The 288,358-nt window shown below is 43.0% G+C and overlaps 4 protein-coding genes and 1 long non-coding RNA gene across 65 annotated transcripts in view; 3 read left to right on the forward strand and 2 right to left on the reverse strand.

The window, feature by feature from the left end:
• Positions 1-2,084: 2,084 nt before the first annotated feature.
• Positions 2,085-5,338, reverse strand: LOC118371397 (leucine-rich repeat-containing protein 30-like). The gene has a single exon (XM_035756815.2). It carries the CDS (start codon positions 5,007-5,009, stop codon positions 4,140-4,142), a length of 870 nt encoding a protein of 289 aa, XP_035612708.1. The 5' UTR covers positions 5,010-5,338; the 3' UTR covers positions 2,085-4,139.
• A 17,398-nt stretch (positions 5,339-22,736) lies between these two features.
• Positions 22,737-107,086, forward strand: LOC118371398 (laminin subunit alpha-1-like). 50 transcript variants are annotated; one of them, XR_008083930.1, is made up of 60 exons: positions 22,737-22,999; positions 31,357-31,527; positions 31,733-31,845; positions 46,156-46,398; positions 47,114-47,293; positions 47,638-47,727; positions 52,685-52,802; positions 53,325-53,503; positions 53,981-54,086; positions 56,643-56,800; positions 57,017-57,157; positions 57,389-57,553; positions 58,284-58,385; positions 60,949-61,275; positions 61,895-62,005; positions 67,915-68,042; positions 68,423-68,509; positions 70,110-70,321; positions 71,532-71,638; positions 72,751-72,931; positions 73,993-74,129; positions 74,303-74,536; positions 74,692-74,835; positions 76,989-77,168; positions 78,873-79,058; positions 79,255-79,382; positions 79,742-79,862; positions 82,154-82,410; positions 82,739-82,828; positions 82,966-83,159; positions 85,211-85,353; positions 85,511-85,721; positions 85,877-86,033; positions 88,033-88,243; positions 88,576-88,692; positions 88,940-89,103; positions 89,525-89,663; positions 90,629-90,731; positions 92,406-92,522; positions 92,905-93,087; positions 93,743-93,897; positions 94,308-94,451; positions 94,736-95,017; positions 95,402-95,677; positions 95,845-95,989; positions 96,556-96,697; positions 97,430-97,544; positions 99,287-99,454; positions 99,780-99,931; positions 100,289-100,468; positions 100,824-101,013; positions 101,154-101,260; positions 102,863-103,052; positions 103,298-103,450; positions 103,674-103,827; positions 104,117-104,446; positions 104,508-104,631; positions 104,803-104,865; positions 105,506-105,629; positions 105,693-105,988. XR_008083930.1 is itself a non-coding variant. In XM_052483791.1 (58 exons), exons 1-57 carry the CDS (start codon positions 22,936-22,938, stop codon positions 104,827-104,829), a joined length of 8,796 nt encoding a protein of 2,931 aa, XP_052339751.1. In that variant the 5' UTR covers positions 22,737-22,935; the 3' UTR covers positions 104,830-104,865; positions 105,693-105,988. The 50 variants fall into 50 exon arrangements, 11 of the variants coding, with proteins under 11 accessions (XP_052339751.1, XP_052339758.1, XP_052339754.1 ...); XR_008083929.1 differs by having other exon boundaries at positions 105,819-105,988; XR_008083945.1 differs by having other exon boundaries at positions 105,567-105,629; positions 105,819-105,988.
• Positions 106,965-151,212, reverse strand: LOC118361775 (rho GTPase-activating protein 18-like). 5 transcript variants are annotated; one of them, XR_004821059.2, is made up of 16 exons: positions 150,917-151,212; positions 124,893-125,104; positions 124,454-124,674; positions 121,976-122,060; positions 121,504-121,703; positions 121,088-121,253; positions 120,807-120,898; positions 117,930-118,007; positions 113,804-113,963; positions 113,381-113,463; positions 110,801-110,998; positions 110,126-110,269; positions 109,801-109,928; positions 109,619-109,683; positions 109,267-109,530; positions 106,965-108,864 (listed from the first exon to the last, which is right to left on the reverse strand). XR_004821059.2 is itself a non-coding variant. In XM_035741988.2 (15 exons), exons 1-15 carry the CDS (start codon positions 151,027-151,029, stop codon positions 109,439-109,441), a joined length of 2,028 nt encoding a protein of 675 aa, XP_035597881.1. In that variant the 5' UTR covers positions 151,030-151,212; the 3' UTR covers positions 106,965-109,438. The 5 variants fall into 5 exon arrangements, 4 of the variants coding, with proteins under 4 accessions (XP_035597881.1, XP_035597880.1, XP_035597885.1 ...); XM_035741988.2 differs by having other exon boundaries at positions 106,965-109,530; positions 124,902-125,104; XM_035741987.2 differs by having other exon boundaries at positions 106,965-109,530.
• Positions 151,213-173,855: 22,643 nt separating this feature from the next.
• Positions 173,856-175,058, forward strand: LOC127912889 (uncharacterized). 4 transcript variants are annotated; one of them, XR_008083959.1, is made up of 6 exons: positions 173,874-173,893; positions 173,939-173,994; positions 174,170-174,223; positions 174,269-174,343; positions 174,485-174,553; positions 174,842-175,058. It is a non-coding gene; the product is annotated as an uncharacterized LOC127912889 (long non-coding RNA). The 4 variants fall into 4 exon arrangements; XR_008083962.1 differs by lacking the exon at positions 174,170-174,223 and having other exon boundaries at positions 173,856-173,893; positions 173,939-173,986; XR_008083961.1 differs by lacking the exon at positions 174,170-174,223 and having other exon boundaries at positions 173,856-173,893; positions 173,939-173,986; positions 174,269-174,324; positions 174,500-174,553.
• A 7,409-nt stretch (positions 175,059-182,467) lies between these two features.
• LOC118361197 (lethal(3)malignant brain tumor-like protein 4) overlaps positions 182,468-288,358 on the forward strand; it is a 125,313-nt gene continuing 19,422 nt past the window's right edge. Inside the window, exons 1-17 of one of the 5 annotated variants that reach the window (XM_052483802.1) lie at positions 182,468-182,555; positions 199,204-199,304; positions 200,172-200,269; positions 202,667-202,721; positions 202,994-203,082; positions 205,432-205,536; positions 206,413-206,548; positions 207,081-207,172; positions 208,008-208,159; positions 212,113-212,189; positions 224,749-224,834; positions 226,505-226,615; positions 232,588-232,702; positions 236,905-237,016; positions 244,530-244,712; positions 246,422-246,571; positions 257,042-257,109. In XM_052483802.1, the coding sequence (XP_052339762.1) occupies positions 200,189-200,269; positions 202,667-202,721; positions 202,994-203,082; positions 205,432-205,536; positions 206,413-206,548; positions 207,081-207,172; positions 208,008-208,159; positions 212,113-212,189; positions 224,749-224,834; positions 226,505-226,615; positions 232,588-232,702; positions 236,905-237,016; positions 244,530-244,712; positions 246,422-246,571; positions 257,042-257,109 (1,612 nt within the window). In that variant the 5' untranslated portion in view covers positions 182,468-182,555; positions 199,204-199,304; positions 200,172-200,188. Of the gene's footprint in view, positions 182,556-182,892; positions 183,024-199,203; positions 199,305-200,171; positions 200,270-202,666; positions 202,722-202,993; positions 203,083-205,431; positions 205,537-206,412; positions 206,549-207,080; positions 207,173-208,007; positions 208,160-212,112; positions 212,190-224,748; positions 224,835-226,504; positions 226,616-232,587; positions 232,703-236,904; positions 237,017-244,529; positions 244,713-246,421; positions 246,572-257,041; positions 257,110-288,358 lie in introns of those variants that run through there. The other 4 variants (XM_052483804.1, XM_052483805.1, XM_052483806.1 and 1 more) reach the window with 4 other exon arrangements.

Genomic DNA, 288,358 nt, shown 5'->3' on the forward strand with positions numbered 1-288,358 from the left:
ACATGTCCAGGCCCGTCTTAAGTTTGCTAGAGAGCATTTAGATGATCCAGAAGAAGATTGGGAGAATGTCATATGGTCTGATGAAACCAAAATATAACGTTTTGGTAAAAACTCAACTCGTCGTGTTTGGAGGACAAAGAATGCTGAGTTGCATCCAAAGAACACCATACCTACTGTGAAGCATGGGGGTGGAAACATCATGCTTTGGGGATGTTTTTCTGCAAAGGGACCAGGACGACTGATCCGTGTAAAGGAAAGAATGAATGGGACCATGATCGTGAGATTTTGAGTGAAAACCTCCTTCCATCAGCAAGGGCATTGAAGATGAAACGTGGCTGGGTCTTTCAGCATGACAATGATCCCAAACACACCCCCCGGGCAACGAAGGAGTGGCTTCGTAAGAAGCATTTCAAGGTCCTGGAGTGGCCTAGCCAGTCTCCAGATCTCAACCCCATAGAAAATCTTTGGAGGGAGTTGAAAGTCAGTGTTGTCCAGCAACAGCCCCAAAACATCACAGCAACAGTGTGTGAAAACCTTGTGAAGACTTACAGAAAACGTTTGACCTCTGTCATTGCCAACAAAGGGTATATAATAAATTATTGAGATAAACTTTTGTTATTGACCAAATACTTATTTTCCACCATGATTTGCAAATAAATTCATTAAACATCCTGCAATGTGATCTTCTGGATTTTTTTTCTAATTCTGTCTGTCATAGTTGAAGTGCACCAATGATGAAAATTACAGGCCTCTCTCATCTTTTTAAGTGAGAGAACTTGCACAATTGGTGGCTGACTAAATACTTTTTTGCCCCACTGTACTTACATGTACATACAGTACTTATGTCATGCAATAAAAGTAAAATGAATTACTTAAAAATCATACAATGTGATTTTCTGGATTTTTTTAGATTCCGTCTCTCACAATTGAAGTGTACCTATGATAAAGAATTACAGACCTCTACATGCTTTGTAAGTAGGACAACCTGCAAAATCGGCAGTGTATCAAATACTTGTTCTCCCCACTCTACATACATACATACATACATACATACATACATACATACATACCTCCGCTTATTTCCACTCTTGTCCTCAATAACACGCACATACACCTTTCTGCTTCCAGACCATCAATCCATAGTTACCAGTGAAAGGTGTTTCTTCCATGTCATTCGGTGGCCAAACCCTGGGTGTCTGTTTGTTTTTAACTGGGTGAGAGAGTCTGCCAAGTATAGTCTGCTGTAAAGGTAGCTCAGTGTGTGTGTGAGAGAGAGAGAGAGAGAGTCTGCCAAATATAGTCTGCTCTAATAGTATGTGTGTGTGTGTGTGTGTGTGTGTGTGTGTGTGTGTGTGTGTGTGTGTGTGTGTGTGTGTGTGTGTGTGTGTGTGTGTGTGTGAGAGAGAGAGAGAGACTGCCAAATATAGTGTGTTCTAAAAGTATGTGTGTGTGTGTGTGTGTGTGTGTGTGTGTGTGTGTGTGTGTGTGTGTGTGTGTGTGTGTTTTCTTACTGTAAAAAAAAAAACACAGATCCAGGCCATTCCAACAGGAGACCACACTCATGTAGGTCCTGGCAGTACACAATGCTCATCAATCACTCATTACCCCAACCTGACGACTTCCCTGTTTTGGCAGATATGTGTGTATATGGTAATTGAGGAGTTTGGGTCTCTTTTACAGCGGACAGAACAAGCTTTAGTTGGCAAAGTGTAATTTACCAGCCAGATGGAATGCTAGAACTCAGTGTTTGAGTGGTGGTGGATAGCGTTAACATTTCTACTTTGGAGGATAACGTAAAAATGTCAACTTTTTTTTTCTATCAGAGTGAAAATTTGATTATTTACTAATGCTCGATGGAGATTAGCTTTTAATATGTTGATTAGTGTTATAGAGTTATCGTTCAAGTGATAGAAAATCTTTACTCATGTTCATACCGACATTGCATTGACAATTAACAACCACACCAGGTTGGCTCACTTTAACGGCCAAAGTACATATTCATTATGAATCATACATCTTAATGTGCGTGTCACACAAGTTATCATTTATTAGTTTACCAAAGTTACCGAAATCTTCAGTAGTTTTGATAATTAACAGAAAATCTATGGCAATCTATCGTAACTTTGGTCATTTATACTTGAATAACAAAACAAACATTTCAGAAATAGTAGAGATGTTTTATATCTGTGTCCATATTGTCCATTAGTTTCTAATAGACAGGCCATATGGTTTAAGAGAAAATAGCCTAATTAATGAAAAAAGCTAATCAACAACGGCATTCTTTTCAATTACCTCGGCAACTCTTCCAACTATTGACTTTTTTCACAACTGCCACTAGTTTGACACCAAAACATTGACAACAAATACATATTGACATCGTAAAATAAATAAAAGTGTGCAAAAAATATATAAATAATATTTAATGCTGAAACCCTCATATTAAACACCAATGTTTTTCACTAAGTTGATGGTTTATATTCAGGATAATGTTTCACAGCTTTGTCATTCTATTTTTCATTTATAATCATCTTATTGAATTATTTCATATATTTGACATGTGATAAGGCCAGCGAGAAGCCCAGAGATGATTAGATACCTGTGATAATCTGAAGGACTCAAAAGGGCCACTAGATGTCTTTTAGAGAGATTACATAAAATCCTTGAAAGACACAACATTTCTGGTAGTTTACTGGTAAACTCTGAACGTTCCCGGTAATATAGCCTGCAACGCTACACGTGACAAACACACTATGTGCTGCCTTAATTGGATCGTCTGAGATGCTGTGAAATCATACAGGTTGAATGTCTCTGAAACAGACATAACAGCTACATACAAAGTGGACTGTGGATCCTTTGAGGCTTATGTAACGTTGATAGGAATTTTCTAAAAACACACACATGCTTCCAGGATTTTTTCATAAATGTCTGAAATGTCTATGATATAGAATATTTCAGAGCAGAATCCTATTCTGATACCCGCAGATCTTGTTTCTCATGACCTTTGACCTGGACAATGAACTGTGACATGAACCACCAATCACACAGAATCTTGACTGATTTAATCATTGTGTTCTGTAAGAGTTACGAGTTCACAGGAAAAATTTGAGGCATAGTTTTTTGGGGGGATAAATATCTAATATTTATTTAGACCTCAGTTTATACTGACTTAAGAACAGGTCAATAAAATTGTAATGAGTGCATTTGCCCCTCAAACTAACACAGCAATAGGTAATCCTGCATAATAAGATGACATATTAAAATGGGCAACTTTTACAGTCAGGCAGAATAAACAACACCAGCTGACATGTACACATAACCCGTTTGGTTTTTGAAATGCTACATTCAGGTGCAATGAGGTACTACATTCAGCATGTGTGGCAAACAAACTTAAATGCTATTCCAACTCAAATAGGCATGATTAAGACTGTAGGTCCATTGACTGTGTGCATTATAGCATGTGATCGTTGGGGACTGGCAACAGAATTTGCTTGTTGTTCTTTAAAGGAGTTGGGTAGGTAACTACAGCAGCAAACACGGCTGGTCTCAAGGCTGGACTTTCTGTTGATGTAATGGAAGCCTCCTGATCTTGATCCCGACGACCTGCTCCAAGACTAAGAGCGGTTGTAATTGAATGAGAGGTCGGAGGTCAACTCGTGTTAGAGACATGCCAAGGCTCCCCCTGAAACATGGCCTCTTCTCTAGATCACCTCTGGTACAGAATGTGAGGATCCTGACAGCAGAGCTTTGCTATACGTTAGATTACTTCCTCCCAACAGTCCAAGTCTATTTCCATGCAATGTGTTTAGCCCCACTGAGCATTGCTTTCAGAACTTTATAATGACATACGTGTCTCAATTATGTTAAACACAAATAGAGTTGTTAGGTACAACTCTACATATGCATCATGACTACTGTAATTCAGTTAGTAGCCTAATCATTTTTTACAAAATCACAGTTGCATCATCTTGTTATGTATTGTAAATTAAAAAACAACAATCTTAGCTTTTTCTCATACTTTTCTCGTGCATGTTGAGGATCACTCCAAAATCGCATCCTCCTCATGAGCAACAACAATGGATGTACATTTAGTTCCTTCATGGAGAACCACAAATCCCCAGAAGAAATTCTGTGGGGGAGTCTTAATTAGATTTCAGATAATTAAAGAGGGCGATGAGGCCTCCTTCCAGCACCTCTTTGATTTGCTTCTGCAAGGGGTTCTGCATGATGTGGAGTCCCTTATCCAGAGGGTGGTAGGCCAGCTTCTCCAGCCTGCTGAGCTGGTGCATCTCCTGGGGCACGTTCTGGATGTCATTGAAGTCCACGTTGAGCAGCTCCAGCTGCGTCAGGCAGCAGATCATCTTGGGCAGCGAGTGGATCTCGTTCCCCTCCACGATGAGGATCTTGAGCTCCACCAGTGCCGCGATGCTCTCGGCGATGCACTCCAGCCTGTTGCAGGCCAGGTGGAGGAATACCAGTCTCTTCATGGTGTAAACGCAGCCGGGGATGTGAACAATTTTGTTGTGGCTGAGATTGAGCTTCCTCAGGCAGGTCAGGTTGGCGCAGGAGGCAGGGAGGCCAGATATCTCGTTGTTGGCCAGGCTGAGGACCTCCAGCCTGGTGCAGTTGCCCAGCTCCTCTGGAACCTCGGTCAGTTGGTTGCGGTAGCAGAACAGGACCCGGAGGTGTCTGAGCTGGCCGATCTCTGGGGGCAGGCTGGTCAGCTGGTTCCCCCACAGGTTGAGGACCACCAGGTTGCTTAGGATGCTGAGGGCGGGGGGCAGAGCCCGCAGGCAGTTCAACGACAGGTTGAGCTTCTCGAGCTCCGTCAGCTCCCACAGTTCCTTGGGGGGTTCCTTGAGGCCGCGACGGGCCAGGCTCAGTATGCTGTAGCCCCACTGTTTGTACGCGTGGTTGCGGATCCGCTCTGCCGACGTCAAGCTGTCCTCCCGGCCGGCACTCTTCCTCGCCTGCCTCTTCATCTCCTCTTCCTTGGACTGCTTGTGTCCCATTGGTGCTCCTTCAGCAGGAATAACAATGTCAAGACAAGAAGACGCTAAAGAGCATTACCCAGAAGCACTAGCCACAAAACATCCTAAACCGATAGGGTGGAGAGCGACAGACAAGCAGCTTTGGTCAGTGCTGGTACGGTCGAAAGTCAACAAAGGAACTGTGTACATTCTCACTTAGTGTGTGTCGGATGTAAAATGCTGCTGGATATCCACCCTGGAAGTGCTGGCCAAGTGTAGCGGAGTATCGCAGAGCAGTAAAGACGTGTGTTTGTCAAGGGGACTGATTTGAGAAATGTGTGCTGACAAAAGGGGAGGGAGCAGGGGGCTGAAATCAACAGCCCACACTGACTGGATAGCACCAGCCGACCCCAGCCACACTGACTAAGTCACCCCCCAGCACCAACCACATCCCTCCACCCCTTTCAGCTGCTCCTGTCACTTGTGCGCTCCGGCCTGGGTGATAACTAACCTTGATTGCGCAGAGGGCGCAAGGATGGAGGCCCATGCCGCCCACCACACAAACCTTGACCCTGAATGGTGTTATTCAATCGATCGACCACATAAATTACCTCAATCACCTTCAAACAGTGGTGTTTGACTGCCGTACTGTCATTGGCAGGATCGTGGGATCAATTTGTTCTTGTCACGAAGCTACTGTATCCTCTTACACCAAGCATACATCAAGACGGTTATAAATGAGTCTATTTATAACCACAACCGTGGTCAAAACAAAACACCCTTTGTGGAAATGCTATCAGTGTGTCATACAATATCATTTCCTTTTTAGATCTCTCTTTCTCCTTCTAGCGCCTCTTAACACTTATTTATAGCTCTCTTAGATACCCAGATAGTTAGGATTATATTTTATAATGGCAGACAGTGTTGCTTCATGTCTCCTAAATGTATTGACTCCGTTACCCTCGTGCCTTTCCCATGTCTTTTCATTAGTTCACACAGTATTAGATGGCGTTATAGGGATGTGGATTAAGCAGCCATGGAGAGGCTCTCAAAAAAAAGAAGAAGTTCTTGAGGAGTTACTGATTGAATGGGACACAAGTGGACAAATAAATCCAATCAAATAAAATTGTATTAGTCACATGCTTCATAAACAACTGGTGTAGACTAACAGGACATTTGGGACATTTAATTTTTACATGTGATATCGTAGAATCAACGTGGAGAACTGATTGGATTTGCAAACATAAGAGCATTTATAGTCTTTTTTTTCACCCAACTTTTAAGCTAATTACAATGTCATGATGAAATGTCAAATTCAAGTCAAATTCACTTGAGTTGAAAATCAAAAATAGACGTTGAACTGACTGTCTGTGTCCAGTGGAATTAGTCTAAATATCAAACTGGGTCCTGCCGTTGTTTTAGATGCCATTGGAGACCTGTAAAACACTTGACACCACAATGCTGTACTGTACCAATCAGCTTTCTATATGCCTACAAAATGCATGTTTGAGGTATGCATGCTTTAAATCAAACCATGGTTTGGGTTATTCTCTTTCACTCAGTGTGGGTCAAAGCTCAAAGGACCCGGGTGCCGGTGTTAGTGGAATTCCTCGGGTAATGCAACTCACTTAACAATTTGACCCACAAACTGAGTGCCTCATTCAGCCTTAAATATGCCCCCTTAGCCCCCCACGTCCACCTCCTCCCACTCAAACCAAAACAGATATGTCAAAAATAAACTCATTTGACTTACTGACTTTTAATCCCTGCAGTTGAACAAGGCAGTCTACTGTCTGAATACACTGCCAGCTGAACTAGTAAAGCAAGGTGTCCGGGCCAAGGCGACTCTATATGGACTGTACTCATGTTAATATGTAGGTCCTGTTCATCCATTAATACCTAATCCAGTGACTACAGTTTAAGATGATCAGTCACAACTTTACCATTTAAAAAAAATTCCTAGATGAGAAAACGGCAGATTTCATTTCACCACATTCACTATCACTTAAATGATCAATCATCAGATCAACTCAATCAGATGACACTGTGCTGAAACAACAACAACATCGCTGTCCATATCCAAAGAACTGTATTTCTAGTTAATGCCATGAAGGTACTAGCAGTGTGCAGGTAGGATCCCGTATCGACGCAGAGTGACAGTGTGAGACAGGTGCTGGATCCTTATCACACAGACCCATGGGCTGACGTTGGGCATTGTGCAACTGATAACCCCGGGATGCCACCTCTCTGATGGAAAAAAAAGCAGGACGGATTATTCCCGGCCCTGGGGAATCCTGTGATCAGAGGCGGATCATGGTTTTCCCTAGGGGAGGATTTTGGAAGAAACAGCACCCCATTCCCTGGCTCCTGGCTCCGATTGGAGAGACTGAAATAAACGTCACCAGACGAGAGATTGGTCTCTCTAAAAGTATTATTCATGCATGGTTTATCTTGGTGGCGTACGACCACATGGGTTGTCACTAGTTACCACAGTCACAAAGTCAAAATTGGGGTTATGGTTATGTTTTAAAATGGGATTTTAAGAAGATAGAAATGGTAGAAATAGGTGGGGTTTATGCCTTTGTGGCTGTGGTAACTAGTAGTGACGACCTCGTACATGCCGGGATCAGATTACCCATCATCACTGGCGGCTAATCACAAACCACCCTATTCCACCGTTTTTATCCGGGGAAAGAGATAAAAGACGAGGAAGAGGGGATTATTTGCTCCCGGTTATTCCATTGTTGTCAGAAGTTATGAATGCCAATTATCCACGTGCAGTGTCTTGACTGTGGACCTCATTTGCATAGGTTTCCTTGCCAAGGTTGGGGGAATGTTTGGTTGTTGCTTTGTGTTTCTGGGATTTGGAGATTGGTCATGCATTCACAAGCAAGCAGAGTTGGCTACTTAACAGCTTCTGTGTTTGAACCCTAGGGCTTGCCTTCTGGTGAGACGAAGACATGATGAGAAATACAAATGAGTCTGAGGAAGACGGCAAGAGGAGAGTGTCAAGGCCAAGTAGTGAGAAGAAAGTCAAGCAAGCAAACTTGAGGTTGCCATAGTCGACCAGTCTTTGTACATTAAAGCTGAGGTCCACGAGAGGCGGAACAGCGCCGCTGGCTGCCCCAGGCGCATTTGTTCTTGTTTTGAGGAAATGAGCATCTGTCAAGGGACGCTGGAGAGGACGCTGGAGAGGAGAAGCAAGTACGGGGTGTCAAACATTTAATAGGGAACGACCATGGAACGAGACAGGAACAGCGTCAGCACACGGGTAACACAGACAAATTACAATTAATGCCGCAGCGGGGAACAGAGCTGGGGAACTGACACATATAGGGGAGGTAATAAACAGGTGATTGGGTGAGTCCAGGTGAGTTCAATATTGCTGATGTGCATGACGAGGGAAGGCAGGTGTGCCTAAATGATGGTGGCAGGAGTGCGTAATGCAGGGCAGCCTGACTCCCTCGAGCGCCAGCATCCTGCCCTGCCGGTGAAAGTAGAACATAGGGGAGACTGAGGGCAATTGTAGCACATTGAATTTCTCCAAAGCTACAGTGATGAAACACACAGTACATTCCCATATTGGTTCTTTCCAATGCATGAAAAGTTACAGTGAAATATCTCACAATTTGCATGTTTTATGGGCAAATGTTAGTTTTTTAAGGATTAAAGTGTTTTTTTCCACCAGCTGTATTTTTCTCATACTGCCCTGAGCATTAATGTCCAATAATCCAAACTAGCATCATTTTCATCATAAACAGAAATTAACTATCTGTTGGTTGAACATAAACAGAAATTAACTATCTGTTGGTTGAACATAAACATAAATTAACTATCTGTTGGTTGAACATAAACAGAAATTAACTATCTGTTGGTTGAACATAAACAGAAATTAACTATCTGTTGGTTGAACATAAACAGAAATTAACTATCTGTTGGTTGAACATAAACAGAAATTAACTATCTGTTGGTTGAACATAAACAGAAATTAAGTATTGGTTAAGTATCTGTTGGTTGAACATAAACAGAAATGAAGTATTGGTTAAGTATCTGTTGGTTGAACATAAACAGAAAGTAAGTATCGGTTAAGTATCTGTTGGTTGAACATTGACAGAAAGTAAGTATCTCTATTGTAGTCTCTTGTTATGCACAATAAGTGTCATGGCAGCTGGGGGCAATTGTAATGACCCTGAGCCAAGTAGCCAAATCATGAAAACAACTGATTTTACCTTTAAGAGTGTATGAATTATACATGGACTATACAAATACTCATTTTAAATAGCCTTGAAGTCCTGTAGAGTGTCACTCCCTGACCGTAGAGAGCTTTATTAGGTCTCTATTTTGGTTTGGTCAGGGTGTGATTTGGGTGGGCATTCTATGTCCCTTTTTCTATGATTTGTATTTCTGTGTGTTTGTCCTGGTATGGTTCTCAATCAGAGGCAGCTGTCTATCGTTGTCTCTGATTGAGAACCATACTTAGGTAGCCTTTTTCCCCACCTGTATTTGTGGGTAGTTGTCCATGTACAGTTGCCTGTGAGCACTACGTTGGCGGTTCGGTGTTTATTGTTTTGTTGGTGACATCTTATAATAAAGAAGTATGTACGCTCACAACGCTGCGCTTTGGTCCGCTGTTTCCACCTTAGACGGTCGTGACAGAAAGTGCCTAAGAATTTGTACATATAATCTGGACACCATCAGACTATTGAGATGTTTGAGAGGAACAGAATGGCCATGCTAAAACATGGGTGTTACTGTAATAATCAGTTACGCATAACTACGTAGAAATACTAATATTTTGTGCAAAATCATTGCATATGTCTGATTTTTTAAGTTAAGTGAATGTATTTGGTTTATTTTTAGATGTTATATTTGACCCCAGCTAGTGTTACAATTGCCCCTGAAACTGAGGCAAATGTAATGTCTGGACTTTGGATTAAAATCAATATTGTGAACCGACCATCTTATGTACATACATATAAATGGAATGAATGATTATGAGACAGATTATGAGAAAAAATGGCTGTCTTACTTCAAGTGGTTTCTGAGCAATAGAGTAAAATACAAAAACTGTTACAGTAGCCCCCGGTATCCTACCAGGTGTTATGGTAATTGAGGGTAATTATGTCTCGCCATCTTCCATTTGACTTTTTTCTCCAGTCAGCGTCTTTTGGCCTCATGCCAAAAGCCTGTAGTAAGTTGTCTGGTTACACTCTGAGTAGAAAAAAACATAAACTGAAAACAGGACTTCTGTAGCTCAGTTGGTAGAGCATGGCGCTTGTAACGCCAGGGTAGTGGGTTCGATTCCTGGGACCACCCATACGTAGAATGTATGCACACATGACTGTAAGTTGCTTTGGATAAAAGCGTCTGCAAAATGGCATATATTATTATATTATTATATTATTATTATATTATTATATATATAGGACTGTATTACCTAAACATGTGAGTATTGATCAAACCATTGAAGTGATCAATAAATAGTACAGCCTGTTTTATTGCCTTACAGAATGAAGAACATTATTTTTGGTGCTGATCCTAGTGGGTGTACAGTTGTGCCAATGGGTCTTAGTTCCTGTAATGGCTCAGAGTCTCCGGGTAAATGTATATTTTCAATTTTCCACAGCCTCCTATGACTTCAATTATATATTCCGTATTCAACAGGGGACTATTTAATATCTGAAATGTAATTTGTTCATCTATCTCTGCAGCCGGAACAAGTGGCAAATATAATGCTTAAACTCACCCACAAAAAATAATGTGGACATAGAGTGGAACAATATGATGAATAGGTAGGAGGATATCAACCCCACAGGCTATTACACAACATAAAGATGCCATTTGTAATGTTCCCTGAGAGGTGGTGGGGGAAGGTGACGTATGACCACAGTATACGGTTAATGCAGTTACAAAGTACCCAAATCAGGTTTGGGCTGCTGAAACAGCATCTGAGGATAAAAACAATTGTGCTTCTGACAACAGGCGCTCGCCATGATGAAGTACTGCTGTGCAGCCTAACTAGGCCCCACCTGGGGAGACACACACATTACAAACACAGCAGAGCATGGAGCCTCACCAGAGAGTGAAGGTAGATAGATGTACTGTGTTTTACCACTATTCATTATATTGATCTGTCTACCTGTTTATCTGTCTGCCTGCCTATCTGTCTATCTGTTTATCTGTCTGTCTGCCTGCCTATCTGTCTATATGTTTATCTGTCTGCCTATCTGTTTATCTGTCTACCTGCCTATCTGTCTATCTGTCTGTCTGCCTGCCTACCTATCTGCCTATCTGTTTATCTGTCTGTCTGCCTGCCTACCTATCTGCCTATCTGTTTATCTGTCTGCCTGCCTATCTGTCTATCTGTTTATCTGTCTGTCTGCCTATCTGTCTATATGTTTATCTGTCTGTCTATCCGTTTATCTGTCTGCCTGACTATCTGTCTATCAGTTTATCTGTCTTGCCGCCTATCTGTCTATCAGTTTATCTGTCTGACTATCTGTCCATCTGTCTGCCTATCTGTCTGCCTGCCTATCTGTTTATCTGTCTGCCTATCTATCTATCTGTCTGCCCATCTGTTTGTCTATCTATCTTCTTGCCTATCTATCTGTTTATCTGTCTGCCTGCCTATCTGTCTGTCTGTCTGCCAATTTCTCTCTCTCTCTCAATTCAAGGGGAAACATATGTTAACATCGCCAAAGCAAGTGAAGTAGATAATAAACAAAAGTGAAATAAACAATAAAAAGTAACAGTAAACATTACACTCACAGAAGTTCCAAAAGAATAAAGACATTACAAATGTCATATTATGTATATATACAGTGTTATAACAATGTGTAAATGGTTAAAGTACAAAAGGGGAAATAAATCAAAATAAATATGAGTTGTATTTACAATGATGTTTGTTCTTCACTGGTTGCCCTTTTCTTGTGGCAACAGGTCACAAATATTGCTGCTGTGATGGCACACTGTGGTATTTCACCCAGTAGATATGGGAGTTTATCAATTTCGGGTTTGTTTTCGAGTTCTTTGTGGATCTGTGTAATCTGAGGGAAATATGTGTCTCTAATATGGTCATACATTGGCAGGAGGTTAGGAAGTGCAGCTCAGTTTCCACCTCATTTTGTGGACAGTGTGCACATAGCCTGTCTTCTCTTGAGAGCCAGGTCTGCCTACAGTGGCTTTTCTCAATAGTAAGGCTATGCTCACTGAGTCTGTACATAGTCAAAGCTTTCCTTAAGTTTGGGTCAGTCACATTGCTGATTCAAGTATTTTTTTGCAAGATCCTAATTGCTCTGTCAAACTTTATATTCCTTTTGATGACATAGAATGCCTCTCTCTCTCTGCCTGCCTGCTTGCCTATCTACAGTTGAAGTTTACACTCACTCAATAAGTATTTGGTAGCATTGCCTTTCAATCAAATCAAATTGTATTTATTATTTTGCCACAACTTTGGAAGTATGCTTGGGGTCATTGAACATTTGGAAGACCCATTTGCGACCAAGCTTTAACTTCCTGACTGATGTCTTGAGATGTTGCTTCAATATATCCACGTAATTTTCCTATCTCATGATGCTATCTATTTTGTGAAGTGCACTAGTCCCTCCTGCAGCAAAGCACACCCACAACATGATCAAATCAAATCATGTGCACCGAATACAGCTGTAGACCTTACAGTGAAACGCTTACTTACAGGCTCTAACCAATAGTGCAAAAAAGGTATTGGGTGAACAATAGGTAAGTAAAGAAATAAAACAGTAAAAAGACAGGCTATATACAGTAGCAAGGCTATAAAAGTAGCGAGGCTACATACAGACACCGGTTAGTCAGGCTGATTGAGGTAGTATGTACATTTAGTGACGATGCATATATGATGAACAGAGAGTAGCAGTAGCGTAAAAGAGTGGCTGGCGGGTGGTGGGTGGTGGGGGCGGGACACAGTGCAGATACTCCGGTTGGTCGGCCCAATTATAATAATAATAATATATAATAATAATAATAATATATGCCATTTAGCTGACGCTTTTATCCAAAGCGACTTACAGTCATGTGTGCATACATTCTACGTATGGGTGGTTGAGGAAGTATGTACATGAATGTATAATTAAAGTGACTATGCATACAGTGGGGCAAAAAAGTATTTAGTCAGCCACCAATTGTGCAAGTTCTCCCACTTAAAAAGATGAGAGAGGCCTGTAATTTTCATCATAGGTACACTTCAACTATGACAGACAAAAAGCCAGAAAATCACATTCTAGGATTTTGTATGAATTTATTTGCAAATTATGGTGGAAAATAAGTATTTGGTCACCTACAAACAAGCAAGATTTCTGGCTCTCACAGACCTGTAACTTCTTCTTTTAGAGGCTCCTCTGTCCTCCACTCGTTACCTGCATTAATGGTACCTGTTTGAACTTGTTATCAGTATAAAAGACACCTGTCCACAAGCTCAAACAGTCACACTCCAAACTCCACTATGCCCAAGACCAAAGAGCTGTCAAAGGACAATTAATGACTCCAACCTAAGTGTATGTAAACTTCAAACTTCAACTATATCTGTCTGTCTGCCTATCTATCTGTTTATCTGTCTGTCTGCCTGCCTATCTAACTATATTTGTGTCTGTCTGCCTATCTATCTATCTATCTATCTATCTATCTATCTATCTATCTGTCTGTCTGTCTGCCTATCTATCTGTTTATCTGTCTGACTGCTTATCTGTCTGCCTGCCTATCAATATTTTTATCTGTCTGCCTGCCTATCTGTTTCTCTGTCTGTCTTCCTATCTGTTTCTCTGTCTGTCTTCCTATCTGTCTGCCCCTCTCTCTCTCTCTCTCTCTCTCTCTGTCTGCCTGCCTATCTGTCTGCCAGCCTGCTTATCTATCTATCTATCTATCTATCTATCTATCTATCTATCTATCTATCTATCTATCTATCTATGCAGCAGGTAGCCTAGCGATTAAGAGCATTAGGCCAGTAACTGAAAGGTTGATGGTTCATATTCCAGAGCCGACTAAGTGAAACATCTGTTGATGTGCCCTTGAGCAAGCATTTAAAGGGATACAATTTGTATGTCGCTGTGTGCGATTTGAAGAAAGTTGCATGCTCGGAGATACCCATAGACTTCCATTAATTGTGCTAACGCTAGTTAGCATTGGCTCGCTCATGTTGGACACAGAGACATAAAATGTTATCCAGGTGTTCATCTGACTCTGGCAGAGTAGATACAAGGTGTCCCTTTAACCCCAACTGCTCCTGTCTGCTAAATGACTCAAATGAAAATGTATCTCTCTCTCTCTGACTGTCTCTCTGTCTCTCTGCACAAGACTTCCATAATCTCACCCCCCTGCATCCCACTGCTGTCTTGCCTCTGAAGCTAAGCAGGGTTGGTCCTGGTTGGTCCCTGCATGGAAGACCAGATGCTGCCCGAAGTGGTGTTGGAGGGCCAGTCGGAGGCACTTTTCCTCTGGTCCCCCAAAAAATAACTCAATGCCCCAGGGCGGTGATTGTGAACATTTCCCTGTGTAGGGTGTCGTCTTTCGGATGGGACGTTGAACTAGTGTCCTGACTCTTTGTGATCACTGAAGATCCCATGGCACTTTTTGTAAGAGTAGTGGTGTTAACCCCATGTCCTGGCTAAATTACTATCATGGACATCTAATCATCCCCAGCTTTCAACTGGTTCATTCATCTCTTCTCCCCTGTAACTATTCTCTAGATTGTTGCTGTAAATGAGAATGTGTTCTCAGTCAACTTACCTGGTAAAATAAGGGTTAAAATAAATGACCTGACAGACATTGTTATCTCTCAGATGAGACAGAGCGTTTGCTCCTGGGGTTGTAACAGTCACTTTAGCCACAGAATTGGATGGCTTGAGGTACCTGGGCTCATTCTGCTCACACACTTCCTGCCCTAGTGCCATTCCATTAGCAGCGGACTGTCGATTGGTGCCCGTGCCAGGCAGGCAGGACTTCTATCAGAGCAGGGTAATGGTACCAACTGTGAGGATCTGCAAATGGGCTTCAGCTGCTGCTTCCGTGGCTAATGGAAGAGATGGAAGAGTAGCCTCCTAGCCTCAGCCGGACTCATTATGGCTCTCTGATTCTCTCTAATTGCATCCCAACCCACCCCCCGGACAGAGACAGAGCTAGGGTAGGGACGGATTTGATTAGATTTCAATAAAGAAGACGAGGTAGGGAGAGAGAAAAGAGTCGGATAGACCGTTCTTAAGCTTTTAAAAGTCATGTTGTTCAATGGCTGTCAAGCACTGCTCACTGAACGTCATCATGGAGAGAGGCAACATATCATCCCAAATCACCACAAGATGGCGCAGCAGATCAGAGAAATTAGTTTGATCTTGGTCCGTGTATTTCCTTCAAAACAACTTCCCCCTCAAACCTCAAACCTAGAAATGAGGACTCACCGTTTCCTTAAACCTGTCCAGCAAGAGTCCAAACCGCTAAAGAAAGCAATGACACCTCAGCCGTTGTGTCCCCTGTGTGGATCCTTGAGAGGCCTAGCGTCACCAAAGCAGTTGCACCATAGCCTTAGGATCTTGCCCTCTCAGTTACTAATCTCTGAAGAGCTGACTCTGGCCATTCCTGGTACAGGAGATTCATTCAGGGAACATGACCAGGACATAGAGAGAGACAAGGCCGCATGGAAAGTACATCAACAAGTTGCTCTGGAAACTGAAGACAAAGTCGGTAGGTAATAATAGTAAGCTGTATCAGTTCTAGGCTACAGTGTTGAGTTCTGTATTTCTCAGTGTTGAGTTCTGTATGTCTCAGTGTTGAGTTCTGTATGTCTCAGTGTTGAGTTCTGTATGTCTCAGTGTTGAGTTCTGTATGTCTCAGTGTTGAGTTCTGTATGTCTCAGTGTTGAGTACTGTATGTCTCAGTGTTGAGTTCTGTATGTCTCAGTGTTGAGTTCTGTATGTCTCAGTGTTGAGTTCTGTATGTCTCAGTGTTGAGTTCTGTATGTATCAGTGTTGAGTTCTGTATGTCTCAGTGTTGAGTTCTGTATGTCTCAGTGTTGAGTTCTGTATGTCTCAGTGTTGAGTTCTGTATGTCTCAGTGTTGAGTTCTGTATGTCTCAGTGTTGAGTTCTGTATGTCTCAGTGTTGAGTACTGTATGTCTCAGTGTTGAGTTCTGTATGTATCAGTGTTGAGTTCTGTATGTATCAGTGTTGAGTACTGTATGTCTCAGTGTTGAGTACTGTATGTCTCAGTGTTGAGTTCTGTATGTATCAGTGTTGAGTACTGTATGTCTAAGTGCTGAGTACTGTATGTCTCAGTGTTGAGTACTGTATGTCTCAGTGTTGGGTACTATATGTCTTAGTGTTGAGTACTATATGTGTCAGTGTTGAGTACTGTATGTATCAGTGTTGAGTACTGTATGTCTTAGTGTTGAGTACTATATGTCTTAGTGTTGAGTACTATAGTGTTGAGTACTATATCAGTGTTGAGTACTATATGTCTTAGTGTTGAGTACTATATGTCTTAGTGTTGAGTACTGTAGGCCACAGTGTTGAGTACTATATGCTTAGCATTGAGTACTGTATGTATCAGTGTTGAGTACTGTATGTCTTAGTGTTGAGTACTGTAGGCCACAGTGTTGAGTACTATATGCTTAGCATTGAGTACTGTATGTATCAGTGTTGAGTACTGTATGTCTCAGTGTTGAGTACTGTATGTCTCAGTGTTGAGTACTATATGCTTAGCATTGAGTACTGTATGTCTCAGTGTTGAGTACTATATGCTTAGCATTGAGTACTGTATGTATCAGTGTTGAGTACCGTATGTCTCAGTGTTGAGTACTGTATGCTTAGCATTGAGTACTGTATGTCTCAGTGTTGAGTACTATATGCTTAGCATTGAGTAATTTATGTCTCAGTGTTGAGTACTGTATGTCTGTGTTGAGTACTGTATGTCTCAGTGTTGAGTACTGTATGTCTCAGAAATATTTCTGGTTACTTTTTAATTAAATTAAAACACTTGACTTTAAACTATAAGTGTTCATTGTAATTTCATGAGGCATTTATTTGTCTGTTGTGTTTGAAAGGATATGTTTTTATTTTAAGCCAGCCACCTCTTCAGAGGACAAAGTGTATAACTGGTCTTTATTTTATCAAGTTAAAATAAAACATTTAATATTCACACCAAAAATATATATAAATATATATATAAAACCATTATAGCCCTGCTATTTCACATTCTTCCCTTTAATTCAGAGACTAAATAAGACCTGGGACACCAGCAGGTGAGTGAACTATAGCAACCAGGGTTAAGAAAACCAGGGCGGTATTCATTACACCAATTCGGTTGCAAAATGTTTCTTAAGTAGAAGCTGATTATTTAAGATACTCTGAAGAGGTAGGGAATCAAAAGTTTTCGGAAGATGGGCAGGGACTCTGCTGTCCTCGCTTCAAGGGGAAGCTGGTTCCACCATTGGGGTCACAGGACAGAGAAGCGCTTTGACTGGGCTGTGCGGGAGCTGCCCTCCCATAGGAGTGGGAGAGCCAAGAGACCAGAGGTGTCAGAATGAAGTGCTTGGGTTGGGGTGTCGGGTTTAAACATAACCTGAAGATAGAGAGGGGCAGTTCCTCTTGCTTCTCTGTAGACAAGTACCGTGGCCTTGAAGTGGATGTGAGCTTCGACTGGAAGCCAGTGGAGTGTGAGGAGGAGTGGGGTGACATGGGAAGGTTGAACACCAGGGGGACTGTGGCATTCTCCATACGTTGTTTGATGGCACAAGCGGAGAGCCCATCTAACAGCAAGTTTCAGCAGTCCAGATGTAACCCATGTCAAATAGCTAGCTAGTTAGCGGTGGTGCGCGCTAATAGCGTTTCAATCGGGTGACGCCACTCGCTCTGAGACCTTGAAGTAGTTGTTACCCTTGCCCTGCCAGCTGTTGATGTGTGCCGAGGGTCCCTGGTTCGAGCCCAGGTAGGGGCGAGGAGAGGGTCGGGAGCTATACTGTTACACAGACAGGAGATGACCGGTGATTAGATTACCACTGGAGGACATGAGTTACAATAACATGATTTTAGTTAGACAAACTCTAAGAGAAAACAACAAAAACATGATTGTATTGGTATCAATAGATACTGTAGATAACAATACTTCCAAGTAACAGGGGTTATTCTCAGTAACCCATTGGTTCTGAACTGCATTCTACAATGCTATTCTAATATCAGAATAATAATGTGTCTTCAGAGCATGCCTCTATCCATTTCGTCTGTGTGACAGATAAGGCCTATCCAGACTCTCGCTGACCTTCTGCTGTTTATAAACTGAATGTTCCAGTCGCTTGTAGAAGACCAGGCCCTGAAGTCCTAACATAGATGTCTCTTCTGGTTGGAGCAATGATATAGTACACCTGCTTCCATCCCTTATCCCTTTAACAATAGAACCAATAGTTCTGTCTGTCTGTCCTGTCTATCCTGTCTATCTGTCTGTCCTGTCTCTGTCTTGTTTGTCCTGTCTATCTGTATATCTGTCTGTCCTGTCTATCTGTCTGTCCCGTCCTGTCTATCTGTCTATCTGTCTGTCCTGTCTCTGTCTTGTTTGTCCTGTCTATCTGTCTGTCCTGTCTGTCCTGTCTATCTGTCTGTCCTGTCTCTGTCTTGTTTGTCCTGTCTATCTGTCTGCTCTGTCCTGTCTGTCCTGTCTCTGTCATGTCTGTCCTGTCTGTCTGTCTATCTGTCTGTCCTGTCTGTCTCTGTCATGTCTGTCCTGTCTGTCTGTCTATCTGTCTGTCCTGTCTCTGTCCTGTCTATCTGTCTATCTGTCTGTCCTGTCTCTGTCATGTTTGTCCTTTCTATCTGTCTGTCCTGTCTATCCTGTCTATCCTGTCTATCTGTCTGTCCTGTCTCTGTCTTGTTTGTCCTGTCTATCTGTCTGTCCTGTCCTGTCATGTCCTGTCCTGTCTATCCTGTCTATCTGTCTGTCCTGTCTGCTCTGTCCTGTCTGTCCTGTCTCTGTAATGTCTGTCCTGTCTGTCTGTCTATCTGTCTGTCCTGTCTCTGTCATGTCTGTCCTGTCTGTCTGTCTGTCTATCTGTCTGTCCTGTCTCTGTCTTGTTTGTCCTGTCTATCTGTCTGTCCTGTCCTGTCCTGTCCTGTCTGCTCTGTCCTGTCTGTCCTGTCTCTGTCTGTCTGTCTATCTGTCTGTCCTGTCTCTGTCATGTCTGTCCTGTCTGTCTGTCTGTCTATCTGTCTGTCCTGTCTCTGTCTTGTTTGTCCTGTCTATCTGTCTGTCCTGTCATGTCCTGTCTGCTCTGTCCTGTCTGTCCTGTCTCTGTCTGTCTGTCTGTCTGTCTATCTGTCTGTCCTGTCTCTGTCATGTCTGTCCTGTCTGTCTGTCTAAATATGCCATCTATCTGTCTGTCCTGTCTCTGTCTTGTTTGTCCTGTCTATCTGTCTGTCCTGTCTGTCCTGTCTATCCTGTCTATCTATCTGTCTGTCCTGTCTCTGTCTTGTTTGTCCTGTCTATCTGTCTGTCCTGTCTGCTCTGTCCTGTCTATCTGTCCTGTCTGTCCTGTCTCTGTCATTTCTGTCCTGTCTGTCTGTCTATCTGTCTGTCCTGTCTGTCTCTGTCATGTCTGTCCTGTCTGTCTGTCTATCTGTCTGTCCTGTCTCTGTCTTGTTTGTCCTGTCTATCTGTCTGTCCTGTCCTGTCCTGTCTGCTCTGTCCTGTCTGTCCTGTCTGCTCTGTCCTGTCTGTCCTGTCTCTGTCATGTCTGTCCTGTCTGTCTGTCTGTCTGTCTGTCTGTCTGTCTGTCTGTCTATCTGTCTGTCATGTCTGTCCTGTCTGTCTGTCTGTCTATCTGTCTGTCCTGTCTCTGTCTTGTTTGTCCTGTCTATCTGTCTGTCCTGTCTATCCTGTCTATCTGTCTGTCCTGTCTCTGTCTTGTTTGTCCTTTCTATCTGTCTGTCCTGTCTATCCTGTCTTTCTGTCTTCTGTCTGTCCTGTCTGTCTTGTTTGTCCTGTCTATCTGTCTGTCCTGTCCTGTCCTGTCTGCTCTGTCCTGTCTCTGTCATGTCTGTCCTGTCTGTCTGTATATCTGTCTGTCCTGTCTGCTCTGTCCTGTCTGTCCTGTCTCTGTCATGTCTGTCCTGTCTCTGTCATGTCTGTCCTGTCTGTCTATCTGTCTGTCCTGTCTCTGTCATGTCATGTCTGTCTGTCTGTCTGTCTGTCTGTCTGTCTGTCTGTCTGTCTGTCTGTCTGTCTGTCTGTCTGTCCTGTCTCTGTCATGTTTGTCCTGTCTGTCCTGTCCTGTCTGCTCTGTCCTGTCTGTCCTGTCTCTGTCCTGTCCTGTCCTGTCCTGTCCTGTCCTGTCCTGTCTGTGCTGTCCTGTCTGTGTCAATAGGGGTTATGTTCATTGCTCCTCATATTTATACATACACCTGCTACCATGACCTTTCCTCAGTCTGGCCTAATAAGTTCCTCCCTGACAGAAGCTGTAGATACAGATACAGACTAAACAACCTGGTGAAAACATGCATCCCTAAAACGGTCCATCTGGTTCCCCTAGTATCTCCACCAAGGAGGAGCCTGGTTATACTAAACAACCTGGTGAAAACATGCATCCCTAAAACGGTCCATCTGGTTCCCCTAGTATCTCCACCAAGGAGGAGCCTGGTTATACTAAACAACCTGGTGAAAACATGCATCCCTAAAACGGTCCATCTGGTTCCCCTAGTATCTCCACCAAGGAGGAGCCTGGTTATACTAACAACCTGGTGAAAACATGCATCCCTAAAACGGTCCATCTGGTTCCCCTAGTATCTCCACCAAGGAGGAGCCTGGTTATACTAACAACCTGGTGAAAACATGCATCCCTAAAACGGTCCATCTGGTTCCCCTAGTATCTCCACCAAGGAGGAGCCTGGTTATACTAACAACCTGGTGAAAACATGCATCCCTAAAACGGTCCATCTGGTTCCCCTAGTATCTCCACCAAGGAGGAGCCTGGTTATACTAACAACCTGGTGAAAACATGCATCCCTAAAACGGTCCATCTGGTTCCCCTAGTATCTCCACCAAGGAGGAGCCTGGTTATACTAAACAACCTGGTGAAATCTGTAGACTGGAATCACTGGATGCCTTAACTCTATAAGGGAGTTTCACATTACAATGTATTCTTTTATTTAACCTGTATTTAACTGTAACCATACAGTATATTGGTGTTGGCTGCTCCTGTGTTGTTCAATAAAAGGCCATTATATGATGCCCTGGTTTACAGGAATAGTTACAGGAATAGGTGTTGTCGTAGGGGTATGTTCATGCTTTGCAGGCTTATTAGTCACTCATTGTCTATACACTGAAGTAAAATAGGACATTATTACACGTGATAATCTATGCCTTAGGAGGTTGGTGGTCCCTTAATTGGGGATAATGGGGTCGTAGTAATGACTGTAATTAGTGGAATGGAATCAAATACATCGATGCCATTCCATTTGCTCCGTTCCGGACATTATTATGAGCTGTTCCGCCCTCAGCAGCCTCATTTGATCTGTACAATTAATAATCATGCATATTATGTCTCTGTCCTCTGGTATCGCCATGTACAATGGCAAGGCCTTTCTTCTTGGGAAGGGACTTTCTGGAAAAAGTCACTAAAGTCATTGATTCTACAAAAAGTGTGAGGACGTTGCCTCGTTAAAACATTACAGAGATCTTTTCCATAAAATAATTGAATAAAAGTCTGACAGGCATGCATTCATGGGAGGAGCGGTATGTAATTATAGAATCTGAATGTGGCTAAGACTTGAATAGTTGATTTCGTAGTCTATTACTGCAGTGCTGTTGCCCTTAACATTCCCACCCATTTTCATTATATCCACAAGAGGGCAGTATACACACACCTCCTGACCAGATGACACTCAATTTAGCTGACACGAGTCACTTATAAATTCTCCACATGGCTGTTTCTTGTCATTGTTGGTAGCTGGCCATGCTGAATGACAACAACTCAAGGACTTCTGCCCCATTGAAGAGTACAGATCGGTTTTGTGATGTTGTCAGCTAAAAAACTTCGTTTTGTTTTTCTTTGTTGAAATTATTCTGGAAGACAAGTTTCCAATGTTTCATACATTCATAGGCTTGTATTAAATGTTTAAGTACAGTTGGTTGTGATCATTGAATGCCCTGCATAACTTTGATGGAAAAAGGCACCTACGCTTTCCATTCCAGTATCACAATCATGGTTCAATATTTACATGGACTTAAGTGTATTATCAGCAGAATAACAGTATCTGGTGTACTGTAGGCTACTGCTATGTAAATCGCGCAGCGTATACCTCTGCTTGTATAGAGGTTAAACGGCTACTTTTTACAAGTTGTACAATTTGGTGTAATAATCCAATAACAACGACTGCTTGCCAAATTGTGAAGCATAGTTGAATATCCAAACTGCATGATATAGTTTATGTAGGATGTTGACATAATTAAATCATCAAATAGACTATAGGCTGCTAGGTAGACTACATACAAAAAGTGGCCTTCATTTAATTTTTTTTTAAACCGTTTCAAATGTGGTGCAAAGTTTTTGTTATTCCAAACCTTTCTAAAATAAAAGTATAATTAAACACAAAACAGTGTACATTTGTAAAGGTCAAAAACATTTTAATTTGTAAAGAGTAGTTGAGAGTAAAAGGCAGCAATTATAAAATCTCGACAAATTTGGTCAACCCCCCCTACTCCTCACCAAATGGTGCGGTCCAGCCAGGGACTTTGTAGTGGGACGAAAGAAAAACGTTGAGACAAAAGTTATCTGAATGAGTGAGGGGAGAGAGGAGAGTGGAAGAGGGGTACACGCTGAACAGATGACAGAGAGAGACCATAGGCGAAACGAATGTGCATGACAACTTTAGGCTATAAATTCCTGTAAAACATTAGAAAATATATCCCTAAATTAATATTGGAGACATTTATTAGAAGCCGAAGTCCACATGTGTTGTGAAAGATGAGGCTCTTATGCTGTGCAATTGTGCTGCTATCTGCATCCTCCGCGGAGTGCCAGCAAAGAGGTGAGCTGGAAATAATCTCTTTCCTATTGACTGCATTTTCACTCATTCAGCACGAGGTCTCAATGCGTCCGAGGCAAAGCATTTATTTATTTATTCTTAAAGCAATGTATGGGATATGCACTTTAATTTATGTAGAGCATAAGTGGAAGATTAGGAATAGTAGATGTATCTTTGTTGATAGAACGCATCTTAAGTAATTACTATTTTACTGTTCTTTACATTTGCCAGTTTAAAACAGAAATAGCCTAATATCTATTGCATAAATTGAGTGAAAAGTAATAGGTGTGTTCGTGTTGAAATTGCGGACAATAATTCAGCCATTAATTTACAATTACAAACAGGAGGATTCTAAGTTATTACAAACGATGCTATCTAGTTTTAATACAACCAGTTGCATCACCAGGAAACTAATATCACTGGCCAATCTACATGATAGTTACTTTGTTAAACCGTTATTAGTTCTCACCTTGAGAGAAATTCCGGGCCATTGTCATTGAAATGATTTACAATTGCTGACGCCTCTTTCTCCAAAGCACAGTCACGCTAACATGCTAAGGTCGCCTCAAGGCCCAATTCAATTCCTCTAATTGTAACAACAATCATCAGTAGAAAATGTTTGAGGTGCATATTCTAGGCTTCAAATAGACCAACTTTCATTACATGTCTCCTCTCCTTTTTTTTTTTTTTTTTTACATTACATTGGAATCAAGATCAGATGTTGATGTGCTGTGTAACTTGTCCCCCCATTCAATACATTTAAGGAACACTTAATTGAATTGATATTCTTGAACACTGAATACTGGCTTGCTTGTAAGAGGCTTCTTCTCAAACGTAATTGGAGAAGCTTCTACCTATACTTGTTGGCATAACCATGTTGGGGATCTTCATATGCCACAATTACATGTATTACATTTTAGGGCTGTCAAACGATCCATTTTTTAAAATCAAGTTAATTGCATGTTTTTCTGTAGTTAATTACTGTACGAATAATTGTTCAAATTTTACCCTAATTAAATGCCCACACCAGTTTTTCAAACTAAAAGACAATGGCCAGAGCTTACCCATGGTGTTGCACAACAATGTAAGTCAATCAGTCATAGTTTTAGTCAAAGTATGATATACTTGGGCTTGAAGTGACAAACCCGAACTGCCCGCTTCATGCAAATTCGTACCGATGCCTTGTCTTTTCCTATGAAATGAGGTGTAAATTATTTTTATCCTACGTTTTGTTTTAGGGCTGGGTTTTATTTGAATGGTACCACCCACCATCATGGCATTGATTATTAATCAGAAACACCTGTAAAGTTCACCAGTCACTGAGCAACAGATCATCTTTGGCTATAGCAAAGATGATGGATGGGTACAGTGCATTCGGGAAGTATTCAGACCCCTTTACTTTTTTCACATTTTGTTACGTTACAGCCTTATTCTAAAATTGAGTAAATAGTTGTTTCCCCCTTATCAATCTACACACAATACCCCATAATGTCAAAGCAAAAACAGGTTTTTAGATATTTTTGCAAATGTACAATAAAAAAACAACTGAAATTTCACATTTACATAAGTATTCAAACCCTTTACTCAATACTTGGTTGAAGCACCTTTGGCAACGATAACAGCCTAGAGTCTTGGTGTGACTCTACAAGCTTGGCACACCTGTATTTGGGGAGTTTCTTACATTCTTCTCTGCAGATCCTCTCAACCTCTGTCAGGTTGGATGGGGAGGGCCCCTGCACAGCTATTTTCAGGTCTCTCCAGAGATGTTCGATCGGGTTCAAGTCCGGGCTCTGGCTGGGCCACTCAAGGACATTCAGAGACTTGTCCCAAAGCCACTCCTGCATTGTCTTGGCTATGTGCTTAGGGTCATTGTCCTGTTGGAAGGTGAACCTTCACCCCAGTCTGAGGTCCTGAGTGCTCTGGAGCAGGTTTTCATTAAGTATCTCTCCGTACTTCATCTTTCCCTTGATCCTGACTAGTCTCCCAGTCCCAGCCACTGAAAAACATCCCCACAGCATGATGCTTCACCGTAGGGATGGTGCCAGGTTTCCTCCAGACGTGACACTTGGCATTCAGGCCAAAGAGTTCAATCTTGGATTCATCAGTCAAGAGAATCTTGTTTCTCATGGTCTGAGAGTCCTTCAGGTGCCTTTTGCCAAACTCCAAGCGGGCTGTTATGTGCCTTTTACTGAGGAGTTTCTTCCATCTGGCCACTCTACCAAAAAGGCCTGATTGATGGAGTGCTGCAGAGATGTTTGTCCTTCTGGAAGGTTCTTCCATCTCCACAGAGGAACTCTGGAGCTCTGTCAGAGCGACCATTAGGTTCTTGGTCACCTCTCTGACCAAGTCCCTTCTCCCCGATTGCTCCGTTTGGCTGGGTGGCCAGCTCTAGGAAGAGTCTTCGTGGTCCCAATGTCACGGCCGTCGAAAGAACTAGACCAAAGCTCAGCGTGGTGAGCATACATATTCCTTTTACTTAGGATGACGCCGACAAAAACAATAAACAATACATAACAACCGTGAAGCTTAAGGGCTACGTGCCACAAACAAAGTTAACTTCCCACAAAGAAAGGACTGCAAAGGGCTACCTAAGTATGGTTCCCAATCAAAGACAACGATAGACAGGTGTCCCTGATTGAGAACCATACCCGGCCAAAACCTAGAAATACAAAACATAGAATGCCCACCCCACATCACACCCTGACCTAACCAAATAGAGAAATAAAACGGCTCTCTAAGGTCAGGGTGTGACATCCAAACTTCTTCCATTTAAAAATTATGGAGGCCACTGTGTACTTGGGGACCTTCAATGCTGCAGAAATGTTTTGGTACCCTTCCCCAGATCTGTGCCTTGACACAATCCTGTCTCAGAGCTCTACAGACAATTCCTTCGACCTCATGGTTTGGTTTTTGCTCTGACATGCACTGTCAACTTTTGGACCTTATATAGACAGGTGTGTGCCTTTCCAAATCATGTTCAATCAATTGAATTTACCACAGGTGGACTAAATCAAGGATGATTTAAGGATGATCAATGGAAACAGGATGCACCTGAGCTCAATTTTGAGTCTCATAGCAAAGGGTCAAAATACTTATGGAAGTAAGGTATTTCATTTTTTTTATTAGCAAAAAATTCTAAAAACCTGTTTTCGGTATGTCGTTATGGGGTATTGCGTGTAGATTGATGAGGAAAAATAATATAATACATTTTAGAATAAGGCTGTACCATATCAAAATGTGAAAAAAGCCAAGGGGTCTGAATATTTTCCAATTGCATTACAGCTTTTGAGCCATGGAGCAACAAATTGCAGATGAACAGCAGATGAACATTCGGTGCGGTGTGTGTTCCCTAGCACTTTTCCCTCAGGGAAGTGATGAACATTCGGTGCGCTGTGTGTTCCCTAGCACTTTTCCCTCGGGAAGTGATGAACAGGGCACTTTCCCTCAGGGAAGTGATGAACATTCGGTGCGGTGTGTGTTCCCTAGCACTTTTCCCTCAGGGAAGTGATGAACATTCGGTGCGCTGTGTGTTCCCTAGCACTTTTCCCTCAGGAAAGGATGAACATTCGGTGCGGTGTGTGTTCCCTAGCACTTTTCCCTCAGGGAAGTGATGAACATTCGGTGCGGTGTGTGTTCCCTAGCACTTTTCCCTCAGGGAAGTGATGAACATTCGGTGCGGTGTGTGTTCCCTAGCACTTTTCCCTCAGGGAAATGATGAACATTCGGTGCGGTGTGTGTTCCCTAGCACTTTTCCCTCAGGGAAATGATCAACCTCATAGGCTGAAACTACTGTCCTTACTGCTGCTGATCTGACGACTGGGACTGCTTGGTCTGATCTGCCTAATTATTTGAAGTAAAGAAGGATTATAAATGTAATCACAAACCATCCTCTCATCTCCATTTTCAAGGCGTCAGTATTTGAAATAAATGGCTTACTCTGTAGGCAGATGCAATAGTGAAATTGCACATGTTTCTTTTGAGTCTGATAGCCTATGCGTTAAGTTGTGTCAATACCAAAAATGCAGGCTCTGGTTAAAGTCAAAATCCCACAGTGGTGCGGTGCTATAAGTGAAAATCCATCTTTCTCTCAGGTGCAGGGTGAAGATGCTAAATGGACCCCCCACACACTGCCTTCTACCAAAATGTTTTATGGCAAAGTGGTGCTAACTTTGTTACCTGACAATACACACTATAAAAGTCAGACACAATACCAAAACGTGACAATACACACTGTAAAAGTCAGACACAATACCAAAACGTGACAATACACACTGTAAAAGCCAGACACAATACCAAAACGTGACAATACACACTGTAAAAGTCAGACACAATACGTGACAATCCTCTCCAATCTGACATTTATTAATTTGTATACTAGACTAATATTTAGAGGTAATAATAACTTGAATAATATCAATGAAATGCTACTGATAATAATAAAGTGCAATGGAAATAGGGAAGTTGCAGAGAAAACCCATGTGTTTCTTTTGAGTCTGATATGCGCCAACCCCCCCGCTCGGTGACCCTGTACATTGGCCATGAAAATGATCATAACCTCAAATTCCTTCTTTTTTTCTTCTCAAAGTTGCCAAAAGAGTGAGTCAATGAATCCAGACCATAGTCACTGTGTCGGGTTTTCGAGACTATTGACTGTGAGGGGGAGGTTTACTCAGAATATTAAGAACAAGAAATTTCCAAATCAACTCCCTGTCTTAAGATTTATATTTTTACTAAAATATATTATTTACTCATATGTTCCACACAGAGAATGCATTGATCAGTTAAAATATTTGTCATGTTTAATCAATTCACCATCACTATTTACACAACATTCTTTGCTAAACCGAGTGCCCTGAGCATTGAGTAACGCGACCTGAACTGCTGAACTGGTAGCTGGCTAACATCTTCAGCCACGGACAGCATTTTTACCTTATCAACCCAGATGCTATCTACCAGTGAACTGTTGAAATGTTAGTCTTTTGTGTTCAGTGACAGTGGCATTCCAAAGATGGCAGGCGCTCAGCAGAAGCCGCTCCTGGGTAAGGCTGATGAGATGACCTCTGACCATTGGGGGCCTGCTCAGATCTAAGCCAGTCAACCACGGGGCCTTGTTATCCAAACATTGACCAGGCCTCACTGACTGACTGATGTCCCTTTCACACTAATGAGCTGAGCTGTATAATCATTTGAGGGCTGCTTATATTTGTCCTTTAATGGATTTTCTTTGGTGGGTGGGTATCCCAACTCCCCATGATACTCCCGCAGGGAGTGGGTTCACAGCCAGGGAAGCCATTGTACAGCGTCCCTGGAGCAGTTAGGGTTAAGTGCCTTACTCAAGGGTAGAGCGACAGATTTGTTCACCTTGTCGCCTCCAGAATTCAAACCAGCAACCTTTGGTTACTGGCCCAATGCTCTAACCTCAAGGCTACCTGCCGCCCCACTGTACCCACTGACCTGGTTACGCATCCACCGTAGTTGCTCAACTGTGGGGATGTAGCCATTTAGTTCACATCACATCATCTCAAGCAGTTTAGTCCAAAAAGCTGTATAATGTATGATGTCAGATAAGCTGATGAAGATAATTATGAGGCTAATATTGCAGTCAACTCTAATAAGACATGAGGATATTAAAGCCCATCATTAAATAAAATGATAAGTAGGACAAGGATGCTAGTTTGGCTTTGATTTCATTTTCCGCCACATGCAAGCGTTCACCATGGAGCCCAGACAGATGATTAAAGCATCCCCAGTGCAAAGGCCCCCCAGTGCAAAGGAGCCCCAGTGCAAAGGCCCCCCAGTGCAAAGGAGCCCCAGTGCAAAGGAGCCCCAGTGCAAAGGCCCCCAGTGCAAAGGAGCCCCAGTGCAAAGGAGCCCCAGTGCAAAGGAGCCCCAGTGCAAAGGAGCCCCAGTGCAAAGCATCCCCAGTGCAAAGGAGCCCCAGTGCAAAGGAGCCCCAGTGCAAAGGAGCCCCAGTGCAAAGGAGCCCCAGTGCAAAGGAGCCCCAGTGCAAAGCATCCCCAGTGCAAAGGCCCCCAGTGCAAAGGAGCCCCAGTGCAAAGGAGCCCCAGTGCAAAGGAGCCCCAGTGCAAAGCATCCCCAGTGCAAAGGAGCCCCAGTGCAAAGGAGCCCCAGTGCAAAGGAGCCCCAGTGCAAAGGAGCCCCAGTGCAAAGGAGCCCCAGTGCAAAGGAGCCCCAGTGCAAAGGAGCCCCAGTGCAAAGGAGCCCCAGTGCAAAGGAGCCCCAGTGCAAAGGAGCCCCAGTGCAAAGCAGCCCCAGTGCAAAGGCGCCCCAGTGCAAAGGCATCCCCAGTGCAAAGGCGCCCCAGTGCAAAGGCGCCCCAGTGCAAAGCATCCCCAGTGCAAAGCATCCCCAGTGCAAAGGCGCCCCAGTGCAAAGGAGCCCCAGTGCAAAGGAGCCCCAGTGCAAAGGAGCCCCAGTGCAAAGCATCCCCAGTGCAAAGGAGCCCCAGTGCAAAGGAGCCCCAGTGCAAAGGAGCCCCAGTGCAAAGGAGCCCCAGTGCAAAGCATCCCCAGTGCAAAGGCGCCCCAGTGCAAAGGAGCCCCAGTGCAAAGGAGCCCCAGTGCAAAGGAGCCCCAGTGCAAAGCATCCCCAGTGCAAAGGAGCCCCAGTGCAAAGGAGCCCCAGTGCAAAGCATCCCCAGTGCAAAGGAGCCCCAGTGCAAAGCATCCCCAGTGCAAAGCATCCCCAGTGCAAAGGCACCCCAGTGCAAAGCATCCCCAGTGCAAAGGCGCCCCAGTGCAAAGCATCCCCAGTGCAAAGGAGCCCCAGTGCAAAGGAGCCCCAGGAAATAGGCATAAGAAGCCTGAAATGACCACAATTCACCACATCTATGGGTGACATCAGTGTCTGACTATGTGCCAGTCAGCCATTTAGTAGCGCTGATTTGCAGTGTGCTGTTACATCACGACTAGGTGGTGATTTATTGATGAAATAGCAGGACTGATGGTCCCTGTCCACAACCAGTTGCTGTGTCAATAACATCCCCCCAGGCTGTCACTGTGTCACTTGCCTTCCCACAGTTATTTGCACCTGGTTAGATCATGTCAAAGCTAGGTACTGTAAAATAACCCTCTCCGGGATTAAGACTACCATGAGCCAAAATATGAAAGATTGGGTTTCACTTTCACAGGTTCAAATCCATTGGGATTTGAGATTTGGCTCTGGTTTCTAAGATTGAATAAAATCATTTTTAAGGAAAACTGTTAAAAACATTATAACAAGCTAATAAATAGTCAACACGAAAATAATAATTGCTTTCCAATCCACTCTCCCTGCATTTCCCCTTTACAGCCCACAGAGCACAGGGGTCAAGCCTCTCTGTCAATGAGAAATCAGCAGCCACCGAACGGCAGACAGACATGTAGACAGATGGACAGTCAGTCAGTCATACCAATTTCACACTGTCTTGCCGAACCGTACTGTACTGTTTCAGTACCGATCAGTGAGTCTGACTCCGAGACAGTCTACCACTAGTCTGGTCAGATGTCTCAACCATACTGTACTGTTTCAGTACCGATCAGTGGGTCTGACTCCGAGACAGTCTACCACTAGTCTGGTCAGATGTCTCAACCATACTGTACTGTCTCATTACCGATCAGTGGGTCTGACTCAGAGACAGTCTACCACTAGTCTGGTCAGATGTCTCAACCATACTGTACTGTTTCAGTACCGATCAGTGGGTCTGACTCCGAGACAGTCTACCACTCGTCTGGTCAGATATCTCAGTGCTGCTATGTCATTAGGCTAACAACTCCAGTTTCCTGGAGGGCCTCTGAAGGCCTCACCATCACTGTTCTCAGGAATGCTTTGGGACCATTCAATTCAATAGGATTAAGTCGTAGGCCAAGCTCACAATGGCCACCTTCTCCTGGGAAGCGTACATATGTTTTAGATTTTAGAGGGGAGATGTATTGATGTCTTTGAAATGCCAGTAAAGATCTCTTGTCAGAAAGGTTTAATTGTGTCTGCAATGAAGTTCTGCTCACGAACAGCTTGTTTATTAACTATTAATAAACAGTGTAAGCATAATTTGTTATGCATTAGTTAACATGCATAAAGCCGTTATTAATGATGCTCCTCAAAAACATGCCCTGCAGACAGAACACAGAGGAGAAATTATGAGGATGAGTCTGCATTGGTGGTGGGAGGTAAGGAGGGGTTGAAAGGGAGCAATTCAACTCCTCTTTTGTGGGGGTGAATTGTGTGGTGTGTGTGTGTGTGTGTGTGTGTGTGTGTGTGTGTGTGTGTGTGTGTGTGTGTGTGTGTGTGTGTGTGTGTGTAAACATACCATGTACTGTGTGTAGATGTCATGGTCTTAAACCCTACTGGGTCTCCCCCAGGTCTCTTCCCCGCCATCTTCAACCTGGCCAGTAATGCAGAGATCACCACCAACGCCACCTGTGGAGAGCCTGAGCCAGAGATGTACTGTAAACTGGTGGAACACGTACCAGGACGACGCATCCGCAACTCCCAGTGTCGGACCTGTAATGCCCAGAGTCAAAACCCCAAAGGTACTGGAGTTAGGACCCTCCGGGCGAAGGCGGAGAAGGGGAGGGAAGCAGTGGTTTAACTCTGTTATGACTACTGGCTAGTGCTTCAGACAGTTAAACTTTCTACTGTCCCACTATCTTTGAGTTACAGTATCTGTCTGAAATACTGTACTTCTTGCGTGGATTCCAGGCATTCATTTAATTGCTTTCTCTTGATTTTATGCAGAGCAACATCCAATCACCAACGCCATCGACGGCACCAACGGGTGGTGGCAAAGCCCCAGCATTAAAAATGGCAGACAGTTCCACTGGGTGACCCTCACACTAGATTTACACCAGGTAGGAACCTCCAATGCAATGTCACTGGTTTAACGCTGCTTTCTTTAGCTATGGGCTGTGAACACACACACACAGTCACATGATTCCCAGATAACAGTTAGTGTGTGTCTGTGGTCTGTACACTTAGAAAATAGGTGCTATCTAGAACCTAAAACACTTGTTCAGCTGTTCCCATAGAGGAACCTTTTGAAGAACCCTTTTTGGTTCCAGGTAGAACTATTTTGGTTTCATGTAGAATCCCTTTTGGGTTCCATGTAGAACCCTCTGTGGAAAGGGTTTTACATGGAACCCAAAATAGTTCTACCTGGAACCAAAAAGGGTTCTATCTAGGTTCTCCTATGGGGACAGCCAAAGAACCCTTTCAGAACCCTTTGTTTCTGAGTGTAGTTCAGCAATTAGGAAACTCACCCTTGAACCCCACCACTGTGAGACCCTACATCCACTCCCACTCACTGTCTCCTCAACACTCCACTATGGCCTGTACACAGTTACAGGCAGTGGAGGCTACTGAGGGGAGGACGGTTCATAATAATGTCTGGAAATCACATGGTTGATTCCATTCCATATGCTCCATTCCAGCCATTATTATGAACCGTCCTCCCCTCAGCAGCCTCCACTGGTCACAGGCCACTGCTAGACCACTACTGCAATGGAGGTCCTATTTACTGCCTGGATGGCCTGTCGCTCCCTCCGTCTCTTTTTATTGCCTCTTCTTTCTCACACTCTCTTGCTCCACTCTTTCTGTCTCACTCACTGTCTTCTACAGTATCTCTCTGTCTCCTTCTCACTCTGTCTGTCTCCCTCCCTCCTTTACCTTGTGGGGTTGACTGTGCTGAGCCAGCTACTTTTTAAATCATTTTTCAAAAGGCACTCAAAACAAGACACACTTTCACTGAGCCACACACACACACTCTCTCACTCACACACACACACACATACAGACACAGACACACACACACACATGTTATGTTCTTCTATCTTCTTGAGGACCTAAAATGTATTTCCATTCAAAATCCTATTTTACGTAACTCCTAACCCTAAACCTAACCCTAACCTTAACCTGTAACCCTAAACCAAACTCCTAACCATAAATCTTACCACTAACCACTTACCCTTACCTTACTAGCCGTCAACCTAACCCCAAGCTTAAAATATCCTTTGTCCTCGTGGGGATCATTTCCCTTGTTATAGGTCCTCACAAGGATAGAAGAACCAACACACAGTATATCTCTGGGGATTAGACTGAACTGCAGTCACACAGTACATCTCTGGGGAGTAGACTGAACTGCAGTCACACAGTACATCTCTGGGGATTAGACTGAACTGCAGTCACACAGTACATCTCTGGGGAGTAGACTGAACTGCAGTCACACAGTACATCTCTGGGGATTAGACTGAACTGCAGTCACACAGTATATCTCTGGGGATTAGACTGAACTGCAGTCACACAGTATATCTCTGGGGATTAGACTGAACTGCAGTCACACAGTATATCTCTGGGGATTAGACTGAACTGCAGTCACACAGTACATCTCTGGGGATTAGACTGAACTGCAGTCACACAGTACATCTCTGGGGATTAGAATTAACTGCAGTCACACAGTATATCTCTGGGGAGTAGACTGAACTGCAGTCACACAGTACATCTCTGGGGATTAGACTGAACTGCAGTCACACAGTACATCTCTGGGGATTAGAATTAACTGCAGTCACACAGTATATCTCTGGGGAGTAGACTGAACTGCAGTCACACAGTACATCTCTGGGGATTAGACTGAACTGCAGTCACACAGTACATCTCTGGGGATTAGAATTAACTGCAGTCACACAGTATATCTCTGGGGAGTAGACTGAACTGCAGTCACACAGTACATCTCTGGGGATTAGACTGAACTGCAGTCACACAGTACATCTCTGGGGATTAGACTGAACTGCAGTCACACAGTACATCTCTGGGGATTAGAATTAACTGCAGTCACACAGTATATCTCTGGGGAGTAGACTGAACTGCAGTCACACAGTACATCTCTGGGGATTAGAATTAACTGCAGTCACACAGTACATCTCTGAGGATTAGATTAACTGCAGTCACACAGTATATCTCTGGGGATTAGAATGAACTGCAGTCACACAGTACATCTCTGGGGATTAGACTGAACTGCAGTCACACAGTACATCTCTGGGGAGTAGACTGAACTGCAGTCACACAGTATATCTCTGGGGATTAGACTGAACTGCAGTCACACAGTATATCTCTGGGGATTAGACTGAACTGCAGTCACACAGTACATCTCTGGGGATTAGACTGAACTGCAGTCACACAGTATATCTCTGGGGATTAGACTGAACTGCAGTCACACAGTACATCTCTGGGGATTAGACTGAACTGCAGTCACACAGTATATCTCTGGGGATTAGACTGAACTGCAGTCACACAGTACATCTCTGGGGATTAGAATTAACTGCAGTCACACAGTATATCTCTGGGGAGTAGACTGAACTGCAGTCACACAGTACATCTCTGGGGATTAGAATTAACTGCAGTCACACAGTATATCTCTGGGGAGTAGAATGAACTGCAGTCACACAGTACATCTCTGGGGATTAGACTGAACTGCAGTCACACAATATATCTCTGGGGAGTAGAATGAACTGCAGTCACACAGTATATCTCCGGGGATTAGACTGAACTGCAGTCACACAGTATATCTCTGGGGATTAGACTGAACTGCAGTCACACAGTATATCTCTGGGGATTAGACTGAACTGCAGTCACACAGTATATCTCTGGGGATTAGAATTAACTGCAGTCACACAGTATATCTCTGGGGATTAGACTGAACTGCAGTCACACAGTATATCTCTGGGGATTAGACTGAACTGCAGTCACACAGTATATCTCTGGGGATTAGACTGAACTGCAGTCACACAGTATATCTCTGGGGATTAGACTGAACTGCAGTCACACAGTATATCTCTGGGGATTAGACTGAACTGCAGTCACACAGTATATCTCTGGGGATTAGACTGAACTGCAGTCACACAGTATATCTATGGGGATTAGACTGAACTGCAGTCACACAGTATATCTCTGGGGATTAGACTGAACTGCAGTCACACAGTATATCTCTGGGGATTAGAATTAACTGCAGTCACACAGTATATCTCTGGGGATTAGACTGAACTGCAGTCACACAGTATATCTCTGGGGATTAGACTGAACTGCAGTCACACAGTATATCTCTGGGGATTAGACTGAACTGCAGTCACACAGTATATCTCTGGGGATTAGACTGAACTGCAGTCACACAGTATATCTCTGGGGATTAGACTGAACTGCAGTCACACAGTATATCTCTGGGGATTAGACTGAACTGCAGTCACACAGTATATACAGTACATTTTCAAGTAGATTTAAGTCAACTAACTTGACAACTCAGGAACATTCACTGTATTCTTGGCAAGAAACTCCCGTGTGGACTTGGCCTTGTGCTTTAGGTTATTGTCCTGCTGAAAGGTGAATTAATCTCCCAGTGTCTGGTGGAAAGCTTACTTAACCAGGTTTCCTCTCGGATTTTGCCTGTTCTTAGCTCCGTTCCATTTATTTTTATCCTGAAAAACTCCCCAGTCCTTAAAGATTACAAGCATACCCATAACATGATTCAGCCACCACTATGCTTAAAAATATTGAGAGTGGTACTCAGTAATGTGTTGTATTGGATTTGCCCCAAACATAACACTTTGTATTCAAGACAAAAATTGAATTACTTTGCCACATTTTTTGCAGTATTACTCTAGTGCCTTGTTGCAAACAGGATGCATGTTTTGGAATATTTGTATTCTCTACAGGCTTCTTTCTTTTGTCATTTAGGTTACTATTGTGCAGTAACTACAATGTTGTTGATCCATCCTCAGTTTTCTACTATCACAGCCATTAAACTCTGTAACTGTTTTAAAGTCACTATTGGCCTCTTGGTGAAATCCCTGAGCAGTTGCCTTCCTCTCCGGCAACTGAGTTAGGAAGGACTCCTGTATCTTTGTAGTGACTGGGTGTATTGATACCACATCCAAAGAGTAATTAATAACTTCAACATGCTCAAAGGGATATTCAATGTCAGTTTTTTTACCCATCTACCAATGGGTGCCCTTCTTTGTGAGGCATTGGAAAACCTCCCTCGTCTTTGTGGTTGAATCTGTGTTTGAAAATCACTCCTCGACTGAGGGACCTTACAGATAATTGTATGTGTGTGGTACAGAGATGAGGAAGTCATTCAAAAACCATGTTAAACCCTAAAATCATGTTAAACCCATTATGTCACTTTTTAAGAATAATTTTACTCCTGAACTTATTTAGGCTTGCCATAGCAAATGGGTTAAATACTTTTTGACTGAAGACATTTCAGCATTTCTAAAAAAATATATATACATAATTCCACGTTGACATTAGGGGGTATTGTGTGTAAGTCAGTGACAATCAAATCTCAGTTTAATACATTTTAAAATCACGCTGTAACACAACAAAATGTGTAAAAAGTCAAGGGGTGTGAATACTTTCTGAAGGCACTGTACATCACTAGGGATTAGACTGAATATCTTTCTCATGCTTAGATGTGTCCCCTCCCCACTTCCTCTTGGGAGTTCAGGCAATTTATATTGACCTCAGGAATGCAAAAATGGAACTCATTTGGAGGTAGACATCACAGTAATTGTTTTCATGTGAAAACACAATCTTCAAAGTATGTGAGAGACTCAACCCAATAATGAGTCAGTGACTCAACCTAACAATGCAATATTCTCACACTAGATCAAACAAACATTTATTAAGTGATTAAAAGAAAACAAAGTGTGTCATGTCAATAAATGTACATTATTAATACCAGATGTCAAGAACAATATAATAAACCAAGCCAAAATGACAGACTTCTCAAAACCAGAGCGGTTGACTTAAAATGGTTTCACGAGCAAAGAGAGACAAAAAAAAAGATTAGCTTCTCAATGGGAGGTTTGTCTGGATGATTTCGTATGTCTCTAAAAGCGTCTGATTTCCCATGAGCTAGTGCTAGCCTAGCATCCTCTCCTCTGACATCATTGATACAGTGCTTGGCCTTGGAACGGAGCTCAGATACTTTGTGTCGCAAACTAACTGCTACATCTCAATACCAACGTATTCACGTGGGAGGACACTGATTCTCACAACAGTAACATGAATGCAACTGGTGCACTAAGAAATATTAAATTGGCGTTATACTGCATCTAGGGTATATCTTTATTAAAAACGAATGGCTTTGATTTCTGACTGTTCAAAAGAGGGTTTCACATTAGTTTACAGAGCCACAATGTACTGAACATAAATACAATAGAATTTAAGATCCCAGAAATGCACAATACGCATATAAAGCTTATTTCTCTGAAATTTGTTTACATTCCTGTTAGTGAGCATTTCTTTGTTAGTGAGCAAGATAATCCATCCACCTGACAGGTGTGGCATATCAAGAAGCTGATTAAACAGCATGATCATTACACAGGTGCTCCTTGTGCTGGGGACACTAAAAGGCCACTCTAAAATGTGCAGTTATATCACACAACACAATGCCACAGATGTCTAAAGTTTTGAGGGAGCATGCAATTGGCATGCTGACTGCAGGACTGTCCACCAGAGCTGTTGGCAGAGATTTGAATGTTCATCGCTCTACCGTAAGCCGCCTTTAGAGAATGTGACAGTACTTCCATCCGTTGTCACAACCGCAGACCACGCCAGCCCAGGACCTCCACTTCTGGCTTCTTCACATGCAAAATATTTGTGTCTTTAATAAAGCTCTTTTGTGGGAAAAAAACTAATTCTGATTGGCTGGGCCTGACTCCCAAGTGGGTGGGCCTATGGCTGCGCCCCTGCCCAGTGATGTGAAATCCATAGAAAAGGTCCTTATGAATTATTTTCAATTTTTTCAATTGACTGTAACTCAGTAAAATTGGTGAAATGGTTGCATGTTGAGTTTATATTTTTGTTCATTGTATATACAGTGCATTCGGAAAGTATAAAGACACCTTGACCTTTTGCACATTTTGTTACGTTACAGTCTTATTCTAAAATTGATTACATTTTTAAAATCCTCATCAATCTACCCACAATACCCAATAATGACAAAGCGAAAACAGGTATTTGACATGTTTGCAAATGTATTAAAAATGGAAATACCTTATCTACATTAGCATTCAGACCCTTTGCTATGAGCTCAGGTGGATCTTGTTTCCATTGATCATCCTTGAGATGTTTCTACAACTTGATTGAAGTCCACCTGTGGTAAATGCAAATTGATTGGACATGATTTGGAAAGGCACACACCTGTCTACTATATAAGCTCTCACAGTTGACAGTGCATGTCAGAGAAAAAAACAAGCAAAAACCAAGGTCGAAGGAATTGTCCGTACAGCTCCGAGACAGGATGGTGTCGAGCCACAGATCTGGGGAAGGGTACCAAAACATTTCTGCATTATTGAAAGTACCCAAGAACACATGGCCACCATCGTTCTTAAACGGAAGAAGTTTGGCAACACCAATACTCAGAGTTCCTCTGTGGAGATAGGAGAACCTTCCAGATGGACAACCATCTCTGCAGCACTCCACCAATCAGGCCAGATGGAAGCCACTCCTCAGTAAATGGCACATGACAGCCCGCTTGGAGTTGGCACCTAAAGGACTCTCAGACCATGAGAAACAAGATTCTCTGGTCTAAGGAAACCAAGATTTAACTCTTTGGCCTGAATGCCAAGTGTCATGTCTAGAACATGGTGGTGGCAGCATCATGCTGTAGGTAGGTTTTTCAGCAGCAGGGACTAGTCAGGATCGAGGGAAAGATGAACAGAGAAAAGTACAGAGAGATCCTAGATGAAAACCTGCCCCAGAGCGCTCAGGACTTCATACTGGGCCAAAGGTTCAAATCAAATCAAATGTTATTTGTCACATACACATGGTTAGCAGATGTTAATGTAGCGAAATGCTACTGCTATATAGATAATTTTGTACCTGTTTCCTCCAGCATCTTCACAAGGTCTTTTGCTGTTGTTCTGGGATTGATTTGCACTTTTCGCACCAAAGTACGTTAATCTCTACTAGACAGAACCCGTCTCCTTCCTGAGCGGTATGACGGCTGCGTGATCCCATGGTGTTTATACTTGCGTACTATTGTTTGAACAGATGAACGTGGTACCTTCAAGGATGAGCCAGACTTGTGGAGGTCTACAATTTTTCTGAGTTCTTGGCTAATTTCTTTTGATTTTCCCACGATGTCAAGCTAAGAGGCCCTGAGTTTGAAGGTAGGCCTTGAAACATATCCACCGGTACATCTCCAATTGACTCAAATGATGTCAATTAGCCTATCAGAAGCTTCTAAAGCCATGACATCATTTTCTGGAATTTTCCAAGCTGTTTAGGCACAGGCAACTTTGTGTATGTACACTTCTGACCCACTGGAATTGTGATACAGTGAATTATAAGTTAAATAATCTGTCTGTAAACAATTGTTTGGAAAAATTCCTTGTGTCATGCACAAAGTAGATGTCCTAACCGACATCCCAAAACTATAGTTTGTTAACAAGAAATGATTGGAGTGGTAGAAAAACAAGTTTTATTGACTCCAACCTAAATGTATCTAAACTTCCGATTTCAACTGTATTACAAGACCTCTTTCCATGGATAAACATGACACCAACTCTAAGGACACGGGAAAGACAAGTTTGGGACAAGTCTCTGAATGTTCTTGAGTCTCCCAGCCAGAGCCCGGACTTGAACCCGATCAAACATCTCTGGAGAGATGAAAATAGTTGTGCAGCAACACTCCCCATCCAACCTGACAGAGCTTGAGACAATCTGCAGGGAACAATGGGAGAAACTCCCCAAATACAGGTGTGCCAAGCTTGTAGTGTCATACCCAAGAAGACTCGAGGCTGTAATCGCTGCCAAAGGTGCTTCAACAAAGTACTGAGTAAAGGGTCTGAACACTTATGTAAATGTTATATTTCCGTAAAAGTTCATGTTAATGTTTTTGCTTTGTATTATGTGTAAATTGACGAGGGGAAAAAAAACAATTTAAACAATTTAATCCATTTTAGAATAAGGCTGTAACGTTACAAAATGTGGATAAAGTCAAGGGGTCTGAATACTTTCCGAATGCACTGTATATGATTATTTAAGCTATGTTACGCGTTCTAATTTAAAATGAATAAGTAAAATGCCTTTGGTGAAGACATGCGTTTTTTGGTTTGGTGCCTGTGGCATCCATCTTGATTAGAACCCTCAGTGTGGTTCTTGGCAGACAGGAAAAAGTGTCAGGATTGAGATGGGCTAATCTGGCTGTGTATTCCACACACGCACACACACACACACACACACACACACACACACACACACACACACACACACACACACACACACACACACACACACACAAATATTCCAATGTGTATTTGACCCTGACCCCAACCTTGAAACCACTGTGCTTCATAACTTACAGTAACTGTTATGGTGAAAGAGTCTTGGTGCCTGTGCCCCCTTAACTACACTGGTATTATACTGGCAGATAGACACACTGTCCTGTCCTGTCCTAGCCTCTCTGAGCGCAAGTCCTGTCCTGTCTGGGGCTCTCCGGCCCCCATCGCCCTTCCCCCATCTCCCACCAACACAAAAGACTTACTCATCTCTCCCACCAGACAAAAAGGCCTGTTGTCAAACGCCAGCCTCTTTTATGTGATCGGACTCCAATTGTCTGGATTCCTACTTTACTGCCACCACAGCATATCTTAAATGCTTATACTGTCAAAGTTTGATATTGGTCATGACAAGGCCTGAGAATGTACTGCTTTTCAGTGTCAGAGACACATCACAAAGAGGGGAGCGAAAGGAAACCTTTACACAATACTTAAGAAATTCACCTGACAATATCACATCAAATCAAATGTGTGGGTCTAACTGTGGGTCTAACTTATTATCACACACAGTTTGGTCTGTATTGTAACAGGCCAGAGGTTAGGACAAGGTATTTATTAGTAGGTGATTAGTAGAAAGAAGGACAACGTCTGTGGCGGCCATCTTTCCTCAGAGGCCTTGTTTTGGTCCAGCCTTCTTAGCTGTGGGGCTCAGAGAGCAGGATTTTGCTCCGCTATTTGAGCCCCACAGACACAGCCCAGACCCACAGACACACACACACACACACACACACACACACACACACACACACACACACACACACACAGACACACAGACACAGACACACACACAGGCACACGCACAGGCACACGCACACACAGACACACAGACACAGATACACACACACACACAGACACAGACACAGCCCAGACCCAGACACAGACACACACACACACACACACACACACACACACAGACCCAGACACAGACACAGACACAGACACAGACACAGACACAGACACACACACACACACACACACACAGACACAGCCCAGACCCAGACACACACAGGCACACACAGACACAGACACAGACCCAGACACACACAGACACAGACACAGACACAGACACAGACACAGACCCAGACACAGACACAGACACAGACACACACACAGCCCAGACCCAGGGAGAAGATAAACTAGTGAGAACGGGGCACTTTTGTTGGCTTAGGGGCTGATGGGTAATCCCCCTGTCTCTTCCCTGAAGCCTGGTTCCCCTCGTTCCCACTGACTGGGTCCCCTGACTGTCACCTTATCTTCCCCGCACAGAGGCGAGTCCGGCTACCCGTCAAGAAGCACAGCTCTATTAATTAGTTATAATGTCAGGCCAAATGGAAAGATGTTAGTAAGTGTATGTGTTTCCATTTAGTCTCGTAGGTCACAGTGTACCCTTTGACACGATTCAGTCATCAAACACCCTAGTCAAGACATTTTCACTTATCCTTTGAGACAACACCCCCCCGATCCAAAATGGCAGCTAATTACTGTGGTGACACAGCAAAAACAATCCACGGCTTGTTTCCCTTGGCTACTGGCAGCCAGGTCTGGCTAGCTCACATCAAATCCGCCAGCCAGTCACTGTGACCAGGCAGCTTTGCCGAGACATGTCATTACACACAGATTGGGCTCCTACTGGGCGGAATAGGATTTTGTTAGTAACGAACGGTTAAGAGACACAGTGGGAACAACTTTGCCCTCAGTGTCTAGTCATGAAGAACACTTTGTATTCTAGTCATCACGGTATCGAGCTCCGTCCAAAACATTTCTGAAATATGGCACTCAGGTCAGTTCTACAAATGCCTGCACGCTCTGCTATTCTATACCAATGAGCTTCTGACATAGATAGTAGCGGCTTGAAATAATTATACATTTGAAATAAGTGATGTCTGGTGTATCCTCTAAACTGAGTGCTCTAGTAATTGGCTATTAGTTAAGTTGAGGCACAGAGGCAGCTAGTCCACCACCGTTCAGATCTGTCTCCATGCAGGACTGGAATGTTTGGGAGTCCACATGGATCTAGATTAGGCAGCGTTTCAATCACTAACCCAGCCCGGTCACAGAGTTTGTCCGCCCCGTTCGCCCCACGATAACACTAAGCTCCTTTGAGGGAGATCACTGACACACACACGTACGCACGAACACATAACTTTCGCGTTCCACTCTTGCCCCCTATAAACAAAGAGCAGGAAAAGCCCATTGGATTAGACTGGGACAGAAACTAAAGAAAATCTCAGATGACCAAGTTTCCTAGATGAGAATAAAGATGCTTCCTGACAAAAGGATTCTACAGATTGAAGCCCCAGAGAGAGAAAGCTGCAGCTGGAACAGGAATGATAACCTGAAAACCTTTTCCCCTGTTCCATCCATCTATCTTGTCTTTCAAAGACAAGGAAACAAACAAACATTCCCATACTGACCAAGGCATTTAGCCAAAGATTTTTTAGGGTCTTGTCTAGTTACCAGAGGCCCATGCAGATGAATAATTCTAGACTGTAATTGAAGGATCAGACGTAACTGAGGGAAGTCAACCAGCTGAGGGGGATTGACATTTAGATCGACTGGAACGACTCGATGTGGCTTTGCCGACGATACCTGCTAATGATTGAACAGGCACATCGCTCGCATTCACTCGCTGTGGAACAAGTCATGAATCGTCCGTAAATCAGCGGCGACTTGCCAGCAGGTAGATTTACAACCTCACACAGCTGCTGACAACCTTAAGGGATGATTTAACAGAGCAGGAGTTGGTGTGGCGGGGGGGGCGTCACGCTGATGTGAACATCCTGTCTCAGGTGTCTAGTTTCCACTTATTCCCTGGGGAGACGCAGCGTTGACAAGCCAATAGGAGGAGCCGATAACGGATAGGTCAGGTTCTGTTTGTGTGGGGCAGGCTAGACTGTTATTGGTGTCACTGAGATGGTCATAGAGAGGTGTGAGAGAGACTGGGAAAGAGAGAATGAGAAAGGCCCTTCAGGCAATAAATTGCACCTCCATTGCAGTAGTGGTCTAGCAGTGGCCTGTGACCAGTGGAGGCTGCTGAGGGGAGGACGGTTCATAATAATGGCTGGAATGGAGCATATGGAATGGAATCAACCATGTGATTTCCAGACATGATTATGAACCGTCCTCCCCTCAGTAGCCTCCACTGCCTGTAACTGTGTACAGGCCATAGTGGAGTGTTGAGGAGACAGTGAGTGGGAGTGGAGGTACAGTGGTTCCTCCTTTAAAAGTTGCCTCATACAGCAGCACGTCAGCAGCACGTCAGCAGCACGTCAGCAGCACGTCAGCAGCACGTCAGCAGCACGTCAGCAGCACGTCAGCAGCACGTCAGTAGCACGTCAGCAGCACGTCAGCAGCACGTCAGCAGCACGTCAGTAGCACGTCAGCAGCACGTCAGCAGCACGTCAGCAGCACGTCAGTAGCACGTCAGCAGCACGTCAGCAGCAGCACAGCAGCACGCCAGTAGCACGTCAGCAGCACGCCAGCAGCACGTCACGCAGCACGTCAGCAGCACGTCAGCAGCACGCCAGCAGCAGCAGCACGCCAGCAGCACGCCAGCAGCACGCCAGCAGCACGCCAGTAGCACGTCAGCAGCACGTCAGCAGCACGTCAGCAGCACGTCAGCAGCACGTCAGCAGCACGTCAGCAGCACGTCAGCAGCACGTCAGTAGCACGTCAGCAGCACGTCAGTAGCACGTCAGCAGCACGTCAGCAGCATTCTACGGCAGACATTTTCTTTACGTTAATGCAAGTTAGTGCTAGTTGGACCACCAGAGGGCAACTTTGAGAAGCATTTGATAGTCTCCCGTATTGGCATTACTAGAAAATTGAAAACCTTTTTTGTAATAACATAGTACATGGGGTTTATTTTAAGATATTTGGCATAATTCATGTAATAGTATGGTGTTTCTATTCCGAAAAAAAGGAAAAATAAAACCCTCAGGGTTTCTGTTAGTCTGGAATGGAAGATATTGCGCTGGACAACGTGATGGTCGGGAGTAGTCTACAGCATAAGAGGAATTGGAGGATTCTAAATGAATATCTAAGGGGCATAACATTTCCACACCCTAATTGTAGTGTAACCAATATTCATTTCGCTTATGGTAGGCATACAGTATATCTAAACATATTTTTTTCAATGACGTGACTCTGCCAATAATTACATTAAGAGGATTGGAGGATTCTAAATGAATCTCTAAGGGGCTTTTATATAATTCTAAATGAATTAATAATAATAATAATCGCTTTGTTTAAAAAGTAATGATATTTTGGAGATTTCGTTTTCATTTAACCTAGAGTGAGCGAGAAAAAGGCAGTTCTTGAACATGGGGTGAGACATTCTCACTAATTTGTAAATAAAGCCTGTTTGTTATTTAGAATGATTTATTTCTGGAGAAACCTAACTTGATTACAGTGGGGTTCAGGGGAGAGTTTACTGATTACTGAGCTACAGACTACATACTTACCAGAGACAGAAGAGGAAGCAAGACATCCCACTCCCTAATGTTTTCTGTTTCAATAGAAATCAATGAACTACATTAAGCAGACCTTCTATCACATTGGTGACTATAGGAGAGCCACCCCCTTAAGCAGACAATGGTAAACGGCCTGAGTAAACTATCTTCATTTATCTACCATCTTTGCTCTAACTAGCCATTAGAGATCATGTGACTGTGAGGGGTCATAAGGGGTCATATGCTGAAAGGTTATAGCCTAGATGCTCTAAGACTGCAATTCAATAAAACTGGTAATTAACATGTTGACCACTCCACATGAACGATGGTTGCAGAGAGTTTGTAGTGCCCTTAACCCCAGTGGTGCCCTTAACCCCAGTGGTGCCCTTAACCCCAGTGGTGCCCTTAACCCCAGTGGTGCCCTTAACCCCAGTGGTGCCCTTAACCCCAGTGGTGCCCTTAACCCCAGTGGTGCCCCAGTGGTGCCCTTAACCCCAGTGGTGCCCTTAACCCCAGTGGTGCTCTTAACCCCAGTGGTGCCCTTAACCCCAGTGGTGCCCTTAACCCCAGTGGTGCCCTTAACCCCAGTGGTGCCCTTAACCCCAGTGGTGCCCTTAACCCCAGTGGTGCCCTTAACCCCAGTGGTGCCCTTAACCCCAGTGATGCCCTTAACCCCAGTGGTGCCCTTAACCCCAGTGGTGCCCTTAACCCCAGTGGTGCCCTTAACCCCAGTGGTGCCCTTAACCCCATGCCCTTAACCCCAGTGGTGCCCTTAACCCCAGGTGCCCTTAACCCCTTAACCCCAGTGGTGCCTTAACCCCAGTGATGCCCTTAACCCCAGTGGTGCCCTTAACCCCTTAACCCCAGTGGTGCCCTTAACCCCAGTGGTGTGCCCAGTGGTGCCTTAACCCCAGTGGTGCCCTTAACCCCAGTGGTGCCCTTAACCCCAGTGGTGCCCTTAACCCCAGTGGTGCCCTTAACCCCAGTGGTGCCCTTAACCCCAGAGTGGTTAAATGTTTCAGGACACCGTTATTACGGTTATTACCTGCTGCTCTCTTTGTGCCTTGTCTGTCAAAGACTTCTTTGTGCTCTTATAAATGAAGCCTTGTATGTATGTATGTAAGGTGCACAGCTTGAGATTTCAGTCATGCACAACAAAATGGAGATTCAGGCATATTATGGGTGGGAGAATAACTGTGTGTGTGTGTGTGTGTGTGTGTGTGTGTGTGTGTGTGTGTGTGTGTGTGTGTGTGTGTGTGTGTGTGTGTGTGTGTGTGTGTGTGTGTGTGTGTGTGTGTGTGTGTGTCCTTTGTACTCACGTTTCATTGTTGCTTCAGTTACATATTAAAATGTGTCTGTCTGTGTGTGGCAACAGATTTTCCAGGTGGCCTACGTCATCATCAAGGCAGCCAACTCTCCTCGTCCCGGTAACTGGGTGCTGGAGCGTTCAATGGATGGTGTGGATTACACACCCTGGCAGTACTACGCCATCAGCGACACAGAATGTCTGACCCGCTACAACATCACCCCCCGCCTCGGACCCCCCACCTACAAACGAGACGACGAGGTCATCTGTACATCTTACTACTCGCGGCTCGTACCCCTGGAGCACGGAGAGGTAGCTATCGATTTATTTCACCTTCACCACAGTGGTCTGAAACTCCCTGCCCGCCAGCCATATCAGGCTCATTAGCTGCACTTTGGTGGCCCACGGGTCAGGCGTTTGAAACCACTGTTTACTAGGTACGACTTTTATTTACAGACCAGGGGTCTGTTCAGGATGAGCAACATTACAGAACTTTCATTGAATTGGGTAGAGAATTGGGTGTGAGCTCTATGTGGCATTCTCTGGCACCTGTAGTCCAGCCGGTGGATGACTCGAGTGTCCTCCAGACAATGAAAGCCTACTGGGCTAGTGTCACTCTAACCGAGGCAGAGACGTAATGAACGTCTGTGGTTAGGATACTCTGTAGTTACCCACAGCCCCTGGCGGTGCATCTAAGTAGTTTAACAAGGAAGGTTAGACAAGGAGATGAAGCCACGTCAGAGTGTTGAGATGCACCCCAAACCTCACAGTGAGATCATCAATCTTCTCTTACATTGTTTAGCCTTGTGTTATGTTAACCCATGTCAGCTGCCTGAAAAGTCAGTCTGCGTTATATCAGGAAAGACAGGGCAGTAATACACTCGATATCTGTTGTTCATTTTTGTCACTAGTCTTTGATTGAAAACGTGTAAACGTAAAATGATCAACTGCATGCTCATGACTTTGATGTATTCATCTATATTTGGTCATGATGGTTCTTTGACATCATTGTCGATCCCCTGTTCAGATCCACACGTCTTTGATCAATGGGCGGCCCAGTGCTGACCAACTGACCTCAGAGTTGCTGGACTTCACCTCAGCCCGCTACATCCGCCTGCGTCTGCAGAGAATCCGCACGCTCAACGCCGACCTCATGACCCTGAGCTACCACGACCCCAAGGAGGTGGACCCCATCGTCACCAGACGGGTACGACTAATACACTTTCATGTTAAAGCACTGCCACTAGCACTCACTGACTGTTCTGTTTTCTGTTTAAGTTAAACGGTGTGTTTAACCAAATTGGTCATTCATTCAAAATATGTGGTTTGAGCGTTGCCTTGAATAACTTTGTCAAAATGTACATTTAGCATATTTATGGTTGGTTTTATCAAAAATGCTATTTGCAGCTGAACATCTGAAATATTAGTTGATACGTCATTTGTCATTTCTCCTGGTTGATTTGAATGTTGTAACTTGATTGGCTTTGTATTCCGTTGAAGTCATGTCTTTCTAACTTGATTGGCGTTGTATGTTTGTGTCTCCTTGTGCAGTACTACTATTCAATCAAAGACATTTCAGTGGGTGGGATGTGCATCTGTTACGGACACGCCCAGAGCTGTCCCTGGGACCCCGTTGCCAAGGTAACACCAGGCCGTATTCAGTTTTGCCCATTCAGGCTCGGTGGCTGTCATTCAGCTTTTGTTTCATAATGCAGAGTGTATAACTGATTTACTGCCTTTCACATATTGTGTGTTAAAACATTTCACATTTTGACTAAATTAAGCTCCTCTTATCGGGGTCAACATTGATTCATTACTGATCTGTTGTAATTGCTGTACACACTTAATATAAAGAGTACTTTTATATCAAATTTATGCAATGCACGGTAGTAATACTTCTTTATTAGAAATATATTTGCCAAACTAATTTGTTTTATAAAGTGAAATGAGCAATCCCAGCACCCTCGCCCCTATGGTCCCTGGAGGAATGGTACGGTCCAACATTTGCTCAGTTGAATTGGTTGCCTTCCTCATTAAGGGCGAATGTTAAGTTAACGCGAGGATGAGAAAGTAAGTACTAAGGCCCTATTCCCACTACAAGAGATGGAAGGAGAGTGTGACGAGTGGAATGCCGAAAGAGATTTCTACTCTTCAATTCACATTACATCCTTACCTCACCTTGCGTTGCCAAAACAATATTCTTGGTGCGCAGCTCAATTTGACCATAAATATCACAGTAGCTAATAGCCAGTAAGCACAAACTATTTAACAATATGAGAAACTTTTGCTCTGTAACATATTACACTATTTAATAATGCAACCAAGCCACATTACACTTAAATAATCCAACAATTCACAATTAAAGGGTTTATTTTCTTGCCGTACACATTAAATTAGCTGTCAATACACACAGCTAGCTAACTAACAACATACTTCATGATCAAGTAAAATTAGCATATCAATAATTGACCCCTCCCATACGAATATAAAAGTATTGTAACATTACAAGATAGTGTCATTCATATTATAAACTGGGTGGTTCGAGCCCTGAATTCTGATTGGCTGACAGCCGTGGTATATCAAACCGTATACCACGGGTATGACAAAAGATTTATTTTTACTGCTCTAATTACATTGGTAACCAGTTTATAATAGCAATAATGCACCTCTGGGGTTTGTGGTATATGGCCAATATACCACGGCTAAGGGCTGTATCCAGGCACTCCTCGTTGCGTTGTGCGTAAGAACAGCCCTTAGCCGTGATATATTGGCCATATACCTCACCCCCTGCCTTACTTACTTGCCTAGTTAAATATAGGTTAAATAAAAAATAAATGATTACTTAATTGTAATATAGCTAGGCTACACAGCTAGGTAACTTTAGCTAGCAAGCCAGCAAGCTAAAAAACATAATTTCTTCATCCTTCTCACATCAACGTGGTGGCTGTTAGCTGAATGTTGACATTTAGCTGAAGCATAGCTACACTGTACAAAAATAGAAACATCACATCTAAAGTGTTAAATAAATGTATTTAAAAATAAAAGATCCCAGAAATGTTTCAGATGCACAAAAAGCATGTTTCTCTCATATATTGTGCACAAATTTGTTTACTTCCCTGTTAGTGAGCCAAGATAATCCATCCACCTGACAAGTGTGGCATATCAAGAAGCTGATTAAACACCATGATCATTACACAGGTGGACCTTGTGCTGGGGACAATAAAAGGCCACTCTAAAATGTGGAGTTTTGTCACACAACACAATGCCACAGATGTCTCAAGTTCTGGTGGAGTGTGCACTTGGCATGCTGACTATAGGAATGTCCACCAGAGCTGTTGCCAGAAAATGTTATGTTAATTTCTCTACAATAAGCCGCCTCCAACGTCATTTTTGAGAATTTGGCAATGTGTATGCCGTCGTGAGGGAGAGTGGTTTGCTGATGTCAACTTTGTGAACAGAGCGCCCCATGATGGCGGTGAGGTATTGGTATGGGCAGGCATAAGCAACAACAACGAACACAAATGCTTTTTATCGATGGCAATTTGAATGCACAAAAATACCGTGACGAGCTCCTGAGGCCCATTGTGAGGCCCAGGTGTCTGTGACCAATAAATGCATGTCTGTATTCCCAGTCATGTGAAATCCCTAGATTAGGGCCTAATTAATTTATTTACATTGACTGATTTCCTCATAAGAACTGTAACTGCGTAAAATATTTGAAATTGTTGCATGTTGCGTTTATATCTTTGTTCAGTATAGTACTTAGGCTTATACTAGCGTATTAAAGTTACGTTAAAGAACAAACCAGGCTTCATTTTATCAATGTCTTGGAAGTCATTATGCCTATTTGAGGTAAAAGAAAATTGCCACATTGATAATACCCTGGGGAGTTGCTTCTTGCCCGGACCTGAGATTTATAGTCTAAAAAATATAATTCTGTTTACAGTGTTTACACTTAGAGGGCGTGGAGACATGACAAGTTCACGTTGTTGTCACATTCTGACCTTAGTTCTTTTATTTATATAGGCATAGCCCGGTGCGGTACATAGCAGCGCCTCGTATCGGCCGGGCAAGAGTGGGCATCGAGCCAGGTGCCATGAAGCCGGCTCAGCGCATCTGGTCTCCAGTGTGTCTCTTCGGGTACATGGCACCAGCCCTACGCATGGTGTCCCCGGTTCGCCAGCACAGCCCAGTGCGGGCTATTCCACCTCGCTGCACTGGCCTGGCTACGGGGAGCTTTCAACCCAGGTAGGGTTGGGCAGGCTCGGTGCTCGAGAACTCCAGTGCGCCTTCACGGTCCGGTCTATCCAGTGCCACCTCAACGCACCAGCCCTCCAGTGGCAGCCCCCCGCACAAGGCTGTCTCTCCGTATCCTCCCTACAGGTGCTCCCGTCTGTCCTGAGCTTCCAGAGTCTCCCGTCTGTCCTGAGCTGCCAGAGTCTCCCGTCTTTCCTGAGCTGCCAGAGTCTCCCGTCTTTCCTGAGCTGCCAGAGTCTCCCGTCTTTCCTGGGCTGCCAGAGTTGCCTGTCTGTCCTGAGCTGCCAGAGTTGCCTGTCTGTCCTGAGCTGCCAGAGTTGCCTGTCTGTCCTGAGCTGCCAGAGTCGCCCATCTGTCCTGAGCTGCCAGAGTCTCCCGTCTGTCCTGAGCTGCCAGAGTCTCCCGTCTGTCCTGAGCTGCCAGAGTCTCCCGTCTGTCCTGAGCTGCCAGAGTCTCCCGTCTGTCCTGAGCTGCCAGAGTCTCCCGTCTGTCCTGAGCTGCCAGAGTCTCCCGTCTGTCCTGAGCTGCCAGAGTCTCCCGTCTGTCCTGAGCTGCCAGAGTCTCCCGTCTGTCCTGAGCTGCCAGAGTCTCCCGTCTGTCCTGAGCTGCCAGAGTCTCCCGTCTGTCCTGAGCTGCCAGAGTCTCCCGTCTGTCCTGAGCTGCCAGAGTCTCCCGTCTGTCCTGAGCTGCCAGAGTCTCCCGTCTGTCCTGAGCTGCCTGTCTCTGAGCTGCCAGAGTCTCCCGCTGTCCAGAGCTGCCAGAGTCTCCCGTCTGTCCTGAGCTGCCAGAGTCTCCCGTCTGTCCTGAGCTGCCAGAGTCTCCCGTCTGTCCTGAGCTGCCAGAGTCTCCCGTCTGTCCTGAGCTGCCAGAGTCTCCCGTCTGTCCTGAGCTGCCAGAGTCTCCCGTCTGTCCTGAGCTGCCAGAGCTGTCCTGAGCTGCCAGAGTCTCCCGTCTGTCCTGAGCTGCCAGAGTCCTGAGCTGCCAGAGTCTCCCGTCTGTCCTGAGCTGCCAGAGTCTCCCGTCTGTCCTGAGCTGCCAGAGTCCCGTCTGTCCTGAGCTGCCAGAGCCGTCCCCGTCTGTCCTGAGCTGCCAGAGTCTCCCGTCCTGAGCTGCCAGAGCTCCAGTCTGTCCTGAGCTGCCAGAGTCGCCCGTCTGTCCTGAGCTGCCAGTCTCCCGTCTGTCCTGAGCTGCCAGAGCCGCCCGTCTGTCCTGAGCTGCCAGAGCCGCCCGTCAGCCAGGAGCTGCCACAGCCGTCAGTCAGCCAGGAGCTGCCAGAGCCGTCAGTCAGCCAGGAGCTGCCAGAGTCTCCCGTCCATTCCGGACCCGTGGCTTGGGTCCCCAGTCCGGGGTCGGCGGCGAGGGTCGCCGCGTTAGAGAGGCCACGGAGGCGGGTAAAGAGGCGGAGAAGGACTATGGTGGAGTGGGGTCCACGTCCAGCGCCAGAGCCGCCACCGCGGACAGAGACCCACCCAGACCCTCCCCTATAGGTTTAGGTTTTGAGGCCGCACCTTTGGGGGGGGGGGGGTACTGTCACGTTCTGACCTTAGTTCTTTTATTTATGTCCTTGTTTTAGTATGGTCAGGGCGTGATTTGTGTGGGTTGTCTTTGCGTTTGGCCTGGTATGGTTCTCAATCAGAGGCAGGTGTCGTTAGTGCCTCTGATTGAGAATCATACTTAGGTAGCCTTTTCCCACTTGTGTTTCGTGGGTGTTTATTTTCTGTCCTGTGTTTTATTTCACCGTTCAGGACTGTTCCTTTGTCGTTTTATTGTTTTTGTTTCAGTGTTCACTATTCATATTAAAAATTAAGATGAACACTTAACACGCTGCGCTTTGGTCCTCTCCTTCATACGAAGACCGTTACAGTTGTAGTATTATGTGTAGCCGAAAAGTCCTGTGACCCTTCAACTCTCGCCACTTAGAAATGCATTCACACAGCGGTAAACACACACACATCGTGACATGACGTGCATACAACACACAAGTGTTACTTCACACCTCATATGGGACCAGTTGTTTGTCTGACAAGAAAAAATGAGGAAACCATTTGTCTGTGAGGTTGTATGTGTGGTTGTGTGTGTGTGTGTGTATGTGGTTGTGTGTGTGTATGTGGTTGTGTGTGTGTGTGTGGTTGTGTGTGTGTGTGTGGTTGTGTGTGTGTGTGTGTGTGTGTGTGTGTGTGTGTGTGTGTGTGTGTGTGTGTGTGTGTGTGTGTGTGTGTGTGTGTGTGTGTGTGTGTGTGTGTGTGTCCCAGTTGACAATAGAACTAGAGCATAAGATTTGAATCAGTTGGTTCTTGAGGCTTCCTCTTCATCCATTCCTCTCTCTCTTTCGTCCTCTCAGAAGTTGCAGTGTGTATGTGAGCACAATACCTGTGGGGAGAGCTGTAATGAGTGTTGCCCTGGCTACCACCAGGAACCGTGGCAACCGGGAACCCTCTCCGATGGCAACACCTGCGAGAGTAAGCAGAACTTGGTCTTTATGGGCCTAAATAAAATATCATACTGTCAACGTTTGCCAGTTGTCACTCAGTAAACAAAGACAATTGTAAACAAAGACAATGAAAATGACGTGCTGGATTTAGACTTGATTTAAAGTGTTCCAGATCAGATGAAATAACTTCTTTACGCTTTCAATGAAATCCACTCGCATGTCTCACCCATTCATTGACACACAAGACAGAGTTTTTGTTTCCTATCCCTATGGTGATGTTACCTAATTTAGTTTTATATCAATAGCTATTAAACAGATTTTGCCAAGGGATTTTCCAAGCTTTTTATGAAAATGTGTTATTTTAAATCATCATCTCTCAGTTGTTTCAGCACCTTGACGAAATAGCACATACTGTGTTTACTCCAAGTACAGAATAAAATAAAAAACTGAAAAGTTGGCATATATTCTCAATAATAAACGACCCTTCAACTAGTCTCCCATTGAGGTGCATTAGAAGTTATCTGACCTGTGTATGATCCTCCTCCACTAGAATGTAACTGCCACGACAAGGCCAACGACTGCTACTTTAACCAGACGGTGGCCAACCGCAAGATGAGCATGAACTCACATGGTGACTTCCATGGCGGGGGCGTTTGTATCAGCTGTACCCAGAACACGGCCGGTGTCAACTGTGAGGCCTGCGCAGATGGCTTCTACAGACCCAACCAGGTACTGTCCCCTCACTGACCCTGTAATTGGATGCCCTCTTTGTATCTCTATGGTCCCCGTAATCCAATCCATCAATATGCTCCCTGTTTCCCGACGACCCTGTGGTCTTCCTAAGTGGCATTTCTATGCACTGTTTTGTACATGCCCATTGTCTTTTGATTGGCTAATAAAATTGTTGTGTGTGCCTGATTACACCCACTACCTAGTCTGGGATATGTGGCTCAGTGAAAGACTAGAATTACTGTAGAATACAGCTATTTGGATGTGATGGCCTTTGCTTGGATGGATCAATGGTGATTTATTAAACTTGTAATTGCAGTGTGTGCCTTGTGTGGAATGTGAATGGTCAGTTGTGTATTTGTTTCCTTCTGTGTGTGTGTGTGTGTGTGTGTGTGTGTGTGTGTGTGTGTGTGTGTGTGTGTGTGTGTGTGTGTGTGTGTGTGTGTGTGTGTGTGTGTGTGCCTTGCATGTGTGTAGGTGTCTCCACACAATGATAACCCATGTGTGGAGTGCAGCTGTGACATGAAGGGGTCTTTGACTCCTGCCTGTATCAGAGATGACAACCACGCCAAGCCTGAGAATGGTACAAAAACTCTATTCGTTACCTGCCATAACATCTGGGGCGGCAGCAGCGTAGCCTAGTGGTTAGAGTGTAGAGGCGGCAGCGTAGCCTAGTGGTTAGAGTGTAGAGGCAGCAGCGTAGCCTAGTGGTTAGAGTGTAGAGGCGGCAGCGTAGCCTAGTGGTTAGAGTGTAGAGACGGCAGCGTAGCCTAGTGGTTAGGGTGTAGAGGCGGCAGCGTAGCCTAGTGGTTAGAGTGTAGAGGCGGCAGCGTAGCCTAGTGGTTAGAGTGTAGAGGCGGCAGCGTAGCCTAGTGGTTATAGTGTAGAGGCGGCAGCGTAGCCTAGTGGTTAGAGTGTAGAGGAGGCAGGGTAGCCTAGTGGTTAGAGTGTAGAGGCGGCAGCGTAGCCTAGTGGTTAGAGTGTAGAGGCGGCAGCGTAGCCTAGTGGTTAGAGTGTAGAGGCGGCAGGGTAGCCTAGTGGTTAGAGCGTTGGACTAGTAACCGGAAGGTTGCAAGTTCAAACCCCTGAGCTGACAAGGTACAAATCTGTCATTAACCCACTGTTCCTAGGCTGTCATTGAAAATAAGAATTGGTTCTTAACTGACTTGCCTAGTGAAATAAAGGTAAAATAAATAAATAAAATAAATCTGTTAACGCCACCAATAACTTTGATTTTAACCCCAATAATGTTTGTTTTCAGCTTGTGTTAAAAACATACTTGCGTAGTTCAGTATAGGTCTGAATATCTACCAAAATCATTATGGGAGATGGGTGATAAGGACACTTTTATTTTTGGGATATTCAAGACTAGAGACACTACATGTACAGTAATTCAGAGTATATTATATTTAGCTGACAGTAACGTATGACAAATTCTCCATCTAAGTTTTGGACATAATGGCAAAACAATACATACTGAAATTACACTATAGAGCTATGTCGCGCATGTCCTGTAAGAGCCTAGACTATACTATACTATAGGCTATATTATACTATACTATAGGGCTATGTAGCGCATGTCCTGTAAGAGCCTAGACTATACTATACTATAGGCTATATTATACTATACTATAGGGCTATGTAGCGCATGTCCTGTAAGAGCCTAGACTATACTCTACTATAGGCTATATTATACTATACTATAGGGCTATGTAGCGCATGTCCTGTAAGAGCCTAGACTATACTATACTATAGGCTATATTATACTATACTATACTATAGACTATACTATGTTATAGACTATTTTATACTATAGGCTATACTATACTATAGGCTATTCTATACTAGAGACTATACATTACATTACTATAGGTTTTACTATACTATAGGCTATACTATACTGTAGGATGTACTATACTATAGGCTATTCTATAGGCTATACTTTACTACTGTAGGCTATTATATAGGCTATACTATTCTATTGGCTATACTATACAATGTGTGCTAATGGCGTGAGGATGTAAGGCAATAAATAGGCCATAGTAGCAAAGCAATTACAATTAAGCAAATTAACACTGGAGTGATAGATGTGCAGATGATGAAAAGTGCAAGTAGAAATACTGGTGTGCAAAAGAGCAAAAAAGTCAATAAAAACAATATAGGGATGAGGTAGGTAGATTGAATGGGCTATTTACAGATGGGCTGTGTACAGCTGCAGCGATCGGTTAGCTGCTCAGATAGTTGATGTTTAAAGTTAGCGAGGGAGATAAGAGTCTCCAACTTCAGCGGTTTTTGCAATTCGTTCCAGTCATTGGCAGCAGAGAACTGGAAGGAAAGGCGGCCAAAGGAGGTGTTGGCTTTGGGGATGACCAGTGAGATATCCCTGCTGGAGTGCGTGCTACGGGTGGGTGTTGTTATCGTGACCAGTGAGCTGAGATAAGGCGGAGCTTTACCTAGCATTGACTTATAGATGACCTGGAGCCAGTGGGTCTGGCGACGAATATGTAGTGAGGGCCAGCCGACGAGAGCATACATGTTGCAGTGGTGGGTGGTATATGTGATAGACTGCATCCAGTTTGCTGAGTAGAGTGTTGGATGCTATTTTGTAAATGACATCGCCGAATTCGAGGATCGATAGAGTAGTCTGTTTTACGAGGGTTGAACAGACTGGTAATAGGGGTTGCAAGAATGGCGGTGGATAATTTTAGAAAGAGAGGGTCCAGACTATACTATACTATTCTATAGGCTATACTATTCTATAGGCTATACTATTCTATAGGCTATACTATTATATAGGCTATACTATTCTATAGGCTATACTATTCTATATGCTATACTATTATATAGGCTATACTATTATTTTGGCTATACTATTTTATATACTATACTATTCTATAGGCTATACTATTCTATAGGCTATACTATTTTATATACTATACTATTATATAGGTTATACTATTCTTTTGGCTATACTATTTTATATACTATACTATTCTATTCTATAGGCTATACTATTCTATAGGCTATACTATTCTATAGGCTATACTATTTTATATACTATACTATTATATAGGCTATACTATTCTATAGGCTATGCTATTGTCTTTGTTAACTATACTGTCTTGACTGTGCTGTGTAGGTCTGAACCCAGGCCAGTGTCTGTGTATGGAGGGCTTTGCGGGCGAGCGCTGTGACCGCTGTGCCTTTGGCTACAGGGACTTCCCACTGTGTTCACGCTGTGAGTGCAGTCTGGAGGGCAGCCTCAACATCGACCCCTGCACAGAGTGCATCTGCAAGGTAACCCTGGGGAACACGGCGCTATGGGTTAACTGTGCTGTTAAAGTGGCTAATTTGGAATATGTGTGTTTGTGTGTATATGTGTGTGTGTGTGTAGGGGTCAGGTGTGGGGTTGTGTGTGTGTGGGGGGGGGGGGGGTGTAACGGTGCACTTGCATGATGATTAACCATAATGTTCCTATAAAACCCCCTAACCTCCACTGTGTCTCTGTTGCAGGAGAATGTGATGGGGGCCGACTGTGACCTGTGTAAGCAGGGTTTCTTCAACCTGGAGGGCAGTGACCCAGAGGGCTGCACTGAGTGTTTCTGCTTCGGTGTGTCTGACGTGTGTGAGAGCTCACCCTGGTCTATGTCTCAGGTAACATACAGCCACACCCACATCCAAATACATCCTCATTGTGAAATGTTTCTTTACACAAGAATATACAAACGATGCAGCAAACAACTCCAACAGTTCAGCATAGTTTTGGTGGGAGCCTTTAAAATATTTGATACTGTAGAACTCAATAACATATAACCAGTATATTGGATCGGCCTGTGATGTTGTCATGGCGAGTTTATAGAACAAATAATTCTCCTGGTCCCACAGACAGTGCACTCCAATGGATGGCTCCTTACCTCTGAAAGCGTCTCTGTCTACACGGCACCCCTCATAGATGAAGACAACAACCTCATCATCCCAAACATCACCATGATCCAATCGTACCGTTTTGTTTCTACATGGGCCGCCCCAGAGTCCTTCCTGGGGAAAAGGGTATGTTTCGTTAGCATATACTGTACCTATGGAGTCCCCTATTCCTTTTCAGCTCAATGCTCCAGTGTCGTAAGTATTAGCTCTCTCATTTTGCTGTTCAGATAGCTAATGACCTGCATGTATTAGCTTCAAACAAATAGATTTTACAATCACCTCTCTCTCTTTCTTTCTCTCTCTCTCTCTCTCTCTCTCTCTCTCTCTCTCTCTCTCTCTCTGTCTCTCTCTCTTGTATTTCTCTCTTTCATTCATTCTCTATTTTTCTCTCTCTCTCACCCCTCTCTCTCTGTCTCTCTTTCTCTTGCTACTGTATTTTTGTCTCTCTCTCCCTGAAACGATTAGATTTCCACTCGTCCTGTTCTATCCTCCCACTGTGTGTTAACACAGGGTGCCCTGTAATTATAGTCAAGCAGGGCCAGGCACTTTATTCATCCCTGAGTTAATGATGTTCCACTCATTAGAAGCCTGTCTAATATGTTTGCTACCCCTTAGTCCCTCGGGTGATTACAGTTAATTCATTCATTAAAATGAGTCATTATCTTTGGCATGTCCTTAATATCGGGTGGGAGGGAGAGATAAAGATATGGGCAGTGTTTATCCTGAAGGGACAGATTTCATGGCAATATTTAGTGTGACCAATTTCCACTATTGCATATTTGCTGTAAGTACTGTTTTCTTGAGTGTAACACTTTTTCCAATGTTCTCTGTTCCCTTTTGTCATCGCTATGTGAAGCTGACATCGTACGGAGGGTTTTTGAGCTACAGCGTGGCATATGATGTTTCAGTGGACAACGTGGACAGGTCTCTGCCGTCACAGTTTGATTTGATTATTGAGGTAAGCTACTATTGAGCTAACTAAATATTGGGCTAACAGATATTGGGCTAACAGATATTGGGCCAACAGATATTGGGCCAACAGATATTGGGCTAACTAAATATTGGGCTAACAGATATTGGGCTAATAGATATTGGGCTAACTAAATATTGGGCTAACAGATATTGGGCTAATAGATATTGGGCTAACTAAATATTGGGCTAACAGATATTGGGCTAACAAATATTGGGCTAACTAGATATTGGGCTAACTAAATATTGGGCTAACAGATATTGGGCTAGTAGATATTGGGCTAACTAAATATTGGGCTAATAGATATTGGGCTAACTAAATATTGGGCTAATAGATATTGGGCTAACTAAATATTGAGCTAATAGATATTGGGCTAATAGACATTTGGCTAATAGATATTGGGCTAACTAAATATTGGGCTAATAGATATTGGGCTAACTAAATATTGGGCTAATAGATATTGGGCTAATGGATATTGGGCTAACTAAATATTGGGCTAATAGATATTGGGCTAATAGACATTTGGCTCATAGATATTGGGCTAACAGATATTGGGCTAACTAAATATTGGGCTAACTATTGGGCTTACGGGTAGAATAGCGTTTAGAGAGGCTGCTGGTTTAAAATCCTAGATGCCATTACCTGCCATTGAGCAAGGCGCTTAACCCCCCCCCCGACAACAGCTCCACGGGCGCCCAGTGTGGCAGCCCCCCGCACCTCTCCAAAACCTCTATATGTGTGTGTTTGTCCTGTATGGGTGTCTGTCAGAGGGGTTGGGTTAAATGTGGAAGTCAAATTTCGTTTGGACCTTGTGGGCAATTGACCAATAAAGAGATCTGATCTTATCATTTTCAAACTGGCTATGGTGTTAGCGGTATGGAAGTGCAATGGAAAGCAAGACTAACTAAAAACCTTCCCAAATGGGCACAGACGTCAGTTCAACGTCTATGTTTGATTTACATTGGGTTGAGTTGTCAACTAACGTGAGTTCAACGTGAAATCCTCCAAAAAATGCGCCATGACATTGGATTTAGGTTAAAAGTTGAGTGGAAAAAAATACTAAATTCACGTAAATTCCCAAGATTGGATTTTTGCAAATCCAATCTTGATTCAGTGTCATCACATACATTCTTTTTGTTGTTGAAGTGACGTGGAAACAACGTTGATTCAACCAGTTTTTTTCCCAGTGGGTAATTTATAAGAAACCTCTAGCCCCTAGCCCTTCAGTGATTGCAGACCTGAAGGAGTCATATAGATGATTGCAGACCTGAAGGAGTCATATAGATGATTGCAGACCTGAAGGAGTCATATAGATGATTGCAGACCTGAAGGAGTCATATAGATGATTGCAGATCTGAAGGAGTCATATAGATGATTGCAGACCTGAAGGAGTCATATAGATGATTGCAGACCTGAAGGAGTCATATAGATGATTGCAGACCTGAAGGAGTCATATAGATGATTGCAGACCTGAAGGAGTCATATAGATGATTGCAGACCTGAAGGAGTAATATATAGATGATTGCAGACCTGAAGGAGTCATATAGATGATTGCAGATCTGAAGGAGTCATATAGATGATTGCAGACCTGAAGGAGTCATATAGATGATTGCAGACCTGAAGGAGTCATATAGATGATTGCAGACCTGAAGGAGTCATATAGATGATTGCAGACCTGAAGGAGTCGTATAGATGATTGCAGATCTGAAGGAGTCATATAGATGATTGCAGACCTGAAGGAGTCATATAGATGATTGCAGACCTGAAGGAGTCATATAGATGATTGCAGACCTGAAGGAGTCGTATAGATGTTTGCAGACCTGAAGGAGTCATATAGATGATTGCAGATCTGAAGGAGTCATATAGATGATTGCAGACCTGAAGGAGTCATATAGATGATTGCAGACCTGAAGGAGTCATATAGATGATTGCAGATCTGAAGGAGTCATATAGATGATTGCAGACCTGAAGGAGTCATATAGATGATTGCAGACCTGAAGGAGTCATATAGATGATTGCAGACCTGAAGGAGTCATATAGATGATTGCAGACCTGAAGGAGTCATATAGATGATTGCAGACCTGAAGGAGTCATATAGATGATTGCAGACCTGAAGGAGTCATATAGATGATTGCAGACCTGAAGGAGTCATATAGATGATTGTAGACCTGAAGGAGTCATATAGATGATTGTAGACCTGAAGGAGTCATATAGATGATTGTAGACCTGAAGGAGTCATATAGATGATTGCAGACCTGAAGGAGTCATATAGATGATTGCAGACCTGAAGGAGTCATATAGATGATTGCAGACCTGAAGGAGTCATATAGATGATTGCAGACCTGAAGGAGTCATATAGATGATTGCAGACCTGAAGGAGTCATATAGATGATTGCAGACCTGAAGGAGTCATATAGATGATTCCAGAATCATCCCAGCCTAAATGTATAACTATTCTTAAGGGTTGAGTACACCAACCCCTGAACCTACATCAGGTCGTCATTGTCAATCAAAATGTGTTGCTAACTACCTTGTTTGGATGTGTCACCAGGGTAATGGGAGGACCCTGCGTCAGATGCCCCCCAGGCAGCTCTTGTTGACGCCCCTGAACGAGCAGCATGTTTCTGTGCAGCTCTTGCCACAGGGCTTCGTAGACCTGCACACAGGTCAGAGGGTGGACAGGGACGAGCTGATGACTGCACTGGCCGACGTGGCCGGGCTGAGGATCAGAGGTCACCTCAATGCCAGTGCAGAGGGGGAACTCAGATTGAGCACTGTATCTCTGGACATGGTAGACATAAATTCTACTAACACAGTCCAGGCCCGGGACGTGGAGCAGTGTGAGTGTCCCTTGGGCTACTCTGGAACATCCTGTGAGGTAAAAACCCATGTCATGTGACGGTGGCCAGATTGATACTGTTTACTACTGTAGGGAGTCTAGTCTAGTTTGTTAATGATTTGAGCTGTGTCCATTGTAAAAGCAAAGCTCATTATGTTTTTCAGTTGGCTTGGTTAGTTAGAAGAAGAGCATGGTGGTAGAAGAAGAGCATGGTGTTAGCAACAATGTTGCGGGTTCAATTCCCACATAACCCACATATTTTTGAATACGTGTTTACTTTGTGTCACTTCAGGTAAACACAACTGCTAAATGATCATGTTATAGTTGTCTTTGTGTTTGTAGTACTGTGTGTATGGATTCAGAGGCTGGTGGGAGGAGCTATAGGAGGACGGGCTCATTGTTAATGGCTGGAATGGAATGAATGAAACGGTATCAAACACATCAAACATATGGAAACCAGGTTTGACTCTGTTCCAATTATTCCATTCCAGCCAATACAGTGAGCCCGCCCTCCTATAGTTCCACCCACCAGCCTCCTCTGTCTGGATTATATCATGTCATATGAGCCACACAATCTGAGTACCTGTGCTTACTGTATGTGACTTTGGGTAAAAGTGACCACTAAATGATGTTATTGTTGTTCTCTCTGTGTTTGTAGTCCTGTTCATCTGGGTTCTATCGCCTCGGGGGGATCCTGTTCGGAGGCAACTGTCTCCAGTGTGAGTGTAACAACCATGCTACGGAATGTGACATCAACAGAGTGTGTCTGGTGAGTCCTCTATCTGCAGCGTGTCATGTTTAGACAGCGGGGGGCATAGACATAGATATATGACACATAGATATCCCATACGTGTACAGCTATGGCTTGTTTGTTGACTCGAAGCGTGATCTCAACTTCTTCCACCACTATCTGTGTAAAATAAGGACGTAGTCTCATCTAGCTATTTATCTGATCCTAAAATCTGCACTAGATAACCTCTGAACCAGTCAGAGCTTCACTTCGCAGTTAGAGGCTACAGCACACCAATGAGCAAACCCCCAGTAGGAAGCTTCCTGGCTTGAGCTGTGTTTGTTGACAGTCATATGATGAATCACTCTTCTATGCAGCATCTGAAATGGCATCCTATTGCTAAATTAGTTTTTAATTGATTTTAGATTTTTTTACCTTTATTTAACTAGGCAAGTCAGGTAGTGCACTACTATATAGTGCACTACTTTTGGCTAGAGCCATATCCTATCCCCTATGTAGTGCACTAAATTATAGAGAATAGGGTGCCACTTTGGACTGTGTTTCAACTTAATTCTTTGCTTTATTGGATGACAAGTTAATGCTGTGTTAGGCGTTTAAATGGCAGTGATTATCCAATGGCTACTGCCAGGCATCCGTTCTGTATTTTCTATGATATTCTATGTCAATCAAAAGACATGCTAAAGCTACTACATTCAATTGCAGTAGTGAAAATGCTTCACATTGATGTGGTTAGGTTTAGTGGTCAGGTTTAGCGGTTAGGTTTAGCGGGTAGGTTTAGCGGTTAGGTTTAGCGGTTAGGTTTAGTGGTTAGGTTTAGCGGTTAGGTTTAGTGGTTAGGTTTAGCGGTTAGGTTTAGCGGTTAGGTTTAGTGGTTAGGTTTAGCGGTTAGGTTTAGTGGTCAGGTTTAGCGGTTAGGTTTAGCGGTTTGGTTTAGTGGTTAGGTTTAGCGGTTAGGTTTAGTGGTCAGGTTTAGCGGTTAGGTTTAGTGGTCAGGTTTAGCGGTTAGGTTTAGCGGTTTGGTTTATCAGTCAGGTTTAGCGATTTGGTTTATCAGTCAGGTTTAGCGGTCAGGTTTAGCGGTTTGGTTTAGCGGTTTGGTTTAGCAGTCAGGTTTAGCGATTTGGTTTATCAGTCAGGTTTAGCGGTCAGGTTTATCGGTTAGGTTTAGCGGTTTGGTTTAGCAGTCAGGTTTAGCGGTTTGGTTTAGCAGTCAGGTTTAGCGATTTGGTTTATCAGTCAGGTTTAGCGGTTTGGTTTAGCAGTCAGGTTTAGCGGTTTGGTTTAGCAGTCAGGTTTAGCGATTTGGTTTATCAGTCAGGTTTTGCGGTCAGGTTTAGCGGTTTGGTTTTTGCAGTCAGGTTTAGCGGTTTGGTTTATCGGTTAGGTTTAGCGATTTGGTTCAGCAGTCCGGTTTAGCGGTTAGGTTTAGCGGTTTAACGGTTAGGTTTAGTGGTCAGGTTTAGCGATTTGGTTTATCAGTCAGGTTTAGCGGTCAGGTTTAGCGGTTTGGTTTAGCGGTTTGGTTTAGCGGTTAGGTTTAGCAGTTTGGTTTAGCGGTTAGGATTAGCAGTCAGGTTTAGCGGTTAGGTTTAGCAGTCAGGTTTAGCGGTTAGGTTTAGCAGTTAGGTTTAGCAATCAGGTTTTGTGGTTTGGTTTAGCGGTTAGGTTTAGCAGTTAGGTTTATCGGTTAGGTTTAGCGGTTTGGTATAGCAGTCAGGTTTAGCTGTTTGGTTTAGCAGTTAGGTTTAGCAGTTTGGTGTACTTAAAGGGATAGTTCACTTTTTATGAGCTTTATTTTTGGTGTTTATCCAAACAGTTTTTAAAAAGTGGGAAATAATCTAAAACGTCCACTGCCATGTTAACTATCCCATTAACAGTGCATGTTGAGACATCTCTAAAACGTCCACTGCTATGGTAACTCTCCCATTAACAGTGCATGTTGAGACATCTCTAAAACGTCCACTGCCATGTTAACTATCCCATTAACAGTGCATGTTGAGACATCTCTAAAACGTCCACTGCTATGGTAACTATCCCATTAACAGTGCATGTTGAGACATCTCTAAAACGTCCACTGCCATGTTAACTATCCCATTAACAGTGCATGTTGAGACATCTCTAAAACGTCCACTGCCATGTTAACTCTCCCATTAACAGTGAATGTTGAGACATCTCTAAAACTTCCTCTGCCATGTTAACTATCCCATTAACAGTGCATGTTGAGACATCTCTAAAACGTCCACTGCCATGTTAACTATCCCATTAACAGTGCATGTTGAGACATCTCTAAAACGTCCACTGCCATGTTAACTATCCCATTAACAGTGCATGTTGAGACATCTCTAAAACGTCCACTGCCATGGTAACTATCCCATTAACAGTGCATGTTGAGACATCTCTAAAACGTCCACTGCCATGTTAACTCTCCCATTAACAGTGCATGTTGAGACATCTCTAAAACGTCCACTGCCATGTTAACTATCCCATTAACAGTGCATGTTGAGACATCTCTAAAACGTCCACTGCCATGTTAACTCTCCCATTAACAGTGGATGTTGAGACATCTCTAAAACGTCCACTGCCATGTTAACTATCCCATTAACAGTGCATGTTGAGACATCTCTAAAACGTCCACTGCCATGGTAACTATCCCATTAACAGTGCATGTTGAGACATCTCTAAAACGTCCACTGCCATGTTAACTATCCCATTAACAGTGCATGTTGAGACATCTCTAAAACGTCCACTGCCATGTTAACTATCCCATTAACAGTGGATGTTGAGACATCTCTAAAACGTCCACTGCTATGTTAACTATCCCATTAACAGTGCATGTTGAGACATCTCTAAAACGTCCACTGCCATGTTAACTATCCCATTAACAGTGCATGTTGAGACATCTCTAAAACGTCCACTGCCATGTTAACTCTCCCATTAACAGTGGATGTTGAGACATCTCTAAAACGTCCACTGCCATGTTAACTATCCCATTAACAGTGGATGTTGAGACATCTCTAAAACGTCCACTGCCATGTTAACTATCCCATTAACAGTGGATGTTGAGACATCTCTAAAACGTCCACTGCCATGTTAACTATCCCATTAACAGTGGATGTTGAGACATCTCTAAAACGTCCACTGCCATGGTAACTATCCCATTAACAGTGCATGTTGAGACATCTCTAAAACGTCCACTGCCATGTTAACTCTCCCATTAACAGTGCATGTTGAGACATCTCTAAAACGTCCACTGCCATGTTAACTATCCCATTAACAGTGGATGTTGAGACATCTCTAAAACGTCCACTGCCATGGTAACTATCCCATTAACAGTGGATGTTGAGACATCTCTAAAACGTCCACTGCCATGTTAACTATCCCATTAACAGTGGATGTTGAGACATCTCTAAAACGTCCACTGCCATGGTAACTATCCCATTAACAGTGCATGTTGAGACATCTCTAAAACGTCCACTGCCATGTTAACTATCCCATTAACAGTGCATGTTGAGACATCTCTAAAACGTCCACTGCTATGGTAACTATCCCATTAACAGTGCATGTTGAGACATCTCTAAAACGTCCACTGCCATGTTAACTATCCCATTAACAGTGCATGTTGAGACATCTCTAAAACGTCCACTGCCATGTTAACTCTCCCATTAACAGTGCATGTTGAGACATCTCTAAAACGTCCACTGCTATGGTAACTATCCCATTAACAGTGCATGTTGAGACATCTCTAAAACGTCCACTGCCATGTTAACTCTCCCATTAACAGTGCATGTTGAGACATCTCTAAAACGTCCACTGCCATGTTAACTATCCCATTAACAGTGCATGTTGAGACATCTCTAAAACGTCCACTGCCATGTTAACTCTCCCATTAACAGTGCATGTTGAGACATCTCTAAAACGTCCACTGCCATGTTAACTATCCCATTAACAGTGCATGTTGAGACATCTCTAAAACGTCCACTGCCATGTTAACTCTCCCATTAACAGTGGATGTTGAGACATCTCTAAAACGTCCACTGCCATGTTAACTATCCCATTAACAGTGCATGTTGAGACATCTCTAAAACGTTAACTATCCCACTGCCATGGTAACTATCCCATTAACAGTGCATGTTGAGACATCTCTAAAACGTCCACTGCCATGTTAACTATCCCATTAACAGTGGATGTTGAGACATCTCTAAAACGTCCACTGCCATGTTAACTATCCCATTAACAGTGCATGTTGAGACATCTCTAAAACGTCCACTGCCTGCTATGGTAACTATCCCATCAACAGTGCATGTTGAGACATCTCTAAAACGTCCACTGCCATGTTAACTATCCCATTAACAGTGCATGTTGAGACATCTCTAAAACGTCCACTGCTATGGTAACTATCCCATCAACAGTGCATGTTGAGACATCTCTAAAACGTCCACTGCCATGTTAACTATCCCATTAACAGTGGATGTTGAGATCTCTAAAACGTCCACTGCCATGTTAACTATCCCATTAACAGTGCATGTTGAGACATCTCTAAAACGTCCACTGCCATGTTAACTATCCCATTAACAGTGCATGTTGAGACATCTCTAAAACGTCCACTGCCATGTTAACTATCCCATTAACAGTGGATGTTGAGACATCTCTAAAACGTCCACTGCCATGTTAACTATCCCATTAACAGTGCATGTTGAGATCTCTAAAACGTCCACTGCCATGTTAACTATCCAATTAACAGTGCATGTTGAGACATCTCTAAAACGTCCACTGCCATGTTAACTATCCCATTAACAGTGCATGTTGAGATCTCTAAAACGTCCACTGCCATGTTAACTATCCCATCAACAGTGCATGTTGAGACATCTCTAAAACGTCCACTGCCATGTTAACTATCCCATTAACAGTGCATGTTGAGACATCTCTAAAACGTCCACTGCCACTGCTCCATGGTAACTATCCCATCAACAGTGCATGTTGAGACATCTCTAAAACGTCCACTGCCATGTTAACTATCCCATTAACAGTGCATGTTGAGACATCTCTAAAACGTCCACTGCTATGGTAACTATCCCATCAACAGTGCATGTTGAGACATCTCTAAAACGTCCACTGCCATGTTAACTATCCCATTAACAGTGCATGTTGAGATCTCTAAAACGTCCACTGCCATGTTAACTATCCCATTAACAGTGCATGTTGAGACATCTCTAAAACGTCCACTGCCATGTTAACTATCCCATTAACAGTGGATGTTGAGACATCTCTAAAACGTCCACTGCCATGTTAACTATCCCATTAACAGTGCATGTTGAGATCTCTAAAACGTCCACTGCCATGTTAACTATCCAATTAACAGTGCATGTTGAGACATCTCTAAAACGTCCACTGCCATGTTAACTATCCCATTAACAGTGCATGTTGAGACATCTCTAAAACGTCCACTGCCATGGTAACTATCCCATTAACAGTGCATGTTGAGACATCTCTAAAACGTCCACTGCCATGTTAACTATCCCATTAACAGTGCATGTTGAGACATCTCTAAAACGTCCACTGCCATGGTAACTATCCCATTAACAGTGCATGTTGAGACATCTCTAAAACGTCCACTGCCATGTTAACTCTCCCATTAACAGTGGATGTTGAGACATCTCTAAAACGTCCACTGCCATGGTAACTATCCCATTAACAGTGGATGTTGAGACATCTCTAAAACGTCCACTGCTATGGTAACTATCCCATTAACAGTGCATGTTGAGACATCTCTAAAACGTCCACTGCCATGTTAACTCTCCCATTAACAGTGCATGTTGAGACATCCCAAGAAAGTTGGTTGCTATGGTGTGTCTATGACAGCGTAAGGGCATGTGTGTCAGACCAGAAATGTGTTTTATCGGGCACTGTCGCCTTAAATCTTTCCCCAGGACTGTACTCACAATACCACTGGGCCCCACTGTGACCAATGCCTCCACGGTTACTATGGGAACCCCTCTGAGGGCACCCCGGAGGACTGCCAGAGATGCGCTTGCCCGCTGACAGTGGCAACGAACAAGTGAGTGACTGTGCCAACATGCCATTCATTCAGATTGTACAATCCCTCTCCATGGCGATAGATGGGTCACATATGTGTGAACACTGGGTGGTGGAGAGTCTGGCTGATATTGGTTGTTGTAGGTTTCATGTCAATAACAGAATGTTTCAACTGTACCAGGTACTGTATTGCTTTTTTTTAATGAAAGTCAGGTTAGCTGTTGTGTGAACTGATACCAAGCATAACATTAGTGCTGGTGTTTCTCAATGTTAGAAGGGGTGGGAGGGGTTGAGATCTCCACTCAGACAATATGAAATGCTTAAAGTTTTAGAAGCTCTTACCAGATAATGTGATGTCATCATTACAGTCCTCCCTGCTCACGCTCCTGTTGTCTTCTTCAGTTTCAGCCCCACCTGTCTCCTGGAGGGCCCTGGGCAGGTGACATGTGACCGGTGTCAGCAGGGTTACACTGGGACTAAGTGTGAGAGGTATGTTGACTAAAGGTTATTAAACCGTACATTCTCAGTTTGACCTTGTCTTCACTTCTTTAACCTGTACTATACAAACAGTTATAGGGTGTATTCGGAAAGTATTCAGACCCCTTGACTTTTTCCATATTTTCTTCATCAATCTACACACAATACCCCATAACAACGAAGCAAAAACAGGTTTTTAGACATTTTTACAAATGTATAAGACAAAATCCCGGAAATATCACATTTACATCCGTATTCAGACCCTGTACTCAGTACTTTGTTGAAGCCCCTTTGGCAGCGATTACAGCCTTGAGTCTTCTTGGGTATGACGCTACAAGCTTGGCACACCTGTATTTGGGGAGTTTCTCCCATTCTTCTCTGCAGATCCTCTCTCAATCTCTGTCAGGTTGGAAGGGGAATGTCGCTGCACAGCTATTTTCAGGTCTCTCCAGAGATGTTAGATCGGGTTCAAGTCAGTGCTCTGGCTGGGCCACTCGGTGCTCAAATAAATGCTTCACAGAGTTCAAGTAACAGACACATCTCAACATCAACTGTTCAGAGGAGACTGCGTGAATCAGGCCTTCAGGGTCGAATTGCTGCAAAGAAACCACTACTAAAGGACACCAATAATAAGAAGAGACTTGCTTTGGCCAAGAAATCACCCGACCTCAACCCAATATGACCAGGGGCACCCCCTATTGACTTGGCCTGGGTGGGGGGTGCTCACTACCCAGCCATGGAGCCCTTCCACCCCCTTAAAGGCATTAAAAACCATTTGAGATAGTTTGGGATCAGTTTTTTATTTTATTTTTTATTTCACCTTTATTTAACCAGGTAGGCTAGTTGAGAACAAGTTCTCATTTGCAACTGCGACCTGGCCAAGATAAAGCATAGCAGTGTGAACAGACAACACAGAGTTACACATGGAGTAAACAATTAACAAGTCTATAACACAGTAGAAAAAAGGGAGTCTATATACATTGTGTGCAAAAGGCATGAGGAGGTAGGCGAATAATTACAATTTTGCAGATTAACACTGGAGTGATAAATGATCAGATGGTCATGTACAGGTAGAGATATTGGTTTGCGAAAGAGCAGAAAAGTAAATAAATAAAAACAGTATGGGGATGAGGTAGGTAAAAATGGGTGGGCTATTTACCGATAGACTGGACCGCAGAGTGAAGGAAAAGCAGCCAACAAGTGCTCAGCATATGTGGGAATTCCTTCAAGACTTTCGGAAAGGCATTCCAAGTGAAGCTGGTTGAGAGAATGCCAAGAGTGTGCAAAGCTGTCATCAAGGAAAAGGGTGGCTACTTTGAAGAATCTCAAATATGAAATATATTTTGATTTGTTTAACACTTTTTTGTTTACAACATGATTCCATGTGTTATTTCATAGTTTTGATGTCTTCACGATTATTTTGCAATGTAGAAAATAGTAAAAAATAAGTAAGTAGATGTGTCCAAACTTTTGACTTGTACTGTACTTAATAACAGTTTACATGGGGAAATGATACGCGGAACTCAAGTACAATACATTAATACTACTCTCAACCATTTAACTAATAGTTTATTGTATTATTTGTTCATCTTCTAACTTTTAACATCTCCAGGTGTGCTAACGGTTACCACGGCGACCCGACGGTGGCAGACCAGGAGTGCGTGGTGTGTGAGTGTAACGGTAACGTGGACCCCTGGGAGCCGGGCCACTGTGACACCAGCAGTGGTGTGTGTCTGAAGTGTCACAGCCACACCAGCGGAGACCAGTGTGAGAGGTGTGAGGACGGCTACTACGGTGACGCCATCACCGCCAAGAACTGCCAGGGTACGAGAGCCATGGTGGTGGTGGTGGTGATGAGGAAGATGAGGAGGAGGATGATTATTGTCCAGTTGGTGGATTCTTCCACAGATCCCCACAAAGTTATATTTACACAACAACCAACATCCCTTGTCACCATGTACTGAACATACTAGTTAACAGAGATACCAGCATCTATCTAACTGTAGTCTATGATATGTACTGAACTACATCACAGAATGACACAGTGAGAATAGACAGGAAATAGACATCTTTGCACGTTTCTGAGTAGCAGTTAGCAAGTCAGAGGAATGTTTAGTGAAGGACGTGGCCAACCTACCACAGATGAAATCTCAACTTTGACCAACATCTGCTTCCCCCTGTTATGTCTGTTATGGTTCAGGAACCATATTCATCTCAGGGTAGCAGTGCTGATCTGGGATCAGGTCCCACCTTATCCATGTAATCTCATTCATTATGATCTAAAGGTAAGACTGATCCTAGATCAGCACTCCCTTTCTGAGACGCATTGTGAATACAGACCAAGACATGTTAACCCAGGCATTGTGATGTCAAAGGTCAGGCTAAATCCCTGTTTGAATATGATATGGCATGAGGCCTGGCCTCTCAGGGCAGCTTATGAACAGCTTATGAAGTCTTACAACCATCACATGAAGCTGTATAATCCCCTTAGCCTTTGGGTATGGTAATACTGCAGGCTTCTCCTTCCCAGACCTGGTTTTGTGACAATGTCTGCGTTCCACAACATTGACAATACATTTATGTTATGACAATAGGAATGTTGTATTTACAGGGAGTTATGTGGATGGATTCAGTCATCACCTAGAATGGATCTTATTTGGCCATCAAACATGGTCCAAAATATTATGATGTATGTGCAATTTTACTTCAGATGGGTGTGTTTCATTCTCATGAAAGACAACTGTAGAATAGCTCTTTATAATGGATAGAGTGACATCTAGGGGAACATCACAATACTGCAAGGCTTGCATACCTTCACCCGTTCAGACTCATTTCACTAAACTTGCTAAAATGTCTGCATATTGTTTATACTACATGAAAAACAAACAGTATTCTATCATCATGATGGATCTTTGAGAACTGTGTGAACTCTCACCTCACCGGTATTCTTTTCAACACAAAGAGCACGAGTCCTGGTGTTATTAACATGTATGTTACGACTCTGTTTTACGACCTGTTTCTCCACTGCGTTTAGCTTGTGGTTGCCATGACAAAGGGTCGTACTCGGGAGTGTGTGACCTGCTCACTGGACAGTGTACCTGCAAACCCAACGTGGTGGGAGAGAAGTGTGACCGGTGTCAGGTATGTAGATTGTATAGCATTCTCTGTGCTCACACACCAAAGGGCCAAGAGTTTTTCTGGCTATATGGTCGAGTCACGTGGCCAGTCCCTTCTACCCTCCTAGTCTATTTTCCCTGCAATTCCTCCCAACTCTCCACTTCCACACCTCTACATGGAATGAGTATTTGGAATTTGGAAGCAGATACTAAGTTACTAACCCTTACCCAGCTCAGTCCATTGGAACGCTTAGTTATCAGTGGGTGTCCAAGGTCTCCCGCTTATCTCCTTCCTGTGTCCTTCAGCTCACACCCGCCTTCCAATAGAGCCCAGCTGGCCGGAAGGCAGTCCAATGTTTTGGATATATTCATTAACAAGGTCAGCTTATCTATCGCCTCTCTGTTAGAGAGAGGGGGGACAGAGACATATTTTGCAGATTGTTTTTAGGGCAGTAGCAGGGCTTATTTGCTCGAGGTGGGGGAGGGGAGCTCGTTGGCTGGGCAGGGGCTGTTCAAATGTAACCAAAACACATGGATTTAAAACACCTAGAGATGCTTATCTTTAGAAAACAGTGGAGAAATCTTGGGACTTCCATCTCTCTCTCTCTCAATAAGTTGAATTAATTTTGCATTCCAATTGGGGCTATAGATATGGATAAATGGAGATGGAAGAGGGTTGGCAGTTTCTCTCCAATCCCAGAATCAGATGCTCTGGCTGTGATCAATTCTGACCCAAGGCCTGGCTGTCTGGTTCCTGGTTCTCCATTGGGTCCAACTTGGACTGAGAGTTGACCGTTTTGACAGAGAGGACTGATGGAGACAGATGAGTAATGTAACAAGAGATAGGAAATACTTCCTGCCTGTTGATGTTTGGTGACAGTGAGAGCCCCTGATTGATAGTGACGATGTCATTGGACATGTAGAAGTGTTGCTTCTAACGTCGCTTGGCCTCCGGCTACATGCTCTCTATCAAGGAAACAGACTCACAGTAATTTGCACATTTTATGTCTGGATATACTAGTATTGATGTTTTACAGCTTAATAAAATTTGAATGAAAGATCAAGAGTGTTCTCAGAATTATGCTGCTTAGTTGATGAAATTTACTAAGAATTTGTGTTTTCGTCTGTGATTTCCAGGTGGGCTTCCACGGTCTTCTCAGCGGACAGGGGTGCAGAGAATGTGACTGTATCCAGTCAGGATCTGTGTCCGTGGCCTGTGAGGAAGATGGGAGGTGCCAATGCATCCCAGGGGTGGCGGGGGACAAGTGTGACCGCTGTCATCACAGTTACTTTAACTACCAGGGCAGTGGCTGTACACGTAAGGCCACAAACATTACCCAAACTTTACCAGACATGTACATCGGAGTTTCATTCTGATCTGAACTGACCATAATGCTCTCTCCACCCACCCACCCTCTCTCTTTCTCTTTCTCGCTCTCTCTTTCTCTCCATCTCTCTCTTTCTCTGTCTCTTCATCTCCATATCTCTCTTTCTCTTTCTCGCTCTCTCTTTCTCTCCATCTCTCTCTTTCTCTCTCTCTTCATCTCCATCTCTCTCTTTCTCTCTCTCTTCATCTCCATCTCTCTCTTTCTCTCTCTCTTCATCTCCATATCTCTCTTTCTCTGTCTCTTCATCTCCATATCTCTCTTTCTCTTTCTCGCTCTCTCTTTCTCTCCATCTCTCTCTTTCTCTCTCTTTCTGTCTCTTCATCTCCATCTCTCTCTCTCTCTCTCTTTCTCTCTATCTCTCTCTTTCTCTCTCTCTCTCCATCTCCATATCTCTCTCTCTTTCTCTCCATCTCTCTCTTTCTCTCTCTCTTTCTCTCCATCTCTCTCTTTCTCTCTCTCTCCATCTCCATATCTCTCTTTCTCTGTCTCTTCATATCCATCTCTCTCTTTCTGTCTCTTCATCTCCATCTCTCTCTTTCTCTCCATCTCTCTCTTTCTCTCCATCTCTCTCTTTCTCTCAATCTCTCTCTTTCTCTCTCTCTCCATCTCCATATCTCTCTTTCTCTGTCTCTTCATCTCCATCTCTCTCTTTCTCTCCATCGCTCTCTTTCTCTCTCTTTCTCTTCATCTCTCTCTTTCTATCTCTCTTTCTCTCCATCTCTCTCTTTCTCTCTCTCTTTCTCTCCATCTCTCTCTTTCTATCTCTCTCTTTCTCTCTCTCTCCATCTCCATATCTCTCTTTCTCTGTCTCTTCATCTCCATATCTCTCTTTCTCTGTCGCTCCACCCACCCATCCTCTCTCTCTCTCTCTCTCTCTCTCTCTCTCTCTCTCTCCATCACCCTCTTTCTCTCTCTTTTGCCATCTCTCTCTCCATCTCTCTTTCTTTCGTTCCCCCTCTCCATCTCTCTCTCTCTCTACCCGCCCCATCAGAGTGTGAGTGTGCCCACACCCATGGCAACTGTAACGTGACGACAGGCGAGTGTATCTGTCCTCCCCACACCAGAGGAGAGAAGTGTGATCTGTGTGAGGAAGGTCACTGGGGTCACGACACTGTGACAGGATGTAAGGTAAAAACCTACCTCTCCAACTGGAAATGTAGAAGCATTTATAAGGCCTGCATAGCCCTACATATACCTTTTTAATGCCTACATAGATGCTTCATAAGTTATAACTGTAACAAGCTAATTCATGTAACATAAAAGGTGTTTATTAAAGCTCATCTTTGCCCCTTTGTTCCTAGTCATGTAACTGCAGTGAGATGGGCAGCTATGCCACCGAGTGTGGCAACACCAACGGGCAGTGCCAGTGCCGCTCTGATTTCGCTGGGCAGAACTGTGACCGCTGTGCCATGGGCTACAGGGGCTACCCAGAATGCACGGGGTGCAACTGCAACATCAACGGCACCAGAGAGGAGTTCTGTGATGAGGCACTGGGCGTGTGCAGCTGTGAGGCCCCAGGGAACTGTGTGTGCAAGGTACTTCAACTGTTGGTGAAATGAGTTGAGTGAACAAACAGTAATCGTTCATATGATGGAATATCATATCCGTTATGGCCTATGATAGTGTTGTGTTTTATTGGCTCCGTACTAAGTATGTTGTCTATTTTAATTCATTGGTCTCTGGTTTCCAGGACAATGTGGGTGGAGGTGGCTGTGATGAGTGTAAGAAGGGAACCTTGGGCCTATCTGTTTCTAACCCGGCCGGCTGCAGCCCCTGCTTCTGTTTCGGGGTCTCCTCAGACTGTGAGGAGCTGGGTGGGATGGTCCGGGTGCCGGTGAGTACAATCCACTTATCCAAACCCTCATCATCCCGGGGTCTGTTCAGTGAGTTGAAACATTCAGAACGCTGACGATAGAAATGTGCTGAATAGACCCACTGGGCACAAACGTCAGTTCAACGTCTAGTTTGGTTGAGTTTTCAACTAATGTGAATTCAACGTGAAATCAACAAAAACGTAACCATGTCATTGAATTTAGGTTAAAAGTTGGGTGAAAAATAGGACATGCCCTTACGTTGATGACTTTTTGCAAATCTAATCAGTTTTCCATGTTGATTCAATGGCATCACACTGAGTTTTTGGGTTGAAATAATGCAGGAACAATGTTGATTGAACCAGTTTTTTGCCCAGTGGGGAGCGACCACTCTACACTGTTTGCCCTGACAGATGAATATGTCTGTTTGACACAATGCATTTTCCACCTGAATGTTTTATGACGTTGAACCCTGTGGATTTTTATTTTCCATTGTCGAAAACGTCTTAAAACGTGTGCCTGCTACTGAATATTACCCTGGTTTCCTGTTTTAGTCCCGCCCATCTGCTTTCTCTTCAGATGGGTGGCTATGCTAACAGGATTGAGAAACTGTCTGACATTGTCTGAAGGTGTTGAGGGGGCTTCAGTCCGCCATGTCTATATGAAATGATGGCTCATTTTTTGAAACAAAATACGTTTTATTCTTTCTAGTCGCTGTCTGGGATTGCAATACCTATGTTTAGTGATACTCTTATATTCTTTATACAACAATACTGTATAATAACTTGGCTTCTATTTGTCTGGTTTATCTCAGAATAATTTTCTCTGTCTTGTTTATAACCTTGTTAGCCAAGAAACAACCTGCATATCAAATCTATCAGTGGATCGTGCTTAGAGCCTGGAGTTTTTCCTGAAAATGCGTTATTACCAGGAAGATATCATCTATTTCTGAGTTCAAAGCTATTTGGTCAGGTGTAACCAGACGATGATTTGGCTCAGGGGCGGCAGGTAGCCTAGTGATTAGTGTTGGTGCCAGTAACCGAAAGGTTGCTAGAACAAATCCCTGAGCTGACAAGGTAACAATCTGTCGTTCTGCCCCTGAACAAAGCAGTTAACCCACTGTTCCTAGACCAGTTAACCCACTGTTCCTAGACCAGTTAACCCACTGTTCCTAGACCAGTTAACCCACTGTTCCTAGACCAGTTAACCCACTGTTCCTAGACCAGTTAACCCACTGTTCCTAGACCAGTTAACCCACTGTTCCTAGACCAGTTAACCCACTGTTCCTAGACCAGTTAACCCACTGTTCCTAGACCAGTTAACCCACTGTTCCTAGACCAGTTAACCCACTGTTCCTAGGCCGTCATTGTAAATAAGAATTTGTTCTTAACTGACTTGCCTAGTTAAATAAATCAAAATGATAATTCTCCAGCTGTATACTCTCTCATCTGTCTGGATGAAGAACAATATCTGTATCCTCATGACTCGCTCAATGCTCCTAATTAGCTTCATTTTAATTGGACACAATAGAGTAGAAATGAAATGCCTACAAAGATACCCAATAGGATGCCCATCTGTTGTGGCGGCGACCGCTTAGTGATGCCACATACGGTGCCCGCTGCTCGCAGCCCGGCTCAAGGACACACGTGCCCTGTGTAGCATCCCCCCCCCCCGGCCCCCTCAGACAGAGGAATCTGAAAGACCACAGATGTAGCTAGCCGGGTAATCTATTTCCTGGTCATAATTAGTGATAAGAGATGGCACAGCTGAGTTGGCTGTAAATCAGTGGAGGCTGCTGAGGGGAGGTTGGCTCATAACAATGGATGGAACGGAGCAGCGAATGAAATGGCATCAAGCACATAGAAACCATGTTTGATGTATTTGATACCATTCCATCAACCTCCTGTGCTGTAGACCTCATCACCTGATGGAGGACAGTAGGAGAAGCAAGTGTGTGTGTGTGTGTGTGTGTGTGTGTGTGTGTGTGTGTGTGTGTGTGTGTGTGTGTGTGTGTGTGTGTGTGTGTGTGTGTGTGTGTGTGTGTGTGTGTGTGTGTGTGTGTGTGTGTGTGTGTGTGTGTGTGTGTGTGTTAGTCTATGTCTATGCACATACTAATGTGTGTGTGTGTTTGTCTATGCACGTACTCATGTGTTTGTGTGTATCTATCTGCATACAGATCACATTGGGTTCTGACCCAGAGCTGCTGCTTGTGGTCAGTCAGAGTGACCTCCAGGGCAGTGTAGTGGGGGTCTACTACCAGAACCCAGACATGCTGCTAGACACTAGGGACATAGAGACCCCCAGCCTGGCTGGACCCTACTACTGGAGGCTGCCTAAACACTACCAGGGAAACAAGGTGCACTACACCTCACATCACTGTTACTTCATGAAGTGACTACAGTGCCCTCCACTAATATTGGCACCCTTGATAAATATAAGCAAAATGTGCTGTGAAGAAAATGTATTTTCTGTTTATCCTGTTGCTCTTTCATTCAAAATATTCACAAATATCGAACGTTTCATTTAAGTAAAATGATTGGGGGGAAAAAGTGAAATAAATATTTTTCTCCGAAACATGTGTGCCACAATTATTGGCACAGCTAGAAATTCTCAGGAGTAAAACCTACCTGAAGTATCTTCCCATTCATATGTTATGTTTTTAAGTTCACCTGAGTGAGTAGGAACACTTAAGTGGTAAGCTTCCTGTTTCACTGGGGTATAAATATGAGGTGACACACAGACCAAGTTCCCATAATCATCCATCACTATGGGAAAGACCCAGTAATGATGTGAGACAAAAGGTTGTTGAGCTGCACAACTCAGGAAATGCCTATAAGAAAATAGCTCAACTGTTGAAAATGCCCATTTCCACTATCAGGGCAATAATGAAGTTTTAACGCAACTGGAGATGTTAACAATGGGCCTGGAAGAGAACGTGTGTCTATATTTACCCCACGCACAGTGAGGAGGATGGTTCCAATGGACAAAACCTATCCACGGATCACAGCTGGCGAATTGCAGACGTTAGTTTGGTTTTGGGGTCAGAAAGTCTCCAAACTACGATCAGACATCACCTACGTAACCACAAGCCTTCGCTGTCATCAAACTCAAGCGCCTACAGTTTGCCAAACGTTACTGGAGCTTTCAATGGGACCAGGTTCTATGGTGAGATGAGACCAAAATAGAGCTTTTTGGAGGTGGGTTTGGCGTAGACAGAAAAGATAGATATGCAGAAAAGTACCTCATCCCCACTGTGAAGTATGGTGGTGGATCTTTGATGTTGTGGGGCTGTTTTTCTTCATACGGGCTTGGACAACTTGTTAGGATACATGTTATCATGGACTCTTATCAAGTACCAGCAGATATTAAATCAAAACCTGCCTCTGCTAGGAAGATTAAACTGGGCCGTGGTTGTATCTTCCAGCAGGACAATGATCCAAAGCACACCTCAAAATCAACACAAAAATGGTTCACTGACCACAGAATCAAGGTTTTTCCGTGGCCATCCCAGTCCCCTGACCTAAACCCCATAGAAAACCTGTGGGATGAGTTGAAGAGGAGAGTCCACAAGAGTGGACCTGGGAATCTGAAGGATCTGGAGAGATTCTGTATGGAGGAATGGTCTCAGATCCCTTGTCATGTGTTCTCCAACCTCATTGGGCATTATAGGAGAAGACTCAGAGCTGTTATCTTGGCAAAGGGAGGTTGCACGATGTATTGTTTGAAGGGGTACCAATTGTGGCACACATATTTGAGAAAAATATTTGTTTTATGCTCATAATTTTCAATTATTTTACTTTAATTGAAGGTTAGATTTCTGTGAATATTTTGAATGAAAGACCAAGAAGATAAACAATAAAGACATTTTGTTTACAGCCCGTTTTGTTCATATTTACCAAGAGTCAGACCTGGATTCCAATAGTATTTGTTTTCTTTTAAATAGCTGCAGTTGACTGAGCTTGCCTGGTGCAATAGAACCAATGGAATAGTCACACAAGTAGAAACCCTTTCCATTTGGTACATATAATGTCTAAAATATATGCATCCTTTCTCTTTCTAGTTGTTGTCGTATGGAGGGAAGCTATCCTACGTGGTGGCGTTCTATGCTATGGACGGGGCCGGCCTGGCCAACTACGAGCCTCAGGTCCTGATGAGGGGGGGTCATCTGGGGAAGCAGGTCATCTACATAGACATGCCTGCCCCTGAGAACGGGGTAACAACCCGTCAGGACGTCCCACTGACTGAGGTAAAAAGGAGACCAGAAGACCTAAAGCTGGAGTAGTCTGACTATCTGGAGTTCGAACCCACAAGGCCTGCATGCTAAAATAATGTTTTATTCGGCTGAGCTAAAGCCTACAAATCCTACTAATAATTTCATATAATTATAAAAAATTATATATTATAATATAACTAATATAAATGCTTTGATTTCTCTTGAGCAGCACAAGTGGAAGTATTTCAACTCTGTGTCAGAGAAAGCTGTGAGTCACTCTGACTTCATGGCAGTCCTGAGCCACATTGAGTACATCACCATCAAGGCATCGTATGGTACAGGGCTGCAGCAGAGCAGGTTAGAACACACACACACACACACATTCACACACACACACACACACACACACACACACACACACACACACACACACACACACACACACACACACACACACACACACACACACACACACACACACACACACACAAGCAGTTCGCTACACTCGCATTAACATCTGCTAACCATGTGTATGTGACAAATAAATTTGATTTGATTTCGATTTGACACATACACACACACACTTATACACACACACATTAATAGAACACACACACTTACACACACACATACACATACACACACATATACATACTATTTTTGTGTCAGCACTATAACATGACTATCATATCAATATTGTATTTGTCTTTCGTTAGAATATCCAATATCACTATGGATACGGCCCTAGAGGCGGAGCAAGGGTTGGAGGATATGGAGTTGGCGAGTCTGATCGAGATCTGTGAATGTCCAGCTGGCTACGCCGGACTGTCCTGCCAGGTCAGACTGCTTTGAGACAGTTTTTCCACATCTCTCTTGGAGTTGTACAATCGTCTGTGATTTGACAGACATCTTATCTTCTTATCCACAATTTCTTCCCTCAACACCAGTCTTTCTTCCCTCAACACCAGTCTTTCTTCCCTCAACACCAGTCTTTCTTCCCTCAACACCAGTCTTTCTGCCCTCAACACCAGTCTTTCTGCCCTCAACACCAGTCTTTCTTCCCTCAACACCAGTCTTTCTTCCCTCAACACCAGTCTTTCTTCCCTCAACACCAGTCTTTCTTCCCTCAACACCAGTCTTTCTTCCCTCAACACCAGTCTTTCTTCCCTCAACACCAGTCTTTCTTCCCTCAACACCAGTCTTTCTGCCCTCAACACCAGTCTTTCTTCCCTCAACACCAGTCTTTCTGCCCTCAACACCAGTCTTTCTACCCTCAACACCAGTCTTTCTGCCCTCAACACCAGTCTTTCTGCCCTCAACACCAGTCTTTCTTCCCTCAACACCAGTCTTTCTTCCCTCAACACCAGTCTTTCTTCCCTCAACACCAGTCTTTCTGCCCTCAACACCAGTCTTTCTTCCCTCAACACCAGTCTTTCTTCCCTCAACACCAGTCTTTCTGCCCTCAACACCAGTCTTTCTTCCCTCAACACCAGTCTTTCTTCCCTCAACACCAGTCTTTCTGCCCTCAACACCAGTCTTTCTGCCCTCAACACCAGTCTTTCTGCCCTCAACACCAGTCTTTCTTCCCTCAACACCAGTCTTTCTTCCCTCAACACCAGTCTTTCTTCCATTGTAGCGATAGCATGTAATTTCCATATACACTATTTCCAGGTCGCAGTTGTAAATGAGAACTTGTTCTCACCTGGCCTACCTGGTTAAATAAAGATAAAATAAAATATATACAAAAGTATGTGGACACCCCTTCAAATGAGTGGATTCGGCTGTAGAGTTGGCAGTAGAATGGCCTTACTGAAGAACTCAGTGACTTTCAGTTCGTCAAATCTATGCCCCGCTAGAGCTGCCTCGGTCACCTGGAAGTGCTGTTATTGTGAAGTGGAAACGTCTAGGAGCAACAACGGTCTCACAAGCTCACAGAACGGGACTGCCGAGTGCTGAAGCGCATAGCTTCAGCACCCTTGGTTGCAACAATCACTAATGAGTTCAACATTGCCTCTGGAAGCACAATCACTTTTTTGGGGGGAGCTTCATGAAACAGGTTTCCATGGCTGAGCAGCCACACACAAGCCTAAGATCACCATGCACAATGCCAAGTGTTGGCTGGAGTGGTGTAAAGCTCATTGAACTCTGGAGCAGTGGAAACATGTTCTCTGGAGTGAGGAATCACATTTACATTACATTTAAGTCATTTAGCAGACGCTCTTATCCAGAGCGACTTACAAATTGGTGCATTCACTATTGTAAAGTGGCTGTTCCACTGGATGTCATAAGGTGTATGCAACAATTTGTAAGTCGCTCTGGATAAGAGCGTCTGCTAAATGACTTAAATGTAATGTAAATGTAAATGCATTCACCTTATGACATCCAGTGGAACAGCCACTTTACAATAGTGCATCTAAATATTTTAGGGGGGGTGAGAAGGATTACTTATCCTATCCTAGGTATTCCTTAAAGAGGTGGGGTTTCAGGTGTCTCCGGAAGTTGGTGATTGACTCCGCTGTCCTGGCGTCGTGAGGGAGTTTGGCGTCGTGAGGGAATCACGCTTCACCATCTGGCAGTCCGACAGACGAATCTGGGTTTGGCGGATGCCAGGAGAACTCTACCTGCCCCAATGCATAGTGTCAACTGTAAAGTTTGGTGGAGGAGGTATAATGGTATGGGGCTGTTTTTAATGGTTCGGGTTAGGCCCCTTAGTTCCAGTGAAGGGAAATCTTAATGCTACAGCATACAATGACAATCTAGATTATTATGTTTTTCCAACTTTGTGGCAACAGTTTCAACATGACAATACCCCTTGCACAAAGCGAGGTCCTGACCTCAACCCTATCGAACACCTTTGGGATGAATTGAAACGCTAGCCAGGCCTACCTCACTAATGCTCTTGTGTCTGAATGGAAACAAGTCCACGCAGCAATGTTCCAACATCTAGTGGAAAACCTTCCCAGAAGAGTGGAGGCTGTTAGAGCAGCAAAGGGAGAACCAACTCCCTATTAATGCCCATGATTTTGGAATGAGATGTTCGACAAGCAGGTATCTACGTACTTTTGGCCATGTAGTGTATGTTCTGTATTGTGGTGTTGTCCATTGCTGCTAACTTGTGTTGTGTGTAGGAGTGTGCCCCGGGCTACTACCGCCAACCAGTGACTGAGCTGAACAAGCGGGGGAAGAGACCCCTGATCCAGCCGTGTGTGCCCTGCCGTTGTAACAACCACAGCCAGGCCTGTGACCTGGACACGGGAGAATGTCTGGGCTGCCAACACAACACAGCAGGGGAGCACTGTAGCGTGTGTTCCTCGGGGTACTATGGCGACGTGAAAGGCTCCGTCAGGGACTGCTCGCTGTGTGCCTGCCCCCTCAAAGAGAACAGGTACCTGTCTCACTCTCCTCTCAGCCACACCTGTTCTGATAAGTGAGGTGTTCTTGAGTTTAAATGTCTCATTCCACACATACAGTGTATTTTAAAGAGATTGATAGACACATATTGATTACACACTATTGTAAAGAACACATATTAAATCTCATAAGTAAATGTGTTTTCCTTAGAATGCTGAAGCTAATTTGGTCTACAGTGGAGTTCAAGCAGGATTCAGTGAGTGTCCTCTTATAATAGAGGTCTTAGCCAGCAGGGGGCAGTGAGGAGATATTGTCGTCTGCATAACACTGTCTGACATAGTGGGTGTATTGTTGTGTGTCAGCTTCAGTCCTACCTGTACTCTAGAGGGAGTGGTGGGAGACTTCCGCTGCAACGCCTGCAAGCCCGGCTATGAGGGGCGCTACTGTGAGAGGTAAGAGAGAGAACTACAGTGTCGCCTGTTGGATGTCAAGTGTGTCATTACATACCATCAATACAACTCTTAAGACAACCATTTTATTCTCTCTCTATGTGTTTATTTCTTTCTCTCTCTCTCTCCCCCTCTCTCAGGTGTTCAGTGGGTTACTATGGGAACCCGTCTGGTCCAGGAGGGAGGTGTGAGGCGTGTCAGTGTAGTACTGCAGGTTCTCTCCATCCAGCGTGTGACTCTCTGACGGGCCAGTGTGAATGTAAAGCCGGGGTCAGGGGACACCTGTGTGACCAGTGCGAGGCGAGACACGTCCTGGACGGGTACCAGTGTGTCTGTGAGTATCCTACTCTTTGATTTGTGCAGGGCTTACCATTACATGGACAGACAGTGCATTCGGAAGATATACAGACCCTTCCCCTTTTTCCACATTTCTTACCTTACAGCCATATTCTAAAATGGATTAAATAAATGTATTTCCTCATCAATCTACACACAATACCCCATAATGTCTAAGCAAAAACAGTTTTTTAGAAATGTATAAAAAATAAAACAACCTTATTTACATAAGTATTCAGACCCTTTCCTAGAAGACTCGAAATTGAGCTCAGGTGCATCCTGTTTCCATTTGATAGGTTTGGTTTCTGAGCTTGAACTATTATTAATCATTAGTTATAAAGAGACATGAGGGGTGCCATAATGAAGCTTGGGAGGGGCTGAGTGCAGGGAACACGGTCACACGTGGCAGTACTGATAAGGGGAGGAACCGTTTTAGGCTCATATCACTCAGCTCCCTGCCGAGCAATAATGATGCACTGTTTAGCGATGAGGAGGAGACTCCACCCAATGTGGGGTATATACACTACCACGGGTGGAACATGTCTTTGTCTAATGCAGCTGTAATTGACCCTCTGGGAAGAATTAACTTGGTTTAAGATTTCACAGTGTCAGTTGAGTTCCTACTCTAATAATAGAACCTAACACATTGATCATCCTTGAGATGTATCTACAACTTGATTGGAGTCCACCTGTGGTAAATTCAATTGACTGGACATGATTTGGAAAGGCACACACATGTCTATATAAGGTCCCACAGTTGAGAGTGCATGTCAGAGCAAAAACCAAGCCATGAGGTCGAAGGAACTGTCCGTAGAGCTCCAAGACAGGATTGTGTCAAGGCACAGATCTGGGGAAGGGTACCAAAACATTTCTGCAGCCTTGAAGGTCCCCAAGAGCAGACTGGCCTCCATTATTCTTAAATTGAATAATTTGGAACCACCAAGACTCTTCCGAGAGCTGGCCGCACGGCCAAACTGAGCAATCGGGGAAGAAGGTCCATGGTCAGGGAGGTGACTAAAAACCTGATGGTTACTCTGACAGAGCTCCAGAGTTCCTCTGTGGAGATGGGAGAACCTTCCAGAAGGACAGCCTTCTATGCAGCACTCCACCAATCAGGCCTTTATGGTAGAGTGGCCAGACAGAAGCCGCTCCTCAGTAAAAGGCACATGACAGCCCACTTGGAGTTTGCCAAAAGGCACCTGAAGGACTCTCAGACCATGAGAAACAAGATTCTCTGGTCTGATGAAACCAAGATTGAACTCTTTGGCCTGAATGCCAAGCGTTACGTCTGGAGGAACCCTGGCACCATCCCTATGATGAAGCATGGTGGTGGCAGCATCATGCTAATGGGTTGGTTTTCAGCGGCAGGGACTGGGAGACTAGTCAGTATCGAGGGAAAGCTGAACAGAGCAAGGTACAGCAAGATCCTTGATGAAAACCTCAGACTGGGGTGAATGTTCACGTTCCATCAGGACAACGACCATTCAACGCAGGAGTGGCTTCGAGTGGCCTGTCTATGAGTGGCCTAGCCAGAGCCCGGACTTGAACCCGATCAAACATCTCTAGAGAGACCTCAAAATAGCTGTGCCGCAACACTCCCCATCCAACCTGACAGAGCTTGAGACAATCTGCAGAGAAGAATGGGAGAAACTCCCCAAATACAGGTGTGCCAAGCTTGTAGCGTCATACCCAAGAAGACTCAAGGCTATAATCGCTGCCAAAGGTGCTTCAACAAAGTACTGAGTAAAGGGTCTGAATACTGATGTAAATGTGATATTTATTTTTGAATACATTTGAAAACAAATCTAAAAACGTGTTTTTGCTTTGTCATTACGGGGTTTTCTGTGTAGATTGATGAAGTGGGGAAAAAACAGTTTCATCCATTTTAGAATAAGGCTGTAACATAGCAAAATGTGGAAAATGTCAAGATGTCAAGGGGTCTGAATAATTGTTTAATGCACTGTACACACACACACACACACACACACACACAAACACACACAGTAACTGCAACTTTAGAATATGTCTTGCTCTCCCCCCTCCCCTCAGTGTGTGATGATGAGTGTACCAGGGTGCTCCTGGATGACCTGGATGCAGTAGAGTGCTCCTTCCTGTCTGTCAACCTGACCGGGGTCATCCTGTCACCCTACAGCACACTGGTCAACTTGGAGAACGACACGCAAGAGGTCAAGGTAAAAGAGGAGTCATATTATACCTCTCTGTCCAGTAGGTTTTGAAATCATCTTTTGAATCCCGTCTCCTGCCTTGTCTTAAGTTAAGAAGTACTCAGTACACATTCAGTGAGAGAAAGACTGTTGTAAAACACTTATGTCGTCATTTCTCTCCTAGACTCTGATGTCTTCGTATAGGAGCCCAGACTATCACCTGACCAGGGATGAGGAGGACATGACAAACCTCACCCAGGACATAGACGGACTGCTACAGAAGGCTATGGGTGTGTCTGCTGATGGAGAGGAAGTGGCCCGGTCCACAGAGAACAGCGTTACCCAGGGGGCCGAGCTTCTGGAGTACATCAACACCATTCAGACTGCTATACAAGGTGCTGCCACAGGACATCATGCTATATGAAAAGGGTTCCATCGCTAATGGGGTCAAAAATGATCCTTGTTTCCTTGTTGATGCTGCCTATTGTTTTCATTTATGTTTACAAAAGCTGTTAACCTGTAAGCCCTTCCCTCTCTGTGATTGGCTCAGCCCTGGCGGAGCAAGCTGGCCGTCTGAACAGGACAGACAACGTGGAGATGAACGAGGCTAAGAGCAGACGGCTAATGAAGCAGGTGGCGGCCATGTTGGAAACAATCAGAGTGGTCGACTTAGCCCAGGCCAACGCCAGCGTCTCTACAGAACTCTGGTTGGTTAGCCGTATATTTTAAGTAGTCTACCCTTTCTGGATTCAGTCCCATACAACCACCAGCTCTCTGCACTCAGAAGTCAACTGTTAATACCACTTAACTAGAAAAGCTCTGTAGGGTCTAAGTAACACCGTTCCTTGTTATACTACAGTGATTGAGTGTACTGGAACACTGCTCTGGGCTCTACTGGTGTAGTCAAGTTGTATTAGACTATAGTACATGGATGTGTATTGCTGACTAACTCTCCTGTGTGTTATGTGTGTATTATAGTTGAAGTGACTGTAGTTTACTGTATTCTAACCCTCCTGTGTGTTGTGTGTACTATAGTTGAAGTGACTGTAGTGTACTGTATTCTAACCCTCCTGTGTGTTGTGTGTACTATAGTTGACGTGACTGTAGTGTACTGTATTCTAACCCTCCTGTGTGTTGTGTGTACTATAGTTGACGTGACTGTAGTGTACTGTATTCTAACCCTCCTGTGTGTTATGTGTGTACTATAGTTGAAGTGACTGTAGTGTACTGTATTCTAACCCTCCTGTGTGTTATGTGTGTACTATAGTTGAAGTGACTGTAGTGTACTGTATTCTAACCCTCCTGTGTGTTATGTGTGTACTATAGTTGAAGTGACTGTAGTGTACTGTATTCTAACCCTCCTGTGTGTTGTGTGTACTATAGTTGAAGTGACTGTAGTGTACTGTATTCTAACCCTCCTGTGTGTTGTGTGTACTATAGTTGAAGTGACTGTAGTGTACTGTATTCTAACCCTCCTGTGTGTTATGTGTGTATTATAGTTGACGTGACTATAGTGTACTGTATTCTAACCCTCCTGTGTGTTGTGTGTACTATAGTTGACGTGACTGTAGTGTACTGTATTCTAACCCTCCTGTGTGTTGTGTGTACTATAGTTGACGTGACTGTAGTGTACTGTATTCTAACCCTCCTGTGTGTTGTGTGTGTATTATAGTTGACGTGACTGTAGTGTACTGTATTCTAACCCTCCTGTGTGTTGTGTGTACTATAGTTGACGTGACTGTAGTGTACTGTATTCTAACCCTCCTGTGTGTTATGTGTGTACTATAGTTGACGTGACTGTAGTGTACTGTATTCTAACCCTCCTGTGTGTTGTGTGTACTATAGTTGAAGTGACTGTAGTGTACTGTATTCTAACCCTCCTGTGTGTTGTGTGTATTATAGTTGACGTGACTGTAGTGTACTGTATTCTAACCCTCCTGTGTGTTGTGTGTACTATAGTTGACGTGACTGTAGTGTACTGTATTCTAACCCTCCTGTGTGTTGTGTGTACTATAGTTGAAGTGACTGTAGTGTACTGTATTCTAACCCTCCTGTGTGTTGTGTGTACTATAGTTGACGTGACTGTAGTGTACTGTATTCTAACCCTCCTGTGTGTTGTGTGTACTATAGTTGACGTGACTGTAGTGTACTGTATTCTAACCCTCCTGTGTGTTATGTGTGTACTATAGTTGACGTGACTGTAGTGTACTGTATTCTAACCCTCCTGTGTGTTGTGTGTACTATAGTTGAAGTGACTGTAGTGTACTGTATTCTAACCCTCCTGTGTGTTGTGTGTACTATAGTTGACGTGACTGTAGTGTACTGTATTCTAACCCTCCTGTGTGTTGTGTGTACTATAGTTGACGTGACTGTAGTGTACTGTATTCTAACCCTCCTGTGTGTTGTGTGTATTATAGTTGACGTGACTGTAGTGTACTGTATTCTAACCCTCCTGTGTGTTATGTGTGTACTATAGTTGACGTGACTGTAGTGTACTGTATTCTAACCCTCCTGTGTGTTATGTGTGTACTATAGTTGACGTGACTGTAGTGTACTGTATTCTAACCCTCCTGTGTGTTGTGTGTACTATAGTTGACGTGACTGTAGTGTACTGTATTCTAACCCTCCTGTGTGTTGTGTGTACTATAGTTGACGTGACTGTAGTGTACTGTATTCTAACCCTCCTGTGTGTTATGTGAACTGCAGGGCTGCCGAGGCTCTCCTCCAGAGGGTGCAGAAGCACCTCCAGGAGCCCCAGGGAGTGATAGAGTCCCAGACCCTCAACATCTCCAGCAGTCTGACCCAACACCAACAGCAGCTAGTGGATGCCCAGGCCCTTCTAAACACTGCCAGGGAGAACAACAACCACACACACACCCTGCTGGGCAGCATCAACACCAATCTGCCACAGTACCAGGTCAGGACACTCACATTACTCAAGTACTTTACATGTAGTACAGTTTGACATTACTGTTGACGTGCAGAAAGGCCAAATTATGGTAATTTTTAGTCAGATATAAGCATATAAATGTCAAATGTAGGTTGGTGAAGTTAATTTATTTAGAATGTCACTCATTTTCAAACATCTTAGTTATATTTACATTTACATTTACATTTAAGTCATTTAGCAGACGCTCTTATCCAGAGCGACTTATATAGGGGCGATACAGTTTTCCGGTAGAAGTATTTATTTTGTTGTGTGTGTGTGTGTGTTTGTGTGTGTGCGCGCGCGTGCGTGCGTGTGTGTAGGGTCTGAGGCAGAATGTGGGCCGGCTGAACCAGACGGCAGAAACCCAACTGGAGGAGACTCAGGACATCCTGGCTGATGCTGTCAATCTGGCAGAGGACATGAGCAACGGTACCTCTGTAAGTCCCACCATAACGCCATATTACCACCATATCCATGTCAAATACATGTGTGCGTCAATAACTTTTATTTGTTGATTTAAACTTTATATTTCAAGGTCAGTAGAGGTCAGTAGCGATTGTACACATTTTTTAGGAAACCTGGCCAGTGTAAAAAATATATAAATAATTTGGGTACATGTAGTTTAGGCAACAGAATCTTGAGTCCATTCTAACTGTTTATTTTGGTTATATGCGACTTGTAAAGCAACTGGAGGGGGCCAAGGAACAGCTGGAGCAGTGGAACCCCATGTTGAGGAAGCATGTGGATGCTCTGGTGATGGAGCTGAGGAAGCAAGAGGCTCTGGAGCTGGTCTACAAGGCTGAGGACCACGCCCAAGATCTGAGCAAGAAGGCCCAGGCTCTGCAGAGGTGTGTGTGTGTGCCGGCGGGTGGGCTGGTGTCTGTGTGTGTGTGTGCCGACGGGTGGGCTGGTGTCTGTGTGTGAGTGTGCCGGTGGGTGGGCTGGTGTGTGTGTGTGTGTGTGTGTGTGTGTGTGTGTGTGTGTGTGTGTGTGTGTGTGTGTGTGTGTGTGTGTGTGTGTGTGTGTGTGTGTGTGTGTGGGTGGGCTTGTGTGTGTGTGTGTGTGTGTGTGTGTGTGTGTGTGTGTGTGTGTGTGTGTGTGTGTGTGTGTGTGTGTGTGTGTGTGTGTGTGTGTGTGTGTAAACTTTTTCATACGTATCCTTTTTATGGGTATTTCAAAATCCCTCGTCATCACAAACATTAGGCGCTTGAAATAGGACTAAATATCTATATTTAGTACATCAGCCTCACCTTGTCTTCCTGTATGTAGTTCTCTAGCGGAGGTGATGAATACCACTCTGAAAGCCACCAGTGCAGCGCATGCCAACTCTAACATCAGAGTTAACATCCAGCCTGCAGAGCAGATGGCTAACCGAGCCATCCTGACTGCTGCTATGGCCCTCAACATGGTGAGTCGCCGCTCATTTACTGTCCCTTCACTATTAATATCAGATCATGGAATAACTAGCCTGGTCCCAGATCTGTCTGGGCTGTCCTGCCAACTCCTATGGCCGAACACCATAAGAGTTGGAAAGACAGCACAAACAGATCTGAGACCAGGCTAGAGAACTTCTCAACTCAAATCAAATGAAACTTTGATGTGCCAAATACAACAGGTGTTGTACCTTACCGTGTGACATGCTTACTGACAAGCCCTAAACCAACAATGCAGTTCAAGAAAGAGTTAAGAACATATTTACCAAATAAACTCAAGTAAAAAATTATAAAAAGTAACACAATAAGATAACAATAACGAGGCTATATACAGGGGTTACCAATACCAAGTCAATGTGCGGGGGTACAGGTTAGTTGGGGTACAGGTTAGGGTTAAAGTGACTGCATAGTACCGTGAAATTTGTAACCAACAGGTGTTGTATGGAAATGTACAAGCCCTTAACCAACAATGCAGTTAAAGTTAAGACTGTAAAAAATTATAAAAAGACAATAAACAGCGAGCTATATAGCTACCAAGTCAGTGTACATATGGGTAAAAAATAAATGGGGTGGGGGGGGGGTCAATGTAAATAGTCCGGTGGCCATTTGATTAATTGTTCAGCCGTCTTATGGCTTGTGGTTAGAAGCTGTTATGGAGCCTTTTGGTCCTAGACTTGGCGCTCCGGTACCGCTTGCCTTGCGGTAGCAGAGAAAACAGGAGTCTTTGGCCATTTTCTTTTAATACACTGGATATGCAGTGTGCTGTGGGTCAGAAACCTGAAAACAAGTAGTGCCGTAAATAACTGTCTTTCTCTGTGTGTGTGTGTGTGTGTGTGTGTGTGTGTGTGTGTGTGTGTGTGTGTGTGTGTGTGTGTGTGTGTGTGTGTGTGTGTGTGTGTGTGTGTGTGTGTGTGTGTGTGTGTGTGTGTGTTGACTGTAGACGGCCCAGCAAGAGGTGTCACTTACTGATCTGGGATCTGAGGCTGTGCAGAGTAGTGCTAAGATACTGGCTGAGTGTCTGGCCCTGAACAACAGCACTGGGGGTGAGTTGGAACACACACACACACACACACAGTCTACCCATTTGTCTTGTACCCAACTAACCCATTCAGTGCCATTCAAAATCCTATTTTCTCTAACCCCTAAACCTAACCCTTACCCTAACCCGAAAACCTAACCTTAACCCTAACTCTAAACCTAACCTTAACCCTAACCCGAAAACCTAACCTTAATGTTAACTCTAAACCTAACCCGTACCCTAACCCTAACCCTAGCTCCTAACCCTAAAACTAACCCTAGCTCCTAACCCTTAACGTAATTCTAACCCTAACACTGATGCTAACCTTAACCCTAAACCCCCTAGAAATAGCATTTGATCTTGTGGGGACTAACAAAATGTCCCCAGTTGGTCAAATTTTTGTTTGTTTGCTATTCTTATGGGGACTTCTGGTCAACACAAGTATAGTTAAACACGTCCACACAAACACACGCACACACACTAAAGTGCATTCGGAAAGTATTCAGACCCCTTGACTTTATCCACATTTTGTCACATTTCAGCCTTATTCTAAAATGGGTTCAATAGTTTTTTCCCCTCATCCATCGACACAGAATAACCCATAATAACGAAGTAAAAACAGGTTTTTAGAAAGTTTTGCATCATTGTCCTGTTGGAAGGTGAAGCTTCACCCCAGTCTGATGTCCTGAGCGCTCTGGAGCAGGTTTTCATCAAGGATCTCTCTATACTTTACTCCGTTCATCTTTGCCTCAATCCTGACTAGTCTCCCTGCCGCTGAAAAAACATCACCACTCCATGATGCCACCACCACCATGCTTCACCGTAGGGATGTTGCCAGGCTTCCTCCAGACGTGATGCTTGGCATTCAGGTTAAAGAGTTGAATCTTGGTTTCACCAGACCAGAGAATCTTATTTCTCATAGTCTGAGAGTCCTTTAGGTGCCTTTTGTCAAACTCCAAGCTGGCTGTCATGTACCTTTTAGTGAGGAGTGTCTTCTGTCTGGCAACTTTGCCATAAAGTCCTGATTGGTGGAGTGCTGCAGAGATGGTTGTCCTTCTGGAAGGTTCTCCCACCTCTACAGAGGAACTCTGGAACTCTGTCAGAGTGACCATCAGGATCTTAGTCACCTCCCTGACTAATGCACTTCTTCCCCGATTGCTCAGTTCGGCCGGGCGGACAGCTCTCGGAAGAGTCTTGGTGGTTCCAAACTTCCTCCATTTAAGAATGATGGAGCCCACTGTGTTCTTGGGGACCTTTAAAGCTGCGGACAATTCCTTCGACCTCATGACTTGTTTTTTTTTCTGACATGCACAGTCATCTGTGGGACTTAATATAGACAGGTGTCTACCTTTCCAAATCATGTCTAATCAATTGAATTTACCACAGGTGGACTCCGATCAAGTTGTAGAAACATTTCGAGGACAATCAATGGAAACAGGATGCAACTGGGCTAAATTTTGAGTCTCATAGCAAAGGGTCTAAATATTTATTAAAATAACGTATTTCTGTTTTAAATTTGTATACATTTGTAAACATTTAGAAAAACCTGTTTTCGCTTTATCACTATGGTGTATTGTGTGTAAATTGATGACTTTTTAAAAATTAATTTTAGAACAAAATGTGGAAAGGGTTAAGGGGTTTAAATATTTTCCGAATGCACTGCATTGTAGTAAACGTGACATGTCTCTGTCTCTCCTAGGTCTCCTCGCTAACATCAGTGATGTGACAGACAGAATGGCCTTGTTGATAAGTAACCTTCATAACACCAGCAGACGCATCCCAGAGCCAGCCTTCCTGCTCCATAGCCGGCCCAACGGTGAGTGGTACTGCCAACTGATGCCCTAATAATTGTCCTTTTATGTGTCATTTCTCCTACATCACACTCTAGTACTTTCATGATCTCTTCCCTGTGTTATTAAGTCATAAAAACAACATTCAACTACAAGTGAAAGATGCTACATTAAAACCAACAATAACACAATGTTGTTCTTTACAACTTTCTGAGCTGTTTTTTCTCACTTGAAAAATGTCTCAAACGCTGGATGAAAATAGTAGATATCAACTAAAGATTATCACATAAGTCATATATTGAAAACTTCATCATATACTCAAAGACACCCTAAACAGTGGGAAAACAGAACAGCATGAAATGTGGTACCTCAATACATCACTTACATTGACTGTGCTGCCCCCTGTAGGCTCCAGTGAGCAGGTGCTGGAGGCCAAAGAGCAGGCTGCCATGGCCAACTCCTCCCTGCAGAGGGCACTGGAGCACCTGGAGGAGCTCAGGGTCAGACTGGAGGAGTCCAGCAAGGCAGTGGCCCAGGCCAAAACCAGCATCTCCAACACAAACCAGCTGTTCTCTGACTCACACTCAACCGGTGGGGCTAACATATACTTCTGACAACCAAATATGGTTCTAGCTAGATTATAGCTAGCAGCTTTGTCATGCCAGTGTTTTCTACAGTGTTTTTCACCTTTGCTTCCACCCTTTCCACAATAAATCTAGAATCCGGAGTTGAAACAATTACAAAGCAAAAACCTTGCCTCTATTTTGGTAAAAATGTGAAGGAGGGGGCTTGAGAAAGGTAACCACAGGACAAATTCATAGACAGAGCTATGGATGGAAGGACTGACCATCCATGATATACAGTGTTTGTTTACATTTATAAATGTTGTTTTACAAACATTGGAGTAAAACAAGCTGATAGTTAGCGATCTGATGGGGTGTGACAGTTGAACTATGCTCAGAAGGCATTTACCAGTTATATTCTTCAAGATGCAATGGTATATATATGGTATATATCATTTATAAGTCCAAAAATGTATGTAGCATCTAAGGACTACAGCTTTCAACCACACCACATTAGAAGCCAAGTAGTGTCCCAAATACCTGTTTAATGTTAGTCAAATGTTATTACCATGTTATCGTGACATATCAATTACAGGCTCATTTCTAGACATATTATGTGACTGACATAGATGAGTAAGATGACATTAGCATTACTAACCTGTCCTATCTGTTGTCCCTCTTAGCCAGGACTGCTGAGTCTAAGCTGAATGAGGCAGAGAGTCGTACCGAGAGGCTGTATGACCGTCTTAAACCCCTGAAGACCCTGCGGGAAAACCTGAGCAGAAACCTGTCTGAGATCAGAGAGATGATCAACCAGGCCCGCAAACAGGCTGCCTCGGTTCGTCACTGTTGCTGGACTACACACACAGACTCAAAACACACACGCACACACTGTACACCAGGGATCATCAACTAGAGGAGCGGGTCTTGCATACATTTGAATGTCTCAGATTTCCAAAATTACAATCACGTGTCTCAGATTTCCAAAATTAAAATCACGTGTCTCAGTTTTCCAAAATTACACTTACGTGTCTCAAATTTCCAAAATTACACTTACGTGTCTCAAATTTACAAAATTACAATCACTTGTTTCAGATTTCCTGGTGTCCAACTATTTGATTTTTGCTCAGAAAACTTGGGGTGGCCAAATAGAACCACCATCCCGCGGGCAGGAACCTTGCTGCACATGGACCAACACACTCTGTCCTCAACTGACATACTAATATTGTCCTTTTCTCACCGTTACAGATCAAGGTGTCAGTGCTGGCAGACAAAGACTGTGTGAGGGCCTACAAGCCTGAGATGTCCTCCAGTAACTTCAACACTCTAACTATGACCGTCAAGACCAGCGAGCCTGACAACCTGCTCTTCTATATGGGCAGCAGCTCCAGCGTGAGTCACCCACCGAAAGTACCTCGTAATGATTACCCATAAGTCTGTTTTAAACTAAAGTCTATATAATCTACATTCAACCAGAGAGTTATAAATAATCTATAAACTACCCTTCATAAACCCTTTATAATGTACGTCAATGCTACCGCTACTACTACATGATTCCATGTGTGTTATTTCATAGTTCATTCGCTATTGTTCTACAATGTAGAAAATAGTACAAATAAAGAAAAACCTTTGAATGATTAGGTTTGTCCCAACGTTTGATTGGTGCTGTATATCAGGTGGACTTCATGGCAGTGGAGATGCATCGAGGCAAGGTGGGGTTCTTGTGGGATGTGGGTTCAGGCCACGCCAAACTGGAGTACCCCGACATCCAGATCAACAACAACAAGTGGCATCGCATCAACGCCACACGCTTTGGGAGGCACGGCACGCTGTCAGTCCACCAGCTGGAGTCAGACCCCCTGCCCGCGGTCAAGACTACCTCACCACGCTCTGCTACGGTCCTGGATGTCAACAAGTTTACCCTCATATTTGTTGGTGGCCTGGGACTCCAGATCAAGGTACAGTCACACCTGGCTGGGTCATTTTCACCCAGACATGGTTCTAGCCACCACCTTGGGTCCTTGAGAGCTGGAACTGGTTCAATTCAAGTTACATCCATAACCGTGGGACAAATCACTATAAAAAAGATGTACTAGTCCTTGTATTAGTGGACCGGTATAGCCCCCTCGACAAAACATTCTCAGCACCCTTACACCATTGGCGAAAGAATCGCTGCACCCTCGCCCCCAAACATCTTCCCACACCTATGGTTACGTCACCAACATGTATCATTCTGTATTCTCCCCCAATAAAACGTTTAAAAAACATTCAAGTCGCTTGACACAAAATTACAAAGGACATTGAGATAATCTGAAAACATTTATTCAATCTCTTTTACACAGAAGTCCTCCGCAGTGAAGATGACCCAGTTCAAGGGCTGTATGGGGGAGGCGTCGCTCAACGAGAAGAACATCGGGCTGTGGAACTACGCCGAGAGGGAGGGCCAGTGTCGCGGCTGCTTCATGAGTCCGCAGACGGAGGAGACATCCTTCCACTTTGATGGCAGTGGCTACTCAGTGGTAGAGAAACCCCTCCGCTCCACCTCCACCTCCATCGTACTGCTGTTCAAGACCCTCTCCCCCAACGGCCTGCTGCTCTACCTGGCCTCCAATGCCACGGTACGCCCCCTGCTGGCCCACAAACACACTACAACCACACTGAACAGTCTGTATTTGTTTTCTAGATGTACATACTGTAGTGGAAAGCTATCGTCCTCTGCTGTGGCAAGTCAAATGACCTTCTGGGGACTATAAAGATTGACTGATGTATTTATTTGTTATTTCAGAGGGACTTCCTGTCCATTGAGCTGGTGGAGGGCCAAGTCCATCTAACCTTTGAACTTGGCTCTGGTCCTCTGACCCTCTCCTCCAACAAAGCCTATAACACTGGCAGCTGGTACAAGATCACCCTGCAGAGGAACAAACGCAAAGGTCATAGTTCATAGGTTATAGGCTAAGAGTTATATAGGGTATAGTCGGGCAACCACAATTTTCTGGGTCACAGTCGGCTTTTTTCAGCTGGAGCTTTATTGAGACTGTGTATATCCCTATTATTTTGTAGTGGTTGTCCTGGAAAAATGCCTATAGTATGTATGTAATGCAGACCTGGGTTCAAATACTATTTCAAATATCTCAATTACTTTCACATACATTCAAAGTAAGTATTCAGATATCTTTTATTAGAAAAGACAAGTAGGAAATACACGTGGAAAGTATTTGAAAATAATCAAATATACTGACTCAAATAGAGTCAGGTATTTAACCCAGGTATTTGAAAATAGTATTTGAAATAAGTATTTGAAAATACACTATTTTGTCTTTACAAATAACGATTCAAATACTCAAATAAAAGCACATGTTTTAGGCACGGCTGTGTATTTGAAAATACTCAAATACACAGAAAAAAGTATTTTAAATAAGCAGATACTTAAATATACATGTATTTGAAACCAGGTCTGATGTAAAGTCAACTGTTGTATTTCTTTCCATCCTCCCAGCTTATATATCTGTGATGGCTGCAGACAACTCATCAGACAAAGAGATTATAGAGGCAGAGTCTCCTGGGTCCGCCTCTGATCTCAACCGCTCCGACCTGGACCCAATCTACATCGGGGGACTGCCCATGTCTCGACCTATCAGGTACTGGAAGTACTTTGGCGCATACTTCACCTACCTGCTAAATACTCCTAGTTGATATGCAATTGTGTTGCTGTGATTCATATATATTTGGTGTAGCTTCTTAAGGTTACTGTATGCTTCTCAGTCTAAACAGTTTGCATATATATTATCATAAAATATATTGACATTTTTGTTTATTTTGGTGTTGGGTAGCATTCAGCAGGGGATTTTTCGGCTGTTTGAGCACCTACATTTTTTTCTTGGGGCTCGTTGAGGTTCGGTAGCCAAAGTCTATGCCCCTTCGTCAGTGATTGGTCAACAGTAAGGATTCTTCAATGAAGTGTATGTTGTCATTCAATGACAAATGACTAGTTTTCATGCACATTTTCTCACTTGAGATATACTGCACCAGACATCTTAGTTGAATGTAAGACCTCGGCAAAAATGTCAAAGTGAAATAAACATTTCTTGAGTTATCTTAGATTAATTCAGACTATTTTGAGGAAGTGTACTTGTTGCTACGGCGTGTCAAGAAGGACAAACAGTAATATTGCGGCTTTTAAGGGAGTTTGCAAGGCACAGACGTTCACATTGCCTCGCCAAGATCTGCTAGGATCAAAGCTAGTATTTGATGCCTTTAGCCTTCTGCATAATGTCAATATTTAGCTTAGTGTTTGAGTTGTTGTATTTAATTGTTTTTCTACATTAAGTAAATGAACATAAGGTAAATTGTGAATTGAATTCTCTTTGCAGGAGACAAGTAGTAGCACGGTCCTATGTGGGCTGCATCAAAAACATGGAGATCGCCCGCTCCAACTTTGACCTGCTCCGAGACTCCTATGGTGTCAAGAAAGGCTGTGTGTTAGAGGTAAGAAAGGCTGTGTGTTAGAGGTAAGAAAGGCTGTGTGTTAGAGGTAAGAAAGGCTGTGTGTTAGAGGTAAGAAAGGCTGTGTGTTAGACGTAAGTAAGGCTGTGTGTTAGAGGCTAGAGAACTGAAAGTAAAGAGCCTTAATTTATATATTTCTTCCTTAATGGGCCTTATCCTCTCTAAACAAATGAAAGGTAGACAGGGGTATTGGGAAGAGTGAATAGTGACAGTGACAGTTGTGGCATTTGATTTTTGCTGTTGATTTTTGTAAAGAGGAAGGTGCCCAGCAGTACATGATGATGGCATATTGTTGCACAGAATAGAAAAAGCCTTCCCGTATTCCCTATGAGTAACAGCCTCGCTCTTTAATCTGGTCATACTGTATACCCGTCGCAAGACGCACTGGTTGATGCTTATTATAAAACCCTCTTATGCTTCACTCCCCCCTATCTGAGATACCTACAATAGCCCTCATCCTCCACATACAACACCCGTCACATTCTGTGAAAGGTCCCCAAAGCACACACATCCCTGGGTCGCTCGTCTATTCAGTTCGCTGCAGCTTGCGACTGGAACAAGCTGCAACAAACACTCAAACTGGACAGTTTTATCTTAATCTCTTCATTCAAAGACTCAAATCATGGACACTCTTACTGAGAGTTGTGGCTGCTTTGCGTGATGTATGGTTGTCTCTACCTTCTTGCCCTTTGTGCTGTTGACTTTGCCCAATAATGTTTGTATCATGTTTTTGTGCTGCTACCATTTTGTGTTGCTACTCTGCTGTGTTGTCATATGTTGTGTTGCTACTATGCTGTGTTGTCATATGTTGTGTTGCTACCATGCTGTGTTGTCATATGTTGTGTTGCTACCATGCTGTGTTGTCATATGTTGTGTTGCTACCATGCTGTGTTGTCATATGTTGTGTTGCTACCATGCTGTGTTGTCATGTTGTGTTGCTACCATGCTGTGTTGTCATATGTTGTGTTGCTACTATGCTGTGTTGTCATATGTTGTGTTGCTACTATGCTGTGTTGTCATATGTTGTGTTGCTACCATGCTGTGTTGTCATGTTGTGTTGCTACCATGCTGTGTTGTCATATGTTGTGTTGCTACTATGCTGTGTTGTCATATGTTGTGTTGCTACTATGCTGTGTTGTCATATGTTGCTGTCTTGTTATGTTGTTGTCTTAGGTCTGTCTTTATGTTGTGTCGTCTCTCTTTGTTACAATTTTCTTCTTCCTCTGACGAGGAGTATGAAATATCGGACCAATGTGCAGCGTGGTAAGTGTCCATAATATATTTATTAAACTGAACACAGAAAACAAGAGAAATAAATGAACACCGAAACAGTTCCGTATGGAAAACACAGACACAGAAAACAACTACCCACAAATCAGTGGGAAAACAGGCTGCCTATGTATGGTTCTCAATCAGAGACAACGATAAACAGCTGCCTCTGATTGGGAACCATACCAGGCCAAACACAGAAATACAAACATAGAATGCCCACCCCAACTCACGCCCTGACCAAACTAAAGCAGACACATAAAAAAGGAACTAAGGTGACACTCTTGTTGTGATGTGTGTTCTGTCCTATATTTATATTGTTTTTATTTTTTAATCCCAGGGCCCCCGTCCCTGCAGGAGGCCTTTTGCCTTTGGTAGGCCGTCATTGTAAATAAGAATTTGTTCTTAAACGACTTGCCTAGTTAAATAAGATTAAAAAAACGTGTGTGTTCCAGCCAATCCGCAGTGTGTCTGTACTGAGAGAGGGCTATGTGGAGCTGCCATCAATGTCTCTTGGCTCCCAGGGGGAGCTGCTGGCCTCCTTCTCCACCCGCAACCACACTGGCATCATCCTGGCAGGCTTCAGCAAGGCAGGCACCCGCAAACGCAGACAGGCACGCCAGGTAAGTGTGTATCAGTGGAGACTGGTGGAAGGAGCTATAGGAGGACGGGCTCATTGTAATGGAATGGAGTAAATGGCACAAAGTCAAACGTGGTTTCCAGGTGTTTGATGTGATTGATACCGTTCCATTGATTCCATTGCAGCCAGAGTCCTCTTATAGCTCCTCCTACCAGACTCCACTGGTGTGTATACCCATGTTTTTCACCATAGCAGGAGTAAAGAGAGCTTCATGGTGACTGTAGCATGATTTAGTTGGAGTTCTCTAACCAAGAAAATGACTTAAGATTAGAGCGTATATTGACAGCCTTCTCTGGGTTTCCAATCAGCCCATCCTGGCGGTCATGCTGGTGTCGGGGCACTTGGAGGTTCACGTCAACATAGTGGAGGGCGGGGGCGTCCACAAGGTTGTGGTCAAATCACGCTCTGGGAGCTTCAGTGACGGACAGGAGCACTCTGTCATCCTACAGAGGAACAGGAAGTGAGTGGCACCAGGAAGAGGGACTGATTAAGCTGTAACACAGATGATGATTTCATGCTGATGGATGGTTCTAAATGATAACATTCATTTGAAATGATCCTCCATCAGATCGTTGTATGCTGATGTTATACATAGGCCTACACATGGTTGATAAAAGGGTGGATATATAACAATCAACTGCCATGGGATTAAAGTCACTTTGAAATGACCGTTGAACAGCAGTAAATATTGCATATGGTACCTTTTTAAGAATCATATATTCCAGTGTGGAATAATATACAGGAAGTCTTTTCCAAGGGGAAGAGCACTGCAGAGTTGTTACTAACACAGTCCTCTGTGTGTGTGTCGTCTATCCAGGACGATGACGGTACTGGTGGATGAGGACCACCAGGAGACAGTGCGCCTGTCCTCGGAGAAGGCCTCTCTGACCTTCTCCTCTCTGTACATGGGTGGCCTCCCGCCAGAAGAGGGCGCCGGACTGCTACGAACCACTTCCTCCTTCTACGGCTGCATCAGGAACCTGGCCCTGGACGCCAAGTGAGTCACACGCCCAATACACTATGAAACCATGTTTAGTGCAATTTATATCAGAATCATAGGCCCTGTCAAAGTGTATGCCATTTGAAGGCAATGTTAGCTAAATGGTGTTGTAGTTTGCTAATGTGTTTTGACTTGAAAGACACATGAGTAGTTGTGGTGTGACTAGAGTCATTATGTTCTGGAGATAGATATGTTATACAATAGCAGGTAGATGGAACAACTTGATTTTTCCCACAGGGAACTTCGGTGTGTTTATCTCACTCCTACCTTTGATGTCATTGCCATGGTACTGTCAGGAGATGGATGGTATCCATAGTAACCCAAGGCTCTGACCAGTGCTGTGTCCCTATAGGTTGTTGGACCTGTCAGCAGCAGTGAAGTACCACAATGTGGACATGGACAGCTGTCTATTGGAGGAGAGGCCTAAGAGGGTCCTACTACCTGATGACACTGACCTGGAGGCCGAGCCCACCCTGGACCCTTCCAGACCCCATCCACCACCGCCCACTCAGCTCAGCGCTCTCACCCCCGGCATGCTCACGGTAACACCCACTAAAATACACACAGCTCTTATTATTAGGATAAACAGCAGCTCTTCCACCTTCCAACAGGTCACCCTGTCGTCATCGATAGTTCCTCGACTTTTCCTTCATTGTTCTTTGGTCACTCTGTGTCTCTCCAGTGTGCATCGATGGACAACAGCACATCCCTCCCAGAGGCCAATCAGTTTGGCATCTCCAGACACAGTCATAAGGTCCTCAACATCAACGCCAACACAGTGAGGAGGAGGTCAGTACTAAGACCTGGCTCATTCAACTACCGTCTCCCTTCATCAACATCTCACAACTTACTTTTTCACAAACAGATCATATCCAGTGATATTTCAATGATTGTCACAATTCTATGTGGTATAATTCTATATGGCATATTACAGATTCACGCGTCTATGGTTCCATAGGCTTACATAGTGTTGGCCCATAGCTACATGTGTAAAACAGAGTCAAGCCAACATTCCAGTACATTGAAGTGGCGTAGGAAGGTAAGATCCAGTATAGTGCATAGCAAAAAGCACTCTTAAGGCCTTTAATCGTCGATTCCTTTTCTCTGAGCGCACATTGTATCTCTTCATTAAAGACAGGATTTTTAATTGCTGTCCCAGTAAGTATCTATAATTCACGAGGCACTCTGGCTCTGCTTGGAAACGAGCAAGTCTAATGTTACACATTCCCATTGACTTAGCTTGAAGTCTTTTTAAGTGTTCCACTGTAGCCTACATTATGTGTAATTGAGAGGAAGGCACAGTTCAATCAGCCCAGATCTGTTGTCTCGGTCTATAGCCTGGTCCCAGATCTGTTGTCTTCTTCTACAGCCTGGTCCCAGATCTGTTGTCTTCTTCTATAGCCTGGTCCCAGATCTGTTGTCTTCTTCTATAGCCTGGTCCCAGATCTGTTGTCTGCTTCTACAGCCTGGTCCCAGATCTGTTGTCTCCTTCTACAGCCTGGTCCCAGATCTGTTGTCTCCTTCTACAGCCTGGTCCCAGATCTGTTGTCTCCTATTTATTTATTTATTTCACCTTTATTTAACCAGGTAGGCAAGTTGAGAACAAGTTCTCATTTACAACTGTGACCTGGCCAAGATAAAGCAAAGCAGTTCGACACACACAATGACACATGGAGTTACACATGGAGTAAATCAAACATACAGTCAATAATACAGTAGAAACAAGTCTATATACAATGTGAGCAAATGAGGTTAGATAAGGGAGGTAAAGGCAAGAAAAGGCCATGGTGGCAAAGTAAATACAATATAGCAAGTAAAACACTGGAATGGTAGATTTGCAGTGGAAGAATGTGCAAAGTAGAAATAAAAATAATGGGGTGCAAAGGAGCAAAATTAATTAATTAAATACAGTTGGGAAAGAGGTAGTTGTTTGGGCTAAATTATAGGTGGGCTATGTACAGGTGCAGTAATCTGTGAGCTGCTCTGACAGTTGGTGCTTAAAGCTAGTGAGGGAGATAAGTGTTTCCAGTTTCAGAGATGTTTGTAGTTCGTTCCAGTCATTGGCAGTAGAGAACTGGAAGGAGAGGCGGCCAAAGAAAGAATTGGTTTTGGGGGTGACTAGAGAGATATACCGGCTGGAGCACGTGCTACAGGTGGGAGATGCTATGGTGACCAGCGAGCTGAGATAAGGGGGGACTTTACCTAGCAGGGTCTTGTAGATGACATGGAGCCAGTGGGTTTGGTGATGAATATGAAGCGAGGGCCAGCCTTTAAGACAGCCTTTAAGCCTTTAACAAACATCTTTATCTCACAGCAAATCATGGATAACTCCGAATAGCCTCGTCAGTGGCTGAACCACTTCATATGTCTTCTCCTTTCTCTCCCTGACAGCTTCTCACTGGGGCTGTCTGTGCGTACCTTTGCCCAGAGTGGTTTGATCTACTACATGGCTCATGCCAACCAGATGGACTACGCCACTCTGCAGCTGCTAGGGGGTCGTCTGTTCTTCACCTGTGACAAGGGCAGCGGCCCCGCCACCGCCTCCTTCCCTGTGCCGGTCAACGACGGCCAGTGGCACACAGTTAGTGACCACACCCTTCTGGGCCAAAAGTGATAGTAGATTGCAGTGTTTGTTTGCGTCAAATTGCATTTTGGTCGATTCAGGGGATGCATGACAAAACTGCGACAATTCGAGACAGTTTGAAATCATGACTGAAAGCAGTGATATTACCAAGTAGGTTGTCAGGACTCGACTCTCCCCAACCCTGTAACGTGTGTGTGTGTGTGTGTGTGTGTGTGTGTGTGTGTGTGTGTCTCCATGTGCAGGTGAAGACCGACTTCAATAAGAAGAGTGTGGTAATCAGTGTAGACAGCCAGGCGTCAGCTCCAGTGCTGGCTAAAGGCAACACTCTGGATGTAGAGAACAAGCTGTACCTGGGAGGACTGCCCCATACCTACACCGCCAAGAAGATAGGCAACGTATGTCACACTACATTCTTTATTCTTAAGACTGCATTATTGCTTAAGTAAGCATTTGACTGTATTCGGAGCATGTGACAAATACCTTTTGATTTGATTTTCTATTCATGCCAAAATTGTTTTTTTGATTATTGTTTCGGTCTTGAAAGCAGGTGGTACATTTCCTGCCGAGTAAATGTTTATCCATAACCCCAAATGTGAATATTTATATTCCCTCATCCAGGTGACCCACAGCTTGGCGGGCTGCATCCAGAAGGTGATCCTGAACAGCGTTGAACTTGACACCCAGAGTCCAGTGTCTGAACACTTGACTGCTCACTGTTTCACTGCAGCCCAGGACGGGACCTTCTTCAGTGGGAGCGGATATGCTGCTCTGAGTGAGTCTACCACCATTACATGCCGCACTTTAAGGCAAATACTCTGGTAAACAAGACATTGTTTTAAATTCAAATGCCAACTATATGTAAAAGAAAATATGTCCCTAAACGTCAGGAAAATCCAACATGGTCAACATTTCTGTTCCATTTTCAACCGGAATAATGCTTAGGAAGATACCAACAAGCTCAGTACATAGATGACCATGTTTTATAACACGTATGTGAGTGTCTACGGGACATGTGTGTCCTGACTGCATGACAGTGGTATGACGTGGTTTGTCCCTTGCAGTGAAAGAGGGGTACAAGGTGGGCTCAGAAGTGACAGTGGTATGAAGTGGTTTGTCCCTTGCAGTGAAAGAGGGGTACCAGGTGGGCTCAGAAGTGACACTGGTATGAAGTGGTTTGTCCCTTGCAGTGAAAGAGGGGTACCAGGTGGGCTCGGACATGAGTGGTATGAAGTGGTTTGTCCCTTGCAGTGAAAGAGGGGTACCAGGTGGGCTCAGAAGTGACAGTGGTATGAAGTGGTTTGTCCCTTGCAGTGAAAGAGGGGTACAAGGTGGGCTCAGAAGTGACACTGGTATGAAGTGGTTTGTCCCTTGCAGTGAAAGAGGGGTACCAGGTGGGCTCAGACATGAGTGGTATGAAGTGGTTTGTCCCTTGCAGTGAAAGAGGGGTACCAGGTGGGCTCAGAAGTGACAGTGGTATGAAGTGGTTTGTCCCTTGCAGTGAAAGAGGGGTACCAGGTGGGCTCGGACATGAGTGGTATGAAGTGGTTTGTCCCTTGCAGTGAAAGAGGGGTACCAGGTGAAGGACAGTGGTATGAAGTGGTTTGTCCCTTGCAGTGAAAGAGGGGTACAAGGTGAGTGACACTGGTATGAAGTGGTTTGTCCCTTGCAGTGAAAGAGGGGTACCAGGTGGGCTCAGACATGAGTGGTATGAAGTGGTTTGTCCCTTGCAGTGAAAGAGGGGTACCAGGTGGGCTCAGAAGTGACAGTGGTATGAAGTGGTTTGTCCCTTGCAGTGAAAGAGGGGTACAAGGTGGGCTCAGACATGATGGTGGGTGTGACACTGGTATGAAGTGGTTTGTCCCTTGCAGTGAAAGAGGGGTACCAGGTGGTTTGTCCCTTGCAGTGAAAGAGGGGTACCACATGACAGTGGTATGAAGTGGTTTGTCCCTTGCAGTGAAAGAGGGGTACAAGGTGGGCTCAGGTGACACTGTTAGGTGGTTTGGCTCAAGACATGAGTGGTATGAAGTGGTTTGTCCCTTGCAGTGAAAGAGGGGTACCAGGTGGGCTCAGAAGTGACACTGGTATGAAGTGGTTTGTCCCTTGCAGTGAAAGAGGGGTACCAGGTGGGCTCAGACATGAGTGGTATGAAGTGGTTTGTCCCTTGCAGTGAAAGAGGGGTACCAGGTGGGCTCAGACATGAGTGGTATGAAGTGGTTTGTCCCTTGCAGTGAAAGAGGGGTACAAGGGGGTCAGAAGTGACACTGTTAGGTGGGCTCAGACATGAAGTGGTGTCCCTTGGTGAAATGAAGTGGTTTGTCCCTTGCAGTGAAAGGGGTACAAGGTGGGTCAGAAGTGACACATGAAGTGGGGCTCCAGACATGAAACAGTGAAAGATGTACCAGACACTGGTATGAAGTGGTTTGTCCCTTGCAGTGAAAGAGGGGTACCAGGTGGGCTCGGACATGAGTGGTATGAAGTGGTTTGTCCCTTGCAGTGAAAGAGGGGTACCAGGTGGGCTCAGAAGTGACAGTGGTATGAAGTGGTTTGTCCCTTGCAGTGAAAGAGGGGTACAAGGTGGGCTCAGAAGTGACACTGTTATGAAGTGGTTTGTCCCTTGCAGTGAAAGAGGGGTACAAGGTGGGCTCAGAAGTGACACTGTTATGAAGTGGTTTGTCCCTTGCAGTGAAAGAGGGGTACAAGGTGGGCTCAGAAGTGACACTGTTATGAAGTGGTTTGTCCCTTGCAGTGAAAGAGGGGTACCAGGTGGGCTCAGAAGTGACACTGGTATGAAGTGGTTTGTCCCTTGCAGTGAAAGAGGGGTACAAGGTGGGTTCAGACGTGACGGTGGCGCTGGAGTTCCGCAGCACGGCGCCTGACGGGGTCCTCCTGGGGGTCAGCAGCGCCAAGGTGGACGCCATCGGCCTGGAGCTTTCCAGCGGACAGGCGGTGTTCCACGTGAACAACGGCGCCGGGCGGGTGTCGGCCACGTCGCGGCTGGGTCGGTGGCTGTGTGACGGCCGCTGGCACACCCTGCTGGCCAAGAAGACCAAGAACGCTCTTAGTCTGAGCGTGGACGGGGTCACGGTGCTCACTGACAACCCCCACCCCCAGTCTACCTCCGCTGAGACGAAGGACCCAATCTACGTGGGAGGCTTCCCTGGTATGCCCCTCTCTAGAAGAAAACCTTCAGTCTCTGTCCAGAAACAACCCCTAGACCCTAAAATCTAGAACCTTCACTGAACTGGGCCTTTGTCACCACTTTGCTTTGACGTTGATCAATTTCAGTGTCAAGTAAATGAATATATTGACCTCAGTCTTTCTTTTACAGTCGGAGTGAAACAGAACTGCCTGACTTCCAGATCGTCATTCCGTGGTTGTATGCGTAACATCCGCCTGATCAAGGGCCACGTGATCGACATCCTGGACTTCAGTACCGCATTCACCCTCCAAGGAGTGTCTCCACACTCCTGCCCCGCCACAATCTCACCACGATAATACCACAACCATACCAAACCATATCTAATGCTATGACCCTAAAAATAAAAAAAAACTGACCAATGAAATTACTGTGTACTTTTGACTCCCCCCAAATGAATTGGACAGTAGAATGTCTTATGTTCTAGAAAATGTATATTTGTTAATAAAATAAGTAAGCCGTCTGCATTGTCAGTGCAATAGTTATAAGTCTAGACATACCTGATCTGTTGGCTCCAGTATAGGGCTGCCCACATACCTACGTATTAAACTGGCCATAACACATCAAACCCTTTATCCTTTTGCCATGACTGTCAGTCTGCATTTTCCCCCAGGACTATTAATCAGAAGAATGTTTGAATGCTATTTCTGAGGAGAAACTGAACTGAAAACTATTTGTTCACAACGCAGCTCAGGCAAGATATGATTCTGAGGTGGGAAGGAAATGTTTTACTTTACTTTATATTCCATTGTTACTCAGTGTCAGTGAAACATTGTGCCACTTGGCCAAAACTGTCGTGGTCAAATAAAAGAAAGCAAATAAAACAAAATAAAAACGTGCAAAATTCAGTATTCTATATACAGACAATACACACATTGTAGTAGGTCTATGGTACAAATTAATCTTTCACACAATTATTTTACACACAATGGCTTTGGAAGGATAAATTAAATAATCCTGAGCAGAACGATGATTTCAATGCATTTTCTACAGGTTCATTTTGGGACCACAGAATACTTGTAACAAAAAAAGGCTGACAATCATGGCACAGGCAAACACTGAACTACAGTAACAGCACAGCATAGTAGAAGTAGAGAGGTTGGTTTGACTAATACGTACATGAGCTGCAAGTAAACAGTCGCAAGTTCAAATGCTGTAAGCATTTACTATGGTTTGAAGTGAAACCAAGTTGGAAGCCAGGCTAGGCTAACACTGCTGGTCGTTCCACAAAGAGTGCCTTTAATATGCTAAGTAGAAATCGAGCACCAATAAGGCATTTTAAAAGCCTGTTATATTCAATTAAGTGCCCTTTAATATAGACCACATGAAGAATACAATAAGTATTTTAATAGTGCCAAAATTCAGCAACTCTGAATGTCAACTCTGACTTCTAGAAAGACTTTAACCCCCTTAACCCCAAAATGTCTCCCAGGTTTTCACCATCATTGTAAAGTCCTAGTTGTTTTATTTCTCTGAAAAAGTAATTTCTGAAGATTTATTTAACGTGATGAGTGATTCATTTACGTCTGTCCCTCATTTTAAGGTCAACCCTGTTACGTGAACTGAACTCGTTTTAACATGGCGAAACTATTCCTTTATAAATGTATTTTTCAAAAGAAACATTGAACATTTACTAGTCAACCCCCATGGTGTAAAAGCAGGTGAGTTGGTTCTCCTCTTTCTTTGTTTTTACCATGTTCTGGTGTGTTTTTACCATGTTCTGGTGTTTTGTGATGGAAAAGTGCGTGGGGGTCGAACATAACAATTTTTTAACAATAAAAAAAAACATTTTGAAGCTTACTTTCTTTCAAATTTCTCACAACAAGGGGATTTATGGCTGTTTTAAGATGAAATCATCAACCCTGTTACAGTCAGCCATGTTACTTTATTTGGCACTTAATAGGAACTTATTTTTTTATTTTACCTTGATGGGAAAACAGTTTTTTTAAATTAAGTTTAACATGTGCTCTTTATGACAATGTTCAAATTAGGTGAAATCAATATTTTTGACTAAGTTACACTTCTCAAAAGGCACAAAGTTGGAACGACCCAGAACAAAGTGGAGAGAGGTTGGTTGGGCTAATACATACATACATACATACATACATACATACATACATACATACATACATACATACATACATACATACATACATACATACATACATACATACATACATACATACATACATACACTGAAAGTAAACATTATTCACAAGTTCAAACACTGTAAGCAGACAAAGACTAGCCTGGTTAAAACAGACTGAACACTGTGGTTTGAAGTGAAACAAAGTCAAATCAGTTTGGAAGCATGTCAGGCAAACTGCTATGAAGTTTCTGATGTGGGGCTGTGTTTCAATACTCTGACACAGCTTCCTCTCCTCATCACCTTTCCATCATGACCACTGACAGGTGAAGGGACTGGATAGGCTTTCACTAAATTGTTATCACCTGCCTAGTCCTGATCAGAGACCATGAAAAGGAAGTTGTTTCAACGTTGGAGATGGAAACAATGTCTGTATTCAGTATAAGATCATCCCATCTCCGCTTGTTCCTTCCCATCATGCACATGTTCTGAATCTCCTCACTCCCAATGGTTTTGCAATCAACATGCTGCAATTACAAAATTACATGTATTATGTCTGACAATACTTAAAAACAGGATCAATTAGTGGTATAAATATAGAAAATATATGTTAACTGGATCTTGCATGAAGTGGTAAACATTATTTGATTATCAGACCCATCCTTGTCTGTTACTGTGTCCATGGCCTCTGTAGTGGGTGAACCTTGCTGCGCACATATTTGGCATCAAACAATTCAAATGTCCAGAAATAGTATGTTGTTGGTCACGTGTGTGGCACGTCTTCACAAAGCTGTCCCTCCTCCAAATACTTCCATACAGAACCCGGATTTTCAGAGTACAGTGGTTCCGTCCTTTTTTTTGTAATTTGTTTAAAAAAAGGTTTAATCCCACAAAACAGGAACTATCTATCCTTCAGCAGGAGAATGTACCTCTTCATAGTCCCTTTTTAAGTGCCGTCTCTCTTTTTAGTAGTCTGTAGTTGGGGATGAAACCTCAATTCAACCAGGCCTCCATGCATGGTCAGTTCACCAGGATGACCTCAAGAGAGCAGCGGTTCAGTCTGCTTGTGCTCTGTGTTTGAGTGAGTGAAATCCTCAGTTCTCATGTGGTTGTGGGTTTTAAGACCCATTCGCAGTGGGGATTCACGTGGTACACGTCTAGAAGGTGAGTCTCAGGGTCCAAGCTACGTTCACCTGGAGGAGAGAGAAGGCTTCTTTAGTTCGATAAAAGACCGATAAATCAGAATGTGTTTGAAAGAGTCTGTGATTTAATGGTACGTACCTATGTTTCCTCCGACCTCAAACAAATACTGACATGGCCTCCGACTAGTGTTTCTGGTGCCACGACTAAGAGAGAAAAGAGAATGATTTGAATAAACCCAGACATCTCTATAGTATGCATGAGCAATAAACAACAGAGGTACTGTATGGGACAGAAAATAGTCATCCTCGTCCCCCACTGACCCGTTCTCGTAGTCGAAGCGCGCCATAACGTCTTTGGCCTTGGTCTCGTTGTCAAGCTGGATCGCCATGGAGATCTTGGCGTGTAGTGGGGCGTGAACCCTGATGACCCCTTGTCGGAGGTCAGTGAGCTGTGGACCAAGATAAGATAATTCAAGTCCCATTACGTGACAATCTCATTCTGAAAGGTTCTAGCGACCCCAATTAAGTTCTGTCAGGAGCAAACATACACCCAATAACTTATGATATGGTTGTCTAGTCAAACTAACATTGAGAATAAATCCAAATTGTTTTGGGGTAAAAGTACTATACAGTCAGTAATCATTACCTCGCTCCTCTCAGTCTTCTCTCGTTCAGTGGTCTTCCTCCTAATCTGTAGCAGCTTCCTCTTGGTCTTCTCTGAGCTGGGCGGCTTCTTGCTGGCACCAGCCTCATTTAACTTCCTCACGTGGGAGATGAGAAAGCAGGGCACCTGAGGAGAGAACAATAGACCTGTTAATCTCCCTGCCCAGAGGCTTAAGGGTTGGGGCTATACAGGCTATATGCTTTCTAATAAGCCAGGCATCAGTCACAAGATTTGGGTCAAGCTGCTCTGCGTTTCACACAGTGCCCAGATCACCTTCCTTGAGGGGTTTTGAGACTGGCTAAATGAACCTGTCTACTAGCCTGGCATAACAACTGATTTCCAGTAACACAACGATGAGCGCAGTATTCTTTCTGATTTAACCAGGCTACGAGGAGATATAAAAAATAAAACTAATAAAAACCTTATTGAATTACTGGAAGTCCTAAAATTTCAGATGCGACACTGGAACAGTTTGGGAAGTTTAGATGCAATTTATTAACCAGTCATTTCAAAATGTACAGCCGCAGTAGATTAACGCCTTGTACTTTGACGAGCTAAATTGGGGGAGTGTGTGTGTTTGTACGTATCTGTACGTGTGTGTGTGTGTGTGTGTGTGTGTGTGTGTGTGTGTGTGTGTGTACATAGTAGCCAACTCACGGTCCAGAGCAGGTCCTGGTGTGTGATGAGTAGCCGTACGAGGTGGGCTGCCCCTGCTGCGCCCTGTATCTCCTCCTGTTTGGCGTTCTTGCCCCGGTAGGTGAAGAGGTTGGGAGCCACGATCATGGACACGTTCCACAGACCCATCCTGTTCTTTTCCTCATAGGCAACCACCTTCCTCAGGAACTCCAACAGCGCCTGCAGAGAGAGGGGTAAAGAGTGGGTGTGTGCGTGTAGTTATTGTGTGTATGCGTCTGCGTGTGTGGTGGGTGTGTGTGTGTATGTGTGGGTGTGTATGCGTTTGTGTGCGTTCAGCCTTTGCACTGGCACGTCACTGGGTATATCTGGCCTGCGGATTCAAAATGTGTTGACAAACTAAACACACTGATATCTTGTACAACACACTGTCTATGTACACTCAGGAAGAGATGACATCATTGGGTTATCAAACCGGTTCACTCCACACCTTCAAACACCCAGCTCATTTAAAAAAAAAAAAAACATCTTGCATCATATCTCCTCTTTCTAAATATCTATTTTAACTCTACTGTATATAACAATATGAATATGTAGATTTGAATAGTGTGTCATCTTTTTATCTCTTGGTATATTTAATATCTTATTTTGTTTGGGTCTATTACTGTTCTGTACTTTGTCATGTATTTGTTAATTTTATGTGGACCCCAGGAAGAGTAGCTGCTGAATGTACAGTATCTAATGGACCCCAGGAAGAGTAGCTGCTGCATGTACAGTATCTAATGGACCCCAGGAAGAGTAGCTGCTGAATGTACAGTATCTAATGGACCCCAGGAAGAGTAGCTGCTGAATGTACAGTATCTAATGGACCCCAGGAAGAGTAGCTGCTGAATGTACAGTATCTAATGGACCCCAGGAAGAGTAGCTGCTGAATGTACAGTATCTAAGGACCCCAGGAAGAGTAGCTGCTGAATGTACAGTATCTAAGGACCCCAGGAAGAGTAGCTGCTGCATGTACAGTATCTAAGGACCCCAGGAAGAGTAGCTGCTGAATGTACAGTATCTAAGGACCCCAGGAAGAGTAGCTGCTGAATGTACAGTATCTAAGGACCCCAGGAAGAGTAGCTGCTGAATGTGCAGTATCTAATGGACCCCAGGAAGAGTAGCTGCTGCATGTACAATATCTAATGGACCCCAGGAAGAGTAGCTGCTGAATGTACCGTATCTAATGGACCCCAGGAAGAGTAGCTGCTGCATGTACAGTATCTAATGGACCCCAGGAAGAGTAGCTGCTGAATGTACAGTATCTAATGGACCCCAGGAAGAGTAGCTGCTGAATGTACAGTATCTAAGGACCCCAGGAAGAGTAGCTGCTGAATGTACAGTATCTAAGGACCCCAGGAAGAGTAGCTGCTGCATGTACATTATCTAAGGACCCCAGGAAGAGTAGCTGCTGAATGTACAGTATCTAAGGACCCCAGGAAGAGTAGCTGCTGAATGTACAGTATCTAAGGACCCCAGGAAGAGTAGCTGCTGAATGTGCAGTATCTAATGGACCCCAGGAAGAGTAGCTGCTGCATGTACAATATCTAATGGACCCCAGGAAGAGTAGCTGCTGAATGTACAGTATCTAATGGACCCCAGGAAGAGTAGCTGCTGCATGTACAGTATCTAATGGACCCCAGGAAGAGTAGCTGCTGAATGTACAGTATCTAAGGACCCCAGGAAGAGTAGCTGCTGAATGTACAGTATCTAATGGACCCCAGGAAGAGTAGCTGCTGAATGTACAGTATCTAATGGACCCCAGGAAGAGTAGCTGCTGAATGTACAGTATCTAATGAACCCCAGGAAGAGTAGCTGCTGAATGTACAGTATCTAATGGACCCCAGGAAGAGTAGCTGCTGAATGTACAGTATCTAATGGACCCCAGGAAGAGTAGCTGCTGCATGTACAGTATCTAATGGACCCCAGGAAGAGTAGCTGCTGAATGTACAGTATCTAATGGACCCCAGGAAGAGTAGCTGCTGAATGTACAGTATCTAATGGACCCCAGGAAGAGTAGCTGCTGCATGTACAGTATCTAATGGGGAGCCTAATAAACTAAAGCACCCACCTTACTAAGAGTAGAAACGTCTCATCTAAACTTCAGACAATAACCACTTCATGGAGCTACATTTAAATATGACTGTTGTTCTTCCGGTTCACTTCACGTGCGCCAAGATGACTCATCATAATTTAGCCTCGACTGAGGCTCAAGGGTTCAGCAACACTTGATGTTTGTTTACATGTTACGAAACGCTCCTTAGAATGGAATGTCAGTCACTCGTGGTTGTGACGATTGTGATGGCTAATGAGTCATAGGAATGCATCGGAAATGCATAGTTGGACACAGTTGCCCAATTAAAAACAAAACTCAGATATTTTAGCGTTGGGTAGGATAAGTGTGTATGTGTGTGTTTTGGGTTGTGAGGTCATAGTTCAAAGAGTAGTCTCTCTGTCCATGGTCATGAGTCCTAGAATAGCCAAAGGCAACGAACCCTGCGCAGAGAGACCAAAGGTGAATAAAATGTTGACTTGACCTTTAGGGTCATAGGTCATGCTCACCTTGAGTGTGTCTCTGTTGGGCTCAGGTAGCAGCATGATGAGGAGGTGCAGGGCCTGGATCTGCTGTCTGGGAGAGGAGATATCTGAGAAGATACAGAGCGGAAAACACACTAATCTCTCACATACACACATAACACTTAACACTGATAAGAAAGGTTAAGAGTATACTTTAGAGAAAACATGTAAATTAAATCATACATATTAATGTTACATGTACTGTAATGAATGTTAACCATGGTGATATACTGTATGAAGGACGGTAGAATTGGACAGAGTCTCTGCCTACTGGGCAGCTAATGAACCGTCGCTGGGTGTATAAAGGGCTGACCAGTTTGAGGGTGTCTAGTAACATATGTACTGTATCCACTTCATCATAAGAGTGTAGGTAGGCCTGTGTGTGCCTGCGTGCGTGTGCGTACTCACTCTGTGCGGCGGAGAAGGCAGGAGCGTGCTGGAACGTGAGCAGAGGATAAGGCAGTTCTCTGATGAACATCTTCAGCAGACCCGCTGCGTCATTGTGCCTCACCTGCTCCCAGTTAAACCGGTCCTCATAGAGCTTCTGCTCCAGCTCCTGGCGCAGATGCTGCAATAACAAACAACAAATCAAAATGGCTCCTCCTCTGGTAAAACTCAACTCTATAGGTCACCTGGGTTGACCTGCCATGGCACCTAACAAATCAAAATGGAGGGGGGTTGGTCTAATAATGGAAGGATGGTATTCAGACCAGAGGTTAGGGAGAGGTGGAGAGGGTGGTCTCACGCAGCCTGGGATTGATGCTGGAGGAGTGGGGATGACAATGGGGAGGCAGCGTAGCCTAGTGGTTAGAGCATTGGACTAGTGCAGTGGTTCTTAACCTAGGTTCGATCGAACCCCAGGGGTTCGGTGAGTCAGTCTCAGGGGTTCTGCGGAGGTCAAGACACACATTCGACTAATATGATTTGTGATGACACGCCCAGCTTGGCCATCATTGGCTGCAGGTGATCACGCTTCATTGCTTGGCCTATCTGTGCTGCAGGGAATTTGGTGCGTTCAGTCGTCGACTTGTGACTGTTGTGATGGTACGTCTTGTGATTTCTTTCGTAATATTTTAATCCCTTCATACTTACTATGTTGAGCAAAAAAAAGGTGGTCGGACGAATATGTACAATATGGATTCACATGTATAACGGAACGTGATGGGAGTCAGCGTCCTAACTGCATGATTTGCAATGCCAAGTTGAGCAATTCTAGTCTAGCACCGGCAAAACTAAGAGAACACTTCCTTAAGCTGCATGGAGATACAAGAACACAACGCTCGCTGAATTTGATGAAAAGGCTACTCTGCTTGTTCTCGGCTTTGTACCCATCAACAAACCGATCCTCACAGCATCGTACGAAGTTGCTTACCTGATCGCAAAGCAGGGCAAACCACACACCATTGGTGAAACACTCATAAAACCAGCTGTGTTGAAGTTGGTGAATATCATGCTGGGAAAAGAGGCTCAAGTTAAGTTATCCCAAATTCCTCTTTAAAATGACACCATCAGAGACAGAATAGAGGACATGAGCAAAGTAGTTGCAGATCTGATTTCAAGCCCGGCAAAATTCAGCCTTCAACTCGACGAGACCACAGACGTTTCCAATCCAAGCCAGCTTGCTGTATTCGTGCACCATGTGAAAGACGGCGTGATAAAGGAAGATTTTTTATTTTGTAAGCCTCTTACAACAACTAAGGCAGCTGATGTGAAGAAACTTGTGGATGACTTCTTCAAAGACAACAATCTTTCGTGGGATATGGTTTCTGCAGTTTGTTCGGACGGAGCTCCAGTCATGCTGGGAAGAAAGTCTGGTTTTGGTGCGCTAGTGAAAGCCGATGCATTATTGTTACGCATTGTATTCTGCACAGGCATGCGTTGGCAACAAAAACTTTGCCTCCAAAACTGGCAGAAGTATTAAAAATTGTAGTGGAATGCGTGAACTATGTGCGAACTAGTGCTCTGAGGCAACGCATCTTCAGTGAGCTGTGTAAAGAAATGGGCTCTGAATTCGAGGTACTTCTGTACCATTCTAACGTTCGGTGGTTATCCCGGGGACAGGTGCTGAATCGTGTTTTTGCCGTGCGTGTGGAATTAGCCCTGTTTTTGCAAGAGCACAAACATTGTCATGCAGATTGCTTCAAAAATTCTGAGTTCATTCTCATTTGCAGGGCGGTGGAGTCAACATCATCGAAGCGAAGGAAAACCTGAAGGCTTTTCAAAAAAAGCTACCGTTATGGAAACGACGAACAGAGAACGATAACTTCGCAAACTTTCACCTGCTGGACGACTGTGTAAGTAAGATCGAAGACGTATCTGGAATCGGAGACATTTCAGAACAACAACGCTTTCAACGTTTTGGTGTCAACAAATGGTAACGTACCCTGTTATTGCCAAGAAAGCTCTGGAGAGTCATACCGTTTGTTACAACATATCTTTGCGAGCAATCCTTTTCAAGGATGCTGGACATAAACGAAGAAAAGGAACAGACTTTGTTGCGAAAATGACATGAGTGGCACTTGCCAAGGTGAAGCCGCACATTTCTGAACTGGTCTCTGAAAGGCAACACCAGAAGTCACACTGATTTGCAGTACATTTTCATTATTATGTTTGTGTGTGAAAATCATGTTTTGATGAATTTGTTCTTTGAACACAGTGATGTTGATAAACGGTTCATGTTGTGCACCAGTAAAATATATACCCATGTTTTGAATTTGAAAAAAATAATATATTTTATTTTTCCAATTAAGTAGGGTTCGGTGAATGCGCATATGAAACTGGTGGGGTTCAGTACCTCCAACAAGGTTAAGAACCACTGGACTAGTAACTGAAAGGTTGCTAGAACAAATCCCCGAGCTGACAAGGTAACAATCTGTCGTTCTGCCCCTGAACAAAGCAGTTAACCCACTGTTCCTAGACCAGTTAACCCACTGTTCCTAGACCAGTTAACCCACTGTTCCTAGGCAGTCATTGAAAATAAGAATTAGTTCTTAACTGACTTTCCTAAAGGTTAAAATGTTTTTATTTTAATTTTATTTTTTTATCAGAGAGTCCAGTGAAGGCTCACTGTCTGGACAGGTTTCATCTGTGGGCCCCTGGGCTGGCTGTGTATCAGGGGCCTCGACTCAGTACGGATCTACTAGTAAAAAAATATGTTTTGGTTGAGGAGTGCGCCCTTTCACACAGAGACATGCTACACACACGTAAGCACATTGATATGCACGCATGTACACACAGTGGTGTAAAGTTAAGATACTTTAAAGTACAACTTAAGTAGTTGTGTATCTGTAGTTTGCCAATTATATTTTTGACAACCTGTACTTCACTAGATTCCTAAAGGAAAGAATGTAGTTTTTACTCCATACATTTTCCCTGACACTCAAAAGTACTTGTGATATTTTGACAGGAAAATGGTCCAATTCACAGACTTATCAAGAGAACATCCCTGGTCATCCCTACTGCCTCTGATCTGGAGAACTCACTAAACAGAGAACATCCCTGGTCATCCCTACTGCCTCTGATCTGGAGAACTCACTAAACAGAGAACATCCCTGGTCATCCCTACTGCCTCTGATCTGGAGAACTCACTAAACAGAACATCCCTGGTCATCCTTACTGCCTCTGATCTGGAGAACTCACTAAACAGAGAACATCCCTGGTCATCCTTACTGCCTCTGATCTGGAGAACTCACTAAACAGAGAACATCCCTGGTCATCCCTACTGCCTCTGATCTGGAGAACTCACTAAACAGAGAACATCCCTGGTCATCCCTACTGCCTCTGATCTGGAGAACTCACTAAACAGAGAACATCCCTGGTCATCCCTACAGCCTCTGATCTGGAGAACTCTAAACACAAATGCTTTGTTTCTAAATGATGCCTGAGTGTTGGGGTGTGCCCCTGGCTATCCGTCAATATAAATAAAACGAGAACATTGTGTGGTCTGGTTTGCTGAATATAAGGAAGTTGAAATTATTTATACTTTTACTTTTGATACTTAAGTATACATAAAACCAAATACTTTTAGACTTACTCAAGTAGTATTTTACTGGGTGACTTTCACTTTTACTTGAGTCATTTGCCATTAAAAAAGTATGTTTACTTTTACTCAAGTATGACAATTGGGTACTTTTTCAACCACTGTACACACACACACACCTCCCCAACACAGAATGACTGCATGAGAGAGAAGGAATGTGGGAATGGTAAGGGGAGAGATCAGTGTAGGGAGGAGGGACACTGCCTTGTGTTTTAGATAGCAGAAATAGGTCAGTCATTAACATGGTTTATGAGCATGATGTCATTTCCTGCCAAAACAACCATTCTTCTAGGCCACTGAAAAGGAATATGTCCTTTACAACGTTAATGTGGATACCGTAAACCTCTCCACTGGGCTCATACAAGAAAGAGTCAATTACAAAATGTTTTGATTTGTTGCCTTAAGTGAAATGTTTTTACAATGTCACAGAGCTATGATTGGTGGTTGACAGCTATAGTGTGACAAACTCCAGTGTGTGTATCTAGGGTGTCTTACTTTCACTCTGGAGGCAGACCCTGGTACTCTGAGAATCCCCTCAGTCTGTAGTCCTGTCTGCTCCAGCTTGGACAAGAGCTGCAAACACACAAGCATACACGTTTTATGAACCAGAAATTTAACAAGCCAAGAGGGACATTCCTATGTGAACCTGACTCATCCGTAAACAAAACCAACCTAACGTGACTGCATTTGGTTCATCTTCCGGTTTTCACAGCCAAAGCATTGTTGGTAACATACAGAACAACTTAGAGCCGTCAGACCCTAATGGGAAGTTCTTTTTTGTGACAGGGAAGTTTTCAAACCACAAAAAAAAAACAGCATTCAATTCATATTGACAACTAGTGATAAAAGCGTCCACAGATTAAGTCTCTGGCCCTTGATGTGTTTGTTTTCCATTTCCCTACTGAACAAGACTCAGGTCTGGGTTGGCGACTTCAGTCGTTTTGCCTCTACATTCCAGGAGTGGAAAGATGTGCCTAAGTCAGCGCCCTGAGATAACGCTATCAGAACCCTCCGTCTCTCACACAAGTGGTACACTCCAAAACAAAGGGACAACCGTCCTGTTTCCTGCCTCTTACTGGGGACTGAAGAGATACAACATTCCCCTTAAAGGTGCACTCCGTAACTTCTACCACACAAGTAAACCGTGTGGTAAGAACCACCTGTTTACTAGATCAAACAAAATCATAATCCTGAAGTAACCTCCTTCATCAAGTCATCCAGCAAAAACCCATTTCCAGGTCAGCAAAAATATATATCAACACTGACATAGCAGTGAAATAAGCAGTGGGCTTCAAAAGAAAAAAGTCCTATAATTCCCTTTCGGAAGCTGCTGTTATCTACCAAATCTTTTAAACACCACCTTGATACCCCATACTCTAGTCCTATACACGCCCTGTGAGACTAGACAGTCAATGTGACAAGAGTATTTAAGTCTAATTCTGGTTGGACAGGAATGACTGCTGCGAACAGGATACCATATGGCATCCCGGCAATGCCAAGGTTCGGGTCATCCCCCTAACTGGCTGACTGACTGGCAGCTGCTAAGACTAAAACAGTAAGACGTTATTTTCTTCAGCACAGCTTCTTATTTACTGTCCCACCTACACTACCGTTCAAAAGTTTGAGGTCACTTAGAAATGTCGTTTTTGAAAGAATCACATTTCTCTGTCCATTTAAAATAGCATCAAATTGATCAGAAATACTGTGTAGACATTGTTCATGTTGTTGATTACTATTGTAGTTGGAAACGGCTGAATTTTAAACAAATATCTACATAGGCGTATAGAGGACCATTATCAGCAACCATCACTCCTGTATTCCAATGGCACGTTGTGTGTTAGCTAATCCAAGTTTATCATTTTTTTTAAAAAGGCTAATTTATCATTAGAAACCCCTTTTGAAACTGTTGTCCTGATTAAAGAAGCAATAAAACAGGCCTTCTTTAGACTAGTTGAGTATCTGGAGCATCAGCATTTGGGGGTTCGATTAAAGGCTCAAAATGGCCAGAAACAAAGATTTTCTTCTAAAACTTGTCAGTCTATTCTTGTTCTGAGAAATTAAGACTATTCTATGCGAAAAATTGCCAAGAAACTGAAGATCTCATCCAACGCTGTGTACTACCCCCGTCACAGAACAGCGCATACTGGCTCTTACCAGAATAGAAAGAGTGGGAGGCCCCGGTGCACAACGGAGCAAGAGGACAAGTACATTAGAGTGTCTAGTTTGAGAAACAGATGCTTCACAAGTACTCAACTAGCAGCTTCATTAAATAGTACCCGCAAAACACCAGTCTCAACATCAACAGTGAAGAGGCGACTCCGGGATGCTGGCCTTCAAGGCAGAGTTCCTCTGTCCAGTGTCTGTGTTATTTTATTGGCCAGTCTGAGATATGGCTTTTTCTTTGCAACTCTACCTAGAAGGCCAGCATCCCGGAGTCATCTCTTCAAGGTTGACGTTGAGACAGGGGTTTTGCGGGTACTATTTAATGGAGCTGTGAGGCATCTGTTTCTCAAACTACCAGCCGTTTCTTTAAAAAAATCTGCCGTTTCCAGCTACAATAGTCAGTTACAACATTAACAAGGTCTACACTTTATTTCTGATAAATGATGCTATTTTAAATAGACAAAAAAAGTGCTTTTCCTTCAAAAACAAGGACATTTCTAAGTGACCCCAAACTTTTGAACGGTAGCATTTATTTAAAAAATGAGTTATCAGAGCTAACATATTCTATGATAGAAATAGACAATAACTAACATACATCCATAGCTGATTTGACAACACAAATTAATATATAATTCCGTTTATGATTAATCACTTGACACTCCTCCCCCGATCGGTAAGTTTAACAGGAGCATATGGTACATTTCTGACATTTAGTCTCTCCAGAATGTCTTTGTGATAACACGTGAGAAACCAATGCTTAAGCAGGCTGCCAAGTGCTGATAGAGAGAAACAGGAGGGGAAATAGGATCTTGGAGAAGGGCAGGCAGTGAGTTGGCTTGTGCTGACACACATTAGGATTAACACAAACTCTCTTGCTAAAACACACACACAGGAGAAGATGGGTAGTGTGTTGTAGTCAATGGTTCTGAGAAAGGTTTGGTCCTGGGAAAGGGTTAGTTCAGTAGGAATATAATGATGGACGTGATGAAGGCCAGTGTACTATGGGTTATCAGTGGGTGGGAGAAGAGCTGAGGGAAGGAGAGAACGAGAGAGAGTAAGATCGAGAGAGAGTAAGGAAATGAGAGATTGTTTAACTGACCCATAGAAGTGCCCATAGAAGTAGGAGGCCCCCATAAATGGCAATGCAGAATAACCCCAAAGTAAAGGACAGCTGAAGCAAATGAATAGAACTAAAAACAGGTACAGTACCTTTCTGAAAACAAGAGGAACCTTGGACCCAGGAAACTTCTTCTGGTCGTTCTCCAGTAGAGTGGTTAGGGGAACTCCAAATATACCACTTTCTGTGGATCGGGAGGGAAACATTCAAACCAGAGGGACTGCTCATGTAAAATCGTGATGTGCAACACCAGTGTTGTGTTCATTATGGCAAGCATCTGAAAACATCATAGAATGCCTAGTCCCGCCATGTTTACATGCGTTTTCTTCTGTTTGGTGCCCATTGAACATGACCCAGTCAACCAGCCACCCACCTCTGGCCTTGCTACGTGCCGCTCGGTTGCGTTTGAGCTCGATGCCCAGGCCGTCGTAGAAGGTGGTCAGTTCAATCAAAGAGATGTAGCCGATCTTCTTCATGTCCTCACAAGACAGGTCTTGGATGCGGGTGAGGCCCAGTTTAGGCCTGGGCAGCTGAAATGTCTGTACAAGACCGAAGACAACACACATTTTACATATTCAAACAGGTTCCTGGAGGGCGGCCTAGTGGTTAACACAGCTGTCTCCAGTCCACAAAAAGCCGCCTACGGCAGGAGTTCAAATCCCCGCTCTGCCACTTTCTGTCCTGTACATCCCCTTCCATCTGTCTCTCCCTCTCATTTCCTACTGTCTAAATAACTGTTGTTTTAAGTTCCATTTCCCTTTAAACAAAAAGGTCAGAGGTGAGACTCACTGGCAGGTCATGGTCATCTCTGCGGATGCGTTGGCAGTCCTGGCAGTCCCCCTGGCGGCCCCTGTGGTGTGCAGTGGTGCCCTCGGAGTAGGGCACCTCGAAAGACAGGGAGTCAGAGGTGTCCTGAGGTGGTGGGCAGGGAGGGCACTCTGAAACACATCTCTCTGTGCTCTGGGAGAAGCTGGGACACGCAGGCCGCACTGGAAAACACACACACACACCTCAATGATGGCTACATCACCAGTATATTCCCCCTTATGCACAGACATCAGTCCAACCAATCAGATGGGAATGATACAAGTCCAATGTGTTTCTCACATTGAAACGATCATGATGACAGAATTAGGCTCAAATACCATGGAAATAAGAAGCTTTCAACCCATTGGAGAGAGGTTCCTTCACAGTGGCTAACCACAGCCAACCACATCAAACCAAACAATCAACGGTGGTAACATATTGAGAGACGACTCACCTCTAGAAGACGTCCGGTGGACGCATCTGGAAGGCATGTCTCCATTGGGTGACGTGGGGGGGACAGGGGGTATGGGATCAACTGGCTAAAAAGGAGAGGAGACATACGTGATCATCATTTATTCTCATTCAACGTGTGGGACACATGAAAAGACGGATGGTCCTTCAGCATTCAACTATGGTGAAAGGATTTAGGAGTCATTTCTGTGAACCGAATGAACACCAGCAGTATCAGACACAGTAACAGATGTCAGAACAGCGATGTGCTAGTTTGATTCCTGTGAATTGACTTCCATATTACAGCGGCGCAGTACATTTTCTGACACGGGGAGAGAGGAAAGTGGATATCAACGGAACAAAGGAGGTTTCAACAGGAGCCAGCTGTTTTGTTCTGTTGTATACATACAAGTCAGTGAAAAGAGCATGGTCAACGGTTACGCACAACGCTGCCAGAATCGACTGGAGCCAAACCACATCGTCAGCAGCACCGCGATAGAGAAATACAGCCTAGAAACTATAGGTTACATGTACCCAAATATCCATTGCACAGACAGAGAGCTTGAGTCCATAATATATCCAGGTAAATACTTACGGTATGCCTAAATACACAATGGTACATATACGTCATGGTATACTTGTACTGCAATGTTGAGGGAACTAGCACAAGCATTTCTCTGCACCTTTTATGCCAGCTGTAAACTGTGTATGTGACAAATACAATGTCATGTTAAGCAATTAAAATAACTACATGCTTTTTCTTTTCAACGATGTCCACCATCTTTCACTATTAGATGACAAAAGGGCTATGGTCTCATTTTTCCTCACCCACACTGAATGGACGTTTTTATGCTTCTAGATTGGTTTACGGCCCAGACTCAATGCCCTGGACACCTGCCAGTAGCCTGCCACTAGGCTATGGGGCCTGCCAGTAGCCTGCCACGAGGCTATGGGGCCTGCCAGTAGCCTGCCACTAGGCTGTGGGGCCTGCCAGTAGCCTGCCACTAGGCTATGGGGCCTGCCAGTAGCCTGCCACTAGGCTGTGGGGCCTGCCAGTAGCCTGCCACTAGGCTATGGGGCCTGCCAGTAGCCTGCCACTAAGCTATGGGGCCTGCCAGTAGCCTGCCACTAGGCTATGGGGCCTGCCAGTAGCCTGCCACGAGGCTATGGGGCCTGCCAGTAGCCTGCCACTAGGCTGTGGGGCCTGCCAGTAGCCTGCCACTAAGCTATGGGGCCTGCCAGTAAACGATGGGGCCTGCCAGTAGCCTGCAATAGGCTATGGGGCCTGCCACTAGTCTGTGGGGCCTGCCAGTAAACGATGGGGCCTGCCAGTAGACTGTGAGGCCTTAAGAAGAGTGAAGGCTTTCTCGGTGTCCCGGACTGAGTGGTGTGACTCATAATCCTGTGCTCCCTTCCACATCTGACTCACCCTAGAGGCTCCTGCCATCACCACACAGCAGTGCTGACAGAGGCACTCGTGGCACTCTTTGGTGGGGGGTGTTATTGGTCCTATCACCCCTCCCCATTCATTCATGCTGTAAATATCTAAATCTCTTTCAACACTTCATAGCCACACAATAGCCTTGGGAGGGCTAGTCTTAGTCATATCAGCTAGCTAGATACTGAGGTGCAGTCTGCATACTTGCCTCAACTTCCCTTGATAGACAACTGCAAAGACACCACTAGGCCGAACACAATCTGTGGGCTTGCTACCTGATATACGACCAACCCTTCTACAGAATTACAATGCTGCTGTGCTATAGGATGCCATTTGATCTCAGCAGTGCATGCATTACACCGCCATCTGAAAACAGTATGGGACTTCCCTGTTGCCCTTCTCATGTAAAACTTTCTTCACATTCCAGCTCCCAGCCAGCCAGTCAGTGGGGCAATTCTATTTCTGGAGAAAGAGGGGACAGCTGCCCACGCCAGCTGAGAGCTGCATTATAGGGCTAAGCAAGAGCTCATCGTGTTTCCACCATCCAACACCGCTCCTCTAACAATGGCCCATGCCAAAGCCATGTATTATGCCTATAATGGTTCTGGCCCATACCAATGCCGGGGTGGGGGGTGGGGGTGACATCCTGAGTATCTGAAGCATGTCTACTGGACTCCTCTCCTTACTCTATTCCATCTCTGACACACAGGATTAGGATACGTACTGAGATTACAGAGGCTTGTCTGGCTCTGCCAGAGGATCAGTATGCCAGATGAGATGGTTATATCCAGATGAACTGAGGTCATAGGGGCACTGAGGGTCAGAGGCACCAGTTATAGCCGACAAAGGGCCAGACATGAGACAGATTTCATGTCAACTCGTTTCATTTTAGGATTTCAATGGGAAATATACCGACTCCAACTCCATAAACGCAATTGCTGAATGCTTAACCCAAAGCACCCTCGCCGTAGACGTACATTTAAATAAATGGATCATAAACAACAAAAAGTGTTCCCTTTATCTCTTTGAAGCCATCTGTCTCACCGATGTGTCTGGCGTGGAGAAGATGTCTCGGACGTGTCTAGTCGGCTGCTTGCTTCTCTTCCTCACGGTCAGGGTGTAATTATCCACACGCTTCTTCACCATGGCTGCCTGCGAGCGCGTTAGCGTGGAGAGCAGCGCCTCCGCAGGCCCCTCCCCCAACGCCCCCGACACCAGCGTGGAAAGACCCGCATCCTGCAGCCACGCCTCCTCAAGCTCCGCCTCTGGAATGCAGAAGAGTCAGAGATAAATCAGTACCCATAGCATTTATCAGAATCTAAATGTGTATCCATCTCTATGGGAAGGACATCAACAGAGCACATCAAGTGTTGGTGTCCATTCCATTTAATATTTCCTTAGTTAAATTCCATTCAACTAGAATTGAGCCCAACTCAACACACCCTAGGTCTATAAATGGCTAAAAAGCACCATTTCCTCTTACGTAGCCTACCGTCCATACTGCCCTTCTCCAGCAAGTCCTCGTGGCCCCGATGACCATCTTCCTCAATGTTCTTCACTTCGCTCCAGTAGTCCTCCATGGAGTCCTGGGAGTCCCGTGACGCCGGCCGCTCCGGTGGGCTGGGAGGGGGAGAGGGCCTGGTCCCCCTAGAACTCATCCTGCCTAGTAGGTCTATCCCCTGGTACTGCACCTTCCTGGGGTGGGGAGGGAGGAGGTCAGTAAGTCAATAGGTTGGTATTTGGAGGTGGGGAGGAGATTGTAGGCCGTTCTTGTCATACCAGAATTGGTTTAAGTGTGAAAAACATTTCAATTTCAAAATACCAGATTCACACATTGAGCAAAAAATAAAGGCTACGTCAGACATACACTTCTCAAAACCCCTGTACTTTATAAACCGGATACACCTCGATCAGACACTAGAAACTACACTTCTCAAAACCCCTGTACTTTATAAACCATATACACACCGGATACACCTAGATCAGACACTAGAAACTACACTTCTCAAAACCCCTGTACTTTATTAACCATATACACACCGGATACACCTAGATCAGACACTAGAAACTACACTTCTCAAAACCCCTGTACTTTATTAACCATATACACACCGGATACACCTCGATCAGACACTAGAAAACTACACTTCTCAAAACCTCTGTACTTTATAAACCATATACACACCGGATACACCTCGATCAGACACTAGAAAACTACACTTCTCAAAACCCCTGTACTTAATAAACCATATACACACCAGATACACCTTGATCAGACACTAGAAACTACAGTACCAGTTATTCAATGTTTTTTTTCTTTAGTTTTACTATTTTCTACATTGTGGAATAATAGTGAAGACATCAACAATATGACATAACATATAGAAGAATCATGTTACCAAAAAATGAAAGTGTTAAACCGATCAAGAAAATATATTATATATTTGAAATTCTTCAAAGTAGCCACTTTTTGCCTTGATGACATTTTCTACATACAATGTAGAAAATAGTACAAATAAAGAAAAACCCTTGAATGAGTAGGTGTGTCTAAACTGTTGACTGGTAGGACTGACAGGAGGGGAACTCACCACTGCCCTACTGAAGACACTGGACTGGAGGAGCTAGGGGGCTAGTCTAAGAATGATCATCTTATCTTTCATTGCAAAATGAGCCCAGTATCACTTAGGCTAGCATGTCACACTGTGAATCATAGAAACCATTACGCATTCAGAAATGAATTGGAGGGGCTGAATCACCATTCCTAATAAATAAGAAAACTACTTCAGCCACTCGACCACAGTTTATATCTGTGATAAACATCTTTCTGGAGAGAGTACTCCATTATTCCCTCCTAAACACGGCATCGACTCAGAGAATCAAAACAGCAGATTCTTTAGTTTCATGAAATAACGAAAGAAGCAAATGTTTCTAAACAAACTGTAAATAATAGCGAAGTGAAACCATGTAACTTAACATGAAACTGGGCTGTAATTAACGTCTGAACTTTGGAAAACAACGATAAATACATAAAACTTGCAGGGAGGGTAATAAACAGACAATAAGACAAGCATGAAACTATTCATTAGGACAAACGCGAGTAGCGGCTGGAGCTGCTATAAGCCGTGCATGTACACGAATGCGCAGTGGGGTAAAATACTTATGTAGGACTTTAAAGTTTTCTTAAAGTCCTTTTTTTGGCGTTATCTGTACTTTACTATTTATATTATTGACAACTTTCACTCCACTAAATTCCTGACATCAAAAAGTTACATTTAGAATGTTCAGGCAGGACAGCAATCTGGTCGAATTCACACACACCTATAACACTTTGTCATCTGGCAGACTCACTAAACACAAATACTGCATTTGTAAATTACGTCTGAGTGTTGGAATTTTATGTATAACATTTACTATAACTAAATACTTCTACTCAATTTTGACAAATGAGTACTTTTTCAACCACTGTACTTAAGCACATGTTAAAACCAGAACCTTTGAGACTTTTACTCAAGTAGTATTTTACTGGGTAACCATTACTTGAGTAATTCTGTATTTAGGTACAGTGTCTTTACTTTTACTCAAGTATGACAATTGGATACTTGTACCACCCCTGTGAATGAGGGTGTTTGTGCTCCACTTCACATGTATGAGCATGTTAGGCAGAGATGGGCAACCTTGATGGGAGTGGGGGGGGGGGCACATAAAAATCACAACTCATCATGAGGGACTGCAGTGGCTCGCGGGTCTGTGTATCCATACCAACACATGCAGTCAGTGCCGGCCCCTAGCCTATTGGGGGCATTAAGTAAAATTGTTGCGGGGGTCCCAACTTGCGAGTAAAACATTTGAGTCCCTCCTCTCAACAGTGAAGATATTTATTTTCACATTTCTTGTAATCTACACATTTTGCCATGGGGCAGAGAAAATATTTTGCAGTTGAACAGATTTCCTGCAATTCTAATCATGATTTGCAGTTTTTAATATGATATTTGAGTGAGAGTGGGGGTCCCCCCATCGGTAATTTGACAACAAATTTAGATAGCTGGCTAGACTAATTTACCAGTCAGTGACTGATACAGGAGGGAAAACTGCTACCCTGGGGAAGGGTACCAAAAAATGTCTGCAGCATTGAAGGTCTCCAAGAACCCAGTGGCCTCCATCATTCTTAAAATGGAAGAAGTTTGGAAGCACCATGACTCTTCCTAGAGCTGGCCACCTGGCCAAACTGAGCAATTGGGGGAGAAGGGCCTTGGTCAGGGAGGTGCCCAAGAACCCAATGGTCACTCTGACAGAGCTCCAGAGTTCCTCTGTGGAGATGGGAGAACTTTCCAGAAGGATAACCATCTCTGCAGCACTCCACCAATCAGGCCTTTATGGTAGAGTGGCCAGACAGAAGCCGCTCCTCAGTAAAAGGCACATGACAGCCCGCCAAAAGGCACCTAAAGGGCTCTCAGACCAAGAGAAAACAAGATTCCCTGGTCTGATGAAACCAAGATTGAACTCTTTGGCCTGAATGACAGGAGTCACATCTGGGGGAGACCTGGCACCATACCTACGGTGAAGCATGGTGGTGGCAGCATCATGCTGTGAGGATGTTTTTCAGCGGCAGGGACTGGGAGACTAGTCAGGAGAGGGAAAAATGAACAGAGAAAAGTACAGAGAGATCCTTGATGAAGTCCTGAGCGCTCTGGAACAGGTTATCAGACTGGGGAGAAGGTTCACCTTCCAACAGGACAACGACCCTAACCACACAGCCAAGACAATGCAGGAGTGCCTTTAGGAAAAGTCTATGAATGTCCTTGAGTAGCCCAGGCAGAGCCTGGACTTTGAACCCGATCGAACATCTCTAGAGAGACCTAAAATAGCTGTGCAGGGACGCTTCCCATCCAGCCTGAAAGGATCTGTAGAGAAGAATGGGAGAAACTCCCCAAGTACAGGTGTGCCAAGCTTGTAGCTTCATACCCAAGAAAACTCGAGGCTGTAATCGCTGCCAAAGGTGCTTCAACAAAGTACTGAGTAAAGGGTCTGAATACTAATGTCAATGTCAAAAACTTTTATTTATTTTTTATTTATACAATAATATCTTAATACCTGTTTTTGCTTTGTCATTGTGTGTACATTGATGAGAAACAAAAAAATACATTTAATACATTTTAAAATAAGTAACAAAATGTGAAAAATGTGGTCTGAATACATTCAGAATGCACTGTCCATCATCATGCAGAGTCCATCCCCCCTCCTAAAGCCATCTCTTCCCACAGGTCTGTCTGCTTCCAGTCACAGCCAGGTTCCCATTACAACTCCTAATTACAGAGAGGCCTCGTGACATCACAGGCCTTTTAATTTCAGACAGGCAGAGTTATGATTGGTCAGGAGAGCAGCACCTTGTTGTGGCTTGTTGGCCCCTTAAACCTGTATGGCTGGGCCCGTGTCTGATGCGGTCCGATGGACCAGGTCAATGCTGGGATACGGGGTTCCTGGTCCAAAGAATGATAGGCTGGGAAAGGAACGTGGCAGAGTACCGAGGGCAGTGTCATACACACCCTTCTCTCCCCCTCTACAGCTGGAGGAGGGACATGAATAGGAGTCAAGGGGAAGGTTAAAGGGGTCTTCCTAGACCTGTAAGGGATTTCCTACTATCTACTCAGCATGCAAACCATCCCAATTTCATTCAATTCTGTTCAAATTAAATTTGTTAATTTGCTGCACAATGGACAATTTTGTTTGCAAGCCCACGTGGGGCCAAAAGCACATCAGTATTCAGGGAAAAGGTATGCCTGCTTGTTTGTATTCAAATATTGATAAGTGTGTGTGTGTGTGTGTGTGTGTGTGTGTGTGTGTGTGTGTGCCAGGAAGCTGGCCCTGGCCACACTTAGGGGGGATGTTATTGATTAGAATGATGCATGCTGGGCGTGTGGATGGCGGAACTTTGTTTTAATGGGTTTTTGTTCCCCTGGGTACCCCTCCACCCTCACACCCCTCATGTTATCACATGAGATTTCACAGAATAACATACAGGCCTACAGTATGCCGTTCATTACAGGAAGAGTAGCTAGTATGATGGGCTGTAGGGGCAAAGAATAAGCTAAGAACACTGAGGTTATGACTATCCCCATTGGTATAGGTTTAGAAACGCAGGCCTCCTCATGCACATATCATGACAATTCAAATGAACACAACCTTTTTCTAGGAATCCATGTGTGCAGAATAAAACAACAATTCCATGTGTACGGCTGGTTTGTTGACACAAAGAAATATGCTGTGCTTGTTGAAGAGCAGGTTTGGATGTGTGTGTGTGTGTGGGTGACAGCTGTTCAGCACAGAAGCATTTCGTTTGGAGGATGTATACCATTCATTCCGGTACTAATACAACTTGAAAACAACTCTTCACAGTCTCTGAACAACAGCGACGTCACCTGCGATGATGCTGGCAACTGAGGGGGCATAGGTCAGGACCAGTATACACAATACATCTTAGAAATCTTATGATCTTTAAAAACATTTTTTTTTTATCCTAGATAAGTACTTCTACTCTGAGACACTTTGTGAATACTGGCCCTGGTTGTTTTTCCTAGAACAGAGTCAATAGTAGACACACTAAGACACCTCAGTTGATTCACAGTGGTTCATCTCCAGACTCTCAAATATCAAGAAACATCTGGTTCAAACCAAAAATGAAAGAAGCCTTATTAGGTGAAATACAGAACAGTTAAGGTATGTATGACACAGACACACTTAGTTCTACCCAGCCATTTCCCCTCAGGTCATGTTAAGGAGGTTTATTAAAATACATTCAAGTTGAAGAGTAAAGAGTTTTAGATGGAGAGATTCCGAACTCAGGTGCTGGTAGTGTAGGGACAGGGTGACACCATTCCAGTGACCCATTACGTACGGTAGGCTATACTACAGTCACTATGGCTTCCTGTGATTCACTAGTACGGATACAGTGCCCATACGCCAGCGGATACAGAGAGTACCCATACGCCAGCAGATACAGAGAGTACCCATACGCCAGCAGATACAGAGAGTACCCATACGCCAGCAGATACAGAGAGTACCCATACGCCAGCAGATACAGACAGTACCCATACGCCAGCAGATACAGACAGTACCCATACGCCAGCAGATACAGACAGTACCCATACGCCAGCAGATACAGACAGTACCCATACGCCAGCAGATACAGACAGTACCCATACGCCAGCAGATACAGACAGTACCCATACGCCAGCAGATACAGACAGTACCCATACGCCAGCAGATACAGACAGTACCCATACGCCAGCGGATACAGACAGTACCCATACGCCAGCGGATACAGACAGTGCCCATACGCCAGCGGATACAGACAGTGCCCATACGCCAGCGGATACAGACAGTGCCCATACGCCAGCGGATACAGACAGTACCCATACGCCAGCAGATACAGACAGTGCCCGTACGCCAGCAGATACAGACAGTGCCCATACGCCAGCAGATACAGACAGTGCCCATACGCCAGCAGATACAGACAGTGCCCATACGCCAGCAGATACAGACAGTGCCCATACGCCAGCAGATACAGACAGTACCCATACGCCAGCAGATACAGACAGTACCCATACGCCAGCAGATACAGACAGTGCCCATACGCCAGCAGATACAGACAGTGCCCATACCACAGCGGATACATACAGTAGTCATACCACAGCAGATACATACAGTAGTCATACCACAGCAGATACATACAGTAGTCATACCACAGCAGATACATACAGTAGTCATACCACAGCAGATACATACAGTAGTCATACCACAGCAGATACATACAGTAGTCATACCACAGCAGATACATACAGTAGTCATACCACAGCGGATACATACAGTAGTCATACCACCGCAGATACATACAGTAGTCATACCACAGCGGATACATACAGTAGTCATACCACAGCGGATACATACAGTAGTCATACCACAGCGGATACATACAGTAGTCATACCACAGCGGATACATACAGTAGTCATACCACAGCAGATACATACAGTAGTCATACCACAGCGGATACATACAGTAGTCATACCACAGCGGATACATACAGTAGTCATACCACAGCAGATACATACAGTACCCATACGCCAGCGGATACATACAGTAGTCATACACCAGCAGATACATACAGTAGTCATACCACAGCGGATACATACAGTAGTCATACCACAGCGGATACATACAGTAGTCATACCACAGCAGATACATACAGTAGTCATACCACAGCGGATACATACAGTAGTCATACCACAGCGGATACATACAGTAGTCATACCACAGCTTAGGAAACCTATAGAACCATCATTCCATTCAAAAACCTTTCTCGTCCATCATGTGGGTACCGTTCCACTACAGTCAATTCAGATATAATTAATGTACTACAATCCCTAAGTCTTCAGGTGTGCTTCTTAGTAGGATATCCTAAATAAAAAATTGCTCTGAAATATCTTTCACAAAAATCAAAACATTCCATAAAAATAACTAAATGGAATTAGAAGTCATAAATCCATGACCTCTGGCTAAAAGGTGTTCTCAAAAGGAAATATCTTAGTAAATACAATACATATTCATTCACACCACCATCAATACAGACAGTCCATGTGTTAATGTTCCACTTCACAAGAATCAAATCACACACACACACACACACACACACACACACACACACACACACACACACACACACACACACACACACACACACACACACACACACACACACACACACACACACACACACGATAACATTTGAGGAGGAAAAAAAATCAGATTACCTTTCAGTTCCTCATCCAGCTCGAGAGAAGAAGGGAGCGAGTGAACTCTAGTGATCTAAAAGAGAGAGAGGTGCCTGTCTAGAGTATATAAACAAATGTGTTTGAAGCCAGGCAGGGAGAGAGAGACAGAGACAACTATCTCAGGATATCCTCCTACAGACAGAGCTTGGGTTCCACAGAGACTCATCTCTCCTCCCTCCCACACACACCTCCTCTCTTGCGCTCTCCCTCCATCCCATTCCCACTCCGCGGGGAGGCACACGAGTTTCCAGTGTCCAGCTTTCTCCCCTCCTTCCCTCACTCCCAGTCTCTTTCACCCCTCCCCTTCTCCACTCCCCTTCTCCGCTCCCCTGCCCCCCTCCCGACATATTTACTGCTTACAATTCCTCTTCTCTGCTTTAATCTTCACCAAGCCTCAACTGCCTCTTTAAAGGTCATTACATGCCCACATCTCTGCACCTCTTTCACACTCCCTCTCTTTCTGACAGATCCAGTGGAGAAAGAGTCAGAAAGACAGTGAGGGAGAGAGTCAGAAAGACAGTGAGGGAGAGAGTCAGAAAGACAGTGAGGGAGAGAGTCAGAAAGACAGTGAGGGAGAGAGTCAGAAAGACAGTGAGGGAGAGAGTCAGAAAGACAGTGAGGGAGAGAGTCAGAAAGACAGTGAGGGAGAGAGTCAGAAAGACAGTGAGGGAGAGAGTCAGAAAGACAGTGAGGGAGAGAGTCAGAAAGACAGTGAGGGAGAGAGTCAGAAAGACAGTGAGGGAGAGAGTCAGAAAGACAGTGAGGGAGAGAGTCAGAAAGACAGTGAGGGAGAGAGTCAGAAAGACAGTGAGGGAGAGAGTCAGAAAGACAGTGAGGGAGAGAGTCAGAAAGACAGTGAGGGAGAGAGTCAGAAAGACAGTGAGGGAGAGAGTCAGAAAGACAGTGAGGGAGAGAGTCAGAAAGACAGTGAGGGAGAGAGTCAGAAAGACAGTGAGGGAGAGAGTCAGAAAGACAGTGAGGGAGAGAGTCAGAAAGACAGTGAGGGAGAGAGTCAGAAAGACAGTGAGGGAGAGAGAAAGAGTCAGAAAGACAGTGAGGGAGGGAGAAAGAGGACATGGCAGTTAAATGTACCACAAGTTAAGAAATGGCTCTATTAAGGGCAAACCTAACCCATAATGAGTAATTAGGAATAGTACAAATACAGATCCCTCTTAAAACCTGGAATACAAACAACTTCAAATAAGTCTAGCTGTGCATCCCAGCTGTCCTGTTATAAGTGAACATCTTACAAAAAGCTCTGCTCAAAACAATCATTTCAATTAAATATATTTTTATTGTTTTTACATCAGATCATTACTGGAGCTCCAAAGTAATTCAAAATCAAAGATAAAATATGAATACCCTCCCCAAACAGCATATGTAGGTCAATGGTGATGGAGAAACTGGAAACATGTGGAGCTGGCCTGGTCTTGATGGATAGAAAGCAGAGCGAGGGCAGGGAGTGGGTACGGAGGTCTGTAATCGGAGTAGAAAACCAAGAGCCCTCCAATCATGACCTAATTCCTCCAAGAATGTCAACACCAGGGCCTGAGAGCCAAGGCCAGAGTCCAACAACAATACCCCCGAAAAGCATAACCATTTACACGTGTTTCGACTCACTCACTGCAGCTTTAAACATGTCCGACCAAGACCACTCTCCTGTGCAGCCAGTGGCCCACTGCTGGAAAGTAAAGTATTGGAAGCGTGCCCTTCAAAACCTACCAAAGCCACTTTGGCATCCCCTTCCTTCATAAGTGAATCAGCTAAAACCTTCTCCCAGATCTCCTACTGATTCAATTGGCCATACACTTTACGAAGCCATGAAATCAAAATCGTGCACGTGCCAAATTGCTGACTGTAGCGCATGTGTCTAAAACCTAAAGACTTTATCTTTCCAACTTTAAAACTGTGAAAATAACAACAACATGTTGATCTTAAATCAGTGTGACGGTCGAAACTAAAACTCATTTTCCTTAATAAGCCCCTGGCTAGGGGCTGGAACATCTGGCTTTCCAAAAATACACTTGGGGGTCTGGTGCATATGGTCCAGACCTGGTCACAGCTAGCATTACATTCATTCTGGTTTGTAGGCTAAAGCCCAACCAACAACTGATCCAAAGTCAGTCCGCTATTAATCATTTCCTTGACCAGTCGTACTATGGGCCTGACCTCTGTCTCTTTCTTGAACAGTTTCTTCAGTGACATTAAAAGACAAAAATGGGACTTTCCCCTTCCTACACATCTGATTATCTGAGTGGGGCTAGACGAATGATCGCCAGTTCATCTAGCTGCCATCACCATAACACCCCCTCATCAGCAAGCCCCCCCCCCCTGCTCTCATCAGCAAGGCTCTCATCAGAAGATGCATACAAGAGGCCCCTGTTACAGGTTAGTGAAGAGCAAGAGCCAATTCCCCTCTTACCGGTCACACAGCAGAGAGTCTGATCTAGCGCCGCGGGTCAGGAGCCACCATTTAGTTTGCAGACCCTCTCAACACCCTCAGATCTACCTGGGTTCACTAAGGTCATTATGGCCTCAAAGAAAAGAGATACACATGCATACATACACACACGCAACACACTAAAAAGAGGGGCTGTGAGCACAGAGCGCCCTTTTTAGTACAGGTCTGGTAAAAAGCAGGGGCATTAACAACATAACAGCAGGCTACATCCTCCAACTACAGATCAATAAAAACAAGGATGTAATGGCTGCCTCACTGATTAATACACTTGATTGGAATGTATAGGTTGCTTGAGTGGCGTTAGTGGACGGATGGGGGTTTGTATGAAGAGTGGGATACGACCCAAAACATCAGTAACGATTCATGAGTTGTATGGGGATGTTTTGGTCCAGTACCTTGATAAAAGGATGATAGGCCCTGGTCAGTGGTCACATGCTGGTCATGACATAACAAAGTGTCATCATATGTTTACTAACATCGCTGCCCATGACTAATGTCCAGCTATGGAAATCCAATGGAATACCATCTTGTGTTGTCTCCACTTTATCCAGAACTCGTGTCTTAGACTCCCGCAGCCAAAATAGCTCATGTAGTGTGTGTGGCATGAAGTCACGCCCCCCCCCACACACCATCTGTTTTGTTGATTATCCCAGCATTACATCACTGTCAAATCTGCAGTACAAATTGAAAATGGCCACCAATAATACTGTAAAATGGCCACTCATCCTTCTTCAACAAAGTACCTTTAACTGTATTTTCAAACCTGGTAGTTACATTACAAACAGCCTGTAACATCACAAGCTGATGTCAGTTATTTGGAAGGGAACGCAGTGCATGTTGTGTGTGTTATTGTTCATGGAATGAAGGTCCATTGTGAGAAACAGGCTCCTCTTGACTGCAGCAGTTACATCCTGTTTGGCCTTTTAAAAGATAGCAGGAGCCTGGTACGCCATCATTACCAAATGGCCAAAGAGCAAACTAGACATACAAAACATATCTAGCTAGACTAGAGATGTACTATTATATGAATGTTATTGGACTGTAAACTCCTGACCTGTTGACAAACAAAAAAAAATAAATGGTGAATGAAAATAAATAAGCGAAGTCATTGAAATTTGCCATAATCACATAAACAACCAAACCATATATTTAGGTAAACATTAGAACCCCCCCCATGTACAGTGTATTCTGAAAATATTCAAAACCCTTCCCCTTTTCCACATTTTGTTACATTACAGCCTTATTCTAAAATTAATGAAATACAACATTTTCCTCAATCTAGACACAATACCACATAAAAGAGAAAGCTTTTTTTTTTGCAACTTTATTAAAAAACAATAACACCTTATTTACACAAGTATTCAGATCCTCTGCTATGAGACTCAAAAATGGAGCTCATGTACATCCTGATCATCCTCAAGATGTTTCTACAACTTGGAGTCCACCTGTGGAAAATTCAAATTGATTGGACATGATTTGGAAAGGCACATACCTGTCTATAGAAGGTCACACAGTTGATAAAAAACCAAGCCATGAGGTCAAAGGAATTGGCCGTAGAGTGCTGAGACAGGATTGTGTTGAGGCACAGATCTGGGGAAGGGTACCAAAACATTTCTGCAGCATTGAAGTTCCGAGAACACAGTGGCCTCCATCATTCGTAAATGGAAGAAGTTTGGTACCACCAAGACTCTTCCTTGACTGGCCGCACGGCCAAACTGAGCAATCGGGGGAGAGTGCCTTGGTTAGGGAGGTGACCAAGAACCCAATGGTCACTCTGAAAGAGCTCCATAGTTTGTATGGAGATTAGAACCTTCCAGAAGGAAAACCACCTCTGCAGCACTCCACCAATCAGGCCTACGGTAGATTGGCTAGACGGAATCCACTCCTCAGTAAAAAGCACATGACAGCCCGCTTGGAGTTTGCCAAAAAAGGCACCTAAAGGACTCTCAGACCAAAATAAACAAGATTCTCTGATCTGAAAAAAAAAACGAGTTTTTACTCTTTAACCTCTCTGGGATCGTTCGGGACGCTAGCCACCTCACCAACAGCCAGTGAAATTGCAGGGCGCCAAATTCAAAACAACAGAAATCTCATACTTAAAATTCCTCAACCACACAAGTATTTTACACCATTTTAAAGATACACTTCTCGATAATCCAACCACAGTGTCCGATTTCAAAAAGGCTTTTCGGCAAAAGCAGAACATATCATTATGTTAGGTCAACAACTAGTCACAGAAAGCAGTCAACCATTTTCCAACCAAAGAGAGGTGTAAAAAAAAAAAAAAAAAAAACTCAAATGCCTCCAAAACATCCGGAGAAGTTGCAGAGAGCCACATCAAATAACAGAAATACTCATCATAAACTTTGATGAAAGATGCATGTTTTACATAGAATTAAAGATAAACTTGTTCTTAATGCGACCGCTGTGTCAGATTTCAAAAAAGCTTTACGGCAAAAGCACTATATTCAATAATCTGAACAGATTCAGCCACAAAAGCAAGCCATACAGTTACCCGCCAAATTGTAGAGTCAACAAAAGTCATAAATAGCAATATAAATCTTCAATTACCTTTGTTGATCTTTGTCGGAATGGACTCCCAAGAAATGTTTTGTACGATTACGTCCATATTTATGTCCAAATACCTCCGCGCGTTCAGTTCACTATTCCAAAGGCACAATGCGCGATTGCAAAATCCAGAGATCCAAAGATTTCCATTACAGTTTGTAGAAACATGTCAAACGATGTTTACAATCAATCCTTAGGGTCTTTTATAATAAATCTTCAATAATATTCCAACCGGACAATAGCGTATCATTACAGAGGAAAAAGAAGGAACAACACGCCCGCAAGACCACGCAGTAAACAACTGATTGGCCTCAGCCTAGTCCACTTGTTGAAATAGCTCTTATTCGACACCCTTCCACAATAGAAGCCTCAAACAACTTTCTAAAGACTTGACATCTGCTGGAAGCCTTAGGAAGTGCAATCTGGCCCCATAGACACAGCATATTGGATAGGCAATCACCTAAATGAAACTACAAACCTCAGATTTCACATTTCCTGGTTGGATTTGTCTCAGGTTTTCACCTGCCATAGAAGTTCTGTTATACTCACAGACATCATTCAAACAGTTTTAGAAACTTCTGAGTGTTTTCTAACCAATACTCCAAATAATATGCATATATTAGCATCTGGGACAGAGTAGCAGGCAGTTTACTCTGGGCACCTTATTCATCCAAGCTGCTCAATACTGCCCCCCTGTCACCAAGAAGTTAACCTGAATGCCAAGCGCCACATCTATAGAAAACCTGGCACCGTCCCTACAGTGAAGCATGGTGGTGGCAGCATCATGCTGTGGGGGTGTTTTTTTTTTCAGCAGCAGGGACTGGGAGACTAGTCAGGGTTGAGGGAAAGATGAACCGAGCAAAATAAAGAAAGATCCCTGATGAAAACCTGCTCCAGGGCTCTCAGGACCTCAGACTGGGGTGAATGTTCACCTTCCAACAGGACAACGACCCTAAGCACACAGCCAAGACAATGCAGGAGTGGCTTCGGGAACAAGTCTCTGAATATCCTTGAGTGACCCAGCCAGAGCCTGGACTTGAACCTGATCGAACATCTCATGAGACCTGAAAATAGCTGTGCAACGACGCTCCCCATCCAAACTGACAGAGCTTGAGAGGATCTGCAGAGAAGAATGGAAGAAACTCCCCAAATACCAAGCTTGTAGCGTCATACCCAAGAAGACTCAAGGCCGTAATCGCTGCTTCGACAAAGTAAATGGTCTGAAAACGTATGTTAAATGTGATTTCACATTTAAATGGGTTTTATTTGCAAAAAAGTATAAAAACCTGTTTTCGCTTTGTCGTTATGGGGTATTGTGTCTATATTGACGAGGGGACATTTTTTAGAGTAAGGCTGTAACGTAACTAAACGTGGAAAAAGTCAAGGGGTGTGAATACTTTCAGAATGCACTGTAAATGTGACTACGTTAAAGGTTCACCCATTTCGTAATGTTATATTGTTTTTGTGCATCTCTGAGTGATGTATCGATGCCCTGGGTCATTTCATGTTGTATTGGCGTTCAAGCAGGCAGACATCCAGTCAGTATGACAAAGCAACGTGATAAAGTCTCCCTCACTACACTGGGAGTTTCTATCAAGTTAGGCACATGAGCTCTTTTAACCGAGCCAAGTGCATTCAGTAGAACTAAAAACAGACTTTAAAAATAGTTCACATAATATAGAAATTAAATCTAACATCTGGCCAACAGGCTCAAAAAGAACAGGTTATATATACCCTGGAATGACATTTGGGGTATTTTAGGGTGACAACATTCATAGTTTTTAAAGAGCTGCTGTTTTCTGGGGCACAGGTGACCATCTGTAGCCCAAACAGGTGACCATCTGTAGCCCAAACAGGTGACCATCTGTAGCCCAAACAGGTGACCATCTGTAGCCCAAACAGGTGACCATCTGTAGCCCAAACAGGTGACCATCTGTAGCCCAAACAGGTGACCATCTGTAGCCCAAACAGGTGACCATCTGTAGCCCAAACAGGTGACCATCTGTAGCCCAAACAGGTGACCATCTGTAGCCCAAACAGGTGACCATCTGTAGCCCAAACAGGTGACCATCTGTAGCCCAAACAGATTCAGAACATCAAATGATGCTTGAGAGGCCCAATTGTAGTCTCTGTTACATGAATACACAACCACAGCCTTTAAAATCCTTTCAACCATGAGAGTTGCCTACCGGTACTGTTTTTGTCAGGCTTGCATGTCCAACTCCATCTCAGTGTGGACTACACAACATAACTGACTACAGTGGGAGTGTGTGAAAGAGAGAGAGCAGAGCGTATGTCAACTCCATAGTGATCATTTCCCTTTCAAATTCACACTGCCTCCTGCCGTGCTATACAAATAAATTATTGTAGGAGGAGGCAGTGAAACGAGGACGAAATTGACACACATACTGTCAACACTCATTTCAGACGTATCTTTTTTTCTACTTTAAGAGAGATAATCGTGTTAATTTGATATTATCCACAGAAGTATTCTGGTTGAAAGATCATCTTTACATTGTTATAGTTGTCAGGTGCAATGTTATGACTTCAGAGGCTGTTTCCAGCCAAAGGTCAGCTACAGTAACAACTAACATCTCTCCATGAAAAATGGATCTAGGTACAAAGTAGTCATTAGTCTCACAAATCACAGTCTTCTTATTGTCATTTAAAATTTTTTTTTTTTTAAATAAGACCTTCCAGTAATCCTGTCACATCAGTCAGTTAGCTCAAATTGCAGTCAAATCAAAACGACTCCCCTGACAACAAAGTTGTGAATACAGACATGGGAGGATGGAATAAATTGATCATTCACGTGCAGCATAGAATGATAAAACAATAAATCCTCCACAGCAAATAAACAATTCTTCAGCTGATAAAGCAGCCGCTCACCCTCAACGGTTTACAATAGAGTCGCTGTCAAGTGGCCAACCTCTTCCCCTTTATCAGGACAGAACAGCTTTTATAATAATCTGTGTGTGTGTGTGTAACAGTGTTGCCTCCGTCGCTCTCCTTGCCCCAACCTGGGAGACCCTCTGAACACATCAACAATCCCACAAAGCATCATTAACTATCGCTCCACAAAAGCCGCTTGTCCTTGCAGAGCAAGGGAAACAACTACATCAAGGTTTCAGAGCGAGTGATGCCACCGCTAACTAGTTAGCCATTTCACACCGGTTACAGGTGTGCAGGGTGACAGGTAGCCTAGTGGTTAGAGTGTTGGACTGGTAACCGAAAGGTTGCTGGATCGAATCCCCAAGCTGACAAGGTAAAAATCTGTTGTTCTGCCCTTGAACAAGACAGTTAGCATTCTGGGGAACAGTGGGTTGTCATTGTAAATAAGATTTTTTTCCTTAATTGACTTGCCTAGTTAAATAAAGGTTACATTAAAAAAAAAGTAGTTGTTTACTTGTGTATAGTGGCAGCCCCTCTCTCTAACCCCAAGCCCTTCAGGTATAGAAACACAGCAGAGTAGATCAGTCTTCCTCCAGTCCAGTCATAATCCACTCAGGTATAACATTACAGCCATTATAGGTGTAGATCAGCTCCTCTCTCCAACCCCAAGCCCCTCAGGTATGGAGAGCAACAATAAAGTAGATCAGCTGTTCTGGATGGCTTGGTTCTCTACCTCTGGAAGATGATGAATGCCTAAACGTCAGTCAGCATGTACAGCATCCATCTCTCACTCAGTCCTACCTGAGAGCGGAGGAGTGGAATGTGGACAGGTAGCATTGCCAAAAATGCCAGACCGGGCAGTCACTCGCTCATTTGTCTCAGTCATCATCCTATTTATTGCTAACCCATCACATTTTATCACTGGGTCGTTCCATATGAATAACTTTGACTGCACCCCTTTTGATTTGAACAAAACCTTTACATACATGTTTGCCCATGTATATAGTCAGAAAGTTATTGAATTCATATAGAATGATCCCACTGCACATTCAGGTGTTTTATTTAAAAAGGATTTATGGCAGGTATTTCAGTCCCAACATCTAGGAATGAGGTTTCAATTCCACTATGTCAACACTGAGTCAACGTGGGAAGTACTTGAGTAGTGTGCTTCGTTTCGGTCACATCTTAAGTGGTAAAGTTCAAATTCACTACATTTTCAGTGACCACGCACGCACGCACACTTAAAATTCAGTTCACCTAACCTGCTGAGTGGACAAAACAGTAGGAACACCTACCCTTTCCAGGACAAACTGACCAGGTGAAAGCTATGATCCCTTATTGATGTCACTTGTTAAATCCATTTTAAAAAATCAGTTTAGCTGAAGGGGAGGAGACAGGTTATAGAGACAAACCTCATTCTCGTTTCTGATAATCCCCATTATGAATGACCAACCTTTTCTTCCATTGTGGTTTCCTTGTAATCTGTCAGGTTATGAGTGCCTTTAGGGGACATGTTCACTCACTAGGTAATAAAAGTACTGAGCTGTATGCCGTCAGAGATAAATGGGCACACGTATCTAACCCGTCAGTCAAGTGTATCTCCCTTACCACAAAATAACACACTGCATTGCTTCACAGTGATATCTCCAATTCAACAAGGCATGCATTTCCCATGCATTTCCCATGCATTTCACAAGGTGATAAAAATGTGTCGATAGAAACAGAAAATTCTTGAAACTCTCAAATGGGTTTCGCTGGTCCATTCAGTCAGGCAGAAGAACAACAACTTCCTCAGGCTGATCACTGTGTAGTTCCTCGTCACGTTGCCCAAATACAAAACATGCTGTAAAAACGCTACAGTGAAATGGGAAGTGATTTATAGAAAAGCCACCATCCACAGCAGACTAAGCCACCATCCACAGCAGACTAAGCCACCATCCACAGCAGACTAAGCCACCATCCACAGCAGACTAAGCCACCATCCACAGCAGACTAAGCTACCATCCACAACAGACTAAGCTACCATCCACAGCAGACTAAGCCACCATCCACAGCAGACTAAGCTACCATCCACAGCAGACTAAGCTACCATCCACAGCAGACTAAGCTACCATCCACAGCAGACTAAGCTACCATCCACAACAGACTAAGCTACCATCCACAGCAGACTAAGCCACCATCCACAGCAGACTAAGCTACCATCCACAGTAGACTAAGCTACCATCCACAGCAGACTAAGCTACCATCCACAGCAGACTAAGCTACCATCCACAGCAGACTAAGCTACCATCCACAGCAGACTAAGCTACCATCCACAGCAGACTAAGCTACCATCCACAGCAGACTAAGCTACCATCCACAGCAGACTAAGCTACCATCCACAGCAGACTAAGCTACCATCCACAGCAGACTAAGCTACCATCCACAACAGACTAAGCTACCATCCACAGCAGACTAAGCTACCATCCACAGCAGACTAAGCTACCATCCACAGCAGACTAAGCCACCATCCACAGCAGACTAAGCCACCATCCACAACAGACTAAGCCACCATCCACAACAGACTAAGCCACCATCCACAGCAGACTAAGCCACCATCCACAACAGACTAAGCTACCATCCACAACAGACTAAGCCACCATCCACAGCAGACTAAGCCACCATCCACAGCAGACTAAGCCACCATCCACAGCAGACTAAGCTACCATCCACAGCAGACTAAGCTACCATCCACAGCAGACTAAGCTACCATCCACAGCAGACTAAGCTACCATCCACAGCAGACTAAGCTACCATCCACAGCAGACTAAGCTACCATCCACAGCAGACTAAGCTACCATCCACAGCAGACTAAGCTACCATCCACAGCAGACTAAGCTACCATCCACAACAGACTAAGCTACCATCCACAACAGACTAAGCTACCATCCACAGCAGACTAAGCTACCATCCACAGCAGACTAAGCTACCATCCACAGCAGACTAAGCCACCATCCACAGCAGACTAAGCCACCATCCACAACAGACTAAGCTACCATCCACAGCAGACTAAGCTACCATCCACAGCAGACTAAGCTACCATCCACAGCAGACTAAGCTACCATCCACAGCAGACTAAGCCACCATCCACAGCAGACTAAGCTACCATCCACAGCAGACTAAGCTACCATCCACAGCAGACTAAGCTACCATCCACAACAGACTAAGCTACCATCCACAGCAGACTAAGCCACCATCCACAGCAGACTAAGCTACCATCCACAGCAGACTAAGCTACCATCCACAGCAGACTAAGCTACCATCCACAGCAGACTAAGCTACCATCCACAGCAGACTAAGCTACCATCCACAGCAGACTAAGCTACCATCCACAGCAGACTAAGCTACCATCCACAGCAGACTAAGCTACCATCCACAGCAGACTAAGCTACCATCCACAGCAGACTAAGCTACCATCCACAGCAGACTAAGCTACCATCCACAACAGACTAAGCTACCATCCACAGCAGACTAAGCTACCATCCACAGCAGACTAAGCTACCATCCACAGCAGACTAAGCTACCATCCACAGCAGACTAAGCCACCATCCACAGCAGACTAAGCCACCATCCACAGCAGACTAAGCCACCATCCACAGCAGACTAAGCTACCATCCACAGCAGACTAAGCTACCATCCACAACAGACTAAGCTACCATCCACAGCAGACTAAGCTACCATCCACAGCAGACTAAGCTACCATCCACAGCAGACTAAGCTACCATCCACAGCAGACTAAGCCACCATCCACAGCAGACTAAGCCACCATCCACAGCAGACTAAGCCACCATCCACAGCAGACTAAGCCACCATCCACAGCAGACTAAGCTACCATCCACAGCAGACTAAGCTACCATCCACAGCAGACTAAGCCACCATCCACAGCAGACTAAGCTACCATCCACAGCAGACTAAGCCACCATCCACAGCAGACTAAGCTACCATCCACAGCAGACTAAGCCACCATCCACAGCAGACTAAGCCACCATCCACAGCAGACTAAGCTACCATCCACAGCAGACTAAGCTACCATCCACAGCAGACTAAGCTACCATCCACAGCAGACTAAGCTACCATCCACAGTAGACTAAGCTACCATCCACAGCAGACTAAGCTACCATCCACAGCAGACTAAGCTACCATCCACAGCAGACTAAGCCACCATCCACAGCAGACTAAGCTACCATCCACAGCAGACTAAGCCACCATCCACAGCAGACTAAGCCACCATCCACAGCAGACTAAGCTACCATCCACAGCAGACTAAGCTACCATCCACAGCAGACTAAGCTACCATCCACAGCAGACTAAGCTACCATCCACAGTAGACTAAGCTACCATCCACAGCAGACTAAGCTACCATCCACAGCAGACTAAGCCACCATCCACAGCAGACTAAGCCACCATCCACAACAGACTAAGCTACCATCCACAGCAGACTAAGCTACCATCCACAGCAGACTAAGCCACCATCCACAGCAGACTAAGCTACCATCCACAACAGACTAAGCTACCATCCACAGCAGACTAAGCTACCATCCACAACAGACTAAGCCACCATCCACAACAGACTAAGCTACCATCCACAACAGACTAAGCTACCATCCACAACAGACTAAGCTACCATCCACAACAGACTAAGCTACCATCCACAGCAGACTAAGCTACCATCCACAACAGACTAAGCCACCATCCACAGCAGACTAAGCTACCATCCACAACAGACTAAGCTACCATCCACAACAGACTAAGCTACCATCCACAACAGACTAAGCTACCATCCACAGCAGACTAAGCCACCATCCACAGCAGACTAAGCTACCATCCACAACAGACTAAGCCACCATCCACAGCAGACTAAGCTACCATCCACAGCAGACTAAGCCACCATCCACAACAGACTAAGCTACCATCCACAACAGACTAAGCTACCATCCACAGCAGACTAAGCCACCATCCACAGCAGACTAAGCCACCATCCACAACAGACTAAGCTACCATCCACAACAGACTAAGCTACCATCCACAGCAGACTAAGCCACCATCCACAGCAGACTAAGCCACCATCCACAACAGACTAAGCTACCATCCACAACAGACTAAGCTACCATCCACAGCAGACTAAGCCACCATCCACAGCAGACTAAGCTACCATCCACAGCAGACTAAGCTACCATCCACAGTAGACTAAGCTACCATCCACAGCAGACTAAGCTACCATCCACAGCAGACTAAGCCACCATCCACAGCAGACTAAGCCACCATCCACAGCAGACTAAGCCACCATCCACAGCAGACTAAGCCACCATCCACAGCAGACTAAGCCACCATCCACAGCAGACTAAGCTACCATCCACAGCAGACTAAGCCACCATCCACAACAGACTAAGCCACCATCCACAGCAGACTAAGCCACCATCCACAGCAGACTAAGCCACCATCCACAGCAGACTAAGCTACCATCCACAGCAGACTAAGCTACCATCCACAGCAGACTAAGCCACCATCCACAGCAGACTAAGCCACCATCCACAACAGACTAAGCCACCATCCACAACAGACTAAGCTACCATCCACAGCAGACTAAGCCACCATCCACAGCAGACTAAGCTACCATCCACAGCAGACTAAGCTACCATCCACAGTAGACTAAGCTACCATCCACAGCAGACTAAGCTACCATCCACAGCAGACTAAGCCACCATCCACAGCAGACTAAGCCACCATCCACAGCAGACTAAGCTACCATCCACAGCAGACTAAGCCACCATCCACAGCAGACTAAGCCACCATCCACAGCAGACTAAGCTACCATCCACAGCAGACTAAGCCACCATCCACAACAGACTAAGCCACCATCCACAGCAGACTAAGCCACCATCCACAGCAGACTAAGCCACCATCCACAGCAGACTAAGCCACCATCCACAGCAGACTAAGCTACCATCCACAGCAGACTAAGCTACCATCCACAGCAGACTAAGCCACCATCCACAACAGACTTCTCCTGTGACATCAACACACTTCACAAGTGAAGTCACTGAACATGGATATGGTAAATTCCATGAGAAAAAAAAGACCCAAGAGTTTTTGGAAAACGTGGTCGCTTCCAAAAAAAAGAAAGAGGTTTTACCGTAATTCTGTTAGCAAAATACACATCTGCACAGTACTTCCAGTGAATGTGTTTTTGTGAAATGTTCAGTGTAAATTGTATAAAGTAATCCTTGTCCATAGAGTTTGAAAACCAAATGGTTTTTGTTTGGCATTCATTTTAATGCGAAAAATCGGAGTCTCCGTTATCAACTGTTCTAGTTGTATTTTATCCAGGCCACTAAAGCCTGTGCTTTTGGGAGTGGGTTAATTTATTTTAATGAGAGCTCAGCTTTCTTTATTAATTAGCCCACTTTAGTAATCATTTGACCCATAATTTCAAATGAATCTCCCAATCTAGAGGGCACAGCTGGACACACCACCACGACTAGGCTACCCTGGGGTGGCAGGGTAGCCTAGTGGTTAGAGCGTTGGACTAGTAACCGGAAGGTTGCAAGTTCAAACCCCCTGAGCTGACAAGGTACAAATCTGTCGTTCTGCCCCTGAGTTAACCCACTGTTCCTAGGCCGTCATTGAAAATAAGAATTTGTTCTTAACTGACTTGTCTAGTTAAATAAAAGGTCAATAAAAATCATGGAATTGCCAACAACTAGTCATCCATTCCAGTAACTAGTCATCCATTCCAAACAGTCAAACCACCAACAGTCACCCAATATGGATGTTTATAGATTTCAGTCGTGTTTGTTCCAAAACATCTCCGTTAGCCTAACAGCACAGTCTGCAACCATACCAATATAGCAATAACCCTAATCACCACAGCAGCGGTTGCAAGACAGCAAAGTGCCTGTCTTTCACCAGCTACAATAGGCACAGTCATGGGGAGACACCCGTGTGCCAAGGGTTACCATTGTGTGTCTGACAACTCAATGGAGGGTAAGCTTTGAAAATAATCCTGCCAGTGACCCAAATGCACAAACCCACGTGCTGGTCCCAAAACAAAAAAGGTGCACAGAGTGCATTATTGTGCACACACAGCTCTAGCCTGTGGGAGGGGATGATGTCACCTGGGAGTGAGAGACACATGATCCCAGTGTACAGCAGCGCTCTCAGTGTGGTGAAGGTGGATCCTCTCTGTGTCCATCTGATTTCTCTGTGTTCAATTATTTTGTGCCACTTTTCTGTTTTTTATCATCAGTCGTGTTGGTGGGTCCAGCTGTGCCCTCTAGATTGGGAGATTAATTTGAAAGTATGGGTCAAATGATTACTAAAGTGGGCTAATTAATAAAGAAAGCCGAGCTCTCATTAAAATAAATTAACCCACTCCCAAAAGCACAGGCTTTAGTGGCCTGGATAAAATACAACTAGAACAGTTTAAACTGCTGAAGCAGCAAGTGTGTCCTTAAAATGTCAATGAATTGTCCTGATGTTGTCACCAGTTAATCTGGCAAACCTGATTCCAGAGAGAATTCTATCAGTTGAAACAAAGCGAGCTCCCTGCCACTGTTTCGATAAAAAGCTTAAGGATGGTGCCTCCTGAGTGGCCCAGCAGTCTGAAGCACATTGCAGTGCTTAAGGCATCACTACAGGGCAGGGTTTGATCCCAGGCTGTGTGACAGGGGGCCATGACCGGAAGACCCATGAGGCAGTGCACAATTGGCCCTACGTTGACAGGTTAGGGAAGGGTTTGGCTGGCCGGGATTTCCTTGTCCCATCGCACTCTAGCAACTCCTTGTGGCGGGCCGGACACCTGCAAGCTGACTTGGTCGACAGTCGTTTCCTCCAACACATTGGTGCGGTTGGCTTCCGGATTAAGCAAGCAGTTCGATTTGTCAGGGTCGTGTTACGGAGGACGCATGACTCTTGACCGTCGCCTTTCCCGAGTCTGTAGGGGAGTTGCAGCGATGGGACAAAGACTAACTACCAATTGAATATGACAACAACAACATAATTAAGGAGAAATGTAACCACTGCAAGGACTGACCATCCACGATTTTGACATTTGAGGCTATACGGTGTTTGTTTACATGAACTTTGTTTACAAACATTGGAGTAAAACAAGCTCATATTTTGGATGAAAGTTGTAATAATATCAGTCTGATCAGTGAAAGTACTGTAACGTACATCATAAGGGCCATTACTATAAGTGATGTTGCCTACTGTATGTTCTGATACCCTTTTATAAAACAGCAGAGGGAGAGAACCACCATGTTCTCCATTATCTAACCTTGTACTGGTAGTCAAAGCATCATTCCATGTGAAAATATGTGGCCCGTTTTGTCTTAACACATTACTGACATCAGATTATTATGTTCACCCAACATATTCTTACAATTTTCACCACAGAAACATTTGATAATCTTTCACACTAAAAAAATTATTTCAACATAAATTCATTCAAGAGCAATACTGAGAAGCTATAATATCCCAAGGGTAAACAATTTTTTGGCATGGCACACCAAAAGAGGCTAGCTCCCCTGTCGGTGCCTGACCCCGGGTAGCTCGTGGCTGACATCACCCGTCAATGACACACACAAGTACACACACAGGACAAGCAGCCACACAGAGCGTCTGGGCAAACTGCATGCTGGGAGGACAGCTGTTCGGAGGTTGTTCAGGTGGGGCAACACAGTGGAACATACGGTCAGTACAGACCATGTCGTACCTACTACAGTACAGGTCAACAGCTATCTCACATATCATTGGAAAGAGAGTGAATTGTTAAGAAAGTGTTCAAATAACAGAACATCTAGTCAATGGCGTGTGAGAGTTAATTTCTTACTCAAGAACAGATTTAGATATACTTAGGTCTTTAAAAATAATTGTAAGGATATTTTATCTATATTATTTTAGCCTAACATTTCTATAGGTCTAATGTAGTATATATTTCCCTTAATGTAATGAATTAATGGTTAGAATGGAGGAAAGAGGCTGGGAAATGTTGTGTGAAGTCTAAATTTACAGCACAGTGGTTACTTCCCAGGAACCATAACAAACAGGGGACTCCATCAATAAACATTCCAGTTCAATGCCAGATGAGTGTAGCCCTGCAAACCTTAACACACACACAGCTAGGTGAAGTGACCTGGCAGTTCAATCAGTCTACAGTCCTATTCACTCGGCACAAAACAGAGGAAAACAGACTTAAACAAGGCCTACCGGAACTTGTCTAATAACAAACACACATTTTTGTTTTCTGTTGCAAAATGTTTTGCTACGGTGTGCCCTAATGAATACGACTCCGCAATCCTAGATGATTGGCTTGTTAAATCCACCACTGGAGACATGGTGAAACCTGAACAATTTCTTATTCCTTTTGTTTGTGTGCGTCTATATAAAAAAATATAGCTATTTATAATTACACATAATGACAGTTGTTATGTTCAATGGCCGTACCCAGACATAATCAGCTATATAAATGTCCCCTTGTGCTCTGTGCAGTGCCTGCCAAGTGACTGCCTGCAAATTGAGAGTTGTTGGACTCACCTGAAAGTCAACCCAGCCAGAGTGAGCTATACCTCTCCATCTGAACAATAGGCAAGTTCATTTGAATGTCCCGGGTGGGCAGAATTTATACATTTTAGACCCTTCCATTGGTCCTTAAGTGAAATCTCCACCCACCGGGGGCACTGGGCCATAAAAAAACAACTCGCCCATTAGTAATAGGTCATTAACCAATCACATTCAGCAAATCAAGTGCAGAGGGAGTTTCCTTTGAATCCATTTTCCCATTCACCGTGTTTGTGGTGGTCATAAACTGGATCATACCGTCAAAAGTAGCTGAGCATCCACTCTGGAAATGTAAACAATGTCTAAAAATAAACTAACATGAAGTACCCCTTTTTTTATTTCATATTTATGTTGAATATATTAATGTCAAAAAAAATATTCAGAATCTTGACATATTCCATCTTATCACCAATATGTCGATCATGTACAGTTAATGAATCATATTTTTACATGAGGCATGTAGGCTTATAGGTCTTAAAACGGGATTAAAATGGCCACTTTCATCATGATTTTCTTAAATGGTTTGTGACTCAAATGAAAAAACAACATATCAAATATGCTTCCTACCAAGTTTGATTCTATGAGAGAATTGCCAGAACAATCTGTGATATCCAAACAATGTTCAGGCTTTCCTGGTGTAGAAATGCTCAAATCCTGATCTCGTGACCCATCAGAAGCTATAATGTAAAACTGACGTCAGATCAGTGCCAGCAGGCAACATCATCCTGCAAATGTGCAGTTAATGCATCCAATAGGCTAAGAACGTATTTTAAAAGGCACGTCTGTTTGATAGGCTACACTTGAAAATCACTTCAAGTCTTAAGCGTGTCAGAACTGTGTCACATACCGTATGTGGTGCTATGCAGAAACCAACAAGACACTTCAGCAGAAACCAACGCAATAATTCCAGAAACATCTTCAAAGCTTTTTGTATAGAGCTAGGCTACTCACCATCACCGCCAGTAGCGAGGCAGTACACTTCTGACAGCAGAGACTTAACATTTAAAGTCCCAATTTCCCACGCTCTCGCTCTCAAAGCGCTTTACCCAGTCATATTTGTTTGAACGTTATATCAATGGATACACAATAACAAACTAGTTAAACAGGTAACATACATTTGTTCATTTATCTTGCAGCTTTTCCATCAATAAAGTGCCAGTTACCTGCAAGGAGAGTGTCTTGGAGGCGCATAGCCCTCATCCACCAAATGTATCCTGGACTGTGCGTATGAATGATATGCTGTTAAAATGACACTGCACGAGTCTTTCATTTCCATCGCTCACCGCCAAAATATCATACCAAAGTAAGCGCCTAGCTACTGTTAACCAGCGGGGTTGAGTGTTGCCTACTTTGCATTGGCACACGCTACGCTACCCTTGACAGAAAATGAATGAAGGAATCGACCGCTCCTACTCTCATGCCTACTCGCGGTGAAACCCGACACCACGGCTCGAGAGGACAACCCAGTGGAAGTCGGTCTTATTTGCATAAAACATCTCACTTCCACATGTAAATGAAATAGGCCTTTGGGCAAATGTCAACATTATTAAATGTGTTTATTTTATCTCATTCTTCAGCCTTGTATTGTTCTAAACCAAATAGCTAAATAAAATCATTGGCTGAGTGACAGAATGTGAAAGGTCAGTGGGGATTTTGTATGCCCCCTTGTCTCCATCCTACCCATCTTCATTCTGTTTTTATGTGTATAGTTGCTTTGTTGACATTCAGTCAGTTGAGAGATTACAGAAACTGACCACCTCACCAGAGGAATATTCATTAGTCATATTCCCTTGCAAAGCGTTTCCTCTGTTGCAAAACGGTTTGCCATCGAAACCATTTACTCCAAATGGAAAATGTTTTACAACAACAACAAAAAATTCTATTGGAAAAATTAATGTAGCAAAGGTCTCTCACAGTTTGTTTCTGTTTACTTCAGTTCGGTTCCTCAAGTAAATGGCAAACAAAACATTTAGCAATGGAATTCGACAAATGAATTCACCCCAATCTCTGTCATTGTGCTGCTAGAGCTCAGGTAATGGGGAAAGTCTCTACCATCCCATACAACTTGAATAAGGAGTGGTGAAGTTACCTGATAGGTAGTAACCTTTGTGTCAATGGTACTGACCAACAGTGACATCTAGAGCCCTGTGTTTTGTGCAATAATGTGACATGCTTGGATTTTGACATTTTATTCGTAGATGTTCGTCAAACTGTCCCCTTTTCTTTTTCAGTCAGATGGTTCAGCACCGTCCTCAGACAATTGCTTTCATTTTTGGTGTAATTCTCATTTCTGTATAAGGTTTAAAATACAGGATACAATCTTGCTTTGTCACATGATTGCACAAAACACAGGGCCTTGCATAGCCTATAATCTGTCCAATGGTGTCATAATGAGAGGTCCATGTGGGGTGGTTCCCCTCATTCAGCACACTGATCTGATAGGTAGTGACCAACAGTGAATTCATACAGTATAACTCATATAACCTGGTCAATTTTAAATGTACAGACCTCAACAATGGGGAGACCTAATGAACTAAATGTGTCTCTACCAAATGGAGTAGCTAACCTGGGCCACGTGTTGTAACAATGTAAAAAGTTATAATTGAATATTCTCTGAATCTTCTCAGCACATTGTTTGTATTTTCATCCCAACTGAGTAATGCTGGCGTTTTGCCATGTTCTGAATAGAAATGAAAGGGATAACAGGCGTCTTGTGCTTTGGCATTTCTGTTGGGAGGGAGATAGTCTCCACGCTCGCTACATAGTATAGGGGTTAGATTTAAAAACATGTTTTTATCCCTTTGGTACTATTTTCACAACTCTTAGTACAAAAAACAGATCATCAAAAGGCTGTTGTTTTTTTAACTTTAAGAACATTTTACAATTGATAAGTACAACACACAAAATCACACAGTAATGTCACACAGTAATGTTTTCACCAAACCTAATCAGTGTTTCATCTAGAAATACCTTTCATATAAAGTCATTGCCTTTCACAATGAAAATGCTCACAATATTTTTCATATGATTCTCTTATCATTAAAACTAAAATATCAGAATTTTTGGGACAAATCACTCGCTCAATGCTAAACCTCTTTTAGATGTAATAATGTGTCTATTGAGCAAGTTGAGGAGACTGCTGGGTGTATCGCTAGATAGCAAGCCTTTATGGTCAGAACATATAGGCTCAATGGTTGCTAAAATGGGAAGAGGTCTGTCCATGATAGGGCGTTGCTCTGCCTTCTCGACATGTCAGTCGAGCAGACAGGTCCTAGATCCTAGTGATGGTGCTTGATTTTGCTGTGAACCATCACACGGATATCTTTGTTGATGAAGCGGGCTTCAACCTGGCCAAAACTCTGCGCCATGGGCGAACCTCATCGGGTAACGGGCGACCATCCAAGTGCCTGGAAACCGTGAGGGAAACATCTCCATGTGCACAGCTATCACCGAAGATGGTGTGGTAGGACTTAGGCCATTACTTGGATCCTACAACATTGCACACTTTCTCAAGGAAATTGAGCAGGCCTGTCAAGGTGAAGGGGTCACCTATGTCATTGTGTGGGACAATGTCATGATCCACCATGCACAGGTGGTTCAGGCATGGTTTCGGGCCCATCCCCGATTCGTGACCCTATACCTGCCCCCATACTCTCCTTTCCTTAACCCTATTGAGGAGATTTTACAGAATGGAGGTGGGAGGTGTACGAGCGCCGTCCCGTCCCCATGAGTGTGCCACCCTCCTGGCCATGGATGGGCATGCGAGGACATCAATGCAGACCAATGTCAAGCTTGGATTCGCGCTGCCAAAGGTTTTTCGCGCAGTGCATGAACAATGAGGACATTCACTGGGATGTGGATGAGAATTTATGGCCAAATGCTCAAGACAGGCTTGATGCAAATGAATGTGTGCTAAACATTGTTTTATTTTCATGAATTGAATTTCTTAAATTGAATTTCTTCCATTTCATTACAGACAGTACACCTATGTTGTGATTAAATCTGAAAAATAAAATTCTATTTGCATATATGCTTGTAGAGGATGTCTTCATTGAGCACACCTTTGATTACACATTGGAAAGATATTGTGGAAATTATAGATTTGTTGGGTAAGTCTATTGCCTAATGGGATAACTGTAATTTATAGTACTGTACTTATAAGGGCGATTTGAAACGCGTATGTTGCATTGTTTGCTATTGGATTAACTGGTAGTTAATAAAACAACAACAATTAAAAAAATATAATTATGTTGTGTTTTGGTGATTTAACCAATGTTCTCATTACTCATTACTTCCAGTTCTCTGCTGCCAATGACTGGAACGAACTACAAAAATCTCTGAAACTGGAAACACTTATCTCCCTCACTAGCTTTAAGCACAAACTGTCAGAGCATCTTACAGATTACCGCACCTGTACATAGCCCACCTATAATTTAGCCCAAACAACTACCTCTTTCCCAACTGTATTTAATTAATTCATTTATTTTGCTCCTTTGCACCCCATTATTTTTATTTCTACTTTGCACATTCTTCCATTGCAAAACTACCATTCCAGTGTTTTACTTGCTATATTGTATTTACTTTGCCACCATGGCCTTTTTGCCTTTACCTCCCTTCTCACCGAATTTGCTCACATTGTATATAAACTTGTTTATACTGTATTATTGACTGTATGTTTGTTTTACTCCATGTGTAACTCTGTGTCGTTGTATCTGTCGAACTGCTTTGCTTTATCTTGGCCAGGTCGCAATTGTAAATGAGAACTTGTTCTCAACTTGCCTACCTGGTTAAATAAAGGTGAAATAAATAAAAATAATAAATAAATCAATTACATTTCACAATAGATGTATATTTTGAATCAATGGTTGTTTGATGAGAGATCTTTACAATCCAAATGAACGCACAATTACAGGTTTTGAATGAAATACTGGCTGCATTACAAGTGTGACCAGTTTGGAGTTTTGTACATTTTTTTTTTATCATTATGAAAACAGTACCAAAGTGATTTTTTTTAAAACTAACAAACACATCTTCTGTAGCCCGGTGACTTACATAACTGAGGCACTATGCAGGGGAATTCAGGGAAGTGGAGGACTATCGCAGTGAGGCACGTTGGCTGATTGGCACATTTCCTCATTCACCTAAGAGCCCTCATCTTTGCTTCCCTCTGAAGAGATTCAATGTAGCCTATGAATGTGCTATTTGCAGCAGTAAACAACAGGATCATTAATGTTTATACAGTCATTGGAATGCATGTAAAAACTGGAAGTTACAGTGTCTCGAGAGTCAGTATTGGACAAAGGAAATCCTACTAATAATTTTTGCAATACCTTCAATGACACTGTAGATTGAGATACATTGTAATTGTCAGCCACCCTAGCCTCCACAACAACCCTTATAATCCCTGTTGAAATCTTAATGTGAACTGTAGACAGATCCCATTTAGGTGGATAGATAGCCCTCCTATCTGACAATCCGAGGATTTGGCAGGACTCCCAGTTGATGTTACTGGAAAATAAGTCATCTTGGTTGGTGTGTTTCTGAGCTCCAATCATATTTCCTAAGACATTGTTCTCTTCTTCCCGATGAAGTTCAAAGGTCTTGGGCAATAAAGATTGGCATGTACCTTGTTGACTTATTGGGGATAGTGAAAAGATAAAGTGTAAGATAATTTCAACGTTTCTCAGTGTATCTATGGCAGGGAGAGACAGTCCTTTATATCCGGGTATTTCATCTCTGCTATCCAACGGGTAACAGGATAGAGCAACATTTTTAGGCACTGAAAGCTATACGACGATGAGGCGCAGCAAAAAAAAAGAAGAAATGTTCTGTAGAGCAAAGATGCTATCTGGTGTTTTGCAGTAACTCAACCTGTTCCAGTCTCAAGGTGTAACGTTAGCTTTCAGATAGTTTTGTTTACCTTCAACCTCCCCCATTTTTGTCCCAGCAGGCGAAGAGGAGCCTCACTGATCCCCCCTTCATTCATTCAAACCAAAACATTTCCTTTTAGGGCTGAGCAACACCTCAGTAAAAACATGTCCATTGATGTGCGACCCGTCTGTCGCCCTGCCCTGTACGAGGCAGTGGTTTGTGGGTAATGATAGAGGGCCGCAAGTCGAGGACAGCTGGAGACGAACAAGCTGCTGACTGTGTCAGAGCTACTATAGCGTGTGTGTGTGAGTGAGTGAGTGAGTGAGTGAGTGAGTGAGTGAGTGAGTGAGTGAGTGAGTGAGTGAGTGAGTGAGTGAGTGAGTGAGTGAGTGAGTGTGTGTGTGTGTGTGTGTGTGTGTGTGTGTGTGTGTGTGTGTGTGTGTGTGTGTGTGTGTGTGTGTGTGTGTGTGTGTGTGTGTAAGGGTGTGTGCATGGAATGGTGTTGAGAGAACTGGGAGTGTAGAAAGCCGAACATAAGCCACAGACATGATAAATCGTTGAGACAGTGGCCCTTGGTCAGACTAAGCTGCCAACATAGACAAATATGACCATACTGTAAAGTACCAACAAGTGACTTTTGAAATAAAGTAGGGGTAAATATTACTTTAGGACATGGGGATATGTACATTCCAAGATGTGTTTTTAGGCCAGCTACGTTCATTTCTCAGTTCTTGAGATTTATTCGATCAGGCAGCTTAAAATGTCAACCATTTTCGGGTGGAGAGAATATTAATGTCTTTGTTGACATGTCGAGGAAAGCAAAAATTGTGAGCCAGCACATAAATGATTCAGACAAATGGTTTTGATTGCAATTAAACCACAGCCCATCTGACGTGCTCGACTGTGTGAGTCATCTAAATCTGTGCTTGTCTATATTTGTATTTTGTATTCATTATGGATCCCCATTAGCTGCTACCAAGGCAGCAGCTACTCTTCCTGTGGTCCAGCAAAATTAAAGCAGTTTATACATTTTTAAAAACATTACAATACATTCACAGATTTCACAACACACTGTGCCCTCAGGCCCATACTCCACCACGACCACATATTTGTAGTACAAAATTCCTGTGTACGTGTGTGCCAATTGCAATTTTTCAGAGTCGCTTTTTGTGGCACCTGACCACAAGACTGAACAATAGTCCAGTTGCGACTAAACTAGGGCCTGTAGGAACTGCCTTGTTGATAGTGCTGTTAAGAAGGTAGAACCTAGGGCCTGTAGGAACTGCCTTGTTGATAGTGCTGTTAAGAAGGTAGAACCTAGGGCCTGTAGGACCTACCTTGCTGATAGTGCTGTTAAGAAGGTAGAACCTAGGGCCTGTAGGACCTACCTTGCTGATAGTGCTGTTAAGAAGGTAGAACCTAGGGCCTGTAGGACCTACCTTGCTGATAGTGCTGTTAAGAAGGTAGAGCAGGGCTTTATTATGGACATACGTCTCCCCATCTTAGCTCCTGTTACTCCAACCAGTTTAGTCACCTCAACATGTTCAATTTCCACATTATTTATTACAAGATTTAGTTGAAGTTCAAGGTTTAGTGAATGATTTGTCCCAACTACAATGTTTTTAGTTTTAGAAATATTTAGGACTAATTTATTCCTTGCCACCCACTCTAAAACGAACTGCAATGCTTTGTTATTTCAGTCGCTGTGGTAGCTGACATGTATAGATAGAGTTGAGTCATCCAAATGCATAGACACACTTTACTCAAAGCCAATGGCAGGTCATTAATAAAGATTTTTTAAAGTAAGGGGCCTAGACAGCTGTCGTGGGGAATTCCTGATTCTACCTGGACTATGTTGGAGAACACTCTCTGTGTTCCGTTAGACATGTAACTCTTTATCCACAATATAGCAGGGGGTGTAAAGCCATAACACATACTTTGTGCCTTGGCAGGAACTAATGTGGATCCTTAATAAACTCCAGGAAGAGTAGCTGCTGCCCTGGCAGGAACTAATGTGGATCCTTAATAAATACAAAATGCAAATATCCCAAACAGTCTGTCCAATCTTGCCCCTTGCAAACTAAAAATGGGGAAAAGACCCCTGGTGTAATCATTCCATAGACATCCCCTCACACAACACCGGTGTGGTTTATATAAACTCTGCAAAAAAAGAAACATCCCTTTTTCAGGACGCTGTCTTCAAAGATAATTCGTAAAAATCCAAATAACGTCACAGATCTTCATTGTAAAGGGTTGAAACACTGTTTCCCATGCTTGTTCAATGAACCATAAACAATTAATGAACATGCACCTGTGGAATGGTTGTTAAGACACTAACAGCTTACAGACGGTAGGCAATAAATGTCAAAGTTATGAAAACTTAGGACACTAAAGAGGCCTTTCTACTGACTGTGAAAAACACCAAAAGAAAGATGCCCAGGGTCCCTGCTCATCTGCGTGAACATGCCTTTTTCCCCCATTTTTTTATAGGTGGGCTATGTACAGGTGCAGTAATCTGTGAGCTGCTCTGACAGTTGATGCTTAAAGCTAAACGTGCCTTAGGCAGGCTGCAAGGAGACATGAGGCCTGCAGATGTGGCCAGGGAAATAAATTGCAATGTCCGTACTGTGAGACGTCTAAGACAGCACTACAGGGAGACATGACGAACAGCTGATCATCCTCACAGTGGCAGACCACGTATAACAACACCTGCGCAGGATAAGTACATCCGAACATCACACCTGCGGGACAGGTACAGGACGGCAACAACAACTGCCCAAGATACACCAGGAACGGACAATCCGTCCATCAGTGCTCAGACTGTCTGCAATAGGCTGAGAGAGGCTGGAATGAGAGCTTGTAGGCCTGTTGTAAGGTAGGTCCTCACCAGACATCACCGGCAACAACGTTGCCTATGGCACAAACCCACTGTCTCTGGATAAGGCAGGACTGGCAAAAAGTGTTCTTCACTGAAGAGTTTCGGTTTTGTCTCACCAGGGGTGATGGTCGGATTCGCATTTATCGTCGAAGGAATGAGCATTACACCGAGGCCTGTACTCTGGAGCGGGATCGATTTGGAGGTGGAGAGTCCGTCGTGGTCTAGGGCGGTGTGTCACAGCATCATCTGACTGAGCTTGTTGTCATTGCAGGCAATCTCAATGCTATGCGTTACAGGGAAGGCATCCTCCTCCCTCATGTGGTACCCTTCCTGCAGGCTCATCCTGACATGACCTTCCAGCATGACAATGCCATCAGCCACACTGCTCGTTCTGTGCGTGATATCCTGCAAGACAGGAATGTCAGTGTTCTGCCATGGCCAGCAAAGATCTCGGATCTCAATCCCATTGAGCACGTTTGGGAGCTGTTGGATCAGAGTGCTAGGGCCATTCCCCCCAGAAATGTTTGGGAACTTGCATGTGCCTTGGTGGGAGAGTGGGGTAACATCTCACAGCAAGAACTGGCAAATCTGGCAAATCATGAGGAGGAGATTCACTGCAATACTTAATGCAGCTGGTGGCCACACCAAACACTGACTGTTACTTTTGATTTTGACCCCCCTTTGTTCAGGGACACATTATTCCATTTCTGTTAGTCACATGTCTGTGGAACTTGTTCAGTTTATGCCTCAGTTGTTGAATCTTGTTATGTTCATACAAATATTTACACATGTTAAGTTTGCTGAAAATAAACGCAGTTGAGAGTGAGAGGATGTTTATTTTTTTGCTTTTGCTGAGTTTATGACAGAACACCGGTGTGGTTTATATATCTGTATCACAGAACACCGATGTGGTTTATATATCTGTATCACAGAACATCTGTGTCCGGAACATTCTGTTAGGAGGAGCCGTGGAACATGAAGACACCTGGAGTAGACATACAGTGGGGAGAACAAGTATTTGATACACTTCCAATTTTGCTGGTTTTCCTACTTACAAAGCATGTAATTTGGTCTGTCATTTTTATCACAGGTACACTTCAACTGTGAGAGATGGAATCTAAAACAAAAATCCTGAAAATCACATTGTATGATTTTTAAGTAATTAATTTTCATTTTATTGCATGACATAAGTATTTGATTACCTACCAACCAGTAAGAATTCCAGCTCTCACAGACCTGTTAGTTTTTCTTTAAGAATCCCTCCTGTTCTCCACTCATTACCTGTATTAACTGCACCTGTTTGAACTCGTTACCTGTATAAAAGACACCTGTCCACACACTCAATCAAACAGACTCCAACCTCTCCACAATGGCCAAGACCAGACAGCTGTGTAAGGACATCAGGGATAAAATTGTAGACCTGCACAAGGCTGGGATGGGCTACAGGACAACAGGCAAGCAGCTTGGTGAGAAGGCAACAACTGTTGGCGCAATTATTAGAAAATGGAAGAAGTCTGGGGCTCCATGCAAGATCTCACCTTGTGGGGCATCAATGATCATGAGGAAGGTGAGGGATCAGCCCAGAACTACACGGCAGGACCTGGTCAATGACCTGAAGAGAGCTGGGACCACAGTCTCAAAGAAAACCATTAGTAACACACTACGCCTTCATGGATTAAAATCATGCAGCGCACGCAAGGTCCCTCTGCTCAAGCCAGCGCATGTCCAGGCCCGTCTAAAGTTTGCCAATGACCATCTGGATGATCCAGAGGAGGAATGGAAGAAGGTCATGTTGTCTGATGAGACAAAAATAGAGCTTTTTGGTCTAAACTCCACTCGCCGTGTTTGGAGGAAGAAGAAGGATGAGTACAACCCCAAGAACACCATCCCAACCGTGAAGCATGAAGGTGGAAACATCATTCTTTGGGGATGCTTTTCTGCAAAGGGGACAGGACGACTGCACCGTATTGAGGGGAGGATGGATGGGGCCATGTATCGCAAGATCTTGGCCAACAACCTCCTTCCCTCAGTAAGAGCATTGAAGATGGGTCGTGGCTGGGTCTTCCAGCATGACAACGACCCGAAACACACATCCAGGGCAACTAAGGAGTGGCTCCGTAAGAAGCATCTCAAGGTCCTGGAGTGGCCTAGCCAGTCTCCAGACCTGAACCCAATAGAAAATCTTTGGAGGGAGCTGTAAGTCCGTATTGCCCAGCGACAGCCCCTGAACCTGAAGGTCTGTATGGAGGAGTGGTCCAAAATCCCTGCTGCAGTGTGTGCAAACCTGGTCAAGAACTACAGGAAACGTATGATCTCTGTAATTGCAAACAAAGGTTTCTGTACCTAATATTAAGTTCTGCTTTTCTGATGTATCAAATACTTATGTCATGAAATAAAATGCAAATTAATTACTTAAAAATCATACAATGTGATTTTCTGGATTTTTGTTTTAGATTCCGTCTCTCACAGTTGAAGTGTTAAGTGTACCTATGATCAAAATTACAGACCTCTACATGCTTTGTAAGTAGGAAAACCTGCAAAATCGGCAGTGTATCAAAAACTTGTTCTCCCCACTGTATGTAATCAGCTATCCCTCCACTGTTTTTACATCTGTTCCCCACGTATTCAGAGGCTAAGCAGAACAGCTTATCATGTTACTGTCACTGTAATTGATTGCTTGAACACCATATCCGTAACGTATGCCATAAGACGAGTTGTTGTTTTAGTAAGCCTAATGATGAGAGATGGGCGTTTGAGGAGCCGCTGCTGCAGCATGAGAGCTGTTATTAATCACGTCATATTTCTGGGGATTAGGGGTTGACATGGGCCGATCCACTGCCATGGTGATTTAGACAAGAGATAATGCAGCACCTCATAACATGCTGGAAACTAGACGAATGAAAGAAGCTGGGCAACTCGAGCTGACCGTGCAGCCAACCCAGGGTATCTCTTAGCAGAGCAACCTTAAAGGCTCTCAATCCAGTGTATCCACGGCAGACCATGGTAGGACCACTAAAGCCAGCTGTCTTTCTAGGTTGGGGAAACCAGACCTTTCCTTTCTGACAGTCCTCCCACTAGGAAAACACAGTAGTGGCATAGCAAAACTACATAAACACCGGGCAACTCAGTTGAAAGCTCGTTTCAAAAGGATAGTTTGGGTTTCATTGACCCCAAAACAGTGCATGAAAATAATGGGTTTGCTAGCATATTCTCATCCAAAGACGTTGATTATTGTTAATTAACTCAAATGCTGTTTCTTGATTAGTTAAGTAGGAAAACAGGAATATGCTTAAATTTAAGGAAAACTAAGGCAATACTTCATATAGGCCTACAAAAAGGCAGTTCAAATTTTATATTTTTCAAAATTGTACATTTTTGGGGTCATTTAGCTCTTATACATGGTGACTTACAGTAAGTAGTGACTGCATACATTTTGATACATAAAATGCTTACATGATGGCATCATGCATATCTACTAAAAACACAGTTATTTAACAGAAAGACAGGGAATTTGCTGTCTGGCTATGCAGTATTGATGTGTATTAATGTGTGTCTGTGCTGGCAGTGCTGTCTCTTGTCCCTAGTGACACACAGTGGCAGTTGTGGAAGCGGAAACAGCAGATGGTGTCACAGTAGGATAGGGGGTGAGGGAGGGGAGAGGAGAGGGAAGGGGTGTGAAGACAGGGAGGGTAAGGGGAGAGGGAAGGGGTGTGAAGACAGGGAGGGTAAGGGGAGAGGAGAGGAGAGGGAAGGGAAGGGGTGTGAAGACAGGGAGGGTAAGGGGAGAGGAGAGGACAGGGAAGGGGTGTGAAGACAGGGAGGGTAAGAGGAGAGGAGAGGACAGGGAAGGGGTGTGAAGACAGGGAGGGTAAGGGGAGAGGAGAGGAGAGGGAAGGGAAGGGGTGTGAAGACAGGGAAGGGGAGGGGAGAGGAGAGGGAAGGGGTGTGAAGACAGGGAAGGGGAGAGGAGAGGGAAGGGGTGTGAAGACAGGGAAGGGGAGGGGAGAGGCGAGGGAAGGGGTGTGAAGACAGGGAAGGGGAGAGGAGAGGAGAGGGAAGGGGTGTGAAGACAGGGAAGGGGAGATGGGAGGGGTATTGGAGGGTCGGCACAGAGTGGACACTCCTTGATGTGAGACTATTTTTCCCCTCAGGAATGTTCAGATTTTCCAATGCTCCTTCTCTGGACCCTGACCCTTCATTCCATGGACAGACATTCCTAGATACGGAGTTCCTTTCATTTGCTGAAAAACATTCAAGCTGGGCACAAACTGGTTGAATCAATGTTGTTTCCACGTAATTTCAACACCAAAATTCAATCAATTCAATGTGATGACGTTGAATCAATGTGGAAAACGTAAAGGAATTTTGAGAATGTTTGTCTTTTTTATCACCAAACCTTAAACCTAAATCCAATGACATGGTTATACTGTATGTTTGGTTTAATTCACGTTGAATTTATATCAGCTGACAACTCATTCAAATGTAAATCATATCTAGCTGTTGAGCTGATGTCTGTGTCCAGTTGGTTGGCCTGTGTTTGATTATATATCAGAACAATATGTCAAAATATAATAAATTAAAAATTGGTAACCACAGGGTTTGAAGACATTTCAACACTGGAGTAGGCTACTTGTACACAGACAAAACAATTAGCAATTAGAGTAGAGGAAGAGTAGAGGAAGAATAGAGGAAGTAGCCATGTCTCGTCTCTCACTTTCACACTGTTTTGTAACTGAAGTACTTTTGAAAAATGTTTATTAATTGGAGCCATATCTCAGGGCTGTTTGCGTTTAAACTTTGATTACCTCCCTACGTCATCTGCAATTCCAACAGATTGATCTCTTGTTTGGAGTGACCCCATCTTGTGATTTGTTTGGTCCTGGTCAGTTCAATGGTGACAAATGAAGTTTCCCCCCATATCTTCTGTCTGTGTTTCACCTGTCTTTACAAATCAGCAGACCCTCCAAGCTCAGGGATAAAAAGGTTACTCCTTAGTCCCTATGACTTTTATGTACTTGCCACCCACCAAACACAGAGATCCAGTTTCGTACAGACTAATGTAAACAAGCCAACCAGGATTTTCCGTCTTAGGATGACATTTCTGATTGCACAGAGCTTAAAAGTGTCTAGATGTCAGGGCTTGTTTTTCTTTGTAAGCACAAGGCTTTTACTAGCTAAACAAATGCCCTTACATGGTTGAAACAACATACTGAACGTAATCTGGTTTCAACTCTTACACGTAGCCTACATTTTGCTGTCAAAGTTCATTCTATCATCCAATGATTGACCAACATGAGGTTCAGTGAAGGAACATCTTGTCAGGTCTCAAGACCACAAAACTGGCAGGTTACTTGGAATTGTAATAAGCATGGTATATTGTTGCAGTCTGTTTAAATTCCTGTTTGATTAAAGCAGTCGTTCTTTTGCCTACGATTTGTCTGTGTTTGTTCAATGTTGCAGTAAACACAGTCTCATCTTCATCGGAAATCTACCACACACACACACACACACACACACACACACACACACACACACACACACACACACACACACACACACACACACACACACACACACACACACACACACACACACACACACACACACACACACACACACACACACACATTGACAATGTGACACAATTTCTTCCAATACTCTCATATGGTGGCCAATGCTGGCCTTGTCTTTGAGGTAATCAGTATGAGAACATATGAAGAGCTCTGGTTTTTCACAGACATAAATATGTCCACATTGCAGAGTGATTTGCTTTCCCTGACCCAAGCAGCGGGAGCTCAGCTTGTCTCGAAAACATATTTTCAGAAACGATGGCAGGTCTATTTATCACCATCAAACTCCTACTGCTTCTATAGCTTCAGGCATGGTTCGCAGACGTATGGTGTTGAAGGCTCCATGTGATGAGAAAAAACTCCACTAATACGGATGCTTACAGTTTACATTGATGGGAGAGTGATGACCTTTTTCTGTGCAGTAGTCATAGTTGACTCATCTGTATGTGTTTGGATAGTTTTAATATTGTCACGATTTAATGATATATATATATATACAGTGAGGGAAAAAAGAATTTGATCCCCTGCTGATTTTGTACGTTTGCCCACTGACAAAGAAATGATCAGTCTATAATTTTAATGGTGGTTTATTTGAACAGTGAGAGACAGAATAACAACAACAAAAATCCAGAAAAACGCATGTCAAAAATTTTATAAATTGATTTGCATTTTAATGAGGGAAATAAGTATTTGACCCCCTCTCAATCAGAAAGATTTCTGGCTCCCCATGTGTCTTTTATACAGGTAACAAGCTGAGATTAGGAGCACAGTCTTAAAGGGAGTGCTCCTAATCTCAGTTTGTTACCTGTATAAAAGACACCTGTCCACAGAAGCAATCAATCAATCAGATTCAAACTCTCCACCATGGCCAAGACCAAAGAGGTCTCCAAGGATGTCCGGAACAAGATTGTAGACCTACACAAGGCTGGAATGGGCTAAAAGACCATCGCCAGGCAGCAACAGTTGGTGTGATTATTCTCAAATGGAAGAAACACAAAAGAACTGTCAATCTGCCTCAGCCTGGGGCTCCATGCAAGACCTCACCTCGTGGAGTTGCAATGATCATGAGAACGATGAGGAATCATCCCAGAACTACACGGGAGGATCTTGTCAATGATCTCAATGCAGCTGGGACCATAGTCACCAAGAAAACAATTGGTAATATACTACGCCGTGAAGGACTGAAATCCTGCAGCGCCCGCAAGGTCCCCCTGCTCAAGAAAGCACATATACATGCCCGTCTGAAGTTTGCCAATGAACAAATGAACATCTGAATGATTCGGAGGACAACTGGGTGAAAGTGTTGTGGTCAGATGAGACCAAAATGGAGTTCTTTGGCATCAACTCCACTTGCTGTGTTTGGAGGAGGAGGAATGCTGCCTATGACCCCAAGAACACCATCCCCACCGTCAAACATGGAGGTGGAAACATTATGCTTTGGGGGTGTTTTTCTGCTAAGGGGACAGGACAACTTCACTGCATCAAAGGGACGATGGACGGGGCCATGTACAGTCAAATCTTGGGTGAGGGTACTCCAGGGTGGCGCAGTGGTCTAGGGCACTACATCGCAGCGCTTGCTGTGCCACCAGAGACTCTGGGTTCGCGCCCAGGCTCTGTCGCATCCGGCCGTGACCGGGAGGTCCGTGGGGCGATGCACAATTGGCCTAGCGTTGTCCGGGTTAGGGAGGATTTAGCCGGTAGGGATATCCTTGTCTCCAGACCTTAATCCCATAGAAAATCTGTGGAGTTGCCAAACATCAGCCTTGAAATCTTAATGACTTGGAGAAATTCTGCAAAGAGGAGTGGGACAAAATCCCTCCTGAGATGTGTGTAAACCTGGTGGCCAACTACAAGAAATGTCTGACCTCTGTGATTGCCAACAAGGGCTTTGCCACCAAGTACTAAGTCATGTTTTGCAGAGGGGTCAAATACTAATTTCCCTCATTAAAATGCAAATAAATTTCTAACATTTTTGACATGCGTTTTTCTGGATCCTTTTGTTGTTATTCTGTCTCTCACTGTTCAAATTAACCTACCATTAAAATTATAGACTGATCATTTCTTTTTCAGTGGGAAAACGTACAAAATCAGCAGGGGATCAATTACTTTTTTCCCTCATTGTGTATATATATATATATATGTAAACTTTTATCTCATTTTCTAGTCACATCACTTATACAACATCACCAAGTAAAATGTATGTATATGTCAAATAGACTTATGTTTGTGTTTCTTGTCTAACGAACAAAAAGGGCTTCACAGGCAAGGATATTGCTGCCAGTAAGATTGCACCTAAATCAACCATTTATCGGATAATCAAGAACTTCAAGGAGAGTGGTTCAATTGTTGTGAAGAAAGCTTCAAGTCGCCCAAGAAAGTCCAGCAAGCACCAGGACCGTCTCCTGAAGTTGATTCAGCTGCGGGATCGGGGCAGAGCTTGCTCAGGAATGGCAGCAGGCAGGTGTGAGTGCATCTGCACGCACTAAAGACACTGAAGCAGCAAACTTTGTGTAAATTCATATTTGTGTCATTCTCAAAACTTTTGGCCACGACTGTATGTCTCAAATTTGTCATATACAGAATCTCTATAGCAAATGTTTCAAATGACTCAAAATGGCTCTTTACCCATGTTCTTTTTTCATTCTTTCTCTCAGATAAGTGAGAATGATTTACAATGAAAACAGTTGTTTCCTGGAGAGTTTCTGAAGGCAGTCTGCCCCCAAGGTGTCCTGTTACTGTACCATTACTGTCATCCACCTGACACATATTATCCTCACAGCTATAATTACGGCTATACTGTAATATTAGGGTGGACGTGTTACTGTTCCACAGGCTACAAGGGGGTGTATTGTCGATGCCCCTGTTATTGTGTGTGGGCTGAATCATGGTCCTGTTCAGTCGGGGGGGGGGAAACGATTTGACAAGAGGAGGTACTACCTGACCAATAAGAGATTTTTTTTTTCTTCCCCGTTGCAACATATTTTGACACGGTGTGACTTACTGAACACATTCCTAATGTGGGGGTGTAGAATAAGGGGTTCAGAGGGGGAATGCTTGTCATTTCCACCTATTTTTACTGTGAAGGGCACTGTGGTGCCCGGTCTAGTGCCAAGTGCCCTCACAACGCCTTAGAAAAGGAACAGCTCCGTCATCATGATAGAGTGGTGTAGTCTGTTGTGCTCAATGACAGCTATTTTACATTCCAGGATGGTTAGAATTAGATTGACGAAGCGGAGGATTTCACAGGTCTACAGTGAAATGTTCTTCTAATTAAAATACTGTAGGAAGATGTGTTATTTTGTTGTTGTGACATTTTGAAGGTTGCTCCCTCCCTCCCCCACTCACGCACGCACACACACCACACACACTTACTGTTAGCAAGAGTCCTCCTGGCGAGGATCGTTTGGTACACACAGTTGTTTTTGGCATGGAAAGTGTGTAGCAGTACATCCTCTGTCGAGAGACAAGGATACTCTCCACAGGCCAACCAGCACAGGGAGGACCTTTACTTTGTTTATTGGAAAAATGTCTCTCCTTTCCACGGATCTGCTTGCTTCTTGAACGATTGAAGACTCGGGAAGACAAGACAAACAAATGCATTCTAAAAGCTGAAACAAGAGCAGGGTATTTTGTTTTATTTGAAAGCAGCATATTGAAAGTATAGTGGAGTTATGAGCGTGATAGTCATCAAGTTTATTTTAATGTTCATGTATTTAATTGTCCAATAGATAAGTTGAGTGCTGTTATAACGTCTATCCACTAGTTCACCTCTGTAGAACACATTAGTAATTTAACACAGGCTGATCTGATCTGATCTGATCAAGCTTTTAATTAGACTTAGATATTAGACTGATATCAGTGGAAAGGGTATGAAAGGAGTGCTGACCTAAAATTACATTCACAATGTTTTTGTCTTGTAAAACTACAGAGAGAGCAGCTCATATCGTTTATATACAGTACCAGTCAAAAGCTTGAGCAGACGTACTCATTCAAGAGTTTTGGACTATTTTCTACATTGTTGTGTAATAGATATTTCATATCAAAACTATGAAATAACACATGGAATCATGTAGTAACCAGAAAAGTTTTAAACAAATCAAAATATATTTTATATTTTAGGTTCTTCAAAGTAGCCACCCTTTGCCTTTATGACAGCTTTGCACAGCCTTGGCATTCTCTCAACCAGCTTCATGAGGTAGTCACCTGGAATGCATTTCAATTAACAGGTGTGCCTTGTTAAAAGTTCATTTGTGGAATATCTTTCCTTCTTAATGCTTTTGAACCAATCAGTTGTGTTGTGACAAGGTGGTGCTGGTATACAGAAGATAGCCCTATTTGGTAAAAGACCAAGTCCATATTATGGAAAGAACAGCTCAAATAAGCAAAGAGAAACAACAGTCCATCATTATTTTAAGACATGAAGGTCAGTCAATCTGGAAAATTTCAGTCGTAAAAACTGTCAAGCGCTATGATGAAACTGGCTCTCATGAGGACCGCCACAGGAAAGGAAAACCCAGAGTTACCTCTGCTGCAGAGGATAAGTTCATTAGAGTTACCAGCCTCAGCTATTGCAGCCCAAATAAATGCTTCACAGAGTTCAACTAACGGACATCAACTGTTCAGGAGACTGTGTGAATTAGGCCTTCATGGTCGAATTGCTGCAAAGAAACCACTACTAAAGGACACCAATAATAAGAAGAGACTTGCTTGGGCAAAGAAACACAAGAAATGGACATTAGACTGGTGGAAATCTGTCCTTTGGTCTGATGAGTCCAAATTTGAGATTTTTGGTTCAAACTGCCGTGTCTTTGTGAGACGCAGAGTAGGTGAACGGATGATCTCCGCATGTGTAAATCTCACTGTGAAGCATGGAGGAGGTGGTGTGATGGTGCTTTGCTGGTGACAGGGTTAGGGTTAGGGTTAGGGTATAAAGAATAACCCTTGAATGAGTAGCTGTGTCCAAACTTTTGACTGGTAGTGTATTTCAATCTAATCTCTAAATAAATGTAGTTGCTTTTGGTGAGGTGTTGTGGGAATATAGTTTTTCCGTATTTAGGTCTATGACATACAGTATACGGTATTTACTGGCTATTAAAGGAGTAAGGTTAAACCCTAGGACATGCGTGTATGAGTCGTAGGGTCCTGTGTTTTGGTTAATCATATCACATGACCTTTATTTTAAACTTTACAGAAATGAGAATAAGACCAAAAATAAAAACAATTCTCTGAATGTGGTGCTGGACCATATTATCTGGCGTAAAAAGAAAAAGGAGACAGTTTGATAAAAGAAGCTTTAAATAAAAGGTTCAAATCCAGTTCATGTGACATGATTTACCCACACGCCACACGCCACACGCAACACGCCACACGCCACACGCGTGCCTTATACGAGGAAGGGACCTACAGTAAAATCAGGTCTTATGACATCTATACATCGTACTAAGCTTAGGTGGTGTAGAGTGTACTAGATGTTCTATGGCACTATGGGTGATGGTTGTCAGGGAAATAATATATTACAGGTGAACACTGACAGAAGAAGCAATTTACAGTATTTTTACAGTATGAAAAAAATGATCTGTGTAGTATAGGCCAAGGTGTAAATGACCTGAAAGTCACATAAATAACACTTTACAAGATTTGTACACTTTCAAAGATAGTCCTCTCTCTCCCACTATTACTTTTCTACAACTTCTTACTGTAAATTACACCGTCCAATGCAGTCTGACAGTTGAACCAGTTTCATAAAAGCGGCAGTGAAAATTGTAAATGGACCGTGTCAGTCAGAGGAAATGAAACCTATGGCAGCATAGGCAGAGGCACAACAGCATAACTAGGCTGCGTTCCCAATGCCACCCTATTCTCTATATAGTGCACTACTTTTGACCAGGGCCCTATAAAGTGAATTGGGCGCCATTTGTGATGCATCCCTCGTCTGATCTAATTTTATCGGCTTGAAACTGAAAGGTAATTATTGCCCCAAAGCAACAGCATGGTGATGAAGGCATCAGAAACACTCATGGATAATTTAACATGCTCATAGGCGAGGCTGTTTTTGCTGTATCACTAAATCAAGGCAAGGTAATATTTGGTTGTCAGTCCAATATAACGCTTCAGACTGAATGAATATGTTTCTTGGGCACTTGTTCTTTGTGTTTGAGGAGCAACAGTGTTTGGGGCAAGCGTTCCCACTGTCGTATGGACAGCAAACAATGCATTGTTTTCTGTATTGTATCTTTCTGTCAACGTTCAAAGAACGGATTTATAGTTGTACCACATCATTTGATGGATTGTTTTTTTCCTGGAATTATTGCTTGGTTTAATGTGCCTGGGTCTTCACATTTGGTGTTTGCTTGGTTGGTCACCCTTCGTCTCTGATTGGCCAGCCAAACTAGTGGAGGCTGGTGGAGAGAAAATTGGGAGGAAAGGCTCATTTTAATGTCTAGAATGGAATTACACAAACACATGCAATTAAAAGTTAATAAAATATGAATTCTGCTGCCTGTAACAATACAGGCCTATATTTGAATAGATGCAAACCAGTATTATGGTGAATATTATCAGTGTACATACTGCCATCTCCTGGTGATTAATCATCCTGAGTAGGCTGTCTGACACTGGGTTGTCACCCATTGGATGTCTAATATTGTCATAGTAAAATAGGTTTTGTAGTAATTAGGTTTTTGATATGTGGGTTTTCAGACACCTTATATTGTTGCCTATGCTTGATTGTTTATCATATACAGCAGGGGTACTCAACTCTTACCCTACGAGGTCCGGAGCCTGCTGGTCTGTTTTCCTAATAAATGAATTGCACACACCTGGTGTCCCTGGTCAAAAAGCAGTCCATGATTAGGGGAACAATGAACAAATGCAGTGGAACTGGCTTCAAGGTCCAGAGTTGAGTTTGAGGGATACACAGTAAACATGATTTGACTGTGTTGTTTCAGATTGTATGTGAATAAGCATGTTGCCATGGGACTCTGTCTTATAATGTGATTCTACATTATGTGTTTCAGTTCCTAGATACCATTTTAATTAATTATTGACCATTTTGATTAAAGGGATACTTTGGGATTTTGGCAATGAGGCCATTTATCTACTTCCCCAGAGTCAGATGAACTCGAGCATACCATTTTTATGTCTGTGTCCAGTAAGAAGGAAACAACCTACTTCTGTCATACTGGACACAGAGATGTAAAAATCTGATTCTACTTCCTGTGGTGTCATTGGTTGGTCTTCCTCAACCTTGTGTTGTGTTATTGTAAGCACAGCCAATAACTTTCTCAACTCTGATCAAGCTAGCAACCAGAGCAGAGACATACAGCAGCATTGTTCTGCTAGAAGCAGTGTTGAAACTCCAACCATGGAGGTATATACGAACTGGAGACAGTGCCCCGTTGTTTTCAGGGCTAATCTACTCAAATTTGCATACGTAGCTGCCATCTTACTACTGTATATATGGTTTTACTGGGATTACACACCTGCCTGCTAGCATTCAGTGTGCACAGGACAGACAGCAGTATCGTGCGAACATGCTGCGGGGGAACTCTACCAGCACATGGACAGCTAAATCAACCAACCACCACTTCCTATCATGACGTTAGAGCATGAATAAAAATGTTTAATATCTTCGGCTGTGAGTGATGGAAAAATAATTGTTGCCTCAGCAACAATTATTTTAATAATTCAATGATGTTCTTTCTGGGACAGATTTCAGTCAAACTGCAATACCGAAGCTATCCACTGGGCACTGTCGAAATGGTGCTTCCAGACCGCAACCCTGGGGCCTTGGCACTAACCAGTGGTCAAAAGAGGTGACAGCAGTGCCAACTGCTTGACAGGTTTTGGCCCTCCTTGGTATTATTTTTTTATTTACAATGACGGCCTACACCAGACAAACCCGGATGACGATGGGCCAATTATGCGCCGACTCCCAAGCACAGCCAGATGTGATACAGCCTGGAATCGAACCAGGGACAAAACTGAGATGCAGAGCCTTACACTACTGCGCCACACAGGAGCCCTAGTTGGGGAGAGGCTATAACGACACTGCTGACCTGCAAAATGCCTAACTAAAACCGGAAACTGACTCTTACCATAACCAAACCCTTAAACCTAACCTAATATTCACCAATTCTGAAATTAAGTATCAGTTTGCAGTTCAGGGGTGTCCATATAACCTTTTACTCTCATTTGACCCAAATAGTTTACAAGATTACAAGGGCTCATATTTTGCTGTAGTTTTAAAGTCCACAAACACAGGCAGGCTCGAGGCATGTGCAAAAGGTCAATGTATATTGTCACTCTTCCTTTACTGGTCCATTGTTGGCTTTTCTGTTTGGCAATAGTTGACCTCAATAAGCTTCAAAGGGCAAGGAAGGGGAGCTTTGTAGCATAAAGCTCAGGAGGTTTAGGAAAAATCTGTCGGGAAGTGAGCTGGCAACCGGAGGGTTGTTGGTATCAAATCCTAGATGCCATTGCCTACCGTTGTGCCCTTGAGCAAGACACTTAACCCCCCACAACAACAGCTCCCCGGGCGCCCAGTGTGGCAGCCCCCCGCACCTCTCCAAAACCTCTATATGTGTGTGTATGTCCTGTATGTGTGTCTTTCAGAGGGGTTGGGTTAAATGTGTAAGTCAAATTTCAGTTGGACCTTGTGTGCAATTGACCAATAATGTGATCTAATCTTAATTGTGAGTAAGGATGCCAGACATACAATTCAGATGGGGGTTTTCATACTGTGGTCTTTGTGCCTTGCCTTTTATTCAGGGTCAAGGAAAACATTTGTCATGGGCCGTCCATGCAGACAATGTCTTTTATGGTACTTACAATATTTGTACAATAATTGTATTACATTGTTTGTCCTATATCCAGATGTATTTTCCTATCTACCTTTGAGAAAAATATTTGATGCCATGATATTTAATCTGATCATTATTGTTAACTGCTGTGTATGGCTGCAGTGACTTCACTACACGACACTATGTAGTACTGTGATTTTACTACAATGTGCCCCTGTTATTATCATAGTTGTTTTGGTTGGTGTTTATATGTCTGTGGCCTACACTGAGCACAGTAGTGATGGCAACAGAATTACCATGAGTGATGATTCATTCAAATACTGCGTCATCGTGCTGCAGCTACAGTCGAAGAAAAAAATTAGATTTGTCGCATCGGTCACGATACTTGACCCACATACAGTGGGGCAAAAAGTATTTAGTCAGCCACCAATTGTTCAAGCTCTTAAAGAAGAAGTTACAGGTCTGTGAGAACCAGAAATCTTGCTTGTTTGTAGGTGACCAAATACTTATTTTCCACCATAATTTGCAAATAAATTCCTTAAAAATCCTACAATGTGATTTTCTTTTTCTCATTTTGTCTGTCATAGTTGAATGGTACTTATGATGAAAATTACAGGCCTCTCTCATCAATTTAAGTGGGAGAACTTGCACAATTTGCACAATATTTTTTATTATGTTACTTACTAGATTGACGCATCGGTATATCAATCGACTGTTTTTTTGTTTGTTTAAACTGTAGCTGTTGATGGAATTTTTAAAGGAACTCAGTCCGGCTTTAAACTGACTCTTGAAAGCTGTAATAGTAGAATGCACAAGGTGCAATTTCTATATCTGGTAGTGCATCATCAGTTCCTCTTGTCATGTTTGTCATTGCATACGTTAGAGAGTGTAATGAACATGAGGGGAGACAGAGCTGGTTTCAAGTGCAGGGCGCAGCAGGTGTTTATTGTAAAGTACCACAGGAAGAGGCAGGTAGCTGGGTCCAGGGGCAGGCAGAAGGTCATACACAGGAGGAGGCAGGTAGCTGGGTCCAGGGGCAGGCAGAAGGTCATACACAGGAGGCAGGTAGCTGGGTCCAGGGGCAGGCAGAAGGTCATACACAGGAAGAGGCAGGTAGCTGGGTCCAGGGGCAGGCAGAAGGTCATACACAGGAGGATGCAGGTAGGTTTGTCCAGGGGCAGGCAGAAGGTCATACACAGGAAGAGGCAGGTTGCTGGTTCCAGGGGCAGGCAGGTCATACACAGGAAGAGGCAGGTAGCTGGGTCCAGGGGCAAGCAGAAGGTCATACACAGGAAGAGGCAGGTAGCTGGGTCCAGGGGCAGGCAGAAGGTCATACACAGGAAGAGGCAGGTAGCTGGGTCCAGGGGCAGGCAGAAGGTCATACACAGGAGGCAGGTAGCTGGGTCCAGGGGCAGGCAGAAGGTCATACACAGGAAGAGGCAGGTAGCTGGGTCCAGGGGCAGGCAGAAGGTCATACACATGAGGATGCAGGTAGGTTTGTCCAGGGGCAGGCAGAAGGTCATACACAGGAAGAGGCAGGTTGCTGGTTCCAGGGGCAGGCAGGTCATACACAGGAAGAGGCAGGTAGCTGGGTCCAGGGGCAAGCAGAAGGTCATACACAGGAAGAGGCAGGTAGCTGGGTCCAGGGGCAGGCAGAAGGTCATACACAGGAAGAGGCAGGTAGCTGGGTCCAGGGGCATGCAGAAGGTCATATACAGGAAGAGGCAGGTTGCTGGGTCCAGGGGCAGGCAGAAGGTCATACACAGGAGGAGGCAGGTAGCTGGGTCCAGGGGCAGGCAGAAGGTCATACACAGGAAGAGGCAGGTAGCTGGGTCCAGGGGCAGGCAGAAGGTCATACACAGGAGGAGGCAGGTAGCTGGGTCCAGGGGCAGGCAGAAGGTCATACACAGGAGGAGGCAGGTAGCTGGGTCCAGGGGCAGGCAGAAGGTCATACACAGGAGGAAGCAGGTAGCTGGGTCCAGGGGCAGGCAGAAGGTCATACACAGGAGGAGGCAGGTAGCTGGGTCCAGGGGCAGGCAGAAGGTCATACACAGGAGGAGGCAGGTAGCTGGGTCCAGGGGCAGGCAGAAGGTCATACACAGGAGGAGGCAGGTAGCTGGGTCCAGGGGCAGGCAGAAGGTCATACACAGGAGGAGGCAGGTAGCTGGGTCCAGGGGCAGGCAGAAGGCCATACACAGGAGGAGGCAGGTAGCTGGGTCCAGGGGCAGGCAGAAGGCCATACACAGGGGGTACAAAAAAGCAGGAAAAAACTATCATAGACGGGAGGCTTAAATTACAGGAAAACCAGCGCCCCGAAATAAATGTGTCACAAAACAAACCATACCTCACAGCGATGGGGTGCAAAGAACTAAACTAAGTGAAAACGTTTGGAAACCCTTGTGTTAAACCTACCCTTTGGAATGACTTCGAAAGCAACAGTGAATCTATGAAGTGGAGATTTCTCAACAATCCTTCTCACTGCAGCACATTGATAATAGTCAGTGGCAAATATCAAAACTAAGCAGCGCTGGGCTTGGTTAAAAGCCCTGGATGTTTTTTTCACCTTTATTTAACCAGGTAAGCTGGTTGAGAACAAGTTCTCATTTACAACTGCGACCTGGCCAAGATAAAGCAAAGCAGTGCGACACAAACAACAACACAGAGTTACACATGGAATAAACAAACATACAATCAATAACACAATAGAGAAAAAAAAGTCTATATACAGTGTGTGCAAATGAGGTAGATAACGGAGGCAAGGCAATAAATAGGCCATAGTGGCAAAATAATTAAAATTGAGCAATTAAACACTGGAGTGATAGATGTGCAGAAGGTGAATGTGCAAGTAGAGATACTGGGGTGCAAAGAAGCAAAAAGGAAAACAGTATGGAGATGAGGTAGTTGGCTGGGTTGCTCTGACAGTTGGTGCTTAAAGTTAGTGAGGGAGATATGGGTCTCCAGCCTCAGGGATTTTTGCAATTCGTTCCAGTCATTGGCAGCAGAGAACTGGAAGGAGAGGCGGCCAAAGGAGGAATTGGCTTTGGGGGTGATCAGTGAAATATACCTGCTGGAGCATGTGCTACGGGTGGGTGCTGCTATGGTGACCAGTGAGCTGAGATAAAGCAGGGCTTTACCTAGCAAAGACTTATAGATGACCTGGAGCCAGTGGGTTTGGTGATGAATATGAGGTCGCAGTGGTGGATAGTATATGGGGCTTTGGTGACAGAACGGATGGCACTGTGATAGACTGCATCCAATTTGCTGAGTAGAGTGTTGGAGGCTATTTTGTAAATGACATCGCCGAAGTCAAGGATCGGTAGGATAGTCAGTTTTACAACGGTATGTTTGGCAGCATGAGTGAAGGAGGCTTTGTTGAGAAATAGGAAGCCAATTCTAGATTTCATTTTGGATTGGAGATGCTTAATGTGAGTCTCGAAGGAGAGTTTACAGTTTACTTGCATTTAAGAGCAGTTGGAGGCCACGGAAGGAGAATTGTACGGCATTGAAGCTCGTCTGGAGGTTTGTTAACACAGTGTCCAAAGAAGGGTCAGAAGTATACAGAATGGTGTCATCTGCGTAGAGGTGGATCAGAGAATCACCTGCAGCAAGAGCGACATCATTGATGTATACAGAGAAAAGAGCTGGCCCGAGAACTGAACCCTGTGACACCCCCATAGAGACTGCCAGAGGTCCAGACAAGAGGCCCTCCAATTTGAAACACTGAAATCTATCTGAGAAGTAGTTGGTGAACCAGGCGAGGCAGTCATTTGAGAAACCAAGGCTGTTTGAGTCTGCAGATAAAAATGTGGTAATTGACAGTGAGACCAAAGGGATAGCTATAGAAAGATCACCTCTCCAGTAGGAGGTAATGCCCAGCCTATAGTTTTTTTTCTTATAGCGGATATTACGTTGAAGGTCTGACGTTGTTTCAAAGGTACAACTTCTACAGATTTTTTTCAAGGTTTGTTGATGTCACCATGGTGACACAATACTGTGGTGGAAATTTCACCCTCGAAACAACAGTTTAATGGTGATTACTTTAAAAAAAATCCAATGTATTTTCCACGTAGATTCCATGTCACAAGATGTTGACAAATTACGTTGAAACAATAAATTACTGAGTGTGCTATCGAGGTAAACAGCTGGCCTATTGGTTTACAGTTGTGGCTAGCCAGAAAGGACTTGTTTTGAAAGTTGGAGCATCCTTTGAAGTGTACTTATGATGATTTTGAGGGGAATCCTAGGTATGTCTTTTGTCCATTACCAGTGTGAACACCACAGGGTCCGGCTGTGTCAGAAGCCTTGGGGAAACATCCTTGTATAATTCATTATTCCCTGTGAGGGAGAGGATCAATAGATTTTGCTAAGTGCAGATACTACAATCGATGTGTAACCTAAACTATCAGTTTTGCTCACAGAAGAAGCTAGAACACTTCTTGATCTCTAAGCCTATTCTTTTTTGGCAGTAGTTGTTTGGTCTATGGTTGAGAACCACTAGGCCTATGTATCTAGTAGAAAGAGGAGGAAGGGACGTGCTATTAAGGTACACAAAAATACATTTTGGTAGACAGATGGTGCTCTTTGGTAAAAAGGGTGAATTGGTCATCAAAAAGAAAGGAGGACCAAGGCACTCTTCATATAATAAATTAAAATGCCTTTATTTGTATGGCATGTTACATGTTACATGTTACATGTTACATGCCATACAAATAAAGGCAATTTAATTAATTATATTAAGAGTGCCTTGGTCTTTTTGAAGGCCTATGTATCTGTTTGATAAGCAAGTTCAAGCAATTGGCTATATTCCACAAAACAAACACTGAGTGGGCTGATTTTCTCCATAGATCCTTGAGGGAGCCCGGAATTAAGTATAGTGCAAAATGGATGTTTAGTGCATTTAACTGGGCTTTGTACTCACCCCTCTATTGAGCTCAAGAGAGGAGCGACAGCAGTAAATCTATCCAACAGTGTTAACTAGAGAACTCTTTATTTACTCTGGATTTCTCTAAATTGAAATATTCATGGTACTCTGGTGCAAGGTGAGGCACTGATGTAATAAGCTTTGAGGTGTGAGCCGACATGATAGAAATAGAAAAACTAGAACATCCATGGTCGTGGTCTGAGGGTTTTTTCCTCTTCTAGTACTTATATTTCTATGGTTGATACACCTACCAGCAGTGGTGGAAAAAGTACCCAATTGTCATACTTGAGTAAAAGTAAAGATACCTTAATATGGTTTGGCTTTAAATACCTAGGATAGGATAAAGTAATCCTTCTCACCCCCCTTAAAATATTTAGATGCACTATTGTAAAGTGGCTGTTCCACTGGATGTCATAAGGTGAATGCACCAATTTGTAAGTCGCTCTGGATAAGAGCGTCTGCTAAATGACTTAAATGTAAATGTTAAATGTTAATAGAAAATGACTCAAATAGAAGTGAAAGTCACCCAGTAAAATACTACTTGACAAAAAATCTAAAATAATTGGTTTTAAATATACTTAAGTATTCAAAAGTAAAAGTACAAATAATTTCTAAGTACTTATATTAAGCAAACCAGACCCCACAATTTGTGATTATTATATTTATTTATTTACAGATAGCCAGGGGCACACTCTAACACTCAGACATCAGTTACAAATGAAGCATTTTTGTTTAGTGAGTCCAGCAGCAGAGATGACCGGGGATGTTCTCTTGATTAGTGTGTGAATTGGGACATTTTCTTGTTTTGCTAAGCATTGAAAATGCAACAAGTACTTTTGGGTGTCAGGAAAAATGTATGGAATAAAAAGTGTATTATTTTCTTTGGGATGTATGTAGTGAAGTAGTGAATGTAGTGAATAGTAGTGAATGTAGTGAAGTAAAAGTACAGTAATGTACAGATACCCCAAAAACTACTTAAGTAGTACTTTAAAGTATTTGTACTTAAGTACTTTACACCTATGCCCACTAGAAGGAAAGGAAAAGGCTTTAAATGACAGCTCCATGGGCCATCAATTGGACTTGATTGGAACAGTCAGTCATATGATATATGATACATGATGACGAGCGTTGTTTAAATTGGCAACAAGGGCACAGAACCAGAAACTACAATAGAGAGTTACATAAGAAACATGTCAAATTCCATTATTTATTTAAAATAACTGTAGCATAATATTTTATTCAGGCCTCTGCATTGCTGCAGCCAGTCACCAGGGCAACCCTTGCTTTACGAACAGAACAAGGAGAGTGATCATGAATTACTTATGCGACCTGGCAGAAATACATCAGGGATGTTGTTGAGGTGTTTGTATGGAGATAGAAAGAGCAAAGTCATACAAATATAATGTACACTAGCTACATCAGTCTTTGTATGCAGGTTGCATGACTTATCTAGTTCACAACATAACAGGAGTCTGGCCACAGGTCATTATGTGCAAATGTGCCCAACCTATATTTTTATTAACCCATTCTACCTTCTTATGAACCCATTTTATCGTCTTCCTTATGAACCCATTCTATCTCCTTGTGGACCCATTCTATCTCCTTATGAACCCATTCTATCTTATTCTTTATGAACCCATCCTATGTTCTTCCTTATGAACCCATTCTATATCCTTAGGGAGCCCATTCTATCTCCTTATGGACCCATTCTATCTCCTTATGGACCCATTCAATCTTATTCTTTATGAACCCATTCTATATCCTTATGAACCCATTCTATATCCTTATGAGCCCATTCTATCTCCTTATGAGCCCATTCTATCTCCTTATGAGCCCATTCTATATCCTTATGAGCCCATTCTATCTCCTTATGAGCCCATTCTATCTCCGTATGAGCCCATTCTATCTCCTTATGAACCCATTCGATATCCTTATGAGCCCATTATATCTCCTTATGAGCCCATTCTATATCCTTATGAGCCCATTCTATCTCCGTATGAGCCCATTCTATCTCCTTATGAACCCATTCGATATCCTTATGAGCCCATTATATCTCCTTATGAGCCCATTCTATCTCCTTATAAACCCATTCTATATCCTTATGAGCCCATTCTATCTCCGTATGAGCCCATTCTATCTCCTTATGAACCCATTCGATATCCTTATGAGCCCATTATATCTCCTTATGAGCCCATTCTATCTCCTTATGAGCCCATTCTATCTCCTTATGAACCCATTCTATCTTATTCTTTATGAACCCATCCTATGTTCTTCCTTATGAACCCATTCTATATCCTTAGGGAGCCCATTCTATCTCCTTATGGACCCATTCTATCTCCTTATGGACCCATTCAATCTTATTCTTTATGAACCCATTCTATATCCTTATGAACCCATTCTATATCCTTATGAGCCCATTCTATCTCCTTATGAGCCCATTCTATCTCCTTATGAGCCCATTCTATATCCTTATGAGCCCATTCTATCTCCTTATGAGCCCATTCTATCTCCGTATGAGCCCATTCTATCTCCTTATGAACCCATTCGATATCCTTATGAGCCCATTATATCTCCTTATGAGCCCATTCTATATCCTTATGAGCCCATTCTATCTCCGTATGAGCCCATTCTATCTCCTTATGAACCCATTCGATATCCTTATGAGCCCATTATATCTCCTTATGAGCCCATTCTATCTCCTTATAAACCCATTCTATATCCTTATGAGCCCATTCTATCTCCGTATGAGCCCATTCTATCTCCTTATGAACCCATTCGATATCCTTATGAGCCCATTATATCTCCTTATGAGCCCATTCTATCTCCTTATAAACCCATTCTATATCCTTATGAGCCCATTCTATCTCCTTATGAACCCATTCGATATCCTTATGAGCCCATTATATCTCCTTATGAGCCCATTCTATATCCTTATGAGCCCATTCTATCTCCGTATGAGCCCATTCTATCTCCTTATGAACCCATTCGATATCCTTATGAGCCCATTATATCTCCTTATGAGCCCATTCTATCTCCTTATAAACCCATTCTATATCCTTATGAGCCCATTATATCTCCTTATGAGCCCATTCTATCTCCTTATAAACCCATTCTATATCCTTATGAGCCCATTCTATCTCCGTATGAGCCCATTCTATCTCCTTATGAACCCATTCGATATCCTTATGAGCCCATTATATCTCCTTATGAGCCCATTCTATCTCCTTATGAGCCCATTCTATCTCCTTATGAACCCATTCTATCTTATTCTTTATGAACCCATCCTATGTTCTTCCTTATGAACCCATTCTATATCCTTAGGGAGCCCATTCTATCTCCTTATGGACCCATTCTATCTCCTTATGGACCCATTCAATCTTATTCTTTATGAACCCATTCTATATCCTTATGAACCCATTCTATATCCTTATGAGCCCATTCTATCTCCTTATGAGCCCATTCTATCTCCTTATGAGCCCATTCTATATCCTTATGAGCCCATTCTATCTCCTTATGAGCCCATTCTATCTCCGTATGAGCCCATTCTATCTCCTTATGAACCCATTCGATATCCTTATGAGCCCATTATATCTCCTTATGAGCCCATTCTATATCCTTATGAGCCCATTCTATCTCCGTATGAGCCCATTCTATCTCCTTATGAACCCATTCGATATCCTTATGAGCCCATTATATCTCCTTATGAGCCCATTCTATCTCCTTATAAACCCATTCTATATCCTTATGAGCCCATTCTATCTCCGTATGAGCCCATTCTATCTCCTTATGAACCCATTCGATATCCTTATGAGCCCATTATATCTCCTTATGAGCCCATTCTATCTCCTTATAAACCCATTCTATATCCTTATGAGCCCATTCTATCTCCTTATGAGCCCATTCTATTTCCTTATGAGCCCATTCTATCTCCTTATGAGCCCATTCTATCTCCTTATGAGCCCATTCTATCTCCTTATGAGCCCATTCTATCTCCTTATGAGCCCATTCTATCTCCTTATGAGCCCATTATATCTCCTTATGAACCCATTCTATCTTCTTATGAGCTCATTTCTATCTTCTTATGAACTCATTCTATCTTCTTATGAACTCATTCTATCTTCTTATGAACTCCTTCTATCTCCTTGTGAACCCATTATATCTTCTTCCTTATGAATTCATTCTATCTTCTTCCTTATGAACCCATTCTATCTTCCTTATGAACCCATCTCTGTGTCCAGGAATAGATTCAATAGTTCACGTTTGAATTGAAATAAGAGGAATCCGAAGAGAGGCCAGATTTAAAAATCGGAGTAAAATTTGAGTAATATGAATTCCGTGAAATTCCTCACAATTTATATGGAATGATGTTTATTCTAACTCTGTCTATTCTATTCTTAACTCGGGTGTAATGTATAGACCACTCTGCTAAAAAAATTAGGAATTTCAGGATTGCATGAAATTCAATTCCATTTCATGAAATTGTCAAATTTTTATTGATTTATTGACAGTAGGTTATTATTTTATAATTAATATCCAATTATATTTACAAGAAAGTATGGACTGTTATACAATCCTTGTCTTGTAGCCCACCTTTTCCTTATCGTCTGCCCATCCACCATATTTCACACCTGTTCAATCGCCATCTAATATTTAGTTATGAGTCTTCCAGTAGAGGGCTGTTCGAGAGCATGCGCACAACCGCAGCGAGAGAACCCTATTCCTCCTGTCACAACATTGAGGGGCAAAACGACAGCCGTGTTGGTAAGGAATTCATAATTTCATACAACCGCTGGGTTACTGTACTTTGTTTTTAAAATATGACCAAGCACACACTATGGAAGAGCTGCATTTTGTAGGACGAAAACTATTCGAATGGCGTGTCGGGTTTTCCCATCGTTTTCAGATGTGTTGAGATGGCTATTCTCGCGCTAATCTCTCATGTTTTCTCCTATTAAGCAAACGACCATATAATATGCCCCTTCCGTCAACTACTGACCCACTAAATTAAGTAAAATCAACTATGTCTGTGTATTCGTCAATTTATTGCTGAAACATTTTCCAAACAAGTGATACGAGATAGTGTAAACACAATGCGTAGCACGGCAGTCAAGCTAAGTGAAACTATAATTTTCTGACTGTTCTCGGAAACGTTTCCTCTGCACGTTAGCGTTTTTGGTAGCTACGTGATGAGTTGCATCTGACCTTGTGCGAGGAGACATGTAAACAATGGTAAGAAGTTGTTTGATGAAGCTTCGCTACATTGTTTTTATTTCCTTGACTTCAGAACTGTTTTCTCTTTCAAGCTGTTTTCTAGTTGGCTGGAGTTTCAGTTTCATCTTGGCACCTTACAAAGTGGTTTTGGCTCTAAAATTTAGATTACCTCGACATTTTGTTTATCAACAATCGTTTTCTGTTTATTTGAACTGACCAGGTGTAGCCTATGAAGCTTCTCATATTTTGTTTATAAAACCATAGGCCTAAATGGCAACTTGTTTCGTGTTTTCTAAATGTCACTGTAACACAAACTATCCAGAAAATGTAAAATATAAAATAATATCTGATTGTTAATGATTAAAATTGTGTTCTTATTCTAACAATCATTCACCCCTAGTAATAATTGTCAAAACCGTATCCTATTCAATGATTTGATACAAGTAGATGCACATTCATAATGTACTTGAAAATAAATGTAAATTGGGAATAAATTACACCTGTTGAGTAAAGAATGTAAGGGCTTGTTTGTATGACTGTAATGCAGTAAAATGTTACCACAGTCAAACTTCACTAAAGTAACAAAACAAGAATACATATTCCTAAACTAAAATAGCAGCAGACACACCCCCAGCACACACACCCCCAGAAGACCCAACCCTTTTTCACAAACAAGGAAAAGGGAAAGGGGATTCCTAATCAGTGTGTCGTAAAGCATTTAACCCTTCTGAATCAGAGAAGTGTGGGGGCTGCCTTAAACAGAGAGGTGTGGGGGCTGCCTTAAACAGAGAGGTGTGGGGGCTGCCTTAAACAGAGAGGTGTGGGGGCTGCCTTAAACAGAGAGGTGTGGGGGCTGCCTTAAACAGAGAGGTGTGGGGGCTGCCTTAAACAGAGAGGTGTGGGGGCTGCCTTAAACAGAGAGGTGTGGGGGCTGCCTTAAACAGAGAGGTGTGAGTGCTGCCTTAAACAGAGAGGTGTGGGGGCTGCCTTAAACAGAGAGGTGTGGGGGCTGCCTTAAACAATGTATTGTTGCTTTATCAAACAGGTTTGTCCCCCTTTAGTTCTCTGGTCATTCAATTATTATTACGTAGTGAAACACTACTCGTTAGTCGTATTTCTAAGAAAATAGACCCTAATGTTTAATATTTCATAGAGCCCTCAAACTCAACTGGACCTCTAAGCCATCAATTAATTATCAGGTAGACCAGAAAACCAGCAGGCTCTGGACCTCGTAGGGTAGGAGTTGAATAACCCTGTTCTATATCATCACAGCAACAACATGGACTTGCTGCTGTTATATAATTGAATTATTTCTATTCAATACTAAATTTCCATTTGCTTTGAAGGTGACTGATGTTGTATTTTGTCTTGTGATTGTCAAAAAGTCAGATTAAAGGTTATATTGTTGAGGTGTTTATTTTGATGTCCGTGTCGGAAAGTAGTTCATATGCTTTCTGCTTTTCACGCCGCAATATAGCTGCCACATAACACTTCCTGTTGTAGCACACAGATAAAACATGAATAACGTGTTTTGGCTTGAGAAACCTCTTCAGTTTGTGTATCAGTGGAAGAACCTATTCAACGACAACAAATTGGCTAAACTGTGACTTTTATTGCCTCGGTTGAGTTTAGTAAATTATATCTTAACTGACAACATGCGTGGAACCATATTCTAATCTACGCTGTGCCTTCAATATCTCTATTATAGAGAATGTTTCACTGGCTCTGTAAAGTCATTGCTAAGTTTTTACATTTGGCTTCTGCTGTCAAGTGAAGCCGGTATGTCATCTCACATTATAAGGAGATTGGTGGAGACCTGATGGCATTGTCCCGAACTGTAAAGCGTCAGTTTGTAACTTGGACTTGGATGTGAACATGTCATGTGATATGAGCGAAGGGAACCCCCCCCCCCCTTTCTGAATGGTAAGTGCGTATTGCTGATGGATGAGGGGTTATTTGGAAACTGAGCGTATGTTAGATCTATTTTCATGAACGCTTGATATCATAAGTCAGCTATTCGTCTTTACAGTTGGCACATTGTATAGTCTCCAGTCCGGTTAAGAGAGACATTTTGTACCGTCATTTTACATATCCTACTGACTGTAAAGCATTCAAAACAATGCTGTTACACTTCTCTTAAATTCTGCAGGTAAAATGCATTACGATGCAGTTATAATGCGTTGTAAGACTTGTTTATCTATCCCTTTAAGTTTGACAGTGGATTCTATCATGCATATCATCTGCCGGCCTCGACTGGGAGACCCATGAGATGACTGAATGTTTTTGGTTTCCCCCTCTAAAAACGGAAAGAAATAATTATAAATAACAAACTAGCTTTATTTACAAATTAGTAACAATGTCTCACCCCATGTTCAAGAATGGCCCCTTTCTCGCTAATCTTACGTTATTTGAAAACAAAATCATCTCAAAATGTTTGTTTTTTTAAACAGTGATTTATTATTAATTTAGAACTATATAAATGCCCCCCTATTCTCACAGATATATTATTAACCCTGTTATTAGCAGGGCAGTATAAACTAGGCAATAAAAGAAACGTCTCTTTTTCAGGACCCTGTCTTTCAAAGATAATTAGTAAAAATCCAAATAACTTCACAGATCTTCATTGTAAAGGATTTAAACACTGTTTCCCATGCTTGTTCAATGAACCATAAACAATTAATAAACATGTACCTGTGGAATGGTCTTTAAGACACTAACAGCTTACAGACGGTAGGCAATTAAGGTCACAGTTATGAAAACGTAGGACACTAAAGAGGCCTTTCTACTGACTCTGAAAAACACAAAATGAAAGATGCCCAGGGTCCCTGCTCATCTGCATGAACATGCCTTAGGCATGCTGCAAGGAGGCATGAGGACTGCAGATGTGGCCAGGGAAATAAATTGCAATATCCGTACTGTGAGACGCCTAAGACAGCACTACAGGGAGACAGGACAGACAGCTGATCGTCCTCGCAGTGGCAGACCACGTGTAACAACACCTGCACAGGATCGGTACATCCGAACATCACACCTGCGGGACAGGTACAGGATGGCAACAACAACTGTCCAAGTTACACCAGGAACGCACTATCCCTCCACCAGTGCTCAGACTGTTTGTAATAGGCAGAGAGAGGCTGGACTGAGGGCATGTAGGCCTGTTGTAAGGCAGGTCCTCACCAGGCATCACCGGCAACAACATTGCCTATGGGCACAAATCCACCGTTGCTGGACCAGACAGGACTGGCAAAAAGTGCTCTTCACTGAAGAGTTGCGGTTTTGTTTCACAAGGGGTAATGGTGGGATTCCCGTTTATCGTAGTGAATAGTGAAGTACTATGGGAATAAATATCACTGAATTACAGAAATATTTGGGCAAATTAGTCCAATGAAGGGAAACAAATGGTTTCTTACTGGAAAATACTCTTTCAAACACACACGGTCATGTTGTACTGCGCCAACATGGCTATTAGCAGGTAGCTGGACAATAGACTTGCCTAGAAGGAGGTTGGGGGAGAATTCTATAGTCAAATGTATTTCTATGTTTGGTTGGCTGTATCACAACCGGCTGTCATTGGTTGCAACTTCAGTTTAATCCACCAGAAAAGACAAATGAATAATACCACAAAAAGTATTTTTATGTTTCACATCCAATCGTGATGGGAGTCCCATAGGGTGGCGCACAATTGGCCCAGTGTTTCTCTCCTTCTAAAAACATAAATCATTTCTTTGTTGTCCTTTACCAATATTATTTTGGCCTTTTTCAAATGACAATCGCACACTTTAGTTTTTTTGAAAACGAAATAACCTAAAATATCGTTATATATTATCAAGTTGATGGCACAGTTGTATAGCCGGCACCTACATAAAGCTGAGTGACACACTCATTCATGGCTTTGGATCAAAATAAATAAGTACCAACATTCTTTCTGATAGTCTTTAATAAAGTAATGTTTTGGTTATCCTGACCTGGACATCATGTACAGTATTATAATAGCCCGTTATGGGCTATTAGCAGGACAATATACCTTTACCAACACCTCTCTGTATTTTGATACTTTGTGGATGGGGCCTCCGGAGTGGATGGGGGCTCCCGCAGTGCAAAATGCATTGTTGCAGGTGCAGGTTTGATACCCGTGCCGGCCGCCACCGGGAGACCCATGAGGTGGCTTTTGGTTTTAATTTAGAATCCTCTATATGTAATAATTGGAGGAGGGTCATATTTTTCGATATACTGTAGGCCTAACGTAGGCAATATGATTATCACTAGTGTTGAGTAATGTGCTGTTAAAAGTGGCGTAGCATATTGAAGTTAGAAGCAATAGGATTTGAAGCAAAAGCCTACAACTATTTTATCACTGTTTCGCCCTGCTCTAAGAGAAGCATGGGGACTGGTCTTGATAAATCAATGAGATTTTTATTTTCATTTAATCTCCGTTTGGGTATTGGTTAGACTACAATTAGGGTGTAGAAATGTCATGCTCTTAGTATAACCTTTCATTTAACTAGGCAAGTCAGTTAAGAACATATTCTTATTTATAAGGACAACCTACTCCTTCCTCCCCGTCGGGGAATTGAACCCCGGTCTCCCGCGTGCCCGCACGACACAGGGATACTTTAGCTAAATAGCAAAGTACTGTAGCCTACCCCCGACCATCACATTGTACAGTGCCATATTATCCGTTCCATCTTAATGGAAACCCAGAGGTTTTTTCTTTGAATATAAACACTATAGTAATAATCAGATTAAGCAAAATTTCTTAAAAATCAGTCCCATATACTATGTTCTTACAAAAAAAGGTTTTAAATGCTCTAGTACAGACATTATTGAAGGCTATCAAATGCTTTTCAAAGATGCCCTTTGGTGGTCAAACTAGCACTAACTAGCATTAATGGTACCAGTGGTTCACACTTAAATAACGTGCCATAGAATTCTGCGGACGCTGCAACTTTTAAAGGACAAAACACTCTATGTACATTTTTGACATGGCGCAAGTTGTCCATTGTTTTAGATTTCAATAGGAGGAAAGCAAGTCACAGATCGGGGGCACACTGCCATTTCAGCAACATGAAAGTCCATGCCTCAATCGTGAAAGAAACACTGTCACTTTGAATTCTGCATATAGCCTTCACTTATAACAACCAGTCATTACTAGTTATGTGACACAAGTTTATCGTTTCAGTCAAGTCCCTGCATTAAATCAGTGATATTTTATCTCAATGAAACGGGTAGCTAGATACACTGTAGTTGGAAATGTGATTTTAAAACTGAAATAGAAAAACATTCTCTGGTTATGAATTAAACACTGAGGTATTATCTAAGAGAGTGACTGACTTTCAGTTTTAATGGCTTTAAATGGTTATTTATCAATATGCAAAATGATAACAGATGTTGTCAAGTTATATCAATTGATCCATTTAAAAAACAAAAAAAACAGCAGACATGTTGTAGGAATCTTGAAAATCTAGTAGCTCTTCTCTTGTCTCGAGCCACGAAACTTTGATGATTGGAAATATCACAGAAATTTGATGAATAAGAGCGACATGATGTATATTAATTGAATGTGTTTTTCATTCATGGATACCATGCTTTGTCAGATATCGGACCTGCTCATTATGACTTGACATCGAATAGAGTTATTGCTGGTGTCTTAGTCAGTGTCAAGGCTGGTCTGACATCAAAAAAAGTTAGATGAGGTACAAACTGGTTTCAGGATAATTATTTTGAACATATTTATACAGAGCCAAATCTTGAGTGTAATTGTGCATATATAATATCTATTCTCATCATATATGCACTTTGATGGAGCCTATATGATAACATGGTGACATTTGTTGCCCTTGTATGTCTAGGGCATTTTAAGCCCAACTTATTATTTTCTACAGTGCTATAAGCTTATGTGGCATTGACGAAGCAGATTGCTTAAAAAAAAACTGTCTCTCGTTTCAATAGAATTTTAATGTGTTCGTGTTATGTTCTTCTCACCAGCTTCAGAGCTCCTATTGATCAAGCATACTTTGATTCAGGAGCCAGTTTACTAGATTTGAGGGTTGTATTGAGAGTGCCACCAGCATGCAATCTGGAAGCATTGTTTAGCTTTGAGAACAAATTGCCTTTTTCCCTTTGCAACAGAATAGAACAGGACGTACCCTGTAGTCATTCTTTGTTGGAAACCCAATTAGAGTTGGGCACGTTTTGTCACAACTTGTCGTTGTGCTAATCATCACTTGCCCAGCTTTTCTGATAGGCAATTCCCAATCCCAGTTTGCTGCGTTTCCTTTAAGCTTGTTTATATGAAATGTGAACACCCAGGGCGTAATAAACATCCTCCGACTCACCATTACCCTCTATGCTCTCCAGCCTCTGTCCCCTTTTGTTGTGTTGAAGCAACGTGGGTATTTGCTAAGTCACGGAAAAATGTGTGAATATGTGAAACCTCATGCTGTGTTGGGGGGAGTGTGTGGTCCCTAGTCCCTTAACATACCACATTGCTGCAACTAAAGCTGCAAAAACTCTTAGCTAAAGTTCCCTCATGCGTTAGAGTTTGTACACTGTCGTAGACAAAAACAACTGGGTTTACTGATAATCCTCAAATAGAAATGAAGGATGGAGCAGTTGGAGCCATAGGAGATATGTGTTTTAATCCTCAAATCGAAATGAAGGATGGAGCAGTTGGAGCCATAGGAGATATTTGTTTTAATCCTCAAATAGAAATGAAGGATGGAGCAGTTGGAGCCATGGGAGATATGTGTTTTAATCCTCAAATAGAAATGAAGGATGGAGCAGTTGGAGCCATGGGAGATATGTGTTTTAATCCTCAAATAGAAATGAAGGATGGAGCAGTTGGAGCCATAGGAGATATGTGTTTTAATCCTCAAATCGAAATGAAGGATGGAGCAGTTGGAGCCATAGGAGATATTTGTTTTAATCCTCAAATAGAAATGAAGGATGGAGCAGTTGGAGCCATAGGAGATATGTGTTTTAATCCTATAAAAATGAGTCAAAAATGGTTGTTCTGGTCTTCTTCCACTGCTTTAGACATTTTGTTCCTTGCATTGCAAAATGGATAGTAATTACATTTTGAATGGGGAAAAGATGTGAGATGGAGGAATTTCCATAGGAGTTTATGGAAAATAAGGTTTGACGCAACCCAACTGTGTCTAGTATGACGAGACGTGTAGTTGTATGAATTCCCCTTCCCTCGCCTTGATGAATGACTGAACTTTTCCCTCCTTTTTTTGTTTGTTCTTCAGACCGTATGTAGTTACCAGGCTCCATTTGACACTTGACATCATCACATAATAATACCTGTATATTTGAATTCAGCCTGTGCCAGCGATGACACTTCTCTGTCAGGTAAATAATAGAACAGAGAACAAGTGTTCCGTAACTCTCTATCTGTTGTGTTAATCCCCAAACTATCAGGTGTGGGTGTATTCTCAGATGGCACAGGAGATAATTGGGGATCCACCTGCAGCAGTCGTCACAACCCAGATGAATTTAGTGAGCAATTATAGATGTCTCAGAGATATGTCACCCTGATGGCAGACTACGCAGAGGCCTTGGCCATCAATCAGATTAGGACAGATTACAATTGGTCTTTTTTTTTGTTTTGTCCCGCGGGCTGTTGAATAGTGATTTTTGTTTTGCTCTTCATTGTCAGAGAACATAAAGAGAGACTGAGCCCAGCTGCTCTGACAAAGGGAGAGTTTAACTGTAGGTTGAAAATCTCTTATTGGCAACAAACGCCGTGCCTTCAAGCGCCAAGCCTTACCTCTGTTTTCGTAAAAAGGTGAGGGATGGGTCTGGAGAAATTGAACCACTCTAATTCATAGACAACGATATGGATGCAAGGACTGACCATCCATGATACAACATTTATAGTTTAATTATGTTTTGAGGCTACACAGTGTTTGTTTACATTTAGATTGTTTACAAATTGTTTACAACCGTTGAACTAGGCTCATGAGACATTTGCAAGTTATATTCTTTCAAAATAAATTATTTGTTCATTAATTTATCAGTTAAATGTATGTAGCAATTAAAGATTCTAGCTATAACAGGCAGAACATAAAATGTTCATAATGTTGTGAAGAGATCAGGAAATGTTGCGAAAGGACCGACTCAATTCCCTCCTTTTGCCAAGAATGCACCGAAAGTGTTGGCTCACCATGAGCATATGTCACTGCTGTCTATCTCTCTCTCTTCCTTTTCCCATCTCTACTGAACATGTTTGTGGAGTCTCCATTATCATGTGAATGGTGTTTTTATGCAGTGTTTATTGGATTCTCTTAGCGAGCTCTGTTATTGTGAACACAAACAGGCCTGCCTCTGTGTGTCAGATATTTCAATTTCTTGTCATTCAAAAGCGACATAAAGGAGCCAGGCTCATGATGGAGATGTCTTGTACTGATTTATTGTGGAGGCGTGAAAATGGCAACCACTTTCAGTTCTAGAAAAAAACCTGTTGGATTTTTTTCAATTTAAGATATAATGACTCCCTTTACTTTAAAAGCACGTAGTGGGTAAATAAGCACAATGTCCTGCAGCTGAGTACCATGTCATCCTCTGTCTCTTTCTCAGTTTAATTCAAAGGGCTTTATTGGCATGGGCAATGTGTTTTAGATTGCTAAAGCAAGTGAAATAAACAAAAGTGAGAAAAAAAGAGTGGACATGAATGGTATACATTGCACTCTCAATGGTTTCAAAATGAAGACTTTTTTTTATTTATATATTTTTTACCCCTTTTTTCCCTCCCCAATTTCGTGGTATCCAATTAGTTAGTCTTGTCTCATCGCTGCAACTCCCGTGCAGACTCGGGAGAGGCGAAGGTTGAGAGCCATGCGTCCTCCGAAACACAACCCAACCAAGCCGCACTGCTTCTTGACACAATGCACATCCAACCCGGAAGCCAGCCGCACCAATGTGTCGGAGGAAACACCGTACACCTGGTGACCGTGTCAGCGTGCACTGGCCTGCCACAAAAGTCGCTAGTGCGCGATGAGACAAGGATATCCCTGCCGACCAAACCCTACCTAACCCGGACGATGCTGAGCCAATTGTGCGCCGCCCCATGGGCCTCCCGGTCGTGGCCGGCTGTGACAGAGCCTGGACTTGAACCCAGAATCTCTGGTGGCACTGCGATGCATTGCCTTAGACTTCTGCTAAACCCGGAGGCCCTGTGAAGACATTTTAAAGTTTTACATTATCAGCCTTCTGAAAATATTCCAACCCCTTGACTTTTTCCACATTTTGTTAGGTTACAGCATTATTCTAAAATGTATGAATTTTTTTTCTCAATCTACACACCATAATGACAAAGCAAAAACATGTCTATAGAAATGTTTGCTAATTTATTACAAACAGAAATATCACATTTACATAAGTATTCAGACTCTTTACTCAGTACTTTGTTGACACACCTTTATCAGTGATGAGTCTTCTTTGGTATGATGCTACAAGCTTGTTGTCTTGACTGTGTGCTTCCTGTTGGAAGGTGACCCTTTGTCCCAGTTTGAGGTTCTGAGCGCTCTGGAGCAGGCTTTCAAGGATCAGGGATCTCTCTGTATTTTACTCCATTCATCTTTGTCTCTATCCTGACTAGACCCCAGTCCCTGCTGCTGAAAACCACCCCCACAGCATGATGCTGCCTCCACCATGCTTCACCGTAGGGATGGTGCCAGGTTTCCTCCAGACGTGATGCTTGGCATTCAGGCCAAAGAGTTGAATCTTGGTTTCATCAGACCAGAGAATCTTGTTTCTCGTAGTCTGAGAGTCCTTTAGGTGCCAAGCGGGCTGTCATGTACCTTTTTACTGAGGAGTGTCTGCCGTCTGGCCACTCTACCATAAAGGCCTGATTTGGTGGAGTGCTGCAGAGATGGTTGTCCTTCTGGAAGGTTCTCCCATCTCCACAGAGGAACTCTAGAGCTCTGTCAGAGTGACCATCGAGTTCTTGGTCACCTCCCTGACAAAGGCCCTTCTCCCCCGATTGCTCAGGAAGAGTCTTGGTGGTTCCAAACTTTTTCCATTTAAGAATGATGGAGGCCACTGGGGACGTTCAATGCTGCAGAAATGTTTTGGTACCCTTCCCCAGATCTGTGCCTCGACACGGACAATTCCTTCGACCTCATGGCTTAGTTTTTGCTCTGACATGCACTGTCAACTGTGGGACCTTTTTATATAGACAGGTGTGTGTGCCTTTCCAAATCATGTCCAAACAATTGAATTTACCACAGGTGGAGTCCAGTCATGTTGTAGAAACATCTCAAAGATGACCAATGGAAACAGGATGCACCTGATCTCAATTTTGAGTCTCATAGTAAAGGCTCTGAATACTTGTGTAAAAATAAGGTATTTCTGTTTTTTTATAAATTAGTAAACTTTTCTAAAAACCTGTTTTCATTATGGGGTATTGTGTGTGTGTGTGTGTGTGGTAGATATCTCAGGATAAAAAAAATAAGGCTATAATGTGAAAAAGTCAAGGATTCTGAATACTTTCCGAAGGAACTGTAGGTACAGTGTTGTCCAAATAGTTGGAAGTACGAAAGGGAAAATAAATGGACACATCAAAATTGGATTTGTTTTCAAATTCTCTCGCACACCTTTCTGTCTGGAGAATGATGCATGCTGTTATTTGCCCATGCATGGCCTGCTATTAACTTTCTTAGATTCATGTATGGGTGTGTAACAGCGCTCATTTGTGACCTTCACGGAACCACCTGTACCCGAATATTCGAGTCTGGGTCGGATCAGCCACTTGTCTCGGGTTTGTGTTATTTTAACTGACTTGTCCGGAAGCTCCCTTACAGATTCGAATGCGACTGCTTGCAGTAAAGAGAGTGGAGCGTGCCACGTCTAGCTTGTTGTTGGCCAATCAAAGCGGCAATCGACTGCAGTCATAGAGCCTCCGTGTGTGGCAGAAGTTATGAGATATCTAATCAATGGAAGATGGAATTAAAATGACAGATTTTACAGTTAAAGGAGAAGGATAGGCTACAACGACCATGAGCCAACAGTTAGGCAGCTGCTTAATATTCTGAATTAAGTTGTTGTTATTTGTAATTGTAGGATGAGAAAGTGCATGCAGCCTCAATTAGCCTAGCTAGCTAACGATGATAGCCAAGTATCTTAACTAGCTTCTCCCGGTTGATGCAGTCAAGACAAGTACTACGTAATCATTGGATGATGAATAACCTAGTTTTGGCAGCTATTACTCTACTATAGTGCGAGTCGGCTTGGTTAGTTGCTGTCTCTCCCTCCCTGCTCCCTTTGTCTGTCACTCACTGTACTCCCCCATCTGCTAGAGTGGCACCTATCTTTGATTTGTCTCTGACATTCAAAAGCTGAGCACCAGCCTTCTAAAGTCTAGGACTATTTATTTGCTTGGGAAGTAATATTATACAATGTGTGTCTCTGTTGCTATCAATTGATCTATTCACTTTCTGTAAAAGAGAATATGTGTAATGAAATGAGGGTTCATTTAAATTATAATACATTTGGTAGCGAAATAACATTTGGGGAAATAAGGTCTAGACTTGGTTTTTATTATTAAATAGGCTACCTAAAAGAGTACATGAGTTTTGTTAAACTGGCAGAAAATGAGCATCAAAACCAGCATTTTTCTAGGTCTCTCAAATTAAACAAAATCAAGATTTTGGTGCCTTATTATAATATAGGTTCATTAAAAAATCATAAAAAGGGGGTGGGGGCATTTTATTATTTTATTATTATATTTATTGCATTCCCTCAGATATTAGAATGTATGCACACATGACTGTAAGTCGCTTTGGATAAAAGCGTCTGCTAAATGGCATATATTATTATTATTATATTATTTTTCAAATGGAATCTTGCACAAAACATTTTTATGGGCCTAATAATAAAGATGTGAACATTTATTAACTTTTAATGTGTCATGAACACAACCATTCAGGATGCTTTCATCTGATTTGTCAAACAAATTACTTCAAAAAGTTTGTCCACGGCAAAATAATTCCAGCATCCAAAACCCCTAATCCAGCTCCACTAATCGCTGGGTCTCTTTCATCGCGTCATGGTGGCAGCATTCATCCGTTGACAATTTTATTAATTCAGGAACACAGTTCGCGCTGCATTACTAAGGCCTGGTGTGTATTTGCTGGGGCGTAAATTGTCTTTTTGGATAACTGCAGTGGAGATCGCTGGAAAATGTGTTTTTATTTTTTCAGCTATAGTGGTGTGCTTATTTAAGACTGTTTACATCGTTGCACATTGTCAGCCTCACACAATATCATCATACCCATACCAACCACTTCAATGTCGTTATTTACTGTAGTTCTTAGGACATACTGTGACATCAATGGGATGAAGCCTAAAGATCATGAGACTTTTACACAGTTACCATTGGCATCAGTGTAATATTTACATGAAGAGTTAGGCCTACTGTACTTTACATGCACACATACAGGTTAGGATTTTGCCCTTTGTCTTTACTCCCACAAACCAGGTCTTCTTTGCTATCTTCTGTACGGCACACACACATCTAAAAACCTCCTGGTGGCTCTTTCACTGTCAAATGAAACCATTCGATCAATGGAGCCCAGTGAGGGAGGGGAGGGTTAGGTTACACAGCTCCACCCCTTGCCCAGTAGGGATGCGCTGCGATTATTTGAATATCCAAACGGATGTTTAATATTCAATTACTTGGAATACTTAAGCCTATCCCAAACCTTAACCATTCAGAGTGAATTTGTAATAAATGCCTAAACTTAACCTTGGAAAGATACAGAGAAGTAACCAAACAGTTTGGAACAACACACACACACAGGCTCGCACACACCGGCTCCTGCTCATCTCTCGCCCCTCCCCCACCCCTTTGCTGAAACAAGCAGTGCAGTTCACCAGCACGCAAGTCTCCATTGATGTTTCATATACACTACCGTTCAAAGGTTTGTGGTCATTTAGAAATGTCCTTGTTTTTGAAAGAAAAGCACATTTTTTTGGTGTCCCTTTTCAAATAAAATATCAAATTGATCAGAAATACAGTGTAGACATTGTTAATGTTGTAAATGACTATTGTAGCTGGAAACAGCAGCCTTTAAAAAAATTATTATAAAAAATGGAATATCTACATAGGTGTACAGAGGCCCATTATCAGCAACCATCACTCCTGTGTTTCAATGGCACATTGTGTCAGCTAATCCAAGTTTATCATTTTAAAAGGCTAATTGATCATTAAAAAACAATTTTGTAGTTATGTTAGCACAACTGAAAACTTCTGATTTAAAGAAGCAACAAAACTGGCCTTCTTTTGACTAGTTTAGTATCTGGAGCATCAGCATTTGTGGTTTTGATTACAGGCTCAAAATGGCTAGAAACAAAGACCATTCTTCTGAACTCGTCAGTCTATTTTTGTTCTGAGAAATGAAGGCTTTTCCATGTGAGAAATTACCAAAAAACCGAAGATCTCGCAAATTTTTCAGTTGTGCTAACATGGCTAGGCCACTCCAGGACCTTAATTAATGTGCTTCTTCTTGAGCCACTCCTTTGTTGCCTTGGCCGTGTGTTTTAGGTCATTGTCATGCTGGAATACCCATCCACGACCCATTTTCAATGCCCTGGCTGAGGGAAGGAGGTTCTCAACCAAGATTTGACGGTACATGGCCCCGTCCATCATCCCTTTGATGCGGTGAAGTTGTCCTGTCCCCTTAGCAGAAAAACACCCCCAGAGCATAATGTTTCCACCTCCATGTTTGATGGTGGGGATGGTGTTCTTGGGGTCATTGGCAGCATTCCTCCTCCTCCAAACACAGCAAGTTGAGTTGATGCCAAAGAGCTCCATTTTGGTCTCATCTGACCACAACACTTTCACCCAGTTGTCCTCTGAATCATTCAGATGTTCATTGGCAAACTTCAGACGGGCATGTATATGTGCTTTCTTGAGCAGGGGGACCTTGCGGGCGCTGCAGGATTTCAGTCCTTCACGGCGTAGTGCATTACCAATTGTTTTCTTGGTGACTATGGTCCCAGCTGCCTTGAGATCATTGACAAGATCCTCCCGTGTAGTTCTGGGCTGATTCCTCATCGTTCTCATGATCATTGCAACTCCACGAGGTGAGATCTTGCATGGAGCCCCAGGCCGAGGGAGATTACAGTTCTTTTGTGTTTCTTCCATTTGAGAATAATCGCACCAACTGTTGTCACCTTCTCAACAAGCTGCTTGTCGATGGTCTTTTAACCCATTCCAGCCTTGTGTAGGTCTACAATCTTGTCCCTGACAAGAACCCTTGGAGAGCTCTTTGGTCTTGGCCATGGTGAAGGGTTTGGAATCTGATGGATTGATTGCTTCTGTGGACAGGTGTCTTTTATACAGGTAACAAACTGAGATTAGGAGCACTCCCTTTAAGAGTGTGCTCCTAATCTCAGCTTGTTACCTGTATAAAAGACACATGGGGAGCCAGAAATCTTTCTGATTGAGAGGGGGTCAAATACTTATTTCCCTCATTAAAATGCAAATCAATTTATAACATTTTTGACATGCGTTTTTCTGGATATTGTTGTTGTTATTCTGTCTCACTGTTCAAATAAACCTTCCATTCAAATTATAGACTGACCATTTCTTTGTCAGTGGGCAAACGTACAAAATCAGCAGGGGATCAAATACTTTTTTCCCTCACTGTATGAGGACACCCCTTCAAATTAGTGGATTCGGCTATTTAAGCCACACCCATTGCTGACAGGTGTATACAATCTAGCACACAGCCATGCAAGCTCCATAGACAAACATTGGCAACTGTGGAAATGTCTAGGAGCAACAACAGCTCAGCCGTCAAATGGTAGGCCACACAAGCTCACAGAACGGGACCGCCGAGTGCTGAAGCACGTAAAAATCATCTGTCCCCGGTTGCAACACTCACTGCCGAGTTCCAAACTGCCTCTGGAAGCAACGCCAGCACTTTAACTGTTTGTTGGGAGCTTCATGAAATGGGTTTCCATGGCTGGGCAGCTGCACACAAACCTAAGATCACCATGCGCAATTCCTAAGCGTTGGCTGGAGGGGTGTAAAGCTTGCCGCCATTGGACTCTGGAGCAGAGGAAACGTGTTCTATGGAGGGATGAATCATGCGTCGCCATCAGGCAGTTTTGGTGGATACCAGGAGAACGCTACATGCCTCAATGCATAGTGCCAACTGTAAAGTTTTAATGGGGGAGGAATAATGGTTCGGTCTAGGCCCCTTAGATCAGGTGAAGGGAAACGCTACAGCATACAACATTCTAGACGATTCTGTGCTTCCAACTTTATGGCAACATTATGGGGAAGGCCCTTACCTGTATTCAGCATGACAATGCCCCTGTGCAAGGTCCATACAGAAATGGCTAGTTGAGATCGGTGTGGAAGAACTTGACTGGTCTGCACAGAGAGGTTGAGGTCAGGGCTCTATCAAAACATCTTATGCATGAATTGCAGCGCCGACTGCGAGCCAGGCCTAATCGCCCAACATCAGTGCTCGACCTCACTAATGCTCTTGTCCCCGCAGCAATGTTCCAACATCTAGTGGAAAGCCTTCCCAGAAGAGTGGAGGCCGTTACATTAACTCCATATTAATGCCTCTGATTTTGGAATGTGATGTTCGATGAGTGATGTCCACATCATTTTGGTCATCTAGTGTATTTTTAAAACACATATTTCGACTATCCAGATATCTGATATTTTTATAATAGTGAAATAATTTCAAATGCCTATCCCTAATGCCCAGAGGCTTTGCAGCCACCCCTCCCAGTTAATCAGAGGGCCTGCAGACTGCAGTCAGACCAGCCCCACCCCGCTCACCCTCAGGGACCTCGAGCACTGGCTCCCCTCCCCCTCTCTGTCACACCTCCTGGAAACCTTCTACCAATTAATAGGCCCCCCTAATATAATATGGAAGGTGATATTGACTGCCTGAGCAGTAGCTTTTAGATGGAGAATATGAGCGCCATCCACTCAATTCCTCATTGCAGTACTTAAGCTGTAATTTATAAACAAACTGTTTTGTAAAACTAAATATCTGGGTGGTTTTGGGGATGCTGTTTACACAGAGAAATCTCATTTAAACTTTTCAGAGTATGGCACATGCATACATGAATTGTTCTGTAAACAAAGTTAAATAATTTGCATTCATTGACTGGCATGTTTGGCTGTCATTTTGAACCATTGTTTATTTTATTTTTGTTTTGTCTATAGCTAGGCCTCGAATAGATCTGCTGAAGACATAGAATGTGATTGGAATGGAAACTGGGAGACCCTGATTGGCCGAAGGACTGGGCAGAAGGAAATACCAAACGGTGAGTCACTATGGAGTTTCACTGAAACACTAAAGAGTTCACTTAACCGTAGGGTAGCAGTGGTCAATGGTCAAAATGATGATTTCAGTCTGTTTTGTGGTGTGTTAAGGTTACACTGTGATTATTTTGCTCTGTAGCCCTGAGATTTCCTTTATGATATTTCAACACAGATAATCTTTAGTCAGAGTGCGACAAGGCCCGAGGGCGACCATTTTGTGTTAGAGCAGTAAGTATTGCAGTTATATAGTGAATCCATTTTGTTTCCGGGTAACTAAAGTACAATCCATTAATCTGCTTCGGAAGGCTCACAGTCGCTGCATCTCACTGCCTTTCTGTGAAAATCCGGGCCCCTCCAGTGGTGGCCACCCCCTCTACCACAGACCCCATTTCACTTCATTTGACTTTCATGCGAAGCTGTCTTTATCTCTTACCAGGAACTCAATCCAAATTCCATCAGACATCAATTTACATAATGTACCAGGGAAAGAGATGCATTCATGTCCTCTATACACAATACACATGGGTTACTGTACTTGGGGGGGCATTCTGCCTTTGTCTCCTACCACAGGCAATGAGGTGGTCCAGCTGCTTACGTCTCAAGCGAACAATTGAAGTGCACATAAGACTAGAAATGTAATCTGCTTTGTTTGAAAGGGGGATACTTCAGAGAGCTTTCATGTTTTTATAGAAGGAATGTGGGGGCTTTTTCATTCACTCTGTTCAGAAGGAAAAGTACATGTAGGAATAAATTGATGTCTCAACTTAACGCAATGCACAATTTTAAATGGCAATTGATTTGATTTTTTTGCATTCTGTTGGCCTATGTGTGTGTGTTTCATGTTGCTTTTTTACCCTATGTGGTTGTAGAGTCGATCGTGTCTCGAATGATGCAGGCAGAGGACAGGAAGAAAATCAAACTGAGTGTGAGTTCCAGCAAAGGCGTGGTGGAGGAATATTGTCTAAGAGTGAGTAGGCCTGGACCCGACCGAACCTGAGCTCTTGATCATATCCTAACCCCATACAGAAGCCTGATATATTGACATATATTTTAAATAAATATACAGTTGAAGTCGGAAGTTTACATACACTTAGGTTGGCGTCATTAAAACTCGTTTTTCAACCACTCCACAAATTTCTTGTTAACAAACTATAGTTTTGGCAAGTCTGTTAGGACATCTACTTTGTGCATGACACAAGTCATTTTTCGAAACAATTGTTTACAGACAGATTACTTAAGTTATAATTGACTATCACAATTCCAGTGGGTCAGAAGTTTCCATACACTAAGTTGACTGTGCCTTTACAAAAAATAGAAGGAATGGCCATCGTTATGTTTGAAGGAAAAAGGGGGATGCTTGCAAGCCGAAGAACACCCTCCCAACCATGAGGCACGCGGGTGGCAGCATCATGTTGTGGGGGTGCTTTGCTGCAGGAGGCACTGGTGAACTTCACAAAATAGATGGCATCATGAAGCAGGAAAATGATGTGGATATATTGAAGCAACATCTCAAGACATCAGTCAGGAAGTTAAAACTTGATCACAAATGGGTCTTCCAAATGGACAATGACCCCAAGCATACTTCTAAAGTTGTTGCAAAATGGCTTAAGGACAACAAAGTCAAGGTATTGGAGTGTCCATCACAAAGCCCTGACCTCAATCCTATTGAACATTTGTGGGCAGAACTGAAAAAGCATGTGCGAGCAAGGAGCCCTACAAACCTGACTCAGTTACACCATCTCTTTCAGGAGGAATGGGCTAAAATTCACCCAACCTATTGTGGGAAAGTTGTGGAAGGCTACCCAAAATGTTTGACCCAAGTTAAACAATTTAAGCGTGTTGCTACCAAATACTAATTGAGTGTATGTTAACTTCTGACTCACTGGGAATGTGATGAAATAAATTAAAGCTGAAATAAATCATTCTCTCTACTATTATTCTGACATTTCACATTCTTAAAATAAATTGGTGATCCTAACTGACCTAAGACAGGGAGTTCTAGCTATATTGCCAGAGGAACCCAGCCCAACTACAAAGCTGTGTTTGCTATCTCTGTGAGAACTCTTGCTTTGTAAGCAGTTGAAGAAAATTATCTTCTTCCTTTTCTGTCACCTGGCATGAGGAAGCTTTTTGGCAGCTGCTCTTCTCCTCATCCTCAGCTACTCTTTTCCACCTCTGAAGAAAATTCTAAATTGCAACAGCTTTTCTGTAATTTGGAGGCAGAGATGGGGGTGACCCTGCAACATTTCAAATTGTGATTGACATCTCGGGAGAATTATGTTCTAAATTCATGTCTCTTTTTGAAATTAACATAAATTAATCTCATATATAGTGGCAGGTGGCCTCAATAGCTGCATCATTTATTTTCACCTTTTTAGATGCAAACCCAACTTTGGGAACCTAATGCCAGAGGTCAATGTACTCAACATTACAATTCAGCATAATAGAGAGCCTTCAGAAAGTATTCAGACCCCTTGACTTTTTCTACATTTTGTTAAATGACAGCCTATTTCTAAAATTGATTAAATTGTTTTTTTTTTAATTATCTACACACCAACACCCCATAATGACATTTTTGCAAATGTATTACAAAAATGCCAAGAGTGTGCAAAGCTGTCAAGGCAAAGGGTGGCTATTTGAAGAATCTCAAATATAAAATATATTTGGTTTTGTTTAACACTTTGTTTTGGTTACTACATGATTCCATAGGTGTTATTTCATAGTTGTGATGTCTTCACTATCATTCTACAATGTAGAAAATATTTAAAATAAAATAAAAAAAAACTGAAGAAACTCCGCTAATACAGGTGTGCCAAGCTTGTAACATCATACACGGGAAGACTTGATGCTGTATTGCTGCCAAAGGTGCTTCAACAAAGTACTGAGTAAAGGGTCTGAATACTTATGTTAATGTATATTTCAGTTTATTTTTTTATGATTTAGCAAAAAACGAATGAATCAATTAGAATAAGGCTGTAACGTAACAAAATGTGGAAAAAGTCAAGGGGTCTGAATACTATTTTAATCACAGGACAATCACGTTTTTGACTGCACTGGGCCTTTTGTAGTGTTACTCAAGTCTCTTTCATCAACTATAAAAAAAATAAAAAAAATGATCCTGCAGCAACAGGAAATGTGAATTATTATGTAGATTATAATTAATAGACATTTTTGTATGGGTTGATGCATTTTTAGTTTGGATTCATTTCTCACTTTTTTAAAGTGGAAATTACAAAGTTTAGAATATTTTTTGTTGTTGTTGCATTTCCTGCCCTGCAGGAAAATTCTCTGTGACCGAGTGATCAAATTAAGACGACAGTGATCGAATTAAGATTCTATACCTGTAACAACTGTGTTATTTCAGGAGCGACCAAAAGACGACGCAGCAAAAATGAAGAACAAAGTGACCAGCACACAAGGTAAACTCTGGAAATGGAAATGCTGCTAATAACAACAATCAGATCATAACTGAATACTAAAATACTACTGGTTATTGATATGAATGCACCGAGTATGTTTTAAAGTGATATCAAATGATAATGGCTGGCATATGCTATGTACTGTAGAGTATGGATGTATATTTACACACAGGGATTCTCTATTGAGTGAAGTTTTTAGACTAGGATGTGTGTCCTGGAATCTGGCTTGTGCTATCATAAGTAGAGATGTAACTCAGAGTGTGGTGTGGTAGCAGTGATTGGTAGGAAGAAGGCCTGGTCGTGGGATCAGTACCTGGGAGAGGAGAAGGCCATAGCAGTTCCCCTCAGACTGTTCACTGAGGTAAGCATCACCTTCATCAACCAGTAGGTCTATCTACTACTAAAGCTTGACACGAGAGCCCTATACATTAGGGCACACCGTAACAACGGAACATTTTGCAGCAGAAAATGAAAATGTCCAGGTAGTTCCCCATGTTTGTCTGTTTTCAGTCCGAGATGTAATTTACTAAACTAGAATACAGGCCACCAAAGCTATGATTTGCATTTAAAGGCCATAAGCCAGCTGCTTGATGTTAAACATGGTCTGTTGATTTAAAAGGAAGGATGTTAAGGACCTACTGTACAGTATATAGTTTACGGGACTATGCAAAGGTACACTATATACAAAAGTATGTGGACACCCATTCAAAAGATGCAGAGCAGCCGCACATAAGCCCAAGTTCAGCCAAGCATCGGCTGGAGTGGTGTAAAGCTTGCCTCCATTAGACTCCGAAGCAGAAGGAAACTCTTCACCATCTGGCAGTTTGACAGAAAAATCTGAGTTTGGTGGATGCCAGGAGAACGCTACCTTCCCCAATGCATAGTGCCAACTGTAAAGTTTGGTTTAGGATAAATGATAGTCTGGGTCTGTTTTTCATGGTTTTGGGCTAGGGAAATCTAAACGCTATGCCATTCGATGACAGTCTAGACGATTCTGTGCTTGCAACATTGCGGCAACACATTTGTTTTAATGTGTGTCCATATACTTTGGGGAAGGACCGTTGTTTCAGAATGACAATGCTCCCGTTCCCATAAAGAAATGGTTTATTGAGATCAGTGTTAAAGAACTTGACTGGCCTGCACAGAGCCCTGACCTCAAAACCCATTGAACACCTTTGGGATGAATTGGAACGCCGACTGCAAGCCAGGCCTTATCGCCCAACATCAGTGCCCGACCTCATTAATGCTCTCGTGACTGAATGGAAGCAAGTCCCTGCAGCAATGTTCCACCATCTAGTGGAAAGCCTTCCCAGAAGAGTGGAGGCTGTTATGGCAGCAAAGGGGGGACCAACTCCATATTAATGCCCATGATTTTGAATTGAGGTTTTGGCTGAGCAGGTGTCCACATACTTTTGTTCATGTTGTGTATTTTCTCCAAGTGATTTAATGTTTTATTTGATTTATTTTAGAACAAAGCAAATTGCAACCAGTTGTCCTTGATGAAATAGTTTCCCTATCCCAGTAGCTGGAGTTGTAGATCACACAGCCAGGTTTCAGATGAGGGGGAGGACCATGTGCTAAAACTGCGGAGAAATCACAGATCCTCCCCTTTCCTACTGCTTTTCTGCAGGACTTATTTCTAATGGGTCGACAAGGGCCTGCGAAATAGATGAAAATCACACTTTGTGTGTGTGCTCATGCCTGTGGGTGGGTGGGTGTGTGTGGTGGTGGACACAAGGATGTCCCCATTGTTTCTAATGACTGTGAATTTGAGAACGGACACAGCACAACTATTTGACCGCAGTGTAGATTAAGCAAGGATTTGAGACTTGACCCTTAAATGTTTAAATTATCAAGACACCCCCCAGTGTTGCCTATGCCCCACCCCCTCCCCCATATCTCTCTCCTTAAGACCCTTAAATGTTTATAGTATCAAGACCCCCCCTCCCCCATATCTCTCTCCTTAAGACCCTTAAATGTTTACAGTATCAAGACCCCCCCCATCAGTGTTGCCTATGCCACCCCTCCCCATAAGACCCTTAAATGTTTACAGCATCAAGACCCCCCCCCCCCCAGTGTTGCCTATGCCCCCCCTCCCCCATATCTCTCTCCTTAAGACCCTTAAATGTTTACAGTATCAAGACACCACCCCCAGTGATGCCTATGCCCCCCCCCCATCTCTCTCTCCATAACAATGATTTACACTGGACTAAGTCCTTTGCTACAAACACTCGGTGCAGCGTACTGTATTCATTTTTCTATGAAGGGATTAGACAGGACATCTGTTCCGTCGGAGACACAAACACATTTCCACGGCAACTGCGCTGCCGGGACACACTTGAGCGTGGGGGTTCAGCCTCCATGAAAATGGAAGCACAATAATGTTATGTTTCATAGTAAATGTATAGGTTTGGATTTTCTAGAGTTAAATTTCCTAGGATGGGTTTTGGTTTTCTAGAGAGGATATTTTATTTATCAACATTTGGGTTTATTCTCCTGGTCTCCTGTTGGTCGTTTCGTTATCTCCTTTTTTGCTAGCTCTGCTCTGTCCTATGCTCTCTATCCTTATTGTTTCTCACTTTCTCTCTCTCCCTTCCTCCTCTCATTTACTTTTCTCTCTGTATGTCCATTGCTGTCTCATCACACTTTCTCATTCTTATGTTCTCCCACTCTCTCTCCCTTTATCTTCCTCTCTCTCCCTCCATCCCAGGCCCAGTCGTTCCCCTCGAGCAGAAGTGGCTTCAAGGCTGGGATGAGGCTGGAGGGGATCGACCCTCTCCACCCCTCCATGTTCTGTGTCCTGTCTGTGGCAGAGGTGAGCTGCAGGGTAGAGGGAGGGCTCTCCCAGCACACTGGGCATGTCACACCAAGGGCTCTCCCAGCACACTGGGCATGTCACACCAAGGGCTCTCCCAGCACACTGGGCGTGTCACACCAAGGGCTCTCCCAGCACACTGGGCGTGTCACACCAAGGGCTCTCCCAGCACACTGGGCACGTCACACCAAGGGCTCTCCCAGCACACTGGGCACGTCACACCAAGGGCTCTCCCAGCACACTGGGCACGTCACACCAAGGGCTCTCCCAGCACACTGGGCATGTCACACCAAGGGCTCTCCCAGCACACTGGGCGTGTCACACCAAGGGCTCTCCCAGCACACTGGGCGTGTCACACCAAGGGCTCTCCCAGCACACTGGGCGTGTCACACCAAGGGCTCTCCCAGCACACTGGGCGTGTCACACACTTTAACTGGGTGTGTGATCTGAAGTCCAGACAGCACTGTTGTGGATGGGGGAAATTCTTGTCCATAACTGTTACTGATGAGGACCTTGGTAGTTTTGTGTTTTCAATGATCTTTTTATGCCATCCCTTTTGTGTTAAAATTGTCATGAGTCATTACCTAAGCACTTGGAATCTGCGTATCACATCGACCACTTTCCAAATATACAAGATTTACGTTAGCTGTCGCTGTTGTATTTCCATCAGCAAAAATGGAATTGTATGTAAAGTCTCCTCTTATATATAATTCACAGTGGAACAGAAAACAACTGTTAAGTGCAAGGCATGCAAGTAGCTTACTGCAATAGTCATGGGAAGACGGAGCGGGATGACATTGTGCTGTGGATTGGTGTTTTGGGATAGGGACTGCATGTACATCCATACATATATTTGCTGCATTTTGTTTTTCAAAGGTGATTGGCTACCGATTGCGGCTCCACATCGACGGCTACTCTGAATGCTATGACTTCTGGTTAAACGCCGACTCTGCCGACATCAGGCCAGCCGGGTGGTGCGAGTCGACAGGACACAAGCTCCACCCACCAAAAGGTGATCTACAGCAGATCGGCACAGTGTTACCCCTTTTCTCTTTCCCCGTTTCACGGTAACTAATCATGCTGACCCAAACCAATATATTATTTTCACATGGTCCTTGTCAACATGGTTCAAGGAAAGCAACTATGGTGGATGCATAGCCAGGCCAGCTCAGTACAGCTCGGTTTGTCTTTGCTCAGTTTGGCTCAGTAGTGTGAAAGGTCCCTTCAGCTGTTCACTTTTGTCTGTTTTGATATAATTGTATTGCTTCTGTGTAAGAGCTTGTGCTTGTTTGATTCTAACGCGATAGACTTCAACACATAACAGGAGAATGATCTTTAAACTATGCATGGTTAATTTTTCTTACAAGGGCCTCATCTTATTTCCACACCATCAGCATTTAGTGCTAATACATGGCAGTCTGTTGGGAATCATGTAATGTGCCTGGCACAGCAATATTTTTCACAACCCTAATCGCATTTTATTTTCTCTCTCCTTTCTCCACCCTCTTCCTATTTTCCTGCACAACTTATTTTTTTTTTTTCAGGCTACAACGAAGTCGAGTTTAACTGGGATAAATACCAAGAGTCTTGTAACGCTCCAGCTGCACCACAGAATCTGTTTGAATCTCATAACAGTGTAAGTGCTTGGTCGGGTTGTGGGAGTCAACATCAGCTTAGTGCTTCTTTCTCCTGAAAGGACGCCTGGGGCCAAAAGCTGACCTTCATTCACACAGCAGAACAGAACAATGTGTCCCAGTGGCTGTTGTAAAGCTCCTCCCACAATGCTTCAAAGAAACACCGCTTTACTTTCTCTAGGTTTTTTTTAGTGGCAAAAGCTCAAATAAAGATTGACTGAGCGGTACTGTATGACTTTAATGAAGGGAATTGATTGGCGTATAGGACAATATACAATGAGTGTTCAAACCATTAAGAACCACCTTTTTAATATTGAGTTGTACTCCACCTTTTGCATTCAGACCAGTCTCAATTAATGAGGGCATGAGCTCTACAAGGGGTCGAACGCGTTCTACAGAGATGTTGGCCCATGTTGACTCCAATGCTTCCCACAGTTGTGTCAAGTTGGCTGGATGTCCTTTGGGTCGTGGACCATTCTTGATACACACAGGACACTGTTGAGCGTGAAAAACCCAGCAGCGGTGCAGTTCTTGACACAAACTGGTGCGCCTGGCACCTACTACCATACTCTGTTCAAAGGCACTTAAATATTTTGTCTTTCCCATTCACCCTCTGAATGGCACACATTCAAATCAAATCAAATGTATTTATATAGCCCTTCGTACATCAGCTGATATCTCAAAGTGCTGTACACAATCCATGTCTCAATTGATTTGAAGTAGATTTAACAAGTGACATCATTAAGGGATCGTAGCTTTCACCTGGATTCACCTGATCAGTCAGTGTCATAGAAATAATAATTGAACCCTTACTGATGTGTCTGTGTGTGTCCACAGACCACGAGCACGTCTAAGTTTCAGGTGGGCATGAAACTGGAGGCAGTGGACAGGAAGAACCCGTGCCTGGTGTGTGTGGCCTCGGTGGCCGACATCATGGACAATCGCTTCCTGGTTCACTTTGACAACTGGGACGACACCTACGACTACTGGTGAGACACCAGTCATTCAATTCAAACTGTTTTCCATTCTTTTGAAATTACATTTTTGTGAGTTGATGAGAAATTGGAAAATTAAGTGTCCACACTGTGTGCATGTGTGTGGGGGGAATTACAGAATAATACATTTTGTCTCCTCGGTTTGAAACGTGTCTAGCTTTTGTATGTTGGCTTCCTCGTTTCTACCTTGACTGTTAAACTAAGTCCGTTGTGGAAAGCAAACCTGAGGTTGAGAAGGTGTTTTCATCAAGTTCTAGCCAGATGAGACATGCAATCAACTCAAATCAAATCTATTTATATAGCCCTTCATACATCAGCTGATATCTCAAAGTGCTGTACAGAAACCCAGCCTAAAGCCCCAAACAAGCAAGCGATGCAGGTGTAGAAGCACGGTGGCTAGGAAAAACTCCCTAGAAAGGCCAAAACCTAGGAATAAACCTAGAGAGGAACCAGGCTATGTGGGGTGGCCAGTCCTCTTCTGGCTGAGCTGGGTGGAGATTATAACAGAACATGGCCAAGATGTTCAAATGTTCATAAATGTCCAGCATGGTCAAATAATAATAATCACAGGCAGAACAGTTGAAACTGGAGCAGCAGCACGGCCAGGTGGACTGGGGACAGCAAGGAGTCATCATGTCAGTTAGTCCTGGGGCATGGTCCTAGGGCTCAGGTCCTCCGAGAGAGAGAAAGAGAGAATTAGAGAGAGCATACATAAATTCACACAGGACACTGGATAGGACAGAAGAAGTACTCCAGATATAACAAACTGACCCTTTCCCCCGACACATAAACTACCGCAGCATAAATACTGGAGGCTGAGACAGGAGGGGTCAGGAGACACTATGACCCCATCTGATGACACTCCCGGACAGGGCCATATGCTTACTGATGTTTCGTGTCAGTAATTGATAGATTACACCTTAATGTTGTTTTGTAATTGATGTACTATTTTGTGTGTGTGTGTGTGTACATACATACATACATACATACATACATACATATAATATTTTGCAGTGGTTATTTTATTTGTCCTTTTTCCCCTCCTTTTTTCATGTCTTACGGAGACTTTCCAAGAGGAGTATCTGCTAGCTTCCTAGCCTCCTTGCCTCACAGAAAGCATGAGTTCGCCACAGCTCATTGCATTCACACGCACCCAGATGTACACCTACACTCACAGTTTACTTGCACACAAGCACAACACACTTGCATGTACACACACACGCACACAGATTCACTCTCAGCCAGTCCATTACACTCACCAGAGAGCATGTATGGGATTCTTGGTCAAATTATAGTGCCCAAGGGACAGCAATCTGGAAATCGTTCACTCGGTGCACCCCATGATTGGTTATTCTCACACATACACACACATACGCACACACATTCCCCGCACACAGATTCACTCTCTCAGCCACTCCGCTACGCTCACCAAAGGGGATTTGTGGAATTCTTGGTCAAATTATAGTGCCCAAGGGACAGCAGTCAGGCAAGCCTTCACTCTGTGCAACTGGGCTATTCAGCAGAATCGCACCGCTGCTGTATCATTTCAAAGCACACAGAAATCTAATGGAATTGCACTTGTTGTGTGATTGCATGTGTGTAGATGTTAATCTAGCCGGCCCGCCCCCCTCTCTCAGATGGGCCCGCCCCTCTTTTCGCAGTTATGGTTCCGGAACTGACACACCCACTCATTTTTAGCATACACATTTCAACAACATGCTGGTTGCGGTGTTCCAAACATTGACTCGGTACAAAAATCTCCTGGATGAAGCATTAATTCAAAAGATTAGTAATCGCATTTAAAGAACTGTGATATTTGAAAGAAAAGTCAACAAGACTGTGTACATTCCAGAGTTAGGATGCATACCAGAGTTGGGGTGTAAACTTATCCCATACAGCGTTGTGCTCTGTATTGTCCAATCACAGAGCATATACACGTCACGTGACCAATGGAATCTTTCCTTTGAAATTGAGAAACATGGCGGTTGTTGGTTAGGTGTGATGTTGCATTCCAATTTCTGTTAGCTAGCTAAGTTATCAGACACAGACCTAAAATAAACCATGAGATCTGTTCGCAAACACAAAATGGCACTCAATAGCACTGTCACAGGTGCATCTGACCAAATTTTCCAGTCACTTTAGAACAGACCCAGGGTCTGTTTTTGTGGTGGTAGAAACGCTAAGGCTCATGGTTAGTTGTTTTTGGTGCTTTTTATACTTTGAAGAATTAAGTCGTTGGTTTCTAAGCTGTTTCTAAGCTGACATGGAATTGTTTTAAGATCTTCATACTATGGCTCATTCTGCGATTTGATTTGGAATGTTTTGACCCCTTTAGGTATAAAAAAAAATAAAACAAGTATTTCATTAAATATTTAGCCTTTGTTACTGTAGCCCAGAGAAACGCATTGAACCCCTTGTTTTTGGGTCGGCACAAATCTACCTTCATACATTTTTTAAACCCAGTATCGGTTACCGTCAGACGAGTCCAGTGACACTTGTTGGGGTCATAGAGCAAAACCTGATAGTCTCCCCTTTCCATAGAGTGGTCATAATAGTTTGTAGGTCAAACCGAGTGACCACATTTTAAAATACCCAAATGTGGGACAACAGGATGATTTTGCAGGACAGTGTAGCCTACATGATAAAAAACGTATGGCATCACGTGTGGCCTTTTTGTATTTGAAAATCTGGGAATATTTGGCCAAGGAAACATTTCTGGTTGACCTCAGGGAATGTAAATCAGTTAGGAAGGGAAACGGTTCAAATTGGTTTGAGGGAAGTAGCAACCAATATGTTGAATGAGCAATTGATAAGCGCGGGAGCCTCTCAAGTTTGATGAAATGACCTTATCTTTCAGTCTAATACTGCTGTCGTAGATCTTCATTAGAACAACACATTTCACTGCACCTATCTGGTGACGATAAAGCGTTTTATTTTTTTAAAACAAAAGGTAGTTAGGCCTACTGTCCTGTTCAAGTTTAGCTGGAACAAAGATGCATGTCTCTCCACCCTCACAATGTAACCCGTGCTACAGACGGCTATATTGGTCCTGTAATACAGGACTAGTAAAGGCCCACGGCACTATTAAAAGTTGATTCATTCTACAAAAAAACAGCAGATTTTTTTTTTCATGGGGTGCTACAGTCCACCGCATCCGCCGATATCGCAGACCTTTGTGGAAGTGCGATATCGGCGGATGTGGTGGATAGAGACGCATCCAATGCAAAAAATAAAATGAAAGAACATATCTCGAGCTTAAACTGACAGATTGTGATGGTGATTTTTATTCGTATTTTATTTGATTTATTATGCACCAGTGCGTCAATCGACTAGGGGGGTAAAATCAGGAACCGACTGTAAAAACACGACTTCTCAACACAGAAGTGGAAAGATTCATAACCGATGGGCACTACATCAACATACCAAATTGTTTGGCAATCTTGAGAGAAAATTGAACGTCAAAGTTGCACAGAAACATCGCTATAGCTAATATTTAATAACCGCACGGGTTACAAGGATTGAGAATCCATTCCCAGAACCTCTCGTCGGAGCCCCATTGCAATATTCTCCCGGTCACAAACTTTGTATTTTAAATGCAAATTGCATGTTGAGGTTATTGTTATGTGCTTCCCCAGGAGGATTGAAATATGTGTGTGTGTTTAGTTGAGGAAGTGTGTGTATGTAGGAAGATAATGTACTGTATGCTGTGGTTTAGTAGTGTGTTTGGTTTATTTTGTTGGGACTCTTTCTGGGGTCCATTAGATACTGTACATTCAGCAGCTACTCTTCCTGGGGTCCATTAGATACTGTACATTCAGCAGCTACTCTTCCTGGGGTCCACATAAATGTACAAATACATGACAAAGTACAGAACAGTAATAGATATTACATTAAATTCAAAATCAATAAGAAACCAATTTAGAGTTATAGTGTGATGTGCATTTTAGGTGTGATGCCAGCAGCCCTCACATCCACCCAGTGGGCTGGTGCCAGGACCACGGACGACCTCTCACTGCACCTCAGGGTGAGTAGCTTGCCCAGTAGATACAATACTGTATACATGTTGTGTGAAAGTCACTTTGGATGCGGTGTGGCTAATGTCTGTCAAAAAGGCCTACTTTAGTCATTCCTTACTTTAGTCCCCATATTTATATTGATTTATTTGACCTTTATCTAACTAGGCAAGTCAGTTTAGAACAACATTTTATTTTCAATGATGGCCTATGATAAGTGGGTTTAACTGCCTTGTTCAGGGGCAGAACAGTAGATTTTTACATTGTCAGCTCGGGGATTCGATCTTGCAACCTTTCGTTACAAGTCCAACGCTCTAACCACTAGGCTACCCTGCTGCCCCAATACTCAAGCAATCAATTTCATTTCCCCTCTAATTTGCTGGTACTGTCCCCTTCCAACCCCTACTTATTTAAAGCTAGAATTCTTGGTTGCTGCGTCCATTTTTGGACATAATTATATATGCCCATTGATTCTTGAAGAATTTTACTTATAAATGCCTTATGAGCTTAGTTCATCTGATGTACCCCAACATAACCCAAAATATGTATGTATGTAAACAAACACTATAGCCTCAAAACATGGTTAAAACTATACATTTGATATCATGGATGGTCAGTCCTTAGCTCTGTTTGAATTTGAGCTGGGTTACATTTCTCCAGCCCCATCCCTTAGCTTTATAGCGAAACGGGCAGGGATCCATTTTGGAATACTGACTGTACAAACAGTGACCAAATTGTGTGTGTTCAGACAGCAGTCATGTGCTAACAAGGCTACACTAGTTGTCATAGTAATGAGGGGTGTGTGTGCAGTGATCTAGACTGATTGGTGGTGGTACTTGTGCTTCCTATCACTCAGTTCTGTAGCAAGCTACGGTGACAATAATGCCTGTCATGGACATTTCCCATTTGTTTTGAATGTTCAAAATCATAGTGGTAAGAACACTTTTAAAGCCTCAAAGGATAAGATGATCCAACTTTCAAAACAAGTCCTTTTTGGCTAGCTACAGCAGTCCACCAGCTAGCCAGTCACAGCAGTCCACTAGCTAGCCAGTCACAGCAGTCCACTAGCTAGCTAGCCAGTCACAGCAGTCCACTAGCTAGCTAGCCAGTCACAGCAGTCCACTAGCTAGCCAGTCACAGCAGTCCCAGCAGCTAGCCAGTCACAGCAGTCCACTAGCTAGCTAGCCAGTCACAGCAGTCCACTAGCTAGCTAGCCAGTCACAGCAGTCCACCAGCTAGCCAGTCACAGCAGTCCACTAGCTAGCCAGTCACAGCAGTCCACTAGCTAGCTAGCCAGTCACAGCAGTCCACTAGCTAGCTAGCCAGCCACAGCAGTCCACTAGCTAGCTAGCCAGCCAGCCACAGCAGTCCACTAGCTAGCTAGCCAGCCAGCCACAGCAGTCCACTAGCTCGCTAGCCAGCCACAGCAGTCCACTAGCTGTTGATCTTTCTAGCATATTCACTCATTTGTTTGAAAACAATTAACAGGATAGCTAGCTCCCACATGTTCTTGTCAAAACTGTTAACAGAGTAGCTAGCAAGCAACAAGAAATGCCAAATAACAGTGTAAAAACCAAAATGGCAAAAAAAAATCAGATTTGACTGTTTAGAAACAACTTGCATGGCTATGAATCAGATTTGTATCTGATTTCAAAGGTGGTTTGAAATGTGCCTTAAAATACCTGATTCCATGTTCAGACTGCAGGAAAAAAACACATTCGAGTCAGATTTATGCCAAAATATTAGATTTTTGTCTCTTCAAACTGCATCATCCTAAAATGAGGCACTTAATTATTATTATTGAACCTTTATTTAACTAGGCAAGTCAGTTAAGAACAATTTCTTATTTACAATGACTGCCTAGGAACAGTGGGTTAATTAACTGCCTTGTTCAGGGACAGAACGACAGATTTTTACCTTGTCAGCTCGGGGATTTGATCTAGCAGCCTTTCGGTTACTGGCCCAACACTCTAACCACTAGGCTACCTTCTGCCCCTAATCATAGCTGTTCTTTAGTAATACAGTACATAGTATACTGTACATGCCCTTCAATGCATAAAACATCTTAACATTTACTTCACAATTGTTGTTTTTGTTGATATAGCATGATGGAACACTACATCACAGCACGTAACTTAGTAATGTTAAGTTATATCACAATGAGTTATTTTTTAAAGCATTCAATTGACAGTCAAAAATGTTTACATTTAGAAAACTCCTATATTATTTACTGCACCTGTCAGCATTCACCTCCACTTCCCTTTCAGTTGATACTACTGTACATAGGCTACATAGACCCAAGCCCTGCTTTAATCTCATGATTTGTAATGGTTTGATCCATTGACCGCTTCGACAAGCCCAGCTTCATATTTTCATATTCTTCTCTAGACTTACATAAAACCAGCTCTCCTGTCAGTCTAGATGGTGTCAATCATTTAAAAGTTTCTCATCTGCAGTCAGCATCTAGCTACGATGATATGTTAAAGTTGTCGGGGTAACGTTAAATTTGACAAAGGTATAGGAGGTGTAGAGAATTTCACTTTGTGTGGCTTTAATGTCTTATTGTGTTTACGACATAAACATTAAAAGCGTATTGCAAAGCGCTCGCTCGCTCTCTCTCTCCAACTCCTCTCTCCTCTTCTATCCTCTCTCTCTTCTGCTAAATCCTTCTTCCTCCTGTCTTCTGATTATGCCTGTTCAACTGTACTCCCCTCCCTTTCCGCATCCTATGGCTCTCGCCCCTGCTCCGTGGCTGAGTGACTCATTGCGAGCTTACAGAACAGTGCTGTGGGCAGCTGAGGAAAATTGGTCCTCCGGAAGTTATCATTCACTTCCTCCTCTCTAACTTCTCTTCCTCTGTATCTGCTGCTAAAGCCACTTTCTATCGCTCTAAAAGAAGCTTTCAAGCTTCTGCCTCTAGCCCCAGGAAACACCCCTCCCTTCTCCCTCTCTGTGGGCGACTTTGCCAACCACTTTAAAAAGAAGGTTGACGAAATCTGTTTTGCATTCACTCAGCCTATTGAGTCCACTGGTCCCAGTCACACAGAACTACCCTATGCATTGACCTCTTTCTCCTCTCTCTCCATATGAAACCATGCAGCTAGTGAGGTCTGGCCTGCCTGACAACCTGTCCGCTCGACCCCATCCTTCCTTTTCCAGACCTTCTCTGGAGATCTTCCTCCAATTCCTCATCAACTCATCCCTGAGCCCTGGCTGCGTCACCTCTGACTCCAAAAGAAACCAACACTCGACTCATCTGAAGTCAAAAACTATAGACCTGTATCCCATTTTTTTCTTTCCAAAACACTTGAGTGTGCTGTCTCTGATCAACTCACTTGTTATCTCTCTCAGAATGATCTTCTTGACCCTAACCAGTCAGGCTTCAAGACGGGTCACTCAACCGAGACTTTGCTTCTCTGTAACGCAGAGGCTCTCCGCACTGTCAAAGCTGGCTCTCTTTCCTCTGTTCTCATCCTGCAAGATCTATCCTCTGCCTTCGACACTGAAATATCAGATCCTCTGCACGCTCTCAGGGCTGGGCGACTCAGGCTCTACACACTCTTGGATTGCGTTCTACCTGGCAGGCCGCTCCTACCAGGTGACGAGGAGAGGATCTGTGTCTGCATCACGTACTCTCACTACTGGTGTACCCCTAGTGCTCGGTTCTAGGCCCTCTCCTCTTCTCTCTATACACGAAGTCACTTGGCTCTGTCATATCCTCACATGGTCTCTCCTATCATTGCTATGTGGATGACACTCAACTACTTTTCTCCTTCCCCCCCTTCTGACACCCAGGTGACGCACGCATCTCTGTGTGCCTTGCAGATACCTCAGCTTGGATGTCGGCCCATCACCTCAACAAGACGGAGATTCTCTACCTCCCCGGGAAGGCCTGCTCGCTCAAAGACCTCTCCATCATGGTTGACAACTCCACAGTGTCGCTCTCCCAGAGTGCAAAGAACCTTTGTGCGGCCCTGGACAACACCTTGTCGTTCTCTGCAAACATCAAAGCAGTGACTCACTCCTGCAGGTTCATGCTCTACACCATCCATTGAGTACAACCTTACCTCACACAGGAAGCGGTGCAGGTCCTTGTCATCTTCGGTCTGGACTATTGCTGTTAGCTGGGCTCCCTGCTTGTGCAATCAAACCCCTGAACCTTAACCAGAACGCTGCAGCCCACCTGGTCAACATTCCCAAGTTGTCCCATGTCACCCTACTCCTCTGCACACTCCACTGGCTTCCAGTTGAAGTTCACATCCACTACTAGAACATGGCGCTTGCCAACAGTGCAGCAAGAGGAACTGCCCTCCCTACCTTCAGGCTATGCTCAAACCCTAAACCCCAACCTCAGCACTCCGTTCTGCCACCTTTGGTCTCTTGGCCCTGCCACCCCTACGGGAGGGCAGCTTCCGCTCAGTCCAGTCCGAGCTCTTCTCTGTCCTGGCACCCCAATGGTGAAACCAGCTTCCCCCTGAAGATAGGAAAGCAGACCCTGCCCATCTTCTGAAAGCACCTGAATCCAACACCTCCTTTCTAGCTCTGACTTTGCTGATACACTTTTCCTCTATAAATTACATATTTCCTGTGATATGTGGTTGTCCCACCTTGCTATCGTAAGATGAAAGCACAAACTGTAATTTGCTCTGGATAAGAGTGTTTGATAAATGACAAAAATGTGAGGATTCCAAGTCTGAAGCATTTGAGAGGATATCAAAACCCTCTGGGCTCACTCGCTCTCCTATTTCTCAATTTTCTTCTCCCTCCTTCCCTCTCCTGTTCTACAATCTAATAGGCGACTTGGTTGTGCCATTCGGCTAACATTCTCCTGTGTGTCGCAATACTGCATCTGTTTTTCCAGTTAAAAGCGAGCGGGGTGATGTGCTGTTAAATGGATTCTGTAGCACAATCATCATACATCAGATCAGCGAATGGGAAGAGCGAGGGAAATAGGGGTGAAGAGGGGGGAGAGACAGATTATAGTTTCTGTTACCACAGCTGTTGGGTAAAACATTATTTTAACTATTTGATCCATGCCTTGTGCAGAGAGCATTAATTTACCATTTGAAATAAGGTTTCTCTCTCTCGCTTTTTGCTAGCGCTCTCTCTCTCGTTCTCTCAGCTCCTATCAGACCCGATAGTCCTTGGCTCAGCTATAGCAGTTTTAGGGGTGTATATGTGGTGCTGGGAGATACCAACAGTCTATCAGGGATCATCAACTACATCATTTGTAATAAAACACAATGCCAAGAGTGTGCAAAGTTGTCATCAAGGCAACGGGTGGCTACTTTGAAGAATCTAAAAAATATTTGTGTTTGTTTAACCCTTTTTTGGTTAGATATGTTTCCATATGTGTTATTTCATAGTTTTGACGTCCGTAACTATTGTTCTACAATGTAGAAAATAGTAAAAATAAAGAAAAACCCTTGAATGAGTAGGTGTGTCCAAACTTTTGATTGGTGCTGTGTATACATGGTGTATTCAGAAAGTATTCAGATTTTGTTACGTTACAGACTTATTCTAAAATTGATTAAATAAAAACATTTCCAACTTCAATCTACTCACAAATACCCCATAATGACAAAGCGGGGAGAAAAAATTGCTCAGAAAACTTTTATTTTTTTTAACCTTTTATTTAAACAGTAAGTCTCAATGAGAACTAACAAGAAAGTATGTTTACAAATAAAACACAACATTAAACATATTTAAGAAAAGCAATCTCATTCTGTAACAAAAGTTTCCAATCAATAATTGTAATATCTCATTGCAAGGAATTCTGTGTATTGTTCCACACAAGGGGCAATTAAACTAAAAGCAGATGTTCTTAATTCTGTGGAGACCAAAGGGATCTCTAGAGTTAACCATCCCCGAGAACAGGTTTGGTCGTTTGTACATCTAAAAATGAATCAATGAAGTAATGTGCGGAGGAAGTTTCTGAAAGACTGCTTTGTAAATAAATAAGAGTGCAGCTCTCTTCTTACAGACAGAAGAGTAAAGAATATAATGATGAGTCCTAAAACCATCCCATATAAATAATGTCACCATAGTCTATTACAGAGAGAAGTGTTCTTTGAACAATTTTCCTTCTGTATTCAGAACTGAGGCAGGATTTATTTCTATATATCTATATCTGTCACGTTCTGACCTTTATTTCCTTTGTTTTGTCATTATTTAGTATGGTCAGGGCGTGAGTTGGGTGGGCAGTCTGTTTGTTTTTCTATGTTTTGGGTTATTTCTATGTTTCGGCCTAGTATGGTTCTCAATCAGAGGCAGGTGTCATTAGTTGTCTCTGATTGAGAATCATACTTAGGTTGCCTGGGTTTCACTGTGTGTTGGTGGGTGATTGTCCTTGTTACTGTCTCTGTGTTACTTTGCACCAGTATTAGGCTGTTTTGGTTTTCGTGTTACGTTTTTGTATTTGATTCGTGTTTACTTTGTTTCATTAAACATGGATCGCAATAGCCACGCCGCATTTTGGTCTGACTCTACTTCACCTAAGGAAAACTGTGACAATATCAGATCTCAGCTTCTTTGTCAAGTTTTCAATGTGTGTTTCACACCCAAGTAATTATAGTGAGAAACTTGGACTCCATTTAAAGTGCTAACATGCAAGTCCTCAGGGTCAACATCACGAGACCTAGTGAACAGCATAGAACCTGCTTTTATTTGCAGTTAACATTAATTTAAGATCAGTAAGATATTTTGCATCGAGTCAACATCCTGCTAAAGGTCGCTAAAGGTCACCAATGGCCTGCTGTACTAAAGAGGCACAGGAGTAAAGAACTGTCATCTGCATAGAGATTAATGTTACAGGTGTGAACAGTATTTCCAACGTCATTTATACACAATGTGAACAACAACGGCTCCACAACACCGGGGTACCCCTTTAAGCACTTCAAGAAATGTGCATTTAACCCTGTCTATCATAATAGCCTGAGTTCTGTCACTAAGATCATTCTAAAACCATAAACAGGCATCAGAACCAAGGCCTAACACAGACAACTTACTCTATAAGAGAATGATCAGCTGTATCAAAAGCTTTTGACAAAACTAGAAATAGGCCAGCACTATTCATTTTAGCATCCAAGGCATTGCCAATATCATTTATAACTTGTGTGTTGCAGTAATAGTACAGTGGTCTAAACCCTGATTGATATACATTCAAAATGCAGTTCACAGATTAAACAACCAAAAAAAAACATTCACCAAGGATTCAAAAATCTTAACTAAACAAGAAAGCATTGATATGGGACGATAGTTGTCAACATCACAACAATCAACTGCCTTAGTGGCAGCACATGCACTGATTTCCTCACTATATATATATATATACACACACACACACACACACACTACCGTTCAAAAGTTTGGTTCACTTAGAAATGTCCTTGTTATTGAAAGAAAAGCACTTTTTTTTTGTCCATTTAAAAAAAAACACAATTGATCAGAAATACAGTGTAGACATTGTTAATGTTGTAAATGACTATTGTAGCGGGAAACGGCTGATTTACATTTTTAATATCTACGTAGGCGTACAGAGGCCCATTATCAGCAACTATCACTCGTGTTCCAATGGCACGTTTTTAGCCTTTGTAAAATGATAAACTATAAGGTATTTCCTCCTTTTCGTCTGAAGAGGAGAGGTGAGTAGGATCGGAGGACCAAAATACAGCGTGGTAAGTGTCCATGGTTTTTAATAGGAAAACTCAAACATGAACATAACTACAAAAACGTAAAAACCCGAAAACAGTCCCGTGTGGCACAAACACGGACACAGGAGACAACCACCCACAGAATACCCAAAGAATATGGCTGCCTAAATATGGTTCCCAATCAGAGACAACGATAACCACTTCCCTCTGATTGAGAACCACTCTAGGCAACCATAGACTTACCTAGACAACTATACTGAACACAACCCCATAAATCTAATAAACCCCTAGACAAGACGAAACACAATAAATCACCCATGTCACACCCTGGCCTAACCAAAATAATAAAGAAAACAAAGAGAACTACGGCCAGGGCGTGACATAAACTTGGATCATCTATTTGATAATTAGAAAACCCTTTTGCAATTATGTTAACACAGCTGGAAACTTGTGCTGATTAAAGATGCAATATAACTGGCCTTTGAGTTGAGTATTTTTAGCTTCAGCATTTGTGGGCTCAATGTCCAGAAACAAAGGACTTTCTTCTGAAACTCGTCAGTCTATTGTTGTTCTGAGAATTGAAGGCTATTCCATGCGATAAATTGCCAAGAAACTGAAAATCTTGTACAACGCTGTTCACTACTCCATTCACAGAACAGCGCAAACGGGCTCTAAATAGAATAGAAAGAGTGGTAGGCCCTGGTGCACAACTGAGCAAAAGGACAAGTACATTCGTGTCTAGTTTGAGAAACCGATGCTTCACAAGTCCTCAACTGGCAGCTTCGTTAAATAGTACCTGCAAAACACCAGTCTCAACGTCAACAGTGAAGAGGCTACTCCGGGATGCTGGCCTTCTAGGCAGAGTTGCAAAGAAAAAGCCATATGTCAGACTGGCCAATGAAAAGATAAAGATGGGCAAAATTACACAGACACTGGACAGAGGAGATTTGAAAAAAAAAGTGTTATGGACAGACTAATATAAGTATGAGGTGTTCGGATCACAAAGAACATTCGTGAGATGCAGAAAAAATTAAAAGGTGCTGGAGCAATGCTTGACGCCATCTGTCAAGCCTGGTGGAGGCAATGTGATGGTCTGGGGGTGCTTTGGTGATGGTATGAGATGTGTACAGGGTAAAAGGGATTTTGAAGAAGGAAGACTATCACTCCTATTTGCAACACCATGCCATACCCCTTGGACGGCGCCAATTTCCTCATACAACAGGACAATGACCCAAAGCACAGCTCCAAGCTATGCAAGAACTATTTAGGGAAGAAGCAGTCAGCTGGTATTCTGTCTATAATGGAGTTGCCAGCACATTCACTGGATCTCAACCCTATTGAGCTGTTGTGGGAGCAGCTTGACCGTGTGGTATGTAAGAAGTGCCCAGCAAGCCAATCCAACTTGTGGGAGGTGCTTCAGGAAGCATGAGGTGAAATCTCTTCAGATTACCTCAACAAGTTAACAACTAGAATGCCAAAGGTCTGCAAGGCTGTAATTGCTGCAAATTGAGGATTATTTTACAAAAGCAAAGTTTGAAGGATACACTTATTATTTCAATTAAAAAATAATTATTTATAACCTTGTCAATGTCTTGACTATATTTCCTATTAATTTTGCAACTCATTTCATGTATGTTTTCATGGAAAACAAGGACATTCCTAATGACCCCAAACCTTTGAACGGTAGTGTAGATATGTTAAATGAAACATGTGGGTTATTAGGCCCACAATGAGGGATGCTACACACTTGAGCTGACGTGGATCCAAATGGTGGGCCCCTGTAGATTTCTTCATGTCTAATGCCAACAACATATCAAGGACTTAATTGTCTGTAAATTGCCAAAAGGAAAATCCCTGATGGACATTTTCAAAATTATTCAGTATAATTCCCCCAGCAACATCCAGTACATTGTCAAAGTGAGTAGGTTTTTGAGTTCTTTCCAAGAGACAGCCTGCAGAAATAAAATGTTGATTTTAAATTAATTAATGATATCAATGTTATCAGTAATAGGGCCAGACTCTACATTAATTTGTAAGGGAAGAGTAGAGGAAGTGCAACCCTTTAATAATTTCACAGTTTTCCAGAATTTATATGTATTTCGTGTATAGTCAGCTAGTGTTAATATAATAATCAGATGTTTGAAAAGCTTCCAAGTTTTACACAGATTTCTCAATTCTCGGAAGGATTGCCAGTCCCGGCCGGAGTCAGTACTTTTAGCCATGCTAATCTGCAATGTTGTTAAAAACATGAATAAAGTGAATTTGGAGCCATGTCAGAATCCGGTATATCTAAGATACCATTAAGATCGCAATGGTAAAACAGCTTGTTCACAATTTCTTTGATATTTTCTCCTTGTACATGGTTTTGCAGACAATAGAAAGTGATCACTAATATCCAGGGAGAAAACACCACTAGCCACAAATTTCTCTGGCGTATTTGTAAAGATATGGTCAATTAATGTTGATTTATTAGAGTCCCTCAGATTTGGTTGTGTGGGTTTGGTAATCAACGGAGGCATGTTTAGCTTATTACAAATCCTTTAAACCGACTGAGTCTTGGGTTCCCCAGGACAGGTTAAAGTCACCTATGACAAACATCTCAGAAGTAAAAAAATAAGCTATTAAGTCAGTGAGACTAGTTAACAAATAGTTAACTAAAGTTACTTGGGGCGGCAGGTAGCTTAGTAGATAGAGCGTTGGGCCAGTAAACCGAAAGGTTGCTGGATTGAATCCCTGAGCTGACTAGGTAAAAATCAGTCATTCTGCCCCTGAACAAGGCAGGGAACCCACTGCTCCCCGGTAGGCCATCATTGTAAATAAGAATTTGTTCTTAACTGACTTTCCTAGTTAAATAAAACAAAAATGTATTTGTGGAGGGAGGGCGGTAGACTTGCAGAACCAGTTACTTTCGAATTAGAACCTAGTTGTAAGACTTAAAGCTAGACATTCAAATGGTTTAGGCTAACAAGGTAAAAATCAATTGTTCTGCCCCTGATCAAGGCAGTTAACCCACTGTTTCCTGGGCGCCGAAGACGTGGATGTTGATTTCAAAGGCAGCCCGCCGGACCTCTCTGATTCAGAGGGGTTGGGTTAAATGTGGAAGACACATTTCAGTTGACGTCATTCAGTTGTACAACTGACTAGGTGTCCCCCTTTCCCTTGAAGGACACCAATAATAACAATAAGATACTTGCTTGGGCTAAGAAACACGAGCAATGGACATCATCTGTCTGAGTCCAAATTTGAGATTTTCTGTGAGACGCAGAGTAGGTGAACGGATGGTCTCTGCATGTGTGGTTCCCACCGTAAAGCATGGAGGAGGTGGTGTGATGGTGTGGGGTTGCTTTTCTGGCGACACTGTCTGATTTATTTGGAATTCAAGGCACACTTCACCAGCATGCCTACCACAGCATTCTGCAGCGATATGCCATCCCATCTGGTTTGCGCTGAGTAGAACTATCATTTGTTTTTCAACGGGATAATGACCCAACACACCTCTGGCCTGTGTAAGGGCTATTTGACCAATAGAGAGTGATGGAGTACTGCATCAGATGACCTGGCCTCCACAATCACCCGACCTCAACCCAATTGAGATGGTTTGGGATGAGTTGGACCGCAGAGTTAAGGAAAAGTAGCCAACAAATGCTCAGCATATGTGGGAACTCCTTCAAGATGGTTGGAAAAGCATTCCAAGTGAAGCAGGTTAAGAGAATGCCAAGAGTGTGCAAAGCTGTCATCAAGGCAAAGGGTGGCTACTTTGAAGAATCAAAAATATATTCTGATTAGTTTAATACCTTTTTTGGAAACCACATGATTCCATATGTGTTATTTCATAGTTTTGATGTCTTCACTATTATTCTACAATGTAGAAAATAGTAAAAATAAAGAAAAACCCTTGAATGAGTAGGTGTGTCCAAACGTTTGACGGGTGCAGTCCCCCCAGGGCTGAAGTTGTGAATACCAACATGATGGCATCTGGGACAAAATGTATTTTTTTTCTTCTGGTATTGCCCTGAATGCTTACATTTTTTTCTGTGAACTTCAGTTTTCACCAATGTTGTCTGTGACTCTCTTTTGATTGCATCAAACATCAATATGAAGGGAATGTGTTCAAACCAAATCCTTTAACTTAATATGGACTCAGCATTGCTGACATATACAGTATGATTCCTCAAGTGTTGTTCTTAGATCAGATGAACAACTGCAGCTCTGGATCGTATTCCTATAGTCAAGGAAGACACAGGTGTACTTACTCATATTATGTTATATCTTGCCCTGAGAATCTGTGAAAGTGATCAACAGATTTACTACCAGACTTCCAGCTGCTTCTATTCACAGAACATATTTTGTCTTAATGTGTTATAAATTCCTTGTAGCAAGATGCATCTGCCATATTGCTAGCAGGAGGCCACTTTTAGTCTATTGAGATGCACCCATGCATTTTCTCTTGATGTTTTACTAGAATGGAATCTAGTTTTCCTCTCCTGTATTTGGCAGATTTAACAAGAACTACTGAGGCAGTGGCCAGTAGAACTAATCACTCACTAATGGCAGCCTCCCACAACTCAATCTCCGCTAGCTAACATAATTTTCCGCAACCAGGCGATATGTTTTTATTTATTTTTTAAAACCTTTTTATTTAACTAGGCAAATCAGTTAAGAACAAATTTTTATGTACAATGACGGCCTAGGAACAGTGGGTTTAACTGCCTTGTTCAGGGGCAGAACGGCATATTTGTACCTTGTCAGCTCGGGGATTGTGTGTGTGTGTGTGTGTGTGTCACATTTGAAGTTTTCAAGCTCACTTGTCTTTTTAATTAGTTTGTAATGGCGTTTATGGTCCCAGTTTGAAGTTGTTTGTGTGTGCGTGCGCGATTCACCGTGTTTTAATCGGATTGTGTTTTGGATTATGTTCAAGGACACCCCAATCCAGAACATTTCCTGTGGGAGGAGTACTTAGAAGACAATGGTTCCACGGCAGTTCCAAGCCAGGCTTTCTGTATGGTAAGCAGTAAGCGCTAGGCACAGAACAGCTGGCTAGCTTTGTATCAGACAGCGCTGTGTGTGTGTGTGTGTGTGTGTGTGTGTGTGTGTGTGTGTGTGTGTGTGTGTGTGTGTGTGTGTGTGTGTGTGTGTGTGTGTGTGTGAGAGAGAGTCACGCGGCACCATTGTTGTTCCAAGGCTCTGCTGCAATCTAACGGCTTCAGTGTTTCATAATGATATCCTTTATTGTCTAAAAAACCTACTACAAACAATTTGAAATTGAAGGCAGTTTAATAACGGTTGTGGTTAGGTTCCTTTTCACAATAATGACTCAAGTCATGTTTTCCTCAGTTTGACATCAGCTTGTCACTTTTCCAGACTTGGGCCCGTATCCACAAAGCATCTCAAAAAATCAACTCATAAAAGTTTATCTCAGCTGGTAATCACAACCTTTTGAGGTACCGCAAAGGAAATATGGTGATGACGCTCATTGACATTGTTTCGTGGTTGTCCAAAGCATGCACAGCTGGCGACGCCTCATCGTGGTTGGTTATGTAACTATACATGAAATGTTGCAATGTTAAAACGATTGATATAATTTTCACCTGACATGATCACTTTGCCTACTCTTAATTCTTGGCATGTTGGCATGCATATATTTTTAATTTTTTAAAATAAATTCTGATGCTCCCGTTTTAACAACTCTAAATTGCTTTGGCACAGTTGGCATCAAATCACTTGCCGATAATGTTGCATAAAACATTTGAATCGTCTATCCATTTTCATTGAACACATTCAAAGTTAACGTGGGCCCTAGATGGTTTCGATTTACCAATTTATAGGCATGCCCAATTAAGGCATATTTTTAACAACATGATATTGCTCTCCAAAGGGATAACTTCGAATAACATGATTTAGGTTAATTAAATAATACAATTAAAAATACTACTATTTGTTTTTGCCTATGTGGTTACAAGTATTTAGGCATATTATGTGAAATAGATTATTTATAGATGCTGTTGCATGTGGGTGTATATTATTTATAGATGCTGTTGCATGTGGGTGTAGATTATTTATAGATGCTGTTGCATGTGGGTGTAGATTATTTATAGACTGATCATATAGTAATATCAAAACATTCATGACACGTGTGGCGCATGAACCACTGACTCAATGCCTTTTTCTATTATCAAGACACTTGTGCAACTCTTAACTGGTTGTTAGGACAGCTCTTGATGTGTCCTAAAATATCTGTTTACTTTCTTTTCTTGCATAGCTTTTATTTTTTACATATAAGAGTAGGTGTAAAATGTCTCTATTCTCAGTACATACGACCAATTTTAGACTGAGACGATTTATGGATACGGCCCCTGTCATTCTCTTTCAGAAACTCCCTGTGTCAAACTCAGACTTCCTCTCTGTCCTTAAGATCTCCACTGCCAACTTCCTCTTCCCTGCATGACATCGGCACAGCTCCACACAGTTTCACACCCTCAAATCCTCTCCTCTGGCTGAGTTTCTGGCTGACGGGGCCTGTCCTCACCTCTGCTTTTATCCACTCGGCATGCTCTGCTTTCCTGTCTCAGAGAACTGAGTACAGTGTGACTGACAGCCCTTTCCTGTCTTCCATCTCCACCCCTGCGTTATGTCTCTCTCGCAACCCTCACTTTCTCATTTCTCTTCCCCATCAGAGAGCTCCTCACAGTTTCCCGGTGAACATGAAGCTGGAGACGGTGGACAGGAGGAACCCCATGCTGGTCCGTGTGGCCACCGTCTCAGACACTGAAGACTACAGGGTCAAGGTGAGGGGGAGGAAGGTGAAGAGGTGGGGTAAGAGAGGACGATGTAGTGAGAGGGGAAGGATTGATAGTGAACCAAATTAAAGGATGATTGCGGGGGTGAGATGAGGTGAGGGGATGAGAAGAGGGCATGTGCAAAGCAGTAAGGGATTGTGCAAAGGATGGTAAGGGGGGGTGTTAGTCAGGGTGAGGAGGCCTGCTGAGTGACATGGCAGATGAAGCTGAGCTGGCAGCTCCTACACCACATCTGTTCAAGACTGTGCAGGCTGGAGAGTTTGCAGAAGCCACTTGGTGGTGCTGCTCTTGTTAAACCACTAACAAGCCTTGTACTGAGACTTTGTAGTGTGTGTGCCAGGGCGCATGCCCTGTGTGTGTTTGTACTGCATGCCAATGAGTTTGCGCACATGCCTGATGCGTGTATTGGGTGTTTATACAGTTGATGATTGACAGAGCAGTGTCTTATTTCTCACCATATTTGTCCTATCGCGTCACATCTGTCTTCACCGGAACCCTCTCGGCATCCATTCGTGGTTAGTGCTACATTAGACATACAAGGATTTCTTTGTGTAGCTACTCTAGGGACACACACAGGGGTCAAGCCTGCTAACTTCCCTGGTGGAACACTATAGCGCCACTGAACCATGGTTATGAGCTACAGCTTGTCAGTACTATAGCACCACCGAACCATGGTTATGAGCTACAGCTTGTCAGTACTATAGCACCACTGAACCATGGTTATGAGCTACAGCTTGTCAGGAATACAGAGCCACTGAACCATGGTTATGAGCTACAGCTTGTCAGTACTACAGAACCACTGAACCATGGTTATGAGCTACAGCTTGTCAGTACTACAGAACCACTGAACCATGGTTATGAGCTACAGCTTGTCAGTACTATAGCACCACTGAACCATGGTTATGAGCTACAGCTTGTCAGTACTATAGCACCACTGAACCATGGTTATGAGCTACAGCTTGTCAGTACTACAGCACCACTGAACCATGGTTATGAGCTACAGCTTGTCAGTACTATAGCACCACTGAACCATGGTTATGAGCTGCAGCTTGTCAGTACTATAGCGCCACTGAACCATGGTTATGAGCTACAGCTTGTCAGTACTATAGCACCACTGAACCATGGTTATGAGCTACAGCTTGTCAGTACTACAGCGCCACTGAACCATGGTTATGAGCTACAGCTTGTCAGTACTATAGCGCCACTGAACCATGGTTATGAGCTACAGCTTGTCAGTACTATAGCACCACTGAACCATGGTTATGAGCTACAGCTTGTCAGTACTACAGCGCCACTGAACCATGGTTATGAGCTACAGCTTGTCAGTACTATAGCACCACTGAACCATGGTTATGAGCTACAGCTTGTCAGTACTATAGCACCACTGAACCATGGTTATGAGCTACAGCTTGTCAGTACTACAGCACCACTGAACCATGGTTATGAGCTACAGCTTGTCAGTACTACAGCACCACTGAACCATGGTTATGAGCTGCATCTTGTCAGCTGACAAGTCATCATGGTTTTAATAGATTTGGAAACAAATCTAAAAACACAGCGAGTTTTGAGAGGCATCAGTCAAAGTGGTGGTGTTAGTATAAATGAGGATTTTGGTGGAAACTTTCATATTGCACTGAAAGTAGCACTATGAGAACCCTTGCCCGCTAATGAGGAAGATTCATTGATTAGCTTTAAGCAGCATGATGTATAATTCATGCATCTTGAAATAAGGAGGTGTAATCAAGGCCCTACTTCATAAACTTCGGTCTTATCTAACTTTGCTGTTTGAAGTATAGGCACCTGGGTTGCCTAACCCATTCACAGGATTGGTTAACTCTTCAGGTTGCTAGGGTCTCCACCGACCTAGGTAGATCTACTTTTAGTTTTAATGCACCGTATTGCTGGAACAAAATACATTTCATCTGATTGTTCTTGTGCCGTTCTGGCAATGTAAAGTATTGATTGGGGACTTGTGGAGAAATGTAACCGGATGATGATCGTATAAGGAAATCAGTCAAAGGTGCGGTCATGGGAGTAAATAAGCCCAACCACTTGGGAGACCTGCCCACCAACTGGGGAGCAAGGCCCAGCCAATCAGAATACAGACATGAATACAGACATGAATACTCCTCAGTTTCATCAGCTGTCCGGGTGGCTGGTCTCAGACGATCCTGCAGGTGAAGAACCTGGATGTGGAGGTCCTGGACTGGATTTTTTACATGTGGTCTGCGGTTGTGAGGCCGGCTGGACGTAATTCTCTAAAATTATGTTGGAGGTATCTTATGTTAGAGAACATTCAATTCTCTGGCAACAGCTTCGGTGGACATTCCTTCAGTCAGCATGCCAATTGCACGCTCCCTCAACTTGAGACAAATTGCATATTTTAAAGGGGCCTTTTATTGTCTGCAGCACAAGGTGCACCTGTGTAATGATCATGCTGTTTAATCAGCTTCTTGATATGGCAGGGATGTAAACAAATTTGTGGCCAAAATTTGAGAGAAATACGTTTTTGTGCGTAACATTTCTGGGATTTTTTATTTTATCTCATGAAACATGGGACCAACACTTTACTTGTTGCATTTAATATTTTTGTTCAGTATAGTTTGCATATAATGTTTGTTTATGTTGGAGATATATATATATCTCTATCTCTCTAAAAACAAGTCCCTCACCGTTGCCGCCTGCTATAGACCACCCTCTGCCCCCAGCTGTGCTCTGGACACCATATGTGAACTGATTGCCCCCCATCTATCTTCAGAGCTCGTGCTGCTAGGCGACCTAAACTGGAACATGCTTAACACCCCAGCCATCCTACAATCTAAGCTTGATGCCCTCAATCTCACACAAATTATCAATGAACCTACCAGGTACCACCCCAAAGCCGTAAACACGGACACCCTCATGAATATCATCCTAACCAACTTGCCCTCTAAATACCTCCGCTGTTTTCAACCAAGATCTCAGCGATCACTGCCTCATTGCCTGCACCCGTAATGGGTCAGCGGTCAAACGACCTCCACTCATCACCGTCAAACACTCCCTGAAACACTTCAGCGAGCAGGTCTTTCTAATCGACCTGGCCGGGGTATCCTGGTAGGATATTGATCTCATCCCATCAGTAGAGGATGCCTGGTTATTTTTTAAAATGCCTTCCTCACCATCTTAAATAAGCATGCCCCATTCAAGAAATTTAGAACCAGGAACAGATATAGCCCTTGGTTCTCTCCAGATCTGACTGCCCTTAACCAACACAAAAACATCCTATGGCGTTCTGCATTAGCATTGAACAGCCCCTGTGATATGCAACTTTTCAGGGAAGCTAGAAAGCAAAATACACAGGCAGTTAGAAAAGCCAAGGCTAGCTTTTTCAAGCAGAAATTTGCTTCCTGCAACACGAACTCAAAAAAGTTCTGGGACACTGTAAAGTCCATGGAGAATAAGAACACCTCCTCCCAGCTGCTCACTGCACTGAGCATAAGAAACACTGTCACCACCGATAAATCCACTATAATTGATCATTTCAATAAGCATTTTTCTACGGCTGGCCATGCTTACCACCTGGCTACCCCTACCCTGGTCAACAGCACTGCACCCTCCACAGCAACTCGCCCAAGCCTTCCCCATTTCTCCTTCTCCCAAATCCAATCAGCTGATGTTCTGAAAGAGCTGCAAAATCTGGACCCCTACAAATCAGCCGGGCTAGACAATCTGGATCCTCTCTTTCTAAAATTATCTGTCAAAATTGTTGCAACTCCTATTACTAGCCTGTTCAACCTGTCTTTCACGTCGTCTGAGATTCCCAAAAATTGGAAAGCAGCTGCGGTCATCCCCCTCTTCAAAGGGGGGGACACTTTTGACCCAAACTGCTACAGACCTATATCTATCCTACCCTGCCTTTCTAAGGTTTTCGAAAGCCAAGTTAACAAACAGATTACCGACCATTTCGAATCCCACCATACCTTCTCCGCGATGCAATCTGGTTTCAGAGCTGGTCAGGGATGCACCTCAACGACGCTCAAGGTCCTAAACGATATCATAACCTCCATCGATAAGAAACAATACTGTGCCGCCGTATTCATTGACCTGGCCAAGGCTTTCGAATCTGTCAATCACCACATGCCCATCGGCAGACTCGATAGCCTTGGTTTCTCAAATGATTGCCTCGCCTGGTTCACCAACTACTTCTCTGATAGAGTTCAGTGTGTCAAATCGGAGGGCCTGTTGTCCGAGCTTCTAGCCGTCTCTCTGGGGGTGCCACACGGTTCAATTCTTGGATCGACTCTCTTCTCTGTATACATCAATGATGTCGCTCTTGCTGCTGGTGAGTCTCTGATCCACCTCTACACAGACAACACCATTCTGTATACTTCTGGCCCTTCTTTGGACACTGTGTTAACAACCCTCCAGACGAGCTTCAATGTCATACAACTCTCCTTCCGTACAAGTAAAACTAAATGTATGCTGTTCAACCAATTACTACCTGCCCGCCCGTCCAACATCACTACACTGGACGGTTCTGACTTAGAATATGTGGACAACTACAAATACCGAGGTGTCTGGTTAGACTGTAAACTCTCCTTCCAGACTCACATCCAACATCTCCAATCCAAAGGTAAATCTAGAATTGGCTTCCTATTTCGCAACCAAGCATCCTTCACTCATGCTGCCAAACATACCCTCGAAAACTGACCATCCTACCGATCCTCGACTTCGGCGATGTCATTTACAAAATAGCCTCCAATACCCTACTCAATAAATTGGATGCAGTCTATCACAGTGCCATCCGTTGTGTCACCAAAGCCCCTTATACTACCCACCACTGCGACCGGTACGCTCTCGTTGGCTGGCCCTCGCTTCATACTCGTCGCCAAACCCACTGGCCCCAGATCATCTACAAGACCCTGCAAGGTAAAGTCCCCCCTTATCTCAGCTCGCTGGTCACCATAGCAGCACCCACCTGTAGCACTCGCTCCAGCAGGTATATCTCTCTGCTCACCCCCTAAACCAATTCCTCCTTTGGCCGCCTCTCCTTCCAGTTCTCTGCTGCCAATGACTAGAACGAACTACAAAAATCTCTGAAACTGGAAACACTCCCTCACTAGCTTTAAGCACCAGCTGTCAGAGCAGCTCACAGATTACTGCACCTGTACATAGACCATCTATAATTTAGCCCAAACAACTACCTCTCCCTCTACTGTATTTATTCATTTATTTTGCTCCTTTGCACCCCATTATTTTTATTTCTACTTTGCACATTCTTCCACTGCAAATCTACCATTCCAGTGTTTTACTTGCTATATTGTATTTACTTCACCACCATGGCCTTTTTTTTTGCCTTTACCTCCCTTCTCACCTCATTTGCTCACATTGTATATAGACTTATTTTTCTACCCTATTATTGACTGTATGCTTGTTTTAATCCATGTGTAACTCTGTTGTTGTGTTTCGAACTGCTTTGCATTATCTTGGCCAGGTCGCAATTGTAAATGAGAACTTGTTCTCAACTTGCCTACCTGGTTAAATAAAGCTGGGGAAAAAATTATTTTATATATACAGGGCACATTTGTAAAAGAGACCTATGTCACAATATGTCTTCCCTGTTCAAATAAAGGTTAAATAAATAAATAAAAATAATCAGATCCACAATGCATTCCATTGTAGTTTCAAAGAGTCCTCTACTAGGAGCAGGTACTGTATTTTGAACCAGCTCTATGATCATTAAACTTGGTGTTCTAAAATGTTTGTTTACTTCGGTCTTTAAATATTTCAAGTTTATTCAATACAAATTTCATTTGACTCTCCATGATCACAGCACACTTTATGAAGAACAATGATATACTAATGTGGTTGTTTCTATCTCTCTGTGTATCAATTTCTCTCTTTCTCTCGGTCTTTGTGTGTCTGTGTCTCGCTCTCTCTCTGTGTGTGTGTGGGTGTATGTCTCTCTCTGTATCAATCAGATCCATTTTGATGGCTGGCACGAGAAGTTTGACTTCTGGGTGGACTCTGACCTGCCGGACCTTCACCCTGTGGGCTGGTGTGCCCGGACAGGTCACCCCCTGGAGCCCCCCCTCTGTGAGTTCACAACCCCTTTGTGTGTGTGCATGCGTGTGTGTGTGCGTGCATCAGTGCATGTATGAGCTTGTGTGTGTCTCTGTGTGTGTGTCTCTGTGTGTGTGTGTGTGTGTGTCTCTGTGTGTGTGTGTGTCTCTGTGTGTGTGTGTGTGTGTGTGTGTGTGTCTCTGTGTGTGTGTGTGTGTGTGTGTGTGTGTGTGTGTGTGTGTGTGTCTCTGTGTGTGTGTGTGTCTCTGTGTGTGTGTGTGTGTGTGTCTCTGTGTGTGTGTGTGTGTGTGTGTGTGTGTGTGTCTCTGTGTGTGTGTGTGTGTCTCTGTGTGTGTGTGTGTCTCTGTGTGTGTCTCTGTGTGTGTGTGTGTGTGTGTGTGTGTGTGTGTGTGTGTGTGTGTGTGTGTGTGTGTGTGTGTGTTTCTCTCTGTGTGTGTGTGTGTGTTTCTCTCTGTGTGTGTGTGTGTTTCTCTCTGTGTGTGTTTCTCTGTGTGTGTGTGTGTGTGTGTGTGTGTGTTTCTCTGTGTGTGTGTGTGTTTCTCTGTGTGTGTGTGTGTTTCTCTGTGTGTGTGTGTGTGTTTTCTGTGTGTGTGTGTGTGTGTGTGTGTGTGTGTGTGTGTGTGTGTGTGTGTGTGTGTGTGTGTGTGTGTGTGTGTGTGTGTGTGTGTGTGTGTGTGTGTGTGTGTCTCTGTGTGTGTGTGTCTCTGTGTCTGTGTGTGTGTGTGTCTGTGTGTGTGTGTGTGTGTGTGTGTGTGTGTGTGTGTGTGTGTGTGTGTGTGCGCTCTTCACCAAACGTTCCACCTCCCAACACCCTCACCTACACACAAACCAGTAGACTCCATTCTTCTCAAGGACCATTCCATAGCCCATGTATTGACCCTGTCCCTTTCAGAGGTAAATCTCACTGACATTAGAGCACAGCTGATAGAATGGTGCAAAGTATTTTCTATGGCACAGGGATTTGTAGTGCGCTCTAAATCTTCATATACAGCTACAAAACAACTTTTTTTTCCATTTCCAAGTAGTCCTTCGTTGTGATTGACAGGTTGCCACAGTGCATGAAATGTCTTGACCATGAAAATGTCTTGCATCTTCAAAGAATGCCATCTGTTTTTCTCTTTCAATGTTGGCCGTGATTAGTTTTTCTTGACGTTTTACCGCTGACCAAATGTGTTTAGGGGTAGAATATAAAATGGCTGCAACGGAAAACAAGTTTAGAAATAAGAAACACAGGTCTAATCTTATTCGAAGTGGAGGACTCATCTCCTTCAGAGACTGTAACAAATCACTTCACTTCCCCCTTTGGGTTAACACGTCTAGGACGACCAATGAAATGTGTCTGTGTGTGCATGAGTATGTCGGGGAGAAAGAAGTTGTTTAATCTTGGCAACAGCAATACAGGCCATAAACCTGACTTGAATACCATAGATCTTATTTTGGTTTGTGGTAGAAGTTTGGTGGGTGATGTATTATGGCAAAACACATTTTGGATGTCGCTCTAGAGGTCTTAATATCTTCATTTTGGAAATCTACCACATAAGCAAAGCCTTAAGGGCTATTTGTCTACCCTGACACACAAAATATGTATTGGTCTACCCCAGTAAGGCCTTTTCCATTCATTGTAACTCAGTTTTAGTTACTCATCACGCATGGGTTACATGTACCACTGATACATGTACCACTGACTGCAGTTGCTGATACAAGTTAACCTACTACTTGCCTATTGGCTAAATCAAACAATGAAAATGTATTATGAAGCCAAGATCAATGATAGAACGAATTATGGAAAAAAAACTTTGGACTACTTTTAAATGAAATTATTGGCAGAAAGAATTTTAAACTCCATCTTTTCATTGAATCAGAGGGCTTATTCATCACAAAACCATTTGATGTTGCAAATTATTTTAATGATTACTTCATTGGCGAAATGGGCAAACTTAGACAGGAAATGCCAACAACGGACAGTGAGACATCGTATTCATGCATAAAAAAAACGAATGATGGGGGGGGAAAAAGCACTAAGTTAGAATTTTGTAAAGTTGGTGTGGGAGAGGTGGAATGATTATTGTTATTGATCAATAATGACAAACCTCCTGGCATTGACAACTTAGATGGAAAGCTACTGAAGATGGTTGCTGACTCTAAAGCCAAAGCAAACTGTTGGATATAATGGTGTTTTACCAAATACAATGCTATTTCTCTGTAAACTGTCGTGGAAATTTCCTCTATTTACCAAATCATGAGAGCAAACCACACACACACGTCAGAGTTAGTTATCACAAAGTCCATTTTTTATTATATGAGCTCTATCACAACCCTGTGACTCTCAGATCAATTCAGTGTCTATCAATGAATTCTCTGAGAGTCCCTTCCACATTTCAACGGAGATCCTTTATAGCAAAGACACACAGGATAAGACAGCATCGGCATAATTCATCGTTCAGCTTTGTCTCCTTTCTCAAACTCAGAACCATAAACCAATCCTCCATATCAACAGGCATATATCAAATCCATCCTATCTTGACAAGATCACAGAGACACACTGACTGGCACACAGACATTGTGGAGCCAAGAGATACACGCTTGACCTCTCCCCTCTCTCCGGCCCAAACAACTTAGTCTTGACATAGAACAGATACTGCAACCCCGCCACAGTATTATACAAAAATAACATTCTGATGAGAAGTAACTTACAAACATATGATGAATATAAAACATCTTACCTATGTTACCAACCAATTCTGATTATTTGCCAACAAAACAAATTGACAACAGACTTTCAGCATGCTTATAGAGAAGGGTGCTCAACATGTACTGCACTGACACAAATGACTGATGATTGGTTGAAGGAAATTGATAATAAGAAGATTGTGGGAGCTGTACTATTAGATTTCAGTGCAGCCTTTTAAATTATTGACCATAACCTGTTGTTGATAAAACGTATGTGTTATGGCTTTTCAACTTCTGCCATATCGTGGATTCAGAGCTATCTTTCTTTCTTTAATGGAAGCTTCTCTAATGTCAAAAATGTGAAGTGTGGTGTACCGCAGGATAGCACTCTAGGCCCTCTTTTCTATTTTGACCAATGACAGGCAATTGGCATTAAACAAAGCCTGTGTATCCATTTATGCTGATGATTCAACCATATACCTGTCAGCATCCACAGCTAATGATGTCACTGAAACCCTTAACAAAGAGTTGCAGTCAGTTTTGGAATGGGTGGCCAGTAATCAAACTGGTCCTGAACATCTCTAAACCTAAGGGCATTGTATTTGGTGCAAATCATTCCCTAAGTTCTAGAACTCAGCTGAATCTGGTAATGAATGGTGTGGCTGTTGAACAAGTTGAGGGGACTAAAGTACTTGGCGTTACCTTAGATTGTGAACTGTCATGATCAAAACTTATAGATTCAGTGGTTGTAAAGCTGGGGAGAGGTCTGTCTAATCAAGAGATGTTCTGTTTTTATGACACCTCACTCCAAAAATCAAGTCCTGCAGGGTCTAGTTTGGTCTTATCTTGATTATTGTCCAGCCATGTGGTCAAGTGCTGCAAAGAAAGACCTAGTGAGCTGCAGCTGGCCCAGAACAGTGCGGCACATCTTGCTCTTCATTTTAATCAGAGGGCTAATACAGATTCTTTGCCAGTCTCTCGTGGCTAAGAGTTGAGGAGAGACTGACTGCATCACTTCTTCTTCCATATCAGAAACATGAATGTGTTGAAAATTCCAACTTACGCACAGATCTGACATTTTCACACTTACCCAACCAGACATACCACCAGGGGTCTTTTCACAGTCCCCAAATCCAGAACAAATTCAAGAAAACGCACAGTATTATAGAGAGCCATTATTGCATCAAACTCCCTTCCATTTCATATTGCTCAAATGAACAGCAGACCTGGTTTCAAAAACCAGATAAAGCAACACCTCACGGCACAACGCCTCTCCCCTATTGGACCTAGATAGTTTGTGTGTATGTATTGATATTTAGGCAATGTGTGCCGTTTTTTAAATGTACAGTATGTCGTTCTGTCCTTGAGCTGTTCTTGTTTATTAATGTTGTCATGTTTTGTGTTGACCCTAGAAAGAGTAGCTGCTGCTTTCACAACAGTTAATGTGGATCCTAAGAAAATACCAAACACTAAAAAAAAAGTGAGCATTATCCTCAAATGAAGTCAGGCTTGTGATTGTTGATTTTGTTTTCGTCCCCATGCAGCACATGCAGGATCTTCTGACCTTAAGAGCTCCGTGACCCAGGGAGTGTGTCCCACCCCGGGCTGCAGGGGCGTGGGCCACATCAAAGGGGCCAAATACACAGGACACCACAGGTAAGACAACCGTTGATGACAACACTGTCTGACACTATGGCCCGGTCCAGTAACAACCCTAATCTCTAAAGCACTTTGTGGAGATCTGAAAGGATTGAAAGGGATGAGCAATGTGTTATTAGCTCCACCTTGCTCTCTGAAAGCAGGGTTCTACACTGACTTTTTACACTGGTGGCATTGGTGTTACAAACTTTTTCAGTTGATGGCACCAACACATGATTTGGTCGCCCAAAATATATATTTTTTAATAATTGATAATGGCCCTGTCTATGTCCTGTAATGTGCCTGCATTTCATAAAGAACCAGGCAAATAATAACTAGGCATCTTTTAAATTAGCAAGCCCTTGTGTTCTTACATTGCTTTAGATATAGTTACTGGAACAGCAAAGAAAATAGACTGTTAAAATAATACCACAATGATATCACGGAGAACAAAGAAGCGGGGGGGGACTGATTTAACCCCCAGTTAAGGTTTTCACTCTCAATCACTTTTTTTAATAGAAAAACAAACTAAATGTGATGTTTTAAGTCCACAACAAAGCTTATTTACAGTTGTAAATATGTACCATATATATTATTGTCCCATTCACTCCTCTTGACCTGCACTGGAGCTCGTACCTTAAGAATTTCACTGTACTCCGCAACTACATCTGTGACCCTGTGCATGTGACTAATAAATACTCTAAACTAAACCACGTCAGGGGACCATTTTTGGGGGGGCTGGGATAGATTTGAGAAATGTATTTTACCCTTGTAATTCCGGTGCGCACCGGACAGACAGTTGTTTGGTTAGCGGTGTTTCTGTAGCGCACTTGTGATGGAGTTTTCCAAAAAACTGGAGTGACGCAAATAATCATGTTTCTGCCAGGTAGGTATAGGCCACTTTGTAGTTACCTTTTCATTACCATTCCATCTACCCTAAAATGGTTAGTCTATCATTAGCATCGCTAACGGCTACACAAAGTGATAGACATGCAGTTGAAGTTTACATTCACCTTAGCCAAGTACATTTAAACTCAGTTTTTCACTATTCCAGACTATTCCTGACATTTAATCCTAGTAACAATTCCCTGTCTTAAGTCAGTTAGGATCACCACTTTATTTTAAGAATGTGAAATGTCAGAATAATAGTAGAGTGTGATTTGATTTATTTCAGCTTTTGGGTCAGAAGTTTACATACATACACTCAATTAGTATTTGGTAGAACTGCCTTTAAATTATTTAACTTGGGTCAAATGTTTCAGGTAGCCTTCCACATGCTTCCCACAATAAGTTGGGTGAATTTTGGCCCATTCCTCCTGACAGAGCTGGTTTGTGACCAAGATTTAAATTCCTGACTTATGTCTTGAGATTTTGCTTCAATATATCCACATAATTTCCCTTCCACATGATGCCATCTACTTTGTGAAGTGCATCAGTCCTTCCTGCAGCAAACCACCCCCACAACACGATGCTGCCACCCCAGTGCTTCACGGTTGCGATGGTTTTCTTCGGCTTGCAAGTCTACCCCTTTTTCCTCTTATCATAATGGTCATTATGGCTAAACAGTTCTATTTTTGTTTCACCAGACCAGGGGACATTTCTCCAAAATGTACAATCTTTGTCCCCATGTGCAGTTGCAAACCGTAGTCTGTCTTTTATGGTGGTTTTGGAACAGTGGGCTTCTTCCTTACTGAGTGGCCTTTCAGGGTATGTTTTACAGGACTAATTTTACTGTGGATATAGATACTGTTGTACCTGTTTTAACAAGGTCATTTGCTGCTGTTCTGGGATTGATTTGCTCTTTTCGCACCAAATTACGCTCATCTCTAGGAGACAGAACGCGTCTCCTTTCTGAGCGATATGACGGCTGCGTGGTCCCACGGTATTTATACTTGCGTACTATTGTTTGTACAGATGAACGTTGTACCTTCAGGAATTTGGAAATTGCTCCCAAGGATGAACCAGACTTGTGGAGGTCTACAATTGTTTTTCTGAGGTCTTGACAGTTTTCTTTTGATTTTCACATGATGTCAAGCAAAGTGTCACTGAGTTTGAAGGTAGGCCTTGAAATGCATCCACAGGTACACCTGCAATTGAGCACCTGATTTGCTTTCCGGGACCGCCGGGAAGGTGGGTTTGTACCTTCAGAATGGGAACAATTCACCTCCTTAGCGAGCAGGGCAGCTGAAACGGGTGCACCTACCACCAACAGCACGAGATGAATAAAAACAAATAGAAACGCAAGGCTTTATAGTTGTTTTTGATCAACCGGTTGATGACCACTGGCCTAGATTGAAAATATAATTATTACAATATTTTTCCACTGGCCTAAGCTGCCCACTGACGGGGATGATTGACTGGCCTGGAGAGTTTCCTTAAACCTCTCCTGTCTTGGGCCATATTTGCCTCTACAGAAAGTTGGTTTATTTTGGTTAATTACATTTTACTGCTTTTAAATAAATCATGATGGTAAAAATTTAAAATAAGGTTATTGTGAACCAAAAATGCAACTGTTTTGGTTGCAGTATCGAACCCCTGATAGGCTTGGAAGGACGTTCAGCATATTGCTTATACCTATCAAATCCTTTCTGGTATAGCTAAGGATGGCTTGGGCCAGACCTACGCCCAGCTTGGCATTCCTGATAGAATGTCACCATTGTTTAGGGGCATCATTTATTTTTGCTCAATTTGCTGTTTGTTCCATGGATCCAGATTAGGAAGGGATAATACCTCAAATGAAGGTATTATCCACCAGCTGCTGGGGTTGGCAAGGTGAGACTTGGACGCTGTTGTCATTGGGTAATAGATAAGCTGCCGGTTGGTTGGCTCCATGCAACAACAGTGAGGTTGTAGGAGGCTGATGAAGCCTGGGGAAGCCAACCCTGTAGCCTACCCTCCTCACTGTCTCTCTCGCTGTCTATCCCTCATTGAGCATCTGTCTGAGGATTCCTCTCCACCCTGTAGCTTACCCTTCTCTCTTGTGTCTCTCTCTTGATCTAATTCCCTTTTCTTTCTTTCTCTCTCACTCTTTATTTATATTTATCTCTCACGCTCTCTCTCTCTCTCTCTCTCTCTCCCCCCTGAGCATCTGTCTGAGGATTTAACTCGCCCTCTGCTATTTTTGTACCACACCTTTTCCAAGGATGTAATCAACGCTGAATGTAATGAGACACCATGCATATTCTTCTCTCCCCGGCCCTCTCCACTTGCGGGATCCTCCTGAAAGACCAATGATTACAATGGCTCCTGACCGACTCCTCATCCACAGTACCATTCTACGTATAAGCCCTGCTGCTGCAGAAAAAAATCAATCCACCACATTTTAGAAAACCTGTCTCGAACCCAACCTCATTAGCAACTCATTTGCATTCTATATGCATGCATTAAAATGAAGTAGAAATGTAATCGCCTCTTTTGTTATGACAGACTTAAATATGTTTCTCTCTGAAAGGTTGAGGTTTTCTTCTCCGAGTAGTTCTCCCGATTATCTTTATGATTTAAAAAAAAAAAAAGTAAACAAGACTCACTCCCATAGAAGTGTATTCCGTCATTTCTGCAGTTGTAACGACTTTCTTCCGTCGAAGGGGAGGAGGCCCAAAATGCAGCGTAGTTCGTGTTCAACATGTTTAATAAAAGACGATAACGTGAACAACTACACAAATACAAAATAACAAACGTGGCAAAACCCGAAACAGTCTTATCTGGTGCAGAGAACACAAAGACAGGAAACAACCACCCACAAACCCCAACACAAAACAAGCTACCTAAATATGGTTTCCAATCAGATTTTGACTAACACCTGCCTCTGATTGAGAACCATATCAGGCCATACATAGAAACGGACAAACTAGACACACAACATAGAATGCCCCCCCAGCTCACGTCCTGACCAACACTAAAACAAGGAAAACACAAAAGCAGGAAGCTACTGTATTTAAAAACCCCGCACGGCAGTACACTCCAGCAGCCTTAATCTTTTTTCCCCCCCGTTTTCTCCCCAATTTCGTGGTATCCAATTGTTTAGTAGCTACTATCTTGTCTCATCGCTACAACTCCCGTACGGGCTCGACGAAGGTTGAAAGTCATGCGTCCTCCGATACACAACCCAACCAAGCCGCACTGCTTCTTAACACAGCGTGCATCCAACCCGGAAGCCAGCCGCACCAATGTGTCGGAGGAAACACCGTGCACCTGGCAACCTTGGTTAGCGCGCACTGCGCCCGGCCCGCCACAGGAGTCGCTGGTGCGTGATGAGACAAGGTTATCCCTACCGGCCAACCCCTCCTGGACGACGCTAGGCCAATTGTACGTCGCCCCACGGACCTCCCGGTCGCGGCCAGTTACGACAGAGCCTGGGCACGAACCCAGAGTCTCTGGTGGCACAGTACAGCGCCCTTAACCACTGCGCCACCCGGGAGGCCTTAATAATTTTGATGAAAAGTGTTATTTTTATTTCCCGAGCCGTTATTGGTGAAGAGGTAATGTTATCTTGATGTGAAGTTTGGTATTTCCTTGGAGATTACCTGATGAGGTAGCCGGAGTTCATGTACTGTCTGAAGAGGTAATGTTATCTTGGTGTGAAGTTTGGTATTTCCTTGGAGATTACCTGATGAGGTAGACGGAGTTCATGTACTGTTTGAGCGAGCAGTTATGCAATCTCATTACCCCACGTGAATATTTATAAAATGGTGCATTTACTTGGAAGAAAAAAAATATTATAATAAAACTTATATGCGTTGAGGGACCTTTGACCTTTTTATACATTATATTGGTTATTTAACATTTTGACCTTAAAGGGTCAGTTTATGACCCCGCACAAACACCTAGTCATGTCGATTTTTTTTTTAGCTCTTTCCTGAATTTCAGAACAATCCAGCATGACCCTTTCCTCAAATTGATCTTATCTCTACTATTATCTGCATTGGAGGAAAGGACACAGAGTATGGTGACAGACCCATCTCCTTCTTCTCAATGCTCACTTCTGCTGCTGCAGTCTATTTCTGAGCTCCTCCCGCTTCAGTTGCTAGTGGTTCTGCTGTCCCATCATGCATCATTCCATTTTAATGAACACAAGCATTGTGGATTTCCACAGCGGGAGTCAACATAAATTGTCTCGTCCCGGGCTTAAAGTCTCCAGTATGCAGAAGGCTCAGTTCCAATACCCTTATCAAAAATGTACATAACTGTGTTTCTCCTTGGTCCGCGCTACGGTTTAGTTGGTCCCAAGGCGGAAGAGGGGGATAGTTGTGTGTGCGTGTGAAGTTATGGCAGCAGATACCGGTGTGTGTGTGTGAGGAGAAACGCATTGTGTTAGCATCTCAGCAGGAAACGCATAATAACATGATTAATTACAATATCTGTAAGTACGTAAATAACAAAAAACGATTTGGCCGTTGTGTATCTTTCTCGGTCCAACATTTTCTAGATTTAACCCAGTATCCTTCCAACAGGGTGCTTTCGCTCTCTCGCTCTCGCTCTCTGTCTCTCTCGCTCTCTCTCTCTCGTTCTCGCTCTCTCTCTTGCTCTCTCACTCTAGCCCTCGCTCTCTCGCTCGTAAAAGTCTTCTTATCTACTCCTGTTTCCAGTGGAATTTCGTCAAATTCATGTCCAGACTTGAGATGCGTAAAGGGAGCATATGGATTGTAGTGGAGCGTGAAGACTATGATGGTGTTAGAGAAACTCCTCTTCGTCGTCTGACCTCTCACTCCTATGCCCTGAAACTAGCTGTATGTACCAGACTACTCTGTTGGCCCCCTAAGCTGACAGAGTTTGGCCACTTGGTAGACAGTTGTCATGTCAAAGCACGCCTGGATATGTTGCTTTGGGGATGTCCTGCCTTGAAAATGATAAAGCGGAAAACAAACGAGAGCAGTTGGCCCTCACCCCAGTGACTTGCTTCAGTTGCTTGCTGTGACACTTTTGGGGACCCCTCTTCCACTCGTTACTGTCTTTTGTCGGTCATGGTTGGCCAACTTTTCAGCCATCAGAATGTGAGTTTCCAGCTGTATCTATAGATCTATACTCTCCCACTGTTCGCCAAGGCCTTAAATGGAAACTTCAAGGTTTTTGGCAATGAGGCCCCTTTGTCTACTTCCCCAGAGATGAATCCATGGATGTCACTTGTATGTCTCTGCCTGCAGTTTGAAGGAGGTTGTTAACTAGCGTCAGCGCAATTGCTAACTATTGCTAGCAGATACCATAGACTTTCAGTCATTGCACTAACGCTAGTTAGCATTGGCTCATACTGGACGCAGAGACATAAAAATGTCCAAATCCCGAAGTATCCCTTTAAAAGATAAGTACAGCTTCAACTTGAAAGAAGTGGAGTCTGCTAATTCTGCAGATGGGGCTGCAGGTTCCCTCGGATCTGTGTGGAAAGGTAAGAGATGCTACACATCTCTGTTTATAAGGGCAGTATATTTGAGGTATTACTCAGTCTTTCGTCACCAATGTTCTCTTAGTCATTCATGGGGTGTGCGTGCGTGTGTGTATATATATGTGTGTGTGTGTATGTGTTACGAGAACAGCGTCACCTTCCCAGCCAGCCAGATGGAGTTCCATCCCCAGATGTGAATGTGTTAAGTCCCCAAAATAAAGAGTTTCTCAGTTCTCTCCTGTCAATGACACAGCATCAAACTAAATAGTATCAGAACCCTCAGAGGTATTAGACAAATATCAATGGAAAAACATTGAAGAGCTTTGTACTCTCTCTCTCTCTCTCTGTATCTCTGTCTCCCTCTCTTTATCTATCTTTCACTCCATTTCATACATCATTTGCTGCATTCTCTCATTTCTTCATCACATTTTTTGGCCTCTTCATTGTGGTTTGTAATGTATTTTTCATGTTTATTTCAAGGTTTGTCTTCTTGCTGTTTTGTGGAACGTTGTTGCCGCTTGAGTCACGGTCTAAAGTGGAAATTCACTGAACTAAAATAAGTATGGGAGGGAGGGGAGAGGAATAGGGGGGTGCGGGAGGGAGGGGAGAGGAATAGGGGGGTGCGGGAGGGAGGGGAGAGGAATAGGGGGGTGCGGGAGGGAGGGGAGAGGAAGAGGGGGGAGCGGGAGAGGAAGAGAGCGGTGAAAGGAGTTGAATCCTCAGACATACAGAGCTAGCCTCGGAATTTCTAAACTAGTGATTTGCTGCAGAAAATGTGCTCTAGCCCAGCGAAGCCTAGAGATTCATATAATTAAATACTTTGAACAGCCACACAATAGCAATATGTCTCTACTCTTTACTGTTTCTGATGGCCTGGAACTCGGCACCACACGCTGAGCAGTTTTTACACTGGTTTTCTCCGCATCGTAATTTTGAAGGGCCGGTTTGACTAATACACTGTGACAGACTGGGCCAAACGTGTCCTGCTGCTGCTCCCTGTGCTGGCCGACTGAGAAGTGCATGAGCTTAACGCCCTTTCTTTTCTCTCTCGCTCTTTCTCTTCCTGGCTAAATGTTTCTGTTTTCTTTTCTCTGTCTCTGTCACTCTCTCTCTCTTTCTCTCTCTCACCCCTCCCTCCTCCTCTCCTCTCCACAGTGCCTTTGGCTGTCCCTACTCTGACATCAACATGAAGAAGGAGGCCGTGCTGCCCGACCGTCTGGGCGGCGAGAAGCAGATCACCTTTGTCCCAGTGCACTTTGTCCAGAAGACCAAGAGACTGTGCACCGCTGATGATCAGGAAGAAGCCACGCCACCCCAGGATGTTCCCATGGAGACCAGGTGAGGGGGTGTGATGTCATTGTGATGACGCGTCAGGGTGGCCAGCTGGCCCTGTTTGAAACGGGTTAAAATTCTTCCTTCCATCCTCACTAATGAAAGCTTTCACCCAGCCTGACATGTCACATATAAGCGGTGAGTGGAGGAGGAAGGGATGCATTTTTAGTCTTTAAACACTGTGTCGGTGTCGCCACCCAACTGAGATTTCTAATTGAAACTGCCTACAGCCTTGGAAGGAGGGAAGACTTGGCTAAATGCAATCCAATGTAATTTAACCATTGTCTCACATTCCACTGAAGGAACCTGATTCTGTTCTAATCTAGCAAAGGAGCAGCTGTCATGACATTTTTAAGGCTTTATCTAAAAGGCATAAGAGAGGACCGCACGCCACTCTCTGCAAATTCCAAGGTGACAATGTTTCCGTCAAACGATGGAGTCGGAGACGAGGCAGATCACGTGTTGTTGACTTCTCTGTCAGATACATTGCATTTTCCCACCGTGTCCACAGCAGATACATAAGTGTTTAGAATCAGAAGTGTTTGGTTAAACGCCGACTCAGCACCGCTGATCGGCTTAGTTTACACGCTGCTCAGAGGGATTTTCTGCAATTGCATTGGGTCTGCTCCATTCGTCTAGGCCCGGTCGGGCTGTGGATGGCTAGCCTGCCAGAGTTTACAGTAGGAAGCTTTTCAAGTCTAATAGCCTAACGGGAGCCGAGCCGTGATAGACAGTTTTAATATAAAACAAACTCGATTATCAACTCCGAGGCGTCTTTAATGTTTCGGTTGTAATGTCAGATTAAAATGTCATTTGTCGGGCTGTTTAGAGAAGCTAATTAAAGTAATGCTGTGTTTGTGATATGATTTGGAATGGTGTCAAGTTGTGGTACCTGCCAAAGACTGTAAGAGTAGGCTGTACTAGTGGTTACTCATGAGGATGTTACGTTCAAGTTCAGCATTTGTTTTAGTGATTATCGATCGCTTACAGTACGTGAAAATGCTTCCTTAAATGTTTATTTTATTATCTCTGGTCTGGGCGTATAGTACAAAAGCAAGACCATTGCACCTCTCAGTACAGACTACAGACTACAGAGGCATCTCGCTGTTGGGTGTGTCTAGACACTGTTCTTACAGCATCCGATACAGTTCTGTGTTATTATTCCACTGTAGTACTGACAAAAACATGTGTTCATGCTATGGCAACACTGCAACGTGTGGTTGTATGAAATTGAGCCCATATCCTTGTCTTTAGCAGAGAGCATCCTCACCTGAACTTCATGCCCCCTGTTAAACACACATGTTGATCTTAAATAATTCAAATCAACTATATGTAGATGCCCCACATCTCCTCTAAGGCTATTTGCAGTCCCTATTGATTTTCTGCTTGTGTAGCTGTCTTTCTAATGTTTATCCTCCCATTCTCTCTACATCATTCACTCTCTCCCTTTTTATCCTCTCTCCCCTGCCCACTCACCCTCTCTCCCTTTTTATCCTCTCTCTCCCCTGCCCACTCACCCTCTCGATCTCCCTCTCACTTTTTATCCTCTCTCTCCCCTGCCCACTCACCCTCTTTATCCTCTCTCACCCTCTCGATCTCTCTCTCTCCCTCTCCCTCTTATCCTCTCTCTCCCCCTGCCCACTCACCCTCTTTCTTTCTCTCAAATGTTTATCCTCACTCACTCTCTCCCCTCCCTATGTCTCTCTCTCTCTCAGGGTAATGCTGTCGGGGTACGAGGGGGCTGCTCGCCTCAGAGGTCGCCCCCCAGCCAACCCCCTGGTGAAGAGGGAGCCCAGGGAGGAACCAGCCACGGCTCAGGGACAGAAACTGCTTTCTCTCGGGAAGAGAGGCCGGCTACCCAGCAGGTAGACTATACACTACACCTCAGGCCCTAAGACCTTTTTTTTGTGTAACTTTTATTTAACTTGTCAGTTATGAACAAATTCTTTATTACAATGACGGCTCCACCGGTCAAACCCAGATGACGCTGGGCCAATTGTGTGACGCCCTATGGGACTCCCAATCACAGCCGGTTGTGATACAGCCTAGATCCGAACCAGGGTGTCTGTAGTGACGCCTCTAGCACTGAGATGCAGTGCCTTAGACCGCTGCGCCACTCGGGAGCCCTGTTAGACTACTGAGCTATCTGAGCTGTTCTGAGCTGGCCTGATTATGTATCTATGCTGCAAACGACAACGTGAAAGGAATATTACAAGTCAGCACTGTATGGTTCGGGTCAACACAATATGTGCAAATGGTACTGTAAGGCCTTCCGATCTCCCTACCGTGCTGGGAAAATATGAGGTAGTGTGGTTTCACTACTCTGCATCTTCGGATAAGACCTGAACCATAGTAGTTGTTGACCACGTTGTTAGGATATGTACAACAGGTGATTGATTTTTGAGTGAGAGGAGGTCATTACTGAGCTGAATTTCTTGAAATTAAATCCGTATTCTTTTATTTTTGTTTGTAAATAGGAGGTCTGGTCATTTGTACTGTATCTTCCAAATGGCAGCCATTTTGAATTGTACTTTTGTGCGTCGCTATCTCCTCCCAGTTTAATTTCCTCCTCTGCCAATATTATATGAAAGCGTTAGGCCTCTCATCTTATAGCACCACCTGCATCATCTTATAGCACCACCTGCATCTCCTCTCTCTGAGTCAGTGTGGGACTGCTCTGCGTCTCCGTCACATCGGTCTCTGTGCTTTCTAGCAGGGCCTTTTTATACAGCTGCCTGTGCTGCCACCCGGCTTTTAGCGAGGCTCCCTGGGGCTGTTGCCGGTGGGGTTGACAGGGTGTTGATGCAGGGGCACTGATCCAGAACTGGCCCTGGGCTACACTGGCTCCACTCGCCTCAGTCTGTCTCTGTGGTTGGAGTGTGGTCAGAGCACTTCGATGCGGTGCAGATCCCAGAGACACGAGTAGGGATGAGGAGGCTAGGGACCTCGCCATACGATACTTCCCATGATACTTAGGTGCCGATATGATCCTCACGATTCTATATGTATCCAACATATTGCACACTAAATGTCTTCTGCAGAGAGAAAATTAGTTTTGATCAGTCAGGGATATAAAAGTGCTGTAAACATGTTGGCTGACTATATAAAAAGACGATGGAGAACAAGATATAAGATGAACAATACCGGCGCAGGTACAGCCGACTAGCGCTAGCTAACGAGTTTGAGTCAAAGTATTGATTTTATAATATAATATCGTCCAAAATAAAATTGTAACATGTAACTCTATCGATATTCTTTTTCTTTCTTCCCCTCCATCACTAAATACGAGGAATTTGTTTATACACGCATGCGCACACACACACACACACACACAAACACACACACACACACACACACACACACACACACACACACACACACACACACACACACACACACACACACACACACACACACACACACACACACACACACACACACACACACACACGTAATGCTCGATTGATTCAATTAAACTTCCAATCTCCCTAATCCCACAAAACCTATTTTAAATTAGAACAGATCCCTACTGTATCTGCAGTATTGATTCAAGTCAAACCAAATATTACCCCAAGACATTTCTAGCCAAAGTCTAAACAATCATAAATCCATAAATGAAATAGCTACAGATCCCTACAGATTGTGTTTTCATCCCTTTCCCTACCTCGGCCACTATGGTTTACCCTCTCCTGCCAGCAGACTGATGTGGTATGGGAGAGACATCCCCGCCTCGTCCAAAGCTCATGTAAACGCAAATGCTCTGTCATTACAGAGCCATACTGTCGCAGATGTTACCTGAGAGAGCAGGAGGGAGGGAGGGCACAATAATATCATATAGAGCAAGCAGATTATAGAACCCTGCATCCTAGTGAGATTGATATTTAATGGTTTTCCCCTCATACAGCCCGCACTAGCCAGGCACACACTCGCCAGATTCTCCTGTTGTTAGGGCTAGACAGGTTCTCCTGTTAGGGCTAGACAGGCTATCCTGTTGTTAAGAGGAGGAACTGATGGTTAAACCCTTTGTGAAAGATTACCGCATGCCTTGAAGATTATGCAAGTTTCCTGTTAAATAAAAAAGAGAGGTGCCTAAGCCTAAAATTAGGATTGTAGCTGATCCGACTGTATTTGACAAAAACATACATTGGAGTTTGTTATGCAAGACATCTGTATCAATATTTCCTGATCTGGCATCTCTCCCTCGTGATGCAGTAAAAATAAAATCTCAGTATGCCTTTATTCTGCAGCAATGCAGCAGTCATATTTTGTCTCCTCTCTATCTTATTCTGACCATAATCTGCTTGAGAAAGGGCGGTAAAGGCATAGAAATGACATTTTTTTTATGCACAGCATGACATTCTATAGGATTCATACATCTTTCCATGGGATGAGTGCTACATTTTTTATTTTAAAAGCCTGTTATATTAAAATAAGTGACCTTTTAATATCGACCACATGGAGAATTCAATAAATCAGGTTCATTCAGCATTTTGACATGTCCCTCTGTGACTTCTATGAAGATTTTAACCCACTTAAGCTTCAAAACGTCTCCAAATTTTTACCATCATTATAAAGCGCAAGTTTTTTTGTTGCTTTTACAGAGTCATTTCTGAAGATTATAATGTATTTAATGTGATGAGTGATTCATTTACGTCTGTGCCTCATTTTAAGGTCAACTTTTACGTGAACTGAACTCTTGTTTTAATGTGGTGAAACTATTCCTTTTAAAATATTTTTTTCAAAAGAAACATTGAAAATGTAATAGTGAAACCATAGTGTAAAAGTAGGTGAGCTGGTTCTACTCTTTTTGTCCATTTTGGGGTGTTTTATGATACCCATAGATAGACAGGCTAGAAATGTTTTAGCGATTTCAACATTTTTATGAAGCTTCCATTCCCCCTGTCACAATAGGATTTATGGCTGATTTAAGATGAAATCATCAACTCTGTTAGGGTCAGCCCCGTTTGCTCTTATTTGGCACTTAATGGGCACTTACTATAGTCATTTTTTAACATGGGATTTTATACTTTTTTTGAACATATGCTATTTATGACAGTGTACAAATTAGGTGAAATCAAATGTTTTTTTTTTACCAAGTTACACTTCTCAAAAGGTACAGAATTGGTAGAACCACCCTCATTCATCCGTTTGTTTACATTTAAAAAAAGGAATATATAATGAATCCTTGATTAGTTTCCTGGGCCGTCCTATAGGAAGTCCTACCCCCTCGCCCTCTTTTCGTCTCATTAATCGTTCAATGTTTGTCGACTCAACTTTAAATTGGGGAGGAGAGACCCCTCGAGAATTTTAAGTAATGAACTTGCTGCTCTTTGAGCTGATTTGCGTATTATGAAACATCAACAAACTATTCCTCTGGGATGGTGTTTGCTCAACTTGGCTGATCCTCAAGGTTATTTCTGTCTCTGGCCAGTCTTGGAAATACTGACATTTCTTCCATGGGAACTGCCTTTAGTGCCTCGATTTCAGGCTCAATTCAAAAGTACAGCTGCTACTGTACATGATGTATTTACTGTAACAGTCAAAAGTTTGGACTACGCATTCAAGGGTTTTTCTTTATTTTTACTATTGTCTACATTGTGGAAATATATTGAAGACATCAAAACTATGAAATAACACATATGGAATCATGTCGTAACCAAAAAAGTGTTAAGCAAAGTAGCCACTCTTTGCCTTGATGACAGCTTTGCACACTCTTGGCATTCTCTCAACCAGCATCAGGAGGAATGCTTTTTGAACAGTCTTGAAGGAGTTCCCACATATGCTGAGCACTTGTTGGCTGCTTTTCCTTCACTTTGCAGTCCAACTCATCCCAAACCATCTCAATTGGGTTGAAGGCTGGTGATTGTGGAAGCCAGGTCATCTGATGCAATAATCCATCACTCTCCTTGGTCAAATAACCCTTACCCAGCCTGGAGGTCTGTTGGGTCATTGTCCTGTTGAAAAACAAATGATAGTCCCACTAAGCGCCAAAAAGATGGGATGGTGTATCGCTGCAAAATGCTGTGGTAGCCATACTGGTTAAGTGTTTCCTTGAATTCTAAATAAATCACTGACGGTGTCACCAGCAAAGCACTCCCACACCACCACACCTCCTCCTCCATGCTTCACAGTGTGAATCACACATGCGGAGATCATCCGTGCACCTACTCTGCGTCTCACAAAGACACGGCGGTTGGAATCAAAAATCTCAAATTTGGACTCATCAGACGAAAGGACAGATATCCACCGGTCTGTGGCGGTCCTGATGAGAGCCAGTTTCATCATAGTGCTTGATGGTTTTTGTGACTGCACTTGAGGAAACGTTCAAAGTTCTTAACATTTTCCGTATTGACTGACCTTAATGTCTTAAAGTAATGGTGGACTGTTATTTCCCTTTGCTTATTTGAGCTGCTCTTGCCATAATATGGACTTGGTCTTTTACAAAATAGGGCCAGCTTCTGTATACCACCCCTACCTTGTCACAACACAACTGATTGGCTCAAACAGATTAAGAAGGAAAGAAATTCCACAATTTACTTTTAACAAGGCACACCTGTTGATTGAAATGCATTCCAGGTGACTACCTCATGAAGCTGGTTGAGGGAATGCCAAGAATGTGCAAAGCTGTCATCGAGGCAAAGGGTAGCTACTTTGAAGAATCTCAAATATAAAATATATTTTGATTTAACACTTTTCTGGTTACCACATGATTCCATATTTTTTATTTCATAGTGTTGATGTCTTTACTATTATTCTACAATTGTAGAAAATAGTAAAAATAAAGAAAAACCCTTGAATGAGTAGGTGTGTCCAAACCTTTGACTGGTACCGTATGTAGTGTTCTAATCTCAAGTAGAGGTCGACCGATTAATTAGGGTATTTTTGGATACAGATTTGGCCGATTTTTTTTAATGTATTATTAGTATTTTTTAATTTTTTAAATGTACACCTTTATTTAATCTTTATTTAACTAGACAAGTCGGTTAAGAACACATTCTTATTTTCAATGACAGCCTAGGAACGGTGGGTTAACTGCCTTGTTCAGGGGCAGAACGACAGATTTTTACCTTTTCAGCTCGGGGATTCAATCTTGCAACCTTAATGTTTACTAGTCCAACGCTCTAACCACCTGATTACATTGCACTCCGCGAGGAGACTGCCTGTTACGCGAATGCAGTAAGCCAAGGTAAGTTGCTCGCTAGCATTAATCTTATCTTATAAAAAACAATCAATCAATCATAATCACTAGTTAACTACACATGGTTGATGATATTACTAGTTTATCTAGCTTTTCCTGCGTTGTATATAATAGATGCAACGCAGGGGGATGATTTAACAAAAGCGCATTTGCAAAAAAAGCACAGTCATTGCACGACTGTACCCAACCATAAGCATCAATGCCTTTCTTAAAATCAATACACAGAAGTATATATTTTTAAACCTGCATATTTAGCTAAAAGAAATCCAGGTTAGCAGGCAATATTGCGTTCATTGCACGCAGAGTCAGTGTATATGCAACAGTTTGGGCCGCCTCATTTGCCAGAATTTTACGTAATTATGACATAACATTGAAGGTTGTGCAATGTAACAGGAATATTTAGACCTATTGATGCCACCCGTTAGATAAAATACGTAACGGTTTCGTATTTCACTGAAAGAATAAATGTCTTGTTTTTGAGATGATAGTTTCCGGATTTGACCATATTAATGACCTAAGGCTCGTACTTCTGTGTGTTATCATGTTATAACTAAGTCTATGATTTGATAGAGCAGTCTGACTGAGTGGTGGTAGGCACCAGCAGGCTCATAAGCATTCTTTCAAACAGCACTTTCGTGCATTTTGCCAGCATCTCCTCGTTGTGCTTCAAGAATTGCATTGTTTATGACTTCAAGCCTATCAACTCCCGAGATTAGGCTGGTGTAACCGATGTAAAATGGCTAGCTAGTTAGCGGGGTGCGCGCTAATAGCGTTTCAAACATCACTCGCTCTAAGACTTGGCTCAGTATAATCTCCTTTAAATCACTGTCTGACTGGAGATGACAATGAGGGAACTTCTCCGAAGTGGAGCAGACAGGTGTTATGCCTTTTGGAGGTTACGCATTCAAACTTATGCTCCATAGAGTAATGCTCCATAGATTTACTAAGACAGACATTCCTATTTAAGTCAATGTCATCATGTGTATATAGCCGTGTCCTTTCTAGTTATGCTACAGTGATGCGGCCCTCTAATCCCAATCGCTCCACCAGATATATTCAGGCCAGGCATCATGCATTCATTCTACTGCCTCTGAGCATGTAATTGAAGACTAATAGTCTTCACTATTATTCTACAGTGTAGAAAACAGAAAAAAAATAAAGAAAAGACCCTTGAATGGGTAGGTTTGTCCAAACCTTTGACTGGTACTGTAAGTATTCAGACTCTTTACTCAGTACTTTGTTGAAGCACCTTTCACAGCGATCACAGCCTCAAGTCTTCTTGGGTGTGACGCTACAAGCTTGGCACACCTGTATTTGGGGAGTTTCTTCTCTTCATGCTTCTCTGCAGATCCTCTCAAGCTCTGTTAGATTGGATGGGGAGCGTCACTGCACAGGCTATTTTCAGGTCTCTCCAGAGATGTTCGATCGGGTTCAAGACCGTGCTCTGGCTGGGCCACTCGAGGACATTCAGAGACACTCATGCAATGTCTTTGCTGTGTGCTTAGGGTTGTTGTCCTGTTGGAAGGTGAACCTTCTCCCCAGTCTGAGGTCCTGAGTGCTCTGGAGCAGGTTTGTTTCATCAATCCCTCTGTACTTTTCTCTTATCTTTCCCCCGATCCTGACTAGTCTCTCAGTCCGTTGCACTGAAAAACATCTCCACAGCATGATGCTGCTTCCACCATGCTTTGCCATAGGTATGGTGCCAGATTTCCTCCAGACGTGATGCTTGGCATTCAGGCCAAAGAGTTCAATCTTGATTTTATCAGACCAGAGAATCTTGTTTCTCATGGTCTGAGAGTCTTTAGGTGCCTTTTGGCAAACTCCATGTGGGTTGTCATGTGCCTTTTACTGGTTGGTTCTCCTTCTGGAAGATTCTCCCACCTCCACAGAGGAACTCTGGAGCTTTTTCGGGTTCTTGGTCACCTCCCAAACCAAGGCCCTTCTCTCCTGATTGCTCAGTTTGGCCGGGCGGCCAGCTCTAGGAAAAGTCTAACTTATTCCATTTAAGAATGATGGAGGCCACTGTGTTCTTGAGGACTATCGATGCTATCAATGCTTTGGAAATGTTTTGGTACCCTTTCCCCAGATCTTTGTCTGGACACAATCCTGTCTCGGAGCTCTACGGACAATTCCTTCGACCTCATGGCTTGGTTTTTGCTCTGACATACACTGTCAACTGTGGGACCTTTTTATATAGACAGCTATGTGCCTTTTCCAAATCATGTCCAATCAATTGTATTTACCACATATGGACTCCAATCAAGTTGTAGAAACATCTCAAGGATGATCAATGGAAACAGGATGCACGTGAGCTTAGTTTCAAGATTCATAGCAAAGAGTCTCAAATATATTTTTTTATAAATTTGCCCAAAAATCTTAACCTGTTTTCGCTTTGTCATTATGGGGTATTTTTTTTTGTATTTAATCCATTTTAGAATAAGGCTGTAATGTAACAGTGTGTGAAAACGTAGTGTTCTGAATACTTTCCGAATGCACTGTATAGCCAAGTTAGCGTTACACATTGTGTACAGTTTAAATTTACATACACTTGGGTTGGAGTCATTGAAACTCGTTTTTCAATCACTCCATAAATGTCTTGTTAACAAACTATAGTTTTGGCAAGTTGGTTAGGACATCTACTTTGCATGACAGAAGTCATTTTTCCAACAATTGTTTACAGACAGATTATTTCACTTATAATTCACTGTATCACAATTCCAGTGGGTCAGAAGTTTACATACACCAAGTTGACTGTGCCTTTAAACAGCTTGGAAAATTCCCAAAAATTATGTAATGGCTTTAGAAGCTTCTGATAGTCTAATTGACATCATTTGAGTCAATTGGAGGTGTACCTGTGGATGTATTTCAAGGCCTACCTTCAAACTCAGTGCCACGTTGCTTGACATCATGGGAAAATCAAAAGCAATCAGCCAAGACCTCAGAAAAATAATTGTACATCTCCACAAGTCTGGTACATCCTTGGGAGCAATTTCCAAACGCCTGAAGATACCACGTTCACAATGAGCACTATTCACAGACCTATCATTACTGTAACCTCAGCACCAGACACAGATGTTTTTCTCTGTCAAGAGAACATTGCCCATTTATGTACAGAAGTTTGTAAGATGGTGCAATGGTGTTAATGCTATATAGCCGTTGTACTTTTATAGTGGGATGTCTTATTATATCATGGTGAAATACTTTGATGTAAGCCATCCCAGGTTTACAAGAGGAGGTGACATCGTACGTAAACTAAAACAAAGCGAGGCATTCTGGCAGTACTCCTTAGACCAGTGGTCAAGTCGATCGCGATTGTCGATCTCCAAGGCATTTCTAATCGATCACCAAACATTTCTGTAAAAAAAATATATATTTTTATTCTCGGGCTGTTGGTGGTAGGTGCAGCCAATTCAGCTGCCCTGCGTGCCGGGTAGGTAAATTGTTGCAATTTCATGTGTCTGAAGGTACAAACTCTGCCTTCCCGGTGGGCTTGGAGAGGAAATGAAGTGCACTATGCCAGACAGCTGGCCAGTCGGATGTCTCAGATGAGCATTTCTGCAGTAACTAGCAGGCATAAAAGAAAGCTACAGCAAAGTTGATACTGAGATTTTAAAATGTTTATAACCATGAATAGAGAGACTGTCAATGAATACAGCAAAGAGCTGCTGTTTTTATGAGTGAGTTCATGTTTAAGTTCTTACTCAGCATTGTCAACACTTTTATAAGCCATAAAATTTGCGTTCTTCCTATTTCCACTCGGCGCTACAACAAGCAGTGCAGCAGTAATGAATGAGTAGGAAAGTGTCTCTGTAGGCTTGTGTTATTATTAGCGGCTTGGGTCTTTTTTAATATCAAGGAATACTTCATTTTCTCTGTTCATCGGAGTAATAACATGAATTTGTGCGTGAGGCAGAAATAATGCAGTGCTACTCGAGTTACGCCATCAGCTGGAAGACAGTGTCCCTTTTTGGTCAGTGTCAGTGGAGGAAAGGGAGAGCGGAGGGATGTTAAGAGGTGGACCCTCAGTATGCTGCCCTCTCCCTACGCTGAGACTGACCATTAGATGCAGGCACCACCAGCCCAGTAAAAAGCTAATTATTTAAATGTATGCTCATTCAGCTGTGTAATAAGTACAATGGATCTATTACCGGTGTGATCATATAGCCTACCTCACATTTTGAAATATACTTTTTTTTAAATCCCCAAACAATGCATTGACAGGTAAATTCCAGCAAAGCCAGTATGCTGTGAACATGTATTGGACCTATAGCTTACTGCACAAACATCATTGTTACAGTACTGTTTATAATTGGTTTATGTTGCATAGGCTTACCTTTTTTTAAAGTCATGTTAATAAAAATCAGAGCGGTAGATCTCGGCTTGCATTTTGACTCAGAAAGTGACCTTGACTCAGAAAATGTTGGTGACCACTGTGGGGCTAAACAAGGATATTTCACTGTCCTCATTCTATAATGTTGTTTCCTTGATTTTGAGGGTCTCTGTGTATCTCCAGATTCACTGACACCCAAATATCACCTATGTATATTTATTACATGGCCTATTGATTAACCAGACACACTGTTGACCTTTTTTATGAGTATTATTTTGTGCCATTTACCTTAATATATTATTATTATTTGCTTATTATTGTCTCAATGGGCCACTAGGCTATACATAGGAGCTCAGTGCCATGGTCAGGTCACTCTGAGGGAAACGTCAGCTTGATGTCGAAACGCCAGTCAGGTTTTTATCCTGGACAATGGATTAAAGTGAGCTAAAAGAAATCAATCTGCTTGTTTTGTTAAGTGCTCTAACTCCTTTCTGCCTTGAATAAGTCATTTTGGAAGGTTTTCATGGTAAGGCCTTCTCATCATGGCGATATACTGTACTTTGATGTAAGCCATCCCAGGGGTATATTCACTCCTTTGTTATGACCTAAAAGCAGGTCCTCTTCAATGCTGGCCCTGTAAGTGAATTGCTTCCTCTGTAAAATAATATTTTTTTTCCTCTTTCTCTTTTGCTTTCTTTCTCTTTTTCTCTCTTTCTCTCTCTCGCTCTCTTTCTCTTTTTCTCTTTCTTTCTTTTTCTCTCTCTCTTTCTCTCTCTTTCCCCCTTTCTCTCTTTCTCTTCTCTCCAGACTCACAACTAAATATCTGCGAGTCAAAGAAGAGGACGAAGAGATTGACTTGAATAGCATGATCGAAGGTAAGTCATGATTTGGCCTTTTCCAGCTTTCTCCCCCTCCTCCTCATTGAGTGGGCTGAGTTTCAATTGAAACAGCTGGGGTAGATGGTTCACAGGTTGTCGTTAATTGGTATTAGTGATGTGCTGTCATCATTTGGATGCGTTCCCTCGCTTCGCTGGCTCTCCGGAGTATCGTATGTTCATATGATGCAAAACGCGTCATAGCGATTGTATTTCTGCTTGTACGAGGAATAGCTCAGATACACATGAAAACATGTTACACACAGACACACACACTTAATCCTGTGCTCTGTTATACCACTGGACGGGGTCAGAATGCCCCTTTTCAAGTTAAGTCTCATCACCAAAAGCGATTCAGCCAGTGACTGGTTTTAATTGAATAAGCAGCTTGCCTGCTGCATAGCATTTGAAAGGTAGTTCCTCTCTACGAAGATGGCTGGTTTTGCCAACAAGCAATATACATCACTGGAGGGTCGGAGACCCAATTTAACTTGAGGTATTAGATGTCAGTCATGGTTGTTACGGGGCAATTTCTCTGTGAAATTGGTCGTTTTCATGTAGAAAGGCAGTATTAGTCATGAGTCACTGGATCACCTGGCCCCACAATCACTCATTTTGATTACTGTGAGCACATGTGTAATTGAGTTCAAGAGTGGTTCAAAACCTAAAGTAAAACGCAAACCTTTAGATACAGTGCATTCAGAAAGTATTCCGATCCCTTGACTTGTTCCACATTTTGTTACGTTACAGCCTTATTCTAAAATTGATTAAATAGTTTTTTCCCCCACATCAATCTACACACAATACCCCACAATGACAAAGCAAAAACAGGTTTTTATAATCTTTTGCAAATTGATAAATTATTAAACTGAAATATTACATTGACATAAGTATTCAGACCCGTTACTCAGTACTTTGTTGAAGCACCTTTGGCAGCGATTATAGCCTCGAGTCTTCTTGGGTATGAAGCTTGGCACACCTGTATTTGGGAGTTTCTCCCATTCTTCTCTGCAAATCCTCTCAAGCCCTGTCAGGTTGGATGGGGAGTGTCACTGCACAGCTATTTTCAGTACTTTTCAGAGATGTTCGATCAGGTTCAAGTCCGGGCTCTGGCGGCTGGGACATTCAAGGACATTCAGAGACTTTTCTCGAAGCCACCCCTGCGTTTTCTTGGCTGTGTGCTTAGGGTCGTTGTTTTGTTGGAAGGTGAACCTTCTCCCCAGTCTGAGGTCCTGAGGGCTCTGGAGCAGGTTTTCATCAAGGATCTCTCTGTACTTTGCTCTGTTCATCTTTGCCTCAATCCTGACAATTCCTTCGATCTCATGGCTTGGTTTTTGCTCTGACACGCACTGTCAACTGTGGGACCTTTATATAGACAGGTGTGTGCCTTCCCAAATCCTGTTCAATCAATTGAATGTACCATTGAATTGACCATTTCCAAAAATGTCTAAACCTGTTTTCACTTTGTCATTATGGGGTATTGTGTGTGTATATTGATGAGGGGACATTTTTAGAAGAAGGCTGTAACCTAACGAAATGTGCAACAAGTCAAGGGGTCAGAATACTTTCCGAATACACTTTAGGTTTTTCTTTTAACTACTCAGCAATTTTGAGGCCCAACAACATCTAGATTCCTTCATCGGATAACTTCATTGATTGTTATGAATTGGTGGGTGGTTTCCATGGCCAACAGAGCCTACGACCCATTTTAAATCGCAGTCAGCAGGAGAGAAGTAGGGGGAGAGGGGGACACAGGGAGGGTTAGTGTGTATGTGCACGTGTGCCTTTTCCTTTGTTAAGCTGTCAGTTTCTACCAAGGAAAAAGAAACACAGCGTCGCCTGAATGGAGCCCTTTTCAGGCCGAGTGCATTTCTCCTACGGCCTATCAGAGTGCGATACTAATTTTAGCTCCCGCGACAGCAGCCCTTCCTGTGAGGATGATAAGAGGAGGGGAAAGAGCTCTAGGTGTGACGACAGAACGCATTACTGCCACGGCCGGAGCAGCTGCCAGCCAGACCACCCACACACACACAGAGAGCCAAACACACACATATAGTAAACACACCCACACAGAGAGCCAAACACACACATATAGTAAACACACACACTTTAACACACACCACACTCGCCTTACCTCCAGGCCATAAGGCCCCAATTGTTTCTGCCATGGGTTTGTTCTCTGCTGCTTCACCGAACTGAGTGAACTGATCCTGACTCTACTGTGGAGGATTGATTCAGGGGCCTGGATTTCATTTAGTACATTCTGTACTGACAATGTGATAAGATGGGGAGAGATCAACACACAAAGAGAAATTAAACTGAAGAATACACAGGAATCTCATACTTCTCACTCCCCGCAGCAGAAATGCCCATTCTTGTCATTTGTTTCCTCTTTTTACATTTTTTGTTATTTTTCTCATCAGCTGTAGGATGGCAAGTTGTCAGAACAGAATAGACTTGCCGGATCACCCCACCCTTGGACTCTCTCATCGCTGCAATCCCTTCTGAAAGGGTCAGATGTGACAGACTGTGATACAGTGACAGGTGTGAAGGTAGCGTTTGGTTGTTGTTAGGACTACTTCAGTCACTTTATTCGGCCGTGGCTAGAGAGAGAGAACGTGAGAGAGTGATGTGTGGTGGAGCCCCGCCCCTTGCCACCGACAGGTGACAGACCGCAGAGGGCACGGAGATGCAAATCGTCTCTTCCTCTTCTAGATTTTCTCTCACTGCTCTCTGTTCTCCTCTCCTCACCTCTCTCTGTTCTCTTGTCCTCACCTCCCACCGTTCTCCTCTCATCACCTCCTCCGTTCTCCTCTCCGTTCATCTCTCCTCACCTCTCTCTGTTCTCCTCACCTCTCTCCGTTCTCCTCACCTCTCTCTGTTCTCCTCACCTCTCTCTGTTCTCCTCACCTCTCTCTGTTCTCCTCACCTCTCTCCGTTCGGGAGGTGACCAAGGCTCTGTAAGGTCTCTTTCTAAGGTCACTCTGTCGAGATGGGGGAACCTTCCAGAAGGACAACCATCTCTGCAGCACTCTGCGCCAATCAGGCTTTTATGGTAGAATGGCCAGACAGAAGCCACTCTTCAGTGAAAGGCACATGACAGTCCTCTTGGAGTTTGCCAAAAGGCACCTAAAGGACTCAAGATTCAGATTCTCTGGTCTGATGAAATCTAGATTGACCTCTTTGGCCTTAATGCCAAGTGTGTCACGCCTGGTGGAAACCTGGCACCATCCCTACGGGGAAGCATGGTGGTGACAGCATCATGCTGTGGGGATGTTTTTCAGTGGCAGGAACTGGGAGACTAGTCAGGCTCGAGGGAAAGATAAACATGGCAAAGTACAGGGAGATCCTTGATGAAACCTGCTCCAGAGCGCTCAGGACCTCAGACTGGGGCGAAGGTTCACATTCCATCATGACAACGACCCTAAGCACACAGCCAAGACAAACCAGGAGTGCCAAGCTTGTAGCGTCATACCCAAGAAGACTCGAGGCTGTAATCACTGCCTTAGTGGCTTCAACAGAGTACTGAGTAAAGGGTCTGAATACTTATGCATATGAAAAAAATTATACAAACCTGTTTTTGCTTTGTCATTATGGGGTATTGTGTGTAGATTGATGAGGGGGGAAAACTATTTAACCCATTTTAGAATAAGGCAGTAACGTAACAAAATGTAGATAAAGTCTAGGGTTCTGAATACTTTCTGAATGCACTGTATATACTGTAGCTAATTAATGATTGGTTATTACATAATAAGCTTCTAACATAGGCTTTGTCTCTTGCACAATACGCAAGCACCTGAGCTTCGCTGGCCTCTCCTTATAAAAATGCTCCTTAGCTCTTGGAGTCCCATGCAGGAAAAGCTAGACTAGAATAGCTTGCTGGACATTATTTATTTCTTAAACCAATAGATTATTCGAAGTGGAATGCAATCACTCTTTTTGTTTGTTGTTTGAACGTTAAATACAGCAGCCAACTCACGCGTAGTTTGAAAGAAGAGCGAACGGCTGTAGGATATAGCAGTTATTTATTCAGACCCATAACCATTCAATCTTCTTAAAGAGAAGTGAAAGCCTTCTGCATCTAATTCTAGTCCTATATTATTCAAGGATGTCATTAGAATGATGAAGATAAGGACAACGAAATGTATTTCATTTAACTGTTGAAAGCAGGAATGAATGAAGCAACAAAAGAGAGAGAAAGAGGAGGTAGGCTAATAACAGGGGAATTATGAAAGGTAGGCTATATATGCGTCAGCCTACTAATTATAAATAGGCTCTATTATATTTCAAAGTTAAAATCAAATTCGCTAGCCTATACACTTGTAACTTCGTAGGCCGCATGTGTTGCACCAGAATGGCATGTTCTCTTCTGCTTTATCATGGTTTGAACGATGTGTGTACTTCCTGTCCATATAATACAGTACAGTAATGCAGTTTACACCAAAAAATATTAGCCTGCTGGAGCTAGTTTCCTTTATTGACCAAAGATAGCATATAGCTAGCTATATCTACGGGCTTTTTCTGTCATGTGCAGTAGCCCATATCATATATGTATTGGATAACGGCACAATCATATAGGCTTTTTTGGGCTTATTAAATGTTAATGTAGGTTCTCATTTGAATGTATTTAATATAGGGCTCATCAGGCTCAGGTAGCATCAGTTTAGAATTGTCATGCTGATCAAATCTCTACACAAATCCAGACACTTATATGCTTTATAATGCTTTCGAATGGCTCTTCCGATTTTGGCGGGAAGTATCGGGCTATCCGGGAGAAAAGTGATTTATTCTCGGTAAGGAACATTTCTAAAATACCGGGAAAATATTCAACCCTATAACCAGCCTCAGACTTAGGAAGATGTGAAACTTTCCTTTTTATTGCATGTGAGTTTTATTTGCCCATCTGTGACCGTCCGCCTCGATTCGGTCTTATGTAGCAAAACTGAAATAGTGTTTTTTACATTGGATGAAAGTAGAGACTCCGAACTACAACATGTTATATCATACACTGCAGTTGCGGAACAATGGGACATAATTCTGCTTTGAAAGTGAATTAACTTGTAACCCTTCTTCTGAGAAAATGGCCCTTGAATATTTTGATACCTACTGGAGAGCTCTTCTTTGTCTACACCCATTTGGCATCCTTCACACTCTCTTAAGCTTTAGCCCCATCCATCTCTTTAAGGATTCACATGTGAGGCAATGTGGTAAACACTTATATTAAATCAAATCAACATTTATTTGTGACTTGCACAGGATACAGAAGGTGTAAATGCTACACTGTAGTGGTTAATTGCATAGTAGCAATATCAAAAACAGAACGTTTTTATAAATATTTGATCATTATTAGATGAGGCTTACCCCGATACCCTTTTCGAAATTGATGGGTCATGTGAAGGAAACGCTATAACTACCCCCAAGCCACACCTAGCTAAGTGGATGGGTCACTATTGTCAAGACATGTACACATGTTCATGAAATACAATAGATGGCCGTAATCATCCCCCAGACACACCTGGTTAATTTGATGGGTCATGTAATAAACCGGCTAATGTGGAATCTTTTTTTTAGACATGTAGATAGCTACCTAGCTTAACAATGACTCGGCATAATCCCAACTCATACTACTACCAAGTTCAAACATTGTCATAGCTGTAGTATGAATCTGCATGTAGCTAAAGCTAACAAACTAGGTTCAACTAGCAATGCAAATGGATTTCTGATTCAAATAATATTACTACACAGATCATACACGTAACGTTAGCTAGCTAGCTAGCTAGCCAGCAAGCAATGTTTCCTAGCTAACTAACAGTACGCTTTAACTTGCAATAAAAATGACTTTCTAACTAAATTAGAAACGTATATCTGAAAATGTAGCTAGACTCTTGCCCATATACATGGATGAATGCTTCACGGCAGACTGGAATCATTTAACTCCGTTTTGTTTGCAGCTATATCTTGTTTGGCCAGCATTGTGTCAAGTCACTCCGGTTCACTCTGACCATCACTCAGCCCATCACTTTTTTCAAAAGATCTGTCGACAACGCCTGCTAAATTCAGGTTATCAATGTTGTTGATAAAAATATCAAAGCTTTTATCGTTCTCGATGGCAAACGTTATATCTTTTTTTTAAACGGCACAGTAGAAAGGACTGTCAACACGTACTGAACAACTCATGTTATAGACAGAAGCATGCTACATTGCAGACCAATCCAAGCTCATCTCCGGTCATGTCCAGCCCATCCATTATCTCAGCCAATCATGGCTAGAGGGAAGGTTCCTGTCTTCCATGGCTAAACCAACTAGGCTCATAATTTAACAATTTTTTTCTACTTTATGGATAGAATACAGGTTTGTTATTAAAGCACATGAAAGTTCACATGTTCCAGAAGGCATTTCTGCCAAAAAATGGCTCTCCTGTGAAGTAGTGGCGTGCGACATACGCCTAGTTTCCTGAAACGAGTCACATATACAGTCTGTTATGACCAAGTATACTTTCTTAAAGAATGTCTTCACTGGGGTAATTGGTATTACCGAGGAATAAATATATTAACTTTGGGAGTTATGCCATTCTGAAGAGATTTATTCTACTTGTAAGAATTTTGGGAAGATTTCCCATTTTAATTACATCTGCTTTCAAATTGTTTAGTAACGGGATAAAGTTGTATTTGTTGTTTGTTGTCACTTATTATGCATCCTAAGTATCTGACATGTTTTGTCGTCGACTTAAAGCATTGCTGTAGATCAGGAGTTCCAACCTTTTCTAGCACGAGAGTTACTTTTCTAGCTGCAAATAGGCACATTCTTCTCCTCTTCCCTGTGTCCTTAGTGTACAATATAAAGTAATGCTGTTTTCTGTCAAAAGAACTGGTAAATTACACAACTCTAAGGGTGGCCCAATAAAATGTTGTTTTATATTTTCCCAAATTGTTTTGTCACCTTATTTTTCCTGGTTTTAGATATTGATTTACTTTTAGACAAAAAACAATTGATGTTCTTAGTCCATGTCAATGCTTAAATCACATCAGGAGAAAAATGTTACATGTCTGGAAGAACACTAACAAATTTAAATTCCCCATTAATTGCGCTTCTGGCCCTTTAATTGCGCATCTACAGTAGCAAGTGAGGAGTGTGATGTCTAATGTGCAGGTCTAGCAATGATTCTGTACTTTTGCTGCTCATTTCATGGCAAAGTTTGCAAATAACAAATAGATACAATATATATACTGTTCTCACTCATGATATACTTCTTCCAGGTAAGCCTACTTTGCAGTTAACATTTAATTGAGAAGGTTTTGGGGAAAGTATTTCTGTCAACCCACAAGATGGTTATCACATCAACTGGCTACACACAGAGTGATAGACAAACACACGCACCACACAGACAGACAGGGGCAATATTGCTGGAAATGAATTTGCAGATATTTTGTTATTTTTTAAGCCAATAGGGGTTGACCAGGGGTAGGATAATATCAATGTTGTGTTGATTAGACAGATAGTAGCTGGGAGCTTGCGTTGTCTGATTCTTTTGAGATTTGTTTATGACAGTTTGAGTACACGCAATTAACCTGTTGAAGACCCCTGCTGTAGGTCATGAGTTATTTAGAAAAAAAATCAAATAGAGTTCCACAGTATGAGTCATAATACCCATAACAAGGAAATGGTTCCAATTGTTTTTCCACCATTAATTCTTCCCAAAGGGGATTTTAGAAACACTTTTAAAAAAGGGCTGTGTTTCATGTAGGCTTACCGTTGCATAACGTTTTGCAATCCGCGTATATCTTTCTAGGATAAAGTGACTTTCATCAATGCATTTGCCTGTATTTACACCCCCCCCCCCCGCAATATGAAATGCTAATTAGCTGCTGATATGGCAATCATAAAGAACTACAAATGCCGTGATGATCTGGACGGGACTGCCGAATCCGGGCAAAGGTTAGAATCTCTGGATTAACTATCTGTCAGCTAAGTTTAGGAATTATTCATTTTTTTGTACACTCAGTGCATTTAGAGAATGTGGGCTGAGCAGACATTTAACAGAGAACACACGGAAAACATAAAACAAATGACTTTTTTGTACTTTGAGGCTCTATGCCTTTTTAGGGCTTTTAAACTCAAACTCCTCTCCTAATGTAACAGACGTCTGTGGATTAGGTCATTCTACATACATTGGCGAAAGACTGCCACTTAAATGAATGTGGCTGGTAGGGGTTTGGGAGAGTGTGGTCCACCTAGAGACTGAAGTGAGATGAGTGGAGGCCCCACACATACTTCAGGGAAGTGTCTGATGCCGTCTCAGCTCCCCCGGTCCGACCCCTTGGAGAGCCCCTCTCCACTCTCACCAATAACTATCATTGGATCTTAGCTATAATGACAAACAAGGAATGATAATGACTCGATATCCTCTCCTAATCTGTACGGAACTCTTATTCATTTTACAGCAGGTTTGCAAGTCACTAAAATAAGTACAATTAATACAATTGTAGTATAGTTAAATCCTTCCTTCTCTCTCTCTCTCCCAAGGCAAACCCATCCCTCTCCACTTCCCCTCCCAGTTTTCTCCCCCTTTTACTCCACCCAAGCTAAGCTTGCATCCCTGCCCACGCAAGCTAAGCTAGTCCCTACATCCTATTCTTGCCCACCCAAGCCAAGCTTATAATTGGCCGTAATCGGCGTCCAAAAAGGTCAATTACCGATTATGAAAACTTGAAATCGGCCCTAATTAATCAGTCGACCTCCAGTCCCTACCTCCCACCCTCCCTACCTCTGACACCCATCCATCCATCAACTTACTCATCCATTCTCATTCACCCCCCCCAACATATACCCTATGCATCCACACACCCATTCTCTCCCACCGTCGTACATATATTCATATTCACCATCTCTCACACTCCCATTCACATATACACCTACACTCCCATTCACATATACACCTACACTCCCATTCATATATACACCTACAATCCCATTCACATATACACCTACACTCCCATTCACATATACACCTACACTCCCATTAATATATACACCTACACTCCCATTCATATACATATCCCACACCTACACTCCCCCACCTTCCCATTCATATATACACCTACAATCCCATTCACATACACTCCCATTCACATATACACCTACACTCCCATTCACATATACACCTACACTCCCATTCATATATACACCTACACTCCCATTCATATATACACCTACACTCCCATTCACATATACACCTACACTCCCATTCACATATACACCTACACTCCCATTCATATATACACCTACACTCCCATTCATATATACACCTACACTCCCATTCACATACATACACCTACACTCCCATTCACATATACACCTACACTCCCATTCATATATACACCTATTCACTCCACACACATGGACATCCATAGAACAGTTATTGACAGAAGCTTTATTACACCTACACGCCCTTTCACATATACACCTGTCTTTTCAGTGTCCATTTAGCCCATTCCCAATGGCACACTCCCATTATTGTTACACTCCCATTCATATATACAGAACAGTTACTTGGGAACATTCACAGTATACTCCCATTGTATTGAGCATCACTGTACATGTAGCCTAGTGAGCTGATGGTTTGTTCCTTCTCAAAGCAGAGAGCTCTCCTCCTTCAACTGGGAATTATTTTTGTAGCTTTAATTAGGGCTTCAGTGTCCTGAATTCCATGCTTTGCGTTGGGCATCCTGTCCATACCCACAGAGAGCACTCCTTCAACTGGGAATTATTTTTGTAGCTTTAATTAGGGGAATTCCAGCGGAACTGAGACTTGATCCAATTTTACTCCAATGAACTGTCTGATTGGAATGTATTCCTTGCGTCTCTCTCTCAGCCTAGCAGACAGGTCCTGGACTAATCGAATGGACTGGGCTTGGATTTTGATTTCCTTTCCCCCTTTGTGGCCTCTGAATGCCCTAATGACAGCTTTGCAATCTCTTGGCATTTTTCTCAACCAGCTTCATGAGGTAGTCACCTGGAATGCATTTCAATTAACAGGTGTGCCTTGTTAATAAAGGTTAATTTGTGGATTTTTTTTTTCCTGCGTTTGAGCCAATCAGATGTGTTGTGACAAGGTAGGGGTGGTATACAGAAGTTAGCCCTATTTTGGACCAAGTCTATATTATAGCAAGTACACCTCAAATAAGCAAAGAGAAATGATAGTCCATCTTCTTTCCGACATGGTCAGTTAATCCCGAAAAATGTCAATAACTGTGACAGTTTCTTCAGTTGCAGTCACAAAAATCATCAAGCATTATGATGAATCTGGCTGTCATGAGGACCTCCACAGGAAAGGAAGACCCAGAGTTACCACTGCTGCAGAGGATAAGTTCATTAGTTGCCAGCCTCAGAAATTGCAGCCCAAATAAATGCTTCACAGAGTTCAAGTAACAGACATATCTCAACATCAACTGTTCAGAGGAGACTGTGAATTTGTGGGGATGGGGGGGGCTTTGCTGGTGACATTGTCAGTAATTTATGTAGAATTCAAGGCACACTTAACCAGCATGGCTACCACAGCATTCTGCAGCGATACGCAATCCCTTCTGGTTTGCGCTTAGTGGGACTGACATTTGTTTTTCAACAGGACAATGACAGAAACACACCTCCAGACTGTGTAGGGGCTATCTGACCAAAGACAGTGATTGAGCGCTGCATCCGATGACCTGGCCTCCATAATCACCCAACCTCAACCCAGTTGAGATGATTTGGGAGGAGTTGGAAAACAGAGCGAAGGAAAAACAGCCAACAAGTGCTCAGCATATGTGGGAACTCCAAGACTGTTGGAAAAGCATTCCAGGTGAAGCTGGTTGAGAGAATGCCAAGAGTGTGCAAAGCTCAAATATTAAATATATTTGGATTTGTTTAACACTTTTCTTTGGTTATTACATGATTCCACATGTGACTCTCCACCTGGATTCGGTCTTATGTAGCACAATTTGAATTTCAGTGTTTTACATTGGATAAAAAGTAGAGACTCGGAGCTACAAAATGGTATATCATACACAGCAGAGGAACAATAGGAAAGTAATTCTGCTTTGAAAGTTGATAAACTTGTAAACTCCCTTTTCAGAAAAGGGCCTTATTTTGGAACCTACTAGAGAGCTCTCCTTTGTCTACACCTATTCAGCATGTTCACACCCTCTTTAGCCGGCCCCACCCCTGTCTTTAAGGATTCACATGATAAAGGCAATGTGATAAAGACTAAAAGTGGTAGTAGCCTACAATAAAGAAAAATCCCAGGTAAACAGAAAGTGTCCAGATAAAAAAATAGATGACGCACACAGACACACTTAAATGCTGTAGTGGTGGAACAATTACTAAGTTGTCATACTTGAGTAAAAGTATAGATAATTTCAAATTCCTTATATTAAACCAGACGGCACAATTGTATTTTTATTTTTAAATAGCCAGGGATACAATGTACTTAAGTATCACTAAAAGTTTACTAAAGTAATTATATCAATACTTGCATATTATAGGCCTTTCCACCGCCATTTCTTGCATTTTTAAAATTTTACAGACACAAAAAGATCCCACCATGTGGAACAAACAAATTATCTTTCTGCATTTATTACATTGTACCAAAACCTCTTGTTTCCATCACAGCTGTTGTGGAAAAGTAGTTACTGTTGCACATTTGTAAGGCTAAATAGATCATCCAGTTACCTAAACATTTGCTGTTGTAGCTAGGACAGAGCTGCCCAAATGACCCCATGTGGGGTCACCTAATATGAACATGGGGTCGCGGGAGAATTTCCAAAATCCTGAAGAAATAAAATATATAAAAAGACGATATCATATTTTGTATCTCAAAATCATTGTAATGTGGTAAATCTTAAAAATTGAAATGAAAAGTTTTCAAATCTAAAGGACATAATACAACCAGAGAGCACTTGAGCGTTGTACTTAAATCATTCTCATGGTGAACGTCTAGGGCCGCTAAGCTATGAAACCACACACTGTTGCAGAGACTTTGATATTACCGGCCACAATTGATATGGTGAAAACAATGTGTGGGGAGGCAGAGACCTAGAAACTCCCGTCGATACCTTTGTCAGATAGCATACTTTATTTGTGTTATTGCTAGCAATCAAGAGGAAACTGACTGAACGACTCAAACTCCCCAGCTTATGCTCTCCAAATGGATGTTAGCTGTGAGGGCCGAGAGGTCCAGACATGGACTTTTGTTCACTATACATGTTGGATGGTATTCACGAGGACTTATTGTTCTGTCTCACAATTCTCGAGCATGAAACGACACAGGGGATGTTCAGTGTGCTGCGTGGCAATATTGAGGAAAAACTGATTCCGTGGGATTGAATGGTGGGCTTTTACACAGATGGGGCTCCATCTATGGCGGGACGGCGGGCAGGCCTCTGCATTCTATGAATGTGTCTCCCTCTGCCATATGGACACATTGTATGATACACTGAGAACAGCTGGCGGCAAAAGAGCTGAGCACAGACTGCTCACCTCCAACGCTTGGAAGAGCACTTTGGGACCTAATTCCCAATCCGTTTGACTGGGATCCTGGCTCAGTTGACATGCCAGTAAGTGAAATCGAACAGCTGATTGAGCTGTCATGTGACCGAAAGGTGTTTTTGGTTCTTGACTCAAAAGGGAATAATATCTACTTTTGAGCATTAATGTCGCATTCAAAACAACCGGGAACTCGGAACGACGAACTCGGATCCAACTTCAGTGTGTTCAAGACAACTGGGAACTAGAAAAAAAATATGTTCTGACTGGGAAAAAAATCGCTTTGACCCGTCATCCAACTCAGACTTCCAACTCGGGAACTCTGGTCTCTTTCTAAAGCTCTGACTTTCTTACCTGAAGATCACTGATGTCATGATTTGACCTCCATATTTTTTATTTGAGAGTTCCCAGTTGTCTTTAAAGCACCATAAAAGTCATGGTACCCTTCATATCTGTGTGAAGCTGGATTCAGTGCTCTCGTCTGTATTAAAACCAAATATCCATCCAGGTTGGATGTGACAGCAGAGATGAGGTACGCACTGTCAACCACGCCTCCCGACTTTGAGAAGCTCCGGCGCGACATGCGTCAAGCACACCCATCTCATTAGTGGTGGCGAGATAAGATACATTAAGTTGCATTGACTGTCATAGCTGCAAATAAAAATAAACATTGGCTGTTAAATGATGTAATTTTTTCACATGGAAACAAAATGGGGTCACGGGAACCCCTAAGCTAGCATGTTGAAATATGCAAAAGAGAGATTTTCTGACAACAAAGTTACAACTGGTGGTGTCCGAGTCACCACTGGTTTAGTATGAGACGAGTCATGAGTCCTGGACTCGAGTACCTCAACACTGTAGTATAGTTAAAACATGTGTGTACTGTGACACTGCAATGATCAGTATGGCGCTATAGTTTACATTTCTTGTCCCGCCCTAGAAGACAATCATATTCTGGTTTTGATTAATTCATAACTTTCTTATGGTTGAATACACTCAGTGTCAGGGCAATCCATCTGTATGAATAATGTGAATTATTTTAATGTGATAAATGATTGTGTTATTGTAATCAGGTCATCCTCGCCTACTGCAATTGAAATATCTTGACTCGTGACTTGCGTTTCCAGTTCCCACTGTGGAATAACAGTAGAAGAGTGTGTGTATGAGACTGATTGGGCCTCCCATAGATGCAGCATGACACACAACTCTATATAACTCTCACTACTCTGCACCTTTTTGAGGATTCACTATGTGATGCACAGCTCTCTTTCTCTTTGGATGGCAATCTGTCGTAGCCCCAGAGTCTCCTCTCGCTCTCTCTCGCCTGCTCTCTTTCGATCTCTCTCGCTCTCTCTATACTGAATAAGGAAGAGCAGGTCATATCTCAGTCTCCAAACTGTGCAGGGAAACAGATGGTCCCTATCTGATACTGGCTGGGGAGAGGTGCACCCCAGACACAATCATTTTCTAGCGCCCAAGTGGCCCCCACCTCCCGTGGCCTGCTCACATTTCCCTGTTGAATATGGGCTAAAGCTGCTGCAATCTTTTCTGTCTTCTCACATATCTTTATTTACATATCACGCTGGTATGAAACAGCAGAGCTTTTGAGGCAGTTGGAATTTCAGGGTAGAGGTGAAAGCCTGAATGGATCTTTTTGGGTTGGTTTAGTGCTATGCCATCCACAATAATCCTTGTTTAAATATCAAGTTGGTTTTGATGTCATTGCCAGTCACTGTTGTGAGGACATGTGTGTTATCAGTGGCGAATCGGTGCCATCTGTAATTACCGTTATTTTGGCTTAAGGGGGCAGTAAACAGTCCTGACAGCGTATAATCTGTCTGTTGCCATAGCAGCTGAGGAAGAAGCTGGATGGCCAGCTCGGCCGATAACTAGGGCGAGTCCGTCGCGCCCCTGCCCGCTCACTTCCTACACAGGGTCCTCATGTCTTACCAACTGCTGATTTTGGGGTGGGAAGGGGAGGAGGGAGAAGGAGGGAGGCAGAGAAGGTTATGCACTGGGTGTGCTTAGTAATGACTAGGCTCTCTGCTGACCTGTATTTGTCAGTGCATCGTGTGTGTGTGTGTGCATGAATGATTGCTCAAGCCCTTTGTGTCTTTGTGGGGGGTTAGTGTGCATGTGCAGTGATTCAGAACAGTTGTTTGTTTTGACATAGTGGCTTATAGAAAATGTAATTGCAGTTTGTAGAGTCTGCTGCCTTGATTTGAATGTTTTATCTGTGTATAGCCAGACTTCTGTACCCAATATCCTCCGTGTCATTAATCCCTATATGAAACATGTCTGTGTCATATTAGGATGTTACAAGATATCATAAATGGCTCCAGTAGATCAGAGTGTATAATGTGGTTGTTACGCTACACTCCAAAACATTTTATTCACCTAAACCAATTTTAAAAACTAGTAGCCTCGGTGACACACACCTCCTGAATGTAGTGATAACTATCAGGATAAGGTAAGATCCAGATGCAGACAGTGTCAAAATAACAATGTTTATTACAACAACAGAGGCAAAGGTATAGGACGACAGGCAGGCTCAGGCAGAGTGGTCAGGGGGGCGGGTTCAGGGTCAGGACAGGCAGGGGTCAAAAACCAGGAGGGTGAGGAAAAAGAGAGGCTGGGAAAAGACAGGAGCTGACAGGACAAACGCTAAGCTTTTCAAACAAGACGAACTGGCAACAGACAAACCAGAAAACACAGGTATTATTAGTACTTGGGAAGATGGGCGACACCTGGAGGAGGGTGGAGACAAGCACAAAGACCGGTGAAACAGATCAGGTCGTGACAGATAGTTACGCAATTTAGATTTTTTTTCTCGATTTGAATATATTGTGTGTAAATGTATTCTCGCGCCTCTCTGTGGTTCTGTATGGCTCAGTTGGTAAAGCATGGCGTTTGCAATGCCAGGATTGTGGGGTCGATTCCCGGGGCCAACCATACGTAAAATGTATTCACGAATGACTGTAATGGGGCGGCAGTGGTAAAGAGCATTGGGCCAGTAACCAAAACGTCACTGGTTTGAAGGCAGTTAACTCACAATGACAATTGCTCCCCGGTGCCGATGACGTGAATGGCGATTTAAGGCAGACCCCCCAACCCCTCTCTGCTCCAGAGGGAGCAGGCTGACACATCTCTGTTGAATGCATTCAGTTGTACAGGTATCCTCCTTTCACTCTCTCTGCCACTGTCTCTCTGTGCTAAAAGCAGTATCATGTATGGAACACACAGTATCATGTATGGAACACACAGTATCATGTATGGAACACACAGTATCATGTATGGAACACACAGTATCATGTATGGAACACACAGTATCATGTATGGAACACACAGTATCATGTATGGAACACACAGTATTATGTATGGAACACACAGTATTATGTATGGAACACACAGTATTATGTATGGAACACACAGTATTATGTATGGAACACACAGTATTATGTATGGAACATACAGTATTATGTATGGAACATACAGTATCATGTATGGAACACACAGTATCATGTATGGAACACACAGTATTATGTATGGAACACACAGTATTATGTATGGAACATACAGTATTATGTATGGAACACACAGTATCATGTATGGAACACACAGTATCATGTATGGAACACACAGTATTATGTATGGAACACACAGTATCATGTATGGAACACACAGTATCATGTATGGAACACACAGTATTATGTATGGAACACACAGTATTATGTATGGAATACACAGTATCATGTATGGAATACACAGTATCATGTATGGAACACACAGTATTATGTATGGAACACACAGTATCATGTATGGAATACACAGTATCATGTATGGAACACACAGTATTATGTATGGAATACACAGTATCATGTATGGAACACACAGTATTATGTATGGAACACACAGTATCATGTATGGAATACACAGTATCATGTATGGAACACACAGTATTATGTATGGAATACACAGTATCATGTATGGAACACACAGTATCATGTATGGAACACACAGTATCATGTATGGAACACACAGTATCATGTATGGAACACACAGTATCATGTATGGAACACACAGTATTATGTATGGAACACACAGTATCATGTATGGAACACACAGTATCATGTATGGAACACACAGTATCATGTATGGAACACACAGTATTATGTATGGAACACACAGTATTATGTATGGAACACACAGTATTCATGTATGGAACACACAGTATCATGTATGGAACACACAGTATCATGTATGGAACACACAGTATCATGTATGGAACACACAGTATCATGTATGGAACACACAGTATCATGTATGGAACACACAGTATCATGTATGGAACACACAGTATCATGTATGGAACACACAGTATCATGTATGGAACACACAGTATCATGTATGGAACACACAGTATCATGTATGGAACACACAGTATCATGTATGGAACACACAGTATCATGTATGGAACACACAGTATTATGTATGGAACACACAGTATCATGTATGGAACACACAGTATCATGTATGGAACACACAGTATCATGTATGGAACACACAGTATCATGTATGGAACACACAGTATTATGTATGGAACACACAGTATTATGTATGGAACACACAGTATTATGTATGGAACACACAGTATCATGTATGGAACACACAGTATCATGTATGGAACACACAGTATTATGTATGGAACACACAGTATTATGTATGGAATACACAGTATCATGTATGGAACACACAGTATTATGTATGGAACACACAGTATTATGTATGGAACACACAGTATTATGTATGGAACACACAGTATTATGTATGGAACACACAGTATTATGTATGGAACACACAGTATCATGTATGGAACACACAGTATCATGTATGGAATACACAGTATCATGTATGGAACACACAGTATTATGTATGGAACACACAGTATCATGTATGGAACACACAGTATCATGTATGGAACACACAGTATCATGTATGGAACACACAGTATTATGTATGGAATACACAGTATTATGTATGGAACACACAGTATTATGTATGGAACACACAGTATCATGTATGGAACACACAGTATCATGTATGGAACACACAGTATCATGTATGGAACACACAGTATCATGTATGGAACACACAGTATCATGTATGGAACACACAGTATCATGTATGGAACACACAGTATTATGTATGGAACACACAGTATCATGTATGGAACACACAGTATCATGTATGGAACACACAGTATCATGTATGGAACACACAGTATCATGTATGGAACACACAGTATCATGTATGGAACACACAGTATCATGTATGGAACACACAGTATCATGTATGGAACACACAGTATCATGTATGGAACACACAGTATCATGTATGGAACACACAGTATTATGTATGGAACACACAGTATTATGTATGGAATACACAGTATCATGTATGGAACACACAGTATCATGTATGGAACACACAGTATCATGTATGGAACACACAGTATTATGTATGGAACACACAGTATCATGTATGGAACACACAGTATTATGTATGGAACACACAGTATATGTATGGAACACACAGTATCATGTATGGAACACACAGTATCATGTATGGAACACACAGTATCATGTATGGAACACACAGTATCATGTATGGAACACACAGTATTATGTATGGAACACACAGTATTATGTATGGAACACACAGTATCATGTATGGAACACACAGTATCATGTATGGAACACACAGTATCATGTATGGAACACACAGTATGGAACACACAGTATCATGTATGGAACACACAGTATCATGTATGGAACACACAGTATCATGTATGGAACACACAGTATCATGTATGGAACACACAGTATCATGTATGGAACACACAGTATCATGTATGGAACACACAGTATCATGTATGGAACACACAGTATGGAACACACAGTATTATGTATGGAACACACAGTATCATGTATGGAACACACAGTATCATGTATGGAACACACAGTATTATGTATGGAACACACAGTATCATGTATGGAACACACAGTATCATGTATGGAACATACAGTATTATGTATGGAACATACAGTATTATGTATGGAACACACAGTATCATGTATGGAACACACAGTATATATGTATGGAACACACAGTATCATGTATGGAACACACAGTATTATGTATGGAACACACAGTATCATGTATGGAACACACAGTATTATGTATGGAACACACAGTATCATGTATGGAATACACAGTATCATGTATGGAATACACAGTATCATGTATGGAACACACAGTATTATGTATGGAACACACAGTATCATGTATGGAACACACAGTATTATGTATGGAACACACAGTATCATGTATGGAACACACAGTATTATGTATGGAATACACAGTATCATGTATGGAACACACAGTATCATGTATGGAACACACAGTATCATGTATGGAACACACAGTATCATGTATGGAACACACAGTATCATGTATGGAACACACAGTATCATGTATGGAACACACAGTATTATGTATGAACACACACATCATGTATGGAACACACAGTATCATGTATGGAACACACAGTATCATGTATGGAACACACAGTATTATGTATGGAACACACAGTATCATGTATGGAACACACAGTATCATGTATGGAACACACAGTATCATGTATGGAACACACAGTATCATGTATGGAACACACAGTATCATGTATGGAACACACAGTATCATGTATGGAACACACAGTATCATGTATGGAACACACAGTATCATGTATGGAACACACAGTATCATGTATGGAACACACAGTATCATGTATGGAACACACAGTATCATGTATGGAACACACAGTATTATGTATGGAACACACAGTATTATGTATGGAACACACAGTATCATGTATGGAACACACAGTATTATGTATGGAATACACAGTATCATGTATGGAACACACAGTATCATGTATGGAACACACAGTATTATGTATGGAACACACAGTATCATGTATGGAACACACAGTATCATGTATGGAACATACAGTATTATGTATGGAACACACAGTATCATGTATGGAACACACAGTATGTATGGAACATACAGTATTATGTATGGAACACACAGTATTATGTATGGAACACACAGTATTATGTATGGAACACACAGTATTATGTATGGAACACACAGTATCATGTATGGAACACACAGTATACAGTATTATGTATGGAACACACAGTATCATGTATGGAACATACAGTATCATGTATGGAACACACAGTATCATGTATGGAACAACAGTATCATGTATGGAACACACAGTATCATGTATGGAACACACAGTATCATGTATGGAACACACAGTATTATGTATGGAACACACAGTATCATGTATGGAACATACAGTATCATGTATGGAACATACAGTATCATGTATGGAACATACAGTATCATGTATGGAACACACAGTATCATGTATGGAACACACAGTATCATGTATGGAACACACAGTATTATGTATGGAACACACAGTATCATGTATGGAACACACAGTATTATGTATGGAACACACAGTATCATGTATGGAACATACAGTATCATGTATGGAACACACAGTATCATGTATGGAACACACAGTATCATGTATGGAACACACAGTATCATGTATGGAACACACAGTATCATGTATGGAACACACAGTATTATGTATGGAATACACAGTATCATGTATGGAACACACAGTATCATGTATGGAACACACAGTATCATGTATGGAATACACAGTATCATGTATGGAACACACAGTATCATGTATGGAACACACAGTATTATGTATGGAACACACAGTATTATGTATGGAATACACAGTATCATGTATGGAACACACAGTATTATGTATGGAACACACAGTATCATGTATGGAACACACAGTATCATGTATGGAACACACAGTATCATGTATGGAACACACAGTATCATGTATGGAACACACAGTATCATGTATGGAACACACAGTATCATGTATGGAATACACAGTATTATGTATGGAACACACAGTATTATGTATGGAATACACAGTATCATGTATGGAACACACAGTATCATGTATGGAACACACAGTATCATGTATGGAACACACAGTATTATGTATGGAACACACAGTATCATGTATGGAACACACAGTATCATGTATGGAACACACAGTATCATGTATGGAACACACAGTATCATGTATGGAACACACAGTATCATGTATGGAACACACAGTATCATGTATGGAACACACAGTATCATGTATGGAACACACAGTATCATGTATGGAACACACAGTATCATGTATGGAACACACAGTATCATGTATGGAACACACAGTATCATGTATGGAACACACAGTATTATGTATGGAATACACAGTATCATGTATGGAACACACAGTATCATGTATGGAACACACAGTATTATGTATGGAACACACAGTATCATGTATGGAACACACAGTATCATGTATGGAACACACAGTATTATGTATGGAACACACAGTATCATGTATGGAACACACAGTATCATGTATGGAACACACAGTATCATGTATGGAACACACAGTATCATGTATGGAACACACAGTATCATGTATGGAACACACAGTATTATGTATGGAACACACAGTATTATGTATGGAACACAGTATTATGTATGGAACACACAGTATCATGTATGGAACACACAGTATTATGTATGGAACATACAGTATCATGTATGGAACATACAGTATCATGTATGAAACACACAGTATTATGTATGGAACACACAGTATCATGTATGGAACACACAGTATCATGTATGGAACACACAGTATTATGTATGGAACACACAGTATCATGTATGGAACATACAGTATCATGTATGGAACACACAGTATCATGTATGGAACACACAGTATCATGTATGGAACATACAGTATCATGTATGGAACACAAGTATCATGTATGGAACACACAGTATCATGTATGGAACACACAGTATCATGTATGGAACATACAGTATCATGTATGGAACACACAGTATCATGTATGGAACACACAGTATCATGTATGGAACACACAGTATCATGTATGGAACATACAGTATCATGTATGGAACACACAGTATCATGTATGGAACACACAGTATCATGTATGGAACACACAGTATCATGTATGGAACACACAGTATCATGTATGGAACACACAGTATCATGTATGGAACACACAGTATCATGTATGGAACACACAGTATCATGTATGGAACACACAGTATCATGTATGGAACATACAGTATCATGTATGGAACACACAGTATTATGTATGGAACACACAGTATCATGTATGGAATACACAGTATCATGTATGGAACACACAGTATTATGTATGGAACACACAGTATCATGTATGGAACACACAGTATCATGTATGGAACACACAGTATTATGTATGGAACACACAGTATCATGTATGGAACACACAGTATCATGTATGGAACACACAGTATCATGTATGGAACACACAGTATCATGTATGGAACATACAGTATCATGTATGGAACACACAGTATCATGTATGGAACATACAGTATCATGTATGGAACACACAGTATCATGTATGGAACATACAGTATTATGTATGGAACACACAGTATCATGTATGGAACACACAGTATCATGTATGGAACACACAGTATCATGTATGGAACACACAGTATCATGTATGGAACACACAGTATCATGTATGGAACACACAGTATCATGTATGGAACACACAGTATCATGTATGGAACACACAGTATCATGTATGGAACATACAGTATTATGTATGGAACACACAGTATCATGTATGGAACACACAGTATCATGTATGGAACATACAGTATCATGTATGGAACACACAGTATCATGTATGGAACATACAGTATTATGTATGGAACACACAGTATCATGTATGGAACACACAGTATCATGTATGGAACACACAGTATCATGTATGGAACACACAGTATCATGTATGGAATACACAGTATCATGTATGGAACACACAGTATCATGTATGGAACACACAGTATTATGTATGGAACACACAGTATCATGTATGGAACACACAGTATTATGTATGGAACACACAGTATCATGTATGGAACACACAGTATCATGTATCAGTATTATGTATGGAACACACAGTATTATGTATGGAACACACAGTATCATGTATGGAACACACAGTATTATGTATGGAACACACAGTATCATGTATGGAACACACAGTATCATGTATGGAACACACAGTATCATGTATGGAACACACAGTATCATGTATGGAACACACAGTATCATGTATGGAACACACAGTATTATGTATGGAACACACAGTATCATGTATGGAACACACAGTATCATGTATGGAACACACAGTATTATGTATGGAACACACAGTATCATGTATGGAACACACAGTATCATGTATGGAACACACAGTATCATGTATGGAACACACAGTATCATGTATGGAACACACAGTATCATGTATGGAACACACAGTATCATGTATGGAACATACAGTATCATGTATGGAACACACAGTATCATGTATGGAACACACAGTATCATGTATGGAACACACAGTATTATGTATGGAACACACAGTATCATGTATGGAACACACAGTATCATGTATGGAACACACAGTATCATGTATGGAACACACAGTATTATGTATGGAATACACAGTATCATGTATGGAACACACAGTATTATGTATGGAACACACAGTATCATGTATGGAACACACAGTATCATGTATGGAACACACAGTATCATGTATGGAACACACAGTATTATGTATGGAACACACAGTATCATGTATGGAACACACAGTATTATGTATGGAACACACAGTATTATGTATGGAATACACAGTATCATGTATGGAATACACAGTATCATGTATGGAACACACAGTATCATGTATGGAACACACAGTATCATGTATGGAACACACAGTATTATGTATGGAACATACAGTATTATGTATGGAACACACAGTATCATGTATGGAATACACAGTATCATGTATGGAACACACAGTATCATGTATGGAACACACAGTATTATGTATGGAACACACAGTATCATGTATGGAACACACAGTATCATGTATGGAACACACAGTATCATGTATGGAACACACAGTATCATGTATGGAACACACAGTATCATGTATGGAACATACAGTATCATGTATGGAACACACAGTATCATGTATGGAACACACAGTATCATGTATGGAACACACAGTATCATGTATGGAACACACAGTATCATGTATGGAACACACAGTATCATGTATGGAATACACAGTATCATGTATGGAATACACAGTATCATGTATGGAACACACAGTATCATGTATGGAACACACAGTATCATGTATGGAACACACAGTATCATGTATGGAACACACAGCCTCCGTGTGCTGGAACAAGTAGTCTGTAAAAGCCTATCAGCACTTTTATAAAAGGGTTTTTCATAAAGGGGCTGTACACTAAAACCTTTCAGATAAGAGAGACTGCTCGCACACACACACCTACATACAGTATACACAAATATCACCGGCCTATCTCACTCACCATCTCAAACAGAGCCATCTCCGAAGGAACATGTTCAGCATTTTTATTTTATTAGATCCTATTGTCAGTCAAATGTGACACCCCCCACACTCCCTGCCTCTTTCGCACACTCCAGAGTGATTAGCTCCCTTCTCGTTTGCGGGGAGCGCAAGAGATGATTGAAGGATTGTCCGGGAGCCTCTGGTGGAGCAGAGGGCCCCTATCAGAAGGGCCGCTATCTGACTTCTCTCTGACAAGACTGATGGATCTTATAAAGAGGATCTGTCCATGGATTATCGCACTACAGGGACCTGCGTCTCCCCCAGCATCTGAGGAGACATTTCACATCATGAAAGACTCAAGTTTTGGGGTAGCACTTAATATTACAAATACTGTTTTCAATGGTATTTATTAACAATACTAAACACAAATATAAATACAATGATTTTACTGAGTTAGTTCATATAAGGAAATCTGTCAATTTAAATAAATAAATTAGGGCCTAATCAAAAGATTTCACATGACTGGGCAGGGTTGACGGCCATGGGTGGGCCTGGGAGGGCATTGGCCCATCAGAATTGGTTTTCCCCCACAAAAGGGCTTTATTACCAACAGAAATACTCCTCAATTTCATCAGCTGTCCGGGTGGCTGGCCTCAAACGATCCCCCAGGAAATGAGCTGGCGTGGTTACACGTGGTCTGCTGTTGTGAGGCCGGTTGGACATACTGCCAAATTCTCTGAAACGCTGTCGGAGGCAGCTTATGGTAGAGGAATGAACATTACATTTTCTGGCAACAACTCTTGTTGATATTCCTGCAGTCAGCATGCCAATTGCACACTCCCTCAACTTGAGACATCTGTGGCATTGTGTTTTAGAGTGGCCTTTTATTGTCCCCAGCATAAGGAAGTGTAATGAGCATGCTGTTTAATCAGCTTCTTGATATGCCACACCTGTCAGGTGGGTGGATTATCTTGGCAAATGGGAAATGCTCACTAACAGGGATGTAAAGTAATTTGTGCACCAAATTTGATTGAAATAAGCTTTTTGTGCATTTGAAACATTTCTGAGATTTTGTTTTTAGTTCATGAAACATGGGACCAACACTTTACAAATGATGTATATATTTTTGTTCAGTGTAGTAAATGATGTGGTAACGATGGCTACCTTTTAGTACTTTCAACACAATTGGTTCTTCACAATTGGTCTCTGTTTGTTTCATTATGGTGTCTTACGAGGAAAGCAAACATTTAAAAACTTCTCCAAACTTTATATTTGTTTTTGAGTGGCAAATGGTAAACAGGGCACATTTGGAAGAAGAAACATAAAGTCACTGAACAAATGCAACAGGCTGATTTGTAGATTTTTTTGTGGTATGGTAATGTTTTCTCTTCAGCCCCAGAGAAGAAAAATGTCTGACATTTTGTATTTGCATTTACAGCATTTCCAATTTATACAAATAGCTACCCGGACTTTATTCTTAGTTATATGTACATATCTAATTAAATGACCTCATACCCCTACACATGGACTCAGTACTGGTACCCCTTGTATATAGCCAAGTTATCCTTACTCATTATGTATCTATTATTACTTCTATTCTTACGAGTTTAACTTTTTTAATTTTTTAAAACTTTTTTTCTGTTTTCTTTCGCTCTGCGTTGTTCACATTTCACGGTTAGTCCACACCTGTTGTTTACGAATCATAATTAATACTATTTTATTTACACTAAAGCTTCTGTGAAGAATTGTTGATCATCCTTTACCCTCTAGTCTATCCATTCACCCTCCATTTACTAACTTGGGTGTTGATGTAAAGTCTGCTTCCAACTCACACTCTCCAACACATAGATCCCCTGAACGCAGCTCACTCTCCAGATCCCAATCACCTGAATTCTGATCACCTGTTCACACACCTGTATGTCATTATCACACACTATTTGGTTCAGATCTTTGCACCCCATCATTGTAAGCATTGTTTGTTTTGTGACACACTTCTATTCGGGAGCTCTGGTTTTCCCATAATTTAATCCTCCCATGTATGACAGTTTTGGCCTGCCTCACTAACGATGCCTTTGCCTATTCCCTGCCTGTACGGATTTCCTGTTATCAACCTATTGCCTGATCTCCCGATCTCCCGAATGATGTTACTAGCCTTTTCCCTGCCTGTACTGTTGCCTTTTTTGATCCCCTGTGTATGACCTTCTGCCTGCCCCTGGACCCAGCTACCTGCCTCCTCCTGTGTATGACCTTCTGCCTGCCCCTGAACCCAGCTACCTGCCTCCTCCTGTGGTCCTTTACAAATAAAAACCAGCTGAGCCCTGCACTTGAAACCAGGTCTCTGTCTCCCATCATGTTCATTACAGTCAATTGCTCGGTCTGCAGTAATTGTAAACCTCAACATGTCTGCGACATCTTGTTTCACTTCTTTGTGGAGGCTGTCTCCTCCATTCTCCAGTTTAGCCCGCATTTAGCCTAGATAAAAGGTGGAGACAACGATCCCATCAGGCCCTGTCCCCTGCATCAAAGCCCAGAACTGAGCCCTCATGTAGAAACCACAGGAATACATTATGCAAATCTACAGGCCACAGAGCAGCCTCAGAATTACAGCCAGCTTGATGTCCTGTGGGGCACGTTTCGTAAAAACGCATCAATATCAACGTTGTCGTCATCATCTCCAGTGATCGAGGGGCTGTGGCTTTCATTTCATCTTGTTTTGTAAGTGCTCTGAGCTGAGGGAGGAAGAACCTGGGTTGCTGTTGAAAGACGTGCTACGGGAACTGGAGTGAAGGAGTAGATAGGAACAGAGTGTGTCACTGTTCTCATCTGACTCCAACTACACAGAAGTGAAATGGCGAGGAGGTCTGCGTTTCCCCCTTACTGTCTGTCAGTCTGTCCAATGGCAGTTACAGCCAAACCCCTGATGGGCTAGCTAGCCCATAATAATCAACACATGTCACAACGATAATATCCATGTCTGTTGAATCCAGTTAACTGATGAGGAACTATCAGCAGAGAGGGTAACGTGTTTAAGATCTGAAACCCCCTTCGTGACTTGGCTGTGACAATAATAAAATGTCTATTTATGATTAGTTATGTCTGGCCCCTGTCCAAAGAACAGTTATCCAAGGTTTAGCTCTGGATCTTGAGTGGGACAACAAACTCTGCCAAATGATCCTTTCATTAGCCCTTCTTAATAATGAGTTTCCTCCCCTATTGCCCTCAAAATAGCCTCAATTTGTCGGGGCATGGGGACTCTACAAGGTGTCGAAAGCGTTCCAGAGGAATGCTGGTCCGTGTTGATTTCGAAGGTTCCCACAGTTGTGTCAAGTTGGCTGGATGTCCTTTTGTGTGGTGGACCAATCTTGATACACACGGGAAACTGTTGGGTGTGAAAAACCTAGCAGCATTGCAGTTCTTGACACATTCAAACCGGTGTGCTTGGCACCGACTACCATTCACCTAGATTCACCTGGTCAGTCTGCCATGGAAAGAGCAGCTGTTTATTATGTTTTGTACACTCAGTGTATGTAGACTGCATGGTTCTAGCAATAGTAGATCAGAATAGCAGGTCCACTTTTTATTTATTTCACCTTTTATTTAACTAGGCAAGTCAGTTAAGAACAAATTCTTACTTACAATGACAGCCTACCCCGGCCAAGCCCTAACCCGGACGACGCTGGGCCATTTGTGCACCGCCCTATGGGACTCCCAATCACAGCCGGTTGTGATACAGCTTGGAATCGAACCAGTGTCTGTAATGATGTTTCTAGCCCTGAGACGCAGTGCCTTAGACCGCTGCGCCACTCGGGAGCCCCAATAGCAGATATGTTGTTAACTTTGGTTGACTGAGTTTGTAGATGCCCCAATATTCAAATACTCTGTTTCTTGACACATTTTCCTCCCCCCTCAAGCATCCCTCAAATCATTAACGTTCATATCTGTTGTTCAGAGACACCAGTTTTGGGGCTTGTGAAACAAATTTGGTTCAAAAGCGATGTTATTGACAAAGGTAAGCATGCGTCATCAAGTGAATGTCATTTGTTAAAGCACCCAACAGAGTTTTAGTTCATGAGCTGGTGCCTATTAATCAGTGTGTCCATCAATCTCTCCCTTCCCAATGTTTCTTTCTGGGTGTGTTAGTTCCCCAACGCCATCTATCAATTAGTTGTAGGTCAAAGTGAAAGATTCTCAAAGTAGCAACCCATACATTTTGTCTGAAGGATCTCTCAAGTGACATTTGTCACTTTCACTTGACTGGTATTACAGGGCAGGACATTCTTGTTCTGTGCCCTTTTCTCACGTCCTGATCTCGAAATGTCAGTTCTTGATCCAATCCGTTAATGAGTCCATTAATTACTGCATTAATTTGCCTATTAAGAGGTGAGTGAGTATTAAAAGAGAGGAGACTTGACCAGACTGAATCATTCAAAGTCTTGTCACTCCAAATAATATAGGATTTATTTACAACCTCCTAAATTATCAACAATGTTCAGAATTATGAATGTTGGAGTTGGCACCATTCAGTACTAATATGCAATTCAGTCATTGTCAAATGAATGAGTAATGTTGGTACCTGGATGTATGATTGCATGTCATTAGGTTTAGTGTCTTAATGCTAACCATGCCCCTCAGCTAGCCACATTTAATTGAATCGCTTCTACTCCTCCTCCTCCATGTTCTTTCTTAAACAGATTAACAGTGTTATTCTGTTGATACCTGGCAAGCCATCAAATACACTATGGAGGATGATGATGAGACAACAATGTTTTATAGGTGAAGTTATTTTAGTCGTGATCCTATTATATGTCATTCCCTTCCTCGTTTCCTGACTCCTTAGCCAGTTACTATATCTCTGGCGGTAGGCAGCGCCTCAATTTAGATGAAGCCTTTGAATATAAGTAAAGAAAGACGCACATGAAGTAGTCACTGACGGTTCTCGTGACCCTCTATAAACTTCCCATGCTGGTTAATACAATGCAGGGGGTTAAAAAAGGCTACGTATCTTGTGAAACAGGGATATTTCTCTTCTCCCACCTGCCGACGAGTCTTTCTGCTAAGCTGAATGATTCATTGTCTTTTCTCAGAACTGCTCATGCATTTTGGAAGCCTTGCCTCAGGCTCTCTGGTAAATATTAATTTAATGACTCAGCAACTCAAGTCAAGTGGTTGTTCATTTAACATATTTATGGACGGCAACAAAAGGTGGAGAAATCCTTTGATACCCTTTTGGTTTTTCTCTATCGTCATGATGAATGAAAGGACAAGGCCTGACAGTAACAGGTTGAAGACTGTGACAAAAAAAAAAAATTCAGGAAAGATCGATTCGAGACAAAAGCATTTCAGAGACACTGCTGAAAAATGTATGGTGACACCATTCTGAACTGATCAATGCCCCTAGATATATAGCGGGGTCCAAAACTATTCACACAAAGACCATATCCCCAAGACATGCTAACCTCCCCTGTTATTGTTAAAGGTCAGAGGTTAGCATGTCTAGTTTTTAGTTTAGTTGATTTGCACAAATAGACAGTAACAGTTTTTCTCTGAGCAATTGAGTTACTAGAAAACAATTTTCTTTGGGCATACAAAATAGCTCAGTATTTTAATTATTGATTTTGTACAGTCATTATAACTCGTCTTTATCTAGGATGTCAATCATTTCAGACCCCAAGGTACACTAGACTCCAAAGTGCTTTTCAGGGCATTTATGGAACGTGATATCCCTGGGGAATTGCTGTGTTGAGGGGATGTGTCAGTTCATAATGTTCATAATGTACCATGACTACAGATGTCATTTCCAAAAAGCAAGTTGCTAATTGGAAGTGTTCACTCACTATTGCTGTATTTTCATCTTAGATATTTTGTCGAGTCATTTTTTAAATATTTTTTTTAAGTAGATTTCCCAAGCTGATAAATGAGAGCTCAGGTTTTTTTGTAGGCTATTTAAACTGGATCTGGGCTTGGCACACAAAGGTTTCATCCCACTCAGAAAGGGACTTGTTATGGCTTGTTGAGGGTACATTAAACTCACTTTATTCAGCATTGTAATTGTACAGACGGCCTCATTCAAACAGACAAGTGTACAGATGGTCTCTCTGTTAAGCCAGGTGCAACTTCAAATAGCCCAACGGCTTGAGTCTGTGTTTGCTTTGGGGGAAAAAATCAGTGGAAACGTTGACTATAAACTTGCGGAGTCAATCATGTATGTGGGAGTAATTCATATGATGAACTAGGTTTTGAATTTGTTGCTCCGTTTAGGAGCTGCCTGAATGGGCCAAACTGCATGTATCTCCACTGTTGTACAGTCGTGGCCAAAAGTTTTGAGAATGACACACATATTAGTTTTCACAAAGTTTGCTGCTTCAGTGTCTTTAGATATTTTTGTCAGATGTTACTATGGAATACTGAAGTATAATTACAAGTATTTCATAAGTGTCAAAGGCTTTTATTGACAATTACATGAAGTTGATCCAAAGAGTCAATATTTGCAGTGTTGACCCTTCTTTTTCAAGACCTCTGTAATCCACCCTGGCATGCTGCATCACATTTTGCCTTATGGCAAGGTACTCCATCATGCTGGAAAAGGCATTGTTTGTCACCAAACTGTTCCTGGATGGTTGGGAGAAGTTGCTCTCAGAGGATGTGTTGGTACCATTCTTTGTTCATGGCTGTGTTCTTAGGCAAAATTGTGAGTGAGCCCACTCCCTTGACTGAGAAGCAACCCCACACATAAATGGTCTCAGGATGCTTTACTGTCGGCATTACACAGGACTGATGGTAGCGCTCACCTTGTCTTCTCCAGGCAAGCTTTTTTCCGTACAGATGCACTCACACCTGCCTGCTCCCGTTCCTGAGCAAGCTCTGTACTGGTGGTTCCCCGATCCTGCAGCTGAATCAACTTTAGGAGAAGGTCCTGGCGTTTGCTGGACCTTCTTGGGTGCCATGAAGCCTTCTTCACAACAATTGAACCACTCTCCTTGAAGTTCTTGATGATCTGATAAATGGTTGCTTTAGGTGCAATCTTACTGGCAGCAATATCCTTGCCTGTGAAGCCCTTTTTGTGCAAAGCA

The sequence above is a fragment of the Oncorhynchus keta genome, chromosome 28, assembly GCF_023373465.1.
Source record: "Oncorhynchus keta strain PuntledgeMale-10-30-2019 chromosome 28, Oket_V2, whole genome shotgun sequence".
In the NCBI taxonomy this organism is placed as follows: Eukaryota; Metazoa; Chordata; class Actinopteri; order Salmoniformes; family Salmonidae; genus Oncorhynchus; species Oncorhynchus keta.

Excerpts from the sequence above, each read along its gene's own strand:
- LOC118371397 (XM_035756815.2), bottom strand. The coding sequence starts at position 5,009 with ATGGGACACAAGCAGTCCAAGGAAGAGGAGATGAAGAGGCAGGCGAGG.
- LOC118371398 (XM_052483801.1), top strand. The coding sequence starts at position 22,936 with ATGAGGCTCTTATGCTGTGCAATTGTGCTGCTATCTGCATCCTCCGCG. Across the intron at positions 100,469-100,823 it reads AACCTGGCCCTGGACGCCAA|GTTGTTGGACCTGTCAGCAG; the intron begins GTGAGTCACACG and ends GTGTCCCTATAG. Across the intron at positions 103,451-103,673 it reads CCGCCAAGAAGATAGGCAAC|GTGACCCACAGCTTGGCGGG; the intron begins GTATGTCACACT and ends TCCCTCATCCAG.
- LOC118361775 (XM_035741987.2), bottom strand. The coding sequence starts at position 151,029 with ATGGAAATGAAAGACTCGTGCAGTGTCATTTTAACAGCATATCATTCA. Across the intron at positions 118,008-120,806 it reads TTCCTCTTGTTTTCAGAAAG|CTCTTGTCCAAGCTGGAGCA; the intron begins GTACTGTACCTG and ends GTGTGTTTGCAG. Across the intron at positions 109,684-109,800 it reads CGCTTCGACTACGAGAACGG|TCGTGGCACCAGAAACACTA; the intron begins GTCAGTGGGGGA and ends TTTCTCTCTTAG.